Source organism: Carassius carassius, chromosome 10 (genome assembly GCF_963082965.1).
Source record: "Carassius carassius chromosome 10, fCarCar2.1, whole genome shotgun sequence".
NCBI lineage: Eukaryota > Metazoa > Chordata > Actinopteri > Cypriniformes > Cyprinidae > Carassius > Carassius carassius.
The window spans coordinates 2,771,502-3,059,859 of NC_081764.1; the positions used below are offsets into that span (position 1 = coordinate 2,771,502).

A 288,358-nucleotide genomic window follows, 5' to 3' on the forward strand; every position below is an offset into this window, starting at 1 on the left:
ACTAACCCTTTAAATCATTTGTCAATATTTGCTCCAATTATGTGACGTTCAAAAGAAATCAAGTGAATTCAAAGAGGAAGCGAGGGACAAGTTGCCTGAGGAGTTTGGAGTTTTTCTCCTTTTCTGCAAATCATTGTTCCACTGCTGCACATATGCCCATTTTCTTTTCCATTAAGTCAAAGAACCCGCTAACTATAAAAATACAACACTCGTTGTGATGCAAAGCTTTATGATATGTGGCAATAAAGTGACATTTAATTCAGCTCTGTTTTCATATGGCAAATCAATAGCCTATGCTACATCTTTGCTATTTCACAGTAAGATCATTGCATCAACCTCTGGTTTGATTTCGATTTAGCTGGACTCTTCTCATACAAGTAGAAATATTTTTGCTGATTTACATAAAAGTACTTCTTTTCAACCACAAAGTTTCCATTTCAGGTCCACATTTGGACCCATTTTGTTTTAAATGGCACAAATCTTCAACAAGCAGTTCTATAATGTACACCAAGTGAGTCCAAAAAGATTATTTTTAGGTAATGTCCCACACAAAGTCCTTCTCTGTATGAAAATAAACCACAGTTTAAGAGGAAACATTCAACACTAAACGTACAATTTTCACACAGTGTTTAGGAAATAGAAGTCCAGTTTTCAAGAGATCCCACAAATTTCTGCTTGCGTGCTTTTAACAACATAAATGAGTGAATCTCATGAAAAAAACAAACTTCACCTTTCTCCCCCAAAATCAAAATATGAAGCAAACAAAACCTATTCTTAGGATTTGTCATGACAATTAAGCAAATAACAACCCAAAATGCTTGTTTTCATACTGAGAAAATAATTTAAAAAAGTACAATTGTTAGTAAACGTCTTGGTTGTACTGTATTTAATTTATACTGATTTTAATACAGTAATTATAATGATTTCTGCCCACATTACAGAATTTCCAGCAAAATGTTTCTAGAAATGAATGCCTGCAATGCAAACAATCTTAATAGTCTTGAAAACAGGATTTATTTGCTTCAAAGCATCTTGCTTTTGATGTTGGGGTGAAATATGACATTGCTTTGTGAGATTCAGTCAAACTGAATATCATGGTGATTCATATTTTAATATCGATGTGTAATGTCCATTTCCACATCACCAGCAAATCTGTTTATCGGCTGAGTAATGTCCGTATTCAAGTTTATTTTTGCAGTAGGAGAAACTTTGGACAGTCTGTTTGGTACGGCAGTTAAGTGCTAATTTTGCATTTCTCTTTCTCTCTTGCATACTCACTCAATTTCTTCCTCATTTGGACTCACACATAAAGTTTCACCTGAGTCCCCTTCAATTCACACCTTGGTGTCCGGAAACTTGAAAGGTGGAGTCAGCTACACAAGGAAAAATATATTGGAATTCAGAAATGGGAATGCTCTAAAATCTCTATAAAGTTGTCAGAGCCCAGACAGGACTGCTAATTAAATTGGAAATATTCAAAATGTGAAACAGCATTTCTGAAAAGTAGTACTCAAAGTTCACATTACAGGATGTGACATCATAAGTGAAATTAATCTTGAGTTAGCCTCTTTGGCAATCTTGAGTTAGGTAATGGGACAAAACAATGGCAAACGAAGGTTGTTAATGAGTGAGGATGATTGTGATGTCTGGAAGTTGAGGATGTGCAACACAGTCACAAAGAAATTAGCACAACTTTAACATATAACTCCATAAAACCAGACATGAGAGACAAACAGTGCAGTTCAGAAGTAACTGAACATCCAGAATCAAACTCTAGCGAACGGTCCTTTCCACACGATAAAAACCAGCCATGTTCACACAGCAATGTTTTGGAAGCGACAACAGCGTTTAAATGAGAAATTAATCTCCTCAATTATCATTCTGTATGTGTACGAAACACAGGAGTTTTTTCTGAATGCAAAATGCCTGACAAGTTTTACCACAGCAACAACGGTTATAAACACTGATCTATGTAATGATATAATATAATGTTCTCTATTGAACTTAATATATATTTTGAAGAATGTTAGCAAACCAAACAGTTGACGGTAGCCATTGACTTCCATTGTATATTTTTTCCGTACGGTGGAAGTCACTGGCTGCTAGCAACAAAATATCTTCTTTTGTGTTCAACGGAAGAATGAAAATCATACAGGTTTGGAACAACTTGAGGTTGAGTAAATGATGACAGGATTTAAATTTTTGTGTGAACTGTCCCTTTAAATGTTCTGTGTGTGAATTTGGTTTAAAAATGTGGTTGTTACTCCTTTAAAACTATGAGTGAAAAAAAATCTTACTTAGATTTTGTGTGAACGTGGAACATGAAACAAGACAAAACATAAAACATCAAGAATGTAAAATTGACTTGTGCCATTTAGCCAAAGTAAAACAGCAGATGTCTAGCATCTAAAACACAATTTCTTTTTTTTTTTTGTGAATTAACAAAGTGGCGCAAACTTAGAGTGGTCTTCAAAACTTTCAGTACATTGTCACAATATGCATAAGCCTTTTTTTCTTAGTGCTTTTTCTTTTCTTGGCTTCATTATCTTCTCTCTAAAGACAATTGTCACTGTGGGAATTTTTTAGCAACTGAAAGTAGTAACATTTACTATTTTTATGTCTACGAAAATACTCTCTGCAAATTACTTTGTAGTGGAAATCTCAGAGGTAAACAATTTTACAGAACAAATCATCAATCACAAAATGAACATAGAGGTTATACACACACTTACTATGTGATGTTAACAATGTAAAGTTACAAATATAGAACTTTACGAAACCAAATGGATTCTCTTATTAGATAAAATGACAATTAAATTCCAACGAGAAAACAGAATGCAATGTTGTCTTGGTTATTCCATTTTCTTGGGGCTGTATTCTACTCTTCCCATTAAAACCGTATTGCATTTCAAATCCTAACCTCTAAACGTTCTCTTCTTCAGAGGGCCACAGAGCTGCAGATGCCTGGTAAGACAAAAGGAAGCACTGGATGTGAATCGAGATGACAGACCCAAGTGAAGAACTGAAGGGGTGGGGGGAGTAATCTAGTGCTACAGGGTTGGACGAGCGGCGATGGGAAGCTGCGTTGCGTTGCATTCATGATCGTGAATGTATGTAAACTTGAAAAACAGTTCTAGTATTGCTGTTGCAGGCAGAGAGTTTATGGATCTACTCATTTCTAATAAAGTTCCGCTGACATGTCCATCCGGATGAGATGTAGAAATGCTACAAGTGTTCGAGTCAAGTTCAGAGGTTTTCTGATAGAGAACCCTCTGATACAAGGGACCGAACCGTAAACATTCAGCATAATGTATAAAATAGGGCAGCTTTCAGAGGCGATTTCGGACCATGATGGAAGAATTAGAGGAGGCTGGTTATACGGCAAATCCAGGGATTCCAGAAATTGTTCATCGGTCAATAAGCCAAAAAAGGAAGGTGGAGGCATACGGCTCTCCGAGAGAGCAATGCAGGCAAGCGCCGGGGTCGAGACTGGAGTGGGAAGTAGTCTTGCCCTGAGGGAGGCTACAAATCACAGTGAGAAGGCACAGGGCACTCGAGTTTATGGGGCGTGGGGTTGAAATGGGGCAGCAGGCGGGATTGGACAAGGATTGGCCGTGCCCTGCTTCAAAATATGGTGGTCTCATACTTGGTGCTACTCGAAGGCCTGGAGGACTCCCGTGGTTCGTAGAGCCAACTGGTGCTGCCCAGGGACTGCAGGTCCATTTCCGGCTCCAGAGGGTTGATCTGCCGGAGAAGTAGGAGCGAGGAGTGAGACTGCAGGAGAGAATGGCAGCCAACGGAAACCCACATTTCACACAAGTGAGGAGATGGCCGTTGAGAATGAACACCATCACCACAGACAACAACACTGATATCTGGACCTGATGCTGGTTTGAGCTTTTATTCACAAACAGAAGCTCAGTCTATCTGCTTAGTTAATAGACAAATGGATTCTTGAATTAAATTTGCACACAATCTAAAGATAGCGTCTTTTAAGAAGGTCGCCTGATACTGTCATTTCAAGTCGTTTTCAAAAAAAAGTGAACGTTTTGAATTTGACAAAGTGTAAATGTAGGATAGCTGTCTCCAATGTTGCTGCTGACACAACATTTTAAGTATTGCTTAAAATGCAATACTTTGTTTTTGAAAAGTCCTCTCAATGACATTGTTAGGCGACAAACTTTTCTTTCCCTCTTTATGAAATGCCCAATATTGTTTTCTAGTCATTTTGAAGACATTACTCCAGGCATGGTGAACCCAATTGAAGAACCGTGTAGTGATCTGTGAAGTACAACTATAACTGAATAAATCTCCCGAAAACATGTCTGGGTCACATTTCACTCCAAGATCCCTTCAGAAATTACATTTTGCAAACATTAAAATTAAGCCTACGATCCACGAGAGTTTTGACTGTGACATTATTTTGTGCACAAGACAATTATGCACACGTTTTTAATAACCATAGTAATTTGTCTTATTGTTAGGATTAAGCAATATTAAATTCACTAAAATGAAGTAAAAATACTAAAATAAAATAAAAATGTATCAAAATATGCAGATTTAAAATGTATACGCACATATAATAATATATTGCCATTTTTTTCATTCTCAATTGTCTTCAAAATAATGTCACAATGCAAAACAATTCAATGCTTACAAAAAAGGCATAATTTTCTTTATGAAATTTTTAATTTCTTATTTCCTTTTGGAGTGAAATATCATCCGGACAGGTATGTTCTTGACAGGTTTTGTGAGATTCGTTTAAAAAAAAAAACTATATTTATTCTGTTGACATGTCCAGCACATCCTCAGGCCAAAACAAGAATTTGCCAATGACACAACATATTCTCATCTTTGGATTTTGTACATGATTGCTACCTTTAAACTTCTTAAACGATTTTACTTATACCACATTTTTAAGTTGTGACCTGTAGCTAGTGTCAACCAAAAATGTATATGGGAGAGGGAAAAATAGGTGGATAACAGGGAAAACTGGGAACGTAACAGGAAAATTAGTAAAGTGAATAAGTGGCAGGGAAGAGAGAACCAGAGACGTAGCAGGAAGAAGAGTGCTGGAGAATGTGAGGAAGAGAGAGAGAGAGAGCAGAACCTGAACTCCAGGGCTGATAGAGGGCAGCGGGAGGTAGGAGGGGCGGTGGGCGGAGCACGTGTGACAGTAACAGCAGCAGCATTCAAGCACAGGTGCACCCTGGGAAGGAGGACCGGGCAGAAGCACAGAGACACAGATTACAGGATTACGGCAACAAAATAAAGACATATATGACCCTGAACCACAAAACAGTCATAAGGGTCAATTTTTTCAGAATTATTTTAAAAGCTGAATAAATAATCTTTCCATCGATGCATGGTTTCTGGAATCTGAGGGTGCAAAAAAAATCTAAATATTGAGAAAATCACCTTTAAAGTTGTCCAAAAGATGTTCTTAGCAATGCATATTACTAATCAAAAATTAAGTTTTAATATATTTACAGTAGGAAATTTGCAAAATATTTTCATGGAACATGATCTTTACTTAAAATCCTAATGATTTTTGGCATAAAAGAAAAATCAATAATTTTGACCCATACAATATATTTTTGGCTATTTCTACAAATATACCCCAGCCACTTAAGACTGCTTTTGAGTTTCCAGGGTCATATGTGAAAAATACATTGGGACTGGAGGTGACACCTCTTTGACACAACTAAACCTGTTCCATGGATCATGTGGGTCATTCCTACAATACAGTACATTGTTACCACCCATTCATATATATGCCTTAATAAAGAACAGTTTTATAGATGGAAATCATATGATCTTTTATCACATTTGAACATGAAGGGGAATTTTAAATGATTTCACTAACTTTGTTTTAGGTGTTTTAACATGAAAAACATATTCAAAACTATTCTTGGCGTTTCTTCATTTTTCTTTCTTTTCTAATCAATATGTTTTCTAGGGAATGTTTTTGGTGATTTATTTATATCTGAAATAAAACACAAGCGTAAAAACACAAGCGTAACAGTTCAGAAGGTATTGCAGAATAGAAATGACCCATGAATTGAAACTAATCAACACTTAAAATCATCAAAAAATTAAGCTATTAAAAATCAATCCCACAATGAACTGGACACAAATAGGTATTAAGCGTGTGCTGTGATTAAAACTGAGTTGATGCCATATTTAAACTGACATAAATGCAAATGAAGCTGTGTAAATGAGAATATATAAACTCCAGAAAATAATGCTTGTAAAAACAATCTGTGATGAAGGTCCTTAAGAGATTTAGAAAAAACCTTGAGAAATTGTGAATCACTCATTAAATATGACATTAACTTTGACTGAAGTCTATCGATTCTGGGTATTTTCAACAAAAAGCATCTGTGACAAGCTGTTGATTAACATAGAAAATCATTTTGACTCATCCCACAGTTTGTATAAGCAATCAAAAATTGTGTTTAGAGTGATGCATTTTATAATGGCGGACAATGCTTTGCAATACATTTTAGTGAAAAGACTCAAACATGAGACTTATTAGCATTAAACCGACTGGTAATTTTCACACAGTATGCACAAGGATACTAATAAGGGACATTTACGTAGACCAAACTACATCCCACTAGACAACGTTACAAACACAATTCTAAAACACAATTTTGTACAGAATCAGAAGAAGTTTATTTGAACACAAACATATAAGCTGCACATTTCTGCTTTTAAAGCCCATAGATGTCCATTGTAAGTGCAATACTCTAAATGCTACTTTTCTTCAAACTGTGGGAGAACAATTTTCTGAAGTAATCAATTAAAGCAATCATGAGCTGAACTCATACTCACGGTGGAGCGGCGCACACTGTTGCGGGACTGAGAGGTGGGCCTGGTAGTCTTGATTTCTATGTTTTCGGAGGCTGGACCAGCATATGAACTGTGACGACGGGCCTTCTGTGCCTGGAGAGCCATCTGATATGCCACCTCAAACGCCTGTCCCAGCGTCAGGATGATCTCATAGGTCTGTGTCTGTACGAGTCAATAAATAATTACACAATATGTGTCTTCACTTTCAGTAAGGCTATAAAAGGCAGCAGAGAAAACTATATTGGACCTGACAGTCAAACTGCAACCTGTAAGGTTAGCTTATTTTCACACGTCAAGAGTACAGCCAATCACAACAGAGCTCATTTACATAAACGAGTCCACTGTATCAATTATAAAGGTCAGAGAGATGGGCAAAAAAATCTAATAAATTAAAAATGAAATTAAAATCCTGTGTAAATTCAGTGTCAGTAACTAATAATACATTTGAAAAAAAAAAACTTTAAATTAAATATATAATTTATATCTTGTAGATTTCATGTAAAAAAGTAATTACATTAATATCCTGTGTAGATTAAATTCAATATGTCAGAAATAAATTAAATAAGATAAATAATACAATTAAATTAAATATTAATTTCAAATATTATCTTGTGCATATTCAATTCACTCTGTCAGAAATTTAGATTCATATTCACATTTGCACATCTAATTAAAAATAGTAAAACTGCATATAAGATAAAAAAATTTCATTAAATTAATTTAAAAAGAAAACGTAATAAAAATTTGGTGAAAACACCTTGACAACCTTAATATTATAAATTTATTTTAAAAAAGAAATAAAAGTGAATAATATAAAAAATAATAAAAAAATAAAGCTGCAAAACTTTGTTTTCCTATCGACTTGAAGAAACCTATTCTCTGTTAACCCTAATCGGTTCCCCTAGAAAACAGCAGATATGAACAACACCCACCACTTCTACTGTAGTGAAGACATGGCAGAAGTGGTAACCAGACTTCAGATCTTTTGTGATGTAAGCAAATGTGCAAAGATCATCTGGATCCTGGGCCGCACACGAGATGTTCTGGATCTCATGCTCTGCAACCATCACCTGCAACAGTACAAAAATATCCAGTGAGTCCATCACAATTTTCAAACATCTGCTAAAAACATGAGCACTTCACTAATTCATAACCACACAGGCCGATGTAACCATATATAACCTTAATCTATCATTCATGTCCGTGCCACAAATAGTGCAGGACAGGGTACTGTCCTTTTACAAATCTTAACTCTGATAGTGATGGCTTAGCAGACACCACAGTATGTGAAATTAATGAGAAACAGTCAAATTTTCCTGGTTTACACTAAAGGAAACCAATGTTGACTCAAGTGACAGTATATATTGGCAGTTACCTAGATAACTCCTCCTACCTTGGTTGCTGCGTCAACAAACTTGACTCCTCTGTAGGTGATATTCAGTTTTATGACGGGACCTTTCCGGTGATCCTTTGATTTCTGGAAAACATTAGAAGGCAAGAATTCATCATTTCTTCACAAAACAATTTAAGACATTAAATAATAGCATACTGACTAATATATATATATATATATATATATATATGTATATATATATATATATATATATATGTGTGTGTGTGTGTGTGTGTGTGTGTGTACCCTTATTCTAGCGCAGGCCTCCTGTGTAGATTCAATTCCTCGAAGATCTCGGATGATCACAGACCCTAAATACTGTTCAGAATGTCAGAAATGTATATTTATTCACTTAGTAGATGTAATCATGTTACATGGGAGGAATAGTAAAAAAAAAAAAAAAAATATATATATATATATATATATATATATATATATATATATATATATATATATATATATATATATATATATATATAAATGATATAAAATATAAACAACAAAATAAATTACAATTTCATGAAATATTATTACCGTGCAAAATAACTTTTTTCTAATTTAACGTATATTGTAAAATGTAATTTATTCCTGTAATAAAAACAGCACAAAATTAAGGATTTGTTTCTCATAAACACAGCTTTTCACTTTTCACTCCAGATGTTAACTGATGGACTTGAGTGGTGTGGATTACTTTTGATTATTGTGATGTGTTTATCATCCATTCTGACGGCACCCATTCACTGCAGAGTATCCATTGGTGAGCAAGTGATGGAATGCTACATTCTCAAAATCTGTTCCCATGAAGAAGCAAACTCATCTACATCTTGGATAACCTGCGTATGCCTAAATTCTCAACAAATTTTAATTTATAGGTGCACTATTCCTTTTGAAATATTGCATCTTTATGTTGTTAATTCAGATGCAATCCATTCCTATCAGTAAAAGTGTCATAAGTCTAGATAAATCTATTGTGAAATGTATAAACTGACAAATCCTCGGAGAAAAGACTTACTCTAGCCTCATAAACGCAGGACTCGGTGATGAGTTTCTCAGGGTGATGGTGCCAGGTGGAGACTGTGGTGTATGTGGCAGAGTGGCTGGAAGGGCGAATACTTAGACGTGAATGTCGATCCGCATGACGGTCCTAATGGAAAACAAAAGTGCAGTCTGAGTCAACTAAAAAAAGACACACTGTATATTTATATTCAAAGTGGAGTTATATTTAATGGTGTTTTGCAGCATTTTACTATTGTTTCTCCATTAATTTAAAAATATAATGAGTTTCAATTATTAAAAAACTATTTATGAATTATGAATTATTTGCGTTCTGTGGTGTTGAGACTGTGTTAGTGTGCCCCGTGGTAACACCATTCAAACATGCACAAACATCCATTCTTCAGATGAGACATTAAACCGAGGTCCTGACTCTCTGTGGTCATTAAAAATCCCATGGCACTTCTTGTAAAGAGTAGGAGTTTAACCTCAGTGTCCTGGCCAAATACCCTCCACTGGCCCTTGTCAATCATGGCCTCCTAATAATCCACATCCACTGAATAGGCTCTCTCTCAGCAATACACAAGAAAGCGCTATAGAAATATCTCATTCATTCATTCATTCAAGAATGAATTCTTCACAAAGACCTCATAACCATTTAAACTCATTTGTTAGAGAGCATGTGGAAACAAAAATAAATAGTAACATTAAACAATAAATCGTAAACATTACTTGATATGTTTCACGAAAAATTCACTTTTAGTATTAAAAATAGCAGACACCACAACATCTGATCAGAAATGTTTAGAATTTTAGACAAATTTGACAAAAATCAGAAGCTTCTTCAAAGCAGAAAACAGTTATTTAAAGATTAAGAATAAAAATATTTTAAATTATAAGCAATACTTTTTGTTTTCTGTTACTTAGGTCTAAAAAAAGTATAATTTTAATTAATTTGGTTAAAATTTGGTTTGGTTTTTTTTTTTTATTTCAGCTAGTTGCCAAGGAAACATTTCTCATTTTAATTTAGGTTACCCTGATGTACTAAAATAACTCAAACAAAAATTGATAAAAATACAAATAATAAAAACATAGACATAAAAAAAGACCAAAACAAAATTAGTAAAACTTGATAACAAAAAAAAAAAAAACTATGTATTTTTTAATTATGTTATGTAGAACTATCTTAGACATGCAACATTTGCATTTGCAACATTTATCACAGAATGACTCAAATGTGATTCATTACTTGAAAGGAGTCATTATAATCACAGTGATCTTAGTCACAGAGGTGCTTACATGTGAGCGTGATCTTTCACCGAAGGAGCGAAGGGAAATACTGCCATCCTGATCCAACGCTCGACCCTTTCTGCCTGATTCTCCCAGCGGAAACAGCATATCCATGGAGCGACTGGTGTAGGGATCCATATAACTGAGCGGTGACGTATTTTGAGACAACAGGTCCTGAATCTGATAAACATTAGCAAGGTAAAACCTATTTGTTGTTTTATCATGTATTGAAATTTTAAATTCATTTTGGGGCGTAAATGATGCTAAATTATATGAGTTACCTTGAGTTGGGAAAAGCGGTTGGATTTTGAAGGTGCTTCCTCATACGGTCGCTCTGCTATCGAGGCTATGATTCTTTTTCTGTGACCAAGAAGGCCAATTTTCAACACCTGCATAGGGAAAAAATGTCAATGCATCAGATCACAGTACGCACGTAACACAAAAGTTCACGCCAGCATAAAAAGCACATTTACATTAACAATTTCAAGCTCCCACAGGTTCTTCACGCAGTCCAGGGTTCGGTAGCCGCTAGACAGGAAGTTGTGCAGATACTCTCCAAGACCCAGAGTTTCCAGCCATGAAGACAGAGAGGTGCTGCCGTCACACCCCAGAGCTTTCACCTAAACGAGGAGAAAATACATTCTCAAAGTCTCAAATTAAAATTGCATAGCATATATCATTCACTCTGAGAAGCCAGGAGGGACATTTGGGCACTTAAGTAACACTCAAAATGTCTGAATGTGATGTGACAAAATATCAAACCAAGTGCAAAACAAAATCTTTTTTTAAGAGCTATAACGTCACTTTTCTGAGATATATTTTCAATGACTTTTAACCAACCAGTCCCAAGGTCATTTTAAGTGGAATGTGTGCTTGAAAAGTGTGCTATCCTTTTAAAAATAAATGCCACTTGGTTTCACACATAGTGTCCAAATACTATTTAGGGACTGAAACACACTACCTTTGGAAGGCTTTTCGCTGCATGAAGGATTTTTTTTCTGTGGCCTGGGTCGGTGATGCCAATTTCCTGAAGGTCCTCATCTTCCATCACGTTACTCCCCTGAATATATGCACATTCTCATTAGTTTCTGCTTTATTTACATTTACAAGAACAACTAAGTGTTGCATGATAGTGACAATAAACATAATTTATACATGCATAGACTATCTATCTATCTATCTATCTATCTATCTATCTATCTATCTATCTATCTATCTATCTATCTATCTATCTATCTATCTATCTATCTATCTATCTATCTATCTACAGATAGAATCTACAGAATATGGCAACTTTAAATATACCATTCATTTTCATCCAATAGACTTTTTCTATTTATACACATTTATATTTTAGGTACTGTGACTGAAATTAAATAACAAAAAAAAAGTGCTCTGCAGTTCACTTAGATAGTCCTGCAATATTTAAAACTAAATGTTTTAGATAAATAAATATTTATTGTATTCTTAGATCATAAAAATTCATCAATAATTATACAAGACTTGTAAAAAAAAAAACGGTTTAAAATATTGTTATGTGGCTTATAGCATTTCAAAATGCAAAGCAATGCTTTATATGGCAAGTACCTTTTAAAAGAAATTATCCTTTTATTTGGAAAATAAAATTTTAAGACATTTTTGTTTCAATTATAAAAGTTGAAATTTGGGATTTTTTTTTCCATTATAGTAATAAAATATAACAGAATATATATATATATACATATATATATATATATATATATATATATATATATATATACATATATACATATATATATCATATTTCCAACCCTCATTTATTGGAAAGAAACTCATCACATCCCATGACCAACCTGCTGTGTCAATCAATCCCCACACACAAAAGCCACTCACCATGTAGCGCAGATCATCAAAGCCATTGAGCACCAGTTTGCTCTCATACTGAGGAAAGCCCACGTGTTCCAGCCACTCCCCCACTGATTGCTCCAGCACGCGGCTCCCAGCTGCATCTGCCGACAAAGGATGGCGTTTGAGCAGCGAAAAACCATTCAGCCTGTAGCAGCGGCACTCGGAGGCCGAGATGTGGCACTGCCACATCATCTTTGGTCAACAGAGCTGAGGGCAGTGTCCAGGCTTGAGCAATGGGCCTCCGCTAGACGCAGGGCCCCAGATATGCAGACTGAACTAATAATGGAGATTCCTCCACAAGCCCTCAGTGCAATGGAGATGAGAGCCAAGGCTGATGGGGTATGGAGGTAGACCTTGACAGGTAGTCCTTTAAAGAAGAGTGTAAAATAAAGGACTCAATTATTTGGGGAAATTTGGTGTTGCTCCTCAAGAAGAGGCAAACAAACAAAGCAACGTCTAAACAGCTTTTCTGTATCTGATTCAAATGATCACAAAGAGGAATGTCAGCACTTTGCCCAGACAGGATGTTCATAAAAGTTCAACAAGAGCTTTTGGCTTGCAGCAAAATATAGAGATTTACAAGAAGCTACTAGGAAGTTGCAGGAAAGTGCACCCTGCTTTGTCCCTGCTCTGCCCATATGAAATAAACACCCCTCTACAATACAAGGCTGGATTAAACAGACTTGTCCTTGCAATTGGAAGCAAAACCCTTTAATAAAGCCCTAAGAACAGCTGGAGAGTAAGAATACCAATGTCAGTGAGTTTGCTACAACAGAGTCATAGATCCTCAAACCAATCATTCCTACTCATTGATCAACAGTCCACCACAATGCCACCAGAAGCCTTGTTTGATGCCAGCTTGTCCTTGGAAAGATCTTCATGGCAAATTTTTCCATTTGTCTCTTCCTGTCATTGAGTTGCTGATGAGTAACCCCTCCCACCATTAGAAAGTAGCCGATTTGACCACTTCCCCAAGCAGTCTGTAATCAAGTAGGGTTCTGGTCATGGTAATCCAAGTACTCCTGGACGTTCCGAGCTTAGACGCACCTTGCCAGGCTAACATACCAGAATGGAATGCACCATCGAAACAAGGTAAAACCAAGCCTTGATCCAGTTGGAACAACTGATAAGAAAACCCTGTTGATGGCTCTGTCCCTCTGTTTGCAGCCCAGCCCCCTTGCACTGGTCGCTCCGTTCTACTAGAAAATGTTCCTAAGGGTACTTCGGCCCCGATCAGGCAGCGTTCCGGTCACGGTAATCCAAAGACTGCTGGTCCCTCCGAGCTTAGACACAGCTCGTCGGACTAACATACTAGAACAGAGCACACCTTCAAAGCGAGATACAGCCAAGCCTTGATCCAACGAAAATAAGGTAAGCTCCAACAATGGATGGATAACCCCATAAGAAAGCCCCGTTGATGGCACGGTCCCTCTTGTTGCAGCCCAGCCCCCTGCTCTGGTTGCTCCGTTCTTCTTACAGATGTTCCTAAGGGTCTTGCGCTCGGGGGCAAGGATTGCTGCATCCCTGATCCGGGAACGATCAGTCACAGCAGCAGCTGAATTCAGCGCTCACAAAGCAAAACATCCAAATGACATAGTGCTCCTCTAGAAAGCTGTTGGTAGCGCATCGGTTGCAGCTGGTAATCACCTTAAAGACATCTTCATATGCATTCAGTTTAGCTGCAAATCATGTCCACTCACTGTTTCTGGCTTTCTTTCCTCTTTGACTTGCTTTTTATCCCAGTTCTCATTGACAGAGTCCTTTCCGAGAGCTCTGCAGGGCTGCCATATGCCGTCTGATGCTGAGACCCGCTGCACGACATATACGCTCTGCTCGTTCCCAAATCCCCCTCCCTCCCGTCTTTATGCCTCTCTTTCTCGATCTGTCTCACATACACGCACTCTCTCTCTCTCTGAGGCGATCAATCCCCCTACCCCCTTTTCTCTGTCTTACTCTCTCTCTCTCTGCCCCTCTATCTATTCCCCGCTCCCTCTACTGATTAAAATTGCACGCAGGCTCTCTGATCTTGCTGTTGCAGAAAGGACACCAACAGAAAAAGGAACAAGAGACAAACCCAAACCACATACTACTGTGCCAGGATCAGTCAGAGGAGAAAGAATGAGGGAAAAAAACCATACCTGTTCCTCTAACCCAGCACCCTGCAGCCTCATCCCTATCCCCTCCGCACTAAAGTGCTTCCAGAGCCTCTGCACTCTCTCTATGAAAAATTAAATTGTAGCCAAGCCACAAACCATGGTAAATCATCAGAGGAATTAAATTCATGAATGTGTCACTGTACCAGTGGGGAGAGGGGGCTGGTTCTAGGATTGCACGTTAAACGTTAAGTCAGCGAAATGCACCGTGCACATGCTGCACTTAATCCCACCTGTGCCCACCTTCATATTGGACACATCAAAGTCCAAATTCCAGAATTCAGATTTTCAAGACATGATCAATCTGTAGCGCTCGTGTCTCATGTGCAGACGATATATTGTGTAGCGTGATGTGGTCTAATTCTGTGTCACACATGAGTGCTGCTTCATGCATGCATGTAGGGCATTATCTGCATGCAGCTGAGAGCAGGGGAATCATACAAACTGTGAGCCTGCCAGGGAGTAATTCACATACAGACATTGAATCAGGCTTGATATGTAAATTGCATCCAAACATCTGCAGGCCAAGGATGCTCACTTCTGAAAGAGATATATGTATTGGGGTGCATTTTATTCATTAAACAGACATTTTTCCCCCATCTCCATTCTCTGAGTCCAATATCCCAGTCCCCCTCTTAAGAGCACTTCAAATTCTTCCAATAAACTGTAGACTTTAAAAATGGCCTATGTTGATATGGTAAGAAATTAAGGTGTGATGAAATCACATATTTCAGAAAACACTGGCATTTTTATCAAACAACTGAACTCCTTTGAAGTGATCCTCTGCTGTTCAATTCTAAATAATTGTATCTCTCCCAGGAAAGTCCATTAAAATATAGTGCTCTATCGCCATATATAGCAACTACGTTGGGAGGTTCCACTCAAGAGGAACAGAATTTCAAGTCCTAATTACTGAGTATCATTGCGATGGCCACAGTAAATGGATCATGATCTCATCTTTTTAAAGTAGGCCCTCAGTGCCCATTGTGTACCAGAGGGTGTCTGTGTCAAAATATCAGGTACAAAAATATCAGTCACAGACCAAATTGGGGTGAAAAGTGAGAGCATGTGCTTGAAAAAGAAAACCGCTGGTTGAAATAGTTCTGACCCGAGGGATGATTCAACCGAAGCAAAGCTTTGTGGTCTTTCACAGAGGATTAGTTTTTTAGACATATTAATATGATTGGTTATAATCAGGCTGTCAATATATTAAAATAAAAATTAATCTTATAATTTTTTTGCCTTTAACGTGAAAATGCTTTAATTTGCCTCAGAAGTTCTATACATTTTCCTTCAAAGACACATTTGTTTCCCTTTTTTAAGTAAAGAAAAAAAATGCAACACAAAATAATGCAATAATTCCAATGTCTTTCTAAGCAACTTTAATTTTGCAAAATGGAGCTAATCATTTTAGTTACTATATACTAGTTACTATACTATCATAATCTTTTAACTACCTTGAAGTATCATGTAAATGCCACGGTACAAAATACAAGTACTTTGTCATTACCTTGGTACAGTAATGGTATCAGAACTAATCGAATAGTATAAGAATATTTTATATAAAATAATATTAAAAATATTATAATATTAATACAAATAAAATCAATCTAAAATTAAATAATATTAAATAATAAATCTATTAATATTTATCTTATATTTGCTAAAAGACACATTTGTTTCCTTTAAGGAAAGAAAAAAACATGCAACACAAAAAATGCATTGCTTCTAACTGCTTTCTCAGCTACTTTACTACCACTGTTTTGTTAGGTTTTATAGCTTTGATTTCATAAAATTCTGCAATACAAAAACAAAACAAACAAACAACAACAAAAAAAGAATATATATTATATTTCATGTCTTTATTTCAAATAGTTAGGGATAAGTTATATGGTGTTAGTTCGAACACCAAACATTTAAATTCTGTCATAATTGACTAAAACTAAAAAAAAAATAAACTAAAAAAATATAGTTTAAATATAATAAAACAATAAATGAAGCCTTGGCAACTAACAAAAAATTGGAAATATGTCACACAACACATAACAAAATTAGTAAAACTTGAACATCAAAGGTGAAAATATAAAAATAAAAGCTAAACATGAAATAAAAACATAAGAAGATAAACTGAGGTCCAAACAACATTGGACACTATACTGATGTTCAACGTATGGAAAAAAAGACATTTATAAAAAACCTTTTATGCACTACAGAAAAAAAGATGGTCATGCAGTCGTTTATGCTTTTAAGTGGTAAGACTATTCTGTTGAGATCTTATATTTACCTTCAGATGCAGGTTGATGCTCCTTGGAGATCTCGGTGCCAGCAATTAGATTCATGATCCTTTCAATCTACATTAAAACATCAAGAAAAGAAGGCTTATAAAATGCAGTTAAATATTTAATTTCGCTGTAATCTGCCATGACAGTTTAGTCTTCATTTGACGTCCTTAGAACTGATTTTAATTCATAATTCATACAGTTGTTTGCCAAGACAACAATGCAGAAGATCTGAAATGCAAAAGAATGAGTTTCTGCTAAAGAGTAAAAACCAGCAAAAAACCTGAGCGATATACAAAAAACACACCGACTAGACAAGCAAACATTATAAGAGCGCTTTTCCAGCCGTGTAAAAGCTTGACAATTACTCTCCAATCATATTTACTTTTAAAAGAGGCCTGAAATAGAAAAACGTTTTTTTTCGATGTAATATTTAAAGTGTGGCAAATTTGTCTGCTGTGTGCTTGTGTCATCATCATGCTGGCAAGCCCTTAGATTCATCGAGCAGTCAGATGCACGTGCTACATCCCCTCTAGCCATACAGGCCTTTGCATTTCCCGATCTCAAGTAACCTACATACTGACTTAATTCTGCACACTTTTCATGTCTATCCACTATAAAATGCACAATGCCCCATCACGCCGTTATATGGTACACTTCCCAGAATCCCTCAGCATGCTCATGCCATGCTTCATCTCCTCATACATGTTCAGAAGTCAAGACATTTTACAGTTTACACTGAGATAATGCAGGACATTTTTACTAAACCCAGGCTTATAATAACTAAAATTACATAAACTCTTTTTACATTTCTTAATGCAAGACAAGTCTTTTTCTGTACAATTCATTCTATTCCAAAGTAAAACTAATCAACTTCCATCAAATAAAATGAAATTAAGTCATACACTATTGTTTTATTTGGAAATGCAGTCTCAAACCATTTTTACTTTCATAATATCTTTTAAGTTGACATTAGGATGATTTTATAATAATATTGTTGGTTTCATGTCAGATGTCCATATTGCTTTGAAAAATTTAATATTGTAAAATTTACTTTGTATTTTTATCTTGACACAAAAATACATCAGTATAAACTACTTTATACCAAATCTGAAATATCATACAGCAATCATCCTGTTTTAATTTCATACTAGGTATTTTTAATTAGATAACATATATAATAAATTCAAGCATGTATAATATTAAATATTATTAATAATTATCATTAATACCATTGATATAATATTATAATTTAATTAATATTTTAAATTAGATTTTATTTTTATATTTTATATTTTCACTTTAAAGGAGCTATGTGGAGGTTTTTACTTAAAAAAATCTTTAAGATAGAGTTTTCATTTGTACATGTATGAGCCAACCATGATGTAAAAAAAAGAATGACATCTCGACTGTCCACCACGGTTGCCTCTATCAGCCTGTAGGCTCAATTGTGTGCGGAGGAGTCGGGCCCGAATTGGCGCGAAAATTCACAAAATGTGACGTCATGCGTGTTCTCGTCTACCTGGGCTTACAACCGTATGGCACGCCAGCCATTATAGTAAGCAGCGGTGTTTTCAAATATTTTCAAAAATAGTGTTTTCAAATGGACTCTGCGATGGAAAGAAGCGACCAGCCTCCAGCACAATTCAGACACCCACGGACACTCCTCGTAAGTAAAAAAAAAAATAGAAAGCGTGCGCACTGAGAATGAGCATGAGACTGGCTGCAGTTCCTCTAACGGCCAGAGGTGGGTAGTAACGAGTTACATTTACTTCGTTACATTTACTTGAGTAATTTTTTGGGGTAACGAATACTTTTCGGAGTATATTTAAAGATGGGTACTTTATACTCTTACTTGAGTAAATTATTGGGGAAAAATCTGTACTTTTACTTCGTTACTGTGGGCGACGCTCCTTTCGTTACTTTATCTTAATGCAATAAATGTTATAATGCTTCAGTTTATTCCAAACGCGCCGTCTACTTTTCTCTGGACAATGAGCGATGCAAATTCGCGAATGATTCATTCTTTTGAGTCAATTCTGTTCAAAGGCTTGATCAAACCAATTGGCAAACGAGTGAATTGGTTCATGAATCAGTTTGAATGAGTCGTTCAGTTCCCTGCCGCACGCGCTGAGCGTCTGAAGTGGTTCACTCGGAGTTGTAACGTTTAAGAACAGAAAGAGCGTTGAAAACGTCGCTGGAACTGCACTGAATTGAAATCTGCAAAGGTTATTATTTGCTAGCGATGGAGATCCTTATTAGATGAACACCGCGTGTGCTGTCTACTGTTTAACAGGTAATAACTTGGGCTACATTCGATTACAGTACACGATACCACTGTGACATTAGTTTGTTGTATGTGTGTGGCTTATAACAGAGGGGAGTCAAGTTGAATGCAGCTTCCAAAAGACAAAAAATAGCCGATTAAGATTTTATTCATTTTAATACAATCACACTGGTGCAAGTACGTTCAGCGAGTCATATTATCAGCTGCTAAATTCAGATCTGTGATTGTTTGCTGGCGCTTAGCCAGAGATAGATGCGTTTATACAGCGCTGCGCATTATAACCAATCACACATGATTCTTTTGGGCTTATTAAAGCATTGGCCAATCAGAGGCGTTCAGATGAGTCATCGCTAAAATGCCGGTGCTTCCTTCACTCGCTCACTGACTGAATACCTCTTTCTGGCAAATTCTCTCGCAGGAACAACAAAGTGCAGATGTGTGTACGAATCTTTAATTAAGATATTGATTTCACAGTGTTAACAGTTTCAGTGATTTTAATGGGAGTTTCTGAGAGTGATTGAAATGTAGACTGTCAGTGAAAATGATCTTTAATAATGTAAATGTTATTTGCTCTCTTTCTGAACAATGAAAGATTAGTAGCAATATTTATATCACATTAACTTTCAATGTTAAATTCACATTTAATATAAAGTCAGTCGTATTAAAAATATGTTATGGCACGACACCTATATCTGTTACTTAAGTAAACAGACAGGGTTTTATAATAAATTACATAAATTGGAGTAAAGGCTGATGAAATATATACATTTATACACGCACACATACATTACATACATTTTATCTATATATCTAAATAAAAATAGGCTCAGTACAGTATATATGACCCAAAGTAACTAGTAACTAACTACTTGAGTAGATTTTTTATCCGATACTCTTTTACTCTTACTCAAGTAACTATTCAAGACTAGTACTTTTACTTTTACTTGAGTAAATATTTCTAGAAGTACTTTTACTTTTACTTGAGTACAGTTTTTGGGTACTCTACCCACCTCTGCTAACGGCCACTGGTGTCAGTAACGGTTAGAAATTTCAGAACCTACGCAATGCTCCTTTAATTTTAGTTAAAGTTTAAGTAATGTTGCTGTTTTTATTATTTTTTATTCCTAAATATAAATAAATAAATATATATATATTTATTCCTAAATATAAATAAATAAATATATATATATATATACATATATATATATATATATATATATATATATATACATATATATATATATATATATATATATATATATATATATATATATATATATACATATATATATATATATATATATATATATATTAAAAAAAATTAATAAAAAAAAATTATAATATATATATATATAATATAATATATATATATATATAATTTTTTTTATGAATTTTTTTTTTCATTAACTTTTAGTCTATTTAGTTGTAGTTAGATTAAGAGCAACTCAAGTAATCATAATTTAATATGATTATTATTTTTTTATTTTTTTTATATAATCCAATATCAGATTTTTGACAAAAAAAAAAAAAAACATAAAAAAACATTGTAACAGCCCTAAAACAACACATTTAACAGAGATGTACTACAATAACTGAGCCATTGACTTCAGCTGTAAAGCCATTTCTGTCAATTAATTTTATTATTTGCTTTCTCATGCATGGGACATTTTTAGTGTTAATCAAAAGCATTTTAACCCAGAATATTCCCATAACAACTTTTTAGGAGAGTTACAGATTTTAATTTACAAACATACAGTGCATATGGAGGACTTTAGACTTCATATATTGACTGCAGATTTCTTTAAAATGTGTAGAATTTATTTTTTGAGGAATTCTCTGAAGTGTAGATACATGAAGAGATAGAGAGACAGAGACATAAGATGTAGCGGGAGAGTTATTGCAGTCGTAGCCTCCAGCCATGGACTTCCAAAAACAGTTCATGAAAGGCGAGCATTTTCATTCTGCAGAGACAGCAATAAGGAACATCACACAATGTCCAACCTAATGAGTGAATATGTAGAAGCCAACAGCTTGAGAAAATGTGAAGTCGGGGGTAATAAAGATTTCATACAGCTCTGCATCCTCCCATGTGCCAAAGTAGTAACAAGATTACAGGCTTCAGAGACTGGAGTGATGGCCAATGCCTTGCTGACACCACAGAGCCACTCTAAATAAAGCAAAGACACCATGACAGTGGAACATGATCTCATTCAGAAAATTACATCATTTGCCATTTTACAGTTCTTAAGAATGGAGAGTGAAGATACCAATCTGTAAATGTGTGATCAAGTTTCACAATGCAGTCAGTATTATGTCATGAACTAATAAATTTAGGAACACATAATACACATAATACCTTGTTGTACTGAAAATCCATGCAAATCAGAAAATAAAAAGTATTGTGTATTAATTAAACACTATTTTAGTCAAGTTTTACATAAAAAAAAATATATAATAGCAAAAAAAAAAATACAAATAAAAAATACTCTTGGGCTAAATTAATAAATAGGTTAAACAAATCTTAAAAGCAAAATATGACAATAAATTTCATGCATACTAAATTGTTTTATTTGAAAAAAATGAGGTCAGGTAGTAACTGGGTAGTTAGCATTCAATCTACATTTTTATTTTCATCTTTAGCAACAAGCACCAAGTCGTGCGAGTCAAATGCATTAATGCTTTTAATGCATTAATTTGGTTATAATTACCTGCATGTTAAATTCGCAGCTTTATTGTTAATATTTTGACATTTATTTCCTCGTTGTACTTCTACTCCTACCTGCATTCTTGTATTCCTGCAAATGCCAATCAATTTTGGTTTTGAAAAAAAAGAAAGAAAAAAAAGAATGGCAATTGCAGCTAATTTGCAAAAAAGCTCAGTGAAATCGCAAGCCATGTGTGTGGAACGGGCCGTAAAGTCTCAGAAGCTCTCTGACAGGTGAAAGCATTTGCCGCCCACTTCTTTTCCCTCCATGCACATCTTTCACTTGCCATCTGAAGATGTGTTCCCCCTGACATCTTCCGTTTGCATATGAATTATGAAGAGATTTATACTGCCATCTGTGAAAAGCATGTTTGACCGCTCACTCAAACACAAAATTATTTTTAAACAAGATTTCTGCAGAAGTGCTGAAACATTAACACACTGAGCTATGGGCTGCTATAGGCACACTGACAGTTAAAAATGTGCATGGAGGAAGGTAAAATGTATAATTACATAAAAATTTGCAAGCATTTCAGTTTGTCAATCTTTCACAAAAACATACTGTACCACTTTAATACTTTGGCACTTAATATTGTACTAAAAATATATAATTTTCATTCATATGCCATGATAGTTACATCGCAATTCAATCACATGACTTGATACCATACTGAAAACTGCCTTGGTACAGGCATAGAACATTTTTTACATCAGAAAGATCCCACAGTTCAGAAGTTGTGTCCGAGGAATGTTCATTACTGTGACTAGTGCACAAATGCTGATGCAGCTGTTTTTCGAAGTGAACAGTGTGAGCGTGTGCCAGCAGGTTGGCTCTGTCTGGCTGTATTGTAGCACTCAGCTCTGAATTGGTTTATATCGGTGTGTTAACAGCAGGACCACCTCATCCTTTCAGTCATTTCTCCAAACCCACCCGCTCTCATTTTCTGCCTCCCTCTCTCAGACTTATAGATGTCATCTATACATAATGTGAAACAGGATGTTCTGAGAACAGGACACTCCACCCTGAAAGTAGCTCTATTAAACTGCTTATGTCTACAGTTTAAACCATGCTCCAAAATCTGAAAATACAATCCTTCTCAGAACCAGAATAATGTATCATAAAGCTTTTAGTATAAATGTGATCAAATTTAAGAAGTGGTAAGTGTTTTTATTACAAAACATAGTTTTGATTCTGAATTCTTACTGGATGATCCATGCAACTCAAGCATTTGTAAAATACTTGAAATATGCACTCGTGTGACTGCACAACTCAATTTAATATTAATATGCCAAGCCACCGCTTTTTTTGTGTCTGTTCAGCAATGACCTAGAAACCCTAGCAAGAACCTACAAAAACAAAGCAACCGCCTAGCAACACCTTAGATACCAGTTAGATCCCCATAGCAAAAGTGTTGTTTTAGTGTTTTTTTTTACTATTAAGTTTTTATTAATAGTTTGAATTAGATTTTACTTTTTGTTTTCAGATTTCATTTTAACTTAAGCTTGTTTTTCTTTATTGCTATTTAGGTTTAATTTATTTTATATTTTCAATTTAAACTAAACAAAAATTAGAAACAACTTAGTTATTCTACTAATATTAATATTTCATTTTAGCTTTATTTCAATTTACAAAAATGAACCAGGCTTATATAGGGTGAGCAGATTAACAAGACACAGGTGCAAACAATAAGTACTGATGAGTCCGGGCAAAGGATTATGGGAAATGAAGTCCAAGACTGACTGACAGAGGTATGGGATGGAGTGTCCTTTGCTAGTTATCAACCATTATAAACCTAAAAAAAATAATATATATTCACTATATATAGTATTGCTAAAGTATTTTTTTTAGGTTTATAATCCATGATTGCTTGAGTGACGATCACCAGCTGGAGTGCCCTTGATAACTAGCAAAGGACACTCCATCCCATCACTCAGTCTTGGACTTCATTTCATTAACCCATAAAACCTTAGCAATCAACTGCTGTTTTATTTAAAACACTCAAAGCAGTGCAATACAGGGTTTAAAAAATTAAAAATCACTGTAACGTCCAAGTTTGGGTGACTTAAGGCTTTTTCATATTTACTAAAAAAAACCTGATACATTTGTTTAGTTGAGATATTGTTACAGCAGTATCAGCTGATGGCCCCAATAATGGCGATCAGTGATTTAATCAGCATGCGTGTTTGTCACTGTGATTAGCACAAGGTGTGAAGGCAGCGCTGCACTGGTTGGGGTGGTGATGATGACTAAAGGTCTGACGCGAGGGGAGGGGAGCAGTTGTGTGTGCGGCGTGGGACGACCCCTGGGAAGCTTCCTGAGAAGATGTGGAGTGACAGTTAAGGCCCAATTAGCCCTGTGTACTGTGGCCAGCATAGAGCAGCAGAAGGACTGATGGGCCCAGCCAAGCGTTCAGCATTCAGCCACTGGCGCTGATACTGTCAAGACTCCCTCCCTTCCTCCTCAACCTTACACACTGCTAGAGTTTCTTTCCCACCCACAACCAGTGCTGAAGAATGTTACTTTTAGAAGTAACACATTACATTGTTGCACTGCCCATAATAAAAGTTCTAAAAATGAAACAAAAAGTTACTTTTCGTGCAAAATAACATGGCAGTTACTGTCATTCGGCTCACTCTCTTTAAGAGATAGTTCAACCAAAAATTTAAATTCTGTCAACCTTTACTTACGTTTTGTTCTGAACCAGTGTTTAGTATTATTTACATACTTTTGTAGTTTTATTAATATTTTAAGTTAGCATTTTCCTTTTAATTCTAGTTAAAGTTAGTTTTATTAATATTATAATTTGACTAATATTTTATGTGCATATATATATATAATTTTTTTTTATATATATATTTTTTTTTATGTTAGATTCCAAGAAAAACTTGTAATTATTTTTTTTATTTTTTGCCTTTTTACCATTTTTATTTAATATTTATTTCATTTCATTATTTTGTGGTTGGTTTTTGTTTGTGGGCGGCAGTCGCATTTAAAGTTTCATTTAAATATCCGCCAATTCCTGCCTCCTTCCCGCGATTGTGAAGTTTTTTTTATACTGTTAAACAAACGTTTATTATTAGTATAAATGTTGAAAACAGTTGTGCTGCTTCATATTTTTGTTGAAACAGCAACACATTTTTTTCAAGGTTTCTTTGAATAGAAAGTTTAAAATAAAAGCAAGGGTTTTTTTTATCTTTTGGGATATAAATGTCTTTACTGTCACTTTTGATCAATCAACGCATCTTTTTGAATTTCTTTCAAAAAACAAAAGGATACTGACCCCAAACTTTTGAATGGTAGTGTATGTTAAAAGTAACTTTCAGAATGAATTCAAAACTAGTAACATATCTGTTCTGGTTGGAGGAAGTCTCATGCTCTACCTCTTCTGCTCTTAGTCCATCAGCTCTTACCTCGTCCCATTCAGAGGCAAACGATGGCATCTGGTCCATTTCCTTCCTCTCAGCAGCGCAGTTGGACAGGGGTTCGCTCCGGCCATCAAGAGGCCCGTCGTCCTCACAATGAGGGGAAGCCAGCAGGTCGCATTCTAATTTAGAAATGCTGCGTGCCAACTTCAGATGCCCAGGTGGCTTCCTCAAAGTCTGGGGTGACAGTTCGGATGACCCATCTCTCTCAAACTGGTCGGGACATGTCCAAGTGTCTGGTGTGGGATTAGGCATTCCTTTCTTGGTGTTGCGGGTTTTTCTGTCTGGAACAGCAAAGCAGGGGTCTGGACACAAATCCTCTTTACCTGCAATAAGCAGACTACTAGTCCTTGTCCACCTGGTATTATTCATCGTAAGCCTGTATTATCGATGGAATTAAACTTAAACTAGCAGCCTCCTGGATCTACAGCAGTACTAACCACTGTAAGGGGTCCACCCACAGTTTGTGTTCCTCTGCCCTCCCCTTGCCAAGAAACTGTTTTTTTATTTAAAGACTCTTTCCTTCCTCTCCCTCTCTCCCTCCTTGCCTGTCTGTCAAACAAAATAATAAAATAATTATTAAAGGGGTCATATGATGCTATTTAAAAGATCATTATTCTGTTTATTTGGTGTAAAAGAATATGTTGACATGCTTTAATGTTCAAAAAACACATTCTTTTTAAAATACTGTACATTATTGTGGGTCCTCCAATTTGCCCCGCCTCTCTCAAACGTGTTGTTTTCTAAAAAGTCCATCCTTCCGACAAGTGTAGTCTGCTCTGATTGGCCAACTGACCAAGTGCATTGTGATTGGCCGAACACAGCAAGCACTCGTTGGAAATGTAAAACCCCTTTCCATAATCATGAGCTTCATCTTTCAAAATAAATGTAAAGACAGTTAATAATGTCCTTAGTTTTACCACCAGTTCAAGCCCCAAAGGGGAACAGAGTGGTGTGACAGATACAGTGATGAAGCTCGTATGTGTTTGCAGTACACAAGCCACGGACAGTTAAGACAGCTGACTCCACTGTGTGACCCTGTCTCTCTCTCTCTCTCTCTCTCTCTCTCTCTCTCTTGCTCGCTCTCTATGTCTTACACACACACGACGCGCAAAACTCCTCATTTGAACATTCAATAGCAAATACTTAAACTAATAACAAAACTTACTTACAGTAGCTGATTCAGAAGTCCCAGATTGTCGTAGCAAAGTCAGAATGACCTCCTCTCCTAGGTTCACGAAACGGTCGTCCATAAAATGCGTTGCTGTTCTGTTGTAAGTAATCTTAAAGATTCCTAAATGCATCTACTTTCTGAAGACCAAGTGCTTTTTTTAAAGTGCTTTTGCTTTCACCTAGAAACACACAGCATCTGCCTGACATCACTGCTTCAACACAAACTGCGGTTACTGAAACCCAATCTTCTTTCTTTGTGTGAACATTTGGGCTGTTTTTTATGCCCAAAGAGACGTAGACATGTGGGGGCGTGTTTGAATGAGCTGTTTTAGGGGGCGTGGCAGAGTCTTAACTTTGCTAAAGAATATCTACAAAAGCTTGTAGCACTCCAAAGAGAAAGGAAAAATGGAAATGGCATCATATGACCCCTTTAAGATGAATTAAGTTCAGTGTAGAACAATATGTTGAAATTGTTCTTTGTGTCAGGGTTTAAGGTCTTTACTCTTTACTATATAAAATAATATAATAAAAATGTAATTCAAATAATAAAATTATAAAATTTTAATTTAAATAAATAAGTTTATTACATTTATTTTATTATTAGATTATTAAAGTTAAATTTAGAACAATATCTTGAAATAGTTCTTAGCCTTAGGGTTTATGATCTTTACGGTTTACTAAATAATTACATTTTTTAATAAAATAACAACTGAAATAAGAAAATTGTCATGCAATTTAAATAATAAAAATAAACTTGAAATGTAATTTTCATTAAATTATCATTTAAATAATCAAATAAAAAAAAATTATTTGCTAGATTATTAAAGTTCAATTTACAACAGTATGGGGAAAAGGTTATTTGTGTTAGGGTTTAAGGTCTTTATGCGTTACTAAATAATTACAAACAGAACAGAATAAAATAAAATAAGAAAAAGATATATATAATTTAATTTGAATAATGAAAATCAACTTAAAATTTTATTAAATTATTACAATTTAATTTACAACATTAATGGTTTTAGGTCTTTATTCCTGATCTAAAATTTATTTTCTATATGAAATCTACAAAATACAGTTTCATTTAACACTAAGTGTTCCGATAACTATTTGGAAGCATTTTTCCTTATTTAAATTTACACCATTAAAAGTACACTAACATTACATGTTTTTGTTCAAAGGTATATTACATTATAAGTGCAACAGAATAATATCTGCTCGGCCCACATCACCATCCCTAAAGTGAAAAACACACATGCAAGCACAAAACATTTGAAACACACAGATTTTGCTTTATCTTAAGTTACTCGCTCCTTTGTCTCCGGTTGTGGCTAGCTCTCCCCGTCTCTCTTGTCATCTCACCCAAGCTGATGCAGCGATGGGTCCTAGATCCAAGACCTGGCCTTATTATTACTGACAGGCTGGCTAATCAGGTTACTGAGACCCCCACGCAGGTTGGTGTGGCTGGTTTCTCATTGTATATGATGCAAGTAGTCGGGTTATCCCTTGAGAAAATTTGATCTGAAATAACAGCACTGTGTTACAATTATGCAGCTAAATCCAACGCACATTATACACATTAAGAAACAATGGGGTTAGGCTCTTAAAGGTACCATATAATGCCATACCATATACCATATAAAGGTGTTTGAACACAGTTGTGTGGCCGCAGTGTGTGAAAACAACCAGACTAAAATGGTAAAAATTCACTCATTCATTGTTTTATAATTCCAAAAAATCATAAACAGTCTCTCCACACAAGTAGTTCCAGATTATGCTCTTGGAAAGAAGTGCGCAAAACTGTCCAGATCTTAAAAATGCAGTACGCTTAACACACACTAAATCCACACTCGACTCAGGAGCGATATTCAAGGCTTAGTGTATCCCATCATGCATCATGTTTGTGGAAATAAATCACGAGACTTTTTACCAAGAGGTCACAGAAACCTTTCCAATGTAAGTTAAATATTAATAATTATTAGATATTGCATATAAATTTTGTAGTAAAAAAAAGTGCTACACGTTTTATTGGTGGAAAGGTGAGTAGCCTATATTTATTTTGTACATCATTTGCAACTGCTTTTTATTACTTCATTAGAAGCACCAGAAATTAAAGTGTGTCCCATCAGATAATGAAAAGTTGTACACACACTTATGGTCTTCATCCTCACTTGACACTTGGACCAAATACAGGAAATACGTCATTTAAGTAGTCAAGTGATCAAGTGCAAAGACCGCAAGTGTGCAAGGCAATACTTAAAAGGGATAGTTCACCCAAATAGCAAAATTATGTCATTAATAACTTACCCTCGTGTTGTTCCAAACCCGTAAGACCTCCGTTTATCTTTGAAACACAGTTTAAGATATTTTAGATTTAGTCTGAGAGCTCTCAGTCCCTCCATTGAAGCTGTGTGTACGGTATACTGTCCATGTCCAGAAAGGTAAGAAAAACATCATCAAAGTAGTCCATGTGACATCAGAGGGTCAGTTAGAATTTTTTGAAGCATCGAAAATACATTTTGGTCCAACAATAGCAAAAACTACGACTTTATTCAGCATTGTCTTCTCTTCCGTGTCTGTTGTGAGAGAGAGTTCAAAACAAAGCAGTTTGTGATATCCGGTTCGCGAACTAATCATTCGATGTAACCGGATCTTTTTGACCCAGTTCACCAAATCGAACTGAATCGTTTTAAACGGTCCGCGTCTCCAATACGCATTAATCCACAAATGACTTAAGCTGTTAACTTTTTAATGTGGCTGACACTCCCTCTGAGTTAAAACAAACCAATATCCCGGAGTAATGCATGCACTCAAACAGTACACTGACTGAACTGCTGTGAAGAGAGAACTGAAGATGAACACCGAGCCGAGCCAGATAATAAACAATAGACTGACTCGTTCTCGAGTCAAGAACCGTTTCTGTCAGACGCGTCCGATTCGAGAACCGAGGAGCTGATGATACTGTGCATGTGTGATTCAGCGTAAAGCAGACCGACACACAGCGAGTCCGAACCGAACTGATTCTTTTGGTGATTGATTCTGAACTGATTCTGTGCTAGTGTTATGAGCGCAGGTAAACCGAAGGCTTGAATCAAGGGCAATCAACGCCAATGACACCATTACGTCGAGCGCAAAAGAACCGGTGAACCGTTTTCTATGGAAGCAGATTAATCTCAAATATAATTCACGCAAAAAACATGATTCACACATACGTAGACAATTTTACATGCATGAAACCTAATTCACGTACACACAAAAAATCTCCACGTGCGTGAAAAAAATATATATTCACAAAAAGCAATTCACATGCGCAAAATAAAATTATATACTCGTAAAATACATTTCACAAATGCAAAACACAATTCGTAGATATACAACTGTGCACAAAAACCTTTGAATGTTTAAAATGTATGGGTGTATCCTTGCATTTGAATGTGCAAATCGTCATTCACGTACGAATCGCTTTAGATATGTGTGTGTGTGTTTTTGAGACTTTCCTGGCAGCATAACTATGGAGATAAATCAGTAGCTAAACTCGAGAGGTTGAAGATCTGAATGTGAGAACTTGTCATATTAATATTTGTATTTGTAAGTTAAAATTTACATTCACAGCTCTGATGTGAAAAGCTGAATCTTTCAATTTGCACACACAGACAATGATCAAAACACCCGTGTTTTGAATTGGAAGTTGTAGATTAATAGTCACAAATGTGTAGAATGACATTCACACAAAGAAAATGACATACACACATGTTTACGACATATTTACTTTTGCACTTTACTTCAGTTTCGCTGCACAACGTCAAGTCGGCACTCACAACCTCTCAGATCTGGAAGTACAAGTTCAAATCCTAGCGCTCTGACTTTTGCTACTCTTTTTGCGGTATTCTGTTGCAAAACTCACTTGTGCACTTGTATATGCAGATGTGCGAGAGCAGATCTGGGGGCGAGGCTTTGGTGCGAATGAGAACATTTTATTGGTCGATGCCCGACCAATGAACAACGCCAATTGTTTTCACTGAATATCCTTAGCTTTGACAGGATTTTAAGACACTGCATTCATTTTGCCATTCAGGTATTATCTAGTAGACAAATGCAACATATTGCAACATAATGCAACATATTTTATATGTATATCCCACTGCATATTGCAGAGTAAACTCGCTGTACTTTGCTTTGCTTTGATCTCACCGGCACGCGGTCACGTGGTTCATGGAGCTTTTGCTGTTTAATGTACATTTAGACATTATTAAACACTCGATTTTTATTAAAAAAAAATTTATAATAATAATGTTGCATTTAAAAAGATTCATTACTGACAAGAAAATTAGGGATTTAACCCAATGAAGATATAAGATATACATAAAAATAATAAAAACAGCATTATATTGCAACTCTGGTACAGTGATATGCAGTGGGATATACATATAAAATATGTTGCATTATTTGTCTACCAGATAATACCTGAATGGCAAAATGAATGCAGTGTCTTAAAATCCTGTCAAAGCTAAGGATATTCAGTGAAAACAATTGGCGTTGTTCATTGGTCGGGCATCGACCAATAAAATGTTCTCATTCGCACCAAAGCCCCGTCCCCAGATCTGCTCTCGCACATCTGCATATACAAGTGCACAAGTGAGTTTTGCAACAGAATACCGCAAAAAGAGTAGCAAAAGTCAGAGCGCTAGGATTTGAACTTGTACTTCCAGATCTGAGAGGTTGTAAGTGCCGACTTGACGTTGTGCAGCGAAACTGAAGTAAAGTGCAAAAGTAAATATGTCGTAAACATGTGTGTATGTCATTTTCTTTGTGTGAATGTCATTCTACACATTTGTGACTATTAATCTACAACTTCCAATTCAAAACACGGGTGTTTTGATCATTGTCTGTGTGTGCAAATTGAAAGATTCAACTCTTCACATCAGAGCCATGAGTGTAAATTTTAACTTACAAATACAAATATTAATATGACAAGTTCTCACATTCAGATCTTCAACCTCTCGAGTTTTGCTACTGATTTACCTTTATACATAACACTCGTAACACAGAGCAGTCGTACTCTTTAGCCAATCAGATTTAAGCTTATCAATCGACCAATCACTATCACGTGAGGGCGGGCCTACCAGCATGTTACGTCATCAGCTTTCGACCAGTTCATGGCTGAGCAGAGGTAAGTGCAGTTAATCGTTCATTTCTGTATTAACTGAAGTTAAAGAGTTTGAGATAAGTTGAAGCAATAGTTTATGAACTATTAACTGATGTAAGCAAGTGTTGTTGTAATCAGATGTCCCATGTCGTGTCAAAAATGAAGAAGAATGATGCTTGTTTTGTTGTATTTTAGCTGAAGGTACAGACAGCTCTCACAGCTACAATCACGCTAATGATTGCAAAACAATCATCTGTGGTCAATACCCATCGAGATTGTTCTTTAAATAGTGAATAGACCTATTTTAATGAGCAGCCAGTGTTTTTTTTGCCATTTGTGTATGATGTTAAATTATTATTAACACTTGTTTCCCTGCATTTTTCAGGATTACTCACCTTTGGTGTGACATCTGGATAGCAGTCACGAACATCTTAATTCATGTTGTTTCTTTATATTCTCTTTTATACTTTTTTTGTATTTATGTCTTAATTGGTAACACTTTATTAAAAAGTTTCATTAGTTAACACCAACTGACAATGAACTGCACGTGAACAGCCTTTATTATTTTTTGTTAATGTTAACATTTACTAATACTTCCTTAAAATCTTGTTAACATTAGTAAATGCACTGTAAACCAACACTGAACAGCTGTATTTTTACCTAACGTTAACAAAGATTAACAAACACAGCAACAAATGTATTGCTCATGGTTATTTAATACATTAACTAATGTTAACTAGTTATTGTACCTTATTGTAGACTGTTACCAATATATTCAACATTAATTTCCTTATGCTGTATTGTAATGTCAAGGTTTTAAATAAGGTTTTTATTGTCATCTTAAGGTCTCACAGGACAATATTGTGAAGCATTCATTTGACTTTGCCTAGTAAAATAGGCAAATCTGATTTTATGCTGATAAGACAAAGGTGCTTATCATAGAGAGGCAATTAAGATTATGCGACTAAGATTACTCAGTAAACTCTATTCAAATACCATCACTTAATTTCCCACATCCTCTGTCTGCACCTCTTGTACTATAGGGTTTTAGTACTTTAAATATCAGGACACAATCTTATATGTCCTTACAGAGAGGTCTACTGATGACCGGACTGAACACAATTCATTTTTTAACTTTTCACTTGATGTATTGCAATTATATTTATATACTTTAAAAGCAAAGTACACTCTGAATGGATCTCACAACTCCTGAAGAGACGTATATTTCTCTGTACTGAATATTGTGCTTCACAGTTTAGACTGTCAGTTCATGATCATATGTAACAGGAACATTAATCATGATCAAGTCATTTTATATATTTTATTCCCAAATGATTCGGAAACTTTCAAATTAATAAAACGTGTACAAATTGAACTATGTCTGAATCTTTTAATTCTTACAAGAACATTTAATAATGCATGCATAGCAAGGCTTTATTCCTAAAGCGTGTACATATAGTCCACAGGAGACAAATTAATACAGTAACAATGCATCACTTTCAACCACTTGTTGAAACAACTGTCAAAATGGATTGCTTGCAACATGACTTTTTATAAAGAATTACAGTAGAAATGGTAAGATCACAGTACTGGTTGTCTGCATCTTCATATATCATCTGTCTTGGAAATCTGAAACAATAAAACTACATAATATATGCAGATCAAAACATGTCTCCTATATGCACGTCATTACATACATTATCATCAGTTGAATGTGTGGTGGACAGGACATGAAAATGCATCAGTACTAAAAATAAATGTTTCTATTCACATGTCGACTAAACAGCAGTTAATAAACTATTGCTTCAACTGATCTCTAACTTCTAAACAGAAATGAACGATTAACTGCACTTACCTCTGCTCAGCCATGAACTGTAGTGATGTGTCGTTCTTGAACGATTCGTTAATTTTGAACGAATCTTTAATGTGACACGGGAAGAACGAGTCGTCTCGGGGAGTGATTCGTTCAGTCGCGCATGCGCATTATTCTATAGGTTCTGTTCTAGTAGTAGTGATTCACCATACATGTCTATGGATTCACCTGTCAGTCAATGGAGTCTTGAGCCGGAAAGAGAATTGATTAGTTCATAGTTCGGGTCTATCGGGTTTTTGACTCGTTCCTTAATCACGTGACAGCCCCATACGCTAACCCAATGCAGTCTGAGCCGGAAAGAGAATTGATTAGTTAATAGTTCGGGCCTTCGGGTTTTTGACTCGTTCCTTAATCACGTGACAGCCACATACGCTAAAACCAATGCAATATGAGCCGGAAAGAGAATTGATTAGTTCATAGTTCGGGTCTATCGGGTTTTTGACTCGTTCCTTAATCACGTGACAGCCACATACGCTAACCCAATGCAGTCTGAGCCGGAAAGAGAATTGATTAGTTAATAGTTCGGGCCTTCGGGTTTTTGACTCGTTCCTTAATCACGTGACAGCCACATACGCTAAAACCAATGCAATATGAGCCGGAAAGAGAATTGATTAGTTCATAGTTCGGGTCTATCGGGTTTTTGACTCGTTCCTTAATCACGTGACAGCCACATACGCTAAAACCAATGCAATATGAGCCGGAAAGAGAATTGATTAGTTCATCTCATGAGTCTTCGGGTCGGGTCGAGTCGTTCCTTAATCACGTGACAGCCCCGTACGCTAAAACCATAGACAGTAAAAGAATGCAGTATTGAGTCGGAGAGAGAATTGATTAGTTAATCTTTCGGTTCTTCGGGTTGTTCGTTCTTTTGTCCCGTGATGTGACAACATTGGCTAGAGTAATTATTAAATCAGATTGTCTGTATAAACCATACTTTTGTAACATATGACACTTTATAAACATTAAAAAACACTGTGTACATACTTTTGAATTGTTGTTTATTGTTTATTTTTATGCCATTAAAGCTTTGTAACAAAGAGGACAACTATTCCAAAATAAATCAAAATAATAAAAAAGTATAATAAAGATAAAACTAAAAGATAATAAAGCCACAGGGTCTAATAACCTTAACAAATGAACTTTAAAAGTACAATATAAAAAAAGAAAAACTAAATATTGCACAACAAGCTTTGCTTTTTTATATATAATAATTTAAAATGAATACATTTTAAAATAAATAACACTTTTGTGCCAAAATAAAAACTTTATATCAAAGAGTATAACTATTCCCCAAATAATTTTAAACCATTTAAATAAAAATAAATGAAAATGAAGAGATACTAAAGCTACGGAGCCTTATAACAATAACAAATTACCTTTAAAATCACAACAACAACAAAAATATTGCACAACAAGCTAGTCTTTTTCTAAATAAATAAAAATAAATAAGCTTTAAAATAAATAACACACTGTGGCTATATTTTTAGGACTTGCTTTAAGGCATGTTTGCATTAAAAAAAACAAGCTCCCTGACCTTGGATGGGCTGAGTCTGTTTCTTCTATCTGAGATAATCTGCCCAGTTTTAGAAAAAATTCTTTCAGATGGCACAGATGTGGCCACAATGCAAAGTCTTGTCTTTGTGACTTCAGAAAGGCTTTTGTATACTGGTGAACATCTCCTCCACCAGGCCAGAGGGTCTGATGTGCGGGGTAAGAGTGGCTCTGCAAGGTAGGCCTGCACCTTTATAGCATCTGAGGTCTTAGAAGAGGTAGCAGAAGGCCTCAAGCTTGCTACCCTCTCGTCAAAGTCTTCCCAAAACATGGCCCCTGCACTGGCAGTCGCACCAGGATCTGAAGTATCCTCCTCACTCTGAGCTGGGTTAAAACTGTTAAAGCTGAAGTTATCATAACCTTAATGTTTTAAACTAACATTAATAATTCAAATTCAAAATTTTATTTGCTTTTAATGTATATGTCATTATGTCCTTTTTTGAGCAATCTTCTTATACATATATTACACCAATATGTCAAGTCTGCCTAGGAAAAGCAATTATTATACTAGCAAACTCAAAATTGGAGTAAAAATGAACAAACTAGTATAAATACTTTTTATTGTAAGCTTGAATTATTATATTATTATATAGCCTAGTGTTTATTTACCGATAGACAGTCAAAAAGACAAATTAATCAATATTTTATTTATAACAGGGTTTTATTTATTTATAAAATAATAACAAACCACAGATCCTCAACAAACAGTAACAAAAACACAGTGACAGAAATGTCAGAAATAGCGTATGGGTCTGTCACGTGATTAAGGAACGAGTCAAACTCGACCCGAGACCCGAAAGACTCATGAGATGAACTAATCAATTCTCTTTCCGGCTCAAGACTGCGTTAGTTTTGCGTATGGGTCTGTCACGTGATTAAGGAACGAGTCAAACTCGACCCGAGACCCGAAAGACTCATGAGATGAACTAATCAATTCTCTTTCCGACTCAAGACTGCGTTAGTTTTGCGTATGGGTCTGTCACGTGATTAAGGAACGAGTCAAACTCGACCCGAGACCCGAAAGACTCATGAGATGAACTAATCAATTCTCTTTCCGACTCAAGACTGCGTTAGTTTTGCGTATGTGGCTGTCACGTGATTAAGGAATGACTTAAACCCGAGGACTCTTGTCAGAAAAGAGGTGAGGTGAGCTAATCACAGACTGAAGACACAGGTAAAGAAGGAATTTTTTTTTTCTGTATCTTATAGCATTTTAGTTTTGTATTGTTTTTAGTGGGATCAACGTTTGCGTAAGTACTAGATGTGTTGGGGAAGTAACACAACATTTTCATTACATTTTGCTAAAATGAACGAAATGACTCGAAAAAAGATTCGTTCATTTTGCTGAACGAGACTCAAAAGTCCGAGTCGGTAAAATGATCTGAACTTCCCATCACTAATGAACTGGTCGAAAGCTGATGACGTAACATGCAGGTAGGCCCGCCCTCACGTGATACTGATTGGTCGATTGATAAGCTTAAATCTGATTGGCTAAAGAGTACGACTGCTCTGTGTTATGCTGCCAGGAAAGTCTCAAAAACACACACACACATATCTAAGGCGATTCGTACGTGAATGACGATTTGCACATTCAAATGCAAGGATACACCCATACATTTTAAACATTCAAAGGTTTTTGTGCACAGTTGTATATCTACGAATTGTGTTTTGCATTTGTGAAATGTATTTTATGAGTATACAATTTTATTTTGCGCATGTGAATTGCTTTTTGTGAATATATTTTTTTTTCACGCACGTGGATATTTTTTTGTGTGTACGTGAATTAGGTTTCATACATGTAAAATTGTCTACGCATGTGTGAATCATGTTTTTTGCGTGAATTATATTTGAGATTAATCTGCTTCCATAGTTTTCTTCTACCGGTTTATTGAATCGAACTGTCCGAAAGAAGTACTGGTGATCCGAAAACCGTTGCAACCGGTTCTTGACTCGTGAATGAGTCAGTCTATTGTTCGTTATCTGGCTCGGCTCGATGTTCATCTTCAGTTCTCTCTTCACAGCAGTTCAGTCAGTGTACTGTTTGAGTAAATGAATTACTCCAGGATATTGGTTTGTTTGAACTCAGAGGGAGTGTCAGCCACATTAAAAAAGTTAACAGCTTAAGTCATTTGTGGATTAATGCGTATTGGAGACGCGAACCTTTAAAACGATTCAGTTCGATTTGGTGAACTGGTTCAAAAAGATCCGGTTACATCGAATGATTCGTTCGCGAACCGGATATCACAAACTGCTTTGTTTTGAACTCTCTCTCACAACAGACACGGAAGAGAAGACAATGCTGAATAAAGGCGTAGTTTTTGCTATTTTTGGACCAAAATGTATTTTCGATGCTTCAAAAAATTCTAACTGACCCTCTGATGTCACATGGACTACTTTGATGATGTTTTTCTTAACTTTTTGGACATGGACAGTATACTGTACCCACAGCTTCAATGGAGGGACTGAGAGCTCTCGGACTTAATCTAAAATATCTTAAACTGTGTATCATTTTGATATTTGGGTGAACTAACTAGGGGTGCTCCGATCACGATCGGTCGATCATTAATGCGCATCTCATCAGTAAATTTGGTTTGCTAATCAGCGGTAAATTGGTAAATTCCCTCAGGTGCGTGGTTTCACATTGAGCAGCTGTTACTACACAGAGCCGTTGTTAAATGAGAAGATGCGCAAATAAACGCTGAAAATGAACGTGGATTTGCGCAGCTTCTCAGTTAACAATGGCTCTGTGTAGTAACAGCTGCTCTATTTGAAATCATGCACCTGATGGAATTTACCGCTGATCAGAGAACCGGCTTTACTGACGAGATGCGCATAACGATCGGCCGATCGTGATCGGAGCACCCCTAGAACTAACCCCCTTAAGGGCGTAGTTAGACACACTGGGACGCAGCAACAGTCGAATAGCAACAGCTGACGTTCCCCCGCACCATAGTTACGTTGCATGTGATGTCATGCCGCACCCCGCCCGCGGCCATGCGTATTGAGCTTGTTATCGGGTCGCTTGTTATGACTGGAGAAGGCCTCGGACTCAATTAAAATTTATCCCCGGGACAGCCGCATGCTCATGGAGGGCATGGACATAGACCTGGATCCGGAGCTCATGCAAAAATTCAGCTGCATGGGCACCACGGATAAAGATGTCCTCATCTCGGAGTTCCAGAGGCTGCTGGGCTTTCAGCTCAACCCGGCGGGCTGCGCATTCTTCCTGGACATGACCAACTGGTGAGTCCGGGGACTCGGCCGCGGCCTACTCCTGAACCAAACATAAAGAGTTGACCACTGCGATTTCTTGCTTTAAAATATCTTGCATGTTAAAAATAACATCGCTAGGACAGCTGTCATGAGCCCAGTGGCGTTCAATTGGATCTGAAGCGAATAACACAACAAGCTAATAGCTAATTGACTGTTTACATAGACAGCCGCTGTAACGTTTCGGCTCACATGACCTACAGAAGTATTATTTTAGACATTCAAGCAATTAAAACAATACATTTACTTTTTCTAAAACATGTTTTTAAACAACTCGGTCTGTCTTATTTATGTCAGTTGTCAAACATGTAACGTTAGCTTGTTTGTGCTAGTGACTTGCTGTAGTGGTTGTGTTTCAAAACCTTTTACGTTCCCTATCTAAGCAGCATTTTGGAGGTTTTCTGACTCGAAATGCTGCGAACTAGGTTCGTGGATTCAAAATGCTGTCTACGTAGGGGCTCGCAAATGTTTTGAGACACAGGCAGTGTCCAGTGTTGTTCAGTCACGACCCTTCAAAAATACTATGTTGCCTAACGATAGAAATAAATTAGTTTTTATTTGTAATAAACAGCATACAATTTTTTTATTTGGTTTTTGACGTGATGACTAGTGTAAAGTTTTCTTTAGAGTTACGTAATGCACGAGTGTACTTTCATCTGAGAAGCTTATCCCTCTCTTCTTTTGTATTGAACATGACTTTAATTTCTGGGCTGTTTATTTGCTTAATGCATTTCAAACCATGTTTTTGTATGTATAAACTTAAAATATTTAAAAACAAAAATGGAAAGATGGAACTCTAAATCATTTTAATCATTTTAAATGTACTGTTATTATTGTTTGTGAGAGAGAGTTATTAATATTGGCTATTTATTTCTGGGCGTAATATGAACCATTTATAGGTTATATATATGCCAAAAAAGTGAGTATGTAAGTAGTACTGTGATGCATTATGGTACTTTTAATATTTTGGGATTGACACAAACTGTATGTCAGGCTTCTAGTTTAGCTTTATAATAAACCTTCTATTGGTCATCATGAATCTTGTTAGCTTTGTGACAGATTGCTTATGTTCCTCTGTTGTAAAGTCACTGGATAAAGTTTGCTAAATGCATAAATGTAAGCTACATGTTTGTTGGCATTAATTTCATATTAACTATTGACTGATGATTGATCTGTTTTTCATACATTTCATTTGTGCATGTTGTTTTGCTCTTGGCAATTACATTGTCCCTGAATCTCCAATGTTGATCTGCCTGTGTTCTTGTCTTATCAGGAACCTACAAGCAGCTATTGGTGCGTATTATGACTTTGAGAGTCCAAACATCAACACGCCGTCAATGTCTTTTGTGGAAGATGTGACGATTGGAGAGGGGGAGTCTGTTCCTCCTGACACACAGTTCACAAAGACGTGGAGGATACAGAACACCGGTGAATGTTTTCTCTCTCTGGTTGTAAATATGAAGAGGCAGATGCTCTAACAGATTGTAATTCACAATTATATGCATTATAGACTTATATATTTCCTAAAACTTACTGATATCAGAATGTCAATAATAGTTTTGCTTCTTTTAAGGATTGAGGATCTAGCCACATCACATTAAATCCCTTGTTCGGTCAAACTTCAGTGTTGTTTCTGTTGTTATTACAGGTGCAGAGTCATGGCCCCCAGGTGTGTGTTTGAAGTATGTTGGCGGGGATCAGTTTGGCCATGTGAACATGGTGATGGTGCGGTCCCTGGATCCACAGGAGATCTCAGACGTGAGTGTGCAGATGCGCAGTCCAGCTGTTCCTGGCATGTACCAGGGCCAGTGGAGAATGTGCACTGCCACTGGACTCTTCTACGGAGGTGAGACGCAAGCGATAAAGTACCAGTCAATGTTTTCAAGAAATCAGGCTATGAAATAACTATTTAAAAGGATTAAAATAAAAATAGCTGAAAATGTACCTACCCTCAGGTCATTCATGATGTAGATGGGTTTTTTCTTCATCAGAGCAGATTTGAAGAAATGTAGCATTACATCATTTGCTAACCAATAGATCCTCTGCAGTGAATGGGTGCCGTCAGAATGAGAGTCCAAACAGCTGATAAAAACATCACAAAAATCCACACCACTCCACTCTAGTCCATCAGTTAACATCTTGAAGTCAAAAGTTGTTTGTTTGTAATAAACAAATCCATAACATCAACTTTTATTAACTGTTTACTTTAACGGAGTTCTTAGTCCATAAAGTTGCTTTCTCCAGTGAAAAAGTTGTCTTGTCTGAATCAGGAGAAAATATGCACAAATCAAGCACTGTTTACAAGCGAAAACTGTTCTAAACAAATATGTCTGTGTATTTTGATTTGAGGAGACAACAGGGGATTATCTTTTTCACTGGAGGAAGTGTTATTATGGATTATCGGTTCAAATCTATCCAGATGCAATGGTTTAAAGTTAAAACGCCATTTGTTTCTAACAAAGATGATGCTTTTCATCTCGCACACCATTAAGTGTTGGACTGTGGATTGTAGTGATGTTTTTATCAGCTTTGTTTGAACTCTCTTTCTGACGGCACCCATTCACTGCAGAGGATCCATTAGTGAGCAAGTGATGCAGTGCTACATTTCTGCAACTCTGGTCTGATGTAAAGGTGAGTAAAAATTAAGCAAATTAGTATTTTTTTTTTTTTTTTACTAGTTCAATAAATATTAATATGCAAAACGTTATGCAATGACAAACATTTTAAAGCAATAGTTCACTCAAAAATTAAAACTTTGGTCATTTACACATCCTCAAGTTAATCCAACCACGCATAATTTTCTTCCTGCCTACTGCATACTAAAATAGTACAGTTAGTATGGTAGTATGCCATTAGTTCTGCATGTTCTGAGTACTGCAACCAACTTTGGTGAATGGGGGACACGTGGCTCACCTCTTTCCACTTGTGATGCAGATGTGATCTGGGTGATCTTGAGTGTGGAAGAGGGAGGCCTGCTGGGCGTCACACAGCAGTTATCCTCCTTCGAGACAGAGTTCAACACGCAGCCCCACCGCAGTCTGGAGGGAGACTTCAACCCTTTCGCCTCACCACAGAAGAACAAGCAGGACACCAATGAGGATCATCTAAAAGACCCCGGGGGCCACTGGGAGGCCCCTCTGGACTCCATTCAGCAAGATCAAAATGGACTCAATCACACCTCTGTAAATATTACACCAAATGGTCTCCAAAACAACTTTTCAGTAGTGACTTACAGCCAGGTATGTATGCCATTTGGAGTATTTCATTGAGTTGAAAGAAGATTAGCATGATAATTACAATAAGGTTCATTAGTTATCATTAGTTAAGTGTTACCGAGACTTTAAAACAAAAATTATGACTACTGTGGTGACAAGTCAAGATCTGTGATCCTAAAACAAATGTTCATGATTGAGGGGCTTTTTCCAAAGGTAAGTGAAGAGGTTAAGCCAAGATGGGTTCAGAAGACCAAGAACTCAGCAGGTCTTTTCAGTACTTTCTGAAAATCTTCCTTTCATGCAAGAAGTCTACACTGGAAACTTCTCAATGTGCTCACGTGAAGGTCACATAACATAAGTGCGTCACCTTTTTTCTCTGTCCTGTTTTGTGACATTTGACCAAAGAAAAGCACATTGTGATGACTCGCTGTGTTTGGTTACACCTTTCCTCATTCCACACATGTGATACCGCTGGGTCTGGGAGATACAGCTAAAAGAGTTTCAGCCTTCTGATGATTCAATAAATATCTTTTATTTTTTGTTAATACATTATTTTGACTCAAAAGCCTATAAGGATATGCAACGTTTGATGAACTAGTTATCTGTTTTAGTTTTCTTTTATATGCACTAATATGATAATAAATAGCAATATTCATTCAAGTGATTAATTCCACAACATTTTTGAGTGATTATGCAAAGACTATTCTTAAGAACTGATTGATTAAAAAAGAATAGTTCCTAAACCCACCCAACAGCATTTTGGAATACTGGAAAAACCTGTACTAAATTTCCATGCAGATAGACAAAAAAGGCTGATTGGCGCTCTGCTGACATTATTGCTGACTTGTGACCTGTGTGGTTGAATTAGAACTACATTATTTTAACTTAAAAATTATTACGCTTTTTTTTTTAATGCATCAAAATAGTTAAAGGAATAGATCATACAGAAATGAAAATTTGCTGATTATTATTTACTCATCCTCAGGCCATCCAAAATGTAGATGAGTTTGTTTGTTTAAAGGAATGGATTTGGAGAAATGTAGCATTATACCTCTTACTCCACAATGGAGCCTCTGCAGTGAATGGGTGCCGTCAGAAAGAATGTCAAAACAGCACAAGTACAACCACAAGTAATCCACACCCCTCCGGTCCACCAGTTAACATCTTGTGAAATGAAAAGCTGTGTGTTTATAAGAAACAGATCCATCATTAAGGTGTGCCTCTGCCCAAATATGAGTCCATAATGCTTCAGCCATTCACTGCAGAGGATCCACTGGTGATGAAGTGATGAATCGATTCCAATAATGAAACAAACTCATCTACACATTGGCTGTTTGGTTTGTTTTCTGATTTACAAAAACACCCTTTAAACTATTTAATAAATTGCTATTGAGATGTATTTGTCAAAAGGCTGAAAAATAATAATAAGGCATTTTATCTCCCTTTTTATCTAGAAGTTTATCGTTCTGAATTTGGCTTTGATGTGTGTGAATATCTATCTAGAGGCTGTTTAATATGCCTTTAACGGAGTTAAACTTTGCCTCTCGGCCACAAGATGGAGTTCCATGCTAGCATGTGAGCTAAATGTTATTAACCAGTTAAAGAAGTCATTGTTGATCTCAGCCTGCTAACCGTAAACCCATAGCGTAAATATATTTCCAGTGTAACGTTAAGTCAGAGAATATTTTCTTTAACAACACCTGCAGGCCAAATATTTGTATAACATTGGGTGTTGATACAGTTGTTACTCATTCATTGTTAATATTTGAAATAATCCTTAATTAATCTATGAGGCAATAATAATATGAATCACAAAGACTTACACTGAAGGAGGGACTTGAGCCAGAAACTTGGAGATCTTTATATTACGGTTATATGCAATCACTTAAAACAAGTTTTGAATGGTCAAGCACCATTTATGCTTTATTCAGGAATTATATTTACAAGTGCTCTTTAACATTAGAGTTTTATCTCATTGTTCCTGTTTCTTCCCAGGGCATTAATGGACCCTTCCCGTTCGGACAGTCTTAAGATACAGAAACCACGAGTAGCTCATCAGAGCTGCTGCTTTTGCCCTTTGCTAGGGTTCAGTGAGAGGAGGAAGAGATTTACTCTAAAGACTTGGTGACCCTCCCTCTCCCCCGACGCATCACAACATCACATAAATGTGTGGACAAATCTGTTTTGCTCCAAATCAATATTGAACCAACACCTGAGTTAAGCATGTGTGAATGCTAGATTTAAATGAGTGCTAGAAATTCTACAGAGATCTAATGAAAAATACACAGTTTTTTTGATCCGTAATTTCACATTACAGCAGGAAATTCAGATGTGTGAGTGAGTGCACGACTGCACAAGAGAAGCCGAGGCAAGACTGATAGATGAATGAGTGAATCTTACGAGAATGTGTCATGTTTCACACCACAATCAATAGGAAAGCATAAGAAATGTATATTTTGCGTAAAGAAAAAGATAGCAAGTTTTTAGGACTTTTAAGAGATATTTTGCCTCATGAAAATTAAGCACATTTTCCCTCTTAATTTTCATTACTGTAATAAAACTGGGCATTTTATTTTTCAGATTCAATGTTTCTCACATTGTTTACATTTTTGTATAGAATTTTACAATTGCACTATTTTTTTGTAAGCCTAATTGAAATGCAACCAATTAACATATGGCAAAAAATATATTTCATTTTGCATCAAATTATTAATTACCATAAAAATGTCACAACGAAGGAAATCGAAGTCCTAAAAACAGGCTTGCTTTTCTTTAAGCAAAGTATAATTTTTTCCTTTTGGTTTTGCAGTGAAATATTACTGGGGTTTATTCTTGACAGGTTTTGCGGTGGTCACCTCAGTATGTGTGCAACTAAGTGTTTCAGCCATGCACAAAAGCCATCAACAAAGAATTAATGCCTGTCAAGTAGTTTTATAATTTTTCATCAATGTTCTCTGACTTTTTCTTTATAAACTGAACAGTTTTGAGGAAAAAGGTCAGTGTGCATACTTTAAATTGTGTAATTGCTTTCATATGGTCCTCTGCCAGCCACTTGTAATTGTTTATTACAAAACTGTTCTCTGGATTCAGTTAAAAAGAGAGAAAAAAAGCCCAGCAACCTGTACATCGTGCATGAGCACATTAGGTCTCATTATATTGAAGTATGCATCTGTACTGCCACCACAGGTCAAGTCATAGCTGTCGTCAGAGATCTTGTTGCTGTCATCTTATTCGTTTACATTGATGTTGTCCTGGAGTTCCTGAGTGCTGATGTTGGTTTTCACTCATAATGACTCAGTCCATCAGAGATGATAGCAAGCAGATGTGGCTTTGGTTCCCTCGTTTACTGACTTAAAAGTTCACAAGCACGTCACTGATAGATTTTCCCAACCATACATATTTGTCATTCACCTAGACCTACGATGGTATTAAGCTGTTTTAAATGAGCTGAGGGTGTTTTAATGAGGGGAAAGTGTGAGAATGAGTTCATTTTAAAGGAATATTTTGGGTTAAATGCAAGTGTATGTCATCTGTAACTGAAAATAATTTGGATTTGTACCTCTACCTGAAAATGTATTGACATGTATATGCCTAGAATTGAAGTCTGTGGCAAGTGCACTACTTTCATTGTAATGGCATTTCCCTAAACACTTTTTTTTTTCTTTTATCTTAATAAGATACCATTTATTTTCTTTGGTAGCATTTGCATTTAACCAAAAATATCCTTTTGAATTTGTATTCTTGAGTTGTTGCTAAATGTTTAAATGGCAGATTTCAAGCTGGAACGCTCCAAGTAATATTTTAATGCATAAAAGAGTTTTGTGGAATTGATTTGATTTGAAAATAATCGTGCCTCTGTGTTTGGTATGATGGAAAGCCTCTTGGATGTTTATATCTTGCTAAATATATCTGAAATGTTCACAATTTTTTTGTTTTGCTGCAATGGTTTGGCAATTTATAAGACATAAAAAAAACAAAACGTTAACAAGTCTCCTAGAATGTTTTTCTCTATTGGTCTATTTACTGAGATAAACATTAGGTCATGAAGATGAAAGCGTTTAAACAAATTAGCTGCTATCCTCAAGCAGAATGCAAATCAAGGAGCCCAAATTGACCTTTATGTCAAGACAATAGAGATTAGTGTCAGCATGTCTTGTTAAATTTAACAGGTCAGGAAATTCTTTTCCATTTCCCCCAGTTCTATGCACCTTGAAAATTTCGCGTCCAGTGTTTTAGAAATGCTGTGGCTTCAGTTTTACATTGCAAATTATCTATGCAGTGTTTTAAGATACAGCCCTTCCATATTCCAAAAAGTTGCACTCACAGTTGAAGCATAAAAGAAGTTAATGTTCTGAAACTGGTCGCCGTTTTATGTTGACGTTAGGACAGAAGTAAACTGACATTTCGCCTAGTGCTCGGCCAATAAACAGCTCATTGGATGATGCCATCGCTTCATCGGTCAGGTCTTCCTTTGAGCTGTTCTTAGTGAATGTCCTCATCATAGCCTCCTTCCGATTTATAATTACACTGTTTTTTTTTTGTTTTTGTTTTTTTGGTGTTGCTTATGCATGTGAGAAGTGTGATTGATTCATTGTTGAAATATTGTCTTTTTTCTGATTTGTTTTTTTTTTTTTCTGTTAGATGTGTTAGGTTTTTCTGCACCGTGTCATGGTGTATGATCGAGTGGAGAGTTTGCATAGAGTCCTATGATAGCACAGTGAAAAAGAGAAAATATGAAAAGCCTTTTCCTGTATGTATAATTGAACATTTGTATGATTAAATTAACACTGAAACAAACGGTTCTGTCGTCTTGTGTTTTGCATGAAGTATACATGTGCAGTGTGATTTGTTAATTCAGTTCCCAGAGAAAATCATAAACATCTAGCCTTTTGATAACCTTTTACCTTGAAATATGACCTTCAACATTTTTGTTGACCTTCAACATTTAAAGGAATAGTTCACCCCACAAAGAACATTTGCTAAAAATATGCTAAAACTCTAACCATGCAAGATGTTGATGAGTTTGTGCTTCATGGGAACAGATTTGGAGAAATGTAGCATCCCATCACTTGCTCACCAGTGGATCCTCTACACTACAGTGAATGGGTGCCGTCAGAATAAGAATCCAGACAGCTGATAAAAACATCACATTAATCCACACCACTCCAGTCCATCAATTAACATCTTGTGAAGTATTTTTTATTTTATTTTTTTATGCATATTTGTAAGAATCAAATCCATCAGTGCATTTTAAATTTAAACTCCTACTTCTGGCCATAATAGCTCGTACTAATGTTTCTTCCAGTGTCTCCTCTTGTCCTCCCAAATCAAAATTCAAAAATCAAAATTCTTTGTTTAGAACTGTGTCTGAATATTTTGGCTAGTAAACCATGCTTGATGTGTGCATATTTCTCTCCTGAGGCAAGTTGACTTTTTTACTGGAGGAAGGGATATTATTAAGTGATATTATGCACTCAATTTTTTGCCAGAAGTGATGGTTAAATCTTGTTATATTCTCAAAAAGTTTATTATCTTTTCACAAAGATGTTAATTGATCAACTGGAGTGGTGTGGATTATTGTGATGTTCTTACAAGCTGTTTGGACTCTCAAAAGTCTGAATGTCAATACCTGTGCTCAAATGCAGGATCTTTGTCTCTACAACTAGCTACACTTTTTTTCATCACGTTTGGAGTCTCAGTATTTTTAAACCACTTAAATTCTGGTGATTTTCAAAGGAAATATGAAGTCAGTTCTCTTCAGGTTCACCCAGGTGTCCTACTAGAGAAATCACATGTGTTGTTCATCACATTAACTCTGGACATGTTCAAACTAACTTTTACAACCACAATACCATAAAATCAATCAAACTTTTGTGAAGCGTTTTGCTTAAAATGTGCTATTTAAAATAACCACTTGGAGTATTTTGTTATGATAAACCATGAGGTTCTGACATCTTTAACTGATTTTAACTCATTTAAAGACTCTCCAGTAAATGCAAATGAATGCAACTGAATTTCACTAGTGAAGAGTATATTTTTACGACCAAAATCATGTCTATTTCTCATCATAAACTTAATTCCAGCACAACCCTGATGTTCTATGGCCCTTCGGGAACAATATAACCTTGTTTAAACTAATTACACATAGATGGATGTGTTGATCTGTGCTGAGGAGGCCATATCTAGGCAAATATTTGCTCACATCTCAGGTCTTGTGCAACTTGCCTCGGCACTATTATATTATTACCCACCTGACAAACATGTAAGATCATAGAAGGACCTTAAATAAATGCAAAGTATTTCCTCTTGATTTGACAGCTGCTCTTCCCCAAAACTCACAAGTAATTGTGTGGGCTATGGGAGTTAAAGCGGCAGGCAAATTCTGTGGTATTTAGCTGATGTTAATGGGGTCTTGTATAAAAACACTGATTTAAGTCAAATGAGCCTTGAGCATTTTGTTTAACTATCATCAAGTGTTTCCTGGTATGGAAAAGTTTTAATAGATTTTATGCCATTTCCCTAACCCCCTATATCCAATATTTCCTGGTGTCACTTAAAGCTCATGTACCAAGGTGACAACTGCAAACAAGGAAGTTTCAGACTTCAGACTGCCGGGCATTGTCATCAGTGTATTTCACCAGAACAACTTACTTTAACACTGCAGGGTATATACCATCCAAGACTGTGCATTTTCATAATGCTTCTGTAGTGCGAGGGGTAAACAACAAATTTAGACTTGGTATTTACACAGTTGGGTGTAATAGTTTGTTGGTATGGTAAGTAAACCTGTCAGGCAGTTTCGAAGGGCAAATATCATATTCCTAAGAGCTGAGTGTATAGTGATGCAGAAAAGGCTGATAAATTATACAAGCCAGGTGACTTTACGGTTATATGATGGTCAGTTTAGTCGTTTACATGCTGGTTTGGGCTTAAAATTGTGTCTGTGTGCAATAGCAGTTTGATTACACTGATATCAGCACTGGACTGTGACCATTTCTAACCGACTCCAAAGACTTTTCCATGGGCTGCTTGAGTGCAGATCTATACATTTTAAGATACCTGTAGGTAAGACAAATACAGGTAAAACTGGAACCTTTATGGGGTTGTTTTTAAAAATACTAGAATGATGAACAATACCCATCATCAGTGCGGTAGGTCAATGCTTAAGTGTCCCACTTTACTTGTATAGACCATAGTCAGGTGACTGGTCAGCTGATGAACGTCAGTCAACCGGCTTTCTGAAATGACTGAAAAAAGTAGATAAAAACTATGTAAAACAGGTTTGAAACGTGCAAATTGTGAAAATGAATGTAATCTAGGATCTTTAGTACACAGTAAAGACTGCTTGACTTGTTTTGTTTTCAACTGTGTTGAATTCCAATATGGCATCTAATAGTTTTAGCAGAGATTGTCTTAATAAAGTAATATGAGAGGGTCTGTATTACGTACTATTGGAAAAAACGCAAATTGGATCACGTTATAGCTTTGATGTCATTGAATTTTGAGTCAAAGTTTTGCCACACTTAGTCGCCGTATAGGGGGATAGGAATGAATGAATGAGAGATCCCGTAGGCTGAATCCCACCTGTAGCAAAAAAGTCAGTGATTTCTCTTATAAAACAGCAATTTTTTTCAGTGTAAAAAAAAAATGCTGCCAAACCATGGCAACAATGTGATGTCACACAGACAAGCCCCTCCCACTATAGTTTGATTGACATTAGCGTTTCAGCACAGACTGGACTGAGTGACTGTCATCAGTCTGCCATTGTTTCTGGAGCAGGTGTAGGCAATAATGACTCCTAAGCGATTGAGGTGTTCTAATGTTGGATGTAATAATGAACATTTCAGTCTTCATTTACTCCCGACATCTGAGTCACTGAAAACGCAGTGGATTACATTTGTTTCTGAAGGGAATACCCCCCCCCCCTTTTTTTTGTAATGAACCTTTGCAAATTGCCTTTTCTAATAATTTGCAAGTTTCATGATGTGGCAAGTAAACAGTAAACAGTAAACAGTCTCTCAGAGAGCGGCTCAGAAGAGAGGGGCGGGGTCAGCAGAGCTCATTAACATTTAAAGGAAAATGCTACAAAACGGCTTGCTCTGAAAAGACCTGTTTTTGATGGGGTAAAAAAGTTTTTTTTTTTTTTACACTTCCATTGAGAAATTTTAACCAAACTATGTTATAGACATTCCATTAAGACCCTAAAGAATCATATCAACTTGTGGAAAATGGGCATCCTATGACCCTTTTAAAAAATCCTAGCATAGTTTTACAAACTAGTTTTATGAACTTATGTACATTTAGAATAAAGTAATAAATTATCAATGAATGTATTTATGTCTTGCGATAAAATGTCTGTTAGAGATAACCATGGAAAGCACTCGAGTGGTTACTGTTACACGTTCTAGGCTACGTAATCTAACTTTTTTAGTTTATTTCGCTATATTGTACTTTTTATACTAAAACAGTGCATCTTCTCAAGTGTTTACATTTAGGCTAACCACTTCCAGATTGTTCCTCCTCACCTCAGGTGATCCTATTATTGTGCATGACTCATGTAAGTAACTGTAGCAACCCGTTTTAGTTTCGTTTAACCCCTCTACCTAGGAAACATTTTATAATTATCTGTTATTTTAATTAGGCAGGCTATGTGTTTGCTTTTCAATCCAATATTATAATTTGCGTTGCTATAGCAAAAACGTGCAAAAGTGCCTTGTATGCTAGTGATAACATCTGCACAATGTTTAATGATCATAAAGTTTCTTGCCTTTTAGAACTAACTGAATGCTCAGATGAAGGTCAAGGATGATCAAGCACATTAAAAACAAAAAAATTGTTTAATCATGCCTATAATTTTTCAGTAAACATTAATGTTTCCTCCTGAAATCAATGTAGATATCCAGGAAAACCAAGAAAGGAAACTACCCTGGTACCTGTTAAAGTTCACCGTCAAGTCTTACCCTGATGTTTGTCAGTATATCCAGTCATGGCCAAAAATATCGGCACCCTTGGTTAATGTGTTCAAAGGAGGCTGTGAAAATTAATCTGCATTGTTAATCCTCTTTTATAAAAAAAAAAAAAAAATCACAAAAATATAAACTTCCATTTGATATTAAGAATTTAAAATGGGGGGAAATATCATTATGAAATGAATGTTTTATTAACGTTGGACACGGTTATTGGCACACCTAGAAATTCTTCTGAGTAACATATTTCTGAAGTATATTCCCATTCATATTCACAATTTTGAGCACTCCAGGGTGATTATGAACATGAAATTATCTAGCCATGGCTTCCTGTTTCACAGAGATATAAATAGAAGGGAAAACAAAGCCCAAATTCTCTTAATCATCCATCACAATGAGAAAAACCAAAGTATATATTTCTGATGTGCAGCAAAAGATAATTGAGCTTCAAAAATAATTGAAGTGGCTTTCAGAAAAGAGTTAGAGCAGTGAACATTCCCATTTCCAGCATCAGGGCAATACTGATCATTTCCAATCAACAGAAAATGTTAAGAAACTGCCTGGAAGAGAACATGTGTCTATACTTTCCTAATGCACGGTGAGAAGGAAAGTTTGAGTGGCTAAAGACTCTCCAAGGATCACAGCTGGTGAACTGCAGAAAATAGTTGAATTTCGGGGTCAGAAAACCTTGGTCAAACAGAAATCTTATAATGGGCCATGTTTAGATCTTCCAACCATACAATAATCCTATAACACAAACCTCAAAAACAACACAAAAATGGGTCACTGGGCACAAAACCAAGCTTCTGCTATAGCCATTCCAGTCCTCTGACCTGAACCCTATAGAAAATGAGGGGAGTAAACTGAAGAGGAGAAGCACCAACATGGAGCTGGGAATCTAAAGGGTTTGGGAGATTCTGGATGAAGGAAGGAGGTTAGAGAACACCTGATCTCTTATCAGGTGTTCTCTAACCTCATCATGCATAATAGGAGAACATTTTGAGCTGTTAAACTGTCAAATGAAGGTTTCAAAAAGTGTTGAATAAAAGGGTGCTGTTAATTGTGGCCAATGTGTATTAGAGAAAAACATTTATTTCATAATGATATTTCTCCCCATTTTAAATTATTATTATCCAATGAAAGGTAAGAGTTTTGTGAATTTGTTTAATAAAAGATCAAAAGGATTAACAATGCAGATTAATTTTCACAGCCTTCTTTGATTATATTTACCAAGGGTGCCGATATTTTTGTCCATGACTGTAATTTGTTTTTGGAATCTGCCCATAAAGTAAATTTCTAGTGAAATACTGGATTTAATTTAAATGGGGGAAAACAAATCTACACAACTGTTTTCTAGCATTTTCAACATTCTTAAACATATTTGTCATCCTCACATTTTAATCGTATAGTCATTGTCACATTTTGAGAGTTTAGTCATTACAAATGTCTTACAGAATTTATTGTCTTACAGAATTTTTAGTGGGAAAAATCTGAATAAATGCCACAACAGATACTCTTCATTACTTGCAGCAGAACTCTTAATTTTCTTTTAGCTTCTTCACTTCACTAGGAAACAAACTCTTGCCATTACTAACTTGCACTTTGCGCAACGTCACTACAACATTTTGTTCTTCTCATAACACCTTTGGTTTGCTAATTTTAGGTTTCAAAGAATATTTGTACTAATCAACACTTCCTAATTGACAGCCTTTTAAGAGGGTACATCTAAACATGAATAAACTTAGGCCCAAAAGGCACTATTCCTAATGCTTTCAACATCCATCATGGAGAAGGCTGATGGATTATGGATTGAACCCAACTCAAACTCTGGGTTTCATGTGCACAGTCTCTTTCACAATGAGCCATTGACAGCATCAAGTGAGTTCTAGGTGTGCATGTTCTGACAAATGGCTCAACTGAACTTCATCATAAACGGACACCTTTGGCAGTAACCTTTCTGTCCGTAATTGGTTATATTGTGCATGAGAAAGTTGTTTCAAAGTAAGATGGTGAAAGAGTGCATCTTAAACCTGTGGTTTTTCTAACTGCCATGCAAATGAACCCCCTCTGGGAAATGTGCTAGACAAACAAAAATACAGAGAAGGAGCGCAAAGTAAACCTTTGTTTGGAGCAAGACATTCCACAACTTATCTTAGCAGTTGCCAAACCTGTGTTGGACTGTTATATATATTCAGGGATGATATTATGCAGCATTTGGAATCATCATAATCATTATATTATTGTTTTTTTTTAAGTATCTAAACATCCTTTAAACAGTATACATTTACAGTGTAAGTTTATTTTATCTTGATGCATTTTGAGGTTTCTTCACAGAAACATTTTTTGCAATGTAAAAGGACAAATTATCAGGTTTTTCTGAAGAAGTCTGTGGAATAGCATGTAAAATGATGGTCTGATATCCAGTCTTTCTTTGGCACACTCGTCATCATTATTTTCTATTATCAATAAAGTCCGTATTAAGTTTGTGTGCGTGTGTGGTTTGCATTGGTGTGTCTGTTTTACTGTGCAAACATTTTGGCATGCTGTGTGCTTTCAGACGTATCATCAGTACATTGACGCACAAACTCTCAGAAATATCTGGAAATGAACTTGTGTTTGCATCATAGTTTGTTACCAAGAGAAACACATTGAACAGTGATATATCTGTATCATAACATCTGCACAAAGATAAATATAAAAATAAAAGAAGCCATGTATTTCTATAGATGTGAATCTTTCTAACATATTTTATTTTTAGTTTATTTATTTAATGCAAAAACTGTGTTTCTGGTCATTTAGTTATTGGTTGAATTCCATGAACCCCATTAAAAGTAATTATATTTTTCATAAAGAAGAATTATTGTATGTGTGTTTGTGTGCGTGCGTGCGTGCGTGTGTGTGTGTGTGTTTCTTTTTTATTGTGGGGTGACATTTTTATTTTTGACAATTTGTATATTTGTTTTGCAATATATTCTATAAAATTTGAATTATAATTTAAATAATTAATTGCCTTTGGTTATATGATATTTTCCACATACAACATTAAAATAAAAACTACAGACTGAAACTGAATAAAAATTTGCAAGACAACTAAGCCACCTTGCCTTATCATATTTCTCAAAACTGTTGTCATTTAAGATTCAAAACTGGATGTCAGACATTTAATCAGACAGTTCCTCTAGTAACTGTGGCTTTCTTCCTATGAGGTTGGGGGTTAGTGGTCCACAACAACAGACTGGCATGTCAAACTCCTTCAGGCTGGGAATGAAGCACTGAGACAATGTTTACACAGTTTAATAAGGCCTGTGTATAAAGGTGCAATGGGAGTCAATGAAGCAAGCTTTCCTTCAGCAACTCTTACTTGAAGTCTTGCGCACACCCACATCAGGTGCACTCACTCGCTCTCACACACACACACACACACACACACTCTTGTCACAAGCAGTATTAGTCACTGAGGTTAGTAATGTGGCACTCCACAATTCCAGCTTGTCGTGTTCCCTGTTGAGTCTGTAGGAGGCCTAGAATTAGAGAAATAAGCAGAAACCAAAGGAAACAAGCAGAGGCCTTCCTGATCGCACCTCCAACACTGTCTTCAGCTGGACAGGTAAGACTGACTGGATACCTCCTATCAATTCACTTTCATGGGAAACAACATATGATATTACTGCTTATGTGTATTGTATCTGTATTTAAGAAGGGAAAAGCAAATATTTTGTAGTTTATATGACTAGTTAACAGTTTTAGACATAATGTACATTCTGGCAAAGTTCTCTGAATGTTATGAACAAATATTCTTCCAGTAATGACAATAGAACATAAATTCAAAGTCATAACATTCTAAAAACAATTGTCTTACTCTCATTTATGCATTGTTTAGGTAACATTTTTCTGAAATAATTTAGTTGTACATTTGTCTATGATGCTTTAGAGAAAATTCAAAAGCAACGTTCCTATAATGTTTGCAAAAAATACAATCCAGTGTTCCCCCTTAACTTTGTTATTAAAATTCACATAACATACAGAAATAACTTTTCATAACCTAATGAGAACCTTAACACAACGTTCTCAGAACACATTTTTGTAAATGCTTAAATAAGATTTGGCTTCACCTAAATTGTGGATGTAATTGTTTACAAAACTACAATTTGTTAAATTGTGAAACAATTAAAATTGCATGTGTTGGAGCAGATAGTAAAGGAAAAGCAACATTGCACATTCGTCTTTCACTATAGTGCTAAAAACTATCCCAGGATGCACCTCATGAAGTTGGGAAGAAGCTCAAATTTGGATAGTTGGAATTTGATCAAAGAATGAGGGGGTGTGTCAACATTTGTCTGGTAATGCCGTTTTTGTGCAGCAAAACACATTAATGCATTTGTGAATATGCATATTTTAAGTTCTCTAGGCAACCGAGCAATCAGCCTTATCACCAGCTCATATCATTGATAGAGGTTGATATGAACTCGGGTGGTTCTGAATGCACCTGTTCTCAAGCTGACACAGTTCACCTGTTGATCACATGCGATGTGTCCTTATTTAGAAAGATAAAGGGAACATGTCTTGAAAATTACAAGGTGTAAAGCTTTCAAATGTCATTAAAAGTAAAGGTTTTCAAGAGTTATTTGGCTGGCCTCCAGAACACCCCCAGCAAACAACAAATGACTGTTTTTTTCCCCTGAAGGGAAAAGTGCAAGTGACTTGTGCTCTGGCTGACGTCCAAATCCTTCAGAAGAAGAAAAGAGCTCAATTCCCAAAGGCAAATGTAAAGTTTCTAATGATTTCCACTACGGCTAAGTGTTACATTGTGACTATACAATAGGATTAAACTGATTATTTAGTTGTGTTGAGTTAGTTTACATCAAATGTCAACTTGTGACATTTGAAATATATCTTCTAATATATTTTTTGTCATTTTTGAAGCTTGATGGTAAAAATCACAGTTTGGTTTCATTATATGGAAAACAGTTGCTCAAACACTCTACAAAATTAGAGTTTGGGATGACACAAGCAAATGACAGAATCAAAAATTTTAAGTGAGCTATTCTTTTAAAAATGGCATATTTCGTTTTACACTTTGGTTCACAGTATCAAATGATGACAAATGAGATGACAATTAGATAACCTGGCACAGGTACATCAAACCTGCTCTGGAGGTCGAGGAAGTAGAACAAACACGTTAACAGAGGAGAATAAATATGATGTTGAGTAATGAAGAAATCCCCTGTACAATTTCAATTGAGCTTAAAGCTTCCAGAATGAATCCGAGATACTTATCAAAGGTGGCTGTCAGTGGTTGAGTGACTGAATATGGCACTTTGCATATTACCATGCCATGCCAGTTTTTGTTCAAACAGCTGGGTGGGTTGTGGGTTGAAATTACGGCAGAATTCTAAGTTTTTACAGTCTTATGATAGATGATTGTCTTATAATGTCACAGAGCCATGCAACAAATTTGCATTTTCATTTAAAATCAGTGAACCTCTGATCTTTAAAACCGCAATTTACTTACTATTGTGGACCAATCATAGATCATTTGTGAAAAAGTTTGCTCTTTATTGAAACATTAAAATTCATATTTACATATGAAATATTTTATTTTAATAATATTTTGGCTATTAATGAATCCCCCTAAAACGCACTTAAAAGTGTCACTGGCTGGATGGTCGCACCATGCGACCTGTTTACAGTTTTGTTTGTCTAAGATGACCATACTGTATACTATATAGTACTATAGTGTTTCAGGAATGACAAATGTGAGTGTGCGAGTGAATCCGGTAAATTGTTCCATGATTCATTGTTAAGATTGACACTGATGACTTTAGCAATCGACGGAAGGAACTATCTGACAATGTCAAAAATAAACCTGTGCATTAAGTGATTCAGAGTAGCGAAACTACAGAAGCAAGTCTGTGTTGGATGAAAGTATTTAGCAGCTTCTACAGTAAAAGAAAACAATTAAAAAAAAAATGTAATTTGTTAATTAAATGTACAAATATTTCAAAATATTTATTGTATCATTATTTAATTGTTATACCATAAATAATAAACTTAAAGTATTTAAATAATGAACTCTTCTAGGCTTGGTGTCTTGGTGTCTGATTTTTTTAAATTCATGCGACTTTGTGACTTTCTGCACTTGCTATACTTTATACTTCAAAACAGTAAAAGTACAAAAAAAATGTGTTACAATAGTCGTTTTATGATGAATCCAAAAGCAAGACGTGAAAAAAGGAAGTTGAAATGGCAACTGAGCTAATGAGTGATCCATCTACTGGTTATAATGATAATTTAATGTCATTTTCATCTTAAAAAGTTTTTTTTTAACACCAGGAGACACGTTTTACGGCACAATTTTTTTTAATGTTATCTTTATGAATGAAAAGTGAATCTTTAAAGTGAATTTTACTGCACAACTTTAACCAATCTAAGTTAGCAATTCATGACTATGAAGGTTATTAGTATCAAGACTACTGTTATGATGTCGTTTACATGATAGCATTGCTAGCTGGCTAATTTTAGCTTAAATAGGGTTACAATAGGGTTAGCATTTAAATGTGCAGTTGCATGTCGAGGTAAGGGGAAGTCGTGGCCTAGTGGTTAGAGACTCCTAACCCTAGGGTTGTGGGTTTGAATCTCGGGCCGGCAATACCATGACTTAGGTGCCCTTGAGCAAGGCATTGAATCCCCAACTGCTCCCCAGGTGCTGCAGCATAAATGGCTTGCCACTGCTCTGTGTGTGTGCACTTTGGATGGGTTAAATGCAGAATATGAATTCTGCGAATCAGTCGCCATACTTGGCTGAATGTCATGTCACTTTTCACTTTCTAGGTACTCTCCTGGGATTACAGGCTCAGCATATACATTTATATGCTGTTAAATAACATGAAACTGTATGTTAATGCCACTTTTGTCATTTACACTGTTGTCAGTTTCTGAACAGAGCGAAGGAGAGGTTTCTGAGCATTTTAAGTGTCTCTACACATATTGCAGAGTGATCGACCTATCAAGTTTTTCCTGAATGGAATTTTCAGACGATGAAGAGAAGAAACAACAATAAATCTTATTGATGAGTTTCATCATCATTTGACATTTTTCCCCTCAAATGATGAAACGACTGTGTAACGGACACAATGCGCAGTGTTTCCATAACTGTCCAAAGCAGGCCAATATAAGCCATGCAATTGGCTGTCGGTTGCTAAGCATCTAACGTAATAGGCGTGCCGAAGGGTGAACCCAAACCCTAACCAACAAGAAAGACCTGTATCCACACCCCCTACCTTTCACCATGCCCACTGCACCAGCCTGCAGTTATCCCTATTTGCAATATCAGGTTAACAAAGTCCAGCTAACTGTCCTAACCCCAGTTCTAGGGCTTTCAAACCGCACTTAACCCTGAATCGCCGTCATTCTAAACCTCGCGTTTAAACCCAGCCAAAAAGGACTTCCGAGATGTCTAAACAGGGAAAACTTGATTGTACAGTCAGCAGTAGTATGAGAATGCCCACCGCTGAATGTAACACTGATACCGCAAATATGCAAATAAAAAGGTTAACCCGGAGTTTAGTAGTGTACAGTGTGAAACGTCATCTTATAAATATTAGTTTTTGACCCAGGGTAAAAGAGCAGTGTGAACCATGAGTTTAACCAACATTAAAACCGACAAGGGTTTAAATGACCCAGGGTTAACTATTTTAAGTGCCTGCCCTTTCGAAAACTAACCATGGTTTTATTTTAGTAAAAGTATAGTAACCACGGAACAATAACCATGGTTTTTGGTTTTATTTGAAGTAAAGCCAATGTTCATTTTCATAAGGAGGGGGTTAAAAGCATGGTTTCCCAGGTTTATGCTCAGTCTGAAAAGCCATATTTTGTTATCTAATTATATTCAGTCTATTTTAAGTGTGGTATATAAGACTCGTAATACTTTTTGGGGTCTCTATACATGGATATAAGCACATATAGCAAGCATTTTGACCTTGGAGAGTGTTTTATTGGTTCTGTTGATGGTTTTTAAGAATCAGCCAGTCGTTGTGTGACACATCACTGGAGCTCAGTCATATGGTGGGGGAGCCACTGCACTAATTGCTTGTAATGATTGCCAAATCTTTTATGTCCTTATGATGTGAACTGTCTTGAGTATTGCACAGCTGTTATTGAAACCCTGCAGTCGACGGAGCATTTTGTCTAGTAAGAGACGTTGGGTGTGAGCACGGCATGTGCACACTGCTACACAACCTAACAGACTCATTGAGCAGTGAGACTCATTATTAATAGGTAATGTTTTGCTATTGAACTGAGCTGTGCTGGTTGCTATGATGGGACAGATTCCAACACATAGTAAACATATTAGAGAAACTAGAAAATTAGAAGAACTAGAAGACAATGAAGCCTATTTTGGTACTATATTTAATTAAGAAAATTATGTCATATGCAAAAAGCATTCTTATCTTTTACTTTCATTCCTATAGGCTTTTTTAAAGTAGTGCACCATGCATATATACAGAAGGAGTATAGTAATGTGCCTGCTGGGAAGGGCCAGTATTGTGTCTTCTGGAGTGAGACGCTGATAAACAGCGGTTATTTAGCACTGAATGCTGCTGACCTGACAAATGGAACAGCTCTTAACCCTTCCAAAATGAGTTTTTGAGTATTTAACCAAACTCATTTAAGGATCAGTCACAGGTCTAATCCTGCGCCTGGGGAATGTGTTTGCATCTCCTCGCCGCTGCTTTTTCTCCCATGGCCAGAGTCAATATGACTAAATGTGCCTGTCTAATGGGCTTATCACAAGCTGTTGTGAGCAAGAGTGGACACTAGGTTACAGACTTGAGACTAAGCTGGCCCCAAAAGCACGTTCCAGCTTTTTCCTTGGAGAGGAGAGTGAGGGGGATGTGAAAGCAGCAGGCGTTTGGAGATGAGAACAAGGATTCCAGGAAGGATAACTTCATTTCCTTTAGGGTTTACTCCAGGCCAGCTTCAAAGACACAAGCCTCCATTTGTGTTTGCATACTGAGATGTGAAAGAGCGAGAGACAAATGTTTGACCTGTGACCATTCCATCGCTGCATCCAACGTGATGCATGCAGCAGCGGCACAGTTTTGACACTATTTACTCCTTGAAGTGTTGACAAATGAAACGCTTTCAAATTATGCTTGTCTTATGTCTTGGAAAAAAGATCTGATCAAATAATATTTTAGATTTTCATCTAATGTTTCATAAAACAAAATAAATGAATAAATGTATTTACGTTATAAAAACTAGTTTGTTTTGTCATGCCATTTCTTTTTTAAATTAATATAAAAATGACAAATTGTTAACATTTATAAAATAACATAAAAATTAATGAAAATAAAAATAATAATAATTGTTAAAATATGGTTTCATTTGTTAACATGAACCTACAATGAAAAATATTTATTTTCTTAATGTTAATTTCAACATTTATTAATGCATTATTAAAATTACATTTACTAATGCATTATTAAAAGTTAGATCTGTTAATATTATTTTGAATGAACCTGAGCTAACACAAACTAACAATCAACAGTTGCATTTTTATTAATCAATTTTTAAAAAGCATGGGGGGGGGGCAGAGGGCTATTGGAAAGACAAAACAATTTTTTTATGATATTAAACATTATAAATTTATTATAGAGGTGAATTTAAAAGGTTTGGGACAAGAGACAAGCTCAAATTATGGCAAGTGAAACTTTTGAAAGTTTTTTATAAATGAGGGAAAAGTCAACGGAGAGACACAATAAAAGGTTTAAGCCATAATAATCCATCCTTTAAAACCTGAATGATTGTTTTCTTTTTATACCTCTTTTCCTCTGCTATCGCTGGGTGTGGAGCAATATCACCATTTTATGAATGACGGCAATGGTGCGTTCAAACAAACGGAGGTTGTTTGAGAACATGTGGTAGATGGTGAATGTCCTGTAGACATGCGCTCTAATGACAACAGATTACTGACAAACACGTCTTACTCTCCATCTGTGCTGTGAACTTTAAATCAAACAATTATGGACGCATATTTACTTATGAAGAGAGGAGGCTGCCCAACAAATACCCTCACAGGATCTATATAAACTACTTTTATGGCAATCAATAAAACATGAAATCCAAAGCAGTGCAAAGAGGAAAATGTCAATGCAGGATGATCCAGAGATGTGGTTGCTTGCATGACCCACATTAAAGGGAAAATTTTGTTTAAAAAAAATGAAACTTCTATCAGCCTTTACTCATTTACATGCCGTTCCAAACCAGTATGACTTCTGCAAAACACAAAAGAAAAGCATTCGATTTTAAAATGCAATTATGACATTTGAATATTAAGCATGTATGAATTAGTTGTACTCGCCTGACCGAAGCAGGCTTTGTTCGTGCCGACAGCATCTCATTGGCTGCCTGCAATGTTTTTCATGTAATGTGGAGGCCCTGAAAAGACCTTCATGATTTATGATGTTCCTTGTTTCTGTCAAATCATCTATTTTACAGCTTTTTTGCATTCCTCAGAGCGGTTTCTTAGATGCCCCTAAGAGCCTTTATTCAAGGAACTTATATTTTTAGGAAAGGACATTTGCATAGGAAAGAACCACTGATATTTTAATCAGAATATGTAAAAATATAGTTTGCACCAGTGTTACTTTATATACTATTATATGATTTATTAATAATTAAATTTAGCTATTTATTCAGTTTGCATTTTTTAATTTCTCATTATTTTTAAGTAACTTTATATTAATAAATAATTATGCATTATATATTAAAATATTGTTTTTATATTTATTAAAACTAAAGTATATATAACATAAAAATGTTTCATCTATTATTTGGATTTTATTTTATTAAATCTTTATTTCAGTAACTGAAAACTATTGTTAAGTTTTAGTCTTAGTTAACATCAACCCTGGTTTATATTGATATACATCGGTGTTTTGACAGCCATACGTGTTGCTGTGACCTATAGTTTCCTAACAGCTTGTTGTCTTTGTTCTTTTGCATGTTTTTTTCTTTCTTTTGCTTGCAATATCCCCTCTCTTTTGACTTTAAGGCATATTTTCAAACATGACTGTTTGAGGACAAACTGTTTTTTAGGAAACTCTTGCTTTTTAACCGGCAGTTTAAAAAGGCGTTTCTTGAAGGCTATTATTGCTTCTGAAGCATAAACTTGAAACCTGATCTGCACTTTCCTTCATGCAATCTTCCCACCTTTGTATCTTTACCTCCCGGCCACTGGAGATCGATGTCATCTCCAGCCCCGCCTCTGCTGTCATCATACATCTGAAGCATGTTTTCCTCTTTGCAATTTGATTAAAAACTCAAGCTGACACAGGAGACAGGAGACCATGGACGGCACCTTGAAAGCAGTCCTCTAAACTGCTGCTTAGCTCCCGTGTCACCCGTCATTCTGTAGAAGTGACCCATGAGTAAGTGACTCAGTCAAATCCAGTTGTCCTCCCAATATACTGCAATGACTTTCTGTGTTCATTCCCATTCGTCCTGGAAGCCTTAAAAACAGAAACAGCATCACTTAGGCTCAGAGTTTTCTTTGGATGGGATGAGCTAATGGATATGGATCACCAACACGTTCAAGAACCAGCAGTTTGCTGAATGCTCTGGTGTACAGCTGCTCTTTTACACTCTATATAGTCATAAAACTGGACAATATTTATTGAGTTGTATGGTTCAATAAAGTTTTCTTTCATTCCTGCAGGAGACAATGGCCAGTCCTGTCCGAATCCAGTCAGACAGCGCTGTTCTTCAGCCACTGCACTCCACAGGCTTCACCGAGAGCTCGCTAGCCCTTCTTAAGCGAGAAGATGGCTTGGAGATGGTCGACCACAAACCCCGTCTTGATGGCTCGGACCGAGGACATCCGGGACTCTATCTGTCCTGCTTTGACATGCTGTTCACCGAGGATGCTGCCTGGGTGGTGAGGGTGTCGGATTCGTCCACATCCGCGGGCGTCGGGCCCAGGCTGGAGCCGTGTCAGGAGCCAGAGCAGTGTCCGGTGATCGACAGCCCCGGGCTGGGAGCCTCGCCGCTGTCTCCTACTCTGGAGGAACAGGTGGAGGAGCGATCTTTAGAACAGGTGCAAAGCCTGGTAGTGGGAGAAGTTCTGAAGGACATTGAGACCGCTTGCAAACTTCTCAACATCACACCAGGTAAGATAATATTCATTTGCTGTTGGTTCATAAAGTGTCAGAAATATTCTAATTAAAAAAATTATATATATATATATATATATATATATATATATATATATATATATATATATATATATATATATTAATAATCCAAGTAAATTATTACTAATAATTTTTTTTAAAGATTATTTAAATATTATATGTATATATACAATTTAAATGTAGAATTTAAATAATAAAAATAATCAGAATACAATTTTTTTAAGAAAATATCAAAACTATTTAAATATTATTTTATCAATAAAAAATAAAGATGTTTGTATATATATATATATATATATATATATATATATATATATATACACATGTGTGTGTGTGTGTGTGTGGTGTTTGTGTGTGTGTGTGTGTGTTTATACATAGACACACAAGTAATATTAATATAATTTAAATAATCATGTATTTTATATATAAATGTAAGTCGCTTTGGTGCAAAAAAAAAGTATTTTGGTGCAAAAAAAAGTATTTTGGTGCAAAATTGTACAACGTGCACAACATTTTTGACAGACCTTGCTTCCAAAACTTTCATTTCATGTATTTTAATGTGTTTAACGTTATTCTTAAATATCCCTCGGCTTTCAAGAAAGAGTAACACAATTCAGTTTACAGTGTGAACACTGAATTTAGGCTAAATTTAGATTAGATTCAGACTGTGATTCTATGCATGCTGCAATAAAGCTGTTCAATTAAGCATGCAAGAAAATTATAAGGAGAGTCTGATGTACAATTTTAAAAAGATATATACTAAGAATTCACATTAGAATTTTATGATTATATGCACATGCAAATCAATACCGATCATGTGTTAGCGAAACAATAAAGGTCAGATATTAATAAAAAAAGTTGCTAAATACGATTAGATTTATATTAGATTAAGACTAGGGTCTTATTTAAAATATTTTTGAGCTATAGTTATATATAACAAAGATATGATAAGTCATATATTGATGCCAGATAATGTATTTAAACAACATTAAACAATAAATTCAGATTTTGTTCACATTATATTTAGATTATAATTCTATGCATATGCAAATATAGCATGCATATTCACATATAGCAGACTCAGACATGTTATCAATATATTACAGCCAAATATTTCTTAAAAATGCCTTCAGAATATGTTCATGAATATATGGCCTAATAGAAAAATACTTCAACATGAAATTCCGTAACACAGCCATGATGCATCTGGCTCACAGCCGCTGCAGTAAAGCACAACATGCTGATATAATCATGACACTTATTCAAATGAACATCTCGCCATTCATCACTCATGTTTAATGTGAGTGACGGACAGCTCTGAGTTATGATTGAGCCGAGCAAACAGTCATAATGAAACTGTTAGAAAAGGCCTTTGACTCCAGCAGCCCTGAAGGCAGCTGAAGGCATACAGACCAGGATCTGCCTAATCCTCCGGAGTTTCACTAATGTGCTGAGAGCTTTGTCACACTCACTTTCCTTAAGGATATTCAAACCCCTCCCGTATAACGATGACGAACAAGCAAACATTCAAAGAGGTCTCGCAGATATAGTTTTGACAAATATCTGTGCATCGTAAAATAGCTCAAAATTGTCAGTGGCATCTCACATTGCAACTGATTTATTGAGTTGTCCGTATTTTTTTACGAGCAAGTTTATGCAATTCGTGTTAAACTTATTGAAATAAGTCACACCACCTTACGTAAACACCCATCCTCACTGTTTGCTCCTCTGAATGGCTCTCTTTTTCACTAAGACGTTTCAAAACCTTTGGAGTCTGTGCAAACAGCTCTGAATCCCAACAGTGTGCTTTGTCAGAGATAGCTGGTCTGATCTGATCTAATCTTTCAGACCCGATGGAGTGGAATTGTGGGAACGTTCAGAAGTGGCTGTTGTGGACGGAGCATCTCTACAGGCTCCCGCAGGTGGGAAAGGCCTTCCAAGAGCTGGATGGCAAAGATTTATGCTCCATGAGCGAGGAAGACTTCCGACAGCGTTCACCACAGTGCAGCGAGACATTACACGCACATCTGGATATATGGAAATCAGGTGAAATATTTGATAAAAAGTACTTACTTAGACTGTTTGAATTCAGGAATGTGAGAAATATTCTGAATGTAAGAATTCACTCCCTTTCATTTAATCAGTTTGAATTTGAAATGAATTAGCCACACAGGAAGTTGAATCAGAATTTGAATGGCAGGAAACGTTCTAAAATTCAATTCAAAGAAATACAGCATAGTGAGTGTTGTTATTGTTAACTAAAGCTAAAACTATTTCATATTGTTTAAAGGGAAATCATAAAAAATTAGGTTATAAAAGTTCAACTTAAAAAGTTAAAGATTATAAACTTAAACTTCAAAAAATGAAATGAAAATTAGAAAGATTTTGACTATTTATTCTCCTATACTTTATTTACAATGCATCTTATTTTTTTAAGAGCCATTCCTTTAAGTTAAAGGGTTAGTTCACCCAAAAAGCTAAATTATGTCATTAATAACTCACCCTCATGTCGTTCCAAACCCGTGAGACCTCCGTTTATCTTTGGAACACAGTTTAAGATATTTTAGATTTAGTCCGAGAGCTCTCAGTCCTTCTATTGAAACTGTGTGTACGGTATACTGTCCATGTCCAAAAAGGTAAGAAAAACATCATCAAAGTAGTCCATGTGACCTCAGAGGGTCAGTTAGAATTTGTTGAAGCATCAAAAATACATTTTGGTCCAAAAATAGCAAAAACTACGACTTTATTCAGCATTGTCTTCTCTTCCGTGTCTGTTGTGTGAGAGAGTTCAAAACAAAGCAGTTTGTGATATCCGGTTCGCGAACGAATCATTTGATGTAACCGAATCTTCTTGAACCAGTTCACCAAATCGAACTGAATCGTTTTATTTAAACGGTTCGTGTCTCCAATACGCATTAATCCACAAATGACTTAAGATGTTAACTTTTTTAATGTGGCTGACACTCCCTCTGAGTTCAAACAAACCAATATCCTGGAGTAATTCATTTACTCAAACAGTACACTGACTGAACTGCTGTGAAGAGAGAACTGAAGATGAACACCGAGCAGATCCAGATAACGAACAATAGACTGACTCGTTCACGAGTCAAGAACCGGTTGCATCGGTTTTCGGATCACCAGTACTTCTTTCGGACAGTTCGATTCAATAAACTGGTTGAAGAAATGGTTCACCGGTTCTTTTGCGCTCGACGTAATGGTGTCATTGGCGATGATTGCCCTTGATTCAAGCCTTCGGTTTACCTGCGCTCATAACACTAGCACAGAATCAGTTCAGAATCAATCACCAAAAGAATCTGTTCAGTTCGGACTCGCTGTGTGTCAGTCTGCTTCACGCTGAATAACACATGCGCAGTATCATCAGCTCCTCGGTTCTCGAATCGGATGCGTCTGACAGAAACGGTTCTTGACTCGAGAATGAGTCAATCTTTTGTTCGTTATCTGGATCTGCTCGGTGTTCATCTTCAGTTCTCTCTTCACATCAGTTCAGTCAGTGTACTGTTTGAGTGCATGCATTACTCCGGGATATTGGTTTGTTTGAACTCAGAGGGAGTGTCAGCCACATTAAAAAAGTTAACATCAAGACAACAAGTCATTTGTGGATTAATGCGTATTGGAGACGCGAACCGTTTAAATAAAACGATTCAGTTCGATTTGGTGAACTGGTTCAAGAAGATTCGGTTACATCAAATGATTCGTTCGCGAACCGGATATCACAAACTGCTTTGTTTTGAACTGTCTCACAACAGACACGGAAGAGAAGACAATGCTGAATAAAGTCATAGTTTTTACTATTTTTGGACCAAAATGTATTTTCGATGCTTCAAAAAATTCTAACTGACCCTCTGATGTCACATGGACTACTTTGATGATGTTTTTCTTACCTTTCTGGACATGGACAGTATACCGTACACACAGCTTCAATGGAGGGACTGAGAGCTCTCTGACTAAATCTAAAATATCTTAAACTGTGTTCCAAAGATAAACGGAGGTCTTACGGGTTTGGAACGACATGAGGGTAAGTTATTAATGACATAATTTTGCTATTTGGGTGAACTAACCCTTTAAGAAATACTGTGAAAACATGAACACAGATTATTACTGTTATGTTTACAGGTAATTCATAATGAAAAACAAATGATTTATTATTAAAAACAACTTTAAGCAGCTATTTTTCTCTTTTATTTGGTTCCATTCCATTTTAAATCTACTTCCTTTTATTCAAATTCACATAACAATTTGCAACCTGTTTGAAACCATAAATTCAGAAAAGTATTAAATAAGGCATCTTTAACTCTGTAAGTTCTGTAGACTAAATGTTTACATGCTGCATTTCTCTTTTTTGTGCATTCAGCTGCCTGGATGAAGGAAAGATGTTCAGTTGGAGAGACCAGGATGAGAGGTACGTCACAGAAACACCACAGTAAACTACATGGATGATAACCAATATACAGAAAAAACCATGCCATTACCTTAAAAACATACCACAGACAGACCATAGTGAAAGAAAAGCACTGTCTGTCATGTAATGATTAGCCTTTTCAGCTCAGATCAGGTCAATTAATGCCAAAAACAAATTACTAAAATGTACCTATAATGCTATATGTGTGCATGTTATCTCACAGAAGGTGAAGAGCTGTGGTCTGAAGCTGATTCGTCTTGTTCTGGTCAGCCAATCCATCTGTGGCAGTTCCTCAGAGAACTTCTGCTCAAACCTCACAGTTATGGACGCTGCATCCGCTGGCTGAATAAAGAGAAAGGTGAGGACACAACAGCTCATCTGCAAAGTAATGGAAATAATGGCTGCTGATGGGTCTGTAAAAATGGGTCCAGACTTGTTTCCATGATGCTTTAAATGATGCTACTCCAAGGTATTTCCAAGAATACCATGATGCATTCTGAAAAATAACAGTTCTTTGGCTCTGGTTCCTTGAAGAACCATTAACATCATTGGATCCTCTCCAAAGTTTTTAACACAAAATAAAGGTTTGTTATATGCATTGATGGTTCCATAAAGAACCTTTAATATCCGTGGAACCTTTCCATTTCCCAAAAGGTTCTTTAAAGGAACACTCCACTGTTTTTGAAAATAGGCTAATTTTCCAACTCCCCTAGAGTTAAACAGTTGAGTTTTACCATGTTCTAATCCATTCAGCTGATCTCCAGGTCTGGTGGTAATACTTTTAGCTTAGCTTAGTATAGATCATTGAATCTGATTAGACCGTTAGCATCTCGATCGAAAAATGACCGAGTTTCTTTATTTTTTCTATTTAAAACTTGACTCTTCTGTAGTTACATACTAAGATCGATCGATAGACATTACACAAAGTAACTACAAAAGAGTCAAGTTTCGCCAGACCTGGAGATGAGCTGAATGGATTAGAAAACAGTAAAATTCAACCGTTAATGCTGCGTTCCAAGCAGGTTTTTGTCATGATTTCAAACCACTTTTAACGACTTTGTACCGTTCCAGGCAAGTCACGCCAAACTTCCTGAGCACAAGGAATTGTAGCTATATTATTAATTTTATTGCAACGTTACATTGTCCTAAAATCGTTTTTTCAACGTGTACCACTTACATAAACACTGCATCCGTAGGCAATATTATTCGTAGGGGCTACTATTGTTGTTTCGCGTGCTGTGTGATGTCAGAACTCGTAACTGGGAGTACATCCAACTAGTATGAGTTCACAGGAAGTCACAGGTTTGACTGCCGCTCCAGTGCACTTTAACGGGTTTAAGGTTGGAAAAAAACGGGTTACGGGTTGCCTGGAATATGGCATAACTCTAGGTGAGTTGGAAAATGAACCTATATTAAAAAAAAAAAAAAAGTGGAATGTTCCTTTAAGGTGAAATTTTTTTTTTCTTCAATCTAATAAAAATTGGTTCTTTTAAGAACTGTTCAAAGTTTTTGGAACCTTTATGTTTTAAAATGTTTAATGGGAAAAGGTTCTTGATATTATTAAAATGTGCACATGTGCAAAAACATTGCAGTACTTGCCTATGCCATTACCGATGTGTCTTGGATGCGTGTCTTTACAGGGATCTTCAAAATCGAAGATTCGGCTCACGTGGCACGACTCTGGGGTTTGAGGAAGAACCGTCCGGCTATGAACTATGACAAACTCAGCCGCTCTATTCGGCAGTACTATAAAAAGGGGATCATCCGCAAGCCAGATGTCTCGCAAAGACTCGTCTATCAGTTTGTCCATCCGGTATAAGAGCGATATATAGGAACTCAGCCACTGACACAAGAGCTTTATGAACTGACTACACATTTCCTGAGACTATTTCTGGGTTTTGCATGACAGCGAAACCAAGATGTAAGAAAGTTCCAAGATTTCAGCCACTTTCTATGTTTAAAATATAACTGTGCTTCGAAATTCGTACATGTACTCTTTTAAAAACACTTGTGTTTCTGTTGAAACGTAGTATCAGCTTTGCACTGCTACTTTCTGTTACTTAAAAAAAACCTGTCAAATAAACTATTATGTTTAACAGAAGCACTAAGGTTAAAATAAGTGATTTAGTAGATATTCTTTGAAGTATGTTACAGGTTACTCGCAAGGTCTGCCTGTCAGCGTGTCTCTGAGCAAACCTTGGTTTCCCTGCCCATGATTTGCAGTGGAAAGACTGGAGTTTGTGTTAATCTCTGGCTGCCAACCAACAAACATCCCTTTTTCTGGTTTGTGATTAATTGCACTGCGAACCTTTCAAGTCTGCCCATGTGAACTTTCTCCACGTTCTTCAATAATCAGCCACCTTCGCACGCACCTCCCTGCTCACGTCACGTTTCACACTGATGCGCACGAGGGCTTACCTGCGGCCTGTGGATGCATTTGTCACGTGCGCTGTAAATTGACAGGTTTCAGACAGGAAGTCCGAGTTTAGGACAGTAACTCATTTTGAGCCTAAAGGAGGTTTGGATTCTAATGTGGCTCTTGTATTTTTGTACATCTCTGTTGTGAAGTCTAATCTGGAAAACACTGGAGTTGTTTCGCCATTATGAAATATTATCCGTACTTATACAGTTATATCAAAGCTGAGCGGTAATTTTTCATGTATATTCAGTTTTTGTTGCTCGTGCATTTTGCCTAAATTTCTTTATTAAATATTCTTTTTCATTTCACAGTGTCCTGGATATTTCACTCGATCTTTTACAGTAGTATAATCACACAATCATTTTAATAATGTAGAATTAATAAGATAACATTTTTTGGACATGGGAATATGGTATAATTTTGGTATATCATAAACAGTACCAAAGTTTTATCGTGGTATTTTTTGTTGTTGTAACAGCATATGTGAGAATCTCATAAAAAAAGAGAAATTTAAGAAATAAAATAATTTATTTTGCGATACATTTGACAACTTTCATGACAGTTAATGTTGCATATAAATCTTCAATACCATGATGCATCCATATATTTTACTTTTGAGTTTGTTTTTGCTTTGAGGTGTAAATAGAATTAAGATAATAATTAAGTAATAATTTTCATAATAATTAAATATACATATAATTTCATTATTTTATTCTAATAGTAATTATTTTATATTAAATATTAAAGATAATTAAGGTAATAACTTTCATTAAATATTCATTATTCCGATTTTTTATTCTAATAATACTTATTTTTATTAAAATTATTTTATTATAATATTTTAGGAAAAATAATAGTAATTACAATATTTAAAAAAAAAAAAAATTCTTTAAGAAAAATATTACTTCTTATTTTTATCTATTGATTTTGAGGTGAAATATGACTGATTTACTCTGGGTTATTCGACTCTATAAACAGATTAGTAAAGGATTTCTGCAATCCTGACCTCTAGTGGTGACCCAAAGCAAAAAAAAAAAAAAAAAAAATGAAGCTTTTTCTATTGTGAACTTGAATGGAACAGTTACTACACTGACACGAAGATTAAAACACATCAGTCCAGTCTAAACATACAGTATATATATACATCACTTCCTCATCCACTATTCATAACTGCTGAGCCTGAGTGAAGCTCTCAGGCTAAAAACGAGGCTACAATGTTAAAAACGTGTGACAAATGACGTACGGTTCTAAAAATCAATTACATTTGATTATTAATATTGTTGCACTACAGTAAGGGTTTTGCTCACTGAATCAGTAATAGATTGCATGTTAAAAGACATTCCCAGTCTCACAAACAGGCAAAAGGCAGAAGAAAAAGCATTTGAACACACTTTTCAATAGCATGTGGCCAGATATGACTGTGAACCCAATGGTCATGAAATAATAACTAATATCCTGAATCAATTTTTATGAATTTGTAAAAAAGGATAAAAATGAGAGAAAACACACACACATAAGGAAAAATGAATTTAATGTTTTTTGAGGCATCATTTGCACTTGGAAAAAAAAAATTCATTAAAGCAAAACTACCCCATTTACACGTTTCTGGTCTTATTGTGCACAATTCATCAAGAAAAATACATTTAAAAATAAAAATGCTCTGCTTCTGTAATGGATCTCCTTGCTGAATGATGTCATCAAGCCCTTTAATATTTAAGCCCCTAATATCAACCAAATGGATCCTTTCCATTATTTAATTCCTACTTTTCACGATCAAAATAGCATAAAATCAAGTCCCGCACTACATTTTTTTCTCATTGAAAATACATCAGATTATGTAAGTAAAATGGACTGAAAATGGATGTTTCATGTGATATACGTCAAAGGGCCACTAAGTTTAAAACAAAACCTCCACTTCAAAATAAAAGTCTAGTATACAAATTGCATAACTGATTCTCGCTATGCTAGGCTTCATGGACGTCATTACATTAATACTGTTACAGGAGACCATACGTGAACACATGTCAGCAGCACAATAATTCATACTGAACATGGCTACATAGACGCACAGAATCATTCCCTGCTCTCGCTGGGGTACGATAAGTGTTTTGGATACTGTAGGGTTTTTTGTTACGGTATTAAGGAAATGCTGCGTAAAGATTCTCAGCAAGTCAATCAGGCAAGGACATTGTTTCTCCAAAATCTGGCATTTGAGCAGTGTGGGGTAAAGTTTTTAAGGCCTTCTTCACTGCAACTAAATGGGCTCGACATAGTTAGCCGGGAACAAGCCACGCTGACCGCTGTCCAACCGGCCTTTGCACCAACCCTGCTCGTCCTCATCCTCCAGTTTGATCAACTCGTCTCCTGCCAAAGCATACAGATCTGCAGTTAATATAAGCTGATAAAATGCACAGTTTTTTCATGCATTTATGTTTTTATGAGAATAAAACACTCATCCTTATAACACTTCAAAAAAATCTGCTAAAAGTTTAGTTCATCAGCAGTTCACTAGCATAAATCAGTGTTTTATTCTTATAAAAAAGCATATAGATCACCTCAAAAGACATGAAAAACAGAAACTAATTATGTTTATGAATGCTTTTTATTCACTTAGACCTATATTTTAAGGATCAAACTGTGTGAAAAGTTTCTTTTCACATAATAAAATTATAATATTTCATTTAATGTTCATTTATTTATTTGTTTTGGCAAGTGTACTTTATAATATAAATCTGATTTGAACTCTTAAATACATTAAAAACACGAATCACTATTTGAATATTTAAAAAAAAATGTTCTGAGAACATTTTTAAATAGCATTTTACAGTAAGAAAACAGATACAGTTTAACATTCCCAGAACCAAAACCAAAACATTTTTAACGTTACAAAAGATTTCTATTTAAAATTAATGCTGTTCTTTTGAACTTTCTATTAATTAAAGATGGTTTTCACAAAAATATGAAGCAGCACAACTAATTTCGACATTGATGATAATAAGAACAGCAAATCATCATTAGAATGATTTCTGAAGAATCATGCGACACTGAAGACTGGAGTAATGATGCTGAAAATTCAGCTGCGCATCACAGGTATAGATTACATATTATATTATATTCATATAGAAGGCTGTTATTTTAAACTGTAATAATATTTCACCATATTATTTAAAAACATCTTACTAGTCCCAAACTTCAGGAAGGCAGTATGGTTCTCACAGGTTTTGATTGGTGATTCTCACCTGTTTTAAATGTGAGCTCATCTTGTTCTTGGCCCTCGTAGTCATACAGCGCTCTCACTCGCACTCCTTTACTCTCCTCTTTGAACGGATTTCCTCCGCCATTTGTTTCGCTGGCTGTTTGGGCGGCAGGCGGCTGCTCGTCATCAGACCATTCGGCAGAACTCTGATGGTTCTTCTCATAACTGCTCACGCTGAGGAGAACAACCAGATGAGAGAAACTCAAGATACAGTAGTTCCTTCATAACAAAGATCTTCATTAGCACAAAAGCATCAGTACCTGCCCCGGTTTGCAGTCTGCAGTGTGCCCTGATCTACACCATGTGTGATTTGAGTCAGCGTGACTCCATCATAGCTCCTCTTCACCTTCTCTTTCTTATTAATGGAGTGGCTCAGCTCTGGGTTGAACTCCTGATTCAGAGACAGAGATGGATTATGAGAGGTATTTTCTAACAAGCACCAGATATGTGTTGCACATCTTCACAGATCCCACATGCAAACTTTACCTCAAACTGCGGCCAGTTCATGTGCATGCCTGGTCCGTGGACGCTGCTGAACCACCTGAGGTCTTCTTGAGCACTGGCTGAGGCGATGCTTCGCTCTAGTTCCCTGTAGACTGCAGCATAGCTGTACAGATTGAATTACAGAGATTGGTAAATGCAATTTTATTGTATATTCATGTATTTCCTGTTCAAAAAGGAAATTGGAACTTTGTGAAAATTGGAAATTTGTGAATATTTTATATGTACCAGCATATATATCTTGAGAAAGACTGTAACTGATCAATTATATAGTTTGGGGTTGGTATGATTTTTTTCTGTTTTTGAAAAAACTCTCTTCTGCTCATCAAGGCTGCATTTAATTGATCAAAAATACAGTAAAAACAGTCATATCGTGAAATATTATTACAATTTAATAGAACAGTTTTAAATTTGAATATACTGTGAAATGCAATTTATTCCTGTGATGTAAAGCTGTATTTTCAGCATCATTACTCCAGCCTTCAGTGTCACATGATCCTTCAGAAATCATTCTAATATGATGATTTGCTGCTCAAGAAACATTTCTTAGTTCACATTTTTGCTTCATATATTTATAGAAACCATGTCACATCTGTTTCAGGATTGTTTAACAAATAAAATGTTTTTATTTGAAATAGAAATATTTTGTTACATTACAATTGTATTTACTGTCACTATTCAATTGAATGCATTCTTGATGACTAAAAATACAATAAAACTTTTATTTTTTTCAAATAAAAAACATACCGTCCCCAAACTTTTGAATCTGCTTACATCTTAATTTGTCAACAGGACACTAGTATCTACAGTAGATGACCTCAAAAGTCATGGAAAGCCAAAAACTAAGTATGCTTATGAATGCATTATGTTCATTAAAAAGACCACCAGGTTAATGAGAACAGGATTATGATTTCAAGCTGACCTTTGGCTCTCGGTGAGGTTGAGATGGCGTTTGATGTCCAGAAACACCTCCTGGAGGAAGTTCAGCCTCTTCTCCTCAAACTGCTGGCACTGCTCAAACACCACCTCCATGTTCTCCATGTACTGCGGCGTACACTTGCTGAGTTCATCAAGACTCTTCTCATATTTCTCTTTAGCCTGAAACACAAAACAAATGGCATCTTTAATCCTTGGAATTTGTTGCATACAATGTGAGATGCCTCCTTCATGCAAATGTGAAGAGTTGAGCCAATCATAGCACAGAGTATTTGCATAAAGAATTATTTCCATCCTCTCTGGCCCTTGCACTGGGTCAGAATTGAAGTTTTCGAACTTTATCCAAATACTCTCTGTTATGATTGGCTCATCTCTTCACATTTCATATATATATATCTATTACAACTTTGAGAATTTGGGAAAATTGTCATAAAAAAGCATCACTATATATATATATATATATATATATATATATATATGTACAGGTGCTGGTCATATAATTAGAATATCATCAAAAAGTTTATTTATTTCACAAATTCCGTTCAAAAAGTGAAACTTGTATATTATATTCATTCATTACACACAGACTGATATATTTCAAATGTTTATTTCTTTTAATTTTGATGATTATAACTGACAACTAAAGAAAATCCCAAATTCAGTATCTCAGAAAATTAGAATATTGTGAAAAGGTTCAATATTGAAGACAGCTGGTGCCACACTCTAATCAGATAATTAATCTCAAAACACCTGCAAAGGCCTTTAAATGATCTCTCAGTATAGTTCTGTAGGCAACACAATCATCGGGAAGACTGCTGAATTGATAGTTGTCCAAAAGACGACCATTGACACCATGCACAAGGAAGGCTAGACACAAAAGGTCATTGGAAAAGAGGCTGGCTGTTCACAGAGCTCTGTGTCCAAGCACATTAATAGAGAGGCGAAGGGAAGGAAAAGATGTGGTAGAAAAAAGTGTACAAGCAATAGGGATAACCACACCCTGGAGAGGATTGTGAAACAAAACCCATTCAAAAATGTGGGGGAGATTCACAAAGAGTGGACTGCAGCTGGAGTCAGTGCTTCAAGAACCACTACGCACAGACGTATGTAAGCCACTCTTGAACAACAGACAGCGTCAGAAGCGTCTAAAGACAGAAAGGACTGAACTGCTGCTGAGTGGTCCACAGTTATGTTCTCTGATGAATGTAAATTTTGCATTTCCTTTGGAAATCAGAGTCCCAGAGTCTGGAGGAAGAGAGGAGAGGCACACAATCCACGTTGCTTGAGGTCCAGTGTAAAGTTTCCACAGTCAGTGATGGTTTGCGGTGCCATGTCATCTGCTGGTGTTGGTCCACTGTGTTTTCTGAGGTCCAAGGTCAGACGTATACCAGGAAGGCACTTCCTGCTCGCTGCTGCTGACCAACTTTATGGAGATGCAGATTTCATTTTCCAACAGGACTTGGCACCTGTGCACAGTGCCAAAGCTACCAGTACCTGGTTTAAGGACCATGGTATCCCTGTTCTTAATTGGCCAGCAAACTCGCCTGACCTTAACCCCATAGAAAATCGATGGGCTATTGTGAAGAGGAAGATGTGATATGCCAGACCCAAGAATGCAGAAGAGCTGAAGGCCACTATCAGAGCAACCTGGGCTCTCACAACACCTGAGCAGTGCCACAGACTGATCGACTCCATGCCACGCCGCATTGCTGCAGTAATTCAGGCAAAAGGAGCCCCAACTTAAGTATTGGGTGCTGAACATGCTCATACTTTTTATTTTTATACTTTTCATTTGGCCAAGTTTTCTAAAAATCCTTTCTTTGTATTGGTCTTAAGTAATAGTCTAATTTTCTGAGATACTGAATTTGGGATTTTCCTTAGTTGTCAGTTATAACTATCAACATTAAAAGAAATAAACATTTGAAATATATCAGTCTGTGTGTAATGAATGAATAATATATACAAGTTTCTCTTTTTGAGTGGACTTAGTGAAATAAATCAACTTTTTGATGATATTCTAATTATATGACCAGTACCTGTATATATATATATATATATATATATATATATATATATATATATATATATATATATATATATATATATATATATATATATGTACTCTATCACATACGTTGTCATTGTTGTGCGCTTGCTTAGACCTTTGTTGTGATCAACAGTAAAGTGTGTTCAAGCGCCAGCTAAGAGAGTGTAAAGAAATACCCTTTGTGAGAAGGAGTTAAATCAGCGGGAGTTAAAAGCAGATCGTAAGTGTATTTATTTCTTGTCTCATTAGTGTTTAGCGCAGTTGTCGTGGCTAGGAAACACTTGTTTGTTTACTGTGTTGAGACGTGCTGCGCTTGGTCTCGTACTCTATCGCATACGTTGTCATTGTTGTGCGCTTGCTTAGACCTTTGTTGTGATAAACAGTAAAGTGCGTTTTTTATTTTTTTTTTTATTTATTTGTTCTGCACGGATCACATGGATACAGTACAAGGAGGGGAACAAAACCCAATTAGGTTTATACAGAGTTCCACTACACATGCATGAATAAACAGAAAAAGGCACGCAGACAAATAAGTTGAATAATAAAAAAGGAGGGGAAAAACATTTCCAGAAGCATGATTATCCTAATGAAAGTAACTTAAAGTTACAGAAGTTAAAGGGTAATAGTAAAGGAGAATCAAAAGTAAAGAGCAGCATATGAGAGTCAGCAAGGCTATAGTATACTGCAGAGTACTATAACAAAAGCTGTCATTGTAAAATCAAAAGATCTTTCAACTGTTTTTTAAAGACAAGTAAAGAAGACATGGATCTTAGGGACAAACTTAATTTACTCCATAGTTGAGGACCCCTAAAGCTGAGGTCAGTTTTATGACCTGAAGTTCTAGAGACGGTTAGACAAGATTTATTTCTCTATGCCTTGTTTGATGGATATGAGTATCTGAAATAGAAATAAAAAAGTGTTGTAATGATGGTGGGAAATCTTCTCTCTTATAAATAAACTTATGAATAAATATGCATGATAAATAAACATTGACTTTCTCAATTGATAAAATCTTATATCTGAGAAATAGAGGTGCAGAAGGAGCATATTTAGAAGAGTAGGAAATCATACGCAAGAACTTCTTCTGAATTTTAGCAATTTTTGCGTTCAAGCGCCAGCCAAGAGAGTGTAAAGAAATACCCTTTGTGAGAAGCAGTTAAATCAGCGGGAGTTAAAAACAGATCTTAAGTGTATTTATTTCTTGTCTCATTAGTGTTTAGCGCAGTTGTCGTTGCTAGGAAACACTTGTTTTTTACTGTGTTGAGACGTGCTGCGTTTGGTCTCGTACTCTATCGCATCGAATTGCCAGTCTGCTGTAAACAAAGCCGATTTCATTACTTCTATTATTAGTCATTCAAAGATTAATCTCATGGCCCTAACAGAGACCTGGATCAAACCAGAGGACACTGCTACACCTGCAGCACTCTCCAATAATTTCTCATTTTCCCACTCCCCCCGTTTGACTGGAAGAGGTGGAGGTACTGGTCTGCTCATCTTTAATGATTGGAAATTTAATCCTTTACCATCTTTGGGTATCAACAGCTCCTTTGAATCTCATTCAGTTACTGTTACCTACCCTTTTAAAATACATTTTGTAGTTGTCTATCGACCCCCAGAACCACTGGATAACTTTTTGGATGAATTAGATGTTTTGCTCTCAACCTTTTCTGAGGATGGTACTCCCCTAGTTATGCTTGGAGATTTCAACATCCATCTAGATAAACCTCTGTATGCTGATTTCCACACTCTGCTTGCCTCTTTTGGTCTCAACCGAGTGTCAACTACTGCTACTCACAAATCAGGCAACCAACTGGACCTTATTTATACACGACACTGCTCTACTGATCATGTTCTGGTTACTCCACTGCACACGTCGGATAACTTCCTCCCCACTCTTAACCTCAACATGGTCCCTGACACTTCACTTACCCCTCCACATGTCATCTTTCGACGTAACCTACGCACACTTTCACCCTCCCGGCTTTCTGCAATGGTTTCATCTTTACTTCCTTCCCCTAAACTGTTTGCATCTTTGGATGCTAACAGTGCTACTGATACTTTCTGCTCCACTCTTACATCTTGTTAAGACACTGTTTGTCCCTTATCTTCCAGGCCAGCCCGTAACACCCCTTCTGCCCCTTGGTTATCTGATGTTCTACGCGAAAACCGTTCTAAGCTTAGAGCTGCTGAAAGGGTGTGGCGCAAATCCAGAAATACTACTGACCTTAATATGTATCAGTCACTCCTATCTTCTTTCTCTGCTAATGTCTCCACTGCTAAAATGACATACTACCATAACAGAATTAACAATTCGTCTAACTCTCGCATGCTTTTTAAAACATTTTCCTCACTTCTTTGTCCTCCTCCTCCCCCTTCTGCTTCATCTCTAATAGCTGACGACTTTGCAACGTTTTTCATTAATAAAATTAAACACATTAGTGCACAATTTTCCACACCACAATCAGTCAAGCTCATATCACCAGCAAACTTACACTCATTTACATCCTTCTCTTCACTCTCTGAGGCAGAAGTCTCAAAACTCATCCTTTCTAATCACCCTACAACTTGCCCGCTTGATCCTATTCCATCTCATCTCCTTCAAGCCATTTCTCCTGCAGTTGTACCTGCACTCACTCACATCATAAACACATCCCTCCACACTGGTGTTTTTCCCTCATCATTTAGACAGGCACGTATAACTCCACTACTTAAAAAACCCAACCTCAATCCATCTCTTTTAGAGAACTACAGACCAGTTTCCCTTCTTCCTTTCATTGCAAAAACACTTGAACAAGCTGTGTTCAACCAAGTCTCTACATTTCTCACACACAAAAACCTCCTTGACAGCAACCAATCTGGCTTCAGAAGTGGACATTCAACTGAGACTGCCTTGCTCTCAGTTGTTGAAGCTCTAAGACTGGCAAGAGCGGAATCCAAATCTTCAGTACTTATCCTGCTTGATCTGTCCGCTGCTTTTGACACGGTTAACCACCAGATCCTCCTATCAACCCTACTGGCAAAAGGCATCTCAGGAACCACACTTAAACAGTTTGAGTCTTACCTATCAGATAGGTCCTTCAAAGTATCTTGGAGAGGTGAGGTGTCCAAGTCACAACATCTAACTACTGGGGTGCCTCAGGGCTCAGTTCTTGGACCACTTCTCTTCTCTGTCTACATGGCATCATTAGGTTCTGTCATTCAGAAACATGGCTTTTCACACCACTGCTATGCTGATGACACTCAACTCTACCTCTCATTCTATCCTGAAGATTGGACGGTAGATATACATCTCAGCTTGTCTAACATACATTTCTTCCTGAATGATGGACCATCACCTTCAACTCAACCTTGCCAAGACAGAACTGCTTGTGATTCCAGCAAACCCATCGTTTCATCACAATTTCACCATCAACCATAACTCCTTCAAAAACAGCTTGAAGCCTTGGAGTTATGATTGATGATAAGCTGACTTTCTCAGACCACATTGCTAAAACTGTCCGATCCTGCAGATTTGCTTTATTCAACATCAAGAAGATCAAGCCCTTTCTTTCGGAACATGCTGCACAACTCCTTGTTCAAGCTCTTGTTCTGTCCAGGCTGGACTATTGCAATGCCCTCTTGGCAGGTCTTCCAGCCAATTCTATCAAACCTTTACAATTAATTCAGAACGCAACAGCAAGATTATCTTTTAATGAGCCAAAAAGAATACACGTCACACCTCTGTTTATCAATTTGCACTGGCTTCCAATAGCTGCTCGTATAAAATTCAAGGCATTGATGTTTGCCTACAAAACTACCACTGGCTCTGCACCCATTTACCTAAATTTTATTACTTCAGACTTATGTGCCCTCTAGAAGCTTGTGTTCTGCAAGTGAACGTCGCTTGATTGTGCCATCCCAAAGAAGCACAAAGTCACTTTTACGGACTTTTAAATTAAATGTTCCCTCCTGGTGGAATGACCTCCCCCACTCAATCCGGACAGCTGAGTCCTTAGCCATCTTCAAGAATCGCCTTAAAACACATCTCTTCCATCTTTATTTGACCCTCTAACTTTAACACTCACTATTCTAATTCTATTCTTTAAAAAAAACCTAACTACCTTTCTAATCTTTTTATATTCTATTTTCTTTTCATTAATTATGCAATTGTATGCGTGTGTGTGTGTAAAGACCTCTAACACTAGCTTGCTCTATTCTTTTTTTTTATTCTATCTGTTTTCTTTATATTATATTATTTAAAATCCCATGCTAGGTGTACTGTGTTAACCTAACTGAGACTTGTTATAGCACTTATATATCATTGCTCTTTTTGTTGTTTTTGATTGCTTCCACTGTCCTCATCTGTAAGTCGCTTTGGATAAAAGCGTCTGCTAAATTAATAAATATAAATGTAAATGTAAATGTAAATATATATATATATATATACACACACATATAAAGTGATGCTTTTTTATGAAATGTTCCCAAAATCTCAAAGTTGTAATAGAGAAAAAAATGCTAAAAATGTTTATATTATTATGCTAATTGAATAAAAATAACTGTATAACATTAATTTAAGAATCACTATAATAAACGAAAGACAAGCTCATATAAGTTAAAATGTAAAATGACCAGACACACTAAAATAATGAATATTTGTGATTAACTGCCATGAAATAATGACAAAAAGCAAAATTCATTTAGGTAAATATTTAGGAAATAAGGAATATTTAGGAAATATTTTTAAATATTAAGATGCCTTTTCTCATTATCATAAATTACACACACACACATATATACAAACTTAAGGGAAGTCGTGGCCTAATGGTTAGAGAGTCGGACTCCCAATCGAAAGGTTGTGAGTTCGAGTCCCGGGCTGGCAGGAATTGTGGGTGGGGGGAGTGCATGTACAGTGCTCTCTCCAACCTCAATACCACGACTTAGGTGCCCTTGAGCAAGGCATTGAACCCCCAACTGCTCCCCGGGTGCCGCAGCATGCTCACAGTGTGTGTGTGTGTTCACTGCTCTGTGTGTGTGCACTTCGGATGGGTTAAATGCAGAGCACAAATTCTGAGTATGGGTCACCATACTTGGCTGAATGTCACATCACTTTATGACAAAAATCGTAATGAAAGGTACAATTTTCTTTATGCAAAATATACAAAAAGAAACCTGCACTTTTAGCCTGCTATACTTGCAAAAGCATGCATACATTTTCGTAAGTGACTAATATCATTATATGGGTTGTTTATAGATGCACATGGAATGGTTTCATAGATAACTACAGCTGTCACTCAAATGTCCAGCTTGTCTATTGTTGTACTGTGGCTCAGCTGATTCCTCCTAATGAATGCTAGGTTAGGTTAAAGGCTAATAAACTGGATGTACTGTGCGTTAGAGGGAAATTCATTGAACATCCCTGTGTTGTTTCCCATTAAGTGGTCCAAAGGTAGAGTAGAAAAGTGAAAGGAAGCTCTGGGGAGTATGGTATAATGAATAGCGAACGAAATTGCTTGAGGATATTTGCATTCGCTGCCATATGTTCCTTCTATTTTGTTGATCTTTAAAAGCTGATTTGTTTGGTTAACAGACGGGCGAAATAAATATCACAATGTACAACATGAACTTTACATAAAGTACATTATCAAAAATGAAACTGGTCCAGAAATATGCTGCGTAGGTCAACTTTTTATGGATACTGCTAAAATACAAAATCAGATATTGACAATAATCTATGCCATACATACAATTTAAAAGAATGATCCAGTTGTTCCAATTTATGTGCATGACCACAAACAAAACTTTTGGTTTGTTTATGCTATGAAATTGTTATTAAAATACATGTTGTGCATAATATGCATTATTTTCTTGCCTGACCTTCTGAACGTCATTTTTGCACTTGTCCAACTTCTCCTGGAGTTTCTTTTGCTGATCTGATGTGACTGACGCCTCTCCTTTGCTATTGGCCTCCCTCGTAGATGCAATTTTTTCTTCTTTGCAGGCCATATGGTATGTTTTCTTCGCTGTTTCCAACTGCAGATTGAAGATAAGTTGATCTTGATAAGCATTAGCACTTTAGGACACAGTTTTTGAGTGGGGAAATTACCTTTAAAAGTTGGTCAATTACAAATGTATACCCTAATGTAAAAAAATTGGGGTTTTTTGAAAGTAAAAAAACAGTAATATTGTGAAATATTATTATAATTGAAATAATTTTTTATTTGAATATATTGTAAAATTTAATTTATTTCTGTGATCAAAGCTGAATTTTCAGCATCATTCTTCCAGTCTTCAGTGTCACATGATGCTTCAGAAAACAGTTGTGCTGCTTCATATTTTTTGGAAACCATGATACATTTTATTTCAGGATTTTTTGATGACTAGAAAGTTAAAAAAACAACAACATTTATTTCAAATAGAAAAATGACTTGGTGCACCTTTATAAGAACATTAAATATAGTGATCATTTATTGGAAATGTGTCACAAGGCTCTGTCTCTTCACCTCTTTCAGCTTTTTGGCCCAAGGTTTCTGGGCTTTCCGGAAACCCTCCTCCGCTTCTTTGGTTTCTTTGAAGCCACCCATCATTTGTTTGTGGTAGGCCTCTTTCTGCCAGTTCTTCACCTTCTCCAAGTCCTCGTTCATTAGATTATTTTTCACCTCCTGGTGTAACTCGCTCACTTTTTCTGCTTCTGTCATCAGAGCGACCCAGGCTCTCTCCAAAGTCCCATACTGCGGCCCTGTGAGCAATAAACAACACATTAAAACTGATTGAGTGAGCAAGCGAGGGCAAAAGAGAAGCTTATTTAGCTTAAGAAGCAACAAAACATTTTGCTTTCAAGATTGTCACTTTAAATCTATTCAAAGATTTCTGTGCAAACACGGTTCTCCATGAGCACATCATCAATCATTCAGTACCTCTCTCCACCAGCTGCCTCCACCTCTTGGACCAGTCAGTGAGCTGCTGCGCATAGGCCTTCTCGATCTTGGCACGCTCCTGGATGCAACTCATCATGTCATTGCAGAGTCGATGGCCATCCTCGATTCGCTTTACTGTACGCTTGTAGTTCCCAACCTGAGAAACATGGATACATTTTGAAGAAGGTCAAGTCATAGATAAGACAGTACTAAAGCATTAGAGCTAAATTAATTCAACAGAATAATAAATGTAGTTCAATAGAAAACAGTCACAGTCCACTTTTTCAGTGTCCTTGGCTCTGACATTATTTCTCTTATACATTTTCTCCACAGGGATTTAAAAACAAACAAACAAAACACAAATTGAATCTAATCCAAAACCATACTAAAATAATTAATTAATAAAACAACCAATTTTACAAATGTTACAAATTTTGTATATTTTGTAATTTTACTAATTTAGAATGTGTGTATTCATGTATGTATATGTGTGCGTGTGTTTATATAATTCTTTCCTATAGTGTTTTGTAATTAATATAATTATTTTAAAAGAAATTCTTATCTCAATAGTTTTAGATTTTACTGTTGTTTTATATTTATTAATGAATAATATATATATATATATATATATATATATATATATATATATATATATAATATAAAAATTAAATAATATTCTATTATATATAACTAAAATTGTATTGGCATAACAATTACAAATATAAAATTGCACAGTGTGTGCCATATACATACTATATAAGAGTAGAATAATAGTAGTACATGTGCCATTAATAATATTTAAAAAACATAATTTAGTAAGATTTTGAGCCTGACCTCCCAGAAACTGTCCGTGGTCTCGTCGGACATGGCGGACTCATCATAGGCACCCGACATGCTGTGAGATTTGGCAGAGCAGGACTGAAGCTAACAAATTAAATTCACAATGTACTGCAGAAAAGAGAAAATTACAAAAGTGATGAGAACATAAGCAGTATGGTGCAAAAACTAACAAAGAAAAACAACAAAGTATTTTACCCACAAAACCAACCTAACAGGACCTCTTACATGAAAATGATGCTCCGTTTCTAAATTCATTTAAACCACCAAAATGTCAAGTTGTACTATGCATTTCTGATCATTTACTCACCCTCAGGCCATCCAAGATGTAGATGAGTTTGTTTCTTCATCATCGGATTTGGAGAAATTGAGCATTAGATCACTTGCTCTCCAATGGATCCTCTGCAGTGAATGGGTGCCGTCAGAATGAGAAACCCAACAACTGATAAAAATATCACAATAATCCACAGGTAATCCACACCGCTTCAGTCAATAAATTAAGACCTTGTGAAGTGAAAATATGCATGTTTTTAACTTCAAACTGTCACTTTGGACTCTGTTTGGACTCTCATTCTGAACGGCACCCATTCACTGCAGAGGATCCATTGGTGAGCAAGTGATGGAATGCATTTCTCAAAATCTGATGATGAAGAAAGAAACTCCTTTACATTTTGGACGGCCTTCATGCTTTTCAGAATACCTTTTAAATAATCTGAAAAGCAAGAAAAGTCAATTCATGTAGTCATTTGTTTTGTATTAGGCATACATTTTGCTTTCTGAGCATTTATAAACTTGCAGAGAGGTCCATGACAACTGAAGGGTGACCTGTTGCTGATAACCAACCCAGGTAGCCTTTACAATTTAAAAAATGTAATTTGGTTGCAGGCCCTTTGCTAAATCATTGACAAAATAAAAAAAAGTGGAGCCCAAAACAGAGCCCTGGGGGACTCTTTTAGCCAGCAATCATACGGAAACTAGATCTGCTGTTCTGGACTTGCACGCTCTCAGATGGATCAGTAAGGTTATTTTAAAACAATATAGCTCCTCCATTATCCCAATATTACTGTGAGCAGACAAAGAACACCATTTCAGCTGAATCAAAAGAGACACTGTGTGACAAAGCATAGTTATGGCTTTTAAGTTGTTTTAATGTTGTTTTGTGTTTATCTAAACCAAGACAACCTAATTTAATCTGTCAGAGTAAACTAAATCAAATGTTATTTTTACCTGTACTATACATTCAATAACATCCTAATGTGACAAAATTTGTAATGTAGAGATCAATGCGATATATATATATATATGTATATGCATATATGTGTGTGTGTAAATTCTTCTGTATATATACAGTACGTCTATATTCTGGTATTCTATTTATATATATTCTAACTTACAGAAAAGTCACTATAAGGCCAGACTTTGGACACAAGGTGTCATCTGACCAGACTACACAAATGATTCAGTATGATTCAATCACACTGCCACTTTTATCTGGCCACATTATGATTGAAAACACATTGAGGTTGAGGTTTGAATTTAATTCTCTTTTAGTGATTGACAACTGTCTCATCAAAGTTAAAACACTGAAGGAAATTAATGAGAACCTATAGAGAAAAGACAAATTCAATGTCACAATATCACACAAATATGACCTGAATGCACAATAACATCTGATGACATCTAATATAACCTTGGAAGAAAATGTATGAATGCCACACAATGGCTTGCTGAAGGCATGCTAGCAAAACTAACAAAAATGACATTGACAAATGACTCAAGTGACTTCTGAGTGTTCGCAATGATAATAAAATTGTAGGCGAGCCATGATGATGTCATGCCATTATTCAGATCTGACAAGATGAGTTGTTCTGATTTAAGGGCCTACAGCTATTAAATAGGACAATCAAAGGGAGGCTGAATAACATTTGGGTAAAATGAAATGTGTGAACAGTTCAGAGAGACAAAAACAATGATGTACAGCACAAATGCACCAACAGTTACAACAAAGGTACACTGTTAAAAATATTCTGTAAAATATACGGTAAAAAACCGGCAGCTGTGGTTGCCAGAATTATACCGTAAAAAATACAGTTACACTGTTGTAGGTTTAACGGTTTTATTTTATATTTACAGTTTAATACCATAATTTAACTGATATAATATTAATATACGAACTTATTGAAGCTAGGGATGGGCGTATCGATCCTGTAGTATCGATAGATCGATATCCTCGCGCTACTCATTTGGCATCGATTTCCTTAAAAAAATATCGATATAAACTAAAAAATTATAATTGTATCACTAATTGTAATATGTATCACTTTCAGCTGTTTTAGATTACTTCCTTAAATTACTATGTGCCGGGACACCCCTGGCTGTACCAGTGGCGGCGTATTGAGCTGGTCCATGTCACGTGACAGGAGACGAGCGAATGAGCGAGCGTCATTGTTGAGCGTCACAGCCGACAACGACACACACACACACACACACACACACACAGCTGAGCCAGCCAAGGCCACCAGCCCAGCACGAAAGCGGGAGTCGGAGGGAAAGAAGTTGAACTAAGGAGCATATAATATGGCAGACAAAAAACGAAGCGTGGTGTGGTGTTATTTTTCACCAGTCGATAAACTCACGGCAAGGTGCCAAGTGTGTGATAAAAAAGTTTCCCACAGCAGCAACACAAGCAATTTATTCAAACATCTAAAGACGACGCACCCCGAGACCCACAGTGAGCTTGAAAAAAGACAGGCAGAGGCTGCTGTGAAAGTCCAGTCTCCTGCACCACCCGCAGTCCGGCAGAAGACCCTGCACGAGAGTCTGCAAAATAGCCAAGTGTATCCAGGTACAGACTTGACAGTGGAGTGATAAAGTCTATAAATATTACAATCACAATCTAATTTTAACAGACACTTCAGGTGAAGGGGATAAGTATATCCAGTAACGTTACTGTCTAGTTGTTGATTAGCCTAGGTCTTGGTTTTTAGTAATGTTTACTGAATATTTTGTTTAAATAATTATCTGAAATTCAAATAATTTCCACACCTTAAAGGGGAATTTACAGAAGTTGAAAATTGCTGGCTCAGAGTATTAAAACAAGATAAGAAAATATGAGATACAATTTGGGGGATTTTTCATCTTTGCATGACAGTTTTATTTTTTCCATTGAAAAGAAAATATTAAAAACTATGATGTTGGGATATTGGTTTTAATCTGTAACATGATTTCTTACATTTGGAAACCATAATTTCATATTTCATTAATTATATATCACAAACTTCTGCAGCTTCAGATATGACAGTTAATTGGAAAGTGACGTGAAAACTTTATCCTTTTCAGGTGAGTCTCAAAGAGCACGTGCTATCACAATGGGCCTGGCCAAAATGATTGTGAAGGACTTACAACCCATTTCAATGGTAGAGGATCAAGGTTTCCGGCATTTTATGAAGGTGGTGGATCCCCGATACCAGATCCCTTGTCGGAAATCCATGATGACAGGTGAAATTCCCAAACTGTACGAGCAAGCACAAAAAACAGTAAAGGACTCCATACAATCAGCAAGCAGTCTGGTTTTAACAACCGACATGTGGACTGCGAGAACCACCGAAGCTTATTTGACTCTGTCAGGACATTTTATTGACAAGGACTGGCAGATGCAGTCTTGCAATCTTACAACAATCCATGTAGCTGTGCAGCACACAGCAGATAATATATCTGAACTCCTCACAAAAATAACTGATGAATGGGGCATCACCAGTAAGGTTCATGCAGTTGTTACAGACAATGGAGCCAATATGGTCTCTGCTGTGCGTAAAACTGGTTGGAAACATATTCCTTGTTTCTCTCACACACTCAACCTCATTGTGAAGGACTCCATTAAGGCTGACACAAGTATTGAGTCCAGCTTGGAGAAATGCAGTGCTATTGTTCGGTTCTTCCACCACAGCACCAGAGCGACTGACAAACTAACAGAAGTCCAAAATCAGTTGAACTTGCCACAGCATAAACTAATCCAAGCAGTGGATACTAGATGGAACTCGGTGTTGTACATGATTGACAGACTGTATGAACAACAACAAGCCATCACAACTGCACTTTGTCTTCTTGGGAGAAACAACATGTGCCTAAGTGATGGAGAATGGTCCCACATCAGGCAGGCCATTGACGTCCTCAGGCCTTTTGAAGAGGCGACTAAGGAGATTTCAGCAGAGCAGTATGTGACAATTTCCAAAGTCATACCTCTGGTCTCTCTTCTCCAGCAAGCAACCGCATCTGCTGGGCAGAGTAACAGTCTGGCTTCACAACTTGAAGCACAATGCAAGCGACGGTTCCAGAACATTGAACGCAACCACACTCTTGCAGTCAGCACCTTTTTGGACATTCGCTTCAGAAACATTGTGTTCTGTGATTCTGCAAATGTGGAAATGATTAAATCACGGATCATCACAGAGATGCAAGCCCTGGCTTGCGCTGAAACACAGTCAACCAGACATGAAGCCGCTGCGACTGCATCAACTGTGACACAAGTGACACAAGGGTCACCTGCTGAGTGTTCATCATCCAAGGGATTATGGCGGGAGTTTGACAGTCGGGTTGAGGCTTTTCAGAGCAAACGCACAGCAAACACAGATGCATATATTGAAATGAGAAGATACATGGAGGAAAAGGTGATCCCAAGGAGTGAGGACCCTTTGATTTGGTGGAAAAAAAATGAAACCACATTTCCACTGCTGAACAAAGTTGCGAAAAAATACCTTGGAACTGTTGCAACGTCTGTTCCAGCAGAGAGACTCTTCTCTAAGGCCGGAGAAATAATCAGCCAGAGGCGTAATCGTCTTAAAGCAAAAAATGTGAATATGATACTTTTTCTGAACAGCAATCTGAAACTTCAGTAAAGTGTGACGACATATCTTGAGTGCACTAAAAGCGTGATGGTGTCAGACAGTTTTCTAGTTCATTTTTCCAAGTTCATTTTCTCAGGGAACAACTGTCTTTGTTATGCAGGTTTATAGGATAAGTAAATCCTAGTTTATCATGATCTTTATGACGTCATGTTTTTGATTCAGTGAAGTGTTACATGTTTACTTCTACAAAGAGGCTCGAAACATAACATTGTTATGATGTATTCGGGGTTTTTTTTTTTTTTTTTTTCCTTTTAGCTTTTTCTACCAAGATTGATCTTTTTTTTCTTTTTTTTGAGAAATAAGAAAAGTGAAAATGTGTATGTTTTTGTTCATATTTAATTTATTTCATTCATATTTATGTTATTTATTTTAATTTTTATTTTATGTATTGACCATAATAAATTTTGTATAAATGGTCCGTATTTGTCATGTGATTTGTCTTAAATGTAATAATATTTTTACTGACAAAAATTGCCAATAAGAAATGAACGGTATCGGTATCGATGAAAATGCAAGAAAAAGTATCGGTATCGTATCGAATCCTAAAAGTGTGGTATCGCCCATCCCTAATTGAAGCACTGAAATCTGTTTTGTACCTTTGTATTACACTGGTAACCACCAAAAGCAGGTGGTGATGAGAGAGTCATGTGGTAAAACAAAGCCCATCACAAGCAGCTTTTAAATGATAAGATACATAGAAGGTGCACAGTGTCATTCACACAAGCACTAAACACCATCATGGTGAGACTCATTAAACTGAAATATGCAATAACCATTAATTTAACAACATTTTATGTAACATACAAACCTAATTAACATAACAGATGAGAAAAAATTAAGAAGAAACATAGTTATTTCAAAGAAAAACCATCAAATTCAAACAAAATTTGAAATGCAACGCAGAGAATTCTGGGAACGTAAGTTTTCGTTTTTTCCCTGTAAAGTTTACAGGAAATTACCGTTAACCAGTAAACAGGTTTGTACTGTAGCATTTTCACAGTTTTTTACCGTTAAAATCACAGTCATTTGTTACAGTGTATAAAATCATAACCTTATAAAGCCTATTGTATCATATTTGATACGCACATTTCTAAGGACTCTAAATTAACAACATGATCATAATTTTGATAGAAATGTGTCTTCTAAATCCCTTCTGTCATCTGATTGATAGTTTATAATTTTTTGGCATGTAAAATGCCTATTAAAAAATGCTCGTGGTTCACTTGTCTTTGTGCTGTGAAATCTTTACTAATTTTATAAAGTAGACATAAAATAACTTAAGAATATTGTTAGTAATATTTCAAGATGGACACTTACTGAACTGAAGCAGCTTTGGTTTACTTGATTATCCGTAATTTTTTTTTTTTTTATTCTTGAAAAATCATGTTCAAATGTGAATATCAAATATGATCATCAGGATTTTGAGGAACGCTTATTTATTCATCTCTCAATCATCATTGTATTGCATTGCATTATATGATTAAAACTACAGAGCTTTGATCATTAAAACTAAGCATTTAAATATAATCTAAAAAAGAAACATTATTGAGAGATATAGAGTAACAAGTGATATTTATATGCATTTTATGAATCCAAATTTCATCTAACATTTTGACCATATAAATATCAGTATCTGCATAAATTGCATGTTTTTGTTTGGGCCTCTGAATAAAACTAAGATCCATAAGTTTGAGCTCCATATTTTCACTACATCATACTGTATGAGCCATGAAAGCTTGATGCATCAAATATAACACTCAAAAAAACAAACACATATATACGCAACTTAAAAAATATATTTTGTCCAAAGTTTCAAAAAATTGTTACATTAAAAAAATACATATATTCTGACTATATATTACTGTAATGACGAAGTAGAGGCAGTCGGATCCATCTGCAAGACTTTATTGAAGCAGGTATCAAACCAAGGATGCACAGAGCATAAAACACTAAGGAAGCAACATGCAGCGTGGCAAAACAACACTTCACAGAGAAACACAGAACCAGGCAGTCCAGATAAAGGGGGGATAATGATCAACAGGTGGATATGATGATGCTGATGGTAAAACCAGACAGGGCTGGAAACTAATGATAGCAGAAGGGAAGGATGGGAATTGCAGTCCTAGAACTCAGGTGACAAGGAGCGCATGAGACCGGAGAGAGGAGAAGGCGCGCGCTCCGTGACAATTAGGCTTCACGAGGTTAAAGAAATTACGTTTTGTGAGTTGCTTTAAAACTATTTGGCAAAATGACCTCAATTTAGGCAGCATGTTCAGTTAATCCATTCAAATGATGGGGTGGCAGTGGGATGATGTTTTAATCATCGCACATGACTATTTGGATCGTTAGACGTGGTTGGGCATCCTAACTATTGATTGACTTTACAGCAACACTCAAAACTTTGTATCGCAAACACATAAAACATACCACATTATTTAAAATCATAAATTTCAACCACTTTCTATTTAGATCACATTAAAAAAATGTCATCAAACAGGTAAGATATTACCTTATCTTGGCATTTAACACTATCTTTATCTCATTTCAAATTATACGAGACAATATTAAATTATTCAAGCAGTCAAATACAATCTACACACCAAGAGAACAAAGGTCAATGCATGCATGAATGAACTAAAATACACACAAAAACACAGTTGCATATGAGCATGTTTGTGAAATTTACTCTGATAATCTAAACAAATCACAATGAAATATACACCTTGAATGCAATGCAAGCAGCATAAAAGCATCTGCCAAATGCATGAATGTAAATAAGAGTCAAAAACAAAACCTAAGCCAACTCCAAACAAAACTCTCCTCCAGCTCCACACACATGCACCATCTCCTCCATACTGATGAGGAATGCTCCAGCCACGACAAAAGAGGAAAAGCAACAAAAGGCTCACCGATCCCCCACGTTCTGCCGTGGCACAGGCTGCCTTCAGATCCCAAGCACGTGGGACCCTCCACCCCTAAAACCAACCCAACCGCCGCTCCACTAAACACTTTTGTTCAATTTTGCCTCTTTCTTCATGGGTTAAGTGTTAGGCTTTAAAGTAACTGAATATGCAGTCAAACTCACTATATCACTGGCAGTTAAAAACACTTCTTGGTGAACAAAGTGGGTGTGTGTGTGTGTGTGTGTGAGAGAGAGAGAGAGAGAGAGACTAATCACATTTGACTTGAATTATTCTGTCAGAGTGAGGTTGGGTGGGGACTTTAATTTCGACAAAAACAATGTTAAAAAAGACACAATATTTGGTGCCATTTTCAATTGATTTTTAAAAAATAGTTTTATAGCATTTTGTATTTTTACAAGTATTATTTTATCAATTTTATCTTTTTTATAATATATTTATCTTTTTATAATAAAAAAATATCAAAATTAAATTAAATAATTTATATTTAATTTATGGAGGGTCTTGAATTGGAATACAGCATTAAGGCTTCTATTTAAAAAAATGTTTTAAACAAAAACAACACTGAAGACCATATTTAATGATATTATTTTCAGTGGATTACCTTCATGATAAAAGCTGTATAGCATTTTCTAGTTATAAAGCAATAGTATTATAAAACCAGAAATGATGCTTAACAGTTATGTGATACTTAAAACACAATAAACAACATACATGAAAGTAATAAACGAAGACCAGGAATGACAGAACAGCTGGAACATTTCCAGACATTTTTCCAGACAGGTGAGTATTAAATACAGCAATGTTAATGATTGATGAATGAGTTTCTGTGTTATAAAAAGACATGGAATACTGTTAACAACCAACATACATTTCTCATCAGGCCATTAATGCAGCTGAGCTTTAAGAGGTAAAAATAGTCCAACTGGTTCATTTGCATTTGGCAATACTGAAAAAGTAAGCAAAATATTTATTTATTCTAAATATATATATATATATATATATATATATATATATATATATATATATATACCTTTCAAAGGCATAGAGTCAGTAAGATGTTTGAAAGAAGTCTCTTATGTTCACTAAGGCATCATTTATTTGATCAAGAATGCAGTAAAATCAATAATGTTGTGAAATAACATTACAATTTAAAATATTTGAACATGTGGTAATGTAATTTATTCCTGTGATCAAAGTTATATTTTCAGCATCATTCCTCCAGTCTTCACTCTTCAGTGTCACATGATCTTCAGAAATCATTCTAATATGCTGAATTGCTGCTCAAGAAACATTTCTGATAATTAAAAAATAATAAAGCTGCATACTTTTAAGCAGCTTCATATTCTTGTGGACATCATGATTTTTCAGGATTCCTCAATGACCAGAAAGTTCAAAATAACCACATTTATTTAAAACCGAAACCTTTTGTTTCATTATAAAAGTATTGATCTGGACTTCTGATCCATTTAATGCATCCTTGTTCAATGAGACAGAGCAATTTAAAAGGACAGTTCACACAAAAATGACAGTTCTTATATCATTTACTATCCCTCATGTCATTCATAACCACTAGCTTTGGATGACCAATTCCTGTAACTCTTTTGAAAAATCAGAAATCAAATAAACAGTGATGAATGGAGTCTGATATTGTCACAGATGCTGAAAGGAATGCTGCTACGGCTGTGTTCAGATAACTTATCTGAAGCTGCTCGACCACTGTTCAAAGTCTGAAGATTTAGTACGGACTGAAACGTCAGACTGAATCACAGCTAAAGAGAAACCAAGCTAAGAAAATGAAAATTATATAAAGGTAGAGATAACTTAAAGATATGTTGTTGTTTTTTTACCAGAATGTGAAGCAGGACCCCTTAAATCACTTTAATACGTCAGCTCAAGTGGATTATTGCTTTTATAAAATGTGAGAACAACATGTTAAACAATGTTAAAATGACACCAATCCTACATACTTGACCCTGGAGCACAAAAGCAGTCTTACGTCTCTGGGGTAATAGCCAAAAAATACATTGTATGGGTCAAAATGATAGATTTTTATTTTATGCCAAAAATCATTAGAACATTAAGTAAAGATCATGTTATTTTGAAGATATTTTGTAAATGTCCTACCGTAAATATATTAAAACTTAATTTTTGATTAGTAATATGCATTTTTAAGAACATCATCTGGACAACTTTAAAGGTGATTTTCTCAAGAGAAGTGTTTTAAGCCGATTCTTGAAGATGCCTAAGGACTGCTCGAATTGAGTTGGGGAGGTCATTCCACCAGAAGGGAACATTTAATTTAAAAGTCCCTAAAAGTGACTTTGTGCTTCTTTGGGATGGCACAATCAAGCGACGTTCACTTGCAGAATGCAAGCTTCTAGAGGGCACATAAGTCTGAAGTAACAAATTTAGGTAAATGGGTGCAGAGCCAGTGGTAGTTTTGTACGCAAACATCAATGCCTTTAATTTAATGAAAGCAGCTACTGGAAGCCAGTGCAAATTGATAAACAGAGGTGTGACATGTATTCTTTTTAGCTCATTAAAAATTAATCTTGCTGCAGCGTTCTGAATTAATTGTAAAGGTTTGATAGGATTGGCTGGAAGACCTGCCAAGAAGGTATTGCAATAGTCCAGCCACAGAACAAGAGCTTGAACAACGAAAGAAAGGGCTTGATCTTCTTGATGTTGAATAAAGCAAATCTGCAGGATCGGACAGTTTTAGCAATGTGGTCTGAGAAAGTCAGCTGATCATCAATCATAACTCCAAGGCTTCAAGCTGTTTTTGAAGGAGTTATGGTTGATGGTGAAATTGTGATGAAACGATGGGTTTGCTGGAATCACAAGCAGTTCTGTCTTGGCAAGGTTGAGTTGAAGGTGATGGTCCATCATTCAGGAAGAAATGTATGTTAGACAAGCTGAGATGTATATCTACCGTCGGATCTTCAGGATAGAATGAGAGGTAGAGTTGAGTGTCATCAGCATAGCAGTGGTGTGAAAAGCCATGTTTCTGAATGACAGAACCTAATGATGCCATGTAGACAGAGAAGAGAAGAGGTCCAAGAACTGAGCCCTGAGGCACCCCAGTAGTTAGATGTTGTGACTTGGACACCTCACCTCTCCAAGATACTTTGAAGGACCTATCTGATAGGTAAGACTCAAACCATTGAAGTGTGGTTCCTGAGATACGTGCCTGTCTATATATATATATATATATATATATATATATATATATATATATATATATATATATATATATATAAAATTGTAAAAAATAAAAATAAAATAATTATTAAATAAAAAAATTATTTAAAAAATGTAATAAATAATAATAAAAAAGTTGTTAATTTATATATTAGATTTTTTGTTACCCAACAAAAGATTAATTCATTGAAACACATAGCCTTTGTATGTTCATTTACTGAAACGTTTGCCATTTCTGAAAATGCAAGAGTGTCAGGATTATGATCAGCTGTACTTCTTGACACAGGACTGATGATGAATAATTCATTGCTTTCAGTTAATGGATCACAGCGGCAACTGTTTCTAGAGTCCCTGTGTACCCACATACGTCAAAGCTCGTATAACTTGAGCCATGAAGGCTGTATTTTCTCTTGGTCGGCTGAAATGCTTCATCATGCATGTGTGATGTGACTCCAGATCTGATGTCACAGCTCATGATGCTGATTTCCTCACACAAGACCCCTCCAGGTTCTTGCAAAACCTCCTAAGATGCTATGCGGTCATCTATTCTGATGAACAACTTTACAATTCCGATGTCCAACACTGTGACATGTAAATACACTGTTATCTAGTCAAAACATAGTTTTCAGATAATTCTTGAATAGTTATAATACATTATGTCTGCCATCACATAAAAATTAGAAATTAGAAGTGGTGATTTTTTTATTTATTATTATTACCAGGGTCCAAAATATGAGACCCCCAGTCAAAATTCCTCTATTTTCCATATTTCCAATATTTTAATATAAATGTATAGACACAGTAAAAATGATAAACATTTCTTTGTAATTATTAGTACAGTGCTAGAAATGTCTGAATTTATATTATTTTTATGAATTACATTTTTAGAATTTCATTATACTTTTTTATAAATGTGCAGATCTGACCAGACTTAACCTAATGCAGTTAAAAAAAATATTAACATTTTTAATTTTTTAAATATTTTTCCAAGTAAACCGTACACAAATGTGTATTTTTCTGCATATAAAGAGTGATTTTCTATCCATTATTCTCCTCCTCAGCAAGTGACCGGCTTCTCTTTGCTGTCTGCTGCTATAAATAAAGCATATTCAAGCAGCACCCTGCACTGAAACCAAACACCTCTCTCCCAAAAGCTCTCCACACAGTCAACAAAAACAGGCCGGATGTTTGCACACACTGAGGCTGTCGCTCACAAGCTGCCCTGCGCAAGTCAACACAATTTCAGCCTATCGGCTCCACATCGAGTCGATTAGAGCAGTCCTGAGAGGTGACGATACCGAAATAAGAGAAGACGTCATTTCCTGAGCTGAGAGGGAAAACTTCAACAAATCCTCAAACACATTTGTTATCCTTACAGACAAGTTTCACGTTACAGCAACAAGGGCTGGATATAAAAGCCCTGTAGCTGACAATCATAAAGCATGCTGTCACATTAATAATGTGACACTTACAGGCATATTTGCATTAATGAATTTCATTAATTCCTAATCTTTCATTAGAACGCACTATTTTTCAGCTTTTGTCATCTTTCCAGTAAATTACATTTCACCCTTAAAATTTAAACAAATTATATTTGGAAACATATAAATTATTAAAAACAAAAAAATAAATTAAGAAAAACAATAAATTATTTTTATTGTATTATTTAAGTGATGATTAAGTACATTTTGTTGTCAAATTCATCTGGATGTTTTATTTCTTTTATATATCCTATTTGCAGTAGATTATATTCCATTAATAAAGTTAGTCTATTACATAAAAACAGTATTGGAATGCAATTTTTATTCAAATATAATTTAATTAATCAAAAATCTAAATATCATGAAAAATTTGTTAAAAATAAATTATTATGTCAATAAATAAATTATAGTATACATTATTTTTCATTAATTGGTAATCACATATCAGAGAAAAATATATACCGTACTGACTCTTATATTCACTGGAGATATTCTTGACAGGTTTCGTGACTCGTTCATAATTCACACAAGACAGACTTTCAGTATTTGATTTAGACTTTGAATATTTGTTTTGTAAAAGACAATCTCTCACCTGGTAAATCCAGCCTAAAAGAATAAGATGTTCCAGGACCTGCGAGTGACACTAGATACTCCTGACATCAGACCAGTGGGTGCGTCTAAAGCTGCTAAACGTAACTTCACACTTGCACCCTCTATTACAGATACACACACACACAATACGTATGTATATATAAATATCCATATAGAGACATTTGCTCTGACGCACAATCATGCATTAAAGTGAACTTTGACAACCCCACCCAGCAAGACGCCAGATGATCAATGATTAACCAGAGGAATGACGGGTCAACATTACCACCCACGGAGTCTTAAAATGACAGACACAACCTAAAATAAAACAAGAGCAATAATAATGCTTTTTATAAAACTCATATTTCAAGTCAAGTCTTCATCGATGGAACGTTATTTTATAACATGATGCACACACCTGTATGTGCATTTCCCTTTTTTAGGACATACTAGTGCATACTAGTAATAGTAAGTCAAGCCAGGCAGCCAGACATCAACATCATTAATGTCCCAAAAAGTAGTTGAGAGAACATTTTAAAATAAGAGAATACAAATCTTTTTTTAAGGATCGAGCCTACTGATGGATATGGCCCTGTTCAATACTGTGATCAAAAAAAAAAAAAAAAAAAAGAGCAAACTGGTGCTAATTACTAAAAGCTGTTCAGCAGACAGTGGACTGGATCTCACCCCCCACAGGAACCAGTCAATACCATTGATCAGGCCAGACTGAGGCCAGCAGATATCAATAGCTGAGATTATAACTAAACGGCTAATGATAGCAGAGTTTGCTATAAGCTAGGCTATTGCTCATGCAATGAGGGATCATGATTTAAACAAACCCATAACTTTAACCATTTCAAATGGTTCTGTAAATTGTGTTAATGTCCTGTGCTGTTTGTGCTACAGACACTAATGATGCCTCAGATCGTATGGTTTGTTTGCTATGAAATGTGCTTTTTTAAATCAGACCCCACAGCAACACTCTAGAACACAGAAGCAACCACATAGCAATGCCCTAGCTAAAGTACTAAAATTTCTTAAATTAAAACTGTATAGAAGTGCTTAAAAATAAATCTAAACCCAACAAAAATGACAAAAGCAAGAAACAACATAGCAACACCCTTACAACCACATGGAACGTCAAAGCAGTCACAGAGCGACACCCTAGCAACGATAAAAACACCCTAGTAAGCTGAAATAAATAAGTTAAAATGACTAAACCAGAAATAAAAAAAATTAAACATTATAAATAAAATAAATTACTTTAAACAACAATAGACATTAAAAATTTATAAAAATGACAAAACAACATGAAACAATTACTAAAACTTTAAATAAAAATCAAATGAAAACAAAAAATGAAAGCTCACACAAATATATAATAAATAATATATAATAACGTATAGTATATTATTAAAATTAAAATAACACTGCCAGAGAATGTAAAAATTTTGTATGTGTGTGTGTGTGTGTAGCAAAGCTATAGTGTTCTCTTCTATTCTGCAGTGTGATTATACCGAACCTCAGAGTTTGATGGGCATCTCTCTTGTCTTTTGCCTGCTCAGCACCTCAAGTCAGGTTAATTGCATTGGCTAATTTTACAGAAGATGAGCCTCAAAGATTCACTCTGCTAATGCCTTTCCAATTTAACATGAGTTCAAACTCAGTTCACACTGACAATGGCCTTTTCTTCATCTTCAGAAGTCCAATTTTCTCCACGACCTAAAGGGAAATTCAAAGGGTGCCCTTCTATTCTGTGCCTAAATAACTATATTAATGTTCAGGCTGTGGCTCAGCATGAAACCCAATCTAAGAGCAGCTCACTGCAAACCAGAAACTAATGAAAGCCACATAAATGAACCATAACGACTAAAATGAGCAGTCAGCAGCTAACAACAAAAAAGTTTTTAGGCCATTACATTACTTCAAAGTTTCTGTGCATATAATAGACCCTTACATGCCTCTCTCGTCCTCATGCTTGTGAGTCTAAACACAATAAATAAATATCTACCACACATTGCTTGGCTCCTGTTCAGTGCATTCAAGTGTAAAATACAGAGGCTGAGGCAGCACAGAGCATCAATTACCAACACTGCATTCACACCCACACACACACACACACACACAATACACACACACACACACACACACGGTCACCTATCCATAATGTTGCTTTTACCACTAAAAATGCAATCTTATCTGAATCAGGAGAGAAATATGCATAGATCAAGCATTGTTCACATGCCAAAACAGTTCTTCAAAAAAATGTCTGTGGATGTTAATGTGAGAGGACAACAGGGGATGGAAGCATCATTATGGATTATGCACTCATGTTTTAGCCAAAAGCAACAGATTAAAGTTAAAAACATCAGTTTTCACTTCTCAGGATGTTAATTGATGGTCTGGAGTGGTGTGGATTACTTGTGGATTATCTTTTGGACTCTCATTCTGACGGCACCCATTCACTGCAGATGATCCATCAGTGAGCAAGTGATGTAATGCTACATTTCTCCAAATCTGTTCTGATCTACATCTTGGATGGCCTGAGGGTTATGACATATATGAACTAATTTTCAATTTTGGGTCAAATATTCCATTAAAGAATGACAAAAACATTGACACTCTCAAATATGAGTGTAAGCAAAGACATAAAAAATGCCACTTTAGCACAAATTTTCAGGTCCAGGTAATGCATATGCATGATCAGTAAGCTGATTGGCTTTTTTTTAGCTAAAAGGCAGGATTTACATTCCCATAGCAGCCATGAAAGTTATACTATTTATGCAAGACAATTGCAATAGATGATGAATTTGTTCATACATGCAGTACAGCCAAGTATGAGCAATAACAGCAATTCCTGCCAGTAATAAACACCTCTGATTAATGGAAATCAAGTGCTATGTTAGTGTTAATGAAATACAAAAGCTCCACAGCTGTGTTTGGATTTGAACATCACAGGTGATGCTTTGTGTAGAAATAGAGTCATAAACTGTGATTCACTGAATACCCAAGAGAGCGATGCACACTCCCTTTATCTCTCTCGTACATGTGCGTCTTAATGTGTTGGATGGGTTGCATAACTGTTAACAACAATGACAGTCACACCCTGGAAAAGCACCACCACTGAGGCTCTGAAATACAACTGAACAAAACACACTTAAAAATAAAGGATACAAAGGGTTTTTCACTGGAGGAAGGTTTATTATGAATATGGAACCATATTTTGGCCAGAAGCAATGGTTTAAAGTTAAAAACGCCTTAATGAATTTGTTTCTCACAAACATGCAGTGTGGGTTACTTGTGGATTTTTGTGATGTTTATATCAGCTGTTTGGACTCTCATTCTGACGGCACCCATTCACGGCAGAGGATCCATTGCTGAGCAACTGATGTAATGCTACATTTCTCCAAATCTGTTCCTATGGGTTATTCCTTTAAGAGACTGAATTATACAAGATTTTCTCTCAATCTTGGCCAATCTTGGAGTTTTTATAGAGATCTCATTCATGTGGGGTGGGTTTGTGGAAATATCTAACGAACTGCACTAAGCAATAAGTAAGCTCTTACTCCCATATCTTTTTAACATTTGTGAGGCACAAGTAAACATCTTCAGAGACGTTTAGAAACTGAGAAACGGATCATTTATATCGGATCGTTGCAGACTTGCTGCTTGGCAATGTTCAAAACATAAATCTTGCATCTCTCCTGAGAATCTCTTTGGTGTCTTCTTCTCTCAAGTCTCAATCGATACGTCTCACCATCCACCTCTTCAATTAGTTTCTCTCTATCTCTGTCCATCTCACAGACAGACAGAAACTTGGGCAAGACTGCAGAGAGAGATCAATGCAGGATCTCACAGCAGCTAGAAGAGTATCTGAGCGGATTTGCACATGGTCGTGTGGTAAGGCAAGGTCACAGCGCAGCTGATATCTACACCGGCTCAGACACACATGAGAATCTGTAAAGAAGCAAGCCAGCCTCCTGGTAATATGACCTGGAGAGCTGCAGCAGCTAAAATCTTGTTGCATGGATTTCCTATGGCTTCAGAGAATAGCGTAATCTATCCTACAAAATACCTCGTACGGGCCTGGACTCATAAAATGCTCTCTACCTGCTCTTCACAGCAGCTCAGGTTCAAATTCAATCATATTTCTCTCTAGAATATTCATTTTCTGTTCGTCCTACACAATCTATATAAAAATAACAGAAAGATCAAAATCTACATTTGATAAAGTCCTATACTGAAACCACATACTGATTTGAATCATTTAAATAATAACAAAAGAATAGCACATACTTTTATTTTATAAATATAATACTAAATTAATTGTATTTTTTAACAAACCAAATAACAGAAATAAACTACCAAATAAATTTTATAAATAAAATGCTAAATAAATGTATTAATAATAAGACATTGTCTTTTACTACTAAAGTACTAAATTAAAAATGTATTTTATTAATAAAATACTAAAATGAGTAATGAGGTGCTAGACCATGAACTTTCCTTGCATGATAAAAAACAGAAGATTCATTTTGGGTTATGCAACCAAGCATTATTCATCATTTAGAATGGAATACTAGTGTGCATATACTGAACAGTATGCTGTGATATATTAGGCTAAAGGAATTTCAGCAGAGTTTGAAACTGAAGAATACCTTGTGATGCACTGAGAGTTTTACACCACTGATATGTGTTCAGACTGCAAGGACCTTGTATTGTACCTTCAGTTAAAAGCCTCTAAGGACACGCTCTCCTTGGCTTTAGTCGCCATCTGAAGCCACAAGAGCCTGAAGGACAGATTCAGAACGAGATTTCAACAGTATAGCATCAGGGTTAATGAGTTCTCCAACACAATCCAGTTAAAGAGCTACAGTATACTTTATGGCTTTGACTTCATCAGGTGAAAGGATTGGGGGGAGGTTACATTTAAAAGTTTTCTGCAGAAAATGAAAGTGGTGCTTGCTTGTTCAAAATGCTTTCTTAAAATTTTGAGAGCAAAACGGAAGCCCATTTCTGTCAAGGATTAAAAAATTATGTTATTTGGAACTTTTTTTTATCTCACAATTCTGACTTATTTTCTCATAATTATGAGGAGAAAAAAAATTGAATTGTGAGATATAAAAATCACAATAAACTTTATTTTTTTTTAAATTATGTGGTGGAAACAAACAAACAAAAAAAGAGCTGCAATATGTAAACTCATAATTCTGAGGAAAAAAGTAAGAAATTCTGAGTTTATATTTTGCAATTCCGACTTTTTTTCCTGTTAATTTTTCAAATGTATCACAATTCTGAGTTTGTATCATGCAATTCTGACTTTTTTCTCTGAATTACGAGAAAAAAGTCAGAATTTGGAGAAAATTTAGAGAACTGCATGATATAATAATTTTCAGATATAAAAAAGTCTGAACTATGAGATCAAAAGTTGCAATTACCTTTTTTTTTTATTCTGTGGTCAAATAAAGCTTCCATACAACTGAGAAGAAAAGACAGATATAACGAATTTTTAAAAAAAACAGGTTTTGATATATTTACGGTAGGAAATTTACAAAATATCTTCATTGAACATGATCTTTACTTACTGTAAAATCCTAATGATTTTTGGCATAAAAACTAAATCTGTAATTTGGAACCATACAATGTTTTTTTGGCTAGTGCTAAACATATAGTACAGACCAGACGTTTGGACACACCTTCTCATTCAAAGAGTTTTCTTTATTTCCATGACTATGAAAATTGTAGAGTCACACTGAAGGCATCAAAACTATGAATTAACACATGTGGAATTATATATGGAATTATATATATAACAAAAAAGTGTGAAACAACTGAAAATATGTCATATTGTAGGTTCTTCAAAGTAGCCACCTTTTGCTTTGATTACTGCTTTGCACACTCTTGGCATTCTCTTGATGAGCTTCAAGAGGTAGTCACCTGAAATGGTCTTCCAACAGTCTTGAAGGAGTTCCCCGAGAGATGCTTAGCACTTGTTGGCCCTTTTGCCTTCTGTCTGCGGTCCAGCTCACCCCTAAACCATCTCGATTGGGTTCAGGTCCGGTGACTGTGGAGGCCAGGTCATCTGGCGCAGCACCCCATCACTCTCCTTCTTGGTCAAATAGCCCTTGATGCCTTCAGTGTGACTCTACAATTTTCATAGTCATGAAAATACAGAAAACTCTTTGAATGAGAAGGTGTGTCCAAACTTTTGGTCTGTACTGTATACCCCAGCAACTTAAGATTGCTTTTGTGGTCCAGGATCATATATATAATGAATGCTAAGCACTACATAGAATCTATAAGAAATGCCAAATTCCCATAAAACTGCACAAATATCAGAAGCTTTCCCTGGCAGAACAAAAAACTGACCCATAGCTAAAGAGTTCAGGTGCCAAGGGACAATTCAGGACCTTGGACAGTTCAAGACCCTCCGACGGGAGGATTTCACCTTTGACTTCAAAAGGACATCTGGTGTCTGTGAACCAGCACTTCACTCTAGACGCACACTCACATGCATATATTTACTGTTGGTGGAGACAGATGGGATCAGCAGTAAGATCAAACTAAATGACAACAGAGACATTTACTAATCAAATTACACTGTTGTAATGATTCATCTTCTTTATAGCTGCGAGAACTGCTATTGATTTATTAAAGCAGCCCTTTTAAGTTTATCATGCAAGAAGACAGTAAAGTCTCCTTGGGGAGCAACAGAGATTGCATTTACTAAAACGGTCTGGATCTCAGAATAGAGGACTAGGATAACAAGTGCCCTAAATTTGCTTCCTAATTCACATGCCACTCCAGTGTACTTAAATAGTACCATGTCCAAAAACCATACTATGTTTATTTATTTATTTTATGTGTTAGTAATAACCTTTTTAAAGACAAAAACTGTTAATTTTTAACTAAAAGTTCCTAACTCATTTTAGCAGGATGAATGATTAAGTCAAATTAATGAGCTATGCACAACTTTACAGCATCATATTTTCAATGCTGTAGAGAGTAGGTGAATTATATAAACAATTATACTGAAATATGGTGCAAAACACTATATATATATATATGTGTGTGTGTGTGTGTGTGTGTGTGTGTGTGTGTGTGTGCATAACTTTTGAACAGCATATTCTAAAACTTAAATAATTAATAAGTACATTCTATAAATATTAAAAAATCCTCTTTCTGTAACATTACTTTAAAATATGGATTTAGCTTTATAGCTTTTAAGTAGCAATTTAAAAGCAATTTTTACAAATACATCACATTTTGCTAAACGCATGCAAAACACTATGGTTGTCTATAATGATGCAAAAAAGTCTAATTTATTCCTGTAATTCAAGTTCATTCGACACATGCATATTAATTCAGGTGCACACAGCGTTTATTGTTCAGCACTGCAAAGAACCACAACGTTCTTTAAAATGACTTCCCAAGCGTTTAGAAATAAATTTAATGACGCAAGAAGACACGTCTGTCTGCATATATCGACACCCAACCTCATTTCTGCAGCTAAATGAGAATAAAAACATGCATTAAGACATACCAAACACAGATGGACGACAAGCCGGCTTCTCTGTGATGCACACGATCCTCCACTAGTTAAACACAATAACGGTGAGCCATCTGATTCGGTTTAAGGGAAATGGTTTAACTCGTTTTAGCGAATCTGTTCACACTTCACAGAAGTGAACAGTTTCATGTAATCAAGTAAGTATTTCCATAATTTTTTTGTTGAACATGGACTGCTCATTTATATTGTGTAACCATACAGCCTTAGTTACAGTGACGCAGTTCACAAAAACATTGTGAAATAGTTCAAGTGAATCGGTTCAAATGAACGATTCATTCGCGAATCGAACATCAGTAAAACACAAAGTTATCGAATGAAAACACAACAGCCAGTGTTGTCCTGCGGGTGTATCAGATGGTCAGTCAAGAGACCCACATTACATACTAATGACTTTTACTGAAATAAGCACCGTACTAAGATCAGCGAATACATGAAATATGTGATTTGAATCATTCACATTCCACATTTTCGTGAATTTACAACAGACTATGGGTCAATTCAACTCCTAATTCAGTCTATTTACAAAATGCACAAAAAAAAAACACATGACTATGGTTTTGAGGTAGTTTTAACAAAAAATGTTGTGGGGCAATACAATAATACATATTACTAATTTATATTGTGTAACCATACAGTCTTAGTTACAGTGACACAGTTTACAAAAACATTGTTAAATAGTTCAAGTGAATCAAGTGAATAGTTCAAGTGAAATAGTTCAATGTTAATATCATGGTACTCCACGGTACAAATATTTGAAAATCTGGAATCTGAGGGTGCAAAAAAAACTAAATATTGAAAAAAAATCTCCTTTAAAGTTGTCCAAGTTCTTAGCAATGCATATTACTAATCAAAAATGAAGTTTTGATATATTTACGGTAGGAAATGTACAAAATATCTACATGGAACATGATCTTTGCTTAATATCCTAATGATTTTGGGCACAAAAAAAAAAAGATAATTTTGACCCATGCAATTTATTTTTTGGCTATTGCAACAAATACACCACAGAGACTTAAGGCTAGTTTTGTGCTGCAGGGTCACATATATAATTTATAATAGTATCTCAATGATACTAAAGTACCGCTGATAGTAACCAATTATCAAATCTGCTCCTAAATGTAATATTAAATGAAAAGAATTTGCAAAGTTAGCGCAGCACAGGTGGTCCGTGTATGAAAGCAGATGGAGGTGTTGCAATGTTAATTTCTCAGTTTGTTGGCCCAGGTGAAACAACAATCAAAGCTCCTGTATGGTTCATTCCCAAAAGTCCACAAGCCTCGGGCACTAAACGAATCACCGCCTCACAACACAGATGGAAACAGGAAAACACTGCTCGCTGCCAAACACAAACTGCCAGAGAAATTAGCTGAGCGCTGAAATATTAACAAACACATTTCTTGTTCAAGCATCCACTGAAGAGGTTTAGTTTGGTACTGAATTGTGCAATAGCTATTGAAATGTTCCCAGATCTCATTCCAAAACTGAAACTTCAAGAAACATTTTAAAAGAGTTTAAATATAATTTAAAACACATATAACAGCACATAAACTGATATACAAACTTAAAAATTGATAGCCTGAATGCACTGTAAGTTGCTTTGGATAAAGAGTCTGGTAAATGCATAAATTTAATATTTGATTTCTCTCACAATACAGGCTTACTTTCAAATTTCAACATTAAAACACCTTGTTTGTCCACAACAAAAGAGCCAGCAACTCTAAAATCAGGTTTAGAAAACATTTAGGAATAGTGGTCAATATACACTTACTTTGAGTTCATTGCACAGATCCATGAAATGCAATAATTAAGAATAAGAGGTCACATGCCATACATATTCTTCAAAATATGTTGACTCAACCTTTATACTAAAATTGCTTCAATTTATTATTGAATGCTCAGCATTCAACACTGTCCATCCAGAAAAAAAGACCACTGAATGAGTGGCTGTGACTGTATTTGACGTCACAACAGGACAGTATTTATATTCAAAACAGTCAATGTCTGAATCATACTGGTCACTGTTTTACATGCAGTTACAATGAATTAGGTCTGAGGACATGCATTTCATTTTTTTAAATACATAGAAAACTTATAAAGATTTACAGAGAATTTCTGAAAATTCTAGAAGTCTATAAATTATTTGAAAAAAGGAACAAATAAAAATTTGAAATAATTTTATTTTAATAATAACATGTTTCCCTCTCTCAGTCTCTCTCACATACACGTCCTTCTAAAAAAAATTAGCATATTGTGATAAAAGTTCATTATTTTCCATAATATAATGATAAAAATTCAACTTTCATATATTTTAGATTCATTGCACACCAACTTAAATATTTCATGATTTTGGTATACAGCTCATGAAAACCCAAAATTCCTACCTTAAAAAATTTGCATATTTCATCCGACCAATAAAAGAAAAGAGCTTAATACAAAAAGTCAACCTTCAAATAATTATGTTCAGTTATGCACTCAATACTTGGTCGGGAATCCTTTTGCAGAAATGACTGCTTCAATGCGGCGTGGCATGGAGGCAATCAGCCTGTGGCACTGCTGAGGTGTTATGGAGGCCCAGGATGCTTCGATAGCGGCCTTAAGCTCATCCAGAGTGTTGGGTCTTGCGTCTCAACTTTCGCTTCACAATATCCCACAGATTCTCTATGGGGTTCAGGTCAGGAGAGTTGGCAGGCCAATTGAGCACAGTAATACCATGGTCAGTAAACCATTTACCAGTGGTTTTGGCACTGTGAGCAGGTGCCAGGTCGTGCTGAAAAACGAAATCTTCATCTCCATAAAGCTTTTCAGCAGATGGAAGCATGAAGTGCTCCAAAATCTCCTGATAGCTAGCTGCATTGACCCTGCCCTTGATAAAACACAGTGGACCAACACCAGCAGCTGACATGGCACCCCAGACCATCACTGACTGTGGGTACTTGACACTGGACTTCAGGCATTTTGGCATTTCCTTCTCCCCAGTCTTCCTCCAGACTCTGGCACCTTGATTTCCGAATGACATGCAAAATTTGCTTTCATCCGAAAAAAGTACTTTGGACCACTGAGCAACAGTCCAGTGCTGCTTCTCTGTAGCCCATTTCCTGCACACGCCTGTGCACGGTGGCTCTGGATGTTTCTACTCCAGACTCAGTCCACTGCACAGCGTTTTTTGCCACATTTTTTCCTTCCAACACAGACTTCCCATTGAGGTGCCTTGATACAGCACTCTGGGAACAGCCTGTTCGTTCAGAAATTTCTTTCTGTGTCTTACCCTCTTGCTTGAGGGTATCAATGATGGCCTTCTGGACAGCAGTCAGGTCAGCAGTCTTACCCATGATTGCAGTTTTGAGTAATGAACCAGGCTGGGAGTTTTTAAAAGCCTCAGGAATCTTTTGCAGGTGTTTAGAGTTAATTAGTTGATTCAGATGATTAGGTTAATAGCTCGTTTAGAGAACCTTTTCACGATATGCTAATTTTTTGAGATAGGAATTTTGGGTTTTCATGAACTGTATATATATATTTATATATATTCATGTATGTTTATTTCATTTTGTTTATTATTATTTCTTTCAAGGCAAGCTGTGAACAAATTAAAAATACCTCCACGTCACTAGTGGGCGCTGCGCGCTTCGCTGTGGCTGTATAAAACGCAGCGAAATAATACCGGAAGTACAGCTGAGGACGTTCTTTCCGGCTCCGGTCTCTCATCAAGAGTAAAGGTAGGCCGAAATAAGAGCCGAAAATCCGTGCAAAATCTTTATCATCTTACTAGTTTATGTGTTTCTTCAATCAAATCATGTTTAGATAAATTCCTAATAACTAATATATCCTAGTCTCGAGAAAATATGCAGACGAGAAATACTAGATATAAGACAGGAAATGCGCTGTGTCGCGAGAGATCGTCGCGGCTCGTATAAAGTCAGTAAAGTAAAATCAAATAAGAAATTAACATTAAATAAGCGATTTATTGTTGTTCAGGAAAGGAAGTTATTAAAGTACAAAAATTTCATTGAAACTTATTAATGTATAAACGCGTTTAGCGCGCTGATAAAAATTGCCATGTTTTTTTTTCTTGCCAAAGTACTAGCATGACTAATTTATTAATGTACCATTAATAACATGGTGTTATCACTGTACCTAGAAACTAAAGCAGCACCTGATGATTCTCAACTATGTAATGAAAGATACAATGATTTGATATTACTGTACCTTATGCAGTATGTGCGAAAAATTTTAATATACTGATATTCCCATTTTATTCAGTTTATGCATTGCATCTACTTTGCATATTAATGTGTTCTTAGGGAAAACTATAATGAAAAAAGAAGTGTAATTATGGGAGTAATAACTCATTAAAAAGCATAACATGAACCATTTGAAAATTAGTCAGATTTAGATAATTACAAAATATAATCGTATCCCTAAGAGTGCTAAATGTGACCATTTTCAATTTAATATCTCTGAAGAGCCCTGAATGTGCCCTTTACAGGACATCCAGACTTAAAACTGGTGTGTAGGGTCTAACTAAAATATAATGTCCTTTACAGAGGACCGAACTTGAAGATACAAACTTAAATGATTGTATTACTCTTTCTGTAGATGTTGATGCCCAAGAAGAACCGCATTGCTATCTATGAGCTCCTCTTCAAAGAGGGCGTCATGGTGGCCAAAAAAGACGTGCATCTTGCGAAACATCCAGAGCTCGCTGACAAAAATGTACCCAACCTTCACGTGATGAAGGCCATGCAGGTGAGTCCTTCTGACCGTCATGAACAGCATGGACTTGGACCAGTCAATGATGTGAATGTGTATTAAAATCCCTCTACCTTCACAGTCTCTGAAGTCATGCGGGTATGTTAAAGAGCAGTTTGCTTGGCGCCATTTCTACTGGTACCTGACCAATGAGGGCATCCAGTACCTGCGGGACTTCCTCCACCTGCCCCCAGAGATCGTTCCCGCCACCCTCCGCCGGCAGACACGCCCAGAGACCGCCAGACCCCGTCCCAAGGGTAAGAGCAAAGTCCCTTTCAAGGGAAAGTGTTTACTCTGCACCGATATTTGCAACGCCTCTGGTCCTATCCAAATGAATGGAGTAATCCCGAAAACTGTCTCAAAAACTGCTTGTTGAACTCACAATTAAATTACACATTTAAGATCAGCAACAAAATCTGAAATGAACTGCTCCATGAATGTTGTTCCTCATGCTCAAATAGTGTTTAAAAAAAATCTTATTTTTCAGGCTAGACCAGCCAATGTGCATGTGCAGTCATAAACATGAGTCTTGGGTTTCTACAGGAACTGGATCATAAAGTCAGCTGCAATGATGCAGTGACTTTAACAGTCAGCCATTGGCTGTTTCATTCAGAAAGCGGGACATAGTGCGCAATATTGCACGTTGCAGTTTCTCCCGTTCATAAGTGATAGGAGTGAACGGTCTTTGTACATCTATAGTTTTTGTTAAGAGGCTCATCATCGTCTTCTAAAGGGCTTTTCAAAACGAGTCGATCACGGTCATGATTTTCCATGCAACATATTTAGAAGAAAATCCACACAGCTTTTTGCGATGATGTTCATACTGAAAAAAAAAAAACCTTTAAAAGTAGCTCATTTCTCATGCTGTAATTTGTAGAATCATAATTGTGTTATGGCTTCAGAAGAAATAGGATACAAGTGCTTTGACTTTTTTTTTTTTTTTATGCACGACTGATAAATGGTTGTATATGAATGCAAAATGTCATTCATAATGTGTCACAGTCCCTTTCAAAGAGCTTGACTAAATCTAAATGGGGTGTTCTGCAGGTCTTGAGGGAGAGAGACCGGCTCGTCTGGCCCGTGGCGAGGGAGACAGAGATGCTTATAGACGATCTGCAGCTCCGCGTACGTATACAGTACATTCTCGCTTATTCTTAAACAGCAGCCTCTGTGTGGCATTGTTAAACTAAAAATGGTTGATCTTACAGCTGGTGCAGACAAGAAGGCTGAAGCTGGTGCAGGTGCAGCCACTGAATTCCAGTTTGTAAGTACTTCTCTTTAAATGCTATTTTAATTCAATAATTACATAAATCCTCCTACTAGGAAAAGGATATTGTGATGCTTACCATTTGCATGCATTCTCTTGTGTTTTCAGAGAGGTGGTTTTGGCCGTGGCCGAGGTCAACAGCCACAATAGTTTCCACATTATCTGTACAATAAAGGTTTAAAAGTACTTCTGTGTCCTACTTGTTCATATATTGGTTTCAGGTACTTATAAATGCATTCATTGTGTTATTTTTTGCCTTAAAGGAGTCAATCGCCCAAAAATGTGAATTTGCTGAAAAACTTGCTGAAGAGTTTAAACTGCTGATAAAAACATCACTGTAATCCTCGCAGCTCCAGTTCATGAAATAACATTTTGTAAAGAGAAAAGCTGTGTGTCCATAAGAAACAAATCCATCATTAAGATGTTTCTATCCTCAAACCTTTGCTTCTGACTGAAATATGAGTCCACTATCCATAATATTGCTTGGTTCAGTGTATCAGGATGGTAATCTGCACAGATCAAGCCCCATTTACAAAACGAAACAAATTAGAGGATTTTGATGTGAGAGACAACACAATATGGACTTTTTTTCCCCCACTGGAGTTAGTGTTATAATGGATTATGGATTTATTTTGGCTTGAAAATATAAATAAATGGATAATTTGAATGTCTTGATGGATTTGTTTTTTTATGAACACAATCTTTTCGCTTTCCAAGATTATAACTGATTGATTGGAATGGTGTGGATTATTTTGTCAGATGTTTGAACTGTCATTCTGATGGCACCAATTCACTGCAGATAAATAAAATCTAGTCTACAATTTGTAAATGTTGAAGTGGAATAATTTTTCAGCCAATTTTCATTTTTACCGGTAGTTGAACTAAATATCCAAAAACATTTAAATTTTCTTTGTTCAATTTTGGTCCATCATCCTGAGAAAAAAAAAAAACCTGTAAATCTTGTAAAAAAGAAAAAGTGTATAGTTTTAAGACATTTTAATGTTACACTAGCATATATAGTTTGCCTCAAAAGCCATTACGTACAAACACAATGCTAATTAATCGGAATATTTGGCATTTTCAGAAGTATCAAAATTTTGACTCTTATTGGAACAAAGTCACTGAAGGCTTGAGATGAAATATTGGTGTTTATTAGTTGGCACATTTATATCACATTCTTATACTGGTTGATTTCACAAGCCCAAAATGAAAAAGCTAAACAATCCAGTGAAGGGTGTAGCTGTGAAACTGAAGTCTCTAAGCTTTTGTTTCGGGAGTTCTGTCACAATTCCAGCATCCCATTTAAACCAATGACATCATGTTTACCAGGCTGACCTCTCATTTACGTTACAAAAGTTTACATTCCGAGTCACAAGCAGGGCAAAATTTAAGGTGCTTTCCATAAGATGTTGATTAAGGATATGGGTTTTTCATATGGTCTGTGATGCACTTCAAATGCAGCAGTTTAGATTTCACATCCTTGATCTGTAGGACATTGCTTAAAGACCATTCACAGCCATGATCCACTTCCACTTCCTACACAAGTCAAAAGGTTGTATGCTGCTGTTCTACTGAAAATGAGGGGTACATTGGGATGGCCATCACATATTTCAATCAAGAAAACAGTCCAGATGAGCAATTGCATGCTACACTAAAAGTGGAAGAGAAAGACTTGCAATCAACTGTAAATTTGATGACATTAGTGTTGATAGATATTAACCAAAGTCATGTAAACACGAATAAACTGATAAAAGTATGTTCACCCACTTTTTAGATCTTGGGTTCATCAGTACTCATGTTGCAGTTAGACTTACAATAAAAATAAGTCTTGAATGTACTTTACAAGCATCTTGCATCATAAATGCACTTTATACTCCCAGAGGAGCAAAACGATGCGGTTCAGTCTCGAGGAAATCAATCACCCAACATAAAGTGTATCTATACAACATATCTATACAACATAACAAGCACTTGAATTTGAGGTTTTGATCTGAGCAATTAAAAGACACCGAACATCTCGCTAACTACAGTGGCTCAAGATTCACAGTATTACGCCAACTGCTGCTGAGTGTGCAGTTCGGCTGCAAAGACGCATTTGACATTTCAAAAGAAGAGAAGACATGTATATGTTTTCTAGATGAAGATATGGCCGTTTCTAAAAAGGGTGAGAGGTTAAAACAACCAAAAACCTCATCAGCTGGATTTGAAGTCAGAGAAAACAGAAGGGCAGAGAACACTTTCATGCAACTGATGTCAGAAGAATATTAATGGCCAAATCTACTAAGGGAAGATGAAAAAATGTGTGCCCTCAGAAATGTGAAAACTGCCCTAGTGCAGACTATAGTTTTATGCAAAAAAAAAATTGAACAGTTCCATTGAAATGGCTCTTTAGGTGTCATTACGGTATTAATGAAATGTAAATCTTCTAACAGCTAAAATGAACATGAAACCCATTTTAATTCCTTAAAGAGAAAGTTGCATAAAAAAGAAAAGAAAATTCTGTCATTATTTACTCACAAAACACATAAAAATAGAATGGAAAAAAATACTACTTAAGTCAGTGTGAAAGTGAACTGTAAGATTACCAACATTCTTCAAAATATCATATATAATAAACTCATACAGGTTTGAAAAAACTTGAGTGAATAATGACAGAATTTACATTTTTGGGTGAACTAAATCGGTGTATTTCACCATATTAAAAAAAAAACAAACAAAACAAAAGCCAAGATCAACTGCTCATTATTAATGCCATTTCCCCCCTGAAACAATATGAACTTAAGAAAGTAAAAAGCATCCATTTTCGAAACGTCCAGATAACATTATAATAGTTTTTTTGTTTTGCTTTGAAAATCAAAGTGAATCTTCTAGTTTAGATGGAGGGTTTCCAAGCTACTTCTTGATTTATCTGTCCATTCTTCTCTACTGTGGCACTTATTAAATTCAACACGGTATGTGCAGCCCATTTTACTTCTTTAAAATGTGTAACGTATTGTGAGGAAGAAACGAAAAAACACTTTTATCCATCTGGAAGTGATTGCATCGTGAAAAGTGACTGTTTCATACCATTATGGGATTGCAGTTGTAAAATATGGGGCATTAATGAAACCAGGAAAATACGTTAAAAAGTCAATTGTGTCCATTTTGTTTTCATGTTGATTTTAAAAAGTGCTACAGAAAACAACAACCTGCCAAACCATACCACCGCTATATCACAGTCTGCTTAAAGGGGAACTGTTTCGTTTCTTCATCACTAGCGGCACCCAACAGAATTGCAAAAATAATGTAAGAACAATTCATCTACAATAAATTGGTGCTGCTTGTGGCACAAATTACACACAAGATTCATCGTAAACTTTGCATGCAGCGTAAATTCAAAGTCCTTCAAACATCAGCGGGTTGGAAAAAATGAACTGGACTCAAATAAAGTGTGTGCTTGTAGAATTGCACTCCAGTCTAATCAGGTAATAGTATAAATTAAATATGTTTCTGCAGGCCCATAAGTTATTTACAAGATGGCAAGACAAAAAACAAACAAACGGGCAAGTTAAGGGCAACAATTGAACACGAAGTACAAGTTAAACATTCATCGCATCACGCAAACTCATTAGACAAATAAATACCTCATGCAAAAACTATTCATTTCTTACATTTCCACCATTCAGATGACTAAATGTTCTCTCTCACAACCACCGAAAGTGGTTCACACAAAGAAAAAGCGTTCACACTTGCGCACACAGAGGAAATCTAATGTGTAAAAATGATGAAAGCCACATGCTGATGCACCATGTGTATATTTTTTCATCACAACAGTAAAAAGTAGTTCTTGCATTTTTTTCATCTCACACTTGGGCCGCTAAAAGGACGTGGGTTTCATGCAACAGTCCGCATGAAAAGAGGATAAAACAGGAAAAAGCTAAAGGGTTACATTTATAAAATCATCGTTTCGGATACGTGATGTCTGCTCCACCTTCTCGGTGCTCTAAGGCCTTGGCAAACCATTGTTTTTGTGTGTTTTTAAAGAAAAGGATTCAAAAGAACAAAATAATGAAAGTAAGAGGAAGAGCGGTGGAAGCGTCTGGAGTGTCTGTGTTCTTCATTAGTTATCTGACATCAGAGACCGAGCTCTGATTAATGCTGTAGGTGGCCACCAGCGGCGTCCCGTTACTGTTCAGACATCCTTCCTGCAGGGCCTCGAAGTAAGTGGCCTGTACTGGTTTGTGACACTGCAACACTTCTATGGCATCTTCGATTTTGAACCAATCCCTTTTTCTCCCTGTCAAAACAAAAAAGATAAGCAGGTGTTATGAACCAAATAGGTTGATATTGACTAACAGAAGACAGCTAACTGTATGTTGACTTTGGTTTTTTTGACCTTTTAAGTTTTTACACGCTTGTAAATCCCAGAGTGGCTCTGACAAGAATATTCTGATATTGATAAGAATTTGGTCATATTTTGATGGGATAAATCATGATAGCGTTGACATTGCTACATGCCTGAGAATTATCTGAATGATGCGTCATGTATGCACTTTATTTAGTATATACACTGTAAAGAAATATTCTTTTATATTGTTTAGAAAAGTTGGTGTTAGTACGTTGTTGTTTTTTAAAGCACATTAAATAAATCAAAAGTGACAGTAAAGACATTTAGAAAGTTAGAAATTTCAAATATTTAAAATAAATGCTGTTCTTTTGAACATTCATTAAAGAATCCAAAAAATTTTTATTTATCAGTTTCTACAAAAATATAAAGCAGCACAACTGTTTTCGAAATTGATAATAATCAGAAATGTTTCAGTAGATCAGCATATCAGAATGATTTCTGAAGATCATGTGACACTGAAGACTGGAGGAATGATGCTGAAAATACAGCGGAGCATCACAGGAATAAATGACATTTTACAATATATTTCAAACCAAGTTATTTCAAATGGTAATAATATTTCCCAATATTACGTTTTTTACTAGATTTTTAATGATAACTACAAACATTTAAAAAAAACACACTTTTGAAATGTATTGTATTATTCGAAAATACAAACCAATGTTGACTGAATCCTCCCAATCTTCCAGAACTTCGGTTACGATGAGAACGTAGACATACGTTCTGTGTTTCCTATCTCCATTCTGTGTATAAAACAAAATGTTATTCAAAATAGTTAAGACGAGTAGCACAACACTTTAAATGCACAAGTTTAAATGCTTTTATGAAAACCATTTCTTACCTCAAATATTCCTACTAGTCTTCCTAAAGTGCCCTTAACACCAGCCTATAAAACAATGAATACATGAAACTGAAACATTGTGTGTGTGTGTGTGTGTGTGTGTGTGTGTGTGTGTGTGTGTGTGTGTGTGTCTTCTCATTATTTCATGATCAGAGACAGTCATTATTATGTGATCAGGTCCCTTGGCTATTTTCGGGGGTCAAGAAGAGATGGATTTGTTTTGATCTACTGGTGAAATCAAGCAGGACAGCTGCACATCAACAGGAACATGAGGGCATTTTTCAGCCTGTAACGGTCTACACTCGTCCTGAGTGATAGCGATCCATCATGACGCTGTTTAGACCAAATGTCATGTACACAACATGGCAGTGACCTCAGCTTGAGTAACTGATTGTCGTCAAACATGGTCTAAATTTAGTCCTGATTTTATAGTGCTGGTCTAAATGTCTGAGACCACCAGTGAAGTTTCTCAATTTAATACACACTACCGTTTAAAAGTGTGGCATCTGTGAGATTTTCAATTGTTTTGTTTCTTCTGCTCATCAAGGTTGCATTTATTGGATAAAAAAAAGTTATACTATGAAATAATCCTACAATTTAAAATAACAGCTTTCTATTGTAATTTTTTATTTTATTTATTCCTGGATGTAAAGCTGAATTTCAGCATCATTCCTCCAGTCTTCACTGTCACATGATCTTCAGAAAACATCTAATATGCTGATTTGCTGCTAAAGAAATGCATTTTCTAATTAAATTATTTGTAACATTATAATTGTCACTTATGATCAATTCAATGCAACCTTGCTAACTTAAAAGTATTATTTAATTTCTCTCTCTTTAGAAAAAAAAAAGTAATTAAAAAAATATTTATTTATATTACATTATCAGATAATCAATTTGAGAAAGTTTAGGTTTGCTTTCTTTTGCTTCAGTGACCTGATGATCATTTTCTTCAGCATGATTTATGTTCCAAAGAGCATCATGAGCTTCAAAAACATCTGACCATGAGTCACATGATCAACAACACTCATTTACCTACATTTGATTAGTCACACAGAAATGCAGAATATTCCTTAATATTTTAACATTGTAACATGATGACATTTATTTCCCATATGCTCTCTGACTTCAGGACAATCCCAAACATATGCGATCCCGTCAAACGCTGATGATATGGTGTCATGGTACGTTTATAGTGGATGGCCGCTCTTGGCGGTGAAGGTGTGAAGAGCAGCTCTTAATCTGAGTGTAATGCCCTTTAAAACTGTAAGGCGATCATGCCGGCGGATCGAGGGACATGTTTGACATCTGTCAGATGGCCAGCGAAAGTAAGAGCATATGGTGGATCTCAGCTGATGGAACATTATCACTTCTCTTTATGAGAAACCCCATAGGTTAAGAGTCAGCAGAGAGAAAACCTAAAGTTTCCATGTTTGCACAATGCATGAGTCAAAAATATATGCTTAAAACATCATTTACTGTTAGGAGAGGAGACACTAACACATCAGCTGATTAATCAGTTGATACTTGGCCATTTTAAAACGATCACATCCACTGGTCGCCAAAATGTACTGATTTTGAATCTACTGATTAAGAATCAGTGTGCATTTAAATTGGAAATTGTGTGTATATTTTATCCACATTAATAGCCATCAAAAAAAATAAATACTGAAAAAATTATTGAGATCTCTTTCAAGAAGCTTTGACCATCACAGAAAGTCTTTGTAATGGACAGCTGATTATGATAAATAATGGATTTCATGCATAATCCTAGAGATGAAAGCCAGACCTCTTCACAGACTTCTCGGGCAGCAGCCACGTTGGGCTCTTCCTCCGGCTCCATTCCTCCTCCGGGTACGATCCATTTGTCTGGATATCGGCTGCTGCTTACTAATAACACCTGTGTGGACACATATTCATGTCTTCAGTCTGGAGGACTGGCTGAAAGTCAGTTATAGGACAATATATCTTTCTGGACGATCAATAATGTGCCACTGTGAAATAACCACCACTACTCTGCAACAGAAGTGATGCGTCTGTTAATAAACCCCTCATTTTTAAGCAATTTAATAAATTTTGGTAATGTAATAATCACAAAGCCATTAAAATATAACTCATTTTTTCACATATAGTAATATTAATGTATAAATGACATGCTTGAAAACATTTTCATATTGGTTTCTGGCTTTATGAATTAAATTATAATTATCAGTTATACATTCATTCCTGACTTTCGACATAGGATGAAATCAATGGCAGTGAGGATCAAATATGTTTTATAAATGAGGCCCTTTTTCTGGAATAAAACTGTATAATGTACTGTAAATGTTGGCATTATTTTGGTTACTACTGAAAACCCCATTTTATTTATGCTTTCAAACGATGTAATAAAGCGATCTCATTTACTTCGCAGATATACCATACCATACCTTTTTCCACATTGAAGAAACTTTACCACAGTATATTTCTAATAGCCACTTAGGCCTATTACCTGATACCATCACTGTACCATGGTACTGATACAGTACTTTTTTGTAAATTATGCAATCCTATTATCTCCAAAGAAAACCATGCTACTTCTTGTTAGTGGTGCCAAATGTACCAAATGGTTGTCCATATACATACATTTCATTACCATGGTACACGTCAAAGGATTGTAGTATTACCTTATACCATCATTGTACCATGGTATCTTCACAGTATGTTACTTGTTTCATTTGTTAAGAATGGCCTTCCAGATATCTTCAGAAAATACTATGGTGCATCTTGTCAGTGGGAATCAAATTAAAACAATAGCATGGTGTTTTGGACACATTGCTGTCAGTATTACCATCGGATGCATCAAGATAAACCACAGTAATTCATTGCATTTAATGCAATTTAACACATTCACTAAATCAATCAAGCTGTCATCATTGATGAGCGCTTATCGCGTTAACGTTAGGCCGACTCCGCTAACTAGCGTTAGTCCAGAGTTACGCAGTGATAGCACGCTGCCAAAGGCTTTGAGATCCAGCAGCTGACGCGTCGAGGGACGCACGCATCGCGCGGGCTCCCAGCGGCGCGGCGCGACTCACCTCCTGCTCGGTGTCGTTCCTGAAGCACAGGCAGGCGGCCCGCTTCTTGAACCCGTCTCCATCATAGGTGCGCGTTTGGTTCGACTTCAGCTTCATCATCTCGGGCTGGGCGTCGCGACTGAGATCGCAACCTGAACCTGCCGCGCGGCAAGAGAGGGAAAGTCCGCGAACTGAAATAAGCCCCGCGTCAATCACTGGAAATAAGCTCTTCTACGCTTCATTTTTCCAAAGCCGAGCGCATCTCGGAGTCAGGCGCCATTATCGAATCCGCTACGTGATGTGCGTAGCCTGCTCAGCGCATACGGACAAAAAGCACGCTGTTGATTTTAGAGAATACGGCCTGCGGATATGAAATTCCGCATAACAATCCGTTCATTTTATACACACGTTAATATAACTGTTATTATTAATAATAATTTGTTTTATTAACTGCTATTGATTCTTCTTGTATCGACAATATTTTTTTTATTATTAAATTGATTTAATCTGTATTGAATAAAAATACAGTCTTCTACATAATATACAATATTCATTTTATTATAAGGTATTATTGTGACTTTAAACAGTTATATTAACACTATTTGTCATAATATTATTAATCAAATAAATATTTAATTAAAATATACCTAACTGTAATTTGTCTTGGTGTTTGTGAAGTAATACTATGTAAATACTAACATGCAACATAGCCTACAATTAAAATTATTTGTAAAGTCCCTGTAACCAATTAATATTCAAATAAAACGATGACAAATCGCTATAAAATATAGGTTCCTCGAATACTAAAAAATTTAAAATAAATATGTTATTACCTCACTAAATTTAGTATTTATAATGAAGTTGATATAAAAAATTATAAACAATTTAAAACAATTTAAAAAAGTAAACATAAAAATCTCCTTTTTTATATGTTTTATAATCTTTTGAATAGTTTAAATTTTTACCTTTGCAGGTTATTTAGTATTTAAATTTAAGTAGTGACATATTTCTTTAGATTATTATGGCAACCTATAACATGTAATATATTAATAAAATATTCAATAAAATATTAAAATATAACAGTAATAATTAGTATTGTAAAATATGCAAATGCATAAACAATTTGAAAAAGTATTTTTATTAAGATCAACACATACATACAAATAAATTCTATAAATCGAATACACATTTTATAACTCTAATATTGTATTAATAAAATGTCACACACTACATGTGCTATTTACTGCTACACAGACAATCGCTGCAGAATAAAGGATATACTGCTGAAGTGATTTACATTATCTTGGGCTTTTGCTGTCTGTTCATGACACTAATACCTGAGATGAATATTTCAGAAGTTATGAGGACTTGAATGTATAAAATACATTCAATATTTTTGAAGGAACATTAACATGGGCTATAATTTAGATTACACTTTTGCTCAATATATGCATCTTATAACTCAATAGTTCATGGGGTGTATAATTAACATTTTTTAGGGACCCTGAAAGAACAAATCTGAATCCTTGAGAAATATATCTTATTGTCACTGTTGTGATTCACAGCTATATAATTAAAATAAATAATTTTTAAATAATCCAAAAGCACTTGGATGTGGAGAACATTGAGCTGATAGCTGTAATGCAAACAGTCCTTTAAGGAAATGTTGTAAGAAGGTGGTTTGTGTATGTTATGTTATTATTGATAATATTAATACATTTCAATGTTCTTTTTTAAGGATTTAATTTTATTTATTTACATTTTGGTACCTTGAGTCAACACTTGATGGCGTACTGAAGCAAAACCACCTGAGAAGCACTTCTATCAAAATGTATTTTAGGGAAATATTTAAATTGATGCATTATTTCTTTCTTCACAATTAAGTTTTTATCCTTACATCTCTTTTGAACCATTTAAGACAAAGTGCCACAAAGTGCTGTGCCAAATTCATTGTCTATTAGGAATTAGTACAATAAGCTGGAATGTCTTCTAATACAATACACCAGCTAAGACGTCTGTTTTCTGCCAATCAGTTTCATATTGCAATTTGTACCCGCAAGGTTGGAGTAATTGATGGCTTCAAAATTTAACAATGCTCCCATAAATTTCTATAGTGACAAACAATCACAAACAAACACAGACATATACATCCAAATACAAACCTTTGCTATTATGCTCAAAGCTGATTCCTGGGAATTCTAGTGGAAAACATCACATTATAAGCTGCTGTTAAAGGAACAGTTCATTCAAAAATGAAAATGTGCTGAAAATGTACTCTTCCTCGATGTAGGTGAGTTTGTTTCTTCATCTGAACAGATCTGGAGAAATTTTGCATTTCATCACTTGCTCACTTGCAGTGAATGGGTGCCATCAGAATGAGAGTCCAAACAGCTGATAAAAACAACGCAATAATCCAAAAATGATCCACACCACTCCAGTACATCAATTAACATCTTGTGAAGCAAAAAGATGAATGTTTGATTCAAACGTCACTTCTAATCAAAATCCACCAACATATTTGTTTAGATCTGTTTTATACAGTTTTTGCTTGTAAACGGTGCTTGCTCTGTGCATATTTCTCTCCCGATTCAGATGAGATAACTTTTTCACTTGAGCAAATATGAAAAAAAGTTTGCATTTACACTTATGCATTTGGCAGACACTTTTATCCAAAGCGACTTACAGTGCATTCTGTCTATGAATTATTATTATTTATTTTTTTTATGAGTATTTTAAAAACGTATTAAGTATGGTTTGTTTCTTAGAAGCATACATCTTTTCTCTAAACATTAACTGATGTACTGGAGTGGAGTGGATTGCTTGTAATGTTTTTATCAGCTGTATGGACTCTCATTCTGACGGCACCCTTTCACTGCAGAGGATCCACTGGTGAGCCACTGATGTAATGATACATTTCACCAAATACGCTCTGATTAAGAGAAAAAACCATCTACATCTTGAATGGCCCGAGTGCGAGTAAGCATCCAGCAAATTTAGATTTTTGGGTGAACTATTTATTTAAACTAAATCTATGTGCTCCCTCAACATCTGGCCTGGGTACCTTATTACAAAATATAAGAACCTGCCTTGAAACAAATATTCACTGATGGCTGCACATTATTATTCACTAACAAAAATCTAGATAAACTGTTAACAGCTATATACAAAATGAATGCATTCTATTAGAACTATTAAGCCCATGATGTTACACATTAAATTATAACTTGACCTAAATCTAGTCTACAATATGGACACAAAAATGACTAAACAGAACTACAGACAAAGCGTAAGTAGAAAAGCACCTCAGTCCAATAGATATATAATAAAAGTAACAGGAAACACATGACATTTGTATGCAATGTGATTCTGGTTTCTACAGTATATTTGATCTAGTGACATAAAACCCATGTATTATGCAGAATATTACATCTATTACTGTCCTTTTGTGGTTGTAGAAAGATTCCATGTTATTCACAGGTTGGAGAGAATCGGGTGGTTTCTTCGTTTGGTTGGGAATGAGGTATTTATGTTACTGCTCCTCTTCGTCATCTTCCTCAGCGTCCTCAGATGAGTCCTGAGGCTTTACCTTTTCCTATTTGGAACGAAATCAAACATTTGGGGATGAAATGGTTGGAAGCAAAGCTTCTCTTTTGAATGCTATATTCGGCATTTACATTGCCATTTTAAATAGGTTTAGCAAGATAGTTTGACCTTTAAATTTGCACGTCAATTCTGTGCAACTTGAAATGAAATATAACATTTAAAGAGACAGTTCTGTCAAACTGTAAAAATACACTACCGGCTTTCAGCAAATTGGAATGCTTTAATGACTAATAATACTGAAAATTCAGCTTTGCATCACAGGAATAAATTACATTTGAATACATATTAAAATATAAATCTATTGTTTTGAACTGTAATAATATTTCACAATGTTACTGTTTTTACTGTATTTGTAATCAAATAAATGCAGCCTTGGTGAACACATATAGGCTACTTTTTTCAAAAACATTTATTTATTTCATTTTAAAAACTTTTGGCCAGAAGTGTACAATTACTGAACATTTACTCGCATGCATTTATAATTTTCTTTCTTCCATGTATTTTATGCACAAAACTTGATGCTGCAAAAATGCATGTTAAATTCATTTCAAACAGGACCCTGTGCTTTTAATGCATTGGCCAAGCATTCACATCTGCATACTAGCAGGAAGTATGGATTTTTGGCAATAGTCAATATATGCTGCAAAAACAATAATATACATATAATAGCTTCACAATAAATAAATAAACAGAAAGAAAACATGCAACAACTTTTAAAATAAGCAGTGTTCCACAGAACACTAACTATTATTTTAATATTTACCCCTTTCTTCGGTTTTCCCTTCAGTTTGCTGCCAGGAGCCGAGGATTTCTATTGAACAGAAAATGAAATTAACAAACAATTATTCATGTGTTAAATAATCAGTCACTTAGTTTTATGCATGAGTCCCTCCCATGCTAAACTATTGGATAAATCCAAGGGCACTTCTGTTTTTTCAAAGCATTTTAACAGGCCAATGTGGCAATGAATGGCATGTACACCAGTAGAGGGAGCCTGTTTCTGCACGTGACAGCAGATGGAGGGGGCATTGAGTTCATTGTGGACTCGAGGCAGGAGCTGACAGTGCATTGCTCAGGGCTAAGTGGCTAACAGCGGGTCACCTGCATTTGGTTGGTGAGCTGTCAACGAAAATCCTGCATACACTATTCATAATTAGTAATGCATATATATCTATGTGTATTTGCAAACCTGAGACAGCTGGGTTGTACAACTGCAATAGAGAGAAAAATAGTGTCTATATTTAAATCTATGCAACCGGTTATGCCATAATCACACAAGGGGACTAATTATTCATAGTGTAAGTTAATTAAAAAAAGAAGGCTTACTCTCTTGGATGGGCCTTTGTTTTTGCTGCCCTTCGGCCGTCCTCTTGGTCTTTTTGCAGTTGGCGACCCATTCGATTCCTGGAAGAAAACATGTTTATTAAGAAGTTGTCTTAATACAACATTGTAATGTTACTAAAACTGGGGTTATAGGGTATTTATATAACAAAAACACCATCTATGCTGTTATTGCATCATTGAAAAAATAATAAAAAGCCCCATGCATTAGTATTTTCTTTTCGAAAGTAAACATGTTTACTTGATCACTATAATAATTGTTCACTAACTCTAATTTTCACTAATTTTATACCTTTGGATGTTTCCTTGGTCTTCCTCGTCCCCTTTTCTCCACTCCATCCTTGTCTTTACGGGAGACGGTTTGTTTCTCTGAATCGCTCATGTTTCTTGACTGTTTAAATAGAAATTAAATTAATTAAACAGCTGATTTTATATCCAAAAGAGATGCTATTTGAATTCATTGCTTAACTGATTACTAACTAATATGACTTAGAAGTTTACTAGTTGCACTGAATGCATTAGCTGGTAATAAACTGATTGTCCAATTGTATAAAAAGTCTAAATATGCATGAATGCAATGTTTAAGTTTAAAAGGAAGATATACCGTGATCATTTTATGCACACAGCTTTGAGGTTCCCTGGGACATTAAAAAAAAATCCACATTCAGTCTCATAAAGTTTATTAACTGCATTCATGTCTGTAACCCTTCTGGATACTTTGGTAAATAACTGGTGTTGATGCAAAGGCGAGGCGCTCAGTAGGCTAGGTTATGCAACGATAAATCTATATGGAAGCCATATAGCGCGCGCTGCACTTTTGAGACGGACGTGTAAATGAGCGCTCGTACAACCAAATAAAATAGAACGAAACCTTTACTTACATGCACTTACAGGAAAATAATGTTGTGGTGCGCGCTGTTCTGCTCGGTGGCCCCACCTCCAGCACGATCTCTGCTGATTGAATTAGAGCGCAACGGACCGTCTACCAATAAACCACGGTCTAATTCCGAGCTAAACAGACACCAGTCTGCGTGTGGGAAAGAGCGGAATTAACTCAGTCGCTTCCGATCGTGTCTAGGGAGACGAGGAATAGATGCGATTAAATCGAGTTCCTGTCAGTGGAATAAAAGGCCAATGGAAAAGCGGGATGAGCCGCAGGTTGATGGAGGAGAGGCGGATCTCACGCGCCATATACTGCATATAATGTCTGTGACACATTACTGGCGCCAAGGACAAAATCAACTTCAAGAAAGAGAGAGAGAGAGAGAGAGAGAGAGAGAGAGAATACAATAAATAAATAAATATTCAAGCTTCTTTAAATAATATAATAAAATATAATATGCTATACACAATAAATAATATATAAATAAATATTGAAATTATCTAGATGATAGATAGATAGATAGATAGATAGATAGATAGATAGATAGATAGATAGATAGATAGATAGATAGATAGATAGATAGATAGATATTTCATGATTCCATGCAAATTAGGCTACTTATACCAACCAAGTATAATCAAAAAGAATAAAAGCACAAAATGAATAATAACCAATAACTTGTACTTTTAATATAAAGAATAAACTATATAACTCGTCAAGCTTATTTAAAAATATAATATGATATACAAATGGTTTCACAATAAATAAATAATGAAATAATATACATATGCCTAGATAGATAGAGAGAGAGAGAGAGAGAAAGAGAGAGAAATAGAGATAGATAGATAGATAGATAGATAGATAGATAGATAGATAGATAGATAGATAGATAGATAGATGAAAATAAAATCAAACAAATTACTTTTAAAATAAATAAAAACAAAAAGCCTAAACTACACAAAATAAATAAGTCGTCAAGCTTATAATATAATATAATGTAAATTAATATGTACAATTAGCTTCACAATAAAAATAAATATTAATAACATAGATTGTCGTCGAACTTCTTTAAATAATATATTACTTAAAAATATAATACAATAAATAAATAATAAAATAAAGGGCAAAATTAATCAAATAAAAACTTAAAGCTTCTTTAAATATCTAATATAAAATCTGATATAATACAAATTATAATTTTTATATTATTACATTTTATTAAAAAAGAAAAAAAAAAGAAAAAGTAAAAATAAAAATAAAAAAGAAATAAAAAAGAAAGAAAGAATATGTGACTGCAGCAAGGGGTTCTAATTTGTCGGTTCGTTTCCGTGACTGGGCGCGTAAATGTGACGTTGTGAAACTACGTCATTGTGCTTGAAGACAGCAGACTGGAAAAACCAAAACAATGAGATTTACATTATCTGTATGTATGCGTTCCACATGATCTTTTATTTGAATGTATTCTTGAATTAAACCTAACCGAACCGATGAACTGAAACGCGTGATAGTCGTGTTTTGTTGCGTGTTGAACGGCTGTGAATGGCTCGTGTCTTGTTTAACTTACCTTGCAAACAACTCAATAACATTCAGCCTTATTAGTGCTAGTCAGTAACACTTGTAGACAAAAACACGTGCATTCGTACCGCAAACGTATTGGATTTCAAAGACTTGTAAAGTAGTGGTTAGTTGTGAGAATAGGGTTGGTTAAAGCTAGACTGCTAACTAACTGGGATTACATTGTAACCAGCGGATCTGTGTTTAGAGACGGTTGAGAAAGATGGTGTATTTACTAAAATGGTGAAATACTTTGTTAAATATGTGTATGTATGATTGTGCAAAATGTTTGAATGTTCCTACCTGTTACAAATAACCTTTCTGTTTTCCTTTAAATTATGCAGATTCGTTTTTTATCATTATTATTGATATGTTTATTTATTTATTTTAGCCCCCAAAAGGAAAACTACACATGTCAGTTGGTATGTTGCATTTCCTATGAAATTTACCATCCACCAAAGCCAGTTTTTACTCTCATCTAGTGCTTAATGAGTGTTCATTTTGGACCTTGCCTCCAGGTATTACAGACTATAAAAAGACCTGACCACAGTTTCTTGCTCAGAGTTCAGAGAGCTAGTTCAGCCACAGCAGTGCTTTGAAGCCACACCACAAGCCACACGTGCCCAGATGTTGCTTTTAAGGCAGAAGTGTGTAACATGCTCTGTGTTTTTCAGGACTGAACCGATGTGATCTGCTGCCCGCTCCGCCTCCTCTACAGTAATGCGTTTTCAGTAAAAATGGGAGGCAGCGGATCCAAACCCAAAGGAGTCTGGCCTTTTAGCAGCTCAGGAGCCGGAGGAGAAGCTCCTGGTGAGGTCAATGAACAGTGTTTAGCACGACTACGAGGCTCCAAGAACGCAATACCGTTTGTCTTTACAAGGAGAAGGTAAAAAAAAAAAAAACTGATCATCCAGGTCAAGCACTTGTAAGATCTGAAAGCTATGCAGTTGGAGGTTTGTACAATGTGAAGTCATTTACATGTCAGAAACACGTCACTTTTCACCTTGAAACCATGAAAAAGTAATAAGAAGCTATATTTTGTTTATAGAAAGACACATTGAACTCAAATCTAACTGTCACCATTCACTACCAATAAGAACAATTGTATTTACCAAAACAAGAAAAGTAGTAATTTGCAGGAAAATGTGCTCAATTTTAAATATGCAACTATCAATATTTAATTTAATAAAGATTAATGAAATAAAATAATAAATAAAGACTTCACATTTTGTGCACATTTCAAATTATTTTTGGGGTGAAGTGAGACGTGCATGTGTTTTTGTGATATTCATCCAGATGCCGTTTGTTGTTACAGTTCCTTGTATTTCGATGAAGATGGAGATCTGGCTCATGAATTTTATGAGGAGACTGTGGTGACCAAGAACGGCAGAAAGAAAGCTAAACTGAAGAAGATCCAGAAAAACCTTATACCTCAGGTGAGAGATACTGATCCAATCAGTTACATAGACAGATTTAGTACAAATCAACAGGATCAGCTCAAGACATCATGTCAAATTTAAATAAAATAATTACAAATTATGATGATTAAACTCTAAAATCAATCTAAAAGCTGACGTTAGATTTGATTTATTCAATGGCTTGTAATTTTTTACTTTACATCACAGCCTGGAAAACCTATGATTTGCTACTTGATATTTGTCAAATTTATAATTTATTATTAAATATTTTGGTCTGTTTTTCCATAATAGAAAGACACCGCATTTTTTAAAATGTGTATATGCTTAAAAAAAAACATATAACATAACCTAAAAAACTATTTACTACAAGCCAATTTATAATAATATTTTTTTATTTAATGTATTATTTATTTATTGGTCTCTTATTTAAACATTTATTTAACCTTTATTCATTCATTTATGGTTAAACATTTATTCATTTATTTATTTTTCTATTTATTTATTTGTTTGTTTGATATTTGATCCTGGTCTCCTATCTCAGCACATCTTTCTTGTTTGTTTGTTCATGGTGTCTTATGTAAACATTTCACTTACCTTAAATCATATAATCTAGTTCTATAGTTCTTTTTTTATATATTAACTTTTTTTTTTTTTTATTTCTACAGGGAATCATTAAGTTGGATCACCCTCGAATCCACGTTGACTTCCCTGTCATCCTGTGTGAAATATAACACAATCACTCAAGACTTCCTTTCACTGTCGGTGTTCTTCTGAAAGGATGCCGTAGCTCTCTGTTACGACAGCAAGGGAATTCTGCCCTTCACATGGCTTCGACCAAAAACACGAATCATATTTTCTGATTTGCGTATAGACAGTAGACATATGACGTCTTGTCTTCTGTGATGTACAGTAAGGATGCATGTGTAGTGAGAGTGTGTAAGCATGGAGCCTAAAGCAATGCAGGGATTGTACAGAAATCACTTGTGTTTGTTGATGTCGATCAACTGCAGTCTGTGTTTAATGTCATATTGTATTTTATAATATTCTGTTGTATCAAAGTCTGATTCTGTTTTTTCACATCTGCACTTTTTTCTCATTTATTGTACAGTAAATTATGAGTTGATATACTTGAATAAAAGGTTTAGTAGATTAGTAATTATGTAACTCGATGTAAATGAAATTACAGTCATAGTCCAAAAAGTGAAACAAAATATTCAGTGAGAAAAAGACTAAAAGTGCTAAAAAGAAAAATTGGAGAATGAGGATGTTTATTAAATTATTTATAATTTGTCGGCACCATATCAGTTATTAGTCGATATTAGAATAATTTAATACATCTGTATAAGCTGATACTGGATATTTAATTGTGGATATTTAACACTGTTAAATACAATGTTTAGCAAATTTCTAAATAAATATATATTTTTCAAACAGTACATTATAATGTTGTGACCAGTGAAAGTGAAGTTGATCATATTTTTTATTATATTTTATTTGTATATTTTCTGTTTCTACTTTCATTTTAGTTGAAGTTGTGTTTTTGTCATTTTTATTTGTGTCTTTAATGTATATATAGTAAACTAACTTGCACTAAACAAAATGAGAAATCTTGAAGCTGAAATAAGCTTTTTTATTATTATTATTTATTTATTTTCAAGTAAACTTTTTTGTGTGTGTGGTTTTAGTTGCTACCCTGACAATACACAGGTTTTTAGCATTTATTTTTATTTAAAATTAAATTATGGACTTTCATAATAATTATTATTCATTTTTATTCATTATTAATTCATTTATAGTATAGAATCTATTTATTGGTTTTTGTCCTTGAGATTAAAATAATTATCGTAATTTCACTATTGGGTCAACAAAATGTAATTGTACTCCAATAGAAACTGATTTTTAAAATATTTAATAAATTGTTCAAAAAAAATTATTCATCACTTCTTCAGGACACTTTTTCTCTTTGTCTTGAATTGAAAACGCAGTTCTTCTTCCATAATTTGTTTATTTTGGCTGTCGCTTCTGTAGGTTTCCTGGCAACTGAGATCTGGGTGTGGAACATGGTGAAATGTCAGAAGTTAAGCTGTTTTCAATACTTCCTCTCTTTCACTGCAGTTCACCGCCGGAAGGCTTTAACTCCTGTATGGTGGCTTGATCTCCATCGACATGCGATAGACGTACTGTCAGAGTCGGCCAGGTCCTCAAAGCTATGTTTCATCTGTCACGATGTAAATGACTTCACTAGGAATGTTTGTCCCACCCACATGAATGAAATACAGGAAGCTCTGACAGGATGGCATGTCTGCACACAATCACTGACACTGATAAGAGAGAATAAATGCTTGGAGGGTTTATGAGAGAATGCTTGATGAGACATGTGAAGGTTACAGGGCCCTCAGGGCTTGTGCATGTGTGAAAGTACTGTTAAAGGAACAGATCACCCCAAAAATTACAATGCTGTTATCGTCAACTCACCCTGATTGTGTGCATATTTAAAAATATTAGCAAATAGTTCAAAATGATTACAACTAGAATTAGACATAAAATTTCCTTTTTTATGTTTATGTGTTAATTATATAAGAGACATGTTTGACATCCTTGGTGCATGATAGAGCTATTCCTCAGTTTTTGCCTGTTATTTGAAGATCTTGCCTAAGAATTTTCAACAAATAAAGCTTCCGGTTGACCTTTGGCCTTTACTATGGTGTCTTATAGGAGTAGAGATGGAGTGATAAAGCAGGGGAACACCTCTGATCTGTCTCTGATCTCTCCTAGCACTCAAGGATGTGAGTTTGCCAGTTTTAGGAGGCAGTCGTGATGGGTGTGTGTGTGTCCAGTTCCTCTCATATTGTTAAAGCTTCCTGGCACTGCCTAGTTGGAAGAAATGGTGATGTAAAACCCCAAGATTGGGGACAAAAGGAAAAGGCGAGAGGAAGGAAGTGGACCTCTCTTTTACATGAACACACACATAGACTGACAGAGGCGACACAGGAGTCAGCAGAATATGCCGAAACGGCAGAACCGGATCTCTGCAGGTCATTGTCAGAAAGGAACCACTTGAAAGGCACCTGATGCTCCTCTGATTTCATATCCATTATGAGCATCCTGAAATGTCAGAATAGTTTCAATGTATCCATATTATTATTACATATTACATTATTATTACATACATATTATTGCTTAAACAGTTTCATAGACCAAAGCTAATACCTAATATGACTAAATATTTAAATTTCATTTAACCTTACATTCATATTACAGTTATATGATGGAAGAGGAACTGAAATAAAAATAAATAAATGTAAAAATATATCTTATATATATATATAAATATATATATATATATATATATAAGTTTTAAGAATCAAATCATTGGCAAAAATAGATTGTAGAATTAGCATGTTACCACCATGTTACCACTTTCTTTCTTTTTTTTTGATTATTTTTGTAGTTGTTTTGCAGTTTTGTTAATATATTGTATAATGTTTAATATTTAGATTTGAATAAAAAACGTGCATGTATAATAATTTTTGGACCCGCAGTGAACACGTTATACTCATTTGCATAAGGAAGACACGCCCCCAGTGATCTGGTAATAAAACCACGCCCTCTGCACCGAATCAATGAAACTTATGAAAGCGGCGCTTTGAAGTTGTTTCTCTGCCGCTAAAATAAAAGCGTCTCAGATTAAGAATGTGAGATGATCGACAGATCAGACATCACTCCGCCTGTCCTCCAGTCTTTATGAAAGGCGGAAAACTCAATAGGAGACGTGGTAACAGCAATGATTTACATCGCAACGACAGGATGGAGTTATTTATCTGGAAATGACTGTTTTTAATGTCAGAGGTAAGTTGTTTCCATAAAAAAGTTGTTTTGGTGCTCTGTGAATGATGTGAACAGGCTGATTTTGGAATATAATTGTTTTAAACACTTTTTACGCTCACATTGGTGAATGTACCATGGGACTACCACGATGCTCTTTGAAGTAGTATGTAAATACCGTTGTACATGAATTTCAGTATCATGGTGCTACATTTTTTTATTGCTTGATCTTTAATTCTCAGATACGTTATATTTAAACATCATAATACAGTTCCGTAGAACATTTAAAAAAATAGACATAAATTTCAACAAAGTAAGAATATGGAGTTTTACGATTTATGTGGATAGCGTGGATCAGAAAATTAGATACGGAAAATATGTTGAGTTATTGAGATTTCTGACTTTTGATTGCAAATTAAAAATCTTGAGTGTAGCTTGACAAATCTGAGCATTGATACTTATCTGAAAAACATCTGGAGACTTGAGCAAAACTTTTCATTTGCTCTTCATTTAATTCCAGTTTTTCTGTCCTTGGGTCAGTAAGATCAATGTCTAATAAAGTCATTAGAATGAGGTCATTCTGCCTTAAGCTGGAATACCATCATGTGTCTTTCTATGAATTGTATGATTGTGTAAAAGTGTTCCTTGAAACAATGTTACATAAAAGTAGCAATTAACATTTCCTTCAAAACAGATTATCAGCTCTCCCTGCAAATATTTATTTGCATAATAAAATAATATTATGTATTATTATAATTAAATATTCACTTATATTAAATATTTATTGAATTTAATAATATTTAAATATAATATTAGTTCAATAATTGGGAAATAACTGTAACACTGGGATATTTGTAATTATATAATAATAACCAAATATATTATTTCAAATAAAAACTCCCCTCCAAGTCAAAATATCTTTGATGTATTAATATCAAAGGTGAGATATTTTATTAAAATGTTATTTTGTTTTGCTGATTGTTGCACTATGAAGAATGTCAACTGGATGATGTTGGTTTTTACGCATTGTAAACACTTTTACACTAAAAAAATGTTCAATTGGTTCCAAACGTTCCATTCCACCAACTTTATTTAAAATAGTAGCTCACCTTCAAGTAATAAAATGATTGATTTATTTTTGTGGGAATGATGCTTATTTTTTATATCAAAGATGAGTTATTTTCTCCAAGTGCTTCATATTATTATTAATTTAAACCTGAAGAATTTACTCTGTTAAACTGTCAAATTTACATTTGCTTCAGTTTTCAGTGAAGTTATTATGTTCCCTTCATGAAAGATTTGTGCCACATTGTTTCCTTTTTGAATAAACACTGATACCAGAATGATATCAGGTATCATAATTATGATCATAATGCATTATAATGAATTATGTGGCTTTTTGTTCCAGCAGAAGTGAATGCCTGTGTTGTGAGTGACTGAAGTCATGGCTTACTGGATCCAGTTTCGTTGGAGAATCTGGTTGTTGGTTCCACTGGCTCTGGATCATCTCGCTCTTGCTGATGATCTAAAGCCCACCAGATGGCCTCTTTACCCTCAGAAGCCTGTGGTTCTGGTCTGGAACGCCCCAACAGAAGACTGCAGTCCTCGGCACAAGGTCCACTTCCAGCTCAATCAATTTCAGATCGTGGCCTCTCCGAATGAAGGCTTTACCAAGCAGAACCTCACAATATTCTACAAAGAGCGCCTGGGCCTTTATCCGCACTTTCATGAAGGTGTGGCCGTCAATGGTGGACTACCACAGATCGCCAGCCTCTCGCACCACAGAGAGACGATGCCGGAGGGGATTGCGAAGTACATTCGTGACCCATCGGCGCGAGGCCTGGCCGTGATCGACTGGGAGGAATGGCATCCAATTTGGAAACGGAATTGGGATGCCAAAGACATTTACAAGAACCAGTCGCGGCGCTTAGTGGGCCAGAAAAACCCGGGCTGGACTTCAACCCAGATTTACAAAGTAGCTCAGCAGGAGTTCGAGATGTCCAGCCGTAAATTCATGCTAGAGACGTTGCGGCTAGCCAAAAGCTTGCGTCCCAACCAGCTTTGGGGCTTCTACCTCTTTCCTGACTGCTACAACCACGACTACCGCAACAGTCTGGAGAACTACACGGGACGCTGCCCAGATGCGGAGGTGGCCAGGAACGACCAGCTGAAGTGGCTGTGGACTGAAAGCACAGCCCTGTTTCCATCCGTATATATGAGCTCTGTGTTGCGTTCGACATCCTCCGGTCGCCAGTTTGTCCGAAACCGGATGAAGGAGGGAATGAGATTGGCATCGGTGGGAGAGGGATTGGCACGTCCTGTTTTTGTCTACAGCCGCCCTACTTATGCCAATGAGCTGGAACTGCTGACAGAGGTGAGTTTGTAAAAAATTAGCTTGATTTGCAGTGACAAAAAAAAAATTCAGCCTATTGGCTATTACTTTGCCAATACTATGTGTAGGATGGAATTGTATTTTTTTTATTACTCTTTAAAGAGCTTTAGGCTATGGCCTTCAACAATCTGAATCAATTCACAAATAAACAATTTTTTAAATTTATAAATACGTTTATTTAACTAAATGTATTCCTTTTACAATTATTATTATTAATTTAAAACCTAAAATATTTACATTTAGTATTTAAATGTATTTAACTGTAGGCGGTTCTATTTTTGTTCTAAAACTTTGTAAAAGTTTATGGGAACTATATTTTAACACAGTTTTTGGATAGTTTCTGTGAAAGTACATTTAAAACTATCCAAAGACACAGATTCTACATGGATTTACAGCAAAGGCTTGTCTGAGTGTTGTGGATGGAAAAGGTTGCTAACGTAGCAGAGATCTTAAAGCTTTAATGCCCGGCAAAAAAAAAAAAAAACATATTTAAAACAAGATATATTCATGAAGATTTTAAGGTTATAGGACTTAAAGGTGAACTGCATACTGTCCCAGATATAACTATATATGATTCATCCAGAAATGTGATCCTGCAGTGCATTCATAACATTACTCAACCATCCTGACGATGGGCTCTGCAATTTTAGTGAAGATTAAAGCGAGTGTATTGTGTGTATGGTCTTTGGGTGGTTAATCACAGAACTTTTCCTGCATAACCATCATATCTGCTCTTTGTCTCTGTTTGTGTGTGTGTGCAGGAGACCAGGAAGGGTGCTGGTCACACTTTCAGTGCCACCACCCACCACACCACACCAGCTGATTTCCTACTTTATTTCCACTGTTTAAGTTGTAACAAAACTGTCCCCATTCAATATTTGTTTGTGACCTTAACACATAGCTTTCAAAATGAGATAAATTAACGCTTATTTGTAAAAAAAAAAAAAAAAAAATGAGGACCCAGTCACTGATTCCTTTATTTGTGTCTGTTCAGATGGATTTGGTGTCCACCATTGGAGAAAGTGTGGCTCTGGGTGCAGCTGGTGTCATTCTCTGGGGTGATGCTGCTTATGCCGGCAGCAATGTAAGCACTCACACACCACATTATATCTAATTTCAATCAGAAATAGTGCTTGTTAATAGGTTTCTATTGATGCTAGTGTTTATAATAATAATGATTTTGCTAATGGTGCTTCTATTGATCACGTTAACCCTATAAAGCCTACTGTATCATATATGACACATTATCATATTTGATGCACTAAAACTTTTCTGAATAACCTGATTTTCACAATCTACTACATTCATCTGATTGATAGATTATACTTTTGGTAGCAAGTTTTTAGTTTAATTGTACAAATGTCCACTTTTAGTTCATGATTCATGTGTCTGTTTGCTGTTAAATCTTGACTGATTTTTAGAGACTAAATGTAAGAATGACTTTTATCTTTTTGGTAATATTTCAAGATGAACATTTACTGGACTGAAGCATCTTAGCGATTCAATACATCATTTTGTATAAAAATCATGTTCAAATGTAAGTGATCATCAGGCATTTGATGAAAGTTTACTTGTTCATCTCTTTATCATTGTATTGCACTGCAATATATGTTTTAAAACCACAGAGCTTAGATCATAAAACTAAGCATTTAAGTATCATCTTACTTAGACATATTTCTGGGAGATATTAAGTGACAGCTTATATTTACACGCATTTTATGTAAGTATCTGCTATACTGTTATATCAATCTCAACAAGTAACTTTACAAGCTATCAAAACTTCATCTTAGTTTTTGACCCTATAAATAAGGTCAGAAAAAAAATTCTATTTATAACAACAACAAAAATTTCATGTCAGACACTTTAAAAACACCTGAACACCTTAGCAGCTACATAGTAAGATACTAAAGTGCCTACAACACCCTAACAAATGCATAGTGACACACTAAAATGGCTACAAAATCTTTGTGGTACAGCATTGCGTCAGCAACACGTTAGGTAAAAATTGATAGCCTGAATGCACTGTAAGTCGCTTTGGATAAAAGCGTCTGCTAAATGCATAAATTTATAGCAACACACTAAAGTGCCTACAACACCCGAACAACTGCATAATAACACACTAAAATGGCTACAACATCTTAGCAATGCTCTGGAAACCACCCACAACACCCTAGGAACTTCATCACAACACACTAATATGTACACAACACCCAAGAAACTGCATAGTGACACACTAAAATGCCTGCAATATGTAAGCAATGCCCTGGCAACCACCTAAAACAGTTTTTACTTGATGTAATTTCCTCTCTTTATCTGTTTATCTTTCATTCAGGACACTTGTTCCAATTTAAACCAGTACTTGCAGGGTCCACTGGGCCGTTACCTCCTCAATGTTTCCACAGCAGCTGAGCAGTGCAGTCGCTTCGTGTGCAGCTCCCACGGCCGCTGTCTGCGCAGACACCCGGACACAGACACGTATCTCCATCTTGACCCACAGACACACACGATAGAAGGCCAGGGGAGCGATGTGCGCGTGAAGGGAGATGTGAGTGTGGAAGAGCAGCAGCGGATGAGCGAAGACTTCCAGTGCCAGTGCTTTAGTGGGTATCAGGGTGAGAGATGTAACCTCAAGGACCCGCTTCAGCAGCGAGGAGACGGACATGCACTGAAAGCATTATGGATGTACCTTCTCACTCCATTGCTGCTGCATTTACTGACCTGAGCACAAGCCATAAAGACTCAAAAACTCATTTTCTCGCTTATGAAACGTTTGGCCGGTCAGTGCGCTCCAAATGCTGTTGTGAAAAGGTCCTTCGCTTTCATGAAGTCATGTGATTGACCTTGAAATTGAAATTTATATGTACAAACACAGGAAACTCCCGAGTTCCTTGGAGTTTAAATAAGCACTTTTGTTTGTTGTCACACGTTACTCTCACAACATTTGAACCAGATGTAGGATATTGTGCAACTGGGAAATCTAATGAAAATGTATGACTAACTGATGAGTGGATTCATTCAGTAGAAGTCTTGACTCGAGTCACTGTTAAAACAATTTGAATAGGTGGACATTTGGTTTTAAGTGGCTTTGGTTTAAGTGTAGATTTGAGATGACACAATAAAGAATGTGTGTATTTAAAACTACAATTTAGGCTGCAAGCATCAAATGTAGTTAAGCAAATAAACATGTATGATTTGAATATGTGGAATTAGATAAATATCAGGTTCAAGTTCACTTTATTTATACCCATAGGTAAATAAGGTATTCAGTGTTCTCACATCTTCCATATTTTACAGACACCAAAAACATTAACATATATGATAAAAGTGCTTTAAGGTTCCCAGCATCACAAAAATCTATAAAAAATAAAAATAAAAAAAGTTCCTAAGACCTATCCTTATACAACTGAGTGATTAATGTTTTTATCAGCCCTCAGACTCATTCTGACGGTACCCATTTACTGCAGTGGATCCACTGGCGAGCAAGTGATGAAATATTCAATTTCTCCAAGTCTGTTCTGGTGAAGAAACTAACTGATTTACTTCTTTGATAGCCTGAGGGAAAGCACATTTTCAGGAAATGTTCATATTTAGGTGAACAATTTTTTTAAGATGAGACTACTAGTGCTTGAAATGTGGATGCATGTCCTGTAATGCTGGCTGACCTGAGTTTGAATCTGGCTTGTGTCATTTCCTGATCAAAACCCCGTTTCCCATCTTTTCCTGTTTCTATAAAGGCACCCCCCCACCACCACCAAAAAAGAAGATCCCATTAAAGAACTGGCAGTTATTTATACCCTGTTATTTAAAAGTATTTTGTAACTTTGGACTATATCTTCTATTTATTTTGACTGTTTCTTGGACCCATATAACTGTTGCCAAATCAGCATATATTTGAATGCACATTTTTTGCTTGGTTCAGCATCTCTGTCAGTATTATAACAGTGATTGTTATGGTTATGAGAGTAATGTGACAGTACTTGTATTCATGCGAAAAAGGCACTGGACTGTGAGAGAAGCCTTTAAATTGCCATAATTGTAACATTATTGGGAATTAGATTTTCTGAAATTGTGATGCACAAAGAAATCATTTTATATGTAATCAAAATGATTTCTGTGTTTGATTAAATTTTTTTTTACTCATAACCTTGTGTGTTCATTTTAAAAAGTTTTCCTTTCTTTTCACATTTCTTGCCTCAAATTTATTTTGTCCAGTAACCATTCAGTGTTTCTCATTTAGTGCAAGTTTTTCTGAGGAAATAAGAACTAACTAAATGGAGGAAACGTATGAGACTACAAACCTTGAATCTGCTCAGCAAACGGACCAGCCCAAATTACAGGGTTTACAAACCAAGAAGTTATATTTGTTGCTTTGGACTCTGTGAGCTTTTACTCCAAATAGACTCGAAGCAATGTGACACATGGTGTGTTTGTTAATCTTTAACCACTCTATAAATGACTTCAGTTGCTTTGCATGCAGGTTCAGTGTTTTATGGTGTTATCCACAAATCTAATTTTCAGTTCCTCGTTTGTTAATTTTAGTCTTTGCATGTATAAAGGATGTTTTCTATCTATGAAGAGATTTTAAAACTGCTTCCTTGTTTTTCGAGAATTAAAGTCATGATCTTGAAATGTTGTTACCCACATGACCATAAATGACAAGACATGGAAAGAAAAGATTTCTTTAAAACAATGACATTTAGAACAGTTAAAAAATAGTAATGGTATAAGAACATAATAATAAAATAAATACCATGACACTAAATTATTACCATATTGATGTGGCATCGTATTTACAATGATATTTCATTCGATACTCATTCATGAGTTTGAAAAGCAAGCATTTTGTTGAATCAGTTAAAATTGAATAATGTTGAATAATGTCATTGTTCATATCATAATGTTCTACCTGAAATATGCATATGTAAGAAACGTGATAAATAATATAAAAAAAAGATATATTAAACTCCACGTACGTTCTTGCGTCCTGTGAGTACGTCCTTACGCTCCTCTTAGACTCCGCCCCCTCTTTCCATTGGTTAGACAGGAGACGTTGTTCTGCTTCTGCTTTAACAGGAGAGGGTCACGAGTGAAGTTGAAACATTTTATTTCGTGAGTGATTCGAAAAGATTTACTGGTCAAGTAAGTACGATTTATGTTCAGATTATATGAACGCTTGTGTTTCATCACGTAAACGGCGTGAGTTGTCTACATTCTCGGTCTCTGTCGGTTTTCTTGCATAAAGTCACAGTTCCTCTTTTTAGCCCATCCGAAAAGTAAAAAACAAAATGTATTTCACGATAATTCTTTTAATAATAATAAACATCTAAACTTTTCATGTCAGATCTTGACAGTGTAATGAGTCTATTTAACTGCAAGTTTTGTGTAAAATTACCATGGTGTCCAACACTAACATAAAAGTACTATGGTAATACCAAGGTGGTGGTTTTTCTTTTTTTTTTTTTTTTGCATTTCATGTTGCTGTGGTACACTGCCCTTACAAAAAGAACTGATCGTAATACTATGTTACTTTGAAATATGCATTGGTACAACAATTAATGTAAAGAGATGGATATAAAGTGTACTTTTTGTTTCTCTTCTGTTTTTATTAGGATACTTTGTATCACAATATTACATTTGCTGTATAATAGTATCAACGCATGTATCATGACATTAATATGATACTCTAAGGATATTATGAAAATGGCATTATGATAGTGTCCAAAACACCATGGTATTACAATGGTAACATGCCCAATATGTTAGTAATGTTAAATAATAATGTTAACAATTTTTATTTTTGTAAGTTTTACATTAACATTTACATAAAAGTAAGTAATTGCATAGTTACCATCTCATCTCTGCCTGCTTCTGAGATGAGTTTTCACACACACACTTAATGTTGTGTTTCCTGAAGTAGATGACTATTATGGATAATGAGTTGTTCAGGATAAAGTATACCTTTGTTCAAAAAAATTGCCTTTCATCATTGAAATTACCTTTTGAAATTAGACTGTAGCTCCTTGGCTTCATTTCCATTTAAATTGGCTCGGCTCATGTGACATCAGACGTGGAGCTGGATGCTAAACACTCTGCGTTCTCATCATTGCAGGTCCAACGTGTCACCTTTTCCAGGGATGGACAGGCTTGGATGTGGGACGTGGTCTCTGGTGGTGTTTGCCATCTGTTTTGTTTCTGTTCTCGGCCGTCCATCCTCCCTTCTCACCCATCTCCCGTTTTTTTCTGTATGGAACGCGCCAACGGAGCGCTGCATGTCTCGATTTGGGGTCAAACTGGACTTGAGCGTCTTCGACATCGTGCTCAACAGCAACCAGTCCTTCATGGGCGACAACATCACTATCTTCTACTCGGATAAGTTAGGTGAGTATCCTTACTATGGTAGAGATCATGAACCAGTGTATGGAGGTGTTCCTCAAAATGCCAGCCTGAAACAGCACCTCCGGAAGGCTGAGGGCGACTTGATGACTGACATCCCAGATCTGGGATTTCACGGGCTTGCTGTCATTGACTGGGAAAAGTGGAGGCCGCTGTGGGAACGGAACTGGGACGCTAAGGAAATCTACTGGAATGGCTCCAGGGCTTTAGTGAAAGCCAAACATCCTACTTGGAAACCGAAGCAGATCGAAGATGAAGCTGTGAAGGAATTTGAGAACGCTTCGCGGGCCTTTATGGAGGAGACGTTAAAACTGGGCCGTAGAGAGCGTCCTGGAGGGCTGTGGGGGTTCTATGGCTTCCCCTGCTGCTATAATTATCAGTACAAGAAGAACGAGACATACACCGGTGAATGTCCTGCTCTGGAGATGAAGAGGAATGATAAACTGACCTGGCTTTGGAACATCAGCTCAGCTCTGTACCCTGATATCTATCTGGATCTCGGGCTCCGGGGCCGCGGTCAGGATATCTTGCTGTACAGCCGGCATCGCATCCTGGAGGCCGTGAGGGTGAGGGAACTGACCACCCATCGGCCTCCATCTGTCTTCCCCTACGCCAGGATCGCCTACACTTACTCCATGGAGTTTCTCTCACAGGTCAGCACAAAGGCCTGTTCGCTTTGTTCTCTTTAGTTCTCTCCAAGGTTACTGTCATAGTTAACTACATCTGAAACTGAAATTAAAACCATTAAAAAACATTGTTGTTCCTTAAAATAAAATAAAAAGTAACTTTTAATTTTAATTAGTTTCCATGGCAACATTTCTCACTTTAATTTAGTTTAAATGAACCAAAATAACTAAAACTGAAATTTTTTTTTTAATATATATATATATATATATATATATATATATATATATACAGAAATACTAAATATGAAAAAAAAAATACAACATATTATATGAAATATAAGAAAACATATATATATTATGGTCATGTTATGGTCATGTTTATTTATTATGATCTGACTGGCAATGAAAAAGGCCCGTTTATATAAAGAATGATAACTATATCTATATTGGCACCCAAACAATACCATTCTGTATCAGAAGCACATTTACATTTAGTCATTTAGCAGATGCTTTTATCCGAAGCGACTTACAAATGAGGACATTGGAAGCAATCAAAAACAACAAAAGAGCAATGATGTACAAGTGCTATAACAAGTCTCAGTTAGCTTAAACGCTGTACACATAGAAAGGGCTTTTAAATAATATAATAAATAAAAAGAAAGAAAACAGATAGAATAGAAAAAGAATAGAGCAAGCTAGTGATAGAGGTTCTTTTTTTGCTTTTGTTAATTGTATAATAAATGAAAAGCAAACAGAATACAAAAAGATTAGAAAGCTAATTCAATTTTTTTTTTAAAGAATAGAATTAGAATAGAGAGTGCTAAAGTTTAGTTTGGTCACATGCTGCTTTAAATGCTTACGCTTTTTAAACTCTGGATTGTGATTGGCTGTCAATGTTTTTATTGTTCATCAGCTGGAAAAAAAACATGTTCTAAGAGAGATTCCAAAACTATATTTATGAATCAAAATTAAAGGGTAAAAATATATAATTGAATAAAAATGGTCCATGTGCCACTTGTGTGTGTTTTCAGGAGGACTTGGTGCACACCATCGGTGAGAGCATGGCTCTCGGAGCTGCTGGTGTCGTGCTGTGGGGAGATGGAAACTACTCCCAAACGAAGGTTGGAGCGCTGTAGATTATTACACAAATACAATCATACACCTCTGATCATTTAGATTATTTAATTTTAAATACAATTTACATTCAATTACTATTTAGTCAAGCTTAATAATTATAACACAACAAGCAAACAAAATGCTTTTTTTAAAAACAGCTTTAGTTGGACTATAGCATGTTACATCATAGGAAGTCGATTTCCCAAAAATACATGAGCTTATGTGCATGCTTCAAATTAGTGCTTGATATGAATTAAAGAATGTTACGATAATTATAATTTGTATAATTATTCATTCCATTGTCTAGTAATAATACATTTTTGAAACAATTTCAATATCTAAATATTTAACAGATACAAATAAATTAGCAAAAAGTTTTGTAAAAATTATGAATTATAAATTCTACTGATAATAATAAATGTCTCTTGTAACACTGCAAACCATGCAGCTTTTCTGTTTAACTGAAGTTAGATTTTTTTTTTTCTGGTGATATTTATGTACTATTATAATATTTATTCATTTTGTGAATTAGCTTTTATTTTTAACTAAAATTTCTGTTTTGCTTCTTTCAGTTTTAATAATCTTAGTAGTCCAACTTAAACAATTATTTCAATGAAACATATCTTTTTCAAGTACAGTAAAAGAATACGTGCTTGTGCACCCACTTTCATGTGTTCACATGAGCATGAGTTGGTGGAATGATCTACAGTAGATGTTTCCCTATGAGTCATTTTTTAGATCTGAGAACCGCTTGTCATTGCATAATGCACTCCAGCTCTCTACCAACCATTAATATACAATTAAATTATAAATGACATGAAATTAGAATTTAAATATAAATAAATGATTATTTGTATTAAACTAGTGCAATAATGAAAAAGAGTGAACAACTCTTTATCGTTTATATAATATTAACTTCCAACCTCTCCTCTCCTCTTTGCAGGATGCCTGTCTAGCGGTTCAGGAGTACCTTGATGACACGCTCGGCCACTACATTGTGAACGTGACAGAGGCTGCGTTTCTGTGCAGCAAGACCGTGTGCTCGTCCAGGGGCCGTTGTATTAGGAGAGACCCGAGCAGCACAGCCTACCTGCATCTGGACCCAGCCGAATGGTCCATCGTTCCCAGAGCTAAGCTGCCCGGGACTGTTACTGGGGGTCCGTCTTATGTAGCTCACAGGAGGTTCAGGACGGTTGAAGGAGAAACAAGTGGATTCGCGGCCAGCTTTAGGTGCCAGTGTTTCCCGGGCTGGGAAGGAGAACAGTGTCAGAAACCCGTACCTGTAGAGCCTTCTACATGACAGAAATGACTAGAAGACTGAAGCGGTTAAAGCTCAGGTTGGGTTAACAAATACAAGGAACAACACATTACCATTGTGGACTTGACATTACATGGTGACTGTGCCTTTAACAAACGTGCTTGAAGTCATTTTAGATAAAGCATGTGCTAAATGACCATGTGCTCCATGCTTGCTAGTTAAACTTTATCAAATATGATGATTTTGTAAAAATCAAGATGCAGTTTAATTTTGAGTGTTTGTTTACATCAAGCACATGTAAACCCTGAGAATGCAAACTAATGTTGATTTTATTGATATTAATTAAACGTATCCATAAACAGCATCAAAAATCAAATCACTGAAATCTCATTGAATATATGGAATAAACTATTTTGGCAAATCGTCTTAAAAGGTCTACATTTTTTTTTTCATTATAATTGCATTTTTATATAATTGCTTGCCTAAAAATGTCTGATATACAAACAGTTATGCATGCATGGTTCAGAATTATTTAGTTTACTGTAAAACATAGAAAAGATTTTGAGGCAGAAACAATAATGTGAAAATCAGGTTGTATTGCCACAATAGAGCCGCTTTGTTGCCTTCCACACTATGCATGCATCTTTCAGATCAGCTGTATCTGACACTACCATTGTAGTGCAAATTGACTAGATTAATAAATGCATGCAAAATCACAGTTTGGTATGCAAAAATATTACAGTTTAGCATCCAAATATCATAACAACTGGTTAGATTTTGAATGTAAAACTTTCTAACAATGTAAATCAAAAGGTCAAAATGAAGTTAAAGGAAATCAAGCTGATAAAATCAAAATTAAGTTTTTTGGCTTTTTTACACGACTTAGATTTGAGCTTTTGTAAATCTGGTAGCTACTCCTCAATTTAACAAAATCAACATTTAGCTGATATACGTGTTTAAAAGTAACAAAATCTACTTTTTATCATTTGAAATACACTTTATTTTCTGGGAGAACAAACGTCATCTTGCAGTCAGGCATTATAAACTGCTTAAATTAGTTTTACACATTAGTCATCTAATTTATTTTCTTCAAGACTAGTCATAAAAGTCGGTTACATCAAATCATAGTTCAGGGTTTAAAAAAATAAATAACGAGGCCTTCGATATATGCTGCCCAAACTTGTTATTCCAGTAAGAAATACATCCGCTAAAGGAAGAAAAACATATTAACTGCAAAAAACTGAGGAATAATAAAAAATTTGAGGAAAGTCAACACAGTGCAGCCTTGTATGATGGTTTCGTTGGACAGATGCTGTTCACCATGTTATAGAAATCACTTTGTAGGGCCACTAGATGACAGTAGAAGCACACTGTCAAGTGTACTAAGATGACTATGGCAACATCCAGTTCAAAACCCTTCGTGTAATATGTAGATAACAGCAAATTGCTTGGGCTAGAAACATTCGGGTAACTCAGTGAAACTAGCATGAATCATGATTGCTTTGATCAAATGTGGATGTGTTTGTTTGCTAAGGTGTTTAGCTTGGTTGTTAGCATGTTGCTATGCTGTTCCTCGAGTTCTAGCTGTTTTTTGGCCTTATGTTTAATACTTCGATTTGTTCAATAGAAATAGTCGGTGTCTCGTGAGTTAAAACTTGCTCTACGAATAGTCAAATTAATCATACGGTTGATAATTCCACTGAAATAATGAAATTCCATTCCAATATATTAGACGTTATTAAGCAGATTGTATAGGTATATTTATCTTACAAAAAAGTATTGGATACCATGGTACAGTGATTGTCCTGGATGGTAAAACATGGTACCCCAAGGTACTATAGTACAAAATACTATTTTGAGACCTAGCACACTATCAAGGGGGTATTTTCCATTTGAAATAGGTTGTAGAAGATGAATCCTATGAGCAATTTGAACAAAATAATTTAATTATTTAGAATTTGGGGCCCAGATCTCAGGAAATTGGATTGTAACAAGGATATAACTAAATGTAAATGTTGATTCAGTAATGGTGAAAAAAAAAAAAAAAATCCACAAATTGATCAACCAATAATATATATCTTCTCAAAAAAGATTTTTATGGCATTTTTGATGTTTCATATTTGGTACAAAGAGATGTCCAAAACTGTGCACTATAAAAAAGAAAATACTATTTCACTCTTTCTGCTTCAAAACATACAAATTTCACATTTAATTCAATGTGTTAACAATTTCATTGTAAAAATTGTGAAATTTACTAGTAGTTTCTGCGTGAAAATTGTTTCAACGTAAACCCTACACCAAGTTCAGTGTGCATTTCAGAAATATAAAATTTGTAATCTGTATGACTAGTTGACTGATTGTTTGGAAATCTGCCTTCAGGTTTATCTGAATCTAAGTTAATGGACATTTATAATCAAATCATCCATTGCAACACATCCATAGACGATGTTCATTTTTATGTAGTCAGACTCAAATGAGACTGTTATTTAGTTGAACTTCCAAATCCAAATGTCCTTTTCTTGGTTGATTGCCAGTAAAAATCACATTAGACAAAACCTACAAAAATGGCCAGATCACTGATTAATAGAAGAGAAACTTTACATCTGGGTCATTCTGGTCTGTGGTGATGGTGAGAGAATTACTCGCGCTCATGAGATAAGGTAAACAAAGGCCGTTAAATTTAGACTCACTTCCATTCCCCCAGAAATGATTGCACTGACCCAAAGTCACACATTTAGACAGATAAGCAGCCGCGGAGGATGATAATAGACGTCCCTTTGCAACTTTTGTGTTTTATTGGTCTCCAACCTGGAACAGTGGTCCCTTAAGACATCTCCCCACAGTTTGAAAGACAGCGAGTGCATGTCCAACATCTGAAAAAATGCTGCTTTTACAAAGTTAGTAACATTATATCTGTGAAGATCTCTTCATCTGGTCAGTTTTTATCAGTCATATAATTACAAAATGTATCAAAACATCAAGTAGAAGAACCTTCATTAATTGCCCACCAACAATAATTTATAAAAGCTGAGCAGCAAATCATATTAGAATGATTTCTAAAGGATGATGTGACACCGAAGACTGGAGTAATGATGATGAAAATTCAGCTTTGCATCACAGGAATAAAGAACATTTCAAAATGCATTCAAATTTTAAATGGTCATTTTTAATATTACTGTTTTGAATTATATTTTTAATAAAATAAAAGCACATTTGATGAGCAGAGACTTCTTTGAAGAACATTATCATTTTTAAAAATCTGCAATCCTTTGCATGTTTGGTGTTTTATGAAAAGATTATAAATGGTGTCTGATGGACCTGTTTGAAAACAATGATTTCTTTAAGAGTTCAACAGCATTATAAAACGGTAGGTCTATCTAACCATTTCCAGATACCCAGCTCTGTTTTTTCTGCTTCTGTTCCTCTCATCTATTTTCTTTGGTGTCGTGACCTGAGTCCCGTCCTTGGTCATGCTTTCCATTCCCCTGCTGTTTGGTGGTCTGGCGAGCGCCGGCGCATCTCTCTCTCACTCACCACTTTTTAATAAGCGCTTCGTCACGCACAGCCTCTGTCCTTCAGAAAGAGTGGGCATACGGATCGCATGTGAGAGGACTTCAGGGCCGCCCACTTGCTTTGCTTTGTGAGGTTTGTAGTTGTAGACCTTTTGGTGATAGTTTAAAGAGAAAATAGTCTTGGGATAATGTGTTTGCATGACATTTAACGTTTGTACTTCTCCTCAGTCCATTACATTAAGATATTAAAAAAACTGGTTTGATGCTGTTGATTCCAGTGTATCTTGTAAACGAATAGTGAATAATGACTTGAATTTCAGCCAGTTCCTCACACTGAGTTATAGTATGGCTTCAGAGGACTTGGTATATACACTTCAATTTAGACCTAAGTTAAAGATTTATGTATCTGAGTAGCATATACAATTTCCATCCATTTGGATTACACAGTTTTAAACAAACTAACTCATATTTAAAAAAAAAAATGAATTTATTAAAGTGCTTAAATTTTTGCTTAGTATCAGCATAAATTTTTCATTGTATAATACTGAAAGAAAAGATTTATTGATTACCTGCATGGTTATAGTGCATTTAAAACAAATTCAGTTTTTAGTACTTTTACTCGTTTCTTTATGTATGACTGACAAATATGCATCATGCAACAAGTTTATTAGTTTGTTTAAAACGGTGTAATTCATATGAATAGAAATTTTAGATGCAGTTTAAATACATAAATCTTAAATTTTGGCCTAAGTATTTTTGAATTATATAGTTATGTGGTCATGTGGATTAATGCATCTTATTTTTAATTTTTGGAGCATTAACATAAAAAAAAAACATCTCAAAAGCAAATTTACATTGGTCAGAATTACATTTTTGCTGTAAATGTTGACTGCACAGTTTTGTTTAGAAATATTTTTTGTTCTTTTGAAGAAGATTAGCTATAAATATTGCCAGAAGTCACTATTATTTTCCAGAAATAGGCAGTGGATGTTGGAGTGGAAAAAAACAACATGATGAAATTCATAAGCAGCATTTATAGAACTTAAATGCATCATCTGAGCTTTGCTTTCCTTTCTCTGTCAGTTGGTAGAAAAAAGAGAAGAAAATTTGCACTTAACTAACAATTTTTTATTTTTTTCCCTGAAACCAAAGGTAAACGTGCATCCCGTCATAGTTATGAATTGTTCCACAGGAGAGTACGTATATGTTTGAAGTGACAGATTTTGGGATTTTATGAAAACCTTTTTTTTTTTTTGATACAATAATCATGCAACTTAATTTTCAGAGATGCATATATTTCTTTTGAAATGAGATTGAACTGATGAGAAAGTTTTGTATGTAGACACTCGAAACTATAGTTCCTTAGAACTCAAAACAGTATAAATGTTCAGAGTTTTTACCTGTACCATCAAATGCACACATTTAGAAGGACCTTGAAGGTCCAAAAGAATGTAAAGCCTTTGTCAGATTTGATATCATCAGACCTTAGCATATATGCCAACCAATAAAAGATGAAAAACAGGTATTGCAGTCAATCATACAATTTGCACATAACAGTCATTTATACATTAATATGCGGACACATGCCGGCATAATAACCAATTTGCCCCCTGAGCCAAATTTATTAGCATTTCATTAGTAAAACTTTTACTGTTTTTATAATTCATTTAAGATTTCTGCTGGGCATTCCCATGATCCAGATTATTATTTTTTTTGTTTTATCTTTCAGCATTTACTCGCTACCCGTTTTGAATAAACATGTCTCTTTCTCTATGCTAATCTGGCTAATAAATTGGATAGCGCAGGCAGGAGCGATGTGTTTGCTATCGGTGCTGTGTTGCTTCACTGCCCATTGGGCCGCCTTGCCGCAGAATTGGGGTGACACCATGGTCACTTATTTGAAACTGTGTGTTGATTGCTCTTGCAAAAATGGCATTTTTGTGTGTTTGAAGGATTACAATTTATCTGCAAGGAGGAGAGACACTCTCTAATCAACCTTCAGAGAGGTTTTTTCATCACAGGCATTGGTTATTGTGTGTGTAACCTGGTATTTAGCCCACACCGCCTCTGTATTCACAGAATTTAGGGATGGTTTATCAGTTTTCATCTTAGTCATTCATATATTTTATTTCTATGCTTATTTATGTACTGCTCGAGTAATAATAGAATGCAGTTTGTTTTATTGCTCTTTGACAATACTTATGTTTGGAATGGGATTTGAATATTGATTAAAGCATAATGCTCATTTTTTATTGCATACTACTAACTATATGTTTTCAAACAGTTGTATGCTACATTTGTTACATGACCATACTGCAATGCATATTTAATTCAGCGTCCAACAATCATAGGAAGTAAATGTGTTTTTTTTTTTTTTAATAAATAGAAAAAAAAAAAAAAAAAAAATATATATATATATATATAATTTATATATTATCAGTGAATACTGCATATTGTTTTACAAACTATATTTTTAAGAAATTCAATGGTGTCCAATCAAAGCAGGCAAATGCATAATAACTGTTTTAAAAAACAAAATAATAAATCAATCTAGATATGAGAGAAGCATCTGTGATCATCTTGTGGCACAGGGGTTGAGGTCTGTGGTCTGATAGAATCTGAAGTTCAAACCTAAAGCCTCCTGAACACAAACCACACGTGTACAAACAACAGGACTGGGCTCGATTAGAGCTCTTTTTTTCTGCACATCATTTTGTTATCCCAGTTTCAGTCAAATTAGCCTGTACGCTCTTATCACTCACCCCAATGCATTGTGGGCTACTGAGCAAGGCTTTCTTTTAATTAACTTACAGGCCTTAGAAATATGTGCTTTTTATTTTGAGGAGCAGTGAATTAACTTTTCTAATGTATCTTTAGGCATTTGAAGCTGTGCTGTATTGTAAATATAGTCACGTCTGAACACTTTTGGAATACTTGAGTTGCCTTATTGTTTTTAGTAGACGATTATTATAAAATAAAAACTTTGTTCACACATTCTCATAAAAATACGGTTTAATTTAGTAAATTCATTAGTTGCTGCCCTCTGTTTAGATAATGAGTTTAATATAATGGGGGGGGGACAGAGAAAACATTTGGGAATTACAAGCCTATTTATTTATTTGTTTTATCAGATTACATCAGACATTTTATTACATCAGAACACAACTAATTCCCATTTTTTGTGTCACACAGCTCTAAAGCACTGCAAAGAAAGCCTAAAATTGTGATTCAGACTCTTTTCTCTCTTCATTCCTTCTCCTTTTCCTTCTCACACACAGACATGGCCACACATACACGTACAAAGTGGGTCACTATTATTAAGAATCTAGTAGTTGTTGGTTTCAGCAGAAATGTCAGCGTGCGTTGTAACCTTTACTCGAGCATGTTATCTGCCTTCATGGCAATGCAATGGGAAAATGAAGGACGGAGACAACGCAATGGGATTTGAAAGGTCCCCATCAGCGTCTGGCCCTGAGGCGTCTCCCCTTCACAGTTCAACAGTGCAGATACATGGCTTTACGCATGCGCACACACATGACCCCATGGAGAGAGCTTCAAATGTTGCTATCTGTCTTTGTGCATCTTTATCTGGCCATATAGGGCTCAACATGCACTGGGGAAAGCGGTGAAACAGCTTTGCTAAGCGCATTTGTTCGGTCACTGGTAAGTCTTACTGACGTTGTTTACTGCAGTCAACAAAATCGATAATCAAAAGGTGGACATGCTTACGGTTCGGTCAGCTGATGATGTAGCCTACGTGGTGTGTAATGGGATTTACACTTGTAGGACATGTGCATCAGCATCCTTGTTGTATAACATTCATATAGACAAATCAGTTTTCAGTCTTAGTGAAGGCCAGATTCAGTCATTACAATGGAAGCAATTTAGTGTGTGTGTATATATATATATATATATATATATATAGACATATATACACACACACAGTGGGTATAAAAACCCCTTTTAAAATAATTACATTTTGCTTTGCAGCCTGAAATGAAGACGGACACAGTTTATTATTAAGAAGTGGAAGGGATTTGGTACAACACAGACCCTTCCTGGATCAGGACATCACTCCAATCTGGATGAAAGAGACTGAGGAAACTGGTCATAGAGGCGATCAAGAGGCCTCTCTGAAGCAACTCTGAAGCAGCTGCAGGAATTTATGACAAAGAGTGGCCATTATGTGCATGCGACAACAATATCACAAATTCTCCACAAATGTGGCAGTTCAAATGGCAGCGTGGAGCGTGATCATCCCTTGCTCTTTACTTTAACATCGCATGCCTCCTGTAATTGCTCAATCAGAGTTTCAGCCTTGGAAACACATCAATAAAACCACTTGTAAACAAAATGTCACATTTACTTCAGGCAAGTCATCAGGGTGCACAGCTTGTTAGATCACTAGAGAAATGAAGTCTAGATACATATTGGACATTAGACTAAATATTATATTTTACTTAAAAACTGATAGTGATGTCTTTAATTATTTAATGTATGACAAAATTAAATACTTATGTCAACAACAAATATAATAAATTTTATAATTTAGAAGTTGATTTAAAAACTGTATTATGTGCAATTTAGTAATATTTATATGAATATATTTTCCATACTATGGAAGTCAATGGCTAACGGCAACTGTTTAGTTACTAACATTCTTCAAAATATCTTATTTTGTGCTCAACAGAAGAAAAACTCGTACAGGTTTGGAACAACTTGAAGGTGAGTAAATGATGACAGAATTCTCATTTTGGGGTGAACTATCCCTTTAAGTGATATTCAGAGATTTTATTGAGGTTATATAGTTATTTATTATTGTGATATTTACAAAGTCATTGATTTATGAGTGTATGGTGAGCTATATGGTGATATACCTTTGCTCTATCTACTTTTTGTCATCTCAGTTTCGGTCAACATGTTTTTTTTGCCCTTCTTTGCTCTACCTTCACCTGCTGAGCATCTGTACACAGAACATGGCCTTCTTCTCTGCTGTTTTTATTTATTCTCGGTGCCAGTCCAGTGACGGTGCGTCCGAGCCTCGCATTATCGGCGGAGGAGGCCGGCTTAATCTGGCAGCCCATCTTTTAATGCCTGTTCATAATTGAGATGGTTTTTCTGAACAGGTGATGTCTGTCAAGCGTGACGAATGGGATCTCTCTCACTCTCGCCGACTCTCTCTCTGCTCTTTTTCATTATTATAAGGGACCTCTGCCATTTTCTTTCAGCAGGAAAAAAAAAACTAAATGGGAAATTAATGAAGATGGTGCCTGTCACAGGGAGAGGACTGGTTAATTGGTTGTTTCCACTTTTATTACAGATAGATGAAGTGTCTTACAGCTATCTCATCAGCATCGCTGTGACCCTGAGTGTGGAGTAAAACACTGATCCAAGACTGGCAGACCTAGGGAGTCTATATTGGCTTGTGCTAGTCAGTAAAACTTTACATTGGTTGACTAGCATTGTCTTTTGTTTTTACTGGCTGGTTAAGATAGTTGGTGGCTAAGGATGATTGAAAATGAAAGATTTTCAGTGGCAACATCTCTAACTGTCTACTGTGTGGGTTACTACAAACTAGTGTGAACTTTATTTGTTCAGGTTAGATTTGATTTTAAAAGCTGTGTTGCAGGCTTTGATCTCCATCAGGCTGAGATAAGGAGATTAAAGAAATGTCATCCACTGGTAACCTTTTCGGGTTGTGTGCATTTAGACGACAGATGCTTTTGTAGAAAGCCCTTCAGATGCATTTGGGTATTGAACAGTCTGAAATGAGATGAGTTCATCTTGGACACATTGTGAATTACCATCCTGTCATGTGTGATTGTGATTCCTCAAGAGCATGTGCATCTCAGATTAGGCATAAAACACTCTTTGTCGTCTCAAGGTCACTGCATCAGAGCGGCTCGCTAAAAAATCTGCACCCCGCCAATCTTCGGCTGTCTGCTATGCTCTCCATCCCATCTTCAGAGTCTGTTTATCTTCCTCCCTCTTTTCCATCACTGCTCTTTTGTTCATTTTACCCCCCTCCCCGAGTGCAAGTGTTCTAAACCAGAGAAGTCTGTGTGAAGCTCTGTGATTGGCTGCGCTGGGTGGCGGTGTTCACAATCGATTATGCCATGCTGCTCTCCGACTAACAGCTTCTGTGTGCCGTGTGCTCTTCTTTTATACTGCCATGCCGCCTGCACAAATCTGTAACCCCTCTGCCCTCCACCCCACTCGCCCAATCTGCTCTTTTTCTAATGTCTTTTTCTTCCGCCTTCCCTCTTCTCTATTCTAGTCTTCCTACCATCAGTTCAGGTCTGGCCAAGTCACCTGATGCAGTCTTCTCTCTCTCTGTGTTTTTCTTAATCACCAGTTCTTCCCATAGGAAAGAGACAAATCACTAATGAGATCTCATGTAATGTTTTGAATGCTTCTCCTAGTAGACTGAAATGAGATTTAATGGAGCAAGAACATGAGCTCCAAATGGACCCCATTTACTTTAATACGTAGCATATAAAATAGGTCTTAAAGTACACAAGTCATAAATGTTTCTGTTATGCTAAAACATTAAATGTTAGCTTGGTTGCTTGTTCACCATCATTTGGGTTGGAAATATATATATATTTATACCAGGAAACGGATCAAATTAGGGCAAATACATTAAAGAGAATTACCAAAAATGCAGCCAGACTCTGTCAAAACGGTAATCAACGAATTTCCAGATAAACCTTCTAAAAAACACATGCATAATTTTCAATGTCAACAGTCAGCATAAGCCAATTTAAATGCAAAACGTGCCCATTATAAGTGTTCGGAATAAGCAGCGTAGCAGAAATTCAGGCTCGTTCATGCACACACCATGACCAAAAAAAATAAAAAACAATAATGTGCTGACCTTCACGTTGAATTTCAGGATTGTAATGATATTAGAGCTTCATGTCATCTCCCTCTACAGGTGTAATTCACGTTTTTATTAATTAGTGATCACCTTGTGATCTATTGAATGTAAAGTTATACATTCAAACTCTGATCCCTTATCGCACGAAAAACTTCAAACAAATTTTCGTTTATTTCAAATGTCCTTACAGCCTAAAACAGCAAAATAACCAAAACCCACAAAAATCAATCCCCCTTTTTTTTTGCAAAAAAACTCCTGTGTGTGGCTTTCTTACACTTAATTTACCAGATATTAAATTATTACCCAGCCATTTCTCCCCAGTGATCTTCCATCATCTATCCAGCCTCTCTTCTTATGCCACAGGGACAAAATGCCTCAGAGAACCATTATGAAAATAATACGTCTTTGTGTTTGAATTTTTTGGGGGGGATTTTGTTCCTTTCTGTGGGTGTGTTTGTGCTGCATTTGTTGAGGTCAGTGTGTATCAAGTAGAATTGCCTGGAGAACATGGGATGTTTCTCTTTTTTTCCATTTATTTATTGAAAGGTAGTGAAGCGTTCCCATAGAAGCAGTGAGATGAGAGCCAGACGGGGAACGCCTTTGTCTGCCTGGACACAATGTTCTGTCTCTGCCTCACTGTCTTTGACTCAGTTTCTCTAAGAAAAACACACAAGTCAAATATACCTTCTGAAAATGAGCTAACCCACCTCATTTGTTTCCTGTGTGTTACTCGCTGGTCTGTGTGCTAGGTTAGTCATATTCTATAAGAGTCTTCTAGTTCAGGGCGTTTTTATAGCTAAAAACTAGTTCCAAAATATTAGTTTGTCAGTTTTTGATGATGGTTCAGTATCAATATTAGGTTTAAATTCTCAAAGTAACTTTAATACCACACAAAAAGCTATTAATTTAAATTAAATTGAGAAAATTTAATGACTAAATTACGTGTAATTTAATAATAAAATATTACGAATCATTTAATTACAATAATGGAAAGTCACTTTCAAACATTTCTTAACCCCCCCCCACCCCCCAAGCAATCATTCAAGTAAACAGCCATAACCAAACAGTTAAATTAAGATCTGTATGATTTTCTTTTTCTGTTTAATTTATATTAAATATTTCTGTTTTTATTTGATAATTATTACTTTTTGTTTTGTAGATTTCTGTGGGATGGTGGATAATTGTGTGACGCAGAAAGATAAATCTATCTTTAAAGTGAAGTGACATTCAGCGAAGTGACATTCAGCCAAGTATGGTGTCCCATACTCAGAATTTGTGCTCTGCATTTAACCCATCCGAAATGCACACACACAGAGCAGTGAACACACACACACACACTGTGAGCACACACCCAGAGCAGTGGGCAGCCATTTATGCTGCGGCGCCCAGGGAGCAGTTGGGGGTTCGATGCCTTGCTCAAGGGCATCTAAGTCGTGGTATTGAAGGTGGAGAGAGAACTGTACATGCACTCCCCCCACCCACAATTCCTGCCGGCCCGGGACTCGAACTCACAACCTTTCGATTGGGAATCCGACTCTCTAACCATTAGGCCATGACTTCCCCCAATTATTAATTATTATCTTTATTAATTATATTCATGCAACTTTCAGCATCATATATACAAACTAGCCGCAGTGGCATCCCTACAGACAGCGAGATGAGATGATCGTCGACTGAGAAGGCGAGCAGTGAGATTTCTTCAGGGGTTTGGGCCAGTGAGAGGCCGGGAATTGGACAGTTTGTGTGTGGAGTGTTGTCTTTTTTTGATTCTTCTAACTAAAGGATCCCTGGGTAATGCTGGATAAGGTCATCGGCGTCGGTAACAGCCAGCATGGATTCCTCTATTAAATTAACTCGCTAACTCTGTGAAACACTGACTTGATAGCTTTCTCAAGGTCAAAGTGCATCAGCATGTATTTCAGCGCTCTCAGGCTGCTATTGATTGGTGTAATGGGGTTATTGAAGATTAGACTGAGAGCTAATGTAAATAATCTTGGGAGATATGTGTCATGTTTTCTAGAGTAATATTGAAAATGTTATTTCTGTTTACTTGCGCTGGTATTTTACACACGTTGTACTGCAGCTAAATAATGGCTGCTTTTGCTCTCAGGATTACATTAAAAGGGTTTCTGTATTTTAACTTCATACAGTGTAAGCTTGAAAAGTTACATGATATGAATGTCTGATAATATTACCATAATTACTGGTTGATTTGATCCACACTCTGACCTGTAGGCCGCCTTTGTATTTGTGAGATCAAAACATTACATCCATTTGCTATGAGCTAGATACACCGGGACAGCAGCGGTGAGTAAGGTAGATTATAGCTGACAACTAATGCCATCATAATGCATGTGTCTGCTCATCACTTTGAACTCCTATAAATCTCCATATCTCATTTCTCACCCTCTTTAGTCATTTAATGTGCAGACAGGCAGTCTGCATATCAGCACATGAAAGCAAAACACTGAGACTATTACAGACTCATGCACTCCAATCTGCCTATTTCTAAGAACCGAGAAGCACAGAACGATGACTCAAAAAATATACTTTATATCAAATATAAAGTAGTTTACTAAAATGCTACTTAAATTCAGATTTGAAATGTATTTTCAAATCCCCCAATTCATTTTTAGGTAGTGTTGCTAAAAGTAATCAACTTTGGGAAATGCATGTTGCATATTTATATTTATATTTTAAAATAAATAGTTCACCCAAAAATGAACATTTGCTGAAAATGTGCTAATTCCCAGGACATCCTAGATGTAGATGAGTTTGTTTCTTCATCAGAACAGATTTGGAGAAATGTTTACATTCCATCACTTGCTCCCCAGTCGATGCTCTGCAGCTAATGGGTGCCGTCAGAATGAGAGCCCCAACAGCTGATAAATACATCACAATAATCCACACCACTCCAATCCAACCAATCTAAGCTGCTTGCAGGACAGTGCTGTGGTTCTATGGATGTTTGTCCGCTAGGGCTCCATGCCAGTCATGTGACCGAAACTGAAAAATTAATAGGCTATCATGTTGATAAAGTGAAAATAGTCAAATGTTCATGACTTTTATTTGCACCATTAACGCAACATTTTGCCTGAAGAATGTGCATAAAATGTGCATGCATTTGCGTGAACTTTTCCAAAGATTACAACCAGACGGTTTTGTTTTTTAATTACTATTTTTAAAAAGCCACATGTAACGCTAATTTAAAACCCTTTTTATACCACAACAGTTTAATTATAGTTGAGTAGGTAGTGCTTTCCCTTTGTCCAGGATGCATTTGAATAATCATCATTGTTAATTTGCATTAATTATATAGTCTGGGTGATTGAAAATACACAGCATACATGCACAATTATTAAGAGGATAAAGTAAAAAAATTTCAATGAGGGTGAACAAATTTAATAAATACTTCTAGGTACTGAATTAATTATATTATATTGTGTAATGCTGGACATATTTTAGCTAGTTTCATTGCGTTATGGGATTGTTTTAGTAGTATTTTTGCAGGTCAACCCAGAAGTTAGCATCACCCTGGTATCACTCGACACCAAATTGAATTTTTCATTTGGATTATCGCAGAAAATAAGCTCTTTGACCCCCAAAAGTTATGTTTCTTACATGTGTTATTTATTATGAATACAACATTTATGAATCTTGAGCCTAAATACAGTCATTAGAAGTATAAAGCTAAACATGGGCCATAAACGAACTACACCATGGTCACATGACTTGGTGTTGCTTCTGACAAACATTTAAACCTCTCTAGTCCTATGTAGACCCTTGTTAGCAACCGCCTTTTTCAAGACATGCAAAAGCTTTGCACTGCTGATGTATTTTATTTTGTAGAATAAAATGTGAAAACATATTGAGCTTGTGTTCACTGCAAACCTCATTTCAGGATTTTAACCAAAAACCCATTTAATAAACCTATTGACTTCAGGATGATTGAATCAGAAGTGCTCATACAAAGCTACACCATCCCTGCAGATCTCTGTACCAGCCACTTGTAAATAAATGTTTTAATTGGTCACTGGGTTCCTATTTCTGTAGTGTCATGCTGTAAAGGTGTGAACCACTATCTCTGAATATTAAATATCATGTGTGTTCTGATTGGCTGCCACTGCACTGTGCAATATTTTGCTTTCATTGTGGACAGATACATTACAGCACCTGGTTAGCACACATATGATGCCTTAAAATGCTGTCTAGGTAGGCAGCTCACTAGGGTTCAAAGCAGAGCTTATGTGTTCAAACACGAAAGCTCGATGACATGCGATGTGTCTGGTCTTTCACGGCCTCCACCTCTTCCTCTACCTTCTGCCACCCCTGTTTTTCGCAGTCTGCTTCTCCCCAGCTTGTGGAGAGGTAATCACAGTGTGCCAGTGTGCCCTGTTCTAATTGGCCTGTCACCCTCCATGTGCAGGCATGGAGGGGACGGCCTTTGTGTGGCTGCCATAGCGACGGGCCGAGTTAATGAGAGGGAGAGGGCTTGTGACTAATGACACTGGTCTGTCCATCTGAGAGGAGAGCAACAACAGCACATACCTTCTCACACAGCAGACGAGTGCATCTTCAGTTTATGCTTTACATCTTTAACATGCACTGTGCTAATACCATGGTAGTCCTTTTAAATATGCATCATGTAAATACCATGATATGCCATAAAACTGACATGGTATCATTACCCGTCCAAGATATAGTGATGGTATCAGATGGCCATACTGTGGAACCTTAAAATATGCCATGTTACTGAAATTCTTGTACCTTAAAAATTCCAATGTACTTCCAAGAAAACCATGGTACTACTATGGTACATACCTCTATGTGACTTGGTACCTTTTTTTTAAGTTCACTAAATAAAAGTACTCTGGTATTACCATGTTTTAGACACTATCCTGATGGTAATACCAAGGAATTGCTTAAAATACATTATAGTACCATGTTTTTGGATGTGCCGTGCAGCGTTATTTTAGTATAATTTAGTAATTTTTTTATTTTTTTATTTTGTGCTTTTTTCATTTTTATAAGTTTTAGTTTTTTTCCTGTTTGATATATTTCTATTTAGCTTTAGGTTTATTTTATAGTACATTCCTCTATTACCATGGTAACTTTAGGTAGTTTTTTTGTAAGTTCAGTAAGTACTATTACCATGGCATACCTTGAATACATTAGAGTACTATACTTTTGGGCATGTTTTTATATTTTTCTATATTTTTTAGACATTATAGTTGTATTATTATTGTATTAATCAATATGTTTTAAGTGAATTTAATATAGATTTCTAAAAAACGTTTATACCTATTTTGTTACGTGCAAAATGATGTGTAAAAATGAGTTCGTTTTGTCTTTTATTTGAGTAATTATGAAAATTAATAATGAAAATAAACTGAAATAAAAAAAGTTTACATTTATCATCTAATAGGTCTATTGATATTATATTTCAGCTTGATTTAAATGAATGAAAAAAAACCACAACAACAGTGATAATGATATTGTGATAATACTATAGTATTCTGCCTCCATGTTAATGTAAGCTAAGATATGAATATGGTATTGGCATTTCTTTCTAACATTTATGATTGGTGTATTTTTTGACTAAAGCCACCTCGCCCCTTCAGCACATCCCAGCAGAGCTTCAGATGAATGTGGAATGACTTAATGTAACACAGATTGATAATCTCTGACTGCATGGCTAACTCTCATTATCTGTGGTACAGAGTTCACTGTAAGGAGACAGATGGTCATGCCGTGTCTTTACATAAGAGAAACCAACCGTACAGACAACGAGCATCGACAATAGAGATTATCCTTGTCATTCATCTGCCTCTTTTAATTTCTCCTTTTAAAATTCCATTATGAACAATCCTGCGCAGAATCTCAATTGAAATTTGACATTTGTTGTTGTTTGTTTTCAATTGAATTGTTCTGATGTTTCAGGTCTTAGTACATCTGTTCTGAGCCCTTGTTGTGTTTTTGTTATAGAGCATTCATAAGTTTCATTTAAAGAATTATGTGTGCTGTATAAAAATCAAGATCTTTTTTTTTATAATGTATATACACTCACCTAAAGGATTATTAGGAACACCATACTAAAACTGTGTTTGACCCCCTTTCGCCTTCAGAACTGCCCTAATTCTACGTGGCATTGATTCAACAAGGTGCTGAAAGAATTCTTTAGAAATGTTGGCTCATATTGATAGGATAGCATCTTGCAGTTGATGGAGGTTTGTGGGATGCACATCCAGGGCACGGAGCTCTCGTTCCACCACATCCCAAAGATGCTCTATTGGGTTGAGATCTGGTGACTGTGGGGGCCATTTTAGTACAGTGAACTCATTGTCATGTTCAAGAAACCAATTTGAAATGATTCGAGCTTTGTGACATGGAGCATTATCCTGCTGGAAGTAGCCATCAGAGGATGGGTAGATGGTGGTCATAAAGGGATGGACATGGTCAGAAGCAATGCTCAGGTAGGCCGTGGCATTTAAACGATGCCCAATTGGCACTAAGGGGCCTAAAGTGTGCCAAGAAAACATCCCCCACACCATTACACCACCACCACCAGCCTGCACAGTGGTAACAAGGCATGATGGATCCATGTTCTCATTCTGTTTACACCAAATTCTGACTCTATCATCTGAATGTCTCAACAGAAATCGAGACTCATCAGACCAGGCAACATTTTTCCATTCTTCAACTGTCCAATTTTGGTGAGCTCGAGCAAATTGTAGCCTCTTTTTCCTATTTGTAGTGGAGATGAGTGGTACCCGGTGGGGTCTTCTGCTGTTGTAGTCCATCCTGTCACGGCCGGCTCGCAAGCCGCGACAAAGAAGGGAATGACACGTTGAAGTGGTTTGCAAAAAGGAATAACATTTATTAAAGTAAAGAGTATTAAATAAAAGAATAAACCAACAAACGAAGACGACAACAAAATAGCCCGAGAGGAGAGCGCGCCCGTCACGACTGAAGGGAGTTGCTTTAGTTTGCCGGCATCAGCTCTAGTACAGGTGTAATCCATCAGTCATCATGACGTCACTCACTCCAACCTACAAAACATAACAAGGACAACCAAACCCACACGATATGACCCACACTGGGGTCGTAACACCCCCCCCCCCCCATAAAAAGAAAAGGGTGGACATGTGAAACTAGTCACCCAATAACTCCCAAACTGGAAAGACCCACCACTCTGTAATACTCTCCAGTATCCTCAGCAACCACGGGCCCTGTGGAAGCAATTTAAGATAGACAAGTAGAGCAAAACAAAACCTAGTTAGTCAATCAGTTAAAAGGAATAAGGAGCTCTAGACAATGCGTCACCTACCACGTTGTCAGTCCCCTTGATATGCCGGATGTCAAGTGCATATGATTGCAGGAAAAGACACCAACGAGTTAATCGTTGGTTAGGGCACCGCAAAGAATGTAAATAAACAAGCGGGTTATGGTCCGTATACACAACCAATGGGTCTGACACGGATCCCACATACACTTCAAAGTGCTGCAAAGCCCATATCAAAGCTAATTCCTCCTTTTCAATCACAGAGTAATTCAATTGATAGGAATTAAACTTTTTTGTGAAGAAGCTAACTGGACGATGAATTCCTTCCTCATCAGCCTGCAACAACACTGCTCCAGCACCCACATTACTAGCATCCACACATACCTGAAAAGAACGATCAAAACGGGGCGCTGCCAACACCGGAGTGGAAGTAAGCAGTGATTTAGTTGCCTCAAAAGCAACCTGACAGGCAGATGTCCAAACAAAGGCGGCTTTTACTTTCAGCAAATCAGTGAGGGGGGCTACCACGGTAGAAAAATTTCTGCAAAATCCCCGATAGTAACCCACTAACCCCAAAAACCGCATCAACTCCTTCTTAATAGTAGGAGAAGGAAACTGATCAATGGCCTCAACCTTGGCCCGAACTGGTCGCACACATTCTTGTCCAACTATCTTACCTAGGTAAGTCACAGTGGCCTTGGCAAATTCACATTTAGCCAGATTGACAGTCATGCCAGCCTCTTCAAACCGAGAGAACAGATCTGCAACATGTTCCAAGTGCTGCTCCCATGAATCACTAAAAACTACTACATCGTCCAGATAAACAGCCACTCCCTTTAACCCAGAAACAACCCTATTCATAAGTCGCTGAAATGTTGCAGGGGCGTTTCTAAGGCCAAAACTCATAACGTTGTAGGAGAATAACCCCTCTGATGTAATAAAGGTGGAAATCTCTTGAGCTCTTTTGGTCAATGGAACTTGCCAATAGCCTTTAAGCAGATCAAACTTGCTTACAAATTTCGCCGACCCCACCCGATCAACACAATCCTCAATACGAGGCAGTGGAAATGAGTCTGGTTTTGTTACTCTATTTATTTTACGATAGTCGGTGCAAAACCGATAAGTACCATCGGATTTACTTACAAGCAGGCAGGGAGATGCCCAACTGGAATATGAAGGTTGTGCAATATCATGATCCAGCATATACTGAACTTCAGCGTTAAGATGAAGGAGTTTATTTGGGGACACCCGATAAAAATTCTGGCGAATGGGCTCTGAATCCCCAACATCAATATTGTGCTCCAACCAATGTGTACGCGAAGGTACATCACCAAATAAAGAGACATGAAGATTAATAATATCAATCAGATCACCACATTTATCATCAGGCAAATGGGCCAACATTTTAGACAATTTTTTGAGTGTCTCTGAATTTTTTAGACGTCCCAAAAGTACTGTATCCTCTGGAAAAGAAACTCCATCTATTCCCTCTCCCACAACCGAAATGCTCTCATATAATAATAAGGCTTCAACAAATTAACATGTCACAATTGTGTGGACTTTCTTCTCTCTGGAGTGGCAATTAAATAGTTTAAATCAGTAACTTGTTTTTCTACCACATACGGACCTGTAAACTGAGCTTGAAATGGTGAGCCCTCCACAGGTAACAGAGCCAACACCTGATCGCCAGGCATGAATTTCCGTTCCTCAGTCCGTCGATCAAAAATTGTTTTCATACGCTTTTGTGATGAATGCAATTGTTCTTTTGCCATTTTACCTGCTTCATATAATCTACGCTTAAAGTCGTTCACATAGCTTAGCATGTTTTTTGGTGGTGCACTTTCAACCCACTGGTCTCGGAATACAGCCAGTGGTCCCCTAACTGTGTGTCCAAACACCAAATCATTGGGACTAAACCCAGTACTTTCCTGGCACACCTCACATGCTGATAACATCAACCATGGCAATCCTTGCTCCCAATCACCTTCCATCTCAGTACAATAAGAACGCAATAAAGACTTTAGTGTCTGATGGAAACGCTCCAAAGCCCCCTGGCTTTGAGCATGATAAGCACTAGCTTTATTGTGTTTAATGTGTAGCAGTTTCAAAACCTGAGAAGATAAATGAGAAGTGAAATTAGAACCGCTTTGCACAATTTTCGGAATGCCAAAAATGGAAATGAACTGAGTCAAGGCCTTCACCACTGATTTTGCAGTGATCGTACGAAGAGGATTTGCTGCAGGATATCGAGTAGAGGCACACATCACCGTGAGCAAATAAATGCTACCTGACTTTGATCTAGGCAGTGGGCCTACACAATCAATAATCAGGTGCTCAAATGGTGGACTGACAGCAGGAATAGGAAACAATGGAGCAGGTTTGATCTTCTGATTGGCCCAAAAAAATTACAAAGAATTCTGTGATAGGTCTTTTTTACCCCTAAATGACCTGCAAGTTTATCATGAGAAATCTGTAATACCAGTGAGCGATATTTTTCTGGAACTACCACCTGCATGATAGGATCCCCAGCAAAATCACTACCATGAGGAATCCATTTTCTCACCAACATTCCATCCTGCAAGAAATAACCATGAGCAACATTTCTAATTTCCTCAGAAGACATCACACTCTCAAACAATTGATGAAGAGAGGGATCAAGTTGCTGCTCCCGGAGCAACTCGGAAGGACAAAACAGAAAAGTTATCAGGCAAAGAGAATGGTTTAACAACAGCAGAATCAGAGGTTACCCTTGGTTGAGCAGAGGTCATGGAACAAGTTACTGCACATGCAGTAAACACTTCCGGATAATTTTCATGATTCTCGTCAGAACCTGGAAGAGGAACAGATAAAACCACAGGAGATGAAGTATCAGGCCACACCCTACCCCCTGCCAAATTATTATAAAAATATAAAAGACTCTGAAGCTCCTGTATCTCTTAATATTGTTACAGGAATTTTTATCTCGGTTCCAATCATCGACACATGTCCATAGGTGATAAAAGGCGCATAATCTCCATTTCCCAAACGGTTACCCAATTTAGGAAATCCTTCACACAAGGATCAACAGGACTTGATACGGATGCCACAAAAGCAGCTGGTTTAACGCGAGGAGCCTTTCCCCCTCTACTCTTGGCTTTAAGCACAGGGCAGTCATTTTTCCAATGGCCTTTACCACGGCAGTAATTACAAATAAGAGACAAATTTCTGGACATCCGATCTCCCCGATCTTCAAAAAATTAGTCCCTTTTCCGAAACTCAAGATTCTTGTGTGTTAACACGTAGTCATCGGCTAATTCAGCAGCTTTTGCAGCTGTATCTGCTTTCTGCTCGTTTATATATGTCGCAATACGAGCGGGTACAGAATTCTTAAACTGTTCCAGCACAATTAAGTCAGTCAACTCCTCAACAGTGGTTACCTCAGATGACATACACCAACGATTAAATGCAATACTGAGCTCTCTAGCAAACTCAACATGAGCAACGTTAACACCTCTGGACAATGTTCTTAATTTTTGTCTGTATGCTTCTGGTACTAACTCGTACGATTTCAAAACTGCTGCTTTTACGAGGTCATAATCGTAACAGTCAGGAACTGGAATAGAAGAATAGACTTCTTGAGCCCTGCCAGTAAACACGCACTGTAAAAGTAGTGTACGTTCCTTACTGGGCCAACCTCTCGCTTCCGCAATCCGTTCAAACAAGGTAAAAAATGTATCCGGAATCTCGTTCACTAAATTTAGGCATCAAACGCAAGTTTGCCGCAGTGTCAAACATTCTAGAAGAACCATGAAAAGCATCATCTGACCCATCATCTATTCTGCCTTCTCTTATCATATCCAAGCGATATTTCTGCAGCTCTATATCAGTCTGTTTGACTCTTTCTCTCACGCTCCATTTCTAATTTCACACGCTCCTGTTCAAGCTGTAACAATAATAACCTCTCTTGTTGTTCAAAAGTTAAAAGGTTAACAGGTGGCTTAGTTTGACTAGCAGTAGCTGTATCAGACATTTCAATTAATATAGCTTGTTCTATCAATTTTGTTTTAATTGTTTCTCTAATTGTACCCTCTTTTAATCTTTTATCTTCAAGTTCGATTTCATAATGATCCGCAATCTTAAATAACTGATCTTTTGTAAACAATTCAAGTAACACTTCAGAGGGAGAAGTAATGAAATCTTCTACGAGATTAGACATAATTTTAAATATACACTACAATTAATTTAATGTGATTCACAAACCTCACGTGGTAAGAGAAAAATTCCCTTTCCCTATCAATAAAAAAACAACAACAACTAACTACCTCATCCCTAATCTTCGTGTGGTTACTGGCGAGGGGTCTTTAAGCACCAACTCCCGCTGGTACAAGAAAAGCAACCAGCACGCTGGTGACTATCTCATACCACGCCCATGCTCCCGAGACAACTGCTCTACTCACGGTCAGCACACAAAAATAACAAACATTACATTACCTGCTTGTTCCAAAAGGGACCAAGCAGCTAGACCTAACAAGGGAACATCAACAATATCTCTCCACGATAAGATTTGCAAAATCACTTACCTCTTAGAAACAGCATAGAACAGCTAACTGATGATACAGCAACATATGTCTTCAAAGCAAATATATTCAACACACATTTCCTTCCGAACGATCAATAAGACCTACCAAACATTAGTGTTAACCAAACAACACTCTTCCGGTTTTATGTTCAGTTAATGAACGTGCCAAGTTCATTACAAAATAACCGAACGCACCAATAACGCTTCTAAATCATGTTGACAAATACGAGCAGAAACAGAAACAAACGAGCGGACGAGCCCCCATTTGTCACGGCCGGCTCGCAAGCCGCAACAAAGAAGGGAATGACACGTTGAAGTGGTTTGCTAAAAGGAATAACATTTATTAAAGTAGAGAGTATTAAAATAAAAGAATAAACCTACAAACGAAGACGACAACAAAATAGCCCGAGAGGAGAGCGTGCCCGTCACGACTGAAGGGAGCTGCTTTAGTTTGCCGGCATCAGCTCTAGTGCAGGTGTAATCCATCAGTCATCATGACGTCACTCACTCCAACCTACAAATCATAACAAGGACAACCAAACCCACACAATATGACCCACACTGGGGTCGTAACAATCCGCCTCAAGGCTGTGCGTGTTGTGGCTTCACAAATGCTTTGCTGCATACCTCGGTTGTAACGAGTGGTTATTTCAGTCAAAGTTGCTCTTCTATCAGCTTGATCCAGTCGGCCCATTCTCCTCTGACCTCTAGCATCAACAAGGCATTTTCTCCCACAGGACTGCTGCATACTGGATGTTTTCCCTTTTCACACCATTCTTTGTAAACCCTAGAAATAGTTGTGCGTGAAAATCCCAGTAACTGAGCAGATTGTGAAATACTCAGACCGGCCTGTCTGGCACCAACAACCATGCCACGCTCAAAATTGCTTAAATCACCTTTCTTTCCCATTCTGACATTCAGTTTGGAGTTCAGGAGATTGTCTTGACCAGGACCACACCCCTAAATGCACTGAAGCAACTGGCATGTGATTGGTTGATTAGATAATTGCATAAATGAGAAATTGAACAGGTGTTCCTAATAATCCTTTAGGTGAGTGTATATATATATATATATTTACAGTGAAGCATAGAATATAGTATTCAGAATATGTTGACTGTTCTGGTATTAATATATTGGCTCTTAAAGAAGTACTGTTCACAGATTTGGGGTCGGTAAGATTTTTATGTTTCTGAAAGAAGATTTTTCTGCTCAGCAATGCTGCACTTATTTGATAAAAAATACAGTAAAAAGAGTAATATTGTGAAATATTATTACAATTTCAAAAAACTAAAGCTTTAAATACTCAATCATTACTTCCAGTCTTCAGTGTCTCATGAATCATGATCACTCAGAAATCATGATCTCAAAAGAACAGCATTTATTTGAAATACAAATCTTTTGATACATTATAAATGTCTTTACTGTCACTTTTGATCAATTTAACGCATCCTTGCTAAATTAAAATGAACATACAGTACATGCAGAGATGAAGGTCAGGCTGGGTCAGGTCTCTCTCTCAAACACTCAAACACACAAACACACACACACACACACACACACACACACACACACACACACACACCTGTCGCTCTGAATTACAGATAGACCAGCATCATTTCTGGCAGTGATATATTTCAGAACTGACTAGGTGTGACTCCATTTCCACACAATTAAACTGATTCCCTTTTAATTACTGTCTCAATTTGATACCAAACGTCCCACAAATCAGAGTAGAGATTAACATGCTTGGAAAAACAGAGTTGAGACCATGATTGAAATGTTTCTGTGGAAACATTCCTAGTGTCCTTGATCTGCTCACACTGACAGTGACCCCTGTGTAGGGATCAATATTTATCCTATTTTGTTGTTTTCAGATTATTTATTGAATGTTGGAGTATTTATTATATTTAAAATATTGTTTGATTGATTCCAGAGTATTTATTATTTATACTGTCATTAGATTGTTAGTTTTCGTAGTATTTTTTATTGTGGAATATTATTATGTTTATAGTGTTGATTGATTTATTGCTTTCAGCATGTTCACTGGCTTTTTAAGTATTATGTTTGTTATATTGTTCGATTTTGCTTGATTTTGGAGTGTGTATTTATGCTTAGAATTATTTGATTGCTTTCAGAGTCATTTTAATGTTATTAATGTGGGGTTTAATTATTTTTCTGACTTCTATATCTGAGCCTGAGCAATATTTTTCTAGTATTGTATAATTGATTGTTTTCACAGTATTTATTGGATTTTTAAGTGTTTATTATGTATATAGTATTTTGTGATTGTTTTCAGAGAATTTATTGGATTTTGTACTATTTATGTTAATAGTATAGTTCGATTGTTTTAGAGTAGTTGTAATGTTATTAAATGTGATTCTTTTCTGACTTTCATTTCTGACTCTGAGCAGAATTTGATTGTGTTGAAAGTGTTTTTTTTTAATTGTTAATTTTTGGCATTGCTTCGCATGGATTGAGCTGGCTTATTCTGCTTTCTGCACATTCAGTTATCAGAATATAGACAGCCAAAGTGACTTTTTACCAAGTTACTGAAGCATCTGAGAACACTTTCAGCACACTTTGTGTTGCCAGACCCCCGTGTTATGCGCTGAGGGGAGTGGTAACCATGGTAAAAAAAGAACATTGTCCCCATGACAGCGTTCTACCTGACCGCAGTTGACAGTTTCAGTCAGCGTGTGACAAATTACCTGTCATTAGACCCTCCGCAGCAAACAATACAGTCCCCGCCATGACATTAGTCAGCTAACAAACACGTAAATCCATCTGCAGCAACAGGATCCGGGCATATGCTCCAGAGAGATGTTGGTGCATAAAAGTGCTCTTGAAACTCGATGATAGAGCATGTGTGTCATTTGTCCACTCATACACCTGTGCACACACAGAGCTTTTTGGTGTGTCACAGATGCAGGCTCTGCCCTAACCCAAAGTAGCTGCAACACCGACTTAACAGACCGGTTTCAGATGGGCATTTAAAGCACCATCACGTCATGTCTGGTGATTGAATAAAGTGGTTTTCAATTGCTGGGTAGTGACCCATGGGGTGTAGGTCGACAATGTTTAATGTAAATAATAAAATGCATCTAACCATATACTTGTGCACAGCTTTATATAGGCTTCTCATATCTGTTGATGTCAGAGGTAATGCTCCAAGTCAGTTGGCATTTCTCGTTGTTTTTTGTGCCGTGAATTATTGGATTTGATCCATAAACCATAAAATTGTCGGTTATTCATGTTTAACATTTTTAGTTAATAATTTTAATAATAATATTTATAACAAGTAAACCAAATTCAGGTGAGAACTACTGTTCTAGAAAAGATTCAGTTGACCTTTAGACACAATCAAGCAAATATTCTGTGGTGACAAATGTTTGCATGTACGTGTGTATACATATATACTCTTATATATATACTCTTACATATATATATACTCTTAAGTGCTGGGTGATATACTGGTCCAAACAATTGACCATTTTGAATTACGTAACATGTATGAATTTAAAAGACTGCATCATTAACTGAGAGTTAACTGTTAACTTAACCTGCAAACACTAGCTGGCAGCTTCAGTTTATTGCTGTTTCACTTTCACAGCACGTTAAAACATCACACTCTTACTTAAAGAGATTAAAGACTCCTGCTTCGATATTTGACCACTGTTATTATACAACTCGATTGCAGTGACAGTAAGTTCTGTCACTTACTGTCCCTTACCCTTTATAGGAAGTCGTGGCCTGGTGGTTAGAGAATCGGACTCCCAATCGAAGGGTTGTGGGTTCGAGTCCCGGGCCGGCAGGAATTGTGGGTGGGGGGAGTGCATGTACAGTTCTCTCTCCACCTTCAATACCACGACTTAGGTGCCCTTGAGCAAGGCATCGAACCCCCAACTGCTCCCCGGGCGCCGCAGCATAAATGGCTGCCCACTGCTCCGGGTGTGTGCTCACAGTGTGTGTGTGTGTTCACTGCTCTGTGTGTGTGCACTTCGGATGGGTTAAATGCAGAGCACAAATTCTGAGTATGGGTCACCATACTTGGCTGAATGTCACTTCACTTAAAGACTTAAAGTTCTTAATTTATGTCAGGAGTGCAGAATCAATTGGTAATGTATGATATTTTGAATAGAATAACAGCACCCATTCTTATTCAGTCATGTCTGCTGGGGTTTATTTGTTTTCACAATAGCTGCACTGAACAACACTCATTAGGGCTGATAATATAAAAGTGTGCATACTTGGAGAAATATTGATATCTTATGAAGGATGCGTCTTGGTTCTCTCGTAAATGGCAGCAGAGACTGACCTGGAAGAGAAGAAATCGATGAATAAGTTTGTTATTTTTGCTTTCTTTGCACAGAATGTATTCTCGTAGCTTCATAACATTAAGGTTGAACCTATTGATATCACATGGACTGCTGTAACGATGTTCTTACAACCTTTCTTGGCTTGGGAACATTTCAGTTGCATTGCTGTCTATGCAGGGTCAGAAAGCTTTCGGAATGCATCCAAAAAAATATAATTTGTGTTCCGAAGATGAACAAAGGTCTATGGGTTTGGAACGACATATAGGTGAGTAATTAATGACAGAATTTAAATTTTTGGATAAACTATCCCTTTAAAGTAGGTTCATAAGGGCAGCTCTGCTTTGTTTACAGCGGTAACCAAGGAAATGCTGTATTCCTGCTGTTCCATAAGCCACCTGCTGACAGAGAGTGAAATTGCCTCTCATTCAGCCCATCTACTGTTTTAGTTCAGTACAGATATGTTTTATGTAGTAAAGTTACAAAAAGCTGAAGAAAGACCATTCTGTTTTTAATTTAAATTGTGAAATTACACAATCTAATTAAAATCAAAAACTACTCATGCAGCTTTATTTGCATAGTGATTAAAATGCAGTGGTTCTGAAACTGTTTCATGCATTCTGATTTATATGAAGGCCCAGTCAGTGGAAAAACATTTTAAACCGCCAAACTGCAAAAAAAATAAAAATAAAAATAAGTTACAGATTTTTGGTCACACTGCCCAGCACTAATAAAAGTATATATATATTCATATGTCGATATGCCTTGCCAATAAGACAACTCACATGTGTTCAGGGTGTGCTATAACAATAAGATCTTGTCAGCAGGTTGTCAATTCTTAAAGCAAACTTATGCCAGAATTGTGATTAGAGTCACTGTTTTGTATTGCTGCATTTAATATGAAAATGCAAGTACAGAATGACACGTTCAGTGTGCGACAGATTCAACAGTCATTAATAGCTTGTGCAGCAGCAGCCTATGGAGTCAATTCAGTGCCACATACATATGCAAAATAATTAAAGTTTTGCAAAAGAAAATGAAAGTACAGTAAATAAATAAATGGGTTTCTTGCAACATGCGGTGGTGACTAGGGGTGGCACGGTTAAACTTTTTCACGGTTCAGTTTGTTTCACGGTTTTAGAGTGACGGTTTCGGTACAGTTCGGTATGTGCTATGTTTATGGAAAAACTATACTTTCTAATAAAAAAAGAAGAAGAATATTATATCCAACTACAAGCAACAGCACAAATAAATACAACAGAGTAAAGATACAAACAATAAACAGTGATTTTCTAGGTTTAGCACAAGTTTTTAGGTACAGAAATTGAATAAAGAAATCAAATGTAAAACAGCATTGCATATTGGACTTTATTAATTAAAGATTATTCTTTATTAAAGTTACAAAAGCTTTTTAATCAAGAGCAGTGACTGATTTCTTTTTTGTTGCTGTTCGATTAAGACTGTCACTTTAAGAGAATACACTGATCCAGTGCAGTAATACAGCAGACCTACATTCAGCCGGCTATGTCTGCTGTAGGATACTTACCAAGAAGGGCATTTCGACATAATTTTTGTCAGAATTTGTCCATTTAAACACAATACTTCAGAGAGAGCTTAATATTTGTGCGATCTGAGGCGCGGGATTGCAAGTTTCGGATGAGCGCATGCACAAATCTTCTCACTGCGAGCGCGAGCTCGCGTCCTTTTGCTCTTAAATGTTTAAACTGGCAAAGCTTAAATTAGTTTAGTTTAAACACATATTAACGTGTGCTGTTCAGATCTCATCTGTGAGCGCGCTATCAGCACCCAGGTGATGATGGAATAAATGACTGCTCATATGCCAGAATACGGCATTCGCATTGAACAAAAGTGAATGATTTGTCCAGGGTTGTGTTTTTTTTTTTTCTGTTGTTGTAATGTCTGGGAAGCCAGAATGCGCATCCATCAACAGAAACATATATTAGTTGAACCCTTTTTGTTTTAGGCCTACATGTTATTTATAGCAAACCACATTACAGATGCTTTGTCAGATTTAAGTTGAACTGGGGTCCCAGCACATGCCAAACTGTGTGTGGAGAACCGAACTGTTCGGGTTTTTTTCAGCGAACCGTGCCACCCCTAATGGTTACAGTAAGTGTTTTCAGTCACAAGATGGCGCCAGACAGTCAATGATAGCGGAGTGACTCGTTAAGCATATAAGTAGTACCGGTCAAGATAACTTGTAGTACCCAGATGAGCGGTGTGTTATTCAATTTGGCGGTTGTTATCTGGGAATAACATACCGCTGGATGGTGTGATTGACCAATCAGAAACAAGTATTCCACAGAACTGTGTACTGCAATGATATACCATGTAATGCAATATAAATAAGCCTATGTTATATTACATAATTATTAATAAGTTCATATAATATTTATGTATCTGTAATACATAACTACATGTTATGTATTACAATAACATGCGTTATATAAATCAATTAACTTTTTGTAATAGAAAATGGAGTACTATGACTTATACTAAATATACAATATATAATATGTGTATGTACTGTATAAACTCCATCTGAGCGGCACATATGGGGGATATCATATAGGCAGTGAAGGATAGGATACATTCTTCAAAACCATATTAGCATCAAATTCATACCTCTGTGAAAGCAGCTTTTTCATGTTTCGAACACAATCAGCAAGCAGCAGCAGCATAATCTCTCTTGTTTTACCACTAGCTTGATTGTTTTTCTTGTTGGACAGTTGTGGCATCCCACTGTCACTCATATGAGTGGATGTTAGTGGTGACCTTTGACCCCTGTAACCTCATTAGTTATTCAGAATCCTTCAAGGTATTGATGGGAAAATATAAAAACTGTTTAATAATGGCAGATTATTTATTGAGGTGTTTAAGACTCTGCAAATGTAGGCTACTTGATTCAAAGGTATTGTATGTATTTGATTTGATTATAAGAGGTTTGCATTATCTATTCCTCCATAAATAATATTCTCAAATTACATTTAATGTTTTATGACCTGAGACCTCATTTGTCATAATATGGATGGATATCATGGTTATTGTGTGGTTTGATATTATATTCCAGCTGTGAATATGGTAAGGTTAGTCAGTATATCATGGCCTTCTTCATCGGCTATTATTAGTCAATATAAATTTTTACTATTATTACTGATTATATATATTAAATTGTGAACACTAGTTCCTGGCTATTTTCTGCTGTCCTCTAGCCCTAACTTAGCAATATTTATCTCTTCAATATTTTACCTTTTTAAGAACACACAGTTTTATTTTATTTTTTATTAATTTTTACATATTTGTATTTCTAGAGTTTTTTTTCTGTTATAAAGCTCTCACCTCTTATAATACACACTTATAATTCTTTGTATTTTAATTCCATACTGTCCTGCTTTCATTTTATTTGTAATATATATATATATATATATATATATATATATATATATATATATATTATATTGCACATTCTTATTGTGCAATTACAGTGTGTTAATTCTTTATGGTATAGTATGCAATTTATAGACGATGTGATGTTAATGTTATTATAAGTGCATTTTGTCACTGTTGCTAGGTAATGTGGTCTAATGGGATATGTTGCTGTATAAATGGAAAATTTAGCAGAATGGATTTGGTGCAGTCACTGTTTCAGTGAATTGGTGTGACCAAGCAGGCGGCCCACCGCTCAGCGACTGAATTATACAGTGTCATACACTCAATTTACCCTTAGAAAAATACACTTAACAAGGGACCTAGCCACACAAACACTCTCACTTGGGTACGCCACACGCAATCGGCTTTTCTTTTTAGTATGTTTCTGAGGTTCCTGCCATACTAATATCACATTCAGATGAGCTTCATAGAGCACTTTCTGTCTACAGTATTACTTCTGCTTAGTATTTAAGGGCACAGACCCACACAGCTTCATTATCAATCTTGCTTGGGCATTAAACAATTTCCTCCTGCTGCAATTCCACGAGCAATCACTCAGACCTGTGCTACTGACACAGCATTTGACTTTTTCAATCTGCATTTAATGTGGCAGCACTTAGAAAATAGAGGGAGAAAGACAACTTTTTTTTTTAAATTAAAACTGCAGTGTGTATTTTCTCTGCTTGCAGCACCAAACGCGATTGCAAATCATTCTCTAAACATTTCACCAGCTCTGGGGGGTTTGGGTGGTTTGTGCTGCTGAAGTGTTTTGAATAGTTCTGTATGCATTTATTCATGTTGCTAGAGTGTTATGGGTGGTTGCTAGGGTGTTGCTATTCTAGGAACAACTCCATCAGTTTCTTCTCAAATGGCCTGAATGTGTTTGCCCTTCCATATGTCTCTTGTTCTTTAGCTGTTTTTTGTGACTGTATGTATCAACACCCAGCAGTGTGTGTTTCCATGGCTGTGTGTATTTGTCCTCATCCATCTGTTTGGGTTCCTCTCCTCCTCATGCTAAGCGCTCTCATGTCCCTCTTTAATGTGATCTGCTCAGTATGAAAAATTCATTGTCATCACTTTGGCCGCGGATCATCAAGGTGTTCTGCCCCGGTCGCTAGCTGCTCCTCTCTGGTGGCGTGGTGAACAGCTGGTGGAAATTAGACACCAGATTGTGTTACTTACACCAGCCAGTACCAGAGACGCTGATGGCTCCATAACCTGTCTGCAGTCTGTCAGATCTCAGGCTTTTGGGGTATGGCGGCCGACCGCAGACATAGCTGCGGGATTATTTGTTTGTTTCTGTTTCGTTTCTGTGGCGGTTTGACCTTAGCCTGTAAGAAAACGGAGCAGCAGCTGTCTCTGTTTGAATGGGTTTGAGGTGTCTGAAATTGTGACCTTCACCTGTAAAACAACGTATTTTAATTAATTGCAATGATTCTTATGTGATATTGCAAAATCATGGTAAAGGAAAATAGTTTTAAATGATAAATCATTATTTGCGCTTTATGACGTTCTGTCATCTTAAGAAAATAGTTGTATTGATAAAGTTCAGGCAGTTCTTGTCCACACAATAGAAGTGGGTGGGAGACCAATTGCTGTAAAGCTCCATAAAGGACTAAAATTATACATTAAAATAGTCCATATTATTTTATTTTTTTAATTAATTAATTATTGTTATTATTATTATTTTAGGTTTTTTTCCTATGAAAGCTTTGTATGATGAATAGTTAAACATTTCAAATTACTATGCACTGAAAGTATGCTTTACATTAATGATGGGAAAGTACAAGTGATTTGATAGAAAAACATGCTGGTTTATGGATCTATGTATCATGTTTAGTTGGTTAGATCAGTTAGACCCTGCTAGTTGTCCTTTACTAGCGACTATCCTGTCGGTGATGTCAAAGTCAGCTGACAAGGATATATTAAATCAATTTCATTCTTTTAAGAGGCCTCCACAAAATATTGTCAGCCATAACAGAATATTATTTATTTATTTACTTGCTTTTTTGCTTTTGTTTTTTATTTTAATTGTATTTTATTGTATCACTTTATTTAGTTTTATTTGTCATAATTTAATTGTCATTTTATAAAAAATTTTTTTTAATCAATCTGTTTAATTTAATTTAATTTTTTTATTTTTTTTATTTTCTATTTTATTAATATCGATATTAATAAAATAATATATTTTTAATAGCAGTCACTTAAGAAAGTCAATTTTTTTTTTTTTTTTTTTTTTTTGCAGAATGGTTTAATTATGGCATACAAGCATATAACTCTAATATACTAACCATACTATTCTGACATCTGTGATTGGACTTGTAAATTGCTTAATAGTATATTACTATGTACTCAAAATTACATTTTGATTTTGTACATTTTGATGTAAAAATGACTGGACCCACTTTATATTAAGTGGCCTTAACTACTATGTACTTACATTTTAATTAATAATTTAGTACAATGTACTTATTGACTTGTGTACATACATGTTTTTACATTGTACTTATATTTTAAAAAAAACTACATGTAATTACATCTATATTTAATTTCTGTAATTACATTTATAATTACACTGTTGACCCATACTTTACACCTTAACCCACCCTTAAACTTACCCATACCTCCAACCCTCTCCCTAACCTTACCCCTATCCCACCTCAATAGCAGCAAAAATGTTTTACAATACAGTATGAACACAATAAGTACATTGTACTTATTTTTTATGTAAGTACATAGTAGTTAAGGCCACCTAATATAAAGTGGGACCAAATGACTGTTTATACTGTTTATAAAGATTAAATGTGAAGGTAATGGAACTGATGTTAACACAGTGTGTTAAATCTAAGCAAATAAAGGCACCGGTGCTTACTTTGCTGAGAGTGATAAATGATATTGAAACATTGCTGGTAGCAAGTGTACCCAGTGTGCCAGATCAAGGTCAGTCTCATTGGCAACACTATAACGGCGTTCGCTGCGGTGAATGCTGGGTTTGACAACTGTCGCCCTGTAAAGGGGAAAGCATTCGGTGCATCTAGCTGGGTTCAACAGCACAAGTTTTCTTTTCGACACCGTGGCCGTAACACGTTTCGTAAGCATATTTTACAGTCATCAGTCAACAGCATAATCTACATTGACAGTGTTGCTTGTGCTAAAGCATTTTTGGAGTGTGCTTTGATTTGATGGAGGCTGCAGTCAATTTAACTGACAGGACAGACGGACAAAATTGTAATGAGAAAGAAATGTACAAGAAGAAGAGTTAAAACTACAGATTCTTAGGATAACAGGTAAAACACCACGATGATATGCAGTTTCTGCATTGTTTAATGCAGTGCTATACATTTATTATAATATAGATTTAGATTTGATTAGATTTGATTTGATGTATACACACACACACACACAATTTATATAAATATATTTTTATTTATATATTATGTTACAGTTATTTTACTGTTACTATCTTACTTTTTTTACTGTTTATATTTACATAAACACATACATAATTATATACATAAACATATTGTCAGTAATAAATTATTTTTATAAAATCACATTTTTATAATAAGAATCACATAATTTAGTCTGAATAATATTTTAGAAAATACATTTTACGTTTAGCCAAATTGTATTTTACGATTTGAATAAAATTTAATCTGTTATTTTGTAATATATTTTGCCATTTGAACTTTAAAACAAAATATTTTTTTGTAATTAATTGCTGGTCACATATTTAGTATACTTGAAACACAATTTGGGGTTTTATTTTTTTTTTACATTTTATTACACATACTGTAGCTGTGTAATTAAAAAACACCCCGACAAGGAAAAAACCATCCATCCTTCTGCTATTAACTGGGAGACTGTGAAAAGTGCTGTTACTTTTCCAAAACGAAACCTAATAAATGAACACTTCTTCTTTGAGCTTGTCAGCCTCTCAACTGAAAGACGACACCATGCTAATGCTCCCTGAGAATATTACAAACGATGACCTTTAATAACCGCCTCTTACATTCAATCAGTTTTTAATTTTTCATCCTCAAAAGAGTTCGAATCGCAGACAGTCGTATTCCAGCCATCATCATGTGAGTAGGACTGTGATTGATGAGTTTTTTCTCAGACAGAGACAGCTAGCAGATTGTGATTCATTTTCTGACAGTGAGAATCTGCTAGAATCATCCTCCCCAAAACGGGTGTCGTTGACCGGATGCGGGCGCTGGAGCCCTCTGTGTTCTCTTTAACGCTCTCTTTAATGCATCTTTTCATTTGCTTGTGTCACGGCACCCAGGGCCCATGCCTCTGCTTGTTATGCACATTACCGAAAACCATTCAGTCGTGCGTTCATATCATTTAAATGATTCTTTATTACGAGCTGGGGTTTTTAAGATGAAAACGAATTACCCTCTGACAATGACTTCCAATTTGTAGAAGCTTTAGTACAGTGAGATGAATTGAACGACCTCGACTCAATCGAAAATGGATAGTTCCCATTCTGCACGAGTTCTTTTTTTGACACTGGAATAAAATCTTTATAAGCACGAGTGAAACGTGGAGAGAGAAGTGCCTTCATTGCACATCTTGAAACATTTGGTTTGATTCGGTGCATCTGCTTGGCGTTAATTTTTTTAATTTCTTTTTTTTATCTCTGTCAATGCTGTAACTCAGACAAATAAACAAACAGATTTGTATGAGCTGCTGTCATAGAGCAGATGCATAAAAATTTACGGCTGCTCTCTGCCAGGTTAGTAATTGCTCTTTTTATGATGGTAATTATTTCCTCTAAGGAGCACACTGTTGCACAATGCAATTATACATGTGCCACTATCGGCGAGTGCTGGAGAGGGTAGGGGACTTTCATTTGTGTGTTTTTGAGAAATAGTTTGTATTGACGACGGAATGGCATGAGAGACAAAAGCCATTGACTCTTGGCTGCTCTTAAAATGGTCCAGGAAAACTATTAAACTACTAACCAAATAGTATTAAAGGGATAGTTCACATTTAGTTGCTGGTCTCCATTGACTTCCATAGTATGAAATAAAAATAAAAAAAACACTAGGCAAGTCAATGGCAACTGAAAGAGACTTTCTCTTTAATTAGTGGTGTTAGCTAAGTATACACAAAATATACTCAACTGCAGATTAGCATGGACAGATGTGTTTGACATGTGCACAACACCGCCCAGAGACTGTACTTTATTCAACTACAGAAAATTTCAGCCAAAACATCCCAGAAATGGCTGCTGTCATCCTGACTTAATCTGGAGCTCAAACTGCACAGTAGTGATTCATCTGGAGCCAGAGTCGGTGTAGTAGTTATTCATTCAGTGCCCGAAACTGTCTAGTAGTGATTCATTTGGATCCCAAATCTGAGCAGTAGTGATCATGAACTGGAGTTGCCCAAAGTCCAGCCCAAACTACAAAGACCCAATCACACAATCATGACCCTACACAACGTTTTTATACCATCAAATAACAGGTGTATAATTCCCCCAGATTTACATTAAAGAGGAGATCTTAGACCAGAAGCAAGACACTGTGTAGCAACACACACACACACACACACACACACAAAATAAAAACACTATGCAACTATGTATATAGCAGTACCAAGAACATCTTATAAATAGATAGCAGCCCAGTCAAAAATTGCTCAGGGCACCTTAACAACACACTCGTCTGGCCGGAGGAGAACTGGACCCCCGACTGAGCCTGGTTTCTCCCAAGTTTCTTTTTTTTTTTCTCCATTCTTTCATCAGTGAAGTTTTGGTTCCTTGCCGCTGTCGCCTCTGGCTTGCTTAATTGGGTACACTTCATTTCCAACGATATCGTCAATGTGATTGCACAGATACTATTTAAACTGAACTAAACTGGAACGATGACATCACTGAATAACAATGATGAACTGCCTTTAACTGAGAATTGAGTGTTTACTATTGTTCTTTTTGCATTTACACACTATTTTCCTATTTTGATACTGTAAAGCTGCTTTGACACAATCTGTATTTGTTAAAAGCACTATATAAATAAAGGTGACTTGATTTGACTAGCAATCACTCAGATTACACCATGGAATTCACCCAGAATACCATAGCAACTACTTGGCAACAACTACCATTCTAATCACCTTTGCAACCACAGTGTGTTCTGCCATCAGATTTTTTTTTTTTTTTCTAATCTGGTTAGTACGGTTTGCTCACATGATCTGCATGTTGTGTCAGACCTCACAGTCACAGTGAAGCACACGACCGGAGTCACTCTACAGAATCTAAAGGACTAAATTTAGTTTGAAAACATTTGTTGTCTGGATCCACTGGAGGTATGTCAGCTGAATTAATCACAAATTACATTTTTAAACACCAGCCAATAATCTCATGCTTCCTTAAACATCATTTCATGCTAATCAGAGAGTTAATGCAGTAGCAAAAAGTTTCACCGTTATGGGAGCAAAATACAACACATCTGAAGTTACAGTTAGTGATTGTTTTCTACTCTACTATTGATTGCTTAATGACACATTACGCAAACAACAATTTCAAAGAATATTGTCAATTATGTTGATAATGACTACTAGAATACAGCATAAAAAAGACCAATGATATTCACAAGATGGTCAGTTAATATATATTAGCATCCACATCCATTATATTTGTAGTAAAATCACTGTTGCACAACCTCTCATGGCTTATTGCTTTATGATATAACTTGAGATCATTAACAGTTTTTACTGTAAACTATCAGCGCTAATGCTAAAGTGAGCAGGTCTGTCATCTCAAATGTTGTGTGCGCTCATTTGTTTTTGTTGACAATCAGCAGCAGATTGTTATTGTGGCACTACTTTGTCAGTTCCCCCACCTCCTGCCTTCTCATCATTGTGATTGATTAGCTCAATTATCCTGCCTTCATCATGAATTTGTTCTTGTGGCTGTTGCAGCATGCTGGGAAACACTCATAAGTGGGTAAAGCAAACAGGTACTGGTAAGAGAGCAGCATTTAAAAGCACCAGCGTTCAGATTTAATCTGATTTCAATGATTCACTGCAAATGCTTTCAAGAAATTATCTTGCATGGACAATATTTTAATTGAAAAAAAGCTTGGATGTTTTATTTGGATAATCCATGTTTTTTAACCTCAATAAATATATATTTATATTTTGCATGTTATTTTCTGAGTTGTGTGTGTGTATATATATATATATATATATATATATATATATATATATATATATACTGTACATGCATACATAAATACACAATGCACAATTTTGATAAACAGATACTATCTTTTAACATGCGATTGATTATGATTGTACGTGCATTGTGTATAATGAGACCTTTATAGCTGGTCCCAAGCATATGTGATTTTGTGGTTGCTTTGGGTCATCTTAGCTTATCTTTTTAAGGGTGTAGTGTTTTTGTTAGAATTTTTTTTTATTTCATCACCAACTATAATTCCAAATTCGTTTTGGAACAGGTGTCTTTCTGCCATTGGTGAGCCAATCACATAGTCCCACCCCCAAACTCATGCTCTTTCCAATAGAGAGCGTAGAACCACAAAGACGGTATCATACGGTATAGTCATTGATCTGTTTGTGTTAGACGAGCCATGTCACAGATGAAAGAAAGTGCCAGTCTTTCCATAACTATATAAAATCACACGTCTACACTTTATTACCTCTTCAACCATGGCTCTTCAAATGTCACTGCATGCTTATCATTCAGGTATCTGACTGGGAATGTGACTCAAGCAAAATTGGCGCTCTAAACATTGAGAGCAAAAGGTTGAAAATATCCTGAATGGAAGAGTCATCTATCCATGTTTTCAGGATGTGCAATATTCATTGTCAAGGCCAAATACTTTGTATGTTTTTACTTTCAAGATTTCTGAGCACCTCATCTTCCTGGCTCGCTAAGAGCTTTAATGACAGGTTTGTTTGTTTTTTACCTAAAAATGGGCATGAAGGTAATGCATTTGTATTGTGCCTGGATGTTTGTGAAAGTGGGTTGCCTGTTATTCCCTTTGTAGAAAGTAATAGCAGCAGTCTTTGCCATATGGTGAGTGCTTCACAGCTGTGACTTTGTCTTTCATATTCTATCTGCTTGTGTGATCAAGGTTATATCTGTGTTTTAAGCATTTTCTGTTAAAGCAACTTAATGCAGTATTTTTTTTTTGTAGGGAGGAAAGAGGAGTGCAAGTAGCCCTTGTTCTGGTTCTTGTCTCAAATTCTGATTGAGATGGGTTTAACCTTGAGTGACCGCAATCTGCCACCACATGGACACTGGTGTTTGATGCAGTGCATACTGGAGAAATATGCTAGATTGTTCCGAGCATGCAGTGCATGCTAAATCCTGATTTGAAAATAAATGTTGCTAGTATATACTGTAGTGGTCACTAAAAAAACATTCTTTGAATGTTCTGTAAAGATTCCTAGCATCCGGTGCATACTAAAGAGACATGCTTTGGACATTGGCTAAATGTTTCTAGTATATAGGCAGGTGCACTTTAAATAAATATTGTTTGATTTTTCTGTAAATGTTCTAAGCATGCAGTGCTTACTAAATGTTAGTGTTCCTGTAGCTCAATTGGTAGAGCACTGCACTATCAAGCGCAGGGTTGGGGGTTTGATTCCCTGGGAACACATGATATGTAAAAATTGATAGCCTGAATGTACTGTTAGTTGTTTTGGATAAAAGCATCTGCTAAATGTATAAATTTAATTTAAAGGGACGTGTGCTGAAAGTTGGCTAGATGTTTTTGTATATATTCCATGCTAAACAAAATTTTTTGAATGTTTCGTAAATGTTCCTGTACTGAAATGCTTCCTAAAGTACCCTGATTTGAACATTGGCTGTATGTTGCTAGTACATAGTGTAGTGCACACTAAACAAACATTATTTTAATGTTCTGTTAATGTTCCTAGCATTCGATTCATACTAAAGAGGCATGCGTTGAACATTGACTAAATGTTTTTATGTATTGCATGTTAAATAAATTATTCTTTTGATGTTGTGTTCCAAAAAATGTAGTGCATACTAAAACTACATGCTTTGATCATTAGATAAATGTTTTCAGTATAAAGTCCAAGCTAAAAAACATTTTTTTCAATGTTGTGTATGAATGTTCCTAGCATGCAGCGCATACTAAGTTATATTTTCTAGTAAATAGAGCCCATACCAAATAATCCTGAATTTGTACAGTAGCAAAATGTTTTTAGTATGCTGTGCATGTGAAATAAATACTTGAATGTTTTGTGTAAATGTTCCAAACATGTAGTGCATAGACAAGCTTTGAACATTGGCTGAATTTTCCTAGTATATACTACATGCTAAACAAACATTCTTTGAAAGTTCAGTTATTGTTCCTCAAATGCAGTGCATATTAAAGATATTAAACATTGGCTAAATGTTCCTGGTATTAGTATATATAGTGCATGTGAGGCAAACGTTCTTTATACTTTCCGTAAATATTCTAATCATGCAGTGCAAGCTCGACATACATGCTTTGAACACTGGCTAAAAGTTTATAGTTTGTACTGTATACTAAACAAAAATTATTTGAATGTTGGGTAAATGCATTGCATACTAAAGAGGCATTGGCTCTTTTACTAGAATATACTAGAATGTTTGTAGTTGTAATGATAAAAGCTTCGTAATCATCAGGAAGAAGGAGGCGGGAACCGGCAGACAATCAACGGAAAACTTTAATGATCAAAATGAACACAAAACAGCGCATCAGCCCCTCGCGGACGACTGATGCGCACAAATAAAAAGCAAAACATAAAATAAAGCCCAGGCCTGGTCCTCTCTCGTTCTTCACTGTCGTTGCTCCAGTTTTATATCCTTCCATCTCCTCCGTGGGACTCGAGACCGGTGGTGGGTCGCAGGTGTCGCTCATTTCCCAATCACTCCACCGACCTCGCTCGATCCCACATCCCTCGGCCCCGCCCCACTTGTCACAGTAATGCGTGTGTGCTAAACATTCTTTGTATGCACCATGAGTGTTCCTATATAAGTGCACACTAAAAAATCCTGATTTGTTCCAAATTTATAATGCATGCTAAAGAAACATGGTTCAAAATGTTCCTAGTATGCAGTGCACACTGTTTTGATTCATGACTTTTCCTAAATGTTTGGTAAACATTTCCCATGTTCTGGGGACATGTACTGGGGTGTCAAACCAGCAACAGATACTCAACAAATAGTGTCTGAAATGGGAAAAACCTTGAGTGAGGTTTGTGTTTGTGCCTGTGTGTGCGTGTTCATGGGCTGTGTACATATTTGTTTGAAATAGTTCCATTAGTGGAGACTGTACGTCTGACAGGCTGAATTGATTTGTACTCAAAAGATAAAAGCACTTTTAGGAAATCTAAAATTAATGTTCCTCTTTTAAATTGCGGGATATGGCATGAATTTTTTTGCTATATTTCTTTCTATTTTGTGTCACATTTTTGTGACAAGGATTATTTATTGTATTTCATTGTTTATGTTTTATTATAATTGTGTTTTTTTTACTGAGAATTATCTGAATTGATCAAATTTATATTCTGCAAAATGTTAGTTATATTCTGCTAATCTTTCTCAGTACTGATTATAAAATCACAATAATAATATATAATATAAATATAAACACACACACACACACAAACACACACACACATATATATATATATATATATATATATATATGTATATGTTTATGTATATGTATATATATATGTGTGTGTGTATGTAAAATGGTACTGTAAATTGCAATAATAAAATAAGTTGTTGATGTTTGCATTGAGATTGTATTTGTCATCACTCTCCAGTCTGGATTATTGCTGTTCATCTTCTATAAACCTGTCATGTCATCTTAGAAACATTGTCTTTAACAGTGGAAAAACATCTTATCTGTTTTAGTGTGTGTATTATATTCACTCTCTCTCATGTGCTAGCTATCGTTCTCAGTCCAGATAATCATCCTGTGCTAGATCTGCTATCATAACCTTATTTTGTAAGATCCAGTCTTGCAGGTGAATCTCTTTCAACTCCAGCAGAGTGGTTTGGGAGCAGCTCACAGCTATATTTATAATTTCTGTCTTGTTTTGAACACTTGAAGACTTAGTTATCGTAATTCATCCTGAGATTTGCCAAGCACCTCCCAATTAACCCACCTCACCTCTCCAGGTGACCTCATCAGTGACAGCGTTACACCCGCGCGCACGCCAGGGCCTCTGAAACACACACACACACACACACACACACACACACACACACACACACACACACACACACACACACACACACACACACACACACACACGTCTGACAGTCTCAGAAACAAGGCGGGTGAGAAGTAGTCCATATGACATTGAAGTCATATGCACTGAAGTCATATGAAAGCTTTGTATGAGAAACAAATTTAATTCATTTATTTATGCAGCTCTTAAACCTCAAATTGTTGTATCAAGTTTGCTAATGTTAGGGTTAGGCAGTGTTATTTCAGATATTATTGACATACTATTATAGTTTTTGTTAATGTTTTGAATTCAAATTTATTTTGAAATATTATTTTATTATACATCTTAAATCACTAAATGCATGTTATATTTATACATATTTGCTAAATATTACACTGCAAGTGTGAAAATTCACTCTAAGAAAGCTAGTTAACATTTATTCTGTTAACGTTATCTGTTATGGGTTAGGGTTAATAAGTTAGTTAGTTGTTTTATTATTTTTTATAATTAATTTATTATTTTATTAGGTTTTTTCCCCACATTGTGTTATATAAAATATACCCGTTTTACTTTTTTCATTATAAATTACTTTTTTTTTTTACATTTGCAATAATAATAAAAAAAAAATCCTTCCTTTTTTCTTTTTTTTTTTGGTCATCATTTCTAGTTTTGAATAAAAATGTCTTATAAAATACATTTTTAAAATGTGATTGTAAATGTGCAAATTTATTTTCAATGATACATTTTCCCTTTTTTTCACTAAATCATGGCCATGATGCATACCAGATGCATAATATTGTGCAGATTGTAAATTGAATATGTGTTCTGCATTCATGCCATGTGTCTGCAGCATTATCACATCACTGAGATAGTAATGTGCACTGCATGTCACGCATGTCTCATAACTCATATAAATGCCCTTGTACTGCTTTAATTTCGACCTCTGCTGTCCTATGTAAATTATACTGAAATATTTATATTTGACAGCAAAAGGGAGGCTAATGACAAGAGAAAGCTTCCCTGGAGTTGAAACGTTTGACCCTTGCTAGTGCTCATACTCTGAATAAGAGATTGGAACAAACCCCTAACATCAACTTTGGTGTTCATAATATATGTGCTGTTGTTCTTTAAAAGTCAAGAAAAATAAAGATAAAATATAGTAATTTAAAATAAATTGTTGTAATATAAAATAAAAATGAATATTGATTCAAATACCTTTTTTATTTTACAGTGAAATATTAAAATAATAATATTTATAGTTTTTTTTGCAATCATTAAATTAATTAAAATTGAAATTGTAAAGCACAATAAAATATTAATATTATATTATCTGTCTTGACATTTTTAGTTTATAATAATATTGCATTATTTATAATATAATATTTGAAATATAATTCTACAGTTGTAGTGCAAAATAAAATTATTAATATTATATTGTATTAATAATATCTATAACAATAAAATAAAAATGTATATTTTTATTATATTCATATTTTAAAAATTGCATATTTTGTCTAGGATTTTATTATTATTAACAATAATAATTACTATTATATTTTTACAGTTATAATGTAAAATAAAATTGTTTATTTCAGATTGTATTCTTTTTCTTATTTTAAATCTCATCAGAAACTCCTCAAATCGTGCAGACATAATTTAAATTATTCCTACAGATCATCATCACCTACTTTCATTAAATGGAAAAGAGCAGCAGTGAACGTTCATCAGAACATCTCCTTTTGAGCTCATGTCTTTGTAGTGACATATTGGCAACACATTTTAAATTTTTGACTTATTTATCTCTGCATGGTATGTTTTGAATAAATGTACTGTATGTACAGTATGTGCATGATGGAACCTGTTAGCGGTTCGTGCCTGCAGCCGTATGCAGCGCGTGCGCGTGTGAATACAGTCAGCAGTGGTGATGGATCAGACGGAGATAATGAGAGATTAATCACAGGGATGTGATAATCACAACTGTCTCTGTCTTTACAGTGAGCGGGCGGACGCTGCTCTTATCAGCACGTCCCATTTTCTTAAGTCATCACCCCCTCCCTCCATCCATCCCCTACCCCTAGAGCAAGATAAGAGAGATCGTGCAACATGGGTGGAGAAACAAATGGACAATAGATAGAGAGTGCATGGTACAAATGGAGAAAGAGAGAGAGGCATACAGACGCTTGGCTGGCTTGTATTGAATTGCATCGACGGCTCGGAGGTGATAAGACAGAGGCGCAGAAAGGCCTAGTTAACATGAGTCTTATGCTCCGGAGGTTGTCGCCACGGTTACTGCTCAACTGCCCCCTCACATCCACCCAGTCCCACCCTCAGCGGCCGCCCAGGACCACCGTGTTGTCCTCGGCGAGCCCCTTTGATAATGCGCGGGTTGTACAGCAATTTGTTGCTGCCACTGGTGTCAGAGGAAACAATTATTACACTCCCACCCCAGAAATAAGCCGTGGGGGCAAAAACAGAAATCTTTCAATTTTTAAAACATACGAGCGATTAAGTCTTGTTTGTTGTTGTTGTTAATGTGCCGGCACTTGAGCGCGCTCGCGGAGGGTATCATTAACGCTAATATGTAGTTTTAAAGCACAAAGCTGATGAAATGTCTGCGCTAAGCGGTTATTTATTTATCTTGAGCTGGCAGGCATTGTAATACAATAAATGCTGCTGATGATAGAAAGTAGATTTGTTCAGTTGGCTGAATTATCAATATGGATGCCTCTAATGGTGGGATGCAGTACATGATTGCAGTTAGGTGGAGCTGTAGAGTCTTAAAAAGTGATCAGTCCAAGAGCTCATCTAAAGAGTTTGATATGCCTACATATTGAAAGCATATTTTTGGTTTAATTTTGCATGGCACAAAGGTGAAAGTATATAAAAAAATACAGAATTATAAAATTTTTAATTTGAAATTTCAAAATGGACAAAGAAGCAATTGGTAGTAAATGCACATTTTACAGGCTATGTAAAAAGTAAACTTGAATTTAAGTAAACAGTTGTACTTACCCAGAATTGGGGTTGAATATTAAAGCTACCTAAAAACACCACACGCACGAAACACTATATAAGAGTTGCTTGTGTCTTGAGTTGAGTTAAACTGGTTCTAGATCAGTTTGCCGTCACAGAGTCCCACTGGGTCTCGAAGCAAACGGCCGAATCATCACCAGGGATGCTGCTGTATTGTGGGCCGTAATTGTAATCCTCAGAGCCAAAGAAAAGGCTTGTTATGTTTGTTAATTAAAACCGCAATCAAATTTCTCCTTTTAACCATCTGCAAAAGCAAATATCTGTGCAATTCAATTCTATCCAATCACACCTACAACACACAAACACCAGGGAGAAGAGAATGGAGAGGGGAAATTGTGTCACATGCTAGTCCATTGTGCAGTTGACTGTTCCCATTTGATCAAATGGGCTGTGAGTAACATTAGAGAGAAATTAGCTTCAAACGAACAAGAAAAGTAGTGAGCTCGTTAGTGTTTTTATTATGCATTGTTCTGATGTTAAGAGCTGTAAACCTAGCTATAAACATACCTACAGTTTAATTAATTTTAACTAATCTGGTTGGCAAGATTCTTTTCATCTGTAGTTAACTTAACAAAGAAGACTGTTTATATTAATGCTGTTTGTTGTATCATTGATAATGTAATGCAAATTTGTGTTGCCTTATGAATTGCATTGACGTATCCCATAAAACATTTGCATCAAATTGGGTTTGCGTGACTGAATTAAAATGACTTCTTTATATATATTTTCAGTTAACATTTATTTCAAGTAATTATTATTATTATTTTGAGTGTTTTTAGTTTTAGTTAACTAATTTTATAATTAACTAATTTTAATTACTAAACCTGATTTGGTCTCTTTTATACAATGTTTTGTTTTTATGGTTATGAGCATCACATTATCATTTGTTACCAGTTGTGATTCAAGTCTTTCATGTCCATGTAGAAAGTTCAAAATCAGTAACATTTCTGTTTTTAGTTTGAATTCTAACTAAAAGCTTAGATAGTAGCTGTTTATATAGGCAGTGCATTATTTTGTAGAACAAAGCTTGTAGTGTTTGTGCGCATCTGCATGCAAGTGTGTGTGTGATTCCTCCAAGTGTATTTATTGATTGTGCTGGATTTGATTACATGCATATCAGTTAGCCTCACTGAGAAAACACACACACACACACACACAGAGAGAGAGAGAGAGAGAGAGAGAGAGAGAGAGAGAGAGAGAGAGAGAGAGAGAGAGAGAGAGAGAGAGAGAGAGAGAGAGAGAGAGAGAGAGAGAGAGAGAGAGAGAGAGAGAGAGAGAGAGAGAGAGAGAGAGAGAGAGAGAGAGAGAGAGAGAGAGAGAGAGAGAGAGACAGGACACCTGTCACCTTTGATAACCCTCACTCCAGTAGATGGCCTTTGTTTGCTGTCCTGCTAACCTTCACCTCTTTCCCTTCACAGGCGTGTTATATAACAGCATGTACACGAATGTGATGCTCCTGTTTGCATGTTAGTGATAGATGATCTGTACTGGTGTTTGTCCTGTTAGTTAATTAGTTAGTTAGTTAGTTCCTGAGGGGGCAGGAAATATAAGATATTCTTCACCCTTCCTCCTTTTCATCATGGTTTTATAAATTATATATATGAGGATGATGAAGTAAGTTTTGTTGGATAATATCCATGAATGAAATAAACATTATCAATCAATCAATCAATCAATCAATCAAGAATGTTATACATTAGAATCTAAATCTTTTAGAACAAACAAATCAGCTGCCTCAGGCAATAAGAAAACACAAGGAGGAAACTGATCTTATGTTCACAGGACGTTCTGCAGAATTCATGCTAATGCTCAAATAATTCTTACATTCAAGATGCATGTTCATATTTTTAATCATCATCTTTGTCTGATTTCTGTAATAATATCTTGTTTATTTTCATAAAAAATTTTTTTTTCATTTTTTAAATATTCGATGCGATATCAAGGTATTTAAGTTACATTTTGTGAAAACTAATCCCATTTCGATCAGTGGTTCTCAACCCGCTGTTTACAAATGGGCATCAGATGCTCCAAACACAGACAAGAGTGCGTGTTCTTACAGAATAACTTTTCACTGATGATGTCGGCTGCTTTCAGATCGCTGACTTTCCACACATTCAGAATGTTTATTTTTTCTTTTGTATTTGTTTTGTTCAGTGATTCTTAATGGAGCCGTATAGTAGTTTAGATGCAGTCTTTTGGCATCTCCTTTTTGTCTTGTTTGGGCAGGATTGAGCTTTATGTAGCCTTCTTTAAAATACTTTTAAGTTGTAAAGAATATCTGCAGAGACATTTTTGTAAAGTGTGTTTGCAAAAAAGAACACTGAATGTTTAAATCTATCTTGAATTTGCTTTGTTTAAAAATAATTAAGTGGAATTGGAAAGTAATATCATTATACAATGGTTTTTGTATTCATCCATCCACAATCTGTTGTTCCATCCATTCATCCATCAATTCATCCATCCATCATCCATCCGTCTGTCTCTATCCATCCATGAATTTTTGTTCCATCCATCCATCCATCCATCCAACTGTGATCTGACATTCTATCCATCCGTCCATCTCTATCTATCCATGCATCCATCCATCCGTCTCTATCTATCCATACATCCAAACAACCATTATATGTCGTTCCATTAATCTGCCCGTCTCCATCCATCCATCCAACCAACCTTGATCTGTTGTTCCATTCATCCATCCATCCATGATCTTTTGTTCCATCTATGCAATCATGATCTGTTGCTCCATCTATCAATCCATCCATCCAACCATGATCTGTTGTTCCATCCATCCATCCATCTATCCAACCATGATCTGTTGTTCCATCCATCCATCCAACCATGAGCTGTTGTTCCATCTATCCAATCATGATCTGTTGCTCCATCTATCAATCCATCCATCCAACCATGATCTGTTGTTCCATCCATTCATCCAACCATTGATCTGTTGTTCCGTCTATCAATCCATCCATCAATCCATGATCTGTTGTTCCATCTATGCATCATGATCTGTTGTTCCATCTGTCAATTCATCCATCCATCCATGATCTGTTGTTCCATCAATCCATCCAACCATGATCTGTTGTTCCATATATCCATCCATCCATCCTACCATGATCTGTTGTTCCATCCATCCATCCACAATCTGTTGTTTCATCCATCCATCCATCCATCCATCCATCCAACCATGATCTGTTGATCCATCCATCCATCCATCCACAATCTGTTGGTCCATCTATCCATCCATTCACAATCTTTTGTTCCATCCATTCAACCATCAGTCCATTCACTATCTGTTGTTCCATTCATCCACCATCCATTCATTGTTCCTTTCTTGCTTCATTTTTCCCTTTTTTTCTTCCTTCCCCTTTCCTCATCACTTGTGAAATGTAATAATGGCCCCATCACTGTAAAAGACAAAGCGCTGCCCTAAAATCTTCCATACACTCGGCTGTCAGGTCTTTCAAGAATTCATATATTCAAAATTCAGTATAGCTTAGTACAGTTTGACCTCTAAAAAAATTACACTGAATATATCAACAGCTACTTTGAATGCAGAAGTGTAATTCATCTCTACAACATCAGATATTCCACAGTCATATCTAGTGTTCTCCACCTTACAATGAAGATTTTCATTACAGTACGAATTTCACTGCGTTGTTTGTTGCAACATCATTTTGTGTAAACAATCAACATTTTCACCTCCATTGCACTCTGTCCAGCATTTCCTACTCTCTTTTAAAAAAAAATACAGGTGTGTACTTTGTGTGCATGTGTCTGTGAATGTGCTAATGTGTGTGTCTGTGCATTAATGGCTCCAGTCGTGTCTATAGAACTGAAATGACAATGAGCTTTTGCAAACAGTTAATAGAACAAGTTCATGCAACAATAACTCAGGATTGATTTTGCTTTGTTACAGAATGTTTGTGCATGCTTTTAAGTGTAGACATACACATTTACTACAAATTATACAGCATTCATTCATGAGATTTACTTTAGTTTATAATCTAACCTGCACAGATTGCATAGATTAAAATATCAGTTTCTAAAATTATAATGCATCAAATCAGGTAATATTTTGTAAATGGGAATGTTATGTTCACACATGTACAGGGCAATTCATTTGGCTGCTGTTGAGGTGCTGTGTGTTTCTTTATGATAAGGACTGGATGTGTGTGTGTTTTCCATGAGTTTTATCTTGTTTCAAGGCTGCAACTATATGATAAAAAATCATCTAGTAATATTTCCATTTGAATACATTTCAAAATCAGTAACTTGAATGCCCATTTCTGCATGAATTATAAGGCGATTCATACTTAAAACATAACTGTACAAACATATAATTTTACCATACAATTATACAAATATTACAGTATTGCATATATTTGTATACATTTATATTTGCCATCTTTTTAGTAATTTAAGTCCTTTATTTATTTATTATTCTGTAGATTTTTTAATAAACATTAATAATTCTGTCAAAGTTATGTTCCATACATGGACTTTGTTTGTGTTTCTTTAATTTCCTGGGGCCGGTTTCACAAAGCTATTCAGACCAATCTATAGTGTTAGACAAGTCTAAAATTTACTCATAAACTAGTCTAATGCAAGTTAGACTGTTTCACAAAGATTAAGACTGACTTAATTTAGACCAAAAAAATTACATACCTTACCCCCAGGCTAACTTAGGTCTAAGACTCTGTTACCTTGGCATCTAGCAGAAACAAACAGCCAAAAGAAAAGGGAAAATGGCTCATAATTTGTGGTTTGCTGACAACGTTATGGAGAGAGCTATGAGAAGGGAAAGGGTTTTTGGGGGCCGCAGTAACCTACAGGAAATTTATAATAATGAGGACTTCATCAGTCGGTTTCCTTTGCCCAAAGAAGCTATACTGAGTCTGACAGATGAATTAGCTGAAGTACTGAGCCCTGCCACTTCAAGAAGCCACAGTATCCCAGCAGTGCTACAGGTTTGCACTGCTTTGAGATTTTATGCTACAGGAAGTTTTCTGAATACTGTTGGTGACACAGTGGGTCTCAGCAAAGCGTCTGTGTCACGGGTGGTATACAGGGTATCAAGGGCACTTTCAAATAAGCCCCCTCAGTTCCCAAACCAAATGGCTGAGCTGAACAAACTCAAAAGAGGGTTCATGTTTTTTTTTTTTTGAAAAGTGTCTTATTTTACCCAGAATGCACTGCAGTGTAGTCCTACTTAAGATAGTCAGAAGCTGTGTCCCAAAGTGAAGTGCATGGACTCCGAAGTGTGCATTTGAAGTGCGAATGCGTCACAGGATCGTGACGAAGGGTGTCCCAAACTGAAGTGTGTGGACTCCGAAGTGCGGATGTGAAGTGCGATTGCATCACAGCGTCACGACGTAAGCTGTCCCAAGTCAGAATGCGCACTTCGAAGGGCATATTTGAAGTGTGAATGCGTCACCGCGGTGCGACGAAGGCTGACGAATTTCGAAAGCGACTTCAAATGCGCCCTTCAGTTCCCATGAAAATGAAGTGTACATCTATGGACACTTCGCACCCTACCATATCCCAGAATCACTTGCGTGCATATGACGACGGTGGCAGTTGAGAGTTCTGTGGAGGACTTAACATTAATATGTAAGTAGGCTATTGTATTTTCATTCACTCAAATACCTAGCGAAAGTGTTAAAAGGGTTTTTTTTATTTTTTTTTATTTTTTTACATAAAGTCCTAAAAAACAATAAGACAGCCGCTATATAAGATAATGGTCTTTCTCTTCGTTGTGTTTTTGAAGTGCTGTCATGCAAGAGATCCAAATGTTTTAACCAAACTTTAGCACTTCAGTATTTTGTATGCATGGCCTGCTGTGTCATATTTTCTATTGTTAAGATTACAAACCTGTCTTTATATTTTTTATAAGTGTTTCCATTTTCTCTTGTTTTATTACTATTCTGGAGCGAGTGAGCCTGCTGGGAAAGACTTAAAAATACAAAGTTAATTGTACTTTTTTTTTTTTTTTTTTGTTGAAATTCATTGTGCTGTTGTTGTTAACAGGCATGGTTTATTTGCTAAAGTGTCCTGGGACAGATGAAGGAGTGAGTGGAGCTGTTCAGGGAGGACATCAAACTCCAGAGAGGGAGAAGAGCGCAAGTTTTCTCTTCTTAAGAGAATGCATAACAAATACATTCTTCATTAGCCAAGAGATAACAGTAGGAAAAAATGGGTATATTACAGTTTTTCAATATATATATTTTTAAATGTCATATTGTCAATGGAATAACCTAATTTCTCTATTTATTTTTGTGATGCAAGTTAAAAATGAAATGCATAAGTTTTTATATTTTTATTTTTTAGTGTGTAATTTATTCATAAATAAGCCTGAGTACTTTCTGTACATTTTGTATTTTTGTTTTTCATATTCACGTGTAAATAAAAGAGAAGTACTCATGTACATTGTAATTTTTTTTAATGCAGCTTATACATTTTTCCACAAAACATTCTATGTATTTCTTTTTTTGTCTTGTAAATTTATTTTTTACACATTAAAACAAATTGTTCTATACATAACTGAAAGTACTTTTTACAACCATTTACTGCATAGCTTAGGTTTAACATCAGAAAAACAACATCAGTTTGAGCCCAGCGCTGCCTCCATGTGTTCTGGGGTCTTCAGGAGGTCAATCTCTTGGTGAATGGTCCTCAGCTACTCGGAGGATAATGGGGTGACAGTGGAAAGAGCCACATGTCAAACTCTCTGGAGAGCATCTTTATGATGTGCCACTGGCAAACGGATCAGAAACACCAGGGTCTGGATTGTGGCACCCATCACTGTTGGCATTCACTTCTCAGAAGTTCCACTGTCAGGGCCTCGCTGCTCAGTACAAAACCTTTAAAACCTGTCCAGTGTTGGTACATTCAGCTCTATTCTTCAGTACAGGGGTCTGGTCTGATTTAGGGAAGGAAGGAAAAGAGAAATTGTTTAGAGCTATGACAACATAATTAGTACACAAAATATTGAGATACTTTAGTAAATTATAATAACAACTAATACCATATTGGGGGAAAATACTAGTTGTCATATTTAAAACCTTAGAAAGGCTAGAAAGGCTTAGCTAAAGGGACAGTTCACCCAAAATAAAAATTCCAAACCTGGAACAACTTAAGTGTGAGTAAATGCTTACAGAATTTTCATTTTTGGCTGAACTGTCCTTTAAGTAAAAGTATTATCTTGCATACTCTAATATACTTATTAGAGTAAAACTGTTGGGTAGTTTAATCTACAACAATACATCATGTTGTAAAAGACCATATTTTTGTAGTGCTGCTGTCCTGTGAGAAAGAAAAAAAAACTTAGTACTTTATATTTGTACGAGTATACTTTACGAATGTACTTTCTTACCATTTTAAAAATGAAAGTAATAACATTTCTTGTGAGAATATTAATACATTATTATAACTGTATGAAAGACTGCATCTGCAGGACTGGGACTGGTCAAACAGAGCACTGTCAGCGGTCACAGATGCCACTGAACATTAAGCTGTACTATGCTAAAAAAAAAAAAAAAAAATGATAATCAATTTATTCCGTTTTATTTTCATGGTTAACTGCCTTAAAAAATCTGGGTTGCAAACCGGTCTACATATGATCACCTTGGTCAAGACAATAAACTACATAAAATCGCACCTTTGTAAGATATCAGTCAGCACTTTAACTGCTATGTGTGTGTTCGTGTAGCCTATTTTGTAATTTTTCATATGTATCATTACATTATTCAAGTAAGCTCCAAGTCAGTACCTGCATTTAAAGTTGTAATCAATAGGCTCCACCTATCCTGACAGGATTGTCCTCTCGTCAGCTCTCCTCTCGCACCGTTGCTATGCGACAGAGCGCTAATCGGAAACACCTGGTGGTGGAATTAGGAAATCCTGAGAAGGCGGAGCATCTCACGCACTTCGGAGGGCCCTTCGCGCACTTCGGAGACCGGTCTTCGAAGTCCGTGGCCTTCGAAGTGCGTACACTCAACTTTGGGACAACTTTGGGATCAGCGAGTGTGATAAATTCATATTTTTTCAGTAAAATTCATTTTTTTTTCTTTTAAATACAATATCTAACCATTAAATGTTTTTGTATACCATATAAATGTAAATAAAACAGACAATTGGAATATGTTTTACAGCAAAATTCTAGTCTTTCTTCAGAATGTTTCTTGCCGTTTCTTTGTTATTGGTTGTGAAATTTACTAACTTTCTGAGAGAAAATTGTGTGTGTGTTTGTCTTTGTTCTTTATCTCTTTGTTTTATGTGTTTGTTTTATGTGTGTGCTCATTGCGTGTGGTTTGAGGTCAGTATTATTTAACCTTATGGCATATTATGGCTCAGCTATTAACCCCAGATTAACCTCAAACAGCAGAGGTCAGTGAAGAGAGAGAGATGAAAGAAAGACTGCGGGACAGCCGTCTCACATCCACATATTTCAGCTTTATGAAATGGATATACTCTCTCTTTCTCCCTCATTATCTAAAATACTAATTCATAAGCCTTGTCTGCCCAACTGCCATAAAACTTTGAGATCTCATATGAACAGGGACACACAGAGCCGCAGAAATACAAACCAAACCATTGACAAAATGGTACTTTTGAAAAAAGAAAGAAAAAATATATATAATTAAATTACCTTAAATATTTTACCATGTGAACTTGTATTTGTATACATATATAGTTTGGAACATTTATTTATTCATAGTAATGTGATTAGTTATTTCAAGTTTTTTTATTACTTTTTTTGTCTTAGTTTTCCCCTCTAAACAACGTTTTAAAGTAAATTACAGTACAATATTGTATAACTTAACTAATATAATATTGGCTTATTCTTTTTAAAATAAGACACATTTTCCACTGTGAAAAATAATTTGCTATCTTAAATTTAAGTCAGTTTAATATGATTTATGTATCAAATTAAATTATATTAAACTGACTTAAATGTAGTTGAATTGTATTATGTAAAAAAAAAGAAAAAATTATATATAGTGGCGGTCGGAGCACAAGACAGACACAGTGGGCGTGGCGTCAGGCCTCGGGGAGGCTTTTATTAACAGAAATCAAATAAAAGAGGGGATAGAAGTGGCCAAAGGGGAAGAGTGTCCAAAATATACAGGGAATCTGGTGTCCTCGTCGTGCTGCGGTGACAATCAGGGAGGAGGCAGCTGACTCGTCACAATATATATATGTATATATATATATATATATATAAAAATAAAAATAAACATATTTTGATTAGTTCATATTTTGATTAATGTAAAAACATATTCCCATATCTTATTAATCATATAATTTTTAGTTTGGCAGGGAAAAGTGAGATTTACTCAATCTTTATTAACTAATAACCATAATCTATTTATTTAAAGTTCAGCACTTTTTATTTTTCGGAGTGAATAATTTTTTGTTGGTTTTTCTGTTGGTCTTCTTTTTTTGGCTGCTAAGCATATTGTGGAGTACATCTTTGGCACACAAACACACACCCACTCTGCAATGCATTTACCCTGCTGTCCATAAATATAATCCATAAATTGGTTGAAAAGTTATAACTCTAAATCCTGTTAGCAGAGCCATTTGGGATTATTGTACCTAATGAATGGTTTGAACGCAATCACGTTGACCAATCGGAAGGCATTCGTTGCCATTCCTACTGCTGTAACTCAAACACTGTGTGACCTTTACTAAATGTGCTTGATTCCTCCGGGACTTTGAGAGGGTGCAGCGGGACATATTTATCCAGGAGTTTTAGCGTGTAACTCCAGAAGAGTTGGAGCAGGATTTGTTTTATTGTGGCCCCATGATGGAATTTCAGGAGAGGGAGGAGGCGGTAAAGCAGCCATGAAATTGGTGGTCGGATCAGATGTGAATCAGAGCGCAAGAGCGAAAGGAATAGAGAGGTAAGGAGAGGAGAGAGACCCTGCTGGCTGAAGGTGGGTCGGGATTAGAGGAATTCTGGGCTCTGGAGAGCCAGTTGAGAGCCAATTTTATTCTCTGGTAACTCGACCGAAGAGAAAGTCACTGGAGCCCTTTGTGTTTCGAGAGAGAGAGAGAGAGGTAAAGAGGGAAACACAACAGTTTAGGTGTTCAGATGATCAAAAACACAGTAAAAACAGAAAACACTGTGAAATATTATATTACAATTTAAAATAACCTTTTATTCTATCTGAATAAATATTAAAATGTAATTTAAGCTGTGATCAAATCTGAATTTTCAGCATCATTACTCCAGTCTTCAGTGTCACATGATCAGCATTTATTTAAAAATAGAAATCTTTTATTAACATTAATTAATTTATTTATTAACTGTCATTTTTGTTCAGATTGTGTCCTTGCTGAATAGAATTGTAAAAAAAGATAAATAAAAAATCGTACCCTAAATCGTTGAACAGTATTGTATTTTATCGAGATTGAGAAATACAATTTCTTTTTCTATTAAATGTTTTCCCGTTTTCAGAATTAACTTTACAATTTTGTAGTTTAATTATGAAAACTTAATAACAACAATAATAAAAATTTAATGACAACAATAACAAAACTTAATAATAACAAAAACATTAATAATAATGAATAATAATTAAAGATTTTTGCAATGTGGGACAATTTTTCCTTTGCTAAGCTCCACCCACTCGGTTACTGTTGCTCGGTCAGACATGTTTTTAAGTTTCTTGGAACGAATTGTAGATTTTTGTAGACAGTGCTATGATTTTCAGTATAATCTGCATAAAAATCTAAATGAATACTTACAGTATGTGCACTGGACTGAAGTTGTGACGTTCTAAAGCATATTATCTGCTTTAACTTGCTTTAAGGAAATGTATTAAATTATGCACTAATGCAATAATACATTTTTTTTTATCTGACTGCTCTTTAAAGGTGGATGAAAAAAGAAAACTTGAAAGTAATTGAAAAAATTTGAGCAATTAGAGACCTAGAACAGTAGAGGTTGAGACTCAGGTTCAATCTTATGCTTTTAGACTTAAAGATGTGCTCATTTACCATTAGCCTCTCGTGACCTCTTGAGCTGGACGACAGACGGTTACAGAACATTAACGTTTGTCTGAGGAAACTCTGCTTTCTCGTCAGTCTTCCTTTGAAACAACTTCTCATCAGTCCACATCAGACTAGCAGCGGGATGTTACTGTTACCATGGCAGCTACAAAACACCTTGAGTTTATCACTGCCGTCTCTCACCTCCACAAACACTCAGACTTCATCAGTCCTACAGCTAGGACCTGCTGCAGTGATTCACAGTTCAAAATGTTTATTATTGAAAGCTGTGCAGTGAAGGCATAGACTTTGATGTGGTTCATTTTAGATAATAGGTTCATTCAGACAGGTCATTTCAGTGTACCAGTTAACAAAAGATTTGCTGATTCATTTGTTCAGTTGTGTTCGCAAAGTCATTTTAGACTGTTTGTTTTTGGCGATTCAGTTGGTTCATTTTAGTGAATCCTTTACTGGTAAATAGTGTCAATAAAAGTAAGTTAGAATAGTTTATTTTAGCTAATTAATCAGTCCTGATGGTTCATTTTGAGGAATCAGTTCAACTAGGTTTGTGGTTATTGATTGCCAGCAGTTCTCTATGTATTTGAATGGACAGAACTGTGTTTGAGTTATCACATAGTAGTGTTCACTAAATTCGCTTGTGACTGCGCGGATAAATAGATATGAATTGTCGTCAATCATTTAACACTCTCAGTAGAGTTCAATAAGTGAATCAGTTTACTGATTCATTACTTTTAATGAAACAGTTGTTGATTCATTTGAGTGATCACTGAGTACTGTAGTGTTCACAAATAATCTGTCCTGATTGTTTTTAATAAATCGGTTCAGTTTATTTCAATGAACTGATTCAATTTTACTGATTCATTAGAGTCATAATGTTCACAAATATTGCTTTTGATGATCCCTTCCATTTTGAAAGTTGATTCCTTGATTCATTAGAATTAATTTCACGAAGGTAACTTGCTTTTTTTTGTTCATTTTTCATATAAATATGTCTATTACTACATTTTTGATTAACTTTTATTAAGTGCTTTTAGTATAAATTGATTTCATAGTTTCATCAAGTTTTATGCTGTCACCCAGTTGAAATAAGCATGGTTGTTAAGCCTACAAAAATGTTTTTTTACTATTCTTTTAATGATAATCTAAAAGATATTATGCTCTTTATTAGCTTCAGAGTCACTGCTTTTTGTTAGTATCTTATGTGCAGTGGACTGCTTTTTCAAAAGCTTGTAATTGAATTCATTTAAACGATTCCTGTAGTTTGAACATGTGAGTGTGTGTGTGTGTGTGTGTGTGTGTGTGTGTGTGAGGTGGTTAGTCTGCAGTGTTTTAGGATTCGCTCTCATCAGAATTCTGCTCTTGTCAAGCATTAAAGTAGGAGAGAGAATTGACTGTCACTCCTTAATTGATAAACTCAAGCTCTCTCCCCTCCATGAGCAGCAGCAGCTGCCAATCAATAATCATTGAGCCTCTGCAGATGAGGGAATGTGTGTGTGTGTGTGTGTGTGTTTGAGATGTATTTTCAGACATGCTTCCTGCAGTGAGCACTAGAAGAATCCCTGCTCCCTACGACTCAAGGGCAAATGTGTGTTGGTGTAAAGGGCAAATGAGTGTGTAGGATGTGCAGTGTCTGTCAAACATTGTTCTTGTGTATTTGTCTTTGAAAATAAATTTTATGTACATCACATTTGTCACCTGTGATGGGTGAACAAAAAAATTGAGGGCCACCATATTTCTACGATGTCAAACACTAGGGTGTAATATACAGTATATGTAAATTATATTAGGGTCTATAGTTAATATAAATATTTTACATATATACATGTATGAATTACATATTCAACATTTTTAATTCATTTATTTTTTTTAAATGTACTATATAAATATATTTATATTTAATATAAATATTACACACACACACACACACACAAATAATTACACATATAAATATTCTACAAATATTATACATGAAAAAGATATATTTATAATTGTTAAAAAATATGCTCATTATTTACATTTTTTGCTTCATTTATTTATTTTTTGTAAATATGGCATCTCTACTAAATATGTTGCAGCAATTAAAATCATATATCCTTCATTAAAATACCATGAGTTTTGTAAAATTATATAAATTACTCTGAAGCTCATCATATTTTTGCAAAATGTAATTTATTATTTAATATGAACTATAGTGCGCAAGTCATATGAGCCACTTTTACAGTAATTCCAAAGTGCTATTGTTGTTATGAAGATGGACACCCCTAGTCCTGATTTATTTTTATTACAGTATATGACAATTAGAGGCTAGGATATTCTCCAAAAACACCTTGTGTGTTTCATGGAATAAAGAAAGTAGGAATGAGTCAATGAAGAGTGACATCATTTTTATCTAAGAATTTTGAATTGTGACTTTATTTTTCAAGTTTAATTAAGCTATTTGAAGCAGTCACTCAGAGCATACAAGCATTATTGCTGTAGTTTTGCATCATCTGGCACCACTCAAGTGCTTAAAAAAAAAATTAACTTTAGTTTTTTTTTAAGCCACACATTACACAAAATCTATGTGATGGCTTCAGTAGTCTGTTGTGTGTAATTTTGTAGATATGCTTTAATATGTAAATGTGTTTAGCAGAAGAGTTTATCTAAATGTAATAAAAACTTTGTAATCATCGGGAAGAAGGAGGCGGGAACCAGTGGACAATCAAATGAAAGACTTTAATAACAAAATAAACACAAAACAGCGCATCAGCCCCTCACGGACGACTGATGCGCACAAATAAAAAGCAAAACCTAAAATAAAGCCCAGGCCTGGTCCTCTCTCGTCCTTCACTGTCGTCGCTCCAGTTTTATATCCTTCCATCTCCTCCGTGGGACTCGAGACCGGTGGTGGGTCGCAGGTGTCGCTCATTTCCCAATCACTCCACCGGCCTCGCTCGTTCCCACATCCCTCGGCCCGCCCCACTCGTCATACTGAATATATGGAGCATCACAGTCCCGCCCACAGCCCGAGAGAGCTCTGGTGCCGGAAGTAAATTTCCCATTCATTTCTCCCATTGACTTTCGGAAAAATCCGTATCTAAAGAGTTTTAGAGCATGTGTGAGGATAACCAGCTACGGCTGAACTCATAAGCATATAACATATCATTTCGAGTGAAAAAAATAAGAAAAAATCCAAAAAAAGTCAAAGGTACAAGACTGTGTACATATTTTCATTTCGAGCGCAGGAACTACTCATCCCATAAACCACCGCGCCTAATTGAATTCGACTGAAGCCACAACTGCGGCGCGAACGAGCCTTTTGAGCGACTTCCAAATCTGATGATGGCCGCTCGCGCGAACTTTTTCTTCCAGTGAATTTTATTTTATATAGTGAATGTAGTGAATTTACAATCGTGTAAATAAATAGTGTTTTATATAGGTATTGTGTATTGATTTTTATATTTATCATCGTGTATTTTATATATTGTGTGCGTGTGTGGAAGTTGTTAACAATAACGTCAGCAACATGGTGCAGTGCTTTGTACCTGACTGCAATCACCGCTCAGTCGTCAACACATGTCGTTGCCATTACACAAATGTTCAGTAAATGCACAAAAAGGTATGCCTAGGCTAAATATTGTTTTGACAGTGGCATTATAAAATGCTTGATATGACTCATACCATATGAAGCCTACAGTAGCCTAGCTAAGTTACCAACCTCCCTGCAAAACTCTCATGGCAGCCAAGGAGATCATGATTGCACTGATAAGTCTACCGTGCAAAAACGCAACACTGGTTTTTATTTTATGTTATTTTTTTAAATAATGATCTTCAGTCTTCACGGACCTTCGCGGGGTTTAACCAGACGGTTACACGAGCTCCACCAATCAGATGCATCACTGTGGGATTGTGGGATTGTTCAGGATTGTGGGTAATGAAGTACTTAGCCAAGACATCGCGAATAAAAGGCATTTATATCAAAACAAGGTTAGTGCCCCATGATCCTTTTGCATTTATATGAGCATATACTATCGCTTAGTACATCCGTAGCTGGTTTTAAGTCTACCATGTATGGTTACGTTTTTATGGCTTATACCCCAAATGTCAATGCAGAAATTGCATTGAATTTTTACTTCCGGCACCGGCTGTGGGTGGGACTGTGATGCTCTATTCAATGGTAATTCCTGGAAAGTCTCAGCAGGGAGCCACGCTTTCTCCAAACAACCATGTTACCTCTGCTTCTGAGGTGTGTGTGTGTGTATGTGTGTGTTATGCCCACTCAATGACTTTAGGGTAATTGTCTCCAAGGCTGCAGAACTTATTTCTTAGCAGACATTATCTGTCATCTAATTAGAGGGAAGATGATTGGGAATGCCGGGAATATACAGACTCACACGTGCATTTATACAAGTCTCAACCAATCAAACATCAGTTACACACAGTTATCTCTGCTGGTGGTGTTTCAATTTGTCAATTTCTCAAAGATAATGAGACACAATTATTTGCTTAAAACTAACATAAAAGCTGTTCACAACCAATTTTACTTCTGTATGCTTAAAAATAATGGTTCTTTATTGCCATTGATGGTTCGAAAAATAGTCTTAAAGATCCATGTACATTTTCCATTCTTTATTCAAATGTTCTACACAAACGCACACAGGTTTCTATTTTTTTTTTGAAACATTCCATAGATAGGTAATGGTTTTTATACTGTACAAAATTTATTTTCTATCCCCTTACCCTAAACATACCCCTGACATGAAAGTTTCTGCTATTTCAGTTTTTTTTTTAAATTCTATATGATTTATAAACTTGTCTCCACATGGGGACGAAAAAAATTGGCCACACAAGGTCACAATTTACTGGTATTACTGTACTACACTATATATATATATATATATAATTTTTTTTTCTTTGCAATAACATACATTGGTTAATCATTTAACATAAAAAAACGGTTTTTAAGAGTATTCTGGATTCACCTTGGCATTCATTATGGTATACTTTAATGTTTTTTAGTATGTATATAGAAAATACAGATGCAAAAATCATCCTAGAATATAGTCATTTTTCAGGGCACTTTTACTCAGCACGACAAACCCAGCCTGTTCTCCAGAAATAAAAGCCATATGTGTATTTGGGAGAGACAGAGTGGTTTGGTGTATGTGTATGCTTTCATGTGTTTTGGCTTTAAAAAGCCTGCATGCAAGATGAGCATCGGTGTTTAATGTATGTTTGTGTGAGTTGATGAACACTGGTAATTGATGATGTGCTGCCAAAAAATGTCTGACATATTCCCAAAAGTAAAAAGATATTTTAGAGCAGATAAACAGAGAGGAATTTTGAAAGCGCTGGTCTGTTCGCATAGAGAGCCCATTAGTCTAATTGATGGACGCTTGCCACAAAGTCCAGCCTGATTCAGACCTCTTATGAAGCTGCCGTGCATTTAAAGGACACAAGGAAACATTTAATGGCTTTGTAAATAAACAAATGAGGAGTATAGGAGTATGAGTTTGTGGGTCAAAAAGATAGTTTTAGTAAATGACATCTTGTCATCTCAAACTGATGTGAAATATCATGTCAGGATGACAATATGCCTTCAGAAAGATGAGGTAGATGTTTTACAGTTTATTTTAGCATTGCAAACTTTGTACTCAAGGTCATGAAACTACAGCATGCACTTTAGAAAGTATTATTCTGAGGAATATAAATGATGCTGTCAAGACTGACAAGAACAAAATCTGATAAAACTGACTTTAACTTGTCCCTGACGAGTTCAAAAACACTTCAGAAACAAAAGAAATAGTTCATCCACAAATTCTCTCAGGCCAACCAAAATGTAGAAGAGTTTGTTTCATTTTCAGAACAAAGTTGGAGAAATATAGCATTGTATCACTTGCTCACCAATGGATCCTCTACAGTGAATGGGTGCCGTCAGAATGACATTCCAAACAGCTGATAAAAACCTCACATTAATCCACCCCACTCCAATCCATCAGTTAAAATCCTGTGAAGTGAAAAGCTGTGTGTGATGTGATGCAATGCAACATTTCTCCAAATGATTTTTCCAAATCTGTTCTGAAAACGAAATAAACTCATCAAATGTCATTGATGGCCTGTGAGTAAGTAAATACTCAGTTAATTCCATTTTTGAGTGAACGATTTCTTTAAGGAAGTACATACATACAAATGATGACAGGATTTTCATTATTGGTGAAACTGTCTCTTTAAAGCTCATGTGGATTATAACTAACTGTTAATTAAGTCAGATCCCCATTAATTGCTGTACAGAAAAGTATGTTCAAGTAATAAATAGTGTTCATTATTGGTCTGTCTGCAGGCTGTAAAAAAAAACAGGACCGTTTCTGTGTTTACATATCTAATTAGACTGCAGATCCAGGTTTAATTATACAGATATATCAGTTGTGCAAATTGTTATTTGTGTGTCTGCTCCATGAGGTCTCTAGTGTCTCCTTGTCGGACACAGACACAGAGCCACACATCACGGAGTGCACATGGTGTGTATAATGTGACCAGCTCAGTGTGGGTTAGCATGTGTGCCATGCGTTCCTGTGGGACTGAGAGACACATCTGCAACAGTATCACTGGAAGACCAGACCAGACCTACAAACACAGTATGACAGCGAAAGAGCTATCAGAAATTATGGTGTTTTTAATTTTTTTAACTATAATAAAAGTAAATTAATGCACAACACGCCGACCCCTGAAGCAGATGGGCTACAGCAGCAGAAGACCACATTGGGTGTCACTCCTGTTAGCTAAGAACAGGGAACAGAGGCTACAATTTGCACAGGCTCACCAAAATTGGACAATAGAAGATTGGATGAGTCTCGATTTCTGCTGTGACATTCACAGTTACAATTCAGTGTAAAGAACATGAAAATATGGATCCATCCTACCTTGTCTACCGTGGTGTAATGGTGTTGGGGACATTTTCTGACCATATATGAGTATTGTTGCTGACCATGTCCATCCCTTTATGACTACAGTGTACCCATCCTCTGATGGCTACTTCCAGCAGGATAATGCACCATGTCAGAGAGCTCAAATCATCTCAGACTGGTTTCTTGAACACGGAGATGAGTTCACTTTACTCAAATGACCTCCGCAGTCACCAGATCTCAATCCAGCTTTGGGATGTGGTGGAACGGGAGATTCCCATCATGGATGTGCAGCCGACAAATCTGCAGCGACTGCTTGATGCTATCATGTCAATATGGACCAAAATTTCTGAGGAATGTTTTCAACACCTTGTTGAATCTATAACACGAAGTATAAAGGCAGTTCTGAAGGCAAAAGGGGGTCCAAACCAGTACTAGCAAGGTGTACCTAATAAAGTGGCCAGTGAGTGTGTCTGTGTGTGTGTGTGCGTGTGTGTTTATTTAAGTAAAAAAAAGTTTTTGGTTTTAACTAGGTAAAGTAAAAGTTATTGTTCAATTTAATGTGTACTTGTTTCTTTGTGACATTTACTAGCAATTTCTAAATAAAAATGGTTCCTATATTTTCCACAGTTTGTAATAACAACAATAACCAGCTAAGAAATATAGTTTGGAATGTTTACAGTTGACAAATTAATAAAGAAATCAACCAAGTCTGTTTTATGAAAACTGTTTTACTTATTTGACATGATGAACCATTGATAAATGGCTTTTCAGACATGCTCTGCTGCTTAGTACCATGAACTCATGAGTTAACTCATAATTAAAACAGATTACATATGCATATAGATAAAGTCATCATCACGAACCAGCATGCCTTGGCTTTAGGGGTTTGCATACGGTTCCTCAGAGTTTCTCTTAAACAGATTTACCTCTTGAACTGCTTTGTTATTTGGCTTTACCTCGTGAACTGGCCTTTTGTTCATTTCTTCAGTGTTTGTTTTCTATGATAACTTTAGTATCTAACTGAACCCCAGCAACAGCATTGGAAAGTCTGCCTTAATACTAGAATCTATACTATTAATAATACAGTTCAGCACTAATTTCGACTCTTATAGTTGCTAAACAGTTAATTTGCAGTCACATGTGTGTATGTCAGATAATTTAATGAAAACTTCAAACATGGCTTATCCAGTCAGGTTTCAAAATCTATTTAAAGTCCATTTTCCCATAAAGTGAAGCCTGTGTGTGGTAGAATTAGACCTTATCTCTTAATACCCTCATTAGGACATTATCAATGCTTTAATGCTAATTAAGGGGCTGTTTAAAGTGACATCAAATGAGGAACCAAATGCAGTGGTCACTTTAAACCGTTAGCACATATATGAGCATTCACATTACTGCAATTAACACACGTGCACTATAATGAGTTCACAGAACAGTCACACACTTTCATATTTACACGTGAACATTCATATAAACAGTCTCTCTCTTACAGATCTTCACCAAAATGTCTGTTAGTGTCCCATTTTCATTGTAACCCTCTCATTGAGCCGAAAACTGGCCAGCCCTTGGTTCTCAACGGTCTTCAATTAAAGCCAGCATGTGTTGCTCAGATCCTCCTCAGTAAATGTCCACTGACTGTTTTAAATGGCACTTTTCAATGCATCTGTTTGATGACTAGCATTAATCAAAGCAGAACTTCTGGTCGGCTTGAAACTCAAAGCACAAAGACCCAGACTGTTTTGTTAAACTACGTACATTACTAGGATTTTTTTTTTTTTTAATGTGCTGGAGGCCAAATGCTTGGAATGATTAAATTTTTTAAATGGTTTTAAAAGAAGCCTCTTTTACTCACCAAGGCTGAAACTATTTGATTAAAAATACAGTAAAATCAGTAATGTTGTCAAATATTTTTAAACTTTAAAATGACTGTTTTCTATGTTAATATGTTAATCTAATTTATTTCTGAAATGCAAACAAAAATTTCACCATCATTACTTTTGTAGCATTTTAAATGTCTTGACTGTTGCTTTTGATTAATTTCATGTTTCCTTGCTGAATAAAATGTCAATTAATTACACCTTTTAAATACTTACTCTACCATTTAAACCTTTAAGGTATCATGATTTCCATAAAAACATTAAACAACATTAACTTTTTTCAAAATTGACCATAATCAGAAATGTTTCTTGAGCAGCAAATCAGTATATTAGAATGATTTCTGAAGATCATGTGACACTGAAGACAGGAGGAATGATGCTGAAAATTAAACTTTGATCACAGGAATAAATGACATTTTCAGATATATTCCAACAGGAAACAGCTATCTTAAACTGTAATAATATTTCACAATATTATGGTTTTACTGTGTTTTTGATCAAATAAATACAGCCTTTCTGAGAAGAAGAGACTTATTTAAAAAACAACAAAACAAAACTTAATTATTCCAAACTTTTTTTTGCCACCACTGTATACCACAGTGATTCCTTTATATATTTAACTGTACTTTGCAGTACCATGCAAATAATATTATGTACAGGTTTGAGGGTGTTTTGGACTGTAGGTGTCTCTCTTGTGTGTAGGGCTGTTGTTTTGGGGCACTAACTAGTGTGTTCTGGCGCAGGACAGACTTAGTTCTGCACTCAGCTGGAGACGGATGCGTTACACGCTCAGGCCTGACATCACTGTAGGTGTTATTAAGATGGATGAAGATATAAACAAATGCAATCGGGTGTGTTTAACAGCATAACCCTGAAGCTCTAAACACTTTTGAAATCCTGAGATGCCGTATCTTGTTAGAGGTGTTTGCTAAGGCAGCAGCACTGCTGTTATTATTGCTCAGAGATTTGAAAAGTCGCCAAGTACATTTCCGCTTACGTTTATGCATCTAGCAGACGCTTTTATCCAAAGCAATTTACAAAAGAAGAACAAAATCAATTTATCAAAGTGCCAGCAATATTTATAATATTCAGTGCTAGATTTAGACAGCTAGATTAGGAAGCAAACTACAGCAGGTTGCAAGTGGTTGAAGCAAGTACAAATACAAATACAAATATTAAACTTAATTGCATTGTCTTATTATCTGTTTAATATTATTAGCAATATGTCTTTGGACTTTATATTTCAAACTAAGAAAATGTTTTAATTAATATCACAAATGTATCATTTATTATATATGGTTGAAATAAAGAGATGCTATAATGTCTTATTTGACTTCATAATATCAAAGAAACAGTTTTTAAAATTATTCATTTTAATCAATTAAATATGTCTAAACATTCAATAAAATATTACGTTCATGGATTTCTGTTCCCTTATTTGGTCACCTTCCTTTTCTTGTTTTGGTTAATTGATTATTCCCCACCTGTCTCCTGTTCCCTCATTACCTCCTGTGTGTTTAAATACCCGGTCTGTTCAGTTCTTCCTCGTCCGTGATTGTCTATGTTAATGCTGTTATTTGTATGTTAACCAGATATTGTATTGTAAGTGTAGTATATTGTCTGTATTCTCCTTCTATTGTCAGTAAACTCCTCGTTTGATCCCGATCCTCCTCAAGCTCTTCGTCTTTCGTTTAGCATACACACCCCACTTGTAACAGAATCACGGACCAAAACAGCTTAGTTAGCGGCATTTTTCTTTCTTTTTGGTTTTTGTTTTCTTCCAGCAGTCCGTCTCCTATGCCTGGAGCAACTGGACCGTTCGCTGGAGGACCATACCAGGGACTTTCTAGATCTGGCATGCCTTACCCACTTCCCCGACCGCTCGCTCTCTAACTTCTTCTACACCGGCCTGAGCGAGCGGTGTAAGGCACGCCTACCAGCAAATGGTCCCCGAGAGGATTTCGCCGCTTTCGTGGAGTGGGTGCTGGAGAAAAATGGATCTTCATGGATCATCTGCACCGCCAAAGAGGATATCTCCAGCCCCACTCCCGACCCAGAGACCAGCCAGCCACCATCACGCCGCACGGAGCCAGATCCCACCGCAGCTGCAGAGCCTGAGCCATTCATTGACAGGAAGCAGGACCTCGAGAGCGCGACTGACCAGGTGTGTGAGCCAGCAACACCGTGCGTCCCAGGGAGTCTTAGTGGAGATCGAGGGCATGGAGGAAAGCCCTGCCCACACTTCTGCGACTGAGGGTGAGCTGTTTTCTGTCTCGGGTAATGATATGGAACAACTTGTGGATCTTATGGACTGGTCTATGGAGGTAATTCCTGAATCCCCTGTTTTTCCGCTGGTTCCGCCTGTCGGCCCCCTGGTGTCGTCGGCCCCTTCTCCACCATGGCTCCTCCTGCCGTCGGCTCCACCGTGGATCTCCATCCTGGCTGGTCTCTGGAGGACCATCTGCCTCCTTCTCCGGGCTCCTCCCTGGCTCCTCCCTACATCCACTCCGCCCTGGTTCCATCCTCCTTGCTCCCTCTTCGCCTGCTCCTCGCCCGCCTCCAGAACCCCTACCCTTCCTCTGCTGGTATTCCTCTTGTGGTGCGAGGACGCACCTTTCCGGGAGGGGGCGAACTGTAACGTTCATGGATTTCTGTTCCCTTATTTGGTCACCTTCCTTTTCTGGTTTTGATTATTCCCAACCTGTCTCCTGTTCCCTCATTACCTCCTGTGTGTTTAAATACCTGGTCTGTTCAGTTCTTCCTCGTCCGTGATTGTCTATGTTAATGCTGTTATTTGTATGTTAACCAGATATTGTATTGTAAGTGTAGTATATTGTCTATATTCTCCTTCTATTGTCAGTAAACTCCTCGTTTGATCCCGATCCTCCTCAAGCTCTTCGTCTTTCGTTTAGCATACACACCCCACTTGTAACAGATGTATGGTTTGTTTTGATCGGACAATATTTTGGCCGAGATACAACTATTTGAAAATCTGGAATCTGAGAAAATACCCTTTAAAGTTGTCCAAATGAATTCTTAGCATTGCATATTACTAATCAAAACTTAAGTTTTGATATGTTTATGGTAGAAAATTTACAAAATATCTTCATGGAACATGATCTTTACCCTAATGATTTTTGGCATAAAAGTAAAATCAATAATTTGGTTCCATAAAGCTTTTTTTTTTCTTTTTTTTTTTTTTGGCTATTGCTACAAATATACCCTGGCGACTTGAGACTGCTTTTGTGCTCCATGGTCACATATGTGTGTATACACATGCATTCTTTTAAATTTAATTAAAATTTTAAGATTTGTAAAAGTTTATGTATTTAGAACGTGTATTGCATATAAAATATAGGATATATTATGGATATGTTATCACAGTAACTAGCTATTTAAGTCTGAGAATTTCCCCGTATGTGTTGGCTCCGTTCCATTTTTACCTCTTTTCATTTATCTTTCCTTTTGCTTTTCTCCATTAATCAGTTTTTCTTCCTGTCCTATACACACACACACACACACACACACACACACACACACACACCTCCTCTGCTGAATCATGCATGAAAGAGGATTTCCTGAAGACCAAAGAGGGCCATTACTCAGGGGTCATTAGGTCTCAAGTAGAGCATCTCAGCGCTGTAACTCTATTTATGTGTGTGTGTTCATAACACACATTTTCATGTTGCCGCATGTGAGTTCAGAAATGACTGTAGACTCTCCAATACAAATGCTCTTCTTTAAATTCAGTGTTTTAAATCGCCAAATATATATGTATGGTCTTAATCATTTTAACTTTATTTGTTTAGTCATTTTTCTTTTCTGTTTTAGCTGGTCAGTCTTTGGTTGTCGTCTAATTCAAAAACAGCATTGAATTTGAAAGTGAAGTGACATTCAGCCAAGTATGGTGACCCATACTCAGAACTTGTGCTCTGCATTTAACCCATCCGAAATGCACACACACAGAGCAGTGAACACGCACACACCCAGAGCAGTGGGCAGCCATTTATGCTGCAGCGCCCAGGGAGCAGTTGGGGGTTCGATGCCTTGCTCAAGGGCACGTAAGTCATGGTATTGAGGGTGGAGAGAGAACTGTACATGCACTCCCCCCACCCACAATTCCTGCCGGCCCGGGACTCAAACTCACAACCTTTCGATTGGGAGTCCAACTCTCTAACCATTAGGCCACAACTTCCCGTTGTAAACTTTGTTTTATTCTTGACATTTAAGGTGGTCTTTAGAATAATCGCCCGCCCCCCCTTGAAGTCCATTTAGCCCCCGCTGGTTCCTGCTGGTTAAAATTCTCAAGAAACAGCATTAAAAGCATGCATGTTTTTATTGCTCATGCAATAATCAGAGTAAAACGTCTTTTATAGTCACATGTCGTCGTGGGAGTGAAAAACAGGATGGAGAGAAATCTTTCAAATGCACAAATCTTATCATAATAAAAATGAAAATTGTGAAATTGCATTTTTTCTTGTCGAACACATTTAAAAGCATTATTCAGAAGCATTATTCATTTCCCTAAAGAGGTACATTTGTGTTTCACAGACAAACTTTGTCATTTCAGTTCCATTCAAGCTTTCAACTTATTCTGTTTCACACATTTGGGATAAGATTGAGTTATGAAATCAGGGGTGCCGGACTGGGGGTAAAACCAGTACTGATTACCAGGGCCCCAAAGAAAGAGAGGGCCCTTGAAAAGTCTGGAATATATATTTTCAAGGGGGAGGGGGGTGGGGGGGTGGGGCATTAGGACTGCCTAGGGCCCGGGATCTTGTGCAGCGCCCCTGTATGAAATACAGCATGGCCTTTGTGTTTGCAGTTTTTCCCAGGTTTCCTCACACACAGTGCTCCACACAGAGAATAAAGCTAGTGTTTCTTCAAATGTTATTGCTTTGTTCTTTGCTGCCATCTTGATGCACATTAGTGAGCGTCTGTAACAGCCACATCCAGACTATAAACCAGAGATCCCAGTCCCATCTTAATCAGTGCATGACAGATGTTCTGTAAGTCAAGAGAGCTCATTCAGTCCAAACACTGATAAAAATGTCTTCAAGCCATCTCAGATCAGCTCCCTAGTGCACTTCTTCCAGCTCTAATGAATCTGACTGATGAAACATCACTGCTTTACGGCGTCTCTGAGGTTCTGGCTGAATGTGTGTGTGTGTGTGTGGGTGTGACTCATCATCAGTTTAAGACACTCTGGCATTTGAGCATAAAACTCCCAGAATGCCCTGCAGCTGGTGGGAAAGGTCTCTGCTAATGTTTCGCCGTCTGAGGACAACACTGTTATCTTCTGTCAGCAGCTGATAAATCTTTATTGTAAATCAGATGATGCCCACGACATTTCATTGACTTGCCATTAGGTGTAATGACAGTTTATGAATTCAGTCAGTTTACGTATCATATGCATATATTTAAAGCACTACATGTACATAAATGCCAAGATTTTTCCATGCCAGGGGGTTTCAAAAAATTGGAAATTATTTAGAGGGAAAAAAGTGTTTTTAAAAGTGTGTTTAACATTACAATTTCATTTAATTTTTTATTTAATTATTATTATTCTTTAAGGTTAGAAGTGGTTGGAATTCATGACATACATTGTGATTTACTATATAAAAAATTTATATTTATTTATATATGTGTACTGTATGTAGAGCTACAGAATTTGACATTACAATTTCATTTTGCTTTTTAAAGATTGGTTGGAAATGATTTAATATATAAAATGGTTATTTTTGAAAAAAAAAAAAATATTTTTTTATTTTTTTATATAATTGTTCAAAGTGTTTGTATGTACTGGTAAATATTATTTATCATAATTTACTAAATAAATATGTGTGCATTATTGTGATAGTAATTATTATATTATATTTATTACATCATATTATTTATTCAACAAGTGTTATTTATAATAAATAGATGAATGAATAGAAATGATTCAATACTTGGGCTGGATATGTACAGTAGGGTGGATTTTCTCCCTCAAATCAGTTCCCTATTTCACAAAATAAATCACATTATGGAGTAAATGTGGGTTGTGTTTTTGCTTTCAGGTTAACTTTAAGTGTGGAAAACTATAGTAAGTGCTATTTTCATAGGTCCTTGTTTTCCCAGGCTTAAATATCAGCAAACATGACTCTGAGTGGTGTTGTAAAGCTGTTAAACAAGGACCAGCACTGAGTGTCTTTTTTTTCTTTCTTTTGTGCTGAACATAATACTGCACAGCCAGAGACAGGTGAAATGGGTAAAGAGAGACAAGTTGATAAAGATATGTTTGTTGGCCACTGGAAGCCGCGTGTCAATGGGGTAATTTAGTATTAGTGAGAGAATTTGTTGTGGCCTCATTCTATCTTAGAGGCAGAAGCCATACACTATGATTAATTTCTCTTCAAGCATGTCCTACTTGCGTGCTTGTGTGTGTGTGTGTGTGTGTGTGTGTGTGTGTGGCCGTGCATGCATGCATTTATGTATCCAGGTATACATGAGTATGTGAGTTTCCCCCTCGGCGCTGCCTTCAGCATCTGCCTCTTTTGCTTGATCAGTATCTGATGGTTACTGACAGGCTTTTCACCACTCGCAGGCTCTCAGACCGGCTGGGATCGATTGAGTTTGAGGCCATTCATCGTAATGTTTTACTCTCGTCTCATTCCCGTATGTTGTGTCTCGTTGAGGAGCAGAACGATTGCTGGAGAACTGTGCTGTCTGTCTTTCTGCCTCCTGTAGGAAACGACGATCCCAAATGTGATCTCTTTAACATCTCACTTCTTTTTCATAGACAGCATTCAGTTTAAATGGTGATTTTGAAATCAAATGAATTGTATTTATGTTCCTGGTGTTGTTGTAAACAGTTAATTGATGCATGCAACTCAGAAGTAATTTGTCTTCATAATCTTACATAAATTATAATTGTAACTTGTTCTTCCTCTGAAAGAACTTTACATTTTGGAAGATGTCACCTAGGCCCACTTTTCACACTCCAGTCAGCTTCTGATTGAAAACATCAGGCAAGCCCTTTTTTATTGAACTTTCTCTTTTACTCAGAAATACTGCATGATTAATAGAAAAATTTACCCGAAAACATGATTTGGCTTTGTGGAAATATCAAATATGAATATTTACATTTTAATAAATTTAATTAAATAAAAAAAAAAGTTCTTCTTATTTTTCTTTAAAACTAATTTTTTATTTTACAGTGAAATATGAAAAAAGTAAAAATTCTTTTTTGGGGAAAAATATTAATACTAATTCTAATACTGAAAACTGTTATTATTTCTAAATTGTAAACAAACAAAAAATTACTATTGTAAAATAATAATTATAATAATAATTAAAATATGTATTACTACTAATTAAAAATTTTAAACAAAGTAATACATTTTACTATTATGCAATATAATAATTATTATGATTATTATTATGTCATTAATGTATTATCACACCATTTTTTATCAAAAACAGCTTTGAAAAAAATCAAAATCATTTTTTTTAAATCAGAAAAACCACAATTCTATAGATTTTTCCCCCAAGTTGCACAGCCCTACTGTTTGATATAATGACTTTAATTTCCTGCGTCTCAGATATTTCTTCTGGGTAAGCAATCCCAGTATTGTCTGATGTGTCTCCTCTAGACTTTACGAGATCTCGAATGTCTCAAACTGTGCTCAAGTCTGCCATTGAAGTTTGGAGGTCTCAAGATGTACTTCTCTATTTTTAATGAAACCGAGCTGTGAACACCATTTAGACCAGCCTCAGGGCTATGAGATTTAGGTCTAGGCTTTTCACTTTTTTAGGTCTCTCTGTCTTTTCCTCGACACAATGTAAGACTCAATTAGGGAGAACGTGATCTACAGCAATGCCAAACACAGTCCATTGGTCTCCTCTACGCTCAGTTAAGCTGCTTGTGTGTCAGGCGCGTCTGCAAAGGAAGAGGGATCAGTGCCTACTTCTCATTTTCAGCATTGGCCACTTCCCAGGAATGAATACTTTTCTGATGGTTGGCTGGATTCAAGAAAGGGGGCAGTGGGGTCTCCTCATTACGCTTTCACTAAGGGACTGATGCTTAATGTGTCTAAGCTGAAGGAGGCCTGCTCAACCTATTTACTCTGGTAAAAACAACATTTAAACTCTTTTACGATCGGCGACCCAGTGAAACGCAGGAGACGAGAGATCCAATCGCAGTGTGGGTTTATTTGGGTAATCCAACTCAGAATCCAACATGCAGGGGTCAAAACCAAAAATCCATCCAAACAAACAAACAAATAAACAGAAAAAGGAATAGGAACAGGAACAGGAACGGAAACAGGAATAGGAACAGGAACGGGAACAGGCATAGAACCTAGAAACTCGGAATGCGAGGAGGTGAGGTGCCTATGGGGAAGTGAGACCACTAGTGGAGACTCAGGGAAACAGAGACCAGGCAGCGTGACATTACCCCCTCCTCCACGGAGCAGCTACCAGATGCTCCACCCGAACCCAAGAAGAGACCAAGGAACACAGAGACCAGGAGGGAGTTGGACCGGCGGGGGACCAGGGGGAGGGACGGAGGGCCAGGTAAAACGGGGAAACAAAGACAAGAAGTGCAGAAAACAAAAACAAGGAGCCCAGGAGGGAGGTGGACCGGCGGAGGATCAGGGGAAGGGACGGAGGGCCAGGTCCATAGAGGGAAACAGAGAGAAGAACAAAAACAAGGAGCCCAGGAGGGAGGTGGACCGGCGGAGGATCTGGGGGAGGGATGGAGGGCCAGGTCCATAGATGGAAACAGAGAGAAGAAGAGCACAAAACAAAAACAAAACAACAACAAAACACAAGTCCAGGAAGGACATAACGTTCAGTCCCCAGGGCCGAACCGACAGGGCAGGAATCCGGAGAGGAGCAAGGTGGAATTGGAGCCCTGCGGTCGAGACAGAAGCCCACCAGGGCGGCGCAGAAGACCACCGCATCCGTGCGGTCGAGACAGAGGCCCACCAGGGCGGCTTAGAAGACCACCACATCCGTGCGGTGGAGACAGAATCCCACCAGGGCGGCGCAGAAGACCACCACATCTGTGTGGTCGAGACAGAAGCCCACCCGGGTGGCGCAGAAGACCACCACAGTGGGATCGATGACACAGGAGAGCAAGTCTGGTTAGGCAAGTCTGAAACAGAGAACATGAGCAAGTTAAGGGTGGCCTCCGTGGCCACGACAGGATCAGTCGAGCACTCAGAGAGTTCGGCTGAGACGTGACAAGACCCTAGAAGTTCCGCAGAGACGAGGAGAGGCTCTGGTAGTTCAGCCGAGACGAGGAGAGACTCTGGTAGTTCAGCAGAGACGTTGAGAGGCTCTGGTAATTCAGCAGAGGCGTGGAGAGGCTCTGGTAGTTCAGCAGAGGCGTGGAGAGGCTCTGGTAGTTCCGCAGAGGCGTGGAGAGGCTCTGGTAGTTCTGCAGAGGCGTGGAGAGGCTCTGGTAGTTCTGCAGAGGCGTGGAGAGGTTTTGGTAGTTCTGCAGAGGCGTGGAGAGGCTCTGGTAGTTCCGGAGAGGCCTGGAGAGGCTCTGGTATTTCCGCAGAGACGTGGAGAGACTCTGGTATTTCCGCAGAGACGTGGAGAGACTCTGGTAGTTCCGCAGAGATGTGGAGAGACTCTGGTAGTTCCACAGAGTTTAGACTGGATTCAGGAAGATCAATGATGACTTGACTCTGCTCATGAAGATCATTGGTGACCTGACTCTGCTCATGAAGATCATTGGTGACCTGACTCTGCTCATGAATATCAATGGTGACTTGCCCTTGCCCATGAATTTCAATGGTGACTTGCCCTTGCCCATGAAGATCACCGGTGACTTGCCTTTGCCCATGAAGAATACCGGTGACTTGACTTGACTCTGGAGTGTCAACGGTGACTTGACTTGACACTGGAGTGTCAACGGTGACTTGACCTGACTCTGGAGGGTCACTTGACTCGACTCTAGAAGGTCTACGGGAACCTGACCTGACTCTGGAAGGTCAACGGGAACCTGACTCGACTCTGGAAGGTCAACGGGAGCCTGACTCGACTCTGGAAGGTCAACGGGAACCTGACTCGACTCTGGAAGGTCAACAGGAACCTGACTCTACTCTGGAGGGTCAACGAGAACCTGACTCGACTCTGGAGGGTCAACGGGAACCTGACTCGACTCTGGAGGGTCAACTGTAGCTGTCATCCTGTGCAGAGGCGCTGGACAAGCAGCCATCTTTTGCCATGACTCTGGACCGGCGGCCATCTTGGGCAGTGGCGCTGGGCCGGCGGCCATCTTGTGCTCTGGCGCTGGGCTGGCGGCCATCTTGCGCCGTGACGCTGGACTGGCGACCACCTTGTGCTGTGGCGCTGGGCTGGCGGCCATCTTGTGCAGTGGCACTGGGCTGGCGGTCCTCCTGTTTGTAGACCCCGGTCTGGAATCGATCATCCCACCAGGAGAGACAGATGTGGCTGGGGTATTCCACGGAGACCGATGTTGTAAATAGAATACGAACTCCCAGAAATTATAAGCGTCCAACTGCTCCATTTCGATTCGAGGAACCGGGTCATCCAGCCCGGTGTTGAAAGTGTCCTTTAGGGCCGCATCATTATATCCCATCCCCTCAGCTACGGACCAGAACATTTGTGCCATGGCACCCACCTCATTGCCCTCTTGGCGGAGGGTGGTTAATTTCAAATATTTCGCCCTCCGCTCCACCATACTGGCTGGGGAACGGGAATGAAGTCCCACACCGCTGGATCTCGACATTGATGGAGTCCTTCTGTTACGATCGGCGACCCAGTGAAACGCAGGAGACGAGAGATCCAATCGCAGTGTGGGTTTTTTTGGGTAATCCATCTCAGAATCCAACATGCAGGGGTCAAAACCAAAAATCCATCCAAACAAATAAACAGAAAAAGGAACGGGAACGGGAACAGGAACGGAAACAGGAACGGAAACAGGCATAGAACCTAGAAACTCGGAATGCGAGGTGACGGAAGGAAAGGACTCCATGCAGACAAACAGAAAAGGACTGGTTAATATAGGGAGGATAATGACTAACAAGTGAAGACACCTGAGTGCAATTAACAGGAGTGCAATTACTGTGATGAAGGGACAAGGCTTTGTGGGAATTGTAGTGCCTACGGTGAGGTGCCTATGGGGAAGTGAGACCACTAGTGGAGACTCAGGGAAACAGAGACCAGACAGCGTGACACACTCACAATTATACTGAGATTCAGTGGCAGTGTGATTTAAATAAACATATTTCACATTTGGTTCGGGATGGTACAAATTCTGTACCATATTCATCATTTATTCAGTATTTATTTCATTTACATGAAGTACGATGGTACCGTCATGTTTTTGACAAAGTACAATAGTAATACCCAGTTTATGTTTTTATTTGTTTTTTTTTATTTTATATTTTATTATTTTTTAACTTTTTATATTAAAAAAAATATTTTATATTTTATTTCACATATGTATATTTTTTACACTGTCTATATTATAATTTTTTTATATTTTAATTTAATTAAAATGTATTTTAGTCTTTATTTTATGTTTGTTTTATTTTTTATTTTATATTTTACACTTAATTTTTTTCATTTATTATATATATATATATATATATATATATATATACAATTTTATTTAATATTTTTAAATATTTTTTTTATTTTATTATTGATTAACATTCCTTTATTATTTTAAGTATTTTATAATTTACTTTTCTTTTATTAGTTTTGTTTCGGTTGATTAATTGTAAATCAGTGGTCAGTGTTTATTTAAATGTGAAGATGAATACAGTGATAGCTCTACAGCTGAATTTACACGAGGTGTCAATACAATACGCAGCTTTCTTCCACTTTAGGTCATTCCCAAAACATTTTCTGTGCATCTTTCTCTCCTTATATGCCACATATCTGTTGTCATTATCTTGAATCTCAATACATTTTCATTCAGTCTCTCTCTCTCTTCTGTCTGTCTTCTCCTTCACGCTTTCCTTTCAGGAGAGGTGTGATGTGTTTTTACAGTAACCCTGATGCATTGGACTCTAAAAAAAGATGCCATTATCATGCATTAGACAATCTAATAGTTTACACGTCCATATGAATGCATTCTTATATCCAGCCAATCAGTTCTTCTCAATTCAGTGTCAATCCAGCTTCACGAAAGAAAAAAATAAAGGCCGACAATAGTTTTTAATGACTACAAAATTAGTATAAATCAAATAAACCTTAAAGACTATAATGATATGTCATAATATCTGATCTATGTCTGTGATTTTGAATCATACTCTAATTAGGTGCCAAAAAATGAAGGAAAATTTCATTAGCATTTGTATTTGCACTTACTGTGACATTTACATAGACATTCATGAATTTATTTTAAGTATGATGCTTGATTTTTTATTCTTCATTTTTAAGTGCCTAATTACTTATGGTAAGATGAAAAACTATAATAATATATTAATTATAATGAATTAATGATTTGCTTACTACTGAATATTTAAATGCATGTTTACAAATCCTTTCCATTTAGCGTATATCATAAATAAATGAATAAATATTTTTGAGCATTATCAATAGTAATGATGCTTGATTTAGCCAATTTTAAAGTCATGTGTTTAATACAATTTATTTAATACATTAGATACATTTTACATCTCACTGTAATTGGCCACCATTAATTAAAGAAAAAATAATTAATCCTCATTATTACTGTTGCTTTTACTTCACATATAATTATTGTATAATATTACAATAATAATATACAATAATAATATATTATATATTATATATAATAATAATATATAATAATAATTACTTCACATATAATTATTGTATATTATATTTAATAACGATTTATGTTTCTAAAGCTTTTTATATGTAAGCACACTGTCATACAACCATTTAATATTAATATAGTGTATGCCTTTAAATTACTAATACAATTTATATATTCTTTATTCCCTAATCTAAACTCAAATATTTATCAAGAAATGCAACAGACAGACAAATGTACAGTGACAATAATTTTAGTTGCAATATTATAGAGATTTTAAATGGTCACTGTCAGCCTCTTCAGATTCAATTACTGCTTTCAAAATGGACAAAAGAGGTTTACTTTCTTTGAAGTCTTTCGAACTTGTAAATGTATAATTATATACACACAGCAAGGAGCAGAAAAGGAATGGAAAGGAAGGCTGGCAAACTGAATCATGATGCAATTACCATCCTGCAAACACACGGGAAATAAGGATAAACTGAATGCAGGAGTGACTGTGTGTGTGTGTGTGTGTGTGTGTGTGTGTGAGGCTGACACTGTGTTTTGTCTGCTCTGATCAATACTGAGTCAAGGGCACCTGAGACAGCGTGTTTGAGGAAGAGGCAGTGTGTCATTTGTCCCTTTCTGATCAAATTGTGCGATAACATCCTCGTGATGCAGCGGCCCTGAAGGACATCTGTGTTTCACGCTCTAACTAGTACAGACAACAAGAGAATAAGCAACTCATGAATTAGGGAATTCCCACAAGATGGAATGAATTCAGGCTTTCTGCTCATTGAACACAGAACACAAAGCCAGTGTTTGTGTGTGGGTCCATCTATGCATTGATAAATTAATTTAAATGTCATTGGATTATGTAACAGTATTGATGCTGCAGGATCTTTTCTCTTCACTGACTTCACTGTTCTTTATTTTTGCACAATGTCATATAATCAACTGGTGTTTTAGTGTTAATTGAGTTCCTCGCAAACATTTTATTTTTCAATACTTAAAATATATAGTATATCTATTTTTCTTATCATCGATAGCATTACAAAATTTGCTTTGTGAAAAACTTTTAGAACATTATGCACATGAATTCCGGTACCATAGTTCTTCTCAAAGTACCCTAGTATTACCACGTGAAACTATGATATCTTAATGTTGTCAAGTCACCTTTATTTATATAGCGCTTTAAACAAAATACATTGCGTCAAAGCAACTGAACAACATTCATTAGGAAAACAGTGTGTCAATAATGCAAAATGATAGTTAAAGGTAGTTCATCATTGAATTCAGTGATGTCATTGTGACGAGTGGGGCGGGGCCGAGAGCCGTGGGATCAGGAGCGAGGGCGGTGGAGTGATTGGAAATGAGCGACACCTGCTCGACCCACCGGTCTCGAATCCCACGGAGGAGATGGAAGGATATAAAACTGGGAGAAACTAGTTATCTGGGGCTCTAGTTGTCCTGGTCTCCGCTGTCTTTCAGGGCAGTAGAGGTCCTTTCTAGGTGCTGATCCACCATCTGGTCTGGATACGTACTGGATCCGGGTGACTGCAGTGACCCTCTGATCTGGATACAGACTGGAACTGGTGGCTACGGTGACCTCGGAATAAGAGAGAAACAGACAAATATTAGCGTAGATGCCATTCTTCTAATGATGTAGCAAGTACATACGGTGTTATGGGAAGTGTTCCCGGTTCCGGTTTACCTAATTAATGCAGCCTAAAAATCCTTTAACGGATTTGGATATTAAAAGCATATTAGTATGTTATGTGTAAGTTGTGACATGAATATCACAATATGAACTGTCATCGATTCTCTTAGCTATCAATATAATTTGGGCTGATACCTCAAAACATGCCATGATATGATTATGATTACGATTTGATTGAACATTTAATTGAGTCTCTAAAAAAATGCTAATATTGTGTCCCAATTGGGAAATCACAAACAATATATCTATATCTATCTATCTATCTATCTATCTATCTATCTATCTATCTATCTATCTATCTATCTATCTATCTATCTATCTATCTATCTATCTATATATATATTTTTTAATGATAGGGAAAAACAAATAAAGTTACTAGCACTTTTTATCTGGATATGTTGCACACACTGTGGTTGTATCGAAGTGTGTATATAGTCTATGGTGTTTATGCACAGCTTTATAAACAGAAAACGTAATAAATAAAAATATAAATAGATGAATACATCATTTTACATAAAAGTATAAGCAATAGTAATGATGCTTGATTTAGCCTATATTTTTCTACTTTAATGGTGGCCAATTACAGTAAGATGTAAAATAAGAAATAGTTAAAATATAAAATAAAATGTGTATGTATAAATACTGTTAAAATACTATATATATATATATATATATATATATATATATATATATATATACACATAAAGTAAATTTTAAATATTAAAATCATTTATCATTATTTTCACATGTTGCATTGAAATATCATATATTAAAAGTTACTATTGTATATGTCTAAAAGCATGCAAAAAAAAAAGAAAAAAGATCATGATATCTTGCACAAAAACCTTGCCATAGTGGTTAAACAAGCATGGACAGAATCTCATTTACTATACAAAAAAGTACCACAAATACTATATAAATATATATATATATGGTACAGTGATACTATCAGGTGGTGGTTATACTATGGTACTAAAACGTACTATTTATGTAACATACTTCAACGAATACTTTTTTGTTATTTCACATACAGCCTTTGTCTGATTTGGTGAGTATAGTTTGGATAACTAGCTACTAGACAAGATGGTCTTCCTTAGTCTCGCGCCCCCGTCTGTCACGCAGTGAAAGCGCGCTTCCCCCGTGTGTGTGTGTGTGTGTGTGTGTGTGAAAGAGAGAGAGAGAGAGACCAAATAAGGCTCAGCAGCGGCAGCAGCATCAGCGCATCTGCGCGTCTCCGGACTGCCTTGCATCGCTCCAATCAATCCCTCAGCCCCGTTGCAGATTGAGATTTAACAGCGGCTTTGGATCTTAACGAGCCTTCTCCATCCTCGTCGACAGCTCGGCGTCTGCTTCAGTTGGCTTGACTACCGGTTCCGTTTATAGCTACCCAGTTTCTTGAAATTTTAATGGAAAATGGCGATGTTGGCTCAGTCCTCCAGTCTGCTCTGCATTCTCTCCGTTCAAACTGTTCTGCTCCTCAGCCTGTCCTCACCGGGAACGGCGACGCTCCTCTTTCCTCAGCACTACACGTAAGTAGCTCAGAAGCGCGAGCGCGGAATGAGGCGTCGAATGCGCGCGTTTCACAGCATCCCAGTTTCGCGAGACGCTCAAGATATCTCAGTTTACGCGTCTGTTTTTATTTTTAATCACCGTTCATATTTGTAGTCCTAAGCAATTCTACATGACTGTTTACCATTTCCAAGGAGGTTAGTCGTTCAATTATTTATCGAAACAGTCGTGACAGGAGATCGGCGATAGTTAGGGCTTCCGAGTAGATTGCTTGCTGTTTTTGCTGTCATGTTACCGAGTACGGATACGGTAACGACTGGAGAGTGTTCTGCACGTTTTAAACGCAGCTAGTTTTTGACGAAGCGCATCACTCAAACGAGGTTTTATTATTGTACTGATTGCTATTAGAATCCGGATTCCAACAGTCTTTTTTTGTCGGTGCAAATAAAGTAATTGGTCAAAAAGGTCTGGGAACCCTAAAACTTCTGTTTCTTTAAAACATATGCTAGTTTTAGTTTTGGCTGTGCACTGAAAATACTTGTGTCTCAGGTTGAATTCAGATATGGAGAGCATGATGACTTTTTTTTTGTATCAGTGACCTGTTTGATATTGATTATTGCATAGAAACTACCCATAATAACTGCCTGGAGGAAAATTTCTCTTTCATTTTTCTTTTGTTTAAACATCAGCTTTTCTCAAAATTAGACACAAGCGAGACAACTGGTGACATACAGTAAGAGAACAGAGCTATAATGAGGTTTACTCTGAATCGTATGCATTTATTTGTGTTAAGGTGAAACAATGGTGATGTTAACGATTTTTCTTTCCTGTGTTTATCACTCAGTTCTCCCTTTTTTTTCTTCCAAAAACGGCAGTAGATTTCTAATGCATTTAATCTGATATGCTAGAAATGCAAGTATCCTCATGAAGTTTAGAATTGGTGTACCGCAGCATACTATCAGTTGTTTTTGCCTTGGAGGCATGTAAAGCATCTCTTTTTTTTTTTTGCTGTGGACCAGCCGTTTTCTCTAGTGAGGGTGTTGGGCCCATGCCAGTTGTGCGTTCGTATGGGGCAGAGGCTGGATTTGTCCACTGTGTGCCCACACATGCCAGTCCCGGTGGATTATCTCGTTTCCCATGCCGTATGAAATCACTGAATTTTGATGCTGTTTATGTAAGGTTTTACGTAATGTGAAATGAAGTTGATCTCATTACTGACATTTGCAGCTAAAACTTTTATCTCTTTTTAGATGTATACATTCAGTGTTTTTTACTCAACTGGTGGGTTGCAGTCCAAAAATGGGTCACAAGTCCATTCAGATAGGGTTGCAATTCTGCAAATAACTCTATGATCAGACATAGTAAGGATAGTATAACAAATAAACATATGAACCTTTAGTTATAAAAGGATAATTTTTTGTTTTGTTTTAATCTCTTTGGTTGCTGACATCAAAGGACATTTTTATATGATAAAATTGTTGGTACAATGGTACAATTTGACTACTCAGTGTAAAACAAAAAGTATCTTTATATCATTATATCAGAATTTGATATAAATGTAATAAAGATGTATTGTTCCATGCTTGGCACGATAATAACTAACCTATAGGTCCTTAAATAATTTCTGCCTTGCATAAGAACAGTGTCGTGAATTTGAAAGGATTGTTTCACTTTGCAAACAGCGCAGCATATGTAATCTGTAAGCCTTGATAAGCGATGTCTATCAACCTGTCAGAATCACAGAGATGCTGCCAGAGAACAAATAGCCCATGTCTGGATAGTATTATGCACGGTTAATAACTGATAATCTTCAAAATACGCTGGTATAGACTGTCTTTTGCTCTCTCTGTTTGTGTGTTTTCTGCTTGCGGTGTTGTGGCCTGTAGTCACAGAGATTTGTAATGCTTATTTTACACAGCGCTTTGAGCCTTGAGGCCTGCTCCTTTTTACCAAACCCAGTAAGCAAGCATGACCACCATGGAGAAGCATTTAACAAAAGCAAAAAAATTCTATCAATAACCAAAACTAAATCATGCTTACATTTATCAAAGCCTATTCCATTCAGTGTTTCAATCATGTAAAGGTGATAATAGGCAAGTCGCGATGTATCCTTTTGTTTTTTTATCTTTTAACCACGGTTTTAGTGGCATAAAAGAAAGTGGCTTTAATGTTGTTTTTAAAGCTTTGTTCCAAAATCTAGTGAGTGAAGTGACATTCAGCCAAGTATGGTGACCCATACTCAGAATTTGTGCTCTGCATTTAACCCATCCGAAATGCACACACACAGAGCAGTGAACACACACACACACACACACACACTGTGAGCACACACCCGGAGCAGTGGGCAGCCATTTATGCTGCGGCGCCCGGGGAGCAGTTGGGGGTTCGATGCCTTGCTCAAGGGCACCTAAGTCGTGGTATTGAAGGTGGAGAGAGAACTGTACATGCACTCCCCCCACCCACAATTCCTGCCGGCCCGGGACTTGAACTCACAACCTTTCGATTGGGAGTCCGACTCTCTAACCATTAGGCCACGACTAGTGAGCTGTTTACATCGGCAGTCTTTTAAGGTGTCATGTGCACACTCCCGAGACAGGAGCTATTTTAAAAATCAATAATATAATGGACAACACAATCGAAATGTTGACTGTAAATGTATTGATAAAATGATTTTCATGTAATTAAAATGTATATGTTGCTGCCTCTGTAAAACGTTCCACAGTTCTCAGGTATAAAGTTAATTGGTCAAGTATACTTCCTTTATAAGCCCACAATACAGCTGTCTAGCTTATAAGTCAGCTCACTCATTTCACAACAGAGCCTTTATGTCTTGAAAAAGTCTGGTCTTTAACTCATAAACATCAGCTATTGAGATAAATGTGTACCTATTATGTAGGTCCATAATTTTTTTGTTATGTCTGAGAGAATCTGAGACAGTGATAATGATTTATATTTGTTAGGTGTACAATTTGTAGACATTTGTACAGTTTTATAAATATATCCCTCCTTATAAATGTGTACCTGTTATGTAGGTCATATAAAGGCCAAAACTAAATTCTAGTTAATGATAACGTTTAAGGGTGTTTTATGTTACAGATTTGCATCATGGTGACACAATATGAGTGAGAGGCATGTGCTCTAGTGGTACAGATTACCTCCTGTCACACGGCAGGCTGGTTAATGGCTAAATGACTCAGCATTTAAATAATTAATTTGGAGAGGAAAGTAACCTCTTCTTAGTGACAGAGTCTCTAGACAGAGTATAACCGAGTCTCCTGTCTTCTTTCATCCGTTTTTTCCATTTTATTTAGACGAAGCTTTGAGTTCATGGTTGAAAAAGACTTGTGAATGTGGTTGTATGGTTAAATGTAACTTAAAGAAACGAGAATCCATTTTATATTTGTTATTAAATTTGAAGGTCGCTAACAGGATCCAGTGAATACATATAAATATAAATGAATAAATATCGTGATTAGTCTAAATTATTAATGTAATTAATTATGTTTTGTCACAAAACTCTTTGAATACCAAATTCAGTGGATTCTACTTCCTGTCATTCCAGTTCAACTTCCTGTGAGGGTGTGGCCAATTTAATTAAAATTCCAATTTATGTATTATATGAAATTAGAAGTCAGTTCTTACAGTAAATTCTGAATTTAACCATATTTTTTATTCTTAGTATTATTGTTATTAGTACATTATAAAGTGTAGAATTTGTTTTTTACTTTGTAATTGCTAGTACATTTTACAGTTAACAGAAACAGCACACATTAAATTAGACATGAATTTAAGTAGAAAGACTAAAATAATATTTTCTCTTACTAAAGTAATCTCTGTTTTATTTACAACTTAAAAATATTGCATATTGTATGTTATAAGATTATTCATGTTATTATGCAGATGGTGGTGAAGTTTTTAAGCTTGGTTAAATCAAGACACAACTCCATGAGATATAAAAAAATATAATTTGTTTTAGCTGTCAATAATTAAGCTCTATAGAAGCTAAAATATTTTTCATATAATGTTTAAAAATATAAAATAGTCTCAAAGTCTCAATGTTATTATTGTCAGTGTTATTGTGTAGTGCGCTCTCCGTGGTGCTGAAAGTCACTGTTCAAACCACATTTACATGTATACTGGAAATTTTAGCTTTTTTTCTTCAGAGAGAAGGAGATATATACAAATAAAACTTTTTTTTTAAAAGCCTGTAATGATGAAATGTCAGCCATGCATAAAACATACTTTTTTTCTGTTTTGAAATGGTGAGCGTTGTATGTAGAGTTTGTGTAAATTGGGTATGTTTATTACGGTGCCTAGTGGACTAGTAGTAGACAGTAAAGTTTAATGTAAGTTATTTGGGTTATATATGATACTGAACACATTGAAATAAAATGTAGCATCTGCTAGCGGTAATGTGAGGATTACTTCCTGTCTAACATGCTTTAGGCACCAGTTTTGTGATTGGTTTTCAGTCTTTGCTCTACCTAATCTGCTTTCTTTCTTTCATGTGCAGTGAATTTGAAACCTCACTTTGAGTGAGCACCTCTCTGGATCTTACTGCTGGTTTTGTGGTATTTAACCTGGATATTCAGGCTGGTTGGTAAGACAACTTCAAAGACGAGAGATTTGTAAAGAGAAGTTGTAAAAAGCAATAGAGATGGGCCAGTGTGAGAGAGTTCTCTTACGAGAGCTCTCTCGTACTGTGTCTTAGCTAAGACGCTACGGGAAAAGTCTCTTTTCACGAAATACTGAAGCAAAAAATTATCCTTAATTTTGTATTTTTGTAAAGTGCATTTGCATCGCTTTTGCATCTCCCCTGCATCACTTCCCGATGTTCAGCGTCCGCTGCTTGCCGACGCATCATCTGAGGAAGTGGATCTCAGGCCCGCGTCGGAGGAAGAGGACACGTGCTCTCTGCTTGCTTCGGGCAGTGAGGGTTGGGCGAGCTCCGTGGATCCCGCGCCCTCTGCTCAGAGGCCCAGCAGACGGGGGGATATCGATAAGGAGCTGATGCGTGTACTCGCTCTGGCCGCAGCAAGCCTCGGCCTCGAGTGGTCTGCACCAGCGCCCCCTTCACGTTCCCGGCTGGATGGTAGCTATCTTCCGGATGAGCGTTCTTCTTCAAGCTCAAAGCACGCCCCTTTTCTTCCTGAGCTTCACGAAGAAGTGGCGAAAGCTTGGGACGCTCCATTCTCGGCGAGAATCCGTTCATCTGTTTCGCCAGCATTCTCCACACTGGAGGGTGCTAAGAATACAGGCTACCTGTCACCCGCCGGTGGAACAGGCTATAGCAGCGCACCTTTGCCCGCCCTCTGCTGGACGGTGGACTAAGGCAGCGTTGCCATCCAAAGCCTGCCGCATGACGTCATCGCTGCTCGCACGGATATTCTCTGCTGCTGGGCAGACTGCGTCTGCGCTGCACACCATGGCTACGCTGCAGATTTTCCAGGGCGATCTCCTCCGCAAGCTGGATGAGATGGGACCTGAAGCGATCTGTCTCGCGGATCTGAGGAGTGCTTCGGATCTCTCCCTCCGCGCTACTAAGTCCGCTGCACAGGCCATGGGACGGGTTATGGCTTCCGCTACGGTGGCTGAGAGGCATTTGTGGCTGACGCTTTCTGACATCAAGGAGACTGAGCGTGCTGCGTTCCTGGACGCGCCGCTAACTCCTGCTGGCCTCTTCGGATCATCCGTCAACGAGTTTGTGGAGAGATTCGCTGAGGACCAGAAAGCTTCGCAGGCGTTCAAGCACTTCTTGCCGAAGCGCTCCAGTTCTGCAGCTAGCCGCTCTAGACCGGCCCCACAGAGCTCTCAGTCACGCCCACCGGCACCTGCTGCGTCATCGCGACAGCGTCAGCAACGCAGCTCGGGACCCCGTTCTCGCTCTTCAAGCCGTTGCCCCGCGCCGCGGGAGCCGCGGCAGAGGATTGCGGTGAAGCCAGAAGCCCCAAAAGCATCCTGGCACGGCTGGGAAAGCGCCGGTGTTCTAGTTCCGCTGCGGCCGAGCTCTCACCCAAGCGCGCCGCTGTTGCAGTTCCAAGAGTTGTGACTGCCTCAGTGTCCTCTGCAATGCGCAAGCCTGCACGAGTGCCTGCTTGCCTGCACACAAAAGCCGTTATCACGGCTACCCAGATGTTTCACGAAAAGAGTGTTTTTTCTGGTGTTCCGGCCACGGCCGATGGTGCTATAAATGTAGGGACGATGCCCACTCCTCAGTGCCCATCTCCACATGTATCTGCACACAGGGCCTGCGCCCATAAATACGACTCAAGTCGGTCGCGCACACTGCATAGTAAGCGTGCCCACCCCTCAGTGCCCAGTGCAGTGACGATGCCCACTCCTCAGTGTTTTGCTTCAGTATTTCGTGAAAAGAGACTTTTCCCGTAGCGTCTTAGCTAAGACGCAGTACTCGTTCGCTCTTCTAAAGAGAACCGAGGTTACGTTTAGTAACCGAGTACGTTTTCAGCCAGTTGAGAAAATTAACATTTACCAGTGCTGTGTTTTAACTGTATTTTACAGTTATTGATTATGTAGATGTGCTTTTTTATTTCTTGGAAATGTTGTTTAATTTTCTGCAACATAATGAATGTTATTTCAAATTGTTGCTGATTTCCAAGATAACATTATTATGAGCATATGGCTTATATATACTGTGTGTGTGTGTACATATATATGTTGATATGTTTAACATGATATAATATTGTCAATACATACATGTTAAAGTCTTATATCTTATATAGTTATTTATTTTATCTTTTACATTTATATATATATATATATATATATATATATATATGTGTGTGTGTGTGTGTGTGTGTGTGTGTATGTGTGTGTGTGTACATATACATTACATACATAATATACATTTTATATTTATTAATAAAATATATAATATAATATGTAATGTGTATATATAATATAATAAAATATAAATATTTTATTATATTATGTCTATTATGTGTAAATTTTATATAATAATGTAAATATAATATAATAATATAAATAATATAATAAAGATTCTATATACAGCTGAAATATAAGTAGTATGTATATAATAATAATAATTATAATAATAATAATGTACAGTCAAAAGAAAAAAAATCTACTAAAATCAAGATCGTGGTCAGGCATTATATAAATGCGTTTGGATGATGGAGTCATAAAGCATGACCTGGCACATTTTATAGCCTGTCTGAGCATAAAAGAGCAAGCATTCTAGATTCCTGCACATGCTGGAGGTGATGTCATTAGTGGTTAGCATCAGTACTTCCTCACTCCTTTATTTCTCCCACTGTGATCTTTTTTTCTGTTGACACGTTTCCTTTAGCAGTGCCATTGTCTCCTCAAACCATTTATTACCATCTCGTTAAAATCCTCCTATATCATTATGAGCTGTGCAATCTCATTTCTTTCTTCACTTCCTGTGTATATGTCAGTATCAGATCGATAGATTACAGGAATCTCTCTCTGCAGTGGCTCGACCACTTGTATGTGCATTAGGGGTTTCTGAGGTCACAGTACTTATAATAACAGGGTTTGGCTTAGTTCGTTTTAAAAGCATGAAATGTGATTGGAAGCAATGAGTCAGAGACAGGTCTCGTGGAAAAACACATTTTTGAAAATTTTGGGAAAATTATGCCATTATTTGATCCAATGTGGGTTTTCTTTAACGGTAAAATCTTAGCAAACCATACTGGAGATTTGTTCTTGCTTGAAAGATGCTGAGTTGGCCACAGAGTGAATCACTTTCCTTTTTCCTTGAGCAAATTGAATCTCAGCTGCCAAAAGACATTTAACTTAACTGAATCAACCTCTAATGCATGTTTTGTAAGATGACACTAAACCAAAGTAGCCTTCAAATTGAATTGACTATAGGTAACTGCTTATTTCCTGATTATCACGATTACCATATCTCATTGTTAGAATTATTGATTTGAACACACCCCTAATTTATAAGTACGCATGGCAGCATGCATTAGACACATTTTTGCCCATTGCTTTTAGGGGTGGGTGATATAAGTTCAAATTAGTATCATTCCTATCATTGCAAGCGCCATGCTTTACTAGAAATCTACTACGACACACTTGAACACACACAAGTTTGTGCTATGGACAAAAGCTGTGAAGCAATGAAGAGATTGTGCTGCACTTTTATTTGTGATCAGAATTAGGTTTAAGATACAAGACAATAGATCCACTTGAGCACACTCAGGACAAAAATAAGATTCAAATAAATATATAAGTAAAAATTGTATTCATATACATAAAAATTAAGAAGGTTTAAATAAATTCAAGTTGCCAAGCCAACTTGCAACTGTAAACAAAACTTGCAACACTTGCTCTGCCTTCTGGGTCTTCTGATTGGTCCACTGTTTAGGAACAGACATTGATGAGTGGTGTTGTATGTAAAAATTTAAATTATTTTCTTGACACAGCAAAAAAAATCAAAAAAGTGGTTCGTTGTGTGTTGTTTAGCACTCTAGAAGAAATCAAATGCTTGTGTGCTGTATGTACTTTGTTGTAAATCCTGTGTCTCACAAAACATGGTGAGTTGTCACTTGCCTTTGAAGAAAACAGTGCTTCAACCGCATTAGATGCCAGTTTTGGATTTTTGGAGGAGTGTTTTCTTTGTTGCCATTGTGACTCATTCTTATGCTGATCTTTCTATCCTTGTTATTCAGATGAAACTGACATTTCATGTTGACATTTTTTTTGTCCTATCATTCAATGACAAATTACCATGTTGTTCAGCTGATGGTGGAGATAGATGGGAGAGGGTCATATTGTTACCGGCTTCTTTGGATTTGCAGTGAAACAGCTGTAATAGAGAGAGTAAATATCTGAAATCAGTGCTCTGAAAGCACTGGACTATTTATGGGTGTTTTAAGGTTTACTCAGCACTGAAAGAAGTTACGATTGCGTTTATGCATGCCATTACTTTGGTCTCAGTCAGTCTTTCTTAGTGCTTTTTACTCAGCTCAGTGTACATTGAGATGTAGGTGCTAAAAGCCCCTAAAGCTTTTAGTGTGAATATGTGCATGTATTAGAAAAGCCACTCCATTCATTGTGTATTCGCTTACAGGTGGGTGCGTTTTTACTTACGTGGGCATCCATTATCTTGTATCTTAAGTACAAAATTGGAAACATATTCTTAAATTAATGCTTATGTCTATACTTAATATGATGCATGATTGTTCCCACAAGTTCAGACAGCAGTTTATAACATTATTGCAAAATTCAGCTATTTTATATAACTAATTTCATGTTTAGTTATTTTTGCGTCTTGGTTAAACCAACAACAACAAAAACAACAATCTTTATTTCTTCCTTTATCTTTTTTGTTGTTGTTGTTGTTGAGTCTCAAACATTTTTCATTTGTTTGAAAACAGTTTTCTTGATGAACATTGATTTATTTATTCATTCATTTATTTGCTTCCTTTTCACATATTTTAATTGGTCTTTCCACTGGAATAACACTCCTTTTGTAATTTCCAAAAAGGGATATAATATATTCACTTTTTTTTTGTAAATATGCAATACTCTTAAAGGTATTTTACAAGTTTAAGCTATGATAAAAAACATGAAAAAAGCACAAAACCCCCCCCCCCAAAAAAAACAATTATATATATATATATATATATATATATATATATATATATATATATATATATATATATATATATATATATACTGTATATATATATATATATATATATATATATATATATATATATATATTATTATTATTATTTAAATGCTACAAATGATAACAAGTTTAATCCATATAAGTACGTACAACAAGATGCACATTTACAGTGCAGTTTGTGTTTGTGTACTCGCATACAGAAGGCCGTTTCTGGCCTAAGACAGCATTTTCTTACCTTCCACTCTCTTTCCATCTCTCTTCTGCCGAACCTCATTGTGTTAAGAGCCTTAGGAGCTGCAGGCAGATATATAGCTCTGATTTGGGGACGTTTGATTGCTTCATTCGGGTTTGGCACAGTTAGTAAGTGTTGTGGCTGCTTAGGGAGTCACTTCTGTCAGAACCAGGCTTTCTTTATCATTCGGCTCCTTAAACATCCACTCTTACCTGCCAACAGCCGAGCAGCCCATTACCAAAGAGAGAGAAAGAGAGGATGAGAGTTTGGAAAGGTAGTGATTAAAGTCAAGATGAATCCAAATTGAGCCTGTTTACTTTCTTAAAGTGACAGTTACCTCAAAATAAAGATCCTGTCATCATGTACTCATGCAAATGTGCTGTCCTTATTCCTCCTGGGACATTCAAGATCACAAGATCACAGTCCAGAAAAAAACATGTATAGTAATTGTTCATTATCACCCCTGCATTATGAAACAGACTGTCATTTTTCTGATATAAAATCACTGTCAAATTCTAATAAGTCATAAAAGTCCTGCTGAGTGTCTCAAAATACTTTTTTTTGTCTATCTGTTTTGAGTGAATGCCTTTGACTTCTTTTAATTTATATATTTGATGTTACTACACACAATTAATGCTAACAGTGTCAATGCTATTTATTTGCCAAATCCCAAATAAAATACCTTTATTAAGCACAATAATTGCATTAAGCACTGTACTTTTTCTGTTAATCTTAAAACAGTGCAATGAAGTGCAAAATTAAGTAAAACAGGTAAAACAGCTGTAAAATGTTATTACAGTATTGTGCCATATTTTACTTTTTTTTTTTAAGCGTGATGGTGAAAGATACTTTCACTTTGTCAACCCCTGGACAGTTGGTGTCATTCCATTTTTATTCAATTTATTTTCATTCCTTTTTTAATTCCCTCCTTATTGCTGCCTGGTCAATGCTTGCAGAGTTGGAAAGAACAAGCAATGTGTATCTAGTAACTGAGTTTTTAATAGTTTTTTTTATTTTATTTTTTATTTTATCCTTCAAAGAAATTAAAATTTTCAGCATCGTTCTTGTCAGTATAGGCTCATCTCTGGTCCTGCACCACCAAGAAATAGAGTAAAAATAGTTTATACAGCTCTTTTGAAGTCCCACAGGCAAACCACGAACCATTTCATTCATTTATTTAATTTATGAAAAAAGAAGCAACAGCTGTTTGGTGAGCGAATTGTTCTTTTGAGTCAGATCTTTATAGTGAATCAGTTGATCCAGTTCACAGGGTCATTGGTTCTCGATCCGGTTTTTTTTTTATTCAACTGGATGTCAGTTAATTGGGAAAAACAGGAAAATGGACAGGGAATGTGCACTCTTAAGAAATAAAATGTTTGTTTTTAAAAGCATAAAAATTGTATTAATAAATGCTAATAGAATATCTGAGTTCATTCATTCTTATCAAGTAAATAAGACAGTTCAGTCAGAAACACACACATATACAGCATTTCTTTTGGAGCTATTCTCAGGCTGTGTAACACAGATAAGGGTTATTTATGACTCCGGGCCGTGGTTGCAAATCTCTGACCATTAGGCACTAGCAGATTAAACTGTTATAGGGTTTGTGTGACACTGGAGAAATTCCCCTGTAATGTTCTCCATCAGTTTCCCGAACACTGAATATTAAAACACCTCATGACTGCAGATGTGCTCTAGTAGTTATTAAGCTTTTTATGAAATGTCACACTGTCCGTAAAACCAGTATATGTATATAGAGCGGTAATATAGTCCGTTTTCAGATCACTCACTGGAGTAATTTAAACATAAGACCCAATGAAATGACTCTGTGTGTGAGCATGGTTTCATTTAATGTGTTGAAGCATTTAAAACTAATGGACATGCTCTTAAAGCAATGCAACTCCAATTTTGATGTCACTAAAGATTGTAAAGTTATCATTAGGAAGCTTTTACTATATACTGTATATATATATATATATATATATATGAGACATACAAGGTCGCAGTCAAAATAAAAGTACTTGTTTTAATTTAATTTAATTTAATTAATTAACTAATAAAATTTTTTTTTCAACTCTCAGACAGCTGGAAAAAAACAAGCACTGTCATTCTATTCTATTCGGTCTATTCTATTCTATTCTATTCTATTCTATTCTATTCTGTTGCCATGCACACACTATATACTGTAGGACAGATAGCATGTGAATTGGGATTTAGCCATCGTGTGAAGGTAATCATTACAGATGTGATGTTAAGCAGTGCTCTCTGTGTCTAACAGGATGATGCACTGGGCAGGACGCATAGAGAAGGAACTGGAGAAGGTGCTGCAGCTTGTCACTGGAGTCCAGCAAATGAAAGGAGTAAGTTGAACATCTTTAACTTGTTTTACACTGTACTGCCGTGCTAGATGGAAAAATATTGTGTCGTTTCAGAGCTTTAGGGCAAAGGCGTCTCTCTTCACTAAATCAGTGTGGAATCGACCATAATAATCACACTGTATTATTTACCTTTGTTGTGATGCCTTAGGAAGAAGTTTTAACTTGTTTATGAAGTTATGATAACAGTGGTTGCATAAGATGATTACAGTAATAACAGTGTTTTTTGTGGTCACTTCAATAGTGACATTTCATAACAATTATTTTCTGTTGACAGCGGTCAGATTCTTGAGAACTAAGCAATAATTCAACCAATACATTCTGAAAGCCTGAAGTACTATATATTGTGTACAGTATTTCACATGTATATTTCACTTATTAAATGAGAATTCTGTTTTATTAAATTCATATGTTGAATTGTTGAATTGTGTGAAATAATTCATATATATATATATATATATATATATATAATTATTTTAAGTAAATCATATCTTTGGCTATTTCTATTTTTAAGCTCTGGCAGTTTTTGTTTGTTAGCATTGAATATATTCATTTGGCATACACAGCAGAGTACCTGATAGGGAAGCTAAACATTCTCAGTTATTTGTAAGGGCAAAATATATATTTTAATTTGTCCAGTCGTATGTGTGTGTGTCTTTTAGAAAATCAGTTTGGGACACTGAATGCATGCAAGCCTGTATTTGCACTCTCAGGAGCTGGAGATTGCTGAGTCTGTGGTCTGAGTGTGTGTGTGTGTGTGTGTGTGTGTGTGTGTGTGTGTGTGTGTGTGTGTGTGTGTGCAGTGAGTCTGTGAAAGTGCATTTATCTCCGGCCCAAACAGGAGTCGTCACAGGGAGTGCTAAATGGCCCAGCATGTGCAGAAAAAGACATTTTCTAAATGGATGCCTCTCCCTATATGTGCATGTGATAGAAACCTTCCCTGGGCCACAGCAGCCCGCTAACAAGATTGCTTTCCTTTGTCACTCTCTCTTTCCTCTTCACGCCCAGTTTATTCAGATATTCTTTTCTCACCTTTTTTGGAAAAAAAAAATCTTGCAAATGTATTCTAAGCTTTTTTTTTTTTTGCTTCTCAAAGTTATTTTGGTGAAAGTAAATAGAACAGACTGGCTGCATTCAGCGCACAACAATCTTGAATACAGATTGCTTGAAAAATTGTTAACAGGTGAGTTGGAAATATTTGGAATGGAGAGAAGGAGACAAAATGGAGAAAGAACAAATCAGAAAGATCACTATCTTAATGCAAGCTGAACGTTAATACTTGACCATAACGGAAAGTCAGAAAGCAGATGTTATTCAGACCTCTGGATAGATACACTCAGTAAACATGGTCAGGACTAGTGATAGAATCTGATGACATTTGGCCATTTTGAGATCAGTATGGACTGATATCTTTACCTGTTTAGTTGAATGAACTTGAATTAAGTTTTTTTTTTTTTTTTTTAGAGTTAATTGTGAGTAAATAGCCTATATTGTGTGGCAACACAATAAAAACGGACAAACTTTAAAAATATATATTTATTTATATATATATAATATATATATTTTTCCAACTGAATAATTAAGATTAAAGAGATTCAGCTGACAAAAAGAGTTTTGGAACCCCTGAGATACATGAACATCCTTTCTGTTGCATCACTTGCTTCCTCATTTACTTTGCTTCTCGAAATTAAATAGAATGGACGATGAAAGCGCCGCTCCCTTTCTTTCTCTCTCTGTTTCTATTTCTGTCTGTCTCTGTGTCTTTAGTCAGTGATTGTTGGATAAGCAGACATACAGCTTTACTCCCACACACACTCCTTAACAAACTACACTTAGTTCAGTGGTGTGGCTAAAAATAGAACACACTCGTGTGGCTGTTTCTGGGCTGTTTCAAGCTTATGACAGCTCAAGTTGGGCCAGTCATCTGCATATTTTATGCCTTGTCCTCAGTTTAGCTATTTCTTGTTTAATTCTTTTCTTCCTCTTTTTTTTCACACAGAAGCCAACTGTGTGTGTGTGTGTGTGTGTGTGTGTGTGTGTGTGTGTTTGGATGGACACCTGGACTGTTGTGTGTTTTGTGTAAGAGACAGAAATAGACACTGAGTCAAGAAAAGCTTTAGGAAGTGCTGCTGAATGCACGCTACTCTCTGATTCAAATAATCTGATTTCAGAGCAAACTACATTAGCTTGTCCTGAAGTAAAAATACCAGTGCTTGCAAGAGGAATAGTGTTAAACATAGTGTCTTCCTAAAATGTGAGCAGTGCACACCACAACCAAACTAAATCACATGTTAATCATCGAAGCTGGTAATTTGACATGCTGCACAGCTACTCTAACATATATATATATTTAATCAAGTCCTGTTAATTTTATGTGATAAACAATAACATTTGTTATTGAATAACTGTACACATAATAGTCATATATGTATACACAGTTGTAGTGTAACATTAACATTGTGTAAAATAATTTAACAAAAGTCATGAAATCTGTTGAAATGAAAGAACACACCCCCAAAAAAATCATTTTTTTTCACTAAACCAGTTTTATTTTAGTATCTCTTATCATTTTTTATGAATATTTTGAATGAATTTAAAGTTGCAAAGCAACTTGCAAAGTTCTTGAAATGGCTAAACTGTAAGGGCTTTTTGTAGCTGGCTGATTGGTGTTCAGTTTTGCAAGTAAGTGCCTTCAGTTGTGTATTTGAGTGGTAGCAATTATCCGATGTGTATTGTATTTTGGATACATGTGTTTTCCAAACGGCACACTGAGATTTCATTTTTGAACGAAGTGTCTTATGTATGAAATAGAGTGTAGTATGCAGGACCAAGTGTGTTGCATAAAGGAGTAAGTGTGTTGCAGAATTGCAACTAGAGTGCAAAGCAGCGCTTTTGTTTAAGGTATGGGTACATGTGTTTGAGGTATCGTAACAAAAGTATTAAAATTATGTTACTTTAGTCTAAGCATGGGTCTATAGTGTTCAAGCAAGGGGCAAAAACTGTAAGTATTGTTATATTTTTGTATAATAATGTTTTTGTATTCATATTTTCTCTTTTCTTTTTAATTTTAAAGTTTTTGAAATGTTGTGTGCTTTTGTCATTTTTATAATTCTTTTAAAAACATGTCTACATAATCTGTTTTATTTTTTATCTGTTAAGTTATTCTATGTGAAAACTAGAAAAGTTGGCAGGTGTGTGTGTGTGTTTGTGTGTGTGTTTGTGTTTGTGTGTGTGTGTGTGTGTGTGTGTGTGTGTGTGTGTGTGTGTTTGTGTGTGTGTGTGTGTGTGTCTGTGTGTGTGTCTGTGTGTGTGTGTGTGTGTGTGTGTGTGTGTGTGTGTGTGTGGGCGGTTTGTTCTCAGAGGTCTTTATAATCAGCTTCAGGCTTCAGCTGACAACAGCGCTTTGAAATCATCATGAATTGTTCACACACACCCATGTATTCACACAAACACACACACTCTTGTGGACGTTGGTGTTTCATCAGGGACTGCAGATGTAATTGCTGATCGGTGGTTTGGTTTAATTAAGTTTCTAGTTTAATTGCACTTAGTACTGAAGTCAACATGAAATTAAATTTGACTGAATGATTTCAACATTGATAGTAATCAGAAATGTTTCTTGAGCAGCAAATCATATCAGAATGATTTCTGAAGGATCATGTGACACTGAAGACTGGAAGCATGATGATGAAAAGTCAGCTTTGCATCACAGGAATAAATGTTAAAATGTTTTCAAATGTAAAACAGCTATTTAAATATTTTTTTGTTTTGCTTTATTTTTGATAAAATAAATACAGAGATTAAATATTAAGATACTTTTCTTATATTAAACTACCAGTGTTCTGTTTTCTCTCGCAGCCTGAAGCCAAAACGAAATAAAATCACATAGACCTCAAATGTGCCAAGAGCACTTTTCTATCTTTCAGCGATGAAACCCTAAAGCAAACCCGGTGAACCAGGTTCACCCGTCAGTGTGTATATGCCTAACAGTGTGCACAGCGTGTCTTTAAATGTAGAGTACACAGTTTGCAGGGATTGTCTCTCTCTGTCTTTGTGTAGTTTTTGCCTTTAGGATCGTCTTAAAAGCATAATTGATTCAAAAAATAAAATTCTAGCACTTTGTTCAAATGCTAACACACTGCTGTCAAAACTGTGAACCACACATTCAAAACAGAATAGATTTCAGCCTTGTGCCTTTCAAACACTGCTAATTGCAATTTCATGATTAGCCCCTCAATTATTTGTTCGAATTACAGTATGTACTTTGTTTCTACCTTTTTTTCTCATTACTGTAAATCTGTAAATTTCTACAGATTATTGAAGCAAACTGCTAATTTTCATTTACCTTAAAGAATTGTTATGTTCTAAAAATTTAAATAAATCATGTGAAAGAATGTCACTCTTTTCTTTGAAGAAAATATGACTTTGTATGAAGTCACTGAAATTGTTCAAACTGTAACGATGAAAAGTGAGTATTTTCTGTATTGGTGTTTGATGCTAGTGTTTTTCCTTCTGAGTGACGGTGTGTATTATCTCAGTGAGGGTTGTGTGTAGTGTTTGGCTGCACTGAGCCTGTTTTGAGCCATGTGTTAAAAGTTGTGCTGCTCAGGACCTGAAGTGGGACATTCACATTGACTCCATTGTGAAAAAGGCCCAGCAGAGGTTGTACTTCCTTCGCCAGCTGAGGAAGTTTAACCTGCCACAGGATCTGCTGAAACAGTTCTACTCCACCATCATCGAATCCATCCTCTGCACTTCAGTAACTGTTTGGTTCAGCTCAGCTTCTAAATCGGACCTCAGAAGACTACAGAGGGTAGTCCGGACTGCTGAGCGAATTATCGGTACAACCCTCCCATCTATTCAAGAACTGTACTTATCCAGAGTGAGCAAAAGGGCTGTTAAAATCACTCTGGACCCCTCACATCCAGCACACTCCCTCTTTGAACTGTTGCCATCTGGTCGACGCTACAGAGCACTGAGCACCAGAACGACCAGACACAGGAACAGTTTCTTCCCTCAGGCAATCCATCTTATGAACAGCTGATAATAACTGTGGGACACACTACACTATTTATATTTATATACACTACACTTTTTATCCAACACACATACTTAGCGTACACGTAAATCTTTTGCACATAATATACATGTACATACATGGAACACACTATACTACTTATATTTATATTTATATACACATACACTTATTTATCCAAACACACATACTTAGCGTACAGTTACAATTTTTCCACATAATATACATGTACATACATAAATGCTCTTTTTAATATACCTGCCATACATTGTCAATTTGTATATTGTCAATCCTTACCCACCTATTTGTATTTTTTTGTATTTTTTATTCCTTATTGTGTTTTTTGTTCTGTCGCTGTTATGTTGCACTGCGGAGCTCTGTCACGAAAACAAATTCCTCGTATGTGTGAACATACCTGGCAATAAAGCTCATTCTGATTCTGATTCTTATTCTGATTCTGATTGAAACGGTTCACGTCTCCAATAAGAATTAATCCACAAATGACTTAAGCTGTTAACTTTTTTAATGTGGCTGACACTCCCTCTGAGTTCAAACAAACCAATATCCCGGAGTAATTCATTTACTCAAACAGTACACTGACTGAACTGCTGTGAAGAGAGAACTGAAGATGAACACCGAGCCGAGCCAGATAACGAACAAAAGACTGACTCGTTCACGAGTCAAGAACCGGTTGCATCGGTTTTCGGATCACCAGTACACCGAACCGAGAACAGTTTCTGTCAGACGCGTCCGATTCGAGAACCGAGGAGCTGATGATACTGCGCATGTGTGATTCAGCGTAAAGCAGACCGACACACAGAGTGTCTGAACCGAACTGATTCTTTTGGTGATTGATTCTGAACTCATTCTGTGCTAGTGTTATGAGTGCGGGTAAACCGAAGGCTTGAATGAAGGGCAATCATCGCCAATGACGCCATTACGTAGCGCACAAAAGAACCGGTGAACTATTTTCTTCAACCGGTTTATTGAATCGAACTGTCCGAAAGAATCGTCTTGCGGAAAAGAACCGAACTTCCCATCACTACAGCCGATCGAAAACTGATGCAACTGGTTCTTGACTCGAGAACGTTATCTGGCTCGGCTCGGTGTTCAAGAAGATCCTGTTACATCGAATGATTCGTTTGCGAACCGGACCTCACTACACTGCAGTGAACGCGCTCAAAACAGACCCGGAAGAGAAGACAATGCTGAATAATGCTGAATAAAGTCATAGTTTTTGTTATTTTTTGACCAAAATGTATTTTCGATGCTTCAAAAAATTCTAACTGACCCTCTGATGTCACATGGACTACTTTGATGATGTTTTCTTACCTTTCTGGACATGGACAGTATACCATTCACACAGCTTCAATGGAGGGACTGAGAGCTCTCAGACTAAATCTAAAATATCTTAAACTGTGTTCCAAAGATAAACGGAGGTCTCACGGGTTTGGAACAACATGAGTGTGAGTTATTAATGACATTATTTTTGGGTGAACTATCCCTTTTAACTTGAAGTTGCTCAGAGAGATTCTCTGATTTACTAATTGTATTGCAATATAATTTTTAAAAATGATAATAATATATTATATTTATACATTAGAATATTATTTTAAATATATTAAATATTATTTAAAATATTTTTTATATTATATATTTTACCTATGACCCGACCAGTACTGAGAAATATTATGATCAAAATTTCTTGTTCTTATTAATAATAATAATAATAATAATAATACATTCATACAACATTTTGACATTTATATAAAATTTATAAAATATGCTTTTATGAATTTTACATATTGTTAAGTGGTTGCTAGGGTGCTCTGGGTAATTTCTAGTTGTTGTTGTTTTTTTTTTTTTTTTTTACTATTTTAGAGCGCTTGTGGTTTCCAAAAACTATTTGTTTCTCATTTCTTTGTGTCAACCTGCATCTTTTCCCCACCTAAACTGTGAGCAAATGCAGGCAAGTTCGCGATAGGAATGAAAGAACACGGCAGCTTGCAGGGAATGCTGGGAAATCTGCGAGCAGAGCATTCAGCTGAATTCAGATCAGCGCTCCGGTTCCTATTGTGTAGGCTTCTTCTTGTGGAATCTTAGAATGCCCTCTCGATCCATTGTTATGCTCTTTAAGCCGCTCTGAAGCCCTAGCCCACACCTCTTTTTTCTTGATTTCTCCCTCATATTTGTTTATTCTCTTGTTTCTCCAAATGGATCGGTTCAGATACACTCCACATGGTCTGTCTTTTCTCTCCAGCATGCACACACTCTTAAAGCTGGCTTTGGGTCTGATCTGTGCCACTGGCCCTTCTCCCAGGTTTTGTTGTTTGATGGGATTTGTGCTTTGGCATTACAATTGCAACAACTCTCTATCACACACACACACACACACACACACACACACACACACACACACACACACACACACACACACACACACATAGACTTCCTGCAGTACATACAATAAAAATGATTGCACATGTATGCCAGATCATAAAAGCTAAATCAGACAGTTGCATGCACTTTCATCACTGTCAGATACAGAGCAGCCCACATGCACACATACTGTATGCAACAAAGGCAAAGAATGGCTTTTGGATGCCGTTAAAGTCCAGATGCATAAATGAATGCATAAATGAATCTCACTCAAAACCAACATTTCTTGCTTCAATAATAATAATTATTTAAAGGATTTAATATATATGTTTGTTAAATATACATTTAAATTATATAAAATAATATTAGATATATTTTTTAGAATTTTTTTTATTTTGTTAAATTTTGTGAAATTGTTTGTGAGATTTACTGACGGGACCATGTGAGTGTGACTGTAGAGGAATGTGCATTTTTGTACATGTACAGGTGTATTAGATATACTAAGTGAGCGACATAACACTTGACATAGAGAAAACCGTGTAACATGTGTGTGTGTGTGTGTGTGTGTGTGTGTGTGTGTGTGTGTGTGTGCATGGGGGTGGCCAGCAGGGCTTAAAAAAAATCTATATTTAACATGTCGATATTCGGTAAATTTATAAAACTAAAATAAATAAAACTGTAAAGCTTTTGCAAGATAAAGAAAACTATTTTCTGCTGTCTCGATTTTCTTTCCATGAACTTTGGATCACGTCACATTAAACCCCCAACTTTTTTTCTTTTGTTTTGTTAATCTGTCAATTATTTAAGTAAAAAACATTTTGTGTAGGCCAATATAGTCTATTCCTTTTTAAGTTTTATTCTGTTTTCTCCACTCACAAGTGCTGCATGTGCGCATGATCTGTTGAATCCATCTTACACTATCCTCGGATAAGCTCTAATGCATTGTCATTGCGACTTACCTATGCTATGATGAATTTATAGCCGAGCACGGCCATTTCACGTGTTGGATGCGTCAGCTTCACATTTGCAAATCTAAATTCCTGATTGGTTGACAGCAAATTTCAAATATTAAATGGAATGATAAAGTAACGTTATTGACCACTTAATATCCATTTAAAATTTTCAATTATGTTTGGGACTATAAAATTTGATTTTGTGTCTGTTTCTGGATCCGTTCCGGTCAAAATTTAGTTCATTTCCAGGTTTTGTTCCTTGAACCGGTTCAGAGCCCTGGTGGCTGGCACTAGCAGCTCATTTCACACACAGCTGAGACTTCAAAGGCAGCACACATTAACCGTGTGTGACAGAACCCTGCATGAAACCGCATTTCCCATCTTGCCTTGCTTTCCATCATCTCCCTTCACACCCGCATTCATATTGAAATGACCTGATGTGAGCCTCATCTGTCGAAGATAAAACTTCAAACGAGTAAGGCACATGATCAGGTGTATAAAGTCAGCACCTCAGGTGTAAGACGACGCTCAGGTGTAGCATGAAAAGGAGGATCTGAATGGTTCTGGAATCAGTGTTGTTGATATTGGGAGACTGTGACATCGACATAGAATGACACCGTGGTAAAGTCAAAGCAAAGAATCAGAGATCAACCAGTTAATCTGATGGAGCGTTAAATAATTGTGAGAGGCCTGATGATGACTGTGTGACAATTCAGCTGCAACGTGATCTCATGAAAATACGTGTGTATTTTTACGTTAAATGTGGTTCTACCACACGTACATTTACTTACGTTTTCATGCACATATGTATTTATAGCAGTAAAACGTACAAATACTTACGTTTTAGCAGCTAAAAAAACGTAAAGTGTGAATTTATATGAATTCCCATGTATTAATATTAAAATCGTGGCTTTAATTATTTAAATCTGTTGTATTTAATTGTCATATCAATAAATGTTTTTATTGAATTTATTGAAAGCAGTTTACTCATCTACTTAATAGGAAATAACATTTCTGTGCATGCTGCAAACCATAGATACACAAAAGCACAGCATAAAATTACAAATCACATCCATTTTATTTGTTTGCTGTACTCCATATCTTTAGAATCCAGATGTTTGCAAGGAACATATCCATATCAATCGATCTTCATCTTCATTCTCAGCAACAGCGTCCGTCACAGTCAAAGCCCGCGCTCGTTATGATTCGAATTTGAAAATAGCGCCAGTGCGCCACAGGAACGTTACGACATGGTTTACGGCACTAATATCGAACTCTCATTGGTTCTCACATAATTCGTCACAGATTGCGACATGTCGTGTTTCAGTTGATAGAGAGTGCGCCAGTGCGCCTTCATGGAGAGAAGACAGATTCATAATTTCACAGATTAATAAATTAAATTCTGCTCTGTACCCTATAAAAACTATTACCTCCAGAGAGGACTGCGACTGGAACTCATTATCATTTGAACTACTTTTGGTACCACTTTAGATATTTTTTCGCAAAAAATAAATGATTAACATTATGTTTGTTTGTCTGTTATTTGTTTATTTATAACAGTAACGTTATGTAGTTTTAAGAAATGGTTATGGGTAGGTTTAGGGGTAGGTGTAAGATTAACGTTAGTGGCTCAAAATAACATTTTATGTTATATTTTTACTAAAATTGTGTTTTATTATGTTTTATTCTTTTAACATTCTGTATAAAATGGGTAGGTTTATGTTCGGGTGAGGTATAGGGATCTTACATTTATCAAAAAAAAATTATAATAAAGGGAAAATATACATAAATATTTAAAAAATTAATCCGATACGCATTGAAAAGCAGCTTCATGAGCAAATTTCTATGGATAACTGACTGGTCAGAGAACACTTCTATCTGTACGTATTTGAGGTTGTTTTTACGTAAATTTCGATACGTATCAAACCTGTAATTACGTCCAGATAATACGTAAATGACACTGTAAATACGTAAAGGCACATACGTATTGGACAGTTTTAATTTACGTCTAAATATGTACGTTTTGATTGTGAGATCAGGCTGGACAATTAGGCTGATTATAATGATGATAGTTAAGATGTTGATAGTCTTTAGATGACACCAGAAAGCTAATGATGGTCACTTAACTGTGTGCTAATGAAAATGATAAAACTTTGTTATATAATATGATACTGATGATGGTCTCATTATGGTAATAATGCATGTAGTCTAGATGTTCAATCATCTTAAAGTCATCTCAAACTAATTGTCTTGAATATCTTTTAAAAGATTTGATCCCATGTAGCTCACAAACTTTGCCAAATGTCGCAATTAGTGCTTGTGTGGAAGCGCTGGATGATGTGCATATATTTTATTTTATATATTGCTATTTATTGTATTTTTTTTATTTTATTAAATTTTATTTCAAATTGCTATTTATTTTATTTTAGAAAATATTTTATTAAATATTAATTAAATAAATAATATTAAATACTGTAATCGATAAAGTGAATAGAGTAAAACCCACCTAGTTTTTATTTACATCATTAAAACAATTTAGAATTATTATTATTATTTTTTTACAAAATCAAATGATTTTTATGTAATTGATTTAGTTTAAAATAATATGTATGTATGTGTGTATGTATTTATTTATTTATTTCATTTTATTTTATTTTGCTCAGACAAATTTCTTTGGACGTTTTTGGTGTTATGCATGTAATCTTTTAAAGAAACTAAAAAAATAATAAAACCTAGGTTAAAATTAAAATGCTTGTAGAAAGAGATTGCGGAGTGAGAGACATAAAACCAGTGTTTTTTAATGGCCATTATAAAATGTTATTTAATTTCAGAAATATGTTGAAGACCTGGGTTAACATAAAATAACCAAACCATTATCTCCACTCTGTATTTTCTCTCACAGATACAGTCTCTCTCGTGACTAACGCTGGTTGATCTCAGCAGTGTTGGTGAAGTGTGCTATAGATTTGTCTTTCTACAGTATAAAGTGACTGTGTTTGGGGCTGAACTGCAGGGCTTTGGCTCTCGATGAATTATGAAACTCAATCTGGACTGGTCTGTTATGGCAGGGATAATGTTGTGTGTGTGTGTGTGTGTGTGTGTGTGTGTGTGTAGCTGGACCAGTCTCAGGCAGGAATAAAGCCGTTTGTATTGGATAGGATTTGCCCCAGAAAGCAGATGATACAAACGATGGGCAAATCTCTGATTGAGCTGTATAATAGAGTTTATGTGATTGGAAGCATGTGTGTTTGTATGTCACTGGGAATAATTATTAGTTATTTGTCATTTAACATAAGTTTTTTTTTTAACTCACAGTGACTTGCAGTGCAACTTGAAACAGGTTAGTTTGCTGTGGAGCAACATACTGTACCTGTAAGGTTAAGTGCACAATCATCAGGACAGAGATTTCACAACAAATCTATTGGATGTGTGACTTGATGTGGATTACCAGAAATTAATTTCATCCTCGGTTTGTAAAAATATTGTGTTTACACTAATGCACTTTCTGTGGGTGTCTACGGAGAGAGAGATATTGCACAGGTTGCATTATTAGTATTTGCATTATTAGATGTTAAATCACATGCTATTTCAAACATGTAGCCACAACATCTTAAACTTCATATGTGACATATTATGGAAGAATCAGTTATATCTGATATTATACAATAAACAAAAACTCATTGATGCCATCAAACTCACAAACTAGCAGTAATTAATGCTTCCGTGGAAGTGTTTGGTGATGTGCATACAATTTTATTTTATTTTGTTTTATTTTATTTTAAATTATTTTATTTTATTTTATTTTAGAAAATAAATTAATAATATTAAACAGCGTTATAAAAAATACAGTTAAACCTATCAAGCATTTATATATGTCATTAAAATTAGCTTGGAGAGCTAGAAAATTATTTCCACCACTAAAAATTGCAAAAAAAAATGACTTACCTCAGATAATGCACTTTTTGTGCAGAATTATGTGTCAAATAAAGTCACCTTTATTTGTATAGCATTTTATACAATACTGACTGTCTCAAATCAGCTTTACAGTGTCAAACAGAAATAATAGTTTGTCAATAATGCAAGAAGACAGTAACATTGTCATTTTTCCAGATAAAGAATATAAAAAAAAATATATAATAACCTGCTGTTTAACTATCATAAAATTGTCTCAAACTTGAATATCTTAGTGCTTAGTGCTTCTGTGGAAGTGTGTGAAGTGCATAACCTTTTAGAAATAATTTAAATCGAATTGAATTTAATTCATTTCAAATATATATTTTCTTTATACAATATAAATATTGTTAATAATGTTATATTTTTAATATACATTTTAGCAGACGCTTTTATCCAAAGCGACTTACATTGAATTCAGGCTAACAATTTTCTCCTATCATGTGTTCTCTGGGGTTCGAACCCCCAACCTTGCGCTTGTTGACGCAATGCACTACCATTTGAGCTATTGGAGCACTAAATATTATATAATACCTTATGATACTATGATACCTTATTTACATCTGACATTAAACAATGAATCTTCTTGCACAGAATTGATGTAAGATACAAAAATACAAGCTGCATGTTTTTCTTGCTCTAGAATGTCCGCAGACATCCTTTCTAAGTGCATTAATTTAATGTTCTGACCTAAGCGACAGAAAATTACAGGCTTTTTAAACTAGAAAACTCTTTTTCTATTCTTCTTTTATATATATTTTTGGAGTATCTACATGTCTGACACAGCTTTCAATACAGCCACTGATGATTCCACTATGTGTGTGTGAGTTTTATGTGAAGGTTTAAAATGTCTAAATCCTGCATGTGTGCTCTGTCGGCGTTAACCAGTGAGACGTTACTGCTCTAATTAACAGCTTTTAGTCATGGCTTTCTTAAATGACCCCATTTAGCACAGTCCTGTGAAGTGTTACATTGACCGCTTCATCATATGGTTTAAGCAAACAGCAGACTGAAACGGGATTTGTGTAGTACATAGTACTTTGTAGATTATATTTTATTTGACGTATTATTTGGAGAAAAAAAATACTGAACAGTGTTATAAATAATAAATACATATAGTAAAATCCACCCAGCATTTGTGTGTCATTAGGTACAAAAGCTCTTAGATTCTAATATGTACACTTTAAGGTACCAAAATTGACCCTTTAGGTACAAACATGTACTTTTTGAAAAGGTACTGCCCAAGTGACAGCTTTTGTACCTTTATTTATGAGAGTGTAGAATAAGTTTGGAGACCATTATTTCCACCACAGAAAATCCCTTAAGAAACCTCTAATAATGCACATCATTGCACATAATTAATGTAAGACATAAAAAGACAATAACCTAATGTTTAATTATCATAACTTCGTATCTTAGATATCTTTTTAAGATATGATGCCATAATGCACACTTTGCCGAACTAATGCCATTTTATTTTAACTGTTGTTTTGAAGCTTTGAGCATACGTGCATAAGTATAAGTGCTTTTTAATTAGATGAAAACCGTCTTGTAACACATTGTTCTGATTTCGTTTCACTCCTCAGGTTTTCCACTACATTTTCGTATGCAGAAAACACGGGAGAGAAAAGGCACGTTTGTTTTGTAAAACGTTAACAGTTGAGATGTATCTTTTGCATTACGGCCATGTTCAGCTGCCATCTCTGTCTGTCTGTTCCTCTTCCAGACAGGCTAAGCTTTTGTGGAATTTGTAACAGCAGAAACTTTCCTCGAGTCTAAATGGATCAGACACACTCCATAGTGTCGGTTTTCTGCATCCTTTTTAGGGTTGACAACTAGTTTAAAGGAATGTTCTGCATACAAAACAAACTCTACAGATTACAGATTTGTGGTTTAATGTTGATTACCACACAGATAATAATTTTTACTAGTCCTTTATTTTGCAAACGTATGTAAAACTCACACTTACAGTAATGTACTTACGATGGAAGTCAAAACATGGAGGCTTTAAAGCAGAAATGTGTCTTGAAAAAGTGCTTATATTCATTCTTCCATACTGAAAGTATGCTATTTGAGCTTTAAAATTGACTAAATCGATTTTCTAGTGGAGGGATTACTGTTGGAAGAGCTTCTAGATGCATTACCAACCAACATCAACCTTTCTGTAAGTTGCCGTGATAACCAGCTTTACATGGTCATAATTGGTATGTGCATTATTGTTAATAGTTTTTGTTTGTTTTTACTAAGAAGTTGACATTATTTTCAGTGGTAAATGTTTGCACCTCACATATGTTAATAATAGGTGTCATAGAGATGCAGCATCTTTTTATCTGTGTATTTAGCAGTCAGTGGCTCTGTAGTGAATGACCCTGTATTTTTACACCTTTCATTAGAGCTCTGCTTTTGTGTTCAGAGAATTTAATTGCTTCGTAATTGGGTGTTTTTTTTATTATCAAAGTGGGGTGAAATTATAGGCTTGAGGTTGATAAACAGCAGAAAGGGCTGTGAGAGAATTAGCCATGCTTGGCCAGGTGAATACTGAGTCACACTGGCAGAGCCAAATTTCCCACAATTCATTGCTGTTTAGTGAGCTTCTTTGAAATCTTCTTTATGCATGCATGTATATTTACATGTTAATTTATGCATTTAGCAGACGCTTTTATCCAAAGTGACTTACAGTGCATTCAGGCTATACAGTTTTTTTTTGTTTGTTTGTTTTTTTACCAGTATGTGTGTTCCCTGGGAATTGAACCCATGACCTTTTGCACTGCTAATGCAATGCTTTATTAGTTACATTTCATCTAAAGATTAAAATAATAAAATAAGAAATTATTGTAAAATTGAAGAAAAAAAGTAAAATTGAGCATAATTTAGCTTTTTTAAAACCATGTTTTGTGATTTTACTTTCTTGATCAAAAATACATTTCCCCTCTGAAGTATCAACCACAACCCATTCTTACTATATTAAAGTGATGAAAATTACTCTTTGCAACGTGTATGTTATACAATACTTTTAATATAACTTTCTGTGTATATTGCACAGTCCATAAAGAAGAAAATAGTTTAAAACAAATACATTTTTAATTGCTTTTTTAATATTTAAGTGTCACTTGATACAAACCCCATTACAGTCTCAGGTTAGTTTCAAGGTTACTAGCCCATATTAAATCTTTAAACAGGGCGGGAGGAGGGAGGGGGGGGGGGTATGCTCAATTATTTCAGTTAACTGAGCTTCCATGATGCATGGGATTATCATATTATTTATTTCTGCGACTGGTTTCTAAATGGCTTTTTCTGGATGCAACAAAATAGGCAGCTTTTTAGGCATAATGCACCATAAAATCACAAAAATACTTTCCGACAGCTCTCACAAGGCAAGATAGAAATCAAAGCTTTCATAAAAAGCACTTTAGGCACAGGTAAGCCATTTTAGATTCCACATTTGAAGCCGAGTGAATATCTTGAAATGGCAGTCTGTAAAAAATTTCTCCGAGCAGAAATGGTAGTGCATTTGAGAAAATCCCCAGGGTTATGATGCCCTCCGTCGACGTCTGGGAGTTTCTGTGATAGCGGCTCAGAGAAATGAGCGCCGGCCACATCTTCAGTCAAACCACCAAATGAGTTTGTTTTAATAGTTAATGTCTGTGCTTCCTAAGTGGCTTTTAATTCAATCTGACACTGAATATAAAAACCCAGTCGGCACTGAAACGCAGATAGCACTCAGCATATTAATATTACCCGCCACCTTCATTTATAATCATTCAAAATCGCAAGCACCACTGTTTATTTTTTTCCATTCGTCGCTGGATGCCGGTTGTAGATGAGATAGGGGTATTTCCTATTCCATAGTGGTACGATCCCTCTCCATTGCTACGGTGGGAAGAACAAGGCATTAATCTTCGCCGGTTGGACAGAGGGAAATTAATGATCATTTGCACTGACGACATAATCGGGCTTCACGCTGTCCTCCGATACTAAATTGCCATCTTTGTTCCACGTAATATCTCTCTCTCTCTCTCTCTCTCTCTCTCTCTCTTTCTCTCCCTCGCTCTCAGTCTTTGCTCGTTACCTGGTCGTTTGCCGTTATCAGTCATTAAGTGGCTGGTTTCCATGGCAATATCGGTCTAGTAGGGTGTCAACTGGCCTCTGGTCTAACGTGGTGAGATTACCTCTTCATGCTGCAAAGGTCTGCATGCAACTGCAGCAACTGTTGGTTTACATGTGAAGGTCACAGCATGCATGTATGTGTGACACGGAGTGGAAGGGTTAGCTCACCCACAAATTAAGGTTCAGTCATTGCTTGCTCAACTTTGTGTTGTTTCGAACCTCTTTCTTCTGTAGGACACAAAAGGAGGTGTTTTGCAGCATGTCCTGGCTGCTCTTTTCCATACAATGAAAGTGAATGGGGACTGCTATACATGTGCATACAAATAATACCTCTAGATGCATGGCATATGTTTTTACGCTGATCATGAGATGTACAAAAACCAATAAGCTTTGGTGTTAAACCTGCGGCGGCATGATTTTAGGCACCATTTTGGAATTAACTTCCAAATACTTTTCCATACAATGTAAGTGAATAGTGACTGGGATGCATTCTTGTACATTGAACCGTATGTGTCACGCTACTTTTGAAGTCATTGAAAGGACGTGACAGCTGATTGTATTTAATGCCATTGACATGAAATGTGGTTTTGAGGTGCCTCAGTTAAATGTAGATGAACATATACATGAATAATGACTTTAGTTTCTTTCTGTTCCTCACATAAAAGTATTGAATGACTTTAGAAAGAAGGTAATGTAATGCACAAGTCATATGCTTGTGCTAGTGCCTTTTTTTTGTCATTTTTGGCACTTGACAGCACCTGGTCACCATGCACATTATGTATGGAAAGGAGCTGCTTCAACATGGCATTTTGCATTTATGAGTTTGACTTTTATGCAAAGCAACTTCCAGTGCATTCAAGGTATACATTTTATGAGTCCATACAGTTAACTGAAACGATCAAAACCATGAAAAGATTTTAAAATAAAATAAATTTCAACTGAAATAATATAATATATAAAAAACTTATTTTAATATTTTTTAACTTATTTTATTTCAGCTAATTGCCAAGGAGACATCTAATTTTCATTAAGTTTCATATAGTAATATCAAAGTTGCTAAAACAACTAAAACCAAAATGAATAAAATCTTAAAAAGACATTAAACAAACATAAAAAAACAGACAAAAAATAAAGTGAAAACTGAAAATAAAAAGATTCTGAATATTAATAAAAATGAATTAATAAACTAACAATGCTTTTTTTATGTGCATTTAAAAAATGTATGTGCAAAGGAAATTCATACAGGTTTAGAGTGACATGAGGGTTAGAAAATGATGAGTGAATGCTCATTTATGGGTGATTTACTCCTTTAACAAAATCAGGATTTCTCACAGATCACGGTCATTGCATGACCTCCTCACAGACCCTCGTCCAGTCTTTATTTGCCGTAATGGAATGTACGCATTAAGTCAAGTCAAGTCACCTTTATTTATATAGCGCTTTAAACAAAATACATTGCGTCAAAGCAACTGAACAACATTCATTAGGAAAACAGTGTGTCAATAATGCAAAATGACAGTTAAAGGCAGTTCATCATTGAATTCAGTGATGTCATCTCTGTTCAGTTAAATAGTGTCTGTGCATTTATTTGCAATCAAGTCAACGATATCTCTGTAGATGAAGTGACCCCAACTAAGCAAGCCAGAGGCGACAGCGGCAAGGAACCGAAACTCCATCGGTGACAGAATGGAGAAAAAAACCTTGGGAGAAACCAGGCTCAGTTGGGGGGCCAGTTCTCCTCTGACCAGACGAAACCAGTAGTTCAATTCCAGGCTGCAGCAAAGTCAGATTGTGCAGAAGAATCATCTGTTTCCTGTGGTCTTGTCCTGGTGCTCCTCTGAGACAAGGTCTTTACAGGGGATCTGTATCTGGGACTCTAGTTGTCCTGGTCTCCGCTGTCTTTCAGGGATGTAGAGGTCCTTTCTAGGTGCTGATCCACCATCTGGTCTGGATACGTACTGGATCCGGGTGACTGCAGTGACCCTCTGATCTGGATACAGACTGGATCTGGTGGCTACGGTGACCTCGGAACAAGAGAGAAACAGACAAATATTAGCGTAGATGCCATTCTCCTAATGATGTAGCAAGTACATAGGGTGTTATGGGAAGTGTTTCCGGTTCCGGTTTACCTAATTAATGCAGCCTAAAAGTCCTTTAACAGATTTGGATATTAAAAGCATATTCGTATGTTATGTGTAAGCCAGGTTAAAGAGATGGGTCTTTAATCTAGATTTAAACTGCAAGAGTGTGTCTGCCTCCCGAACAATGTTAGGTAGGTTAATCCATAGTTTAGGCGCCAAATAGGAAAAGGATCTGCCACCCGCAGTTGATTTTGATATTTTAGGTATTATCAAATTGCCTGAGTTTTGAGAACGTAGAGGACGTAGAGGATTATTATGTAAAAGGAGCTCATTCAAATACTGAGGTGCTAAACCATTCAGGGCTTTATAAGTAATAAGCAATATTTTAAAATCTATACAATGTTTGATAGGGAGCCAGTGCAGTGTTGACAGGACCGGGCTAATATGGTCATACTTCCTGGTTCTAGTAAGAACTCTTTTAGTATTAACACAGAATGCTGAAAGCCTTATCTCCTTACACTTCTCTTTAAGTGTCCTCTCTTCTCGGACTTATAAAGGGCTTTGACCCTATTGGCGTTTTACATGGGCGGCATGTCTCTGGTTTTGTCTCCCTACACTCTCTTGCCTGCTCTGTCTGCCTCACCAGACAACACATTAAATGTCGTGTGTGTGGGTTCGTGCATTTATGCTAAACGCTGGTGTCACATGGTATTTGAATATCCAGGGCTGCTTTGTAATGTGAGACATGCTTGTTTTATACATATTTGTGATGGTCATCATGCCTACATAATATAATATATGAAAATGCTTTTTAGATGCCAGTATATCTATCCCTAAATACAATTTCTGTTTAAAACAGACTAAAATACACTTATAGTTGTATGCACCCAGTCAAGTGCAGTGATGTCGCACAGCAGAAAGTGTGACTGTTGTAGTTTAGGTGTTTTCTGAAGCTTTATATACACGGATATGGTTTAAACAGTCAAGGTCATTGATGGAAATGCTAGTGATTGAGTTTTTAGTACTGTCCTCTCTCACATAGTTTTAGTTTGTGTGTATTTCTTAAAAGTTTTGCTTGAACATTCAACATTCAAGTACAATAAGAAGTTGTAAATGAGATAATAAAATTAAGCTTAGTTTTTGTAATTAATTGTTGTTGCATATTGCAATAATAATACAAATATTTACTGACTATTTAAAAATAGTTAATAATAATATTAATATATTTATATGATTATTATTTATAAAAGACATAAAAATTTATCAAAATAGCCAGAAACTTTACAGTAATTTGTGCTTATTTGTCATTAAAACAAAAATCTTTTTGCATGAGATTCACCCTGATTCAAACTTGATACAATATGTGGAGCATTTTTTTGTTGTATTATTTATTTTTCTGAACCATCTATGAACAGCAGTCTTCAGTGTTTTTCCTCTAGTCCGCTCAGGAATACAGCCATTATCAGGTGCGAGTGATCCCTGCAGATCTTTAGCTATCACCCTAGAGTTCTCTGTCGATTGTTTGAGGATTCTACAGTGTGCCCTTGGACTTATTTTTATAGGACAACCACTCCAGCGGAGAGAAGCAGCTGTGCTGGATTTCATTCTAATTGTGAAGCGAAATTCTTTGGTAACCCTTTGCAATCTTCATTTTGCACTTTTTGTGAAGGTCTTTTAAACACACTGCTCATGTGGCAGCAAAGGTCAAATGCACTTGTATGATGACTGGAACAACTCGCCCAAATTATTGTTTTCAATAAGTAATTATATTTTCCTCCAGTGACCTTGTCAGTGTGGTTCGCTAAAACTTGCATCCAAATTACCATCTCTAACCCCAAGCATTAAATGTAAAACATGCATTGCATTATATATTTATTAGTGAAAGATAAACTGCTTTTATTGTGAAATAGTTGATAACATCAGTCAATAAACCTGCCATAAAAATTACAGACCCTTTATTTCTTTGTAAAAGAAAACTTGTAAAATCAGCAGGGTATCAAATAAATATTTTCCGTACTGTATAATGGTGAGCAATTAAAGGCTGATCAGATCTGTCATTTCACCAGCGGGGTGCACATCTGGCAAGCCTTCATCAGTCTCCTCCTCCTCGGCTGTCTGGGTTTGCAAACTTCCTGTCAGAGTAGTAGTTGTAAAGCAGTGTTCTTTTGAGGTTGGATTTTAACAGCATGTGGCCATCAATTATGTGTTCCCTTATCAGGATAAGAAGGAGAGGGAAAAGAAAATAGCCAGTAAGGATGATTTTGGGCGGAACAGGGTGCAATCTTTTTATCAAATGGGTATGCATATTTTATTTTATTATTTTTGTTTTGTTTGTTCATACATGTTAAAGTCAGCATGAAGTTGTACTTTTCCTTGTTGTAATTCATGTATGTTATTCAATAAAAAAAGACAATTGCAGTAAACATACCTCCTATAACATTACACATTTCTTAAAACATTTAAAACATGTTTCAAAGTAACATATTAAACAAAGTATTTAGTTTTAATAATAAAAAAATATAATACAAATCTTCAGTTTTAATAATAAACTCTGTTTAAATATTTTAAGAGCTACAAAAACCATAATTTCATCCTTGCATCTTTAATCTGTCCTTTGGAATCATCGGGTTTAATATAGATTAATCAGGAAAAACATCAGGACATTAGAACATGATCATTGTTATCAGGTCAATATAACATGAATCACTGAAAAATTTGCAAACAAATGGCTTCAACAAATTTGCCACCATTTAACAACCTTGTTGCTTAGATGTGTCTTTAAAGGTTTATGAGTTATTGTTCAAAATCACTATCTCTATGGAGAATATTTAGTTTTTACTTCCTTATCTCGACTGTGGCACTCTACTATGTGAGTAAAATGGGATACAAATTCCATTTCATGTTTATGTTAACCTGCTTTTCTTTTCCTATTTTCGAACATACCCAAATTTCTCAGTCATCCCATCATTAGCTGTCCGCGGGGCTGAAAACAGTCAACCTCCCATATACATTACATTTGATGCTGGTCCGGTTCTTGCACTTGCTCATGCTTCATTGCGCAGCTGAATAAATCACTCTAAACTGAATCTAATGGCTTTATATCTGAACGGGTTTCTATGGACTGAGACAGGGATATTTCCTTAAGTGAGAGCCAACTTTATTGACTTAGCCTGCACAAGGGCAATGGCTGTGCGTTTAGAATTCATTTGACATTTGAGGTGGTGGGGGACTCGTTTGGTGACATTTCGCCGCCATTTACAGAAATGCGTCCAGCAGAATTCAAAGATAAGAAAGACTGCGATTATATCGGTCTTTTCACGTATTGTCCAAGGACACATTCGTATGTAATTTTACCAACTGACCCATACATCCTCTGTAGGTCTTTTGTCCCCAAATCCCTTCATGAAAGTAGAAACTGCTCTCATAGTCATCTAAAGTCATCTTTTTTATGCATTTTCAGCATTTTATGCATATTCATATATATATATATATTGGAGTATGTTTTAAAATAAAATACTGCAGTCTTTTTTACCTGAAAGTGTCATGTTTAATTCTATTTGTTCCTTGTCATGTGATTTTTGTTTGATGTTACATTTTTCATTACAGTTTTTGATTTTACATTTTTGTGAAATTTACTAACAATTTCTGTAAAAAAAAAAAAAAACTTTTCTACACCAAATTATAAACAGTGTTATAACAGTGTTACAATTAATATCTAATTTTGTATTGCATTTTTCAAGCATCTTTTGGGGGGGAAATATGGAGTTACTTGACATCTAGTATTGCGATTAAAAGAAAAAATATTTGATCATTGGGCTAATACCATTTCAGTCTTTGTACTTCACAATTTCACATTGAATTCACTTTTTCTCATTCACTTTCTCGTAACTTTTTTCAATTTCTGAGTGAAAATTGTTTCAAAACAAACCCAACACCAATTAAAAATCATAATAAATGTCAAATTTTTTTCAACTAGACAGCAGTGGTTATTGAATGGAGATTAAATCGAGACTTTTCTTAAAACTGTCCTGCTTCTCATAGGTTTCTCTTAAAAATAAATAAATAAATAAAATCCCACGTCAATTTTTTAAGTTATTTAAACAATAACAATGATTTTTAATTGCAGATAACATTGTCTGCAACCAAATGTTAGAGTTCTCATTATGACCATGAACATTTCTCAACAAATTCTTGTAGAACCAGTTATCTATGCTATGAATTTATTAATTAAATAAGCATTCATTCATACATTAATGATAGTCTCATTTGAGTCTTAATGTCTCTTTTAGACTCTAGGAGAAACATCTGAGATAAAACTGATATTTAAATAAGTCATAACTACAATAATAGTCTCTTGAGCGATGAAAGATCTACTTTTGGGTGACATCAATTTCCTTCCTAGGAATGTGACTTGATGAATTTGGATCAGGCAGATTGTGTATCTTGGCACAAACATTATTACTTTTGAGTAGCTTGAGGTTTCTGACTAATGATTGTGATTCCATCCACATTTATTTTCGGTGATAATATGAGTGATATTTTAATTCATTCTGGCTTCTTTGAAGATTTAGTCTATGTTTGGTTCCATGCGTATGGACAATCATAAAACATGCCCCAGTCGTCTGCCCAGAGAGGATTAATGATGAATCAGTGAGGTCTGGTTTGCTTCTGGGAATTCTGGAAGAGTACATTGGGTTTAAATTAAGCAACTTAATCCAAAAAAGGTTTTCAGTAATCGAGAACAATTAGGAGCAACATCTCTACATGCTCTTGTTCTAAATAACACACTCTTTAATTTGAGCTCAATCCTGAGCAAAAGCCTGCAGGCTACGGACTCACACAGAAGCCAGAGAGAGGAATGGAGACAAGATGAGACTAAAACAACTGAAGCAAACGGAAGTGGTGTTAGAAACACTCCAGCATGATTCTAGGTGTTCTCTTACGAGAGTTCTCTAGTACTGCGTCTTAGCTAAGATGCTGCGGGAAAAGTCTTTTTTCACGATACACTGAAGCAAAAAATTATCCTTTCAATTCAATTCAATTCAAGTTTATTTGTATAGCGCTTTTTACAATACAAATCGTTACAAAGCAACTTTACAGAAAATTATGTTTCTACAATATTTAGTAGTAGCTAGTAGTTTGTGCACGTCTGACAGGATTTTAGAAAAAGAAAAATAATAATAATAATACAAGACGTAGTCAGCTAGATGATGAACTATCAATATTATTAATTAATAGTAATTATATGATGCAGTCACACATGTAGCAATAATTGTTAGTTCTGTTTGTTGATTCAAGGTTAGGATCATCTGGGGTCCTCTGAGCGTCAGCATCATCTCTTCTCAGGTGTTCTGGATGCAGACTGGAGCTTGTGTAAATCCTAGTTACCCGTGGCAAAACATAGAAACAAAATAGAGACATCATTAGCATAGCTGCTGATCCAACAAAGTAAAATTAGTTTAACCCAAGCTAAAGAATAAAAATGCAGATGCAACTACACTCACAATTTAAGAGATACATTATTCGAATGCTTGGCGAAATAGATGCGTTTTTAATCTAGATTTAAACAGAGAGAGTGTGTCTGAACCCCGAACATTATCAGGAAGGCTATTCCAGAGTTTGGGAGCCAAATGTGAAAAAGCTCTACCTCCTTTAGTGGACTTTGCTATCCTAGGAACTACCAAAAGTCCAGCGTTTTGTGACCTTAGGGTGCGTGATGGGTTGTAGCGTGGTAGAAGGCTAGTTAGGTACGCAGGAGCTAAACCATTTAGGGCCTTATAGGTAAGTAATGATAATTTGTAACTGATACGGAACTTAATAGGTAGCCAGTGCAGAGACTGTAAAATTGGGGTAATATTATCATATTTTCTTGACCTGGTAAGGACTCTAGCTGCTGCATTTTGGACTACCTGTAGCTTGTTTATTGACGAAGCAGGACAACCACCTAGAAATGCATTACAATAGTCCAGTCTAGAGGTCATGAATGCATGAACTAGCTTTTCTGCATCAGAAACAGATAACATGTTTCGTAGCTTGGCAATGTTTCTAAGATGGAAGAATGCAGTTTTTGTAACATTGGAAATATGATTTTCAAAAGACAAATTGCTGTCCAATATAACACCCAGATTTCTGACTGTAGAGGAAGTAACAGTACATCCGTCTAGTTGCAGATTGTAATCTACAAGATTCTGTGTGGTGTTTTTTGGTCCAATAATTAATATCTCTGTCTTATCCGAATTTAATTGGAGAAAATTATTTGTCATCCAATCTTTTACATTTTTAACACACTCTGTTAGCTTAGATAATTGGGAAGTTTCATCTGGTCTCGTTGAGATATATAGCTGAGTATCATCAGCATAACAGTGGAAGCTATTTCCGTATTTTCTAATAATATTACCAAGGGGCAACATGTATATTGAAAATAGAAGCGGACTTAGGACGGATCCTTGTGGCACTCCATATTTTACTGATGATAAATGAGATGACACCCCATTTAAGTAAACAAAATGGTAGCGATCGGACAGGTAGGATCTAAACCATCTTAGAGCCTGCCCTTGAATACCTGTATAGTTTTGTAATCGATCTATGAGTATGTCATGATCTATGGTGTCGAACGCAGCACTAAGATCAAGTAAGACTAGAAATGAGATGCAGCCTTGATCTGACGCAAGAAGCAGGTCATTTGTAATTTTAACAAGTGCAGTTTCTGTGCTATGGTGGGGCCTAAAACCTGACTGAAATTCTTCATACAGATCATTTTTATGCAGGAAGGTGCTCAATTGAGCAGACACAACTTTTTCTAAAATTTTAGACATAAATGGAAGATTTGAAATAGGCCTATAATTTGCCAGTACACTAGGATCTAGTTTTGGTTTCTTAATAAGAGGCTTGATAACCGCCAGCTTGAATGGTTTTGGGACGTGACCTAAAGATAACGACGAGTTAATGATATTGAGAAGCGGTTCTTCGGCTACAGGTAACAGCTCTTTTAGTAATTTAGTGGGTACAGGATCTAATATACATGTTGTTGGTTTAGATACAGTGATAAGTTTATTTAGCTCTTCCTGTCCTATATTTGTAAAGCACTGCAGTTTATCTTTGGGTGCGATGGATGAAACTGAAGTGTTAGACGCTGTAGAATCTACATTCGCTATTGTATTTCTAATGTTATCTATTTTATCAGTGAAGAAATTCATAAAGTCATTACTATTTAACGTTGGTGGAATATTTGAATCAGGTGGCGTCTGGTAATTTGTTAATTTAGCCACTGTGCTAAATAAAAACCTTGGATTGTTTTGGTTATTTTCAATGAGTTTGTGGATATGCTCTGCCCTAGCAGTTTTTAGAGCCTGTCTATAGCTGGACATACTGTTTTTCCATGCAATTCTAAAAACTTCCAAGTTAGTTTTTCTCCATTTGCGTTCAAGACTACGAGTTACTTTCTTGAGAGAGTGAGTATTACTGTTATACCATGGCACAGTACGTTTTTCTCTAACCTTTTTCAATTTGATGGGGGCAACAGCTTCTAATGTATTAGAGAAAATAGTGCCCATGTTGTCAGTAATTTTGTCTAATTCATGTGTATTTTTGGGTACAAATAGCAGTTGAGATAGATCAGGCAGGTTATTTGCGAATCTGTCTTTGGTGGCTGGAACAATAGTTCTGCCCAGACGGTAACGCTGAGACATATAGTTAATATCAGTTATACGCAGCATGCACGATACAAGGAAATGGTCTGTAATATCATCCCTTTGGGGTACAATATCTATAGCAGTAAGATCGATTCCATGCGATATAATTAGATCTAGTGTATGATTAAAACGATGAGTGGGCCCGGTGACATTTTGCTTGACTCCAAAGGAGTTTATTAGGTCAGTAAACGCAAGTCCTAATGTATCATTTGCATTATCAACGTGAATATTAAAATCTCTTATCTACTGTAACTAGAAGGTCTGAGAGGAAATCTGCAAATTCTTTTAGGAATTCTGTATACGGCCCTGGTGGTCTATACACAGTAGCCAGAGCAAGAGATACATTAGACTTCTTTTGCATGTCTGACAGTGTAACATTTAGCAGAAGTATTTCAAAAGAGTTAAACCTGTATCCTGTTTTCTGGGTAACATTGAGAATATCACTATATATTGTTGCAACACCTCCGCCACGACCAGTCTGACGGGGCTCATGCTTATAACAGTAGTTTGGTGGAGTAGACTCATTTAGACCAAAATAATCATTTGGTTTTAGCCAGGTTTCAGTCAAGCAGAGTACATCAAAACTATTATCTGTGATCATTTCATTTACAATAACTGCTTTGAGTATGAGTGATCTAATATTTATGAGCCCAAACTTTAAAAATTGTTTTTGTTCATTTACTTTACATTTTTCTGGTTTAATTACGATAAGATTTTTTCTAGATCCTACATTATATTTTGCCCTCACTATTCGGGGAACAGACACATAAACGTCTTAATAGTTTTTACAGCGCAAGTACTTTTATCATTTAAGCGGGTGGAACAAAACTCATCATAATAGTTATTAGAGAATTGTCTTACTAGTCACATGGAGCGAAGTGTCCTGGAGATGTTGTCAGAGAGCAGCTCCGCTCCGACTCTGCTGGGGTGTAATCCATCAGCGCGAAACAGTCTAGGACGCTCCCAGAAAAGATTCCAGTTATTAACAAACAGCGGTTTCTGTTCTTTACACCATGACAACAACCATTCATTTAAAGCAAAAAGTCTACTGAACCTTTCGTGTCCTCGTCGATACGTGAGCAGTGGTCCTGACACGACGATCGTCGCCGCGGGCGTCGTGCTGCGAACCGTCTCGATCAGGCTGCGGAAGTCCCTCTTCAGCGTCTCTGTCTGCCGCAGCGTGGTGTCGTTAACCCCGGCGTGAAGCACGACCGCTCTGGGGCTCTCGTCGACCTTCAGGATCGCGGGTATCTGCGCAGAAACATCGAGAACACGAGCACCAGGCAAACAATGAGTGTGCACTTTACCTTCGGCTAATGTAGCACTTACGTGTCGGACGATGGAGTCTCCGATGATCACAGCGTCGCGTCCTGTCTCGCGGAGGGGAGCGAAGCGGTTCCGGATGGAGATGTTGAAGGCAGGAGGGGGAGAAGTCGTCGCCCGGGACCCGGCTCGCGTCCTCCGCTGTGGATGCACCCCGGGTCCGTGGTGTCCCGGCATCGCAGTGAAGGACATCTGGGAAGATCGCGTCCTGGGTGCACCGGGCCTGTGCAGAGAAACACACGGAGTAGACGTGGTGGGACTGTTAGCAGATCGCTGTATACTTACCCCGGACTTGTGAGCGTCAGCCCGGGATGATTCCAGCGCGGCTCTCCGCTCTCTCAGCTGGGCCTGCCTCACCTCCAGGTCGCGAATCTACTTTCCCACGGCATCTAGCTCGAGCTGCACAGAGTGGAGACATTCATCCGCCATTAAAGCAAGTAACAGTGAGTACAGCAGTGGTAATGTGTGTGAATAGAGTATTAGCAATGTAGGCGCAGTTAGCTGCAACCACGCCGCTGATGCTAAAATCCTTAATTTTGAAATATTGTAAAACGCATTTGCAGCAGCATACAGCCATAGGCGAGACGGCTCGCTCGCTCATTGGCTGCTCTGCGGCAACTGCATAAGCCTATCGAGCGCTTCGCGCCCTCCATGCCACTTCCCGCCGAAACGGGTGTGGCCTAGCCCTATAAAGGGAGCTCGAAAAGGCTGACTCACCTGATTTTTCATCTCTTCAGCGAAGCTCACGCATCGTTGGATCACGAGAAGAAGCAACCCGTCGTCTGATAGCATCTCAGCGGGACGAGCCATTCCTGAAGCTGCTGGCCAACGCCGCCTTCCACTGCCGTTCCTGCTGCGCTGTCCGGCGCCCATATCCTTTCAATTCTTTTATATCCTCATGTGTGTGTTCGCCCTGCGACACACACTCGTAAAAGAGCTTGTGTCTCAGCCACACCCCCCGCCTCCTGCTGCTTCATCACAACAGCGACAGCAACGCAGCTTGAGACCCCGCTCTCGCTCTACCGGCCGTCGCCCCGCACCGCGGGGACCACGGCAGAGGATTGCGGTGAGACTGGAAGCCCCGAAGTCATCCTAGCACTCCTAGGAAAGCGCTGGTGTACGAGTCCCACTGCGGCCGAACTCTCACCCAAGCGCGGCGCTGTTTCAGTTCCAGGAATTGTGACTGTCTCAGCGTCTTCTGCAACGTGCCCGCTTGCCTGCACACAAAAGCTGTTTTCACGGCTACCCAGATATTTCCCGAAAGGAGCATAATTTCTGGTGTCCCGGCCACGGTCGATGGTGCTAGAAATGTAGTGACGATGCCCACTGCTCAGTGCCCATCTCCACATATAAGCACAGCCCTTCAGACAGGGCTCGTGCCCATAGAAACAACTCAGGTCAATCGCGCGCACTACATAGTAAACGTGCCCACTCTTCAGTGCCCACAAACACTATGTCACACACGTCATGTGGTTTCTGTAAAAACGAAACCCGTGCACGTTCGTTCTGCACAGGCAGACAATGCGTCAAAAGCAGTAAATGTGCATGCTTACAGCCCACAATTACTCACAGACAGCACGAGTCCCACGGGACTCGCTCAGCCCTCCCTCACTTGGTTAAGCACTGTGGCGGGGTCGAGGACGAGCGATCTGCCTGCTGTGATCAGCGAGCTCCCCGCCTCAAATGTCACAGGCATAACGCCTATGTTACAGCACATCGAAGCACTGCCGTTGCCCAGCCAACAGAGCGCTACGCATCCAACCCTTAGCCATTCATGCAGACGCATGGTCAGTGCTTCCAGGGGTTTCGGATTGGGTGCTAGACATTATAAAGAGAGGCTATTCGCTACAGTTTTTTCGACGGCCTCCGCGCTTTTTAGCGCGCATCGAAACTACGGTCAAAACAGAAGTAGCACACTTACTTCGAGCCGAAATATCAAAACTTTTGAGCAAAGGGGCTGTGGAGCCTGTATCTCAAGCTCAAAACGAAGGGGGGCTTTACAGCAGATACTTTCTAGTGCCCAAGAAAGACGGGGTTTCAGACCCATACTGGATCTAAGACAGCTGAACAAAGCATTGGCGAAACGCAGTTTCAAAATGCTTACAACCAGGAAACTCCTTTCGCATATTCACAGAGGAGACTGGTTCATGTCGATAGATCTGAAGGACGCGTATTTTCAGATACAGATAGCGTCACGTCACAGGCGATACTTGAGATTCGCCTTCGAGGGCCAGACATACCAGTATACAGTCCTGCCGTTCGGCTTGTCCCTGGCTCCTCGTACATTTACGAGGTGCATGGACGCAGCGCTCGCTCCTCTCAGACTCAGAGGCATGCGAGTGCTGAACTATTTGGACGACTGGCTGATTCTGGCTCAATCACGATCAGAGCTCGTGGAGCACAGGGCCATTTTACTCGATCACCTCGAGAAACTCGGTCTCAGTGTCTACTGGACGAAGAGTTCGCTGAACCCCAGTCAAACGATACTGTTTTTGGGTATAGCTCTGGACTCACAGTCCATGATGGTGCGGCTGTCGCCACAGCGCGCGTTGGGCATTCAGCGCGCAGCGAGCTCTCTCCGCTGCGGCACGACCTTTCAGAATTTCAGAAGATGCTAGGTCTCATGGCCTCAGCATCACCAGTTCTTCAGCTGGGCCTGCTCCGCATGCGCCCCTTGCAGTTCTGGCTGAAAGCGCGAGTACCGCGCAGAGCGTGGATATCCGGTCAGTTGCGTCTCAAGGTCACTCAGAGCTGTGTTACAGCCTTGAAACCCTGGACAGCGTACGACTGGTACCAATCAGGTGTAAGCCTGGGGACTTCCTCGAAAGTGAAAGTGGTGTCGACGGACGCCTCCACTTCGGGATGGGGAGCACTGCTCGAGGGCAGACCGTTCTTTGGCCTGTGGTCAGAACGGGAAAAGCCCCAACATATCAACTGTCTGGAAATGCTGGCAGTGGAGAACGCGCTGACGCGCTTTTGTCTCCGAATCAAGGGCCACCACGTCTTAGTCCGTTCGGACAACATGTCTGTGGTGTCCTACATAAATCGCCAGGGCGGTCTCAGGTCCCGAAACCTGTACAGGTTGGCGGAACACCTCCTGGTTTGGGCTCAGCGCAACTTGCGCTCGCTGAGAGCAGTTCATGTGCCTGGGCTACAGAATCTGGGTCCAGACAGACTGTCCAGAAACAACATTCCCACAGGCGAATGGTCTCTACACCCACAGACAGTCCAGCTGCTGTGGGAGAGATTTGGCAGGGTGGAAGTGGACCTCTTCGCCTCCCACGAAAACGCACACTGCCCCGCGTTCTTTTCCAAGAACAAAAGCGTGCTGTCACAAAGGTGGCCGTGCTGCCCGCTCTATGCTTTCCCCCCCGTCTCCCTTCTTCCGCAGGTGATAGAACGGGTGAGGGAAACAAAATGCTCAGTACTGCTTGTAGCACCACTTTGGAAGAACCAACCATGGTTTCCAGATTTGATGCAGTTAGCAGACACTGCCCCGTGGCCAGTTCCGTTGAGAAGGGACCTCCTCTCACAGGCCAGGGGCTCGATTTGGCACCCTCAACCGGAGTTGTGGTCCCTCCATGTGTAGGCGCTCAACAGTTACCCGCTGATCTCTCAGTGGGAGTGCTAAATACTATCACTCAGGCTAGAGCTCCGTCGACTCGACGGCTATATGCCTCGAAGTGGTCAGTATTCTCCAGCTGGTGCACAGCTCGGGGACGTTCACCCCTTGATTGTGAGGTGACGAAGGTTCTCTCCTTCCTACAGGAGCTGTTGGATAAGGGCAGAGCCCCCTCCACGCTCAAAGTTTACGTGGCGGCTATCGCAGCGTTTTCTGAGACAATGCTCGGTCAGTCAATAGGAAGGAACGATTTGTTCATCCGCTTCCTTAGAGGAGCTAGGAGGCTGAATCACATTGCCACATTAGTCAGGCCTTGCCTTGAATATGTGATGTCATATTGTCGCGTCTACGGACGCTGCTAGATATGGAGACGGAGGGTTCCCCCCTCCTGTTCTAGGACTCTCTGTGAGTCCCTCTAGTGATTGTGCACTGTAAATCCTGGGCTTCGCTTCCAGGTTTATTGGTGTGTGATCTCTGCACGCACGGCGTTTTACATGGGGTTCCCGCAGCGTCTTAGCTAAGACGCAGTACGAGAGAACTCTCGTAAGAGAACGTACTCGGTTACTAACGTAACCTCGGTTTTCTCTAGAAGAGGGAACGAGTACTGCGTTCTCTGCCGTGCGTACAATTCACTCTGGTTCGCTTCGGCGATGAAATAAATCAGGTGAGTCAGCCTTTTCGAGCTCCCTTTATAGGGCTAGGCCACACCTGTTTCGGCGTGAAGTGGCATGGAGGGCGCGAAGCAGCCAATGAGCGAGCGAGCGTTAGTAACCGAGTACGTTTTCTGGACATTTATCCAAGTACGCACTTCGTCTCAGCATGACACATGGTTTGTGGTATGATATTTTGTTGTTGAAGTTGATTTAAATGCCAAAGTTGAATGCTTAGGAGCTTTTAAGATCTCTAAGTACAAGTATGAGCTTTAGTAATAATGATGATTTAACAAATATAATTAATAATACAGTGATTCAATGGAGGAGAGGAGACTAAACATGTGCAGTCGATAGATTGTGCTCACGTTGATGGACAGATGACGACCTTCATCAGCAAAGCAGGAGATAGAAGAGCGATTAGCATGATGATGAGCTCAACACACACACACACCTCTTAGCTATTGGTACAATCAGCTCACCAGGGGAGGCTTCGGGGTTTGTAGCTGTGAAGGTTGTGTGTCAAACTCAATCAAAGACAGCCTGAAGTGTGTGTTTGTCTGCTTGCGTGTGTGTATGTGAAAGAACTTATGTGTCACAGCTGGTTTCTGTTTCCACCTTCTCTACATTAATTAGTTATCAGCTCTATCCAAGGAATACAGACGTAATTGGCAGATTACAGCACAATTTTCCTTAATTGCATCCTGTGTTGTGACATTGACTTTAGGTGCATAACTAGCATACCCACACCGAACCCAAACCTCCATCAGCTCCTTGGCCTCCAGTTTATTGTATTCTATCATTATATAATGTTAAAACAATGTTTATATGTGGAACTTAGTGGTTTGACATTTCTTCTGTGTAAATTTGTTTATTATTGTAAGTCATATTATGCATTAAACATCAGAATATAATGAAAGTCAACATGACATCAGCTAAGGGCTGAATGTAAAATAGACAAAATATTAAATATTAGTCAAATTAAAATAAAAAATATATTTTTTATGAATACATAATAAAATAATTTTATATATAAATAAAAAATTCTAAAATGAAAAAAAAAGCACCAGAGATCTGTGAACGTGTAATCTACTTTAAATAATCTGGCAACGGTTATTTAAATAGTAATTTGAAAACCTTCAAATAGATATTTTAAGTAACAGTTGTCATCTCGTGAAGTTTGTGAATCAAAAGCTGAATTTCGTTTCATGTCGACTTTAAATGTATCAGGCATGAATGAGTGAACTTTTGCACTTCTAGAGAGAAAGAAAGAGTGATTGAGAGGTGGAGGAAAAAAGAGATTCAGAACAGAGATGATGCAAACACAATAACTTCTATTATCAAGTTAATAAAGAGCTTACATTCATATCCGTCTTAAAGACTGATACTATAAAAAGATGAGGACGTAGAGATAGAGGTTTTTTTTCTCACTGATAAGCGTGTAACATCCCCATCTTTTATATCCGTTCTTCTGACCCTGACTTCATGTGTTTTACGGCCGGATGGTGTATACCTGAATGTCTGTCTGAAACAACCAGATCAAAAGTATATTTGAGGGTTTGAGTTGTAGCCGCTGCACTGGTACTTAGCATCAGCACACACATCTAATAGCCCATCTGCTCAAATGGTCAGTTTCCTCATAGACAGTGACATGAGCCAGCAGTTAATGTGATATCTATCAGAGTTTGGCTCAATCAGACACATCATCGCTGAAAATGGTTCTGATTTATTGCCATCCCTGCTGTAGAGTTCAGCTAGAGACTAGCATGAATTTGCATGCTGGTTTTTCTTCAGGCAACTTTTATTTCCCAGGAGTTGATTTTTATTAACACAATAGATAACAACTTTTTTCCTTTTTGTTATAAAGGTCTGTTAAAAAAAATGAAACATGAGACACATTGGCTACGTTTACATGCACCCAAATAATCAATTTGTAATCGGATTGATGGCTCAGTCGGATTGAAAAATGTTCATATAAACATCTTAATGAATCTGATTGAGCTCGATCGGAATGAAATTTCGATAGGATTGAAGGGGGTGGTTTATTTCTTTTCTAATACGATTGAGTGTGCATGTAAACACTCGATCGGATTGAACCACGAAACTGAAAGAACTGCACATGTGCAATGATGCACAAATAACTTAAGCTAATGACGTACTGTATGACACACGGAACTCTTGCTTTTAATGTTGTATAAATGCGTGTCCTGTCATTATACAACTCTCCTTTCACTGGGCTTGTTAAGTGGAGCAGGACAACCTTGTTTTGGATACTCATCCACAGGCAACCTGTTTTGGGCGTGAGGAGGGGCTTTGTTTTTTTGTTTTTTGCGTGATAAATATGAGCAGCACAGCGGTTTATATGTATATTTATCCATAAACGGGTATATATTAATTCTGCTGATAAAAACAAATAAAGAAACCATTTAGGAGAGTGGTTATTATGTGCAAACAGTGAGAAACTCGATATTATCAATATGTCACTTTCACTTTTCACTTTCACTATTTGAGCAGTGTGCGCATGTCAAAAAAATCTATTGCGATTTGAAGCTTATGACATATAAATCCGCACATCAACCCGATCACTTTATTTAGCGTTCATGTAAACACTACATTCAGATTCATCAATCGTAATGAATTCAGTCCGATTGACCTATATATATATATATATATATATATATATATATGTAAAATAGTAAATATCACTTATGAATAGAATGTTTTTCATGACATTTTAGAACATTTTCTAACCTCAAATTATGCATTAAAAACATAAAAAAATGTTTTGTTTAATTTAGGATGTGTACAATTTTAATCTTATAGTCTTAGCATTTGAAATGAGTCTACCATTAAAATACAATTTGAATTGACAGTATACTGTAGTAAAAATGCTCATGACTTTCTGACAAAATAATAAAATGCTATATATATTACACAATGTTAAATATAGAGGATAAATTAAATAAACCATTAAGAGTGTAAGAAAGGAAAGTTTATTTCCTGAAGAGAGGAAACACAGAGCTTCTTTAAGCTGGTCACTGTAAAACTTGTAAACCAAGGATGTTATGCTGTTAAAGCTGCTATATAAAATGTCTCTATTACCTGTCAGATTTCATTTTATAGTTGACAAATGACTTGCTCTGCCTCTCAAACGACTCTCCTTGAGCTGATGTCATCAAGACCTCTTATTTTAGCTCCTCCCCTTTAACCACCTGTCATATAGAGACCATCTAGTTTATTCCTGATAGATAAAAGTCCTGTTGAAAGTTCTTTTGTGGAAGTAAATTGGTTTGAACGGCTTTTTATGTTGACACCAGCATTTAAAACACAACATAGTGTGCTGATATAAATAGCAGCCATGTCTGTCTTCACACAACAAACGTCCATCTCTCTTTCTCCTGAGCTCGAGTTCCTCGTCCACTCTTATCCTGCTTGATCTATAGACCTCCTTTTCTATTAGTCAGTTGTCTCCAGTCTCTGTGGGAATATCGCTCACATTATATATGTTTCTTGTCACTCAAGTCCCTTAGTCCTTTCCGTCTCACCACATCTGTATCGAATCTCTCCGTTTGAATCACTGGAGGCCATATCTTTTTCTTCCATTGACTGCTTCCTTTTAGCATTGTCTGACTCAGAGTTTTGCCGTCCCTCTCCTTCTTGCTCTGTTTTATTGAACTGTTCCTGTGCCTGGCGGGATGCGTGCGCTGTCTGCTTGGCGGAGTCCACTAATATTACTTAATGACGCAGCATCTGTCTCTGTCAACAGACCGCCTTCATGGGCTGATAAGCGGAGCCGTTTTTCTCTCAGACGCAAGCAAGTTGCGTAAAAAAAAAAGAGAAAGAAAACCTCAAACAAATCTTTTTGCGAAGAAAAATATAAGACACAAGGTCAAATTGAAACTCTTTTGCTGCTTTGTCTCTGGAGTTTGGAAAAGGAAGCTGGCTGTCAGGGTGGGAAAGTAAATCTTCTGGAGTGTAATTACAGATACAGTGTTTACTGAGAGAGATGTTTTGGGTTATCGTTGTTTACTAACCCTCATGGCTTTCCAGTCTGGTATGACTTTCTTTCTATAGTAGTAAAAAATAAAAACATCTATCTATCTATCTATCTATCTATCTATCTATCTATCTATCTATCTATCTATCTATCTATCTATCTATCTATCTATCTATCTATCTATCTATCTATCTATCTATCTATCTATCTATCTATCTATCTATCTATCTGTCTGTCTGTCTGTCTGTCTGTCTGTCTATCTATATTTAAATATAATTATCTAAAAATAAATAATACTTTATATAAATAAATATAAATTATTTGTTTATTTATTTTTATTCTTTTATATTTTAATACATAAATTATATTTATAACTATATTTATTGTGTGTGTGTATATATATATATATATATATATATATATATATATATATGTATATATATATATATATATATATATATATGTGTACACAGAAGGTAATGATGAACTGGGGTATAAATGTCTTGATGGATAAATAATTTCCTTTCTTTCTTGTTCTTTTTTTCTTTCTTTCTTTTTCTTTCTTTCTTTCTTTTGTGTGATCTCAGACCGTATTTGAGCTTTTTCCCTTGTTCTCGTTCTCTTGCACCATCTGTGTGTTTATACTAGCACAGTCTCAGTTTGGCATACTGGGACGCGTCTCTTCACTAATGAGACACCGTGTGTTCTGTTTCTGTCCTGTTATTGGAGATCACACTAGTTTGTGTTGTGTGTGTTTGTTTGAGAGTATCATTATGTACTTATGTGTGTGTGATGTGTGACTGCCAGTGGAAGCATATTGAATTGGAAGGGCTTTCGCTCACTCTGGTTCAGTGTGAGTGTGTTTGGCCCAGTTCATCTAGATCTCTTGGCCCGACCCAGACAGCAGACCCTCCTGCCTGCTGTTCCTGCTTCCTCCATCTCAGTGCTGACACACACACACACACACACACACACACACACACATACCACAACTAGGGTCCTATGATTTCCGCGATGCAGAAAACGCGGAGGGAATCGCGGAATCCAGTCATAAAAACGGAATTTACAGTTTAATGCGGAATGGCACGGAATTTGCCAAATTTTGAATGAATTAATCAAAAATAGGCCATTGCACTTACATCAAATCATGATATGGACTAATATCTGTAAATATTAAGCCGGAACAGTCTATTTAAATATGAATCCTGCATGTTCTGCGTGTTTGTGTTAATGAATGGCGCAGAAGCGCGTCTCCGTTTATTCACACACACACACTGAAGCGCGCGTGACGCATGCGGGGATTTCAGCATCTGCTGTCACTAAAGACATGAACACATGAACAACATCTCCAGAACTGCTCTGACAGTCACTTCTTGAGCATCTGACCGTTTGATTTGAGTAAAACTAGCGTCACATCATATACACAGAACTGTAAAGGTACGTCAACCCGTCAAAATAAAAGTCCGGTTAAAGACTATTGTTCAGCAGAATGTACATAGCCTTCTACAAAAAAATAAAATAAAAAATATATATATATATTTTAAGGTTTAAATCCCACATTTCTTCCATGGTTTATTTTAAATAGTAAATCCCCTTTGTTTGCCAAAAAGTTAAGTTAATTTTCAATAATTAAATGATAAATTAAATTAATGTTTTATGTGTTTAATGTTTAATGTGCAATCTCAGAAAATGCTTTATTTAAAACCCCAACTGAATGGCACTTAAATGCACTTAATTCATCTGTCAACTTTCTTGTCATTGTTCACAGTACAAGTACAGACAGAGAAACAATGGGTAATAATTAAATGTTTATTTTTGATGTATGCATTCTATGCATTTAAAAAGTAAAAATATTTTTTTTCTAAAAAAGGAAACTTAGTTGTTCATTTTAAGAGACCCAGGAGTCTTACTTTCTCTTGCATAATTAATATTGCACTTTAATTAAGCAAAAACACATTTTATCCGATTACTCGATTAATCGATGGAATTTTTGGTAGAATACTCGATTACTAAAATATTCGATAGCTACAGCCCTAATAGCCTCTCAATAAAGGCGGTTTAGCATTGGCTATATATCTAAATGTTGTTTTTCTTTTCCTTTGAACATATTTAGGGCATTACAAATCTGAAAATTAGAAATAAGAATGATTAATTATTGTTTCTTGGATCTTCAGTATTTTTAATTTGTCTTACATTTTCTGGTCTAGGTGCTTCTAAATGTTTGATGAAATTAAATTATATTTAATTTAGGTTTTTTTTGCTGCTATTGACCTTCCTGGCATTTAGGGGGCAGTATTTGTGTTCAGACAGAAATGCATATCAGTAGAACACATTATGTTCATCACATCCTAAGACTGAAAGAAAAATACAAACATCTTTAATTAAATAATTCATTTGTTTACAGAGTTTAAATGGGAACTGTGTTCCTGTTTTATGAGATCAGTATCTTAGTATTTTATATCAAACACACTAATGACTTTTTCAAGGGCTTTATAATTGTATTCCAAAAATAACAAGTAGCACAGTTTTAAAACTGGGTTACACTAATGTCCCTTCCCTCTCTAGTCGCCAGCCCATTCCATGCAATGGCCGCCAATTCTGTCCCAATTCACTCAAGTTGACGTAAAACAGCGCTTGTGGTTTAGCCATTATCTAGTGACAGGGGAACACAGCTTCAAACATGGTGTTAGAGGCCGAAGCCCTTACTAAAGCCTCCACCAGCTGTGTGTGTGTGTGTGTGTGTGTGTGTGAAAGAATTCCTCTTTCTAGGAGGATTGCAATTGGCTTTTTGCCTAGTCCTCAGTTTGACATAGATGGATTTGTGGGTAATGGTGTCCCTGGAGTGGAGGGGATAACTGGCCGTCCCGGGGGGTCAGATTACGGTGGATGGCATGGCAGTGTGCTGAGTCAGTCTGTAAGACCAGACCTGCTACTGTATGTGTAAATCACTGGGAAAAGCACTGACATCAGGAACAATGCTGAGTTTGCTGACCCATAAATCCACATCAGATTATGGCATGACTTGCACTCTTTTTCTCTTAGTTTAATTTAATTAAATACATGTTCGTTGTTTTTTTTAATGCACTTGGCCTATGTTTGGATACTTTTTTATATTTGTTTTGCACTGTGTGGTTAACCCAGTCCATTCGGACATCTAGTCCACACAAGTTTTGAGGTTTCACTATTTATTTATTTATATATATTTAGATATATATATATATATATAAATATAATAAGAGTTAAAATGCAAAAGCCTCTAAGTGCTGTCTGAAATGTGTTTATGTTTAGTTGTTTCACTTTAATGGCATAGAAAAGGACCTATACCATAAACATAAAATTACTGAATTTAAACATAGGAGATTAAAATGCTAATTTTAGAAGAAAATTTCAGATGGCACTTAGAGCTGCATTATATATATATATATATATATATATATATATATATATATTATAATATAATATTATTATAATATTATAATATTAATATCTAATTGAATTAATAATAAAATATATATTGAAATATATATAAAATGATAAGGTAAACAGTTAAATTAATCAACGTAAAGTATAGTGTTGCTGATTTTGTATTTTGTAATGATGATTAAGTTTCTTAGAATATACCAGTAGTTTCATGTTGGCTCAGCTTACTGGAACATATTAACTAAGATACTACAAAGATGAATGCTTTCAAAAGTATCCATCCATCCATCCATCATTGACAAAAAACTCTTTAAATTAATTTGTATTACATTATTTATTTTTTAGAAAATGTATAAATGTTTAGATTTCTAAATATTGAATTTCACATGTAAACTATATATTAGTTTTGAGCTGCAAAGGCTGTCATTTTTAAAGTAATTGAATACAAAGGAAATTACTGTGTGCCTGACGTCTGACCTTTAACCTCCCACAGATTTATAATGAGAAGAGGGATCAGTTTTCTGTGGAGCGAAATACACCCAAACAGCTGGTGGAGAAGGTGTCAGGAGACATCGCCAAACTGCTCAACAGGAAACGCAAAGCTCTGGAGGTGAGCAGCGCTAACTATATCTCTCTCCCAGCAGGAAGTCGAGCCATTGATAATCGTGGTGTAAAACTCTTATCTGTTACATTAAAAAGGGGAATCGATCCACTGTCTCTGTTAATCAGAAAATAATTTAATTTCTAAAATATTATTATCAGTGCCCAGTTTTCTCTATTAGCCTGCTTAACTAAACAGGTAATGAGTTTGTCTTCCTCCAATCTGCTCCCTCTTCAAATCCACAGGACATGACACAGCGACACATAAGATGCTCCTGTAGTTTTTACAGGGATGAATGGAGCATCAGATTTACCAATTTCCATAAAAAATGCTGTGGTACTACCATGATATTTGGACATATGCACCATGGTATTCTTTGAAGATCTTGAAGTGCTTTATGTTGTGTTGCTTTAAATCTTTTAGAGGCTGCTTGAAACGTGTGGAATATGGAGGCACACGTGACAATTATAGCTGAAAAATGAGTGTTTATTAAGCTTCAGAAATGAGTCATGTGTTTGGTAAGTGAAGTACTTTAGTACTTTTGACTAAAAGTAGCATATGAACACTGCCTGAGGTCTTTCACTGGGAGACACTCAGAATGTCTTATCATAAATTGGTGTTCGAGCGAGATTAGCCGAGATTCTCCAATGTGAGTCATGCCATGCAGACATGCAGGCAACTCAAAAATGATTGCTCCTAATTCTAGTTTGCCGAATTCTTCCTATTTAATCAGTGACTTTCTAATGCATCCTAATTGCACAAATGCTACTTTGATGGTGGCATCTTTAAAGCAAATGAGAGTTTTCCCATTTAAACACTCGATGAGAAGTGTTTCTTTGGGCTTTCTTTGAGAAGTGGCCTCACCTTTTAAAAGCTCCATTGCAAAAATATTAAGGCAAGATACCATAGGTTAATATGGTAAATAAATGTAACCAATAGAAATCACCATACTTTCCCAGCTGACTGATTACATCTTAAAAATGCAAATGAGGTGATATTTAATTGAATATGTAGTAATTTGCATACATTTCCAGAACAAAAATGTACACTGGATAAAGCCAGGTTCAAAATTATTGTTTTAATTTGTTGCCAAGTTAAAGGTTTTTAGAGATGAGATTTTGGAGATCTCTTGTCATCATTTTATAAAGAAAACACTGTCAATAGACAAAACAAATAAATAAATAAAATAAACAACAAAAACGATAAGAATAAATAATAATAATTGATAAAAACAAAAACAGTGATATTGATGATAATAGTTATAATTATAATAATTTTCACCATGTTTTTAAGAATAACATTTTGTATAAAATCAGGGAAATGGTATTTTAACAAACCCCTCTATAAAAACCTTCTTCAGACCATGTATAAAAATATACAGTATATACAATAAATATAGATTTTGAGAAAACGGCCTGTAAAGAAAATAAAGTTAGATCAAGTGTCCATGCTGGAAATATTAGATTTATCCATGGATGCCATATCCTGTCAGAAAATATCAGTTTTGTCTGGTGTCTGAACAACTAGTTAACAACATGTTTTCTGTGGTAGCCAAAACTTAGTTGTGTATGTTTCAGAGCTCAGATTTCTTGCCTTAAACCTGTTATCGGCCTTATAGCTTCATTATACTAGCTCAACAATTCTGGCCCATCCCTTCCAGCTTTTATTTTTGCTCTACTGATGAAAAATAGTTTGTTTACAGTGTTGCAGTTTGAATTCTGTTTAGACAACAAAATCAAACTATATTTCCCTCACCATTGTGCGCTCATTACAATGCATTTGGGATTGGCTTTTCTGCAAATGATGCGAGTGATGCTTGTTTAAAGTTTTGCCAAAATGAGGCAACTGGTAAAGCGATGTCATTTTGCTGCCTGCTGAAGATTATTGCATGGGACAGACCTGCTAGGCAGCTCGGTAGGGTTTGGAACGGAGCCGATGTTTCAGAGCTATGGAATTGAGTTGGTTGGCCGCAAAGTTGGCCTCTGAGTGCTTTCTTGACTGAACAGCTAAAGATAGGGCCCGCTGCTCGGGGCCAGCAGTATGCTGGTGACTAGACCCAACCATCACCCAAAGCCCAGCAGACTCCCGATAACTGAGAGAAAGAGAGATGGAGAGAGAGAAAATGGGCCCAGAATGAGAACACCCCTTCAGGCATTAGGAAATGCAAGGAAATTAAGTTCTGAAATCATTGATTTCAAAATGAGCTGAAGATGGAAGAAATCGAGAGGAAAGAAGGGGCGATGTAGGACATCTGATGTAGAACAAGGTAAAGCAAGAGAGAACAAGAAAGAGAGGAAAGAGGAGACATCTTGTAATCTCATGATAAAGAGTTGGTGGGGATGAGTTTTAATAGTGTTTAATAGAAGCTATACATATTAAAACTTGTATTGTGATTTATGGCTGTTTGCACAATTGAATCGGTGTTTGAATGTCGACAAATTAACTGCAATCTCATAATCTTTCACACATGAATAAAGTGCATAGAATAACAGATTTTGGGAAAGGCATTGTAAAATGATAAGCCAATAAAAAACGTATTTAAAAAAATTAATTTACATAACAGGAGTTTTCTACAATAGTTATACAATTTGGTTTATGTTTACGATACATTGAAGTAGTTTTATGTGGAAATTAATTTTGAAAATTGGGTAAAACAAAACAAAAACATGTATTTTTTTATTTGAGGTTCTACAAAAAAAAAAAATTCTGTTTCAAGAGCGGTAACTGGTCCACACCTGCGTCGACCTGTTTATTTTCACCTGTTTCTTTAAATCACAGATAATGAGTGTGATAGATAGACCCCTGCACCCCAATTCATGTACTATCTGGCCTAAATAATATGTGAGATTAAGAGTAGTGTGTCCCAAATCATAGTCCATTGAAAATAGTTCACCAAAGCGCCAGCAGGATGCAATTTTTCCAGTGGCTTTATTTATTAGCAGAAATGCAAGCAGAATGAATGCCTATGTAAATTATTTGTAAAACCATTCTTATGTAAGTTTCCCCAATGGATTACAGTCTTAAACAATTCTTATATACATTTTCTCTGAACATTGCGAATTTCAGTGTAAGTCGTTTGTCAAAACATTCCAGTGTTAGCAGTTGCATTGAATGTGCAAAACAAATTTCTGGGTAAGTAGTTGTAAATCGTCGCATTTAATTGATTATGTACATAATCAATGTCTGTGTAAATTGTTTGTAAAAATTCATATGTAAATTGTCACTTTGATTGGCTGTGTACATAGAAAATTTCTAGGTAAGTCATTCATAAATTCACATCAAATTATGTGCATAATAAATAAGGATAGATTGTCTGTAGATTGTTTCTTATTTAAATTGATTGCTTTGCTTTTGCAAATTTCTATATAAACTGTTTGTAAAATAAATTTCTGCGTATTATGTGCATAGCATATTTTTATATAAATTGTTTGTAATACTTTTTATTTGTAAATTGGATTGAAGTAGTTGCACGTGTAATTATGTGCATATCTGTATATTCTGTGCATCAGTTTTTACATAAATTGTTGCTTTTAAATTATAATTTTTTTGTGTAAATCATTCATTAAATAGGATAGAATTATGTGCATATTGAACTTTTGTCCTTATTTGTTCATCAAACATTTCTTTCAAAAATGGTTGGATTTGCTTGATTGTGCACAACAAATATTTATGTAAACCGATTCAAATTCTTACATAAACTGTTACATTCAATTTCATATATGACAAATTCCTATGCAAACCATTCTTACATAAACTGTTACGGTACATTCAGTTGTTTTATGAATGAGATCCCTCTGTGCTTTTTTTTTTGTATTTTACTCTAGAAACTCAGTGTGCATTGGGGTCATCCATATTGTCCTGAAATGAGTCGCTTCCTGTCTGGTAGTTTTTTGGCTGCCATTTTTTTAGTATTTTAATGACCTTGTACAGACTCTTCACAAAGGGCTGATGTTGTGCTCGTGGAGAGATGGAGCTCTTCTGGAATGCCCCGACTGTTTCTGCCTGTGTCTGTGTGTTAGTGTCCTGCCGCCTATTTTTAGAAGCTCTTAAATCTGTATTACTGTGATTGCGGTGCGTGTGACTGGCAGATGTCAAGGCAGGGCCTGGGAAGCTGTCATGTAAACGAACCGCGCTGCAGCCGTATGGATCACAGCTGAGCTCAGCTTTGTGTCTCTCACCCTCTCTCTCTTTTATGGAATCCGGCTGATACTGCAGAACAGAACCTGTCAATCAAACTCAGCACATGGCATCACTTACATTATGTCACTTACAGGCTTGTGATGCCATATTCTCCTTCTCTTAATACAAACCAATACAAAACCAACATCTTACTAGTAAGCAGCATTTCCAATGGCTGGTGGTTTGTGTGCTCATATATGATGTAGATTGTGTATGACTGACCCTGATGAGGACTGCTATGATGAACTGGAACGTATTGACTGGACGTTGCACAGATGCAGCATGTGACTAAGTGAATCTCTCTCGCACATGCTATGAAATCCAGTATGACATTGTGGAAGCGGACACGCAGGGGAAACGGGTTTGTTGTTGTGTACTGTATTACACCTAACACACTTCATCATACTGTGATTTGTTTTTCGGACTGAGGCACCCTGGTGGACTCTCCTCTGCCCGTGTATAATTGGCCGGCGCCACAGATCTTCATTCATGCTAAATTTAGTCCCGTGCTCTCTGACATGCAGTTTGTTTTTCCGGGGCAGCAACGGAGTGTATCAGTGCCTTTGTGTGTTCTGGTCATTTCAGTGATGGCACGCCTCCAGGAGCTCGGCTTTTTCCGGAGAGTATCGGAAAACTGTATTTTTATTTTATAAATATGATAAAACGAAATACTTTTTGGAGATATGAAGGATGCAGTACTACTCTATAGGTACTTAAGATTAACATGAGATTAGGTGAAACTGTGTATGTTGTGTACCCTTTAAAAGAAGTATTTTATGCTCACTAAGTTTGCATTTACTGTATTTGATCAAAAATACACATTCTGAAATATTAGTTTAAAATATATTTTTTCTATTTAAAAAAAACTATGTTGTAAGAGATGCATGCAGATATACGAAACGTAAACAAAGCATGATTAGAATGATTGGGAAAGATCATGTAAACTTTAAACAGCCTTCTGTCTTTACGGCCTTCATTTACGTGCTTGTTTTCATCACTGTCACTTTAATTCTCGGGGCACATGTACACAATAATAATATTTTACATTTTAATCCTTGAATTTTTTCATTTTTGAAATTGTTTGTGTGCTGCTGCGCACCCCTTTGTGTGTAATAAGCCGAGTGTACACATGCTGTGCACCCGTCTATAGGCACATATACTAACGCACTTTTTATATAACAATTTAAAAAAAAAAAATATTAAGTCAGACTTTAGACCAGGTTTTAGTTGGTAAATGGCACAGTCTATTTCAGCTGCCTCAAAATAGCAATGTGCCAGCAATGCACCTGAACACATCGTTTTCAGACCAGCATGCCAATGGGCACACAAATGGGCGCAAATGCATTTGCAATTCAAACAACGTGGCACAAGACATGAAAATGACAACTGCATCAGGCTGAAACTTGCAAAAAACACTTTCATCGCGCCTCATGCCGCATTGCGCCGGGTGTACAGTATGATAGCGTCCTATGTCTATAAGTTTCAGAGATATGTTGTTTTTTCTTTAACTCAATTACTTATGTAAAGCATATTGTTGTGACCCAAGTAGTACAATGAACTATTTAGGGTTAATTGGAGGTATCGGTTGTCTTTATCTGAGGTATCTTTATTTAGGAGGTTTTCTGTTTGTAGACTTAGATTTTTTGTTGTTTATTTTGAATTTCTGAATTAAAGCTAGGAAACAGTGCATTCTATCTAGTTAACTGACAAGCTCTCTAAAGCTGATGTAGTTACCAGAAGTGTGTAAATCTACACATTGACTAGTTGATTATTATTCTTTAGGAAACACTGTATAATTAGGCTGGTGTATTCCTGATTTTGTACAGCATCCATTAGCAGATACAGTTCTCTGTATATTTAATAATTTCAGAAAACAGTAGCATCACAGCAGATACTGTATTATTCATCAGTAGAATTGAGTTTATCATTTGTACAGTTCACCTGACCATGTGTCATGCAATGCGGTTTTCCCCTTCAGGGTTCAGTCTGGTCATGTAATCGCTCGATGAGTGATGATGAATAAAGGGTAGCGTGACCCAAAGTTCACTCTTGTATGGCCTTTTAGTCGTTTCTCAAACATGCCACCAAGAGGGACCTGGAGAGTGTGATCCAGGCGACAAACAAAGTCAGTCAAAAACATTCAAAGTTTTTTACATTTTTTCAATGCATGAGTTTAAGGAGCTTAACGCTCTTGGTTTTAAAATGTATGGTTCACAAATGTTATATATATTGTCATTATCATTATTAGTAGTATTTAAAAATGAAAAGAAACGCAACAAATCAAGAGTCTATGGAGCTGCATTAGTCTGAAAAATTAATGTATTTACAAACATTCACAAAATAAGTTTATATAACTCATGACCTGGTTCATACTGATAAAATACGATTAGCAAATTTACAGTCGCAGATAAAAAGGTTCACAATTACAAAGTAAAATTCATAAATAATGTTCATAAATATAAATACAAGCATTTGGGAATGTAAATTTGGTTGTGTATTTGTGAAACGTATTCTATCGATATGCATTAGGTTTGACAGTTGGTATTTGTAAATACATTTAATTTTTTTGTTTAGGCATTTGTGAATCATAATTTGAAAACACACTAATTAAGTAATTCTCTTTTTAGCTCAATGCTATGATGGCTGATTTAATATCTTATATATTTTTTTACATTACACAAATGTTATGTTATTTTAAAGGGATAGTTCATCCAAAAATGACAATTCTTTCATCATTTTCTCACCTTCAAGTTGTCCCAAGTCTGAAAAAAAAAGAAAAAAGAAAATTCCAAAAATAAAAAACTGTATTGAAGAAAATGGGGACCAACAACATTGAAGGTGTGTAAATGATGACAAAATATTCATTTTGGGGGGAACTATCCCTTTAAACCTATTCATTTTCTAAATTTCAAGCACTGTTGTTTCCCTCTGAAAAAGAATGGAATGAATGAATGGAAAAGAATTCCCTCTGAATTGGCATTTGTGTTTCAAATGGTATAAAATCGTCTTCAAGCTAATGGTAACAAAATATTGAGTTCCTGTTGATCTGTGGTGCAGAAAAACTCCAGGATGCTGAGCAGTACTTGCTTAGTCAGGAGGAGGCGAGTGTGACGATGACAGATGGAGGAGATATATTAAGAGGAAGGCAGTGTTGGGGGCTGCTAATGTATGCAGAGCAATTGCACGACTTCACAACACTAATCTACATACACTTACGCACTTACTTTCAATTAACTTTCCACCGTTTGAAGTCTTGCCGTAAACCTATTCTCTCACCGTACTGTTCCCAAAGTTGTCGTTGGCCTGAAGTTTCTGGGTCCACTTGTACGGCGGAACCAAAAGCAGTTCGATTGTGCTTCCCCTCCATCCAAGTGCCTCTGAAAAAAAAGAGTAAGAAAAAACTAAGAAAAGCAATTTAGTTTTGAATTTCCTGCAGGCCCACAGTGAAGCGCTCCAGTCCCTTTGGAAAGGGAGAGAAGTAGGCCGCAGTCTCCTTAATGAAAATAGCACACATCAACATCAGCTTGCAAAAATCACACATAACCACTCAAACCATTTGACGTGAATAGCTGTAAATTATCTGTACGCATCCTGTTCAGATCATAGCAGTCATTAGAGCACAGTTCTGTGAATTACAACGTCCGTCTGCCACATCAAAACAACATGTTCCTCTCAGATCTGCAACAGGTTTGTCTTAATTTGTCTAAAAAAATCCCAAATGAGACTGCTTTAATATCTAAAAAATATTTCTTCACTGATACCAATACTACTGATGTCTCTATGAAAAAGTCCACCCCCCCCCCCCCCAATTATTAACCATTGACTAGCCATTCAGCATTACGGTATAATTGAGAGCTATCAATTTGAACATTTATTAGACTTAAAAAAAAATAACAGCTTCTAATTTAAGTGAACTTAAAACAATCATCACATAAACCCAAGATAATAAATGTAATTGTAATGAATTAAACTTAGTATTCATCCAGAAGAAGGAGGCGGGAACCGGCGGACAATCAAACGAAGCTTTAATAATTCCAAATAAACACACAACACAGCGCACCAGCCCCTCACGGACGACTGGTGTGCTCAAATAAAAACCAAAACACAACTAAAAGCCCAGGCCTGGTCCTCTCTCATCCTTCACTGTCGTCGCTCCAGTTTTATATCCTTCCATCTCCTCCGTGGGCCTCGAGACCAGCGGGTCGAACAGGTGTAGCTCATCTCCAATCACTCCACCGGCCTCGCTCCCACGTCCCTCGGCCCCACCCCACTCGTCAGAGTCATATTTTACTATTATATATTGTCATATTATACAAAGCTAAATTCTAATGTAAATAAAGATTAATCCTTAAAGCTACAAAAGTGATTAATTTCCTCTTATTTTCTTTTGTCCTTTGATGAACAGATATCACAGCATGTTTATTGCATATGGTTATTTTGGCTGTTTTAAGAGCTGCCATTGCTAAACATGATGTGGATCTGACACACATCCTATTTTTTTTACAACTCTTTACCTTTTCTGATCGTCTTCAGTTCTTAAAGTCTCTTAAAGAGTTGAATTAGATGTGTTGGATGAGGGAAACAGGGCTTGTGCTCCAGGACAGTTTTGATAATCATTTCAGAGACATGTTCTTAAATTTAACTCATATAAAAAATACTTACATGCATGCACAGTTTCCATGCAGCTTTAATAGCCTATTTGCTAACTAACTAACTAACTAACTATATATATATATATATATATATATATATATATATATATATATATATATATATATATATATATATATATATATATATATATAATAAAAAAATAAGTTGCATCTATTATTTTAACTTAATATTTTTATAATCTTAATATATTTAAATAATCTCAATGATTCTGACATTACACTGACATGAACTGACAATGAAAAATATTTATGAAGTATTATTAATCTTAGTTCATGTTAAATTACTAACACATTATTAAAATCAAAAGACGCATTTGTTAATATTATTTAATAGTCTTGATGTGATTTACCTTTTTACACTTAGTGTGTCAACTACTGATTCAATTTAAATATTTGTAAAGATTTTAAGTTACATGAAACATTCCATGGTTAAATGAGCTTTGAAAGAGCAAACACAGAGCCAACCCGTTTTCCATTCTTTGTTTTCTTTTTCTTTTGATTTGTATGTCTCTCCATCTCACTATTTTGTGCATCACACCACCCTCTAGCCTGTGTCATTCAGATCTATGAACATCCATTAGCAACCATCTGTTACCACCTGCAGCAAAAGCCATTACACCTCGTTCCTGGCCACTCTTGGTGTCTCTCTCTCTCTCTGTCTCTCTCATACACACACATACACATGTACACTTACAGCTGCTCGTTGCCATGCAAAACCTCACTCTCCTGCTCGGCTTATTAGACAGATGAACACCTATATGATGTTGAAGCTCCAGGTCAGAACATCCGCCGATCGACGAGCCGATCTCACTCACCTGCAGGCTGTCCAAACATCACAAACCTTGAAGCAAATCAGCTAGACACTTCTTAAATTGCACCAAACTCCCAAATCTCATCTAGTTCATCCCTAGATGTAATAAGCTGGGTCTGGTGTTACCCCAAAAGCAAATAATTTTTTTTTTAAAATTGTATTTTATACAGTCTGGATGTTTTTTTTTTTTTTATATAAATGGTTATATCCTTATATTTTAATTTCTGTATTGCAGAATTTATTTATTATAGTAGAAGTTCTTGGTTGCTTGTTTGTTCGTGTATTTATATATTTATTTTTCATAATAAGAATATGTGTAAGACATTTATTCAATCGTAATTGATCCAAAACATGAAAAAGAAATACAATTATTATTATTATATTCAACATTATTTTGAGAGTTTATTTTATCATAGCCATGCATTTACAGCATATATAATCAATATCTTGAAACAACAGTCTACCAGTCAGAGTCAAGATTTCAACAATTCATTAGTATAAATAAAGAATAACTTAAGAGAGGCTAGCAGAAATCTTGAGGGAGCAGCAAGTTTAGTACGTCTTTTAGTAAAACTGGATTAAAGCCTATAATAAGTCCAAAATCCACAAACAGAATCTAACACCTCATAAAAAAAGGTCTGTCTGACCGACAAAAGAAATGTTTACTGTTTAAAACAGCTCTAATCCACTAAAGCTCTCCTTAGTATTTCACTAATAAAGTCTGCATTTCTTCATACTATTACAGTTTTTTCTCAAACATAATGCATCAACTATTTTAATAGGAGTACTGCATCATCTGACACCCTCCTTGATTGCATTGGCTGTTGGGGTCTGTATGTGCGCCTGACACTATTGATTTGAGGCCTTAATTGTTACGAGTTGCTCTTGACGAGTCAGAAATGCCTCCTGTGTTTGAACAGTTGTTCGACTAGCTTCTGTTGGCCATACTCTTGTGTTTCCTGTCGAAGAGCGAGATGAATAAAAATTTGCACTCTTAGCATTTTCTGTAGAGACACGTGAAACATATATTAAAATGTCTGAGTGTGGCGTGACAATTATAGAGTGTCTCCTAAGATGCCAACTGTTTCTGAAGTACATAAACAATGTTTTTGGCTTATTTTTTCCCACATTGTTGTCTGTGAATGCATTTAGAGTTGATTCACGAGTCTATTCAGCCTGTTGTTTTTCTTGGCTGCAGGCTACAAATGAAAGAGATCGCTTTGTTCGAAAATGGGCTTTTGAAAATGTTCCTCTTTACAATCTAATATGAAGAGCAAATCTCTGCTGAATTGCAAATTAAGAGTAGTGAAGAGGGAATGTAGCACTTGTGGAAATGAGAGAGAGATATAGGCATGTGCAGGTGTGAGATTTGCATATGTGGGATAAGAATATTTAGAGTAAATGTCATATACAAGTCAACATGAAATGGCCTTCACAAACATTTCACTTTGGTAACCATAATATCATGTGAAATAGGATGTGCCACAAGAAAAATTTCATCATGGGGTTTTTATTTATTTATTTATTCATAAATTATTTAATTCATTTATTGTATTATTTTATTTACTTTTTAATTCATCATTTTATTAATTCATTTATTTTATTTTTTTTTCTTTATTATTTTATTATAATGTACTTTTATAGAATTTCACTTTATTTTCTATTATTATTATTATCATCTATTATTTTTTCTTAATGTGCATTGAGGATTCATATACAGTTGTTAGATTTGATATTGACTTTAATTTGAAAAAGATAAATCCTGGAGTGTCTTTGCCAATAAAATTGATGAACAGAGCAAAAACAAAAAAGCTAAAGTTAAAGAAACATTTTTTCCCCACAAAGTCATCTTTTCCGATGTTTATCATTAACTGAACAATATAAGATGTTGTATTCACAGCATAGTTTAACTTACAATAGTGAACTTATTCGAGAGTGGATGAGTAAAAATAATAGGAAACTTTTCATGTGGTCTTACTTTCTGTAAGGAATCATTGGTTATGCATGGTGTGCAAGCATTTTCATTATTATAATTTGTTTTGTTTTTTTTGTATTCATCACATGCATTTGTGTGTTTGAGTTGTCCTTCTTGAAGACACACACACACAGAGAGAGAGAGAGAGACGGAACGCTTTCATGTCACCATATAAAGTTGTTTGATGAGCAAACAGCAGCACCAGAGGGTCGGTCAGAGTCAAACAAGGTCTTTGATTTCATTTGAGCGGCTAAACGAAAGCACTTGTGTCAAAGACAGAAATCACAGCTGTGGTCAGAAGGATTAAATCATTTTTTTACGAATGAATTTAAAATGTAAAAATGAATTCATTTTCTTACCTATTAGCAATGTTTTTTTTAAGAATAAATTTGAAATAAATTTTAAAATAATTAGCACACATTTTCATTTTTTATAATACATTATAAAACATTTTTGTTTTAGTTTTTTTTTGTTGAAAAAAAATTAAATTGTTTGCGAAAAAACAAACTTAAATTGTTTGCGATCAAATTTTCTTACCTATTAGCAAATGTTTTCCTTTCCTTGGGTTAAATTAGAATACCTTTTATGTAAAAAAAAAAAAAGTAAAATGTTTTGCAAACAAATAACTTTTCTTACTTATTAGGAGACATTTTCCCTTTTTACAATAAATTCAAATACATATTTTATAAAAAAAAAAAAAAAATGGGGGGGGGGGGGTTGCAAATATTACATTTTCTTATCTATTAGCAATGGTTTCAAGCATAAATTAAATCCATAAGGCAAGAGTAAGACAGAGTAATATGTTTCCATTGTTTTTTCTTGTTTCACTGATTTACACTAGAGCTGATAAATTATCATTCAAAAATGAATTAGACTCCATATTTTAATCTTGTATTGTCTTTTTAAGTGGATCCTTTTAAATTGGCCTTCATTAGCAGTCGGCTGGCTCTACAGATGAACATAATTAGTTGAAGTGCTGACCTTTTCGACTCGTTCTGTAGCCGTCCTATCTCTTATGCCTCGGTATTTGACTGTGCAAATAACATGAGACTTGAGGTCAGTTGTGGGCATTAGCCTGGGTTTCAGTCCACGAGGACGGCTAATCTGCGCTTCACCTCTTCTTATCTTGCCGCTTGGCCGCCCGTGGCTTCCACAGGCTCCGCTGAGGGAGAATGCTGGTCTCCACTGCCTTCAGGCTCCAGAGACTTCTGCCGAATTATCATCAGCGCTTCCCCTCCTCTCCTCGCTGCGAGATTGTCCATCTCTCTCTCCTACTTTCCTCTCTCTGGTTCTGTCAGATTTTCAGACTTGAAGGTCAGCGTG

At 36.3% G+C, this 288,358-nt stretch overlaps 12 protein-coding genes across 21 annotated transcripts in view; 7 read left to right on the forward strand and 5 right to left on the reverse strand.

Annotated features, from left to right (window-relative positions):
* Positions 1-226: 226 nt before the first annotated feature.
* Positions 227-27,982, reverse strand: LOC132151523 (ankyrin repeat and SAM domain-containing protein 1A-like). Of its 4 annotated transcripts, XM_059559682.1 has the most exons (15): positions 27,797-27,982; positions 25,253-25,590; positions 16,856-16,922; positions 12,404-12,519; positions 11,493-11,591; positions 11,005-11,151; positions 10,813-10,920; positions 10,541-10,711; positions 9,261-9,392; positions 8,495-8,566; positions 8,249-8,332; positions 7,788-7,925; positions 6,838-7,017; positions 5,111-5,209; positions 227-3,744 (listed from the first exon to the last, which is right to left on the reverse strand). In XM_059559682.1, exons 2-15 carry the CDS (start codon positions 25,517-25,519, stop codon positions 3,625-3,627), a joined length of 1,800 nt encoding a protein of 599 aa, XP_059415665.1. In that variant the 5' UTR covers positions 25,520-25,590; positions 27,797-27,982; the 3' UTR covers positions 227-3,624. The 4 variants fall into 4 exon arrangements, with proteins under 4 accessions (XP_059415665.1, XP_059415663.1, XP_059415662.1 ...); XM_059559680.1 differs by lacking the exon at positions 27,797-27,982 and having other exon boundaries at positions 227-1,373; positions 25,253-25,680; XM_059559679.1 differs by lacking the exon at positions 27,797-27,982 and having other exon boundaries at positions 25,253-25,680.
* A 9,983-nt stretch (positions 27,983-37,965) lies between these two features.
* Positions 37,966-45,411, forward strand: LOC132151524 (protein ILRUN-like). Its single transcript, XM_059559683.1, has 5 exons — positions 37,966-38,247; positions 39,548-39,702; positions 39,923-40,120; positions 41,209-41,513; positions 43,485-45,411. Exons 1-5 carry the CDS (start codon positions 38,084-38,086, stop codon positions 43,518-43,520), a joined length of 858 nt encoding a protein of 285 aa, XP_059415666.1. The 5' UTR covers positions 37,966-38,083; the 3' UTR covers positions 43,521-45,411.
* A 16,769-nt stretch (positions 45,412-62,180) lies between these two features.
* On the forward strand, positions 62,181-68,888 carry LOC132151525 (SAM pointed domain-containing Ets transcription factor-like). The gene is made up of 5 exons (XM_059559684.1): positions 62,181-62,625; positions 64,498-64,695; positions 67,022-67,069; positions 67,293-67,427; positions 68,710-68,888. The coding sequence occupies exons 1-5, from the start codon at positions 62,181-62,183 to the stop codon at positions 68,886-68,888; spliced, it is 1,005 nt and encodes a 334-aa protein (XP_059415667.1).
* Positions 68,889-71,002: 2,114 nt separating this feature from the next.
* On the reverse strand, positions 71,003-97,486 carry LOC132151527 (protein kinase C and casein kinase substrate in neurons protein 1-like). Its single transcript, XM_059559688.1, has 10 exons — positions 97,064-97,486; positions 83,959-84,072; positions 83,125-83,281; positions 82,711-82,946; positions 82,085-82,240; positions 74,168-74,343; positions 73,231-73,351; positions 73,005-73,135; positions 72,728-72,918; positions 71,003-71,852 (listed from the first exon to the last, which is right to left on the reverse strand). Exons 2-10 carry the CDS (start codon positions 84,016-84,018, stop codon positions 71,743-71,745), a joined length of 1,338 nt encoding a protein of 445 aa, XP_059415671.1. The 5' UTR covers positions 84,019-84,072; positions 97,064-97,486; the 3' UTR covers positions 71,003-71,742.
* A 10,759-nt stretch (positions 97,487-108,245) lies between these two features.
* Positions 108,246-110,831, forward strand: LOC132151530 (small ribosomal subunit protein eS10). Its single transcript, XM_059559704.1, has 6 exons — positions 108,246-108,345; positions 109,226-109,375; positions 109,461-109,635; positions 110,426-110,503; positions 110,587-110,642; positions 110,754-110,831. The coding sequence occupies exons 2-6, from the start codon at positions 109,226-109,228 to the stop codon at positions 110,793-110,795; spliced, it is 501 nt and encodes a 166-aa protein (XP_059415687.1). The 5' UTR covers positions 108,246-108,345; the 3' UTR covers positions 110,796-110,831.
* A 3,767-nt stretch (positions 110,832-114,598) lies between these two features.
* Positions 114,599-119,291, reverse strand: LOC132151531 (diphosphoinositol polyphosphate phosphohydrolase 1-like). The gene is made up of 5 exons (XM_059559705.1): positions 118,951-119,291; positions 117,663-117,773; positions 115,874-115,918; positions 115,691-115,775; positions 114,599-114,921 (listed from the first exon to the last, which is right to left on the reverse strand). Exons 1-5 carry the CDS (start codon positions 119,047-119,049, stop codon positions 114,749-114,751), a joined length of 513 nt encoding a protein of 170 aa, XP_059415688.1. The 5' UTR covers positions 119,050-119,291; the 3' UTR covers positions 114,599-114,748.
* Positions 119,292-120,051: 760 nt separating this feature from the next.
* LOC132151534 (high mobility group protein HMG-I/HMG-Y-like) lies at positions 120,052-125,145 on the reverse strand. Of its 3 annotated transcripts, none has more exons than XM_059559710.1 (5): positions 124,751-125,145; positions 124,166-124,259; positions 123,859-123,936; positions 123,296-123,343; positions 120,052-122,521 (listed from the first exon to the last, which is right to left on the reverse strand). In XM_059559710.1, the coding sequence occupies exons 2-5, from the start codon at positions 124,253-124,255 to the stop codon at positions 122,459-122,461; spliced, it is 279 nt and encodes a 92-aa protein (XP_059415693.1). In that variant the 5' UTR covers positions 124,256-124,259; positions 124,751-125,145; the 3' UTR covers positions 120,052-122,458. The 3 variants fall into 3 exon arrangements, with proteins under 3 accessions (XP_059415693.1, XP_059415692.1, XP_059415691.1); XM_059559709.1 differs by having other exon boundaries at positions 124,166-124,264; positions 124,765-125,143; XM_059559708.1 differs by having other exon boundaries at positions 124,166-124,264; positions 124,755-125,138.
* Positions 123,572-129,158, forward strand: LOC132151532 (tumor suppressor candidate 2-like). 2 transcript variants are annotated; one of them, XM_059559706.1, is made up of 4 exons: positions 123,572-123,646; positions 126,985-127,196; positions 127,626-127,746; positions 128,394-129,158. In XM_059559706.1, the coding sequence occupies exons 2-4, from the start codon at positions 127,048-127,050 to the stop codon at positions 128,457-128,459; spliced, it is 336 nt and encodes a 111-aa protein (XP_059415689.1). In that variant the 5' UTR covers positions 123,572-123,646; positions 126,985-127,047; the 3' UTR covers positions 128,460-129,158. The 2 variants fall into 2 exon arrangements, with proteins under 2 accessions (XP_059415689.1, XP_059415690.1); XM_059559707.1 differs by lacking the exon at positions 123,572-123,646 and adding an exon at positions 126,076-126,179.
* A 2,331-nt stretch (positions 129,159-131,489) lies between these two features.
* LOC132151219 (hyaluronidase-2-like) lies at positions 131,490-137,178 on the forward strand. 2 transcript variants are annotated; one of them, XM_059559328.1, is made up of 4 exons: positions 131,490-131,577; positions 132,962-133,927; positions 134,940-135,029; positions 136,278-137,178. In XM_059559328.1, exons 2-4 carry the CDS (start codon positions 132,998-133,000, stop codon positions 136,665-136,667), a joined length of 1,410 nt encoding a protein of 469 aa, XP_059415311.1. In that variant the 5' UTR covers positions 131,490-131,577; positions 132,962-132,997; the 3' UTR covers positions 136,668-137,178. The 2 variants fall into 2 exon arrangements, with proteins under 2 accessions (XP_059415311.1, XP_059415310.1); XM_059559327.1 differs by having other exon boundaries at positions 132,965-133,927.
* A 1,775-nt stretch (positions 137,179-138,953) lies between these two features.
* On the forward strand, positions 138,954-143,760 carry hyal1 (hyaluronidase 1). The gene is made up of 4 exons (XM_059559712.1): positions 138,954-139,084; positions 140,055-140,991; positions 141,996-142,085; positions 143,024-143,760. The coding sequence occupies exons 2-4, from the start codon at positions 140,080-140,082 to the stop codon at positions 143,378-143,380; spliced, it is 1,359 nt and encodes a 452-aa protein (XP_059415695.1). The 5' UTR covers positions 138,954-139,084; positions 140,055-140,079; the 3' UTR covers positions 143,381-143,760.
* A 79,240-nt stretch (positions 143,761-223,000) lies between these two features.
* Positions 223,001-288,358, forward strand: part of LOC132151536 (voltage-dependent calcium channel subunit alpha-2/delta-2-like) — a 216,091-nt gene continuing 150,733 nt past the window's right edge. For both annotated transcript variants that reach the window (XM_059559713.1, XM_059559714.1), the window contains exons 1-3: positions 223,001-223,354; positions 235,491-235,572; positions 275,290-275,406. In XM_059559713.1, coding sequence (XP_059415696.1) covers positions 223,239-223,354; positions 235,491-235,572; positions 275,290-275,406 — 315 coding nt within the window. In that variant the 5' untranslated portion in view covers positions 223,001-223,238. The remainder of the gene's footprint in view (positions 223,355-235,490; positions 235,573-275,289; positions 275,407-288,358) is intronic.
* Positions 259,419-263,477, reverse strand: LOC132151220 (uncharacterized). 2 transcript variants are annotated; one of them, XM_059559331.1, is made up of 3 exons: positions 263,393-263,477; positions 262,646-263,330; positions 259,419-259,473 (listed from the first exon to the last, which is right to left on the reverse strand). In XM_059559331.1, the coding sequence occupies exon 2, from the start codon at positions 263,297-263,299 to the stop codon at positions 262,649-262,651; it is 651 nt and encodes a 216-aa protein (XP_059415314.1). In that variant the 5' UTR covers positions 263,300-263,330; positions 263,393-263,477; the 3' UTR covers positions 259,419-259,473; positions 262,646-262,648. The 2 variants fall into 2 exon arrangements, with proteins under 2 accessions (XP_059415314.1, XP_059415313.1); XM_059559330.1 differs by lacking the exon at positions 259,419-259,473 and having other exon boundaries at positions 262,565-263,330.

What these genes read in the sequence shown, in the direction of transcription:
- LOC132151523 (XM_059559679.1), bottom strand. Translation starts at nt 25,636, where the DNA reads ATGAATAATACCAGGTGGACAAGGACTAGTAGTCTGCTTATTGCAGGT. An exon ending in GCATCAACCTGCATCTGAAG is followed by an intron (nt 12,520 to 16,855) that starts GTAAATATAAGA and finishes CTTTGTCGGCAG; the next exon opens with ATGCAGCTGGGAGCCGCGTG. An exon ending in TCTTCACTACAGTAGAAGTG is followed by an intron (nt 7,018 to 7,787) that starts GTGGGTGTTGTT and finishes TGACTCGTACAG; the next exon opens with ACACAGACCTATGAGATCAT.
- LOC132151524 (XM_059559683.1), top strand. Translation starts at nt 38,084, where the DNA reads ATGCTCATGGAGGGCATGGACATAGACCTGGATCCGGAGCTCATGCAA. An exon ending in TTCCTGGACATGACCAACTG is followed by an intron (nt 38,248 to 39,547) that starts GTGAGTCCGGGG and finishes TTGTCTTATCAG; the next exon opens with GAACCTACAAGCAGCTATTG. An exon ending in CAGTAGTGACTTACAGCCAG is followed by an intron (nt 41,514 to 43,484) that starts GTATGTATGCCA and finishes GTTTCTTCCCAG; the next exon opens with GGCATTAATGGACCCTTCCC.
- LOC132151525 (XM_059559684.1), top strand. Translation starts at nt 62,181, where the DNA reads ATGGCCAGTCCTGTCCGAATCCAGTCAGACAGCGCTGTTCTTCAGCCA. An exon ending in TCTGGATATATGGAAATCAG is followed by an intron (nt 64,696 to 67,021) that starts GTGAAATATTTG and finishes TTGTGCATTCAG; the next exon opens with CTGCCTGGATGAAGGAAAGA. An exon ending in TGGAGAGACCAGGATGAGAG is followed by an intron (nt 67,070 to 67,292) that starts GTACGTCACAGA and finishes GTTATCTCACAG; the next exon opens with AAGGTGAAGAGCTGTGGTCT.
- LOC132151527 (XM_059559688.1), bottom strand. Translation starts at nt 84,018, where the DNA reads ATGTCGGGTGCCTATGATGAGTCCGCCATGTCCGACGAGACCACGGAC. An exon ending in GGGCCAAAAAGCTGAAAGAG is followed by an intron (nt 82,241 to 82,710) that starts GTGAAGAGACAG and finishes TTCAATCTGCAG; the next exon opens with TTGGAAACAGCGAAGAAAAC. An exon ending in TGAACTGGCCGCAGTTTGAG is followed by an intron (nt 73,136 to 73,230) that starts GTAAAGTTTGCA and finishes TCTCTGAATCAG; the next exon opens with GAGTTCAACCCAGAGCTGAG.
- LOC132151530 (XM_059559704.1), top strand. Translation starts at nt 109,226, where the DNA reads ATGTTGATGCCCAAGAAGAACCGCATTGCTATCTATGAGCTCCTCTTC. An exon ending in ACGTGATGAAGGCCATGCAG is followed by an intron (nt 109,376 to 109,460) that starts GTGAGTCCTTCT and finishes CTACCTTCACAG; the next exon opens with TCTCTGAAGTCATGCGGGTA. An exon ending in TAGACGATCTGCAGCTCCGC is followed by an intron (nt 110,504 to 110,586) that starts GTACGTATACAG and finishes TTGATCTTACAG; the next exon opens with CTGGTGCAGACAAGAAGGCT.
- LOC132151531 (XM_059559705.1), bottom strand. Translation starts at nt 119,049, where the DNA reads ATGATGAAGCTGAAGTCGAACCAAACGCGCACCTATGATGGAGACGGG. An exon ending in CCCGAGAAGTCTGTGAAGAG is followed by an intron (nt 115,919 to 117,662) that starts GTCTGGCTTTCA and finishes ATTGTTTTATAG; the next exon opens with GCTGGTGTTAAGGGCACTTT. An exon ending in GGAGGATTCAGTCAACATTG is followed by an intron (nt 114,922 to 115,690) that starts GTTTGTATTTTC and finishes TTGTTTTGACAG; the next exon opens with GGAGAAAAAGGGATTGGTTC.
- LOC132151534 (XM_059559710.1), bottom strand. Translation starts at nt 124,255, where the DNA reads ATGAGCGATTCAGAGAAACAAACCGTCTCCCGTAAAGACAAGGATGGA. An exon ending in ACAAAGGCCCATCCAAGAGA is followed by an intron (nt 123,344 to 123,858) that starts GTAAGCCTTCTT and finishes TCTGTTCAATAG; the next exon opens with AAATCCTCGGCTCCTGGCAG. An exon ending in AGGGAAAACCGAAGAAAGGG is followed by an intron (nt 122,522 to 123,295) that starts GTAAATATTAAA and finishes CGTTCCAAATAG; the next exon opens with GAAAAGGTAAAGCCTCAGGA.
- LOC132151532 (XM_059559706.1), top strand. Translation starts at nt 127,048, where the DNA reads ATGGGAGGCAGCGGATCCAAACCCAAAGGAGTCTGGCCTTTTAGCAGC. An exon ending in TTTGTCTTTACAAGGAGAAG is followed by an intron (nt 127,197 to 127,625) that starts GTAAAAAAAAAA and finishes TTGTTGTTACAG; the next exon opens with TTCCTTGTATTTCGATGAAG. An exon ending in AGAAAAACCTTATACCTCAG is followed by an intron (nt 127,747 to 128,393) that starts GTGAGAGATACT and finishes TTATTTCTACAG; the next exon opens with GGAATCATTAAGTTGGATCA.
- LOC132151219 (XM_059559328.1), top strand. Translation starts at nt 132,998, where the DNA reads ATGGCTTACTGGATCCAGTTTCGTTGGAGAATCTGGTTGTTGGTTCCA. An exon ending in AGCTGGAACTGCTGACAGAG is followed by an intron (nt 133,928 to 134,939) that starts GTGAGTTTGTAA and finishes GTGTCTGTTCAG; the next exon opens with ATGGATTTGGTGTCCACCAT. An exon ending in CTGCTTATGCCGGCAGCAAT is followed by an intron (nt 135,030 to 136,277) that starts GTAAGCACTCAC and finishes TCTTTCATTCAG; the next exon opens with GACACTTGTTCCAATTTAAA.
- hyal1 (XM_059559712.1), top strand. Translation starts at nt 140,080, where the DNA reads ATGGACAGGCTTGGATGTGGGACGTGGTCTCTGGTGGTGTTTGCCATC. An exon ending in CCATGGAGTTTCTCTCACAG is followed by an intron (nt 140,992 to 141,995) that starts GTCAGCACAAAG and finishes GTGTGTTTTCAG; the next exon opens with GAGGACTTGGTGCACACCAT. An exon ending in GAAACTACTCCCAAACGAAG is followed by an intron (nt 142,086 to 143,023) that starts GTTGGAGCGCTG and finishes TCCTCTTTGCAG; the next exon opens with GATGCCTGTCTAGCGGTTCA.
- LOC132151220 (XM_059559331.1), bottom strand. Translation starts at nt 263,299, where the DNA reads ATGTCCTTCACTGCGATGCCGGGACACCACGGACCCGGGGTGCATCCA.